This window comes from Bos javanicus, chromosome 21 (assembly GCF_032452875.1).
Source record: "Bos javanicus breed banteng chromosome 21, ARS-OSU_banteng_1.0, whole genome shotgun sequence".
Taxonomy (NCBI): domain Eukaryota; kingdom Metazoa; phylum Chordata; class Mammalia; order Artiodactyla; family Bovidae; genus Bos; species Bos javanicus.
In genome coordinates, this window is record NC_083888.1 from 45,190,963 (window position 1) to 45,451,015 (window position 260,053).

Consider the following 260,053-nt stretch of genomic DNA (forward strand, 5'->3'; position numbering starts at 1 on the left):
AGAGGGGCCTCGTGGGCTGCAGTCCATGGAGTCGCTAGAAGTCGGACACAACTGAGCGACTTCACTTTATTTTTTCACTGTCATGCATTGGAGAAGGAAATGGCAACCCACTCCAGTGTTCTTGCCTGGAGAATCCCAGGGACGGGGAAGCCTGGTGGGCTGCCGTCTATGGGGTCGCACAGAGTCGGACACGACTGAAAGGACTTAGCAGCAGCAGTAGTGTTCTCTTCAATCCAGCCCTGACTTATCTTTCCAAGCTCAGCTCCTCTCCTTGGCAGCATCTGCTCACCACAAAGGACATCAGACTTCTTGCCCACGTGTAGAGAATACAGTGCTGTAGTGCCCACGTGGCAGCAATCTGGGGCCAGAGAGTTTAAAGAACCTGTCCCAGTCGTAAAGCAGGTAAATGGCAGACTAAGAATTCAAACTCAGGCCTGACTCCAAATCATGGGCGAATCCACTCAACTACACTGTCTTCTGTCTTGGTATGTTTTGTGAATCTTATTTCAGTAAAACAAAATTAATTTTGAGCACACCAAAAGCTATGCCCCATCAGTGCTCTCTGGCATCATAACTGAGTATAAAATATCAGCCAGTCACATAAATGAGTCTGCTATTTCTGTAGAATTTATAGTTGCCACCAGTGTCAATAGTTCTCCTTTACCTCAGTAATAATAATGATAGTACCTTCCATTCATTTAGGGCTCACTGTATGCCATCCGTTGTGTTAAGCCTTTAAAATACATTAAAATATTTAATGCTCAAAGCATTCTTTGAGATAATTGTTACTATTTCTATTTTGTGATAAGGAAACTGAAGCTGCAAAAATGCTCAGTAAGGTGCTTGAGATGAAACAGCTAGTCGTGGAGCTGGAACTGAACTCAAGACCATCTCACTTTATAGCCTGTGCCCCTGACGACTACACTATTCTGTCTCTCCATAAAGCTCCTGAGAGACAGAATAGTGTAGTTTAATCTGGATTAAACTTGTCAATAACCTCCATGCCTTGTGCCTGAAATTCCTTGTTTTCCACATAGGCAATCTTATCTTGCAAGTCTTGTCTTTCCATCTAAGTAGACGGCAAGCTTCTTTCTGCTCTCATTCTCCTGGTTTCTGGGGACTGAAGAGCTTGAGACAAAAACTCTGGTTTAGAAGCTGTTGTTTATTTTCCCTGGAGGAAAGGACTTCAGAGGAAGGGAGTGGGAGTGATTCAAGCCATGGGTCAAGCGAATGAGGTGGGGAGAAAAGATCTTTCAAGGATGTAAAAATTCAAGGAAGCCCTTTCTATTCCTCTCATTTTTTTCTGTACCAAGATTCCCAAATGTCTAGAATCTGGGATTCTTTATGACTTTGTCTCCCCTTTCTGTGCTCAAGGTGGGCTCTAGATTTATGGTTTGCAGTAATAAAAAAGAGATGCGTTTATTTCCTGAGTCAGAGAGTATGTTTATTATATTTTGTGGACAGTGCCAAACTTTTTTAAAGTAGTTGTACCGAGTTAGCATCCATTAGCAGTGTATTAGAGTTCTAGTTGCTCATGCCAACACTGAGATATTAACAGATTTAAATTTTAGTCATTTTGGTGGTGGTGTCAAAGCATTTTACTGTGGACTTAGTATTATATTTTCCTGATGATGAATGAATTTGAGCACATTTTCATTTATTTGGATACAGTCTTCTGTGTAGTACCTCTTCTTGTTTCTTTTCTACTTGATTGTGTTTTATTGTTATTGAATTTGTAGAAGGTCCTTATAAATTTAGGATAAAAATCTTTTGTCACATATATGATGCAATACTTCTACTCTGTGCCTTTTTCACTTTTTTAAAATTTATTTTTTATTGAAGTATAGTTGAATTAAAATGTGTGTTAATTACTGCTGGTATAGAAAAATGACTCAGTTATACACACACATACACCCACAGCCCCCATATATGTATATAATATGTATATATATCTCCTTTTTCATATTATTTTCCATTATGGTTTGTCTCAGGATACTGAATATAGTAGGACCTTGTTTATCCATTCTATATATCCCACTTGGCACAGAGATGCCTTTTTAAAATCCACAGGCTCACTATTTTAGTCATTAATTCATTTACAACTGTGCCAGACATTGTTCTAGATACTGGATATACAGCTGTGAACAAAACAAAGAATAGCTTTGGGGGACAACAGGCAATTAACAAATAAACAAGTACATATATAATGTGGTGACAGATTGTGGTAAGTTCTGTCAAGAGAAAGCAAGGTGAGTGGTAGAGGGATAGCAAACGATGAAGGGTACTAGTGAGTGTGGGCTGCCATTTCAGGTCGGGTGGTCAGGGAAGGTTTTTCTGAGGTGGAATTCTTTAAGTAAAGACCCCAGTGAAGTGAAAGAAGAAGTTGTGAGCATATCTGCGGAAAGAATGTTCTGGTGGGATGAATGGCCTTGAGGTGGAAGTGTACTTGTCATGTCTTGGGAAAATAAGGAGATCAATATGTATGGAACAAAATGAGGAAGAGCATGGTGGAAGTTGTGGTTTAAGAATCACAGGGACCAAGTCAGAGTTTTGGATTTTATTCCAAATATGGCAGGGAGTCATTTCAAGATTTTGAGCAAAAGAGTGAAGTGGTCAGATTTATGTTCTAATGGGATCCATCTTGCTGCACAATGAGAAATACATTATTGAGGAGGAGGGGTGGAAGCAGAGAGACTGAAGAGAGTACTGCTGCTGCTAAGTCGCTTCAGTCGTGTCCGACTCTGTGCGACCCCATAGACGGCAGCCCACCAGGCTTCCCCGTCCCTGGGATTCTCCAGGCAAGAACACTGGAGTGGGGTGCCATTGCTTTCTCCGAAAGAGAGTACAGTGGAAGGGAAATCTGAGAAGTCTTCAGACTCAGGAAATGCTTGAGCTGACAAGAACTGTTCACAGATTGAATATGGAGTGTTTGGCTTCAGTCAGAAGTTTTTGAAATTTGGTTTAGGCAGCTAATTGAATAGAGGTGACATTTACCAAAGTGAGGATTAGGTTTAGGAAAATAAATCTGGTGCTTTGCCTTAGATGAATGAGAGGCCATTTAACTTACAAGTTCTTGCGGGAGAAAAGGCCCATAGCAGATGACTTGTATAGGGGCATGTCTGTGTTGAGGCGAGGCAGCAGAGAAATAGAAGAGATAAAGTTCCTTCTGAGTAATCATCTGATATTCAAGTGACTAGAAAGTAGGTCAGTTATCTGAGCTTGTCTTACATACACTATGATTTCAGGGCAAGAAGTCTCTCTCTGTACAGAAAATTTTTCCCATTGCTATTATCACAAAATTCCTGAATTTATGTCAAAGTAATTCATTCCATAATTAGAAATAGGAAAATTAAAATGCAGATAGCTTGAGAGAGAATTCAGTGTGTATGACTTTTTATCAAACTATACCAGAGCAGATGAAGGTCCTATTGTGTATTCAAAATGTCTTGAGTGGTTAAAAAAAAAAAAGTGTGATTATCAAGAGAAAGGATGTATTATAAAGAAAGCAAAGATTTCACAATCTTTCTAAGGGCTACCCTATTTATCATAATTTCTAAGTGGGAAAATGGAAAAAGAAGTGTTCATATGTTGAAGGATTATCTGGATTTACAGCTAAGTGGAGAGTATCCATCTAAATTATTTTTCTCCCCCCTTTAACCCCCTTTCTACCTTTTATTTAACCCCTAATCTCTCCCTCAAAGTTTTCTTCAACTGGAAGGCCATGGCATGATAGAGGCTTTTCATCTCTTTTCTGGGCCCTGAGTTCTGGAGAATGTTACTTAACTGTGCAATTCCCATTTGATGTCCCACGGTCATTTCTGCAACAGTGTCCTGGAGGAGGAGTACCACGTCTAATACCAGAAAGGATTTAAGACATTAATTTCCCCCCTCATTATCAGAGTGCTATATGCTTATTGCAAAGTTTTTTAACAGAATTTTTAAAAGAAATCTCTACTAATTAGAAGCAAATCCAACAACCTTCTGGCATATTTCTTTCTAGTCTTTTATTCATTTTGTACTTTCATAATTGAGCTTTTTATTGTACATGTAGCTTTGTAGCCTGCTGTTTTGCTTAACATAAAGACATACACATTTGTTAGTGTTATTGCATTTTTAAAATTTTTATTCATTTATTTTTGGCTGTGCTGGGTCTTCCTTGCTGCACAGGCTTTCCTCTAGTTGTGGTCTGTGGGCTTCTCATTGTGGTGGCTTCTCTTGTTGCAGAGCATGGGCTCTAGAGCACAGGCTCAGTAGTTGTGGCACATGGGCTCAGTTGCTCTGTGGCATGTGGGATCTTCCCGGACTAGGGATTGAACCCATGTCTCCTGCATTGGCAGGCAGATTCTTTACCACTGAGCCACCAGGGAAGCTCCAGTGTCATTGCATTTTTATGGCTACATAATCATCTTTAGGAGAAGGCAATGGCAGCCCACTCCAGTACTCTTGCCTGGAAAATCCCATGGACAGAGGAGCCTGGTAGGCTGCAGTCCATGGCGTCACTAAGAGTCAGACACGACTGAGCGACTTCACTTTCCCTTTTCACTTCCATGCATTGGAGAAGGAAATGGCAACCCACCCCAGTGTTCTTGCCTGGAGAATCCCAGGGACGGGGGAGCCTGGTGGGCTGCTGTCTATGGGGTCGCACAGAGTCGGACATGACTGAAGCGACTTAGCAGTAGCAGCAGCAATCATCTTTAGTAGAGCTGCATCACAATTTCAAGGTAGTTTCAGATTATATACAATTACAAAAACACAGTGAAAAATGGCTTGTGCATGTATCTTTTCCCTTCTTTTGGATGATTTAATAAAGGAGGAGTTGGTGAATTAAAGGGTATATCTATTTGTTTTAAAGCTTCTGATATTCACTGCTATACTGATTTCCAGAAAGGTTGTTATCAAGTTACACCTGAGGGGAAGTGAGGGAGGACTATTAGAACTTGGATCTGTAGAAAATATTTGGTAGCAATTTTTCTTCTTTTTAAAAATAATAATGCTTTTTATTTTGAACACACAGAAGAGAAATGACTATGCGTTTTTTATGTGTGTCTGTGTGTGTGCTCCGTCTTGTCTGACTCTTTGCAACCCCATGGACTGTAGCCCGCCAGACTCTTCCAGAATCTTCCAGGCAAGAATACTTGTGTGGGTTGCCATTTCCTTCTCCAGGAGATCTTTCTGACCCAGGGATCGAATCTGTGTCTCTTGCATTTCTTGCATTGGCAGGTGGATTCTTTACCACTGAGCCACCTGAGAATTGTTACGTACTAATCATTAGTTGCTCTGTTTCATAGTGGTTGCTGCTGCTACTGCTAAGTTGCTTCAATTGTGTCTGACTCTGTGCGACCCCATAGACTGCAGCCCACCAGGCTTCCCCGTCCCTGGGATTCTTCAGGCAAGAACACTGGAGTGGGTTGCCATTTCCTTCTCCAATGCATGAAAGTGAAAAGTGAAAGTGAAGTCGCTCAGTCGTGTCCGACTCCCAGCTGACCCCATGGTCTGCAGCCTACCAGGCTCCTCAGTCCATGGGATTTCCCAGGCAAGAGTACTGGAGTGGGGTGCCATTGCCTTCTCCATTCATAGTGGTAACATAGGGCTAACTCAATACTAGATAAGTATTAGCCTTAGCCTATGGGGTAGCCAATACAAGTGTTACAGAGTAGGGAGAATAGCAGATGCACTTGTGCTTTTAATGGAGGTCTGATGTTCACTGGATATTGAGAGAATGGGATGATGAGGAAAGGAAAGAACAGAAGAGGCATTCTGGGGAGGGGATGTTTCCCCCAGAGGAGGGGTAATTGCAGCAACAGCAGAGCAGCTCCCAGGCAGGCAGTCAGCTCGTCCCTGGGAAGCAATGAAGCAGAGCTGGTAGGAGGACGGGTCAGGACCAAACCCTTTGGTAGCCCAGGTGATGCTGATGTCCAATGGGTCAACCAGAAATTTCAGGGTAGATTTCTGTAAAATGGTAGTCAGGAACAGAAATAGTACAGGCCAGACCCTCTTCTCCATGAATTTGTTTATCTGAAAATAAAGATAATCCTTGAACACCATGTTTCTGAACCATCACAGAAAGATTACAGAGGAGTTACTTGATCTGATTGAATGGTTGTACAGATGGAAGAAGACAGGATGTCTGGAAGCCAGGAGGGCTAGAAGGATGCTTGGATAGATGGATAGACACACTCACTAGCCATTTAACAATCAGAAACATTCATTCAAAAAATATTTATTGAATATCAGCTCTGTGCCAATCACTTCACTAAGTATTCTCACCTTATAACTGCCCTTCTGACTTTTCAAGTTTCCATAATTTTTTTTTCCCTCTAGAAAATAGATCCACATTTTCAGAAAGGTGAAAGACTGAGGAGACTGCTTTATCTGTGTTTCCTTTTCTCTCTCTGGCAGAAATTTTAGGCAAAGATATTATCCCTCATGCAGTTTCAAAAGCAAATGTCACTCCCTCACTGTAAAACTTTAAGTGACTCTCTCTGCCTGTCCTGTGTAATTAAGTCCAAATTACATGACTTAGTCCTTTACATTCTTTTCACAGGCTGATATGCCATGGTTTTGCCTTCCACTCTTTTTTGGTGTGTGTGTGAAAATTTTTATTGTGGTAAAATATAACATATATAACAAAAGTGTCCATTTAAACAATTTTAAATTGTTTAAATTTAAACATGTGCAGTTTAGGCATTAATTGAATTCACAGTGTTGTCCATCTCTCACCACTACTAATTAATAAACCTTTTTCCATCACTCCAGAAGGAAATTATATAACCCTCTTAAGCTGTAAGTTCCCATTCCTGCAGCCCCTGACAACCAATAATAATCTTTCTATTTCTATGAATTTGCCTAGATATTTCATTTAAGTAAAATAAGGATAAGCATTCTTTTCAATAAGCATTATAGACATTTCATGTAAGTGGAATCTTGGAATATTTGTCTTTTTGTCTTTGGCTTATTTCAGTTAGTATACTGTTTTTGAGAGTCCCCATGTTGTAGTATGTGTCAGAACTTCAGTTCTTTTTATGGCTGAATAATACCCTGTCAGTTGTATACACTACATTTTGTTGTGTGTTTGGTGGTGAACACTGGGTTGTTTTCACCTTTGGGCTATTGTGGATAATGCTACATTTGATGGACATCAGTGTGCCAACGTGTGATTCAGTCTCTGTTTTCAATTCTTCTGTGTGTATACCTGGAAGCACAAATGCTGGGTCATATGGTTGACAGCAATTCTGACACGGTACTATGCACCCAAGGAAGAGCCACCCCCCCAAAAAAGGGGCTATCGTAAAGTATTACAATTCTTATATTAGATTTTCCAAACCATACAGTATCTGGGTCATTAGAAGTAAGAGGAGAAAAATTGAGAAGTTGAGTTAGAAATCATACATAAAGTGGCACGTCAGAAACGATCAATTCGAAAAATAAAGCTTACCTATACAACTAAAGGACTCAAATATTGTAAGTAGTGATTCCAAATATTAATTTTGATCATAAAGTATCAGGTTTATTTAATTTTGTATGGTTTCATGCTATTTAATGGGAGACATCATAATGATGGTGTTTTTCAAACTGTGGGACGTAATCCATTAGTGAGTTATCAAATAAATTCGTTTGTTATGACTAGCTTTTAAAAAAAATAAAATAGAAGTGAATAGAAAATACAAAAATGCATTGCACCTAGTTAAGGGTAAATGTTATTTTGTAAAACTTTTGTTTCATTTACCTGTGTGTTCTGTAAAATATTTCTTAATGTGGGATGTGATCAGAAAAAAAAATAGTTTGAAGACACTGGTCTAGTGGAAAGTCTGAGCTTTGGAATTAGTGAGAACTTGGTTTGATTCTGGGCTCTGGGTGGCTTCAGCCAGTGATACAACTTCTCTTGTGGCTCAGTCCCCTCATCATAAAAGGAGAATAATATCTACTTCTGTTTTGTGTTTGTGGAAAGATTAAAGATTACTTAAGTAGAATGCACAAAATATAGCCATTGATTAACAAATATACAATTACTTCCAAATTTTCCCTCAAATACTGCTCTCTATGTAAAAATGCTTCATGCACTAGAAGGAAGACGATATGTGTTATTGATGACTGGATTTGTTATGTCACAGTCTACTCTGAAAACATATTGGCTCAGTCTGTTTCTCCAATTTTACTTAGGCTTGAAGACACAGTTCTTTCCCCTTCCTATTCTCAGATTGTACTTGTCTATACCATGGATTTGGGGCACTTTACTATGCATCTGCCATATATATTCTAATTATTTTTCATAGTTCAACTAGTATCACAAACTTTCAGATCTCTTCTAGTGCTGAAAACAGTGCTGGATGAAAATGTATTGAGTTTTTAAAGGTCCCTATAGCACATCTTTGGCAAAGTATCTCTTACACAAGGGGAGCAGAGGAAATTCTGATTCCACCAGTATTTCTCACTCAACCTACTCCATGCTAAACAGTTCAGTTAGGCACTGTCATGTCTCAGGGTAGTACAAGTGGAAGGTGCGAACAGAGAAAGCACTTTATCTGAGGACAGTCGAAAATTAGATCCTGTTTTCCCCTCCCCGCTCCTATTCCCATGGGGAGGAGGCATTCATAAGCCCCGAGGACCGGGGCCCAGAAACCTGCTGGCGTCCTGAGCTCCAGAGGCTTGCCAGCACGCACGCTCTCCCGCACTGAGAGCCCTTCTTCCCAGATGAATTCTCATAGTATCACAGACGCGCGCAGCCTCGATCGATACTGGATGGCAGACGTGCTCCCACCGTCAAGTGTAGGCACAGGGCGGTGGAGTCAGCCGCCCTGCCGCTCTGTCGCAGCTTCTCATCAGCTCGATACCAGCAGAGGACGTTAACCCGTTCGCCGGCTGACACCCAACTCGTCGCCTCCCCGGCACCTGCTGCCCGGCGCCCTTCTTCTCAGCTCTGCTCCTGCAAAGTGGAGGAGGGGTGCGGGGGGGGGGGCGGCTTTTCCATCAGCCTCCCACATGCGGCGGCAGCAGGGTCCCGCCCGCAAGGAGGGCGCTGTGAGGTGGCTTCTCTGCCCGGCACCCCAGACAGCCCCTGCAGGCCGCTGAGGCAGGGAGCGCCGAGCTTCCTCACTCTCCACACCTACCTTCTCGCGTCTTCGCCGGGTGGGCGGCAGGGAGGAGGCGCAGCTAAGCCGGGCCAGCACCGCCTCCCGCCTAGTGGACCCGCGCGAGCCCGGTCCCGTGAAAGCCCCGCCCCGGCGCCCGTTCCCACTCCTGATTGGCTGGTCCAGCCCGAAGGCGACCCGGCAGCCCCCAGGCCCTCGTCGCAGCTATAAAGGCGGCGGACGCATGACGGCCGCGGCGAAGCTCGGGCAGCTGCGGTGCTCGCCCTCTCGCAGACCCCGCGGCACCTCTGTCACTCTTTTGCCCCTGAGCCGTCCGACTCCACCATGCCTAGGGGCTTCCTGGTAAAGAGAACTAAACGGACGGGCGGCTCTTACCGAGTGCGCCTAGCCGAGCGGGTCTTCCCCCTCTTCCCCCGACCCCCGGGGACGCCGCCCTTCCCCGAGGAGGCTTCCAGTGCCCCTCAGCCCGGTGTGGAGCGGGAGGCACACCCAACTCCGGAGGAGGAGGAGGCCCGTGAACTGTCAGGGTCGTCCTGTCCGGCGGCTAGGGTGAGCCCAGCGGCGGGCGGGCGGGAAGGCGCGGAGTGGAGGGCGGATGGTAGGGAGGGTCCGGGGCCCAGCCCCAGCCCCACGAAGCCGGCGGGCGTGGAACTGCGCAGGGCATTCCTGGAGCGCTGCCTCAGCTCACCCGTCTCTGCTGAGTCCTTCCCCGGGGGCGCTGCCGCCGTGGCCTCTTTCTCCTGCTCGGTGGCACCAGCAGCTGCACCGACCTCGGGGGAGCAGTTCCTGCTGCCGCTCCGGGCACCGTTCCCGGAGCCCGCGCTCCATCCGGACCCCGCGCCCCTCTCGGCCACCTTGCACGGCCTGAAGCGGGCCACCGGCGGCGAGCGCCGCGCCAAGGCTCCTTCAGGCTGCGCATCTGGGCCCGCGGCCGCCGGAGTCAAGAAACCAAAGGCCATGAGGAAGTTGAGCTTCGCCGATGAAGTCACCACGTCCCCTGTTCTGGGCCTGAAGATCAAGGAGGAGGAGCCCGGGGCGCCGTCCCGGGGCCCCGGGGGCAGCCGCACGCCGCTGGGGGAGTTCATCTGCCAGCTGTGCAAGGAGCAGTACGCAGACCCCTTCGCTCTAGCTCAGCACCGCTGCTCCCGCATCGTGCGCGTCGAGTACCGCTGCCCCGAGTGCGACAAGGTCTTCAGCTGCCCTGCGAACCTCGCCTCCCATCGCCGCTGGCACAAACCGCGTCCCGCAGCGGCCAATGCAGCCACGATCTCCTCGGCCGACGGGAAGCTGCCCCCGTCGTCGTCCTCCTCGGATTCCGGGACTGTCGCATCTTTCCTGGCCGAGGGGAAGGAGAACAGCCGGGCGGAGCGAACTGAGGATCAGCACCCACGGGCCAGGGACAGCTCCGGGACGGAGCAGCACCAGGACAGCGCCCCACAGCCCGGCCTCCAGGTGCTGTCCCACCCCGAGCCTCCGCTTCCTCAGCTCCCTTATGCGGCGGGGGTGTTGGGGCGCCGGGTGCCTGAGCCCGGCAGTGCCAGTGGTGTCGGGGGACCCGAGATCTTCGTGTGCCCATATTGCCACAAAAAGTTCCGTCGCCAAGCCTATCTGCGCAAGCACCTGGGCACTCACGAGGCTGGTTCGGCCCGCGCGCTCGGCCCCTGCTTTGGCTCGGAACGCGGCGGCCCCCTGGCCTTCGCTTGCCCGCTGTGCGGGGCGCACTTCCCGTCGGCAGACATCAGGGACAAACACCGGCTGTGGCATGCGGTCCGCGACGAGCTGCTCCTGCCCGCTCTGGCCGGGGCGCCTCCCGATGCACCGAACCCAGGCGGGGCACCCGACGGGGATGCTCAGCAAATTTTCTCGTGCAAGCACTGCCCGTCCACTTTTTTTAGCTCCCCGGGGCTGACCCGGCACATCAATAAGTGCCACCCCTCAGAAAGTCGGCAGGTACTGCTGCTGCAGATGCCGCTGCGGCCGGGCTGCTGAGGGCTGAGAGACGAGGAAGATTGTAAGGTGGGCCGTGGAGGAAACGATCCTGGGGATTTCTATGGGGTTTTCTTCAACTTGCGAGTTTACCCTCTTTCCTTATTTTCTCACCTGAAACTCTCAATAGTGTCAATGTTCCGCCTGAGGAGCGGACAGAGAAATGTAAAATCTCTCTCTAGAGCAGGTATGTATATGGTATAAGCGTTCCCGGTCAAGAAGTGTCAGCTTTAAATCTTCCTCACAAGATAGGATTCCCCCCGCCCCCACCAAACTCTGGAGACCCCAACGAATCCTATATGACTTGTAATTCCTATGGAAAGTCGCAGTGAGTGCGTGCATGTCTCTACAAAGGATTCTAGCTACCAAAAGTGGAGGTCCTTTTTTTTTTTCCTCTAGCCATCGCAAGCGCCTCTGTAGTTTCTGTCTCAATAGGGTCAGACGTCTTGCACTGTATATTCTGTGAATTAAAAGTTATGTGATTGGTGCCAAACTTACATTGGGTGGGTGGGAAATACAAGACCAGTGTCTGTGGGCAGGAAATGTAAGATGTTTACGCACTTTTGGGTGATGTGGAGCTCTCCTTGTAAACTTTCCTTTTCTCAATGCTTAGTCCACTCTGAAGCTAGTGTCTGGAGGTGGGGCATAACACCTCTTACTGAAAGGAGTTGAGACCCCTCCCAGATTCTCACCTCTAACCCTTTTGTGTGCAGTATTCAGGAAGATACTTTAAACCTTCAATATAAGCTTTTGGGAAATACAGAATTCATTTCCTAAAGTTTCAGTTTTAGTAGGGTTTCATCCAACTTGTTTTAATGCTTCTGTTGTAAATCTTATGTGTATTATATATGACACTGTGTTCAGCGTTAAGGAAGATGTTAATACTTATAACCCACTATGAAAATGAATGGCAATTCATTCAATATTTCAGCAGCAACCTGGTTTTGAATTTTTGTAAACCACATTTAGCATGCATTCTGTACCTATGCCCTAATAGCCAGAGTTTGGAACACTGGCTGAGTACTGCTGGACAGGTAGCCCATATTTGTAAGATGCTTACCACCAAATAAATGTACATAGCTGGTGCTTTGTTGTGTTCTGTGTTTGTCTAAAGAATCCCATTGAACACAGCCTGTTTCCAAATGCCACACTTCTCATCTCCCCAAAGCCAGTAATCTTGGTGACCCATTTAGTTGGAATACAGACAAGAGAAATTATATTTTGTAAATGATTATAATGGTGCATAAATGGGAGATTTTCCTTGGAAGTATGGCTGCATAGACTGAACTCCAAAAAGCAAGGGATATGTACTATTCTTCAAATATTAAAGATACTTTACCACCCAAAAATGTCAACAGAAAATATTTTACATATTCTGTTTCAAAATTAGTGAATGGTTTATTTGAAGATGAGTAAAATGTTAACTGTGCTAATTAACTTCAGTCTTTTTTAGTTAGTTATTTTCCCTCCAATTTGTTACATATTATCAAACCATTAACTTGTTCATTTTTTTAAAAAAAGGAAAAGCATTATAGAAATTTCTAAGTAGGTATTTTATCTTTTTTGCAGTTCTTCACTTTGGTTGTGGGAAACTGTTTGTATTGTTTAATCTTGTTCCCAGAGCTCTATCCATGTTTTTCCTTTATATAAGCTTTAATGGGAATTTTAGTTTATTTTCTACAGTTTCATAGGAATTTTTTATTTACAAGGAAATCCAAAATTTTATGTGCACAGGAACTCTGAAAGCTTCCTTTACAAACTGTAAAAAGTTTTGTTCCTGAATATATATTACCAAAAAAAGTAAAATTTAAGTAATCAAAGAAGCATTTAAGTGAGCTAAATAGAGGCTTTTTTAACCAAGTGCACTGGAGGAAGTTTCTGGTGAGACGCTATGAAAGTGAAAAATCTCCTATTTTTAGTAATTGTGGTAGGATCTCCGAGAAATAAACTGGGGTGTATCCAAAGAAGAGAATTAGAATTCATTTTTCATGATTAGTTAAGATAAACCTAGGTTCATGCTTTATGGCCCTGCTTATTAAGTCTGAAAAAATATAAAAGACCACTCATGAACACAAAATGATAAGAATATTTTTATTGTATTATTAAATACCATCTTTTTTCCACTGTTACAAATTTGTAGATACTACATGAATGATGATACATAATTTATATTTTATAGTTTGCCGATATGATGTATTTACACATGCAGTTAGTACCAATGTCATGCTACATTTCCTTAGGAGATGCTCGTTCAAAGAAAAAAAAACGTGAGCAAAATGTGAGCAGCTTATCTACTGTAGGAAAATATTTCTGGAGGGTGGAATGTATACCAACCTGCACCTGCATGTTCAGTATTAACAATATTAGATTAATTTAGACTCCTGGGTCATGTTCCCTTTTCTTTTAAAATAATACACATAATTTAAGCCACACACTTAGAAAAGTTTTCTTCTTTTTTTTCTACCCACCCCACCTCATTCTTCCCTTTTCGGTATTTAAGAAAGAACATAGATATACCAGGGTCCAGCAGCCAATAATAAGGGGCCATAATCTCAAAACAGAAGTGGCATTTAACCGTGATACCATTTAAAAAGCAAAACATTAGAAAAATATTTGGAAGCTAAACATGAATCAGAGTTCAGCAGTGATTTTTCTGGTTATTAGATATGTCATGGCATCACCTGCTGCACAGCCAAGAAATGAGACACTGCTTTGGGAAGAAAAAGGTAATGCTAAAATTATTTCAGCTGGAACTTGAGATGCTAAAAGACCATTTAAGTCGTTTATTTTGATAACATAAATAATCCATACACATCAAGTGTATTAACAGATCTGTAACTTTTGCCACAACGTTACTAATGTTTAAAGATGTACATTTATTAAAAAATTATATATTTACTGAGCCATGAAGTTGTAATGGGGCACGATAAAATCATGAGGCTATCTGTCCAATTATATTTTGGCTCAAAGTTAATTATGAAATTGAAAGTAAAACTACTTGGACATAATTATCGAGGGAAGGTAAAGGGTATAGAATAAAGCTTCACCCCTTACCCCGCATATGGCAGCTTGGAGTGTGGGGGAAAAAACCAACCGAATAAACAACCCAAATCTAAAATACTAAGTTACAAATTATTTAAATCCAGTGTTTTCTAAAATAAATGTTCAGGAAGGAACATGCATATTACGGCAAACACAAAGCCTGGAAGGGTTAACGCCATGTTCATGCTAAGGTGGCTACTGGTGACCACTGCCAGGCTGCTGTCTCCTTAGGATTTATTGGCGGAGCCAGAGGAGCGACGCAGCTTCATGGACATGCGGCTTTTGCTCGTTCGAGGAGACATTGGAGAGGCCAGGTCGGCCCCGTCTACCTGCGCCGCTGTGGGAGTTTCGCTGGGTAGGATCTCTGGGTAGGAGCCTGTGGGAAACAGCAAGCACATTAGTGCAAATCCTCTGGCTCTCCTCCTACAAGAGTAATTTCTCTGCTACAGATCCAAAGACCTTAGTGAGGTCTTTTGAGAAGAAAGAGCAAGCCCCAAATTTGCTTGTTACAAAAGTCTACTAGTATTTTATTTAAAACCCAGTGATCTGGTGGCTCATGTCATCATAGTAGCCAGAAAGCACCAATCATTATTTCCAGAACCAGAACCAACCAGAGAGCTCCCCAGAAGAAGCAATGGGAAGCAAGATCTTTAGGACAGAAAGGACAGGGATCCAAAGCACCATCAGCATGCACGTGAGGGCTTAAGAAGCAGGTGAGAAGGACCAATTCCTATCTCTCGGGTACAGAATATAATCAACAAAAGGGCCTTCACTGCTCAAACTGGAAAATAAAACAGCACCAAGCATTCCCCAAATGGACTTAGTAGTATAAGACCATTAAACATGCTAGGAAGTTAAATTTAAATATGTTTTTAAGAAGGAACAAGATAAATTCCAGGGGGAGAGGAGGGTGAGGACAAGATCTCTCATCTGAAAGTCAGTTCAAAAAGAAAAAACTGCTCTTTCTCAAAGTGTCTCAATTTAGAAGAGATAAGTGATGCTCTTGTTTTCTTAAACTTCTGTAGTTACCAGTCGAGTCAGTAGATGTAATATTTGAAAGAAGCAAAAAAAATGAGTTCAAATTGGAAAATTCTTCATACCATGTACAAAGTAGTTCTTCACTTTTGTATGTTATTTCTATGAATTATGATTCTCTACACACTTCGCACACTATAGGCACTCAAATATTTTGTTAAAAATAAAAACCCCTGAAAAAACAAAAAATCTGCAAATAACAAAATTTTTAACATTCTGTATATTTTGAGGCACTTTAATCCAGGTTTCCTTTATGTACATAAAAATTATCTTTATGTGTGTCACAAACAAAGGTACATGACACAGGCTGCAGGCTTCAACCGACATAGCTCCTTACTCTGTAGGAAACTTTTGGCACATCTGTTAGCCACTGGAACTCCTCACTGACGCTCTGAGCTTGGGATACTTATACTACTACTTCCATATAATGAAACACTTGTGCCCAAGTTGAAGGTATGAATATTTAAAAAGAAACAATACCGTTCAATAGAGGTACAGATCCTACTGACATGTCTTAGGAAATTAAGAATGTATCTCTGTAGAACACTTCAAAATGTTTTCAAGGTCAAATAGTATACTCAAGAACAAGCGTATATTGTCAAGGAAAAAATATTTTATCACTAATCCTAATTCAGGTAAATTGTCCTCTTTTTCAAAGTAACTTCTCCAACATTCTTTTCTAACTGAAATGAGGTTGGCCTTCAAAATACAAGAAGGACATGTACTTCTCTGTTCACCTTTACTCTTCCCAAAGATCTGAACTGGTTCATACTGGACCCATACTGGAAATCTTAGAGAATATGAATCCACGGCCCTTTTGAGGGGAGCACTGCAGATGGATGGCAGAAGGAAGGTGAAGAGCAGTAGCTCATGCTTTTTGGGTAATGCATACTTATTTCCGGCCAGTCATGAGAGGCCTTCCCATGTCTGTTTACCTTGAGATGGCCAATGTTTTCTAGTGGAGGTTTTGGGAGGAAGAGAACTATCACTGCATTTCTTTCTTTGTTGTGAATGAAGAAATGGAGTAGCAAGCAGAAGTGAGAAAACAAAAGAGAAGAGAGATAACAGATATGAGCGACATAGTGCAGAATTTTACAGGTGTTAACAGAGAAGCAGAGAAGACAGTAATCAGGTTTTATGAAATACAATTGGGCATGCGATGTGTTAGGGTGATGAAGTTTTACAATGGACAAATGCTTTGTACATTCAAATGTTATACTTACCCACTAACAAAACAAGTTCAAATAGGAAAAAAGAAAAGAAAAAAAAAGTCTATGAGCAATTCTATAAACATCTACCTTTTAAAGTGTTCATTGCACTGGTGGCAGGTTATCCTAATCACTCAATCATAAATTCTCTTGGGCTGTACTGTCCAACATGGTAGCCACAGCCACATTACAGTTAATTAAATGAAAATTTAAAATTTGGCTCCTTGATGCACTAGCCACTTTTAAAGTGTTTAGCAGTCACAAGTGGTTAGTGGCAACCCTAATGGACAGTGCAGACACAGAATATTTCCATCATCACAGAAAGGAATGCTGCTTAGAGTATGCCAAATTCAAAGAATATTTTTCTTCAAAAACAGCAATTCCTCTATGTCCCCTTTACTGCCTTCAAGGTGAAACCCCTTTCAGTCAACTGAGTCAAATCAGACTTTTTAGTATGTGTGTGCTATACAGCTATTAGGACCTCCTCACGTTTTAGCAAAAGATATTTGTGATGGATACTCAGCATACCCAAATTCCATAAATAATCGATGGTGGATAGATCTCAATTTTAGATTTAAAGAATAATGTGATACTTGCACTTCATTTCACATCCTACTCTAAGTGGTGACTTACATCACCTGAGACATAAAGAATATTGATTTATTTCTATCAATAAAATATTCTCAAGTATCAAGTTTAAAAAGTATACGCTCCTATGTTTTACAAAATGTATCTATTACTAATGTTTTTACAGTACTCACACAGACTGGTGTCTATATCTGGATGGTACAATATATTGATTCGTACTTTGTACACTGATTACAATGAACTTTATTACAAGAAACATGAAGAATATGACTTTGGGGATCTATAAAGATTATAAAAGGGCACTTAATGGATCATTATTTGTTGTGGCTTTGATTATACTACTTGCTGACAGGTATGACCCATTTAAAACTGCTAAAGTTACTGGAGGTACTAAACGATGCCTTTAAAAATGTGACTTTGAAAGCAGTTCTAAATAATAATGAACTAAGAGGTAGTGTCATGTTAGAAACAGCATGGGCCTGGGTTAGACAGACCTAAGTTAAATGACAAGTTTAGTTTGCTGGATACTGGGCAAACTAACCTGAGATAGTTTTCTTATTTGTAAAATGGAAACAATACTAGTTGTATTCCAAAGTTGTGGGAATGAATGCCTACAAATGCAAAGACCCTGGCATATAGCAGGTATATATTAAGTGTATACAATAAAACTACAATAAGAGCAAAAATTAACAGACTTTAAATCAAAACAGATGAAGATTAGAAAAGATGGGATAGAAACTAGAAATAGTTTTTGAAGAAAATGACCAATAACAAAATGTTAATTGGTAAAATGTGGAGAACATAACCGTTTAGTTTGGGGGAAAATAGAGCATTTATCCACTTTTATGTTAATATTCCTACAACATAACCTTTGTTAAAGAACAGATCACCCAAATAATCTTACTGCTTTAATATCGGTAAAGGAGTAGATACGTGGTTAAGATTAGTGTGGATGCACCACTGAATGTCATAAAGTTAACACATAATTTAAAATAAAATAACACAGAAATATAGGCAAACATGAGGTTTCTTATTAAGATATTCAAAACTACCATTACTGCAGACTGAGAACATATCAGTCTAAACTTGTCATATTTTATCTCCTTACAAATAGGAAAACTGGATTTAGGATAAATGGATTCATTTGAGTTCATGGAGATAAACAGGAGAACTAGGATTTAAATCCAGATAAGTCTGACTTCCAAAGCCCATAGTTCTCCCATGGCAACCTTAAAACTATATAAAAAATAATGAAGATTTTTCAATGGATGGAAAAGTAGAGCCTTCAAAATAAAAATTTTTAACAAACTCTAATTTGCAAACAAGACCGGTTACTGGGCAATTTCTTTCCTCCCTCAATATCAAGAAGGGACTGAAAATATTTAGACTAAATGAATCATTATATTAGTTAAGATCATGCACTCTGAAGTCAGACTTGACTTTAGCAGGTGACTGGGTAAACTTTTTTGGTTTTCATCTCACAGAAGATTCAATGAGAGGATGCACAGTGATTGTTCAATTACTGTTATTTTCATCATACAAATTTTATATCTGAATGGTCTATGTGAAAACCGAACCTAATAATTATTGTTATTAAAGGTTAATGGACTTTAATATTATTTGCTTCTTGGTCAACATACAAGCCAAATTTCTAAGTTCAAAATACTGAAAAGAGAATATACTTGGTTGCTTTAAATTTCAGGCTAACCTACTGATAAATAAATATCATTAGGAATTTGTTTTTAAAAACACAGCAAACAAACTTATAGCTTATATGTCAAAGGTAGTTGATTTTCTATTGGCACTCACAAATAATATTTAGGATATATATAAAATAACTATCTTCTGAAAAGCTAAAATCTTTTCTTCTAGATCATTTCAAAGCCTGGGAAAAGGAGAAAACTTTAATGGCTAAATTTTGATGATTCATTCCATTGAAAGATTCAAAGAGATGGGCCTGACAATTGTAATACTGTCTCATCTACATGTGGCAATATAGATTTTATGAATTAATAGCAAAACTGGGGTTGGAATAAAGAAAGATTAGATTCTACTCTAGGTCTTCATAATCATTATTTGGATTATTTGAATCTTATTACTAATTTTTAGAATATTTACTTAGGAACCTATATGTTTTCTAAAGGTAATTATACAAAGTGGTATGTATATGTAGATATACGTATTACGAGTATATACAGTTGACCCTTGAATGTGGGGATTAGGGGTGCCAACTCTCTATGTAATGTGCCTGTGACTTATAGTCAGCCCTCTATAATGCAGTTCTCCCTATAGGTAGGTAGGTCTTGTTCCTCTGTATCTGTGGTTCTGCATTCACGGATTCAACCAAACTAATATTGTGCAGTACTGTAAAATGTGCTACTGAAAAAAAAATGCATGTGTAAGTGGACCTGTGCAGTTCAAACCCATGTTGTTCAAGGGTCAACTGTACATGTATATGCATATATGTATATATGTATGTATATATGTGCATATTCAGAGGGAGTCAAATACCAATCAACCCTTTACTATTTAAAATACTAAAATTTCTAACACTTTGGAGAGAAACAAATCCAAAGGGAGGTATCTAACACTAGCTCAACTAAAATAATAGAGTATTAGAGGTAATTCTAGATATGCTACTAACAGAATGTATTCAAAAATACTTATGGCTGATGATAGTAAAAAAACGTAACACTGGAAAAGACTTGGGATGGGGGAGAAAAGACAAGACTTACTTTGAGAAGATAATGTGACATTAGGGGAAAATATCAGGATTTTGAACTGCCAATATAATCTGACCAAAAAGAGGAGTAATTTCAAAGTTTAGAGTCAGAGGAGAGGTGTTCATGAATATTAAGACATTGAAAAAGAAGGTCACTGTAAAACTTTTGATATTTTCCACACACATGCCTGACAAAGATAAAGGGATTTTTTTCCTGTAATTTTTTTTAAAATAAAGGACATGAAAAATCTAATAATGTTTTAATGTGGTTATGGAAGATCAACAACGTGTGACATCACGATATCTCCCTCAATGACCTTAGGGATAAAAATAATTTCCCTTAAGTATCAGTCTACTGCTACAGACAGAGTCCATTTTGAGAAAATACAGTTATGAAATTTATGGATCAACTATGATACACCAAAAATGTTTTTCATGTCTATTTAAATAATACTAACAATTACCTAGAAAAATCCTCCTTGGATTTCAATGTCATCACAACTGATAAATTACTGTTATACAGGAAGTAGGTATTAAATAAGCTTGAGCCAAGTAAAGTAAACTTAAGGTAGTATTTTTCCACTATTCTACTGAATAGAATTATATTATTATAATATTATAATTCTATTGGTTTGAAGGAACAGATTATATCCTTTATATGATTATTATATTGATATTCCTTTAAAACATAATTTCAATTTATTGTATTAGTATTGATTAGTATTAGTTTATATAGATGTGGTATGCATAGGCTTATCTAAATTGATTCTCATCTGCAGTTCTGAATGCCATTTCCTCAGTGTGGCAAATCAATTTTTTCATTATATTAAAAAGTAATAATGAACCTAAAAATCTTCACACTACTATGCAATTTTTGCAAACCATAAGTCAGGTCCATATGGCTATTATGTGGCCTATTTTATGTCTTCTCTCTACACTTTAAAATAACTTTAAAGGGAGTTCTGCATGTATCAGTTGGTTTGTGATAGGAAAATAAAAATTTGAGCTGACTGGGGAAAACAATCATTCTTCAGATGTCATTATGTTTTTGCTACTGTAAACGGGTAAAGGTTTCCTTTTTTACATTATTGTGTTGAGTTGAAAACCACTCTGGGGTCTCTCTGGGGGTCTAGGGGTGAAGACTTCACTTTCCAATGTTGGGGTGTGGGCTCCACCCCTGGTCAGGGAGCTAAAACCCCACATGCCTTGGGTCCAAAAAACCTAACACAAAACAGAAACAATATTATAACAAATTCAATACAGACTTTAAAAATGGTCCACATTAAAGGAAAAAAAAAAAACCACCTTAAAACTACTCTGATAAAAATTTTAACTTTCATAACTATTCAAGTCTATAAAAAAGCATAAAAATGTATTCAGTAATATTGTTAAAGTTATTTACAGGTAAAAAGACCTTTTAAAAAAAATTCAAGGTCATGTTTCTAGTGTTTCCTAAAAGCAAAGACAACTGAAAAAAAAATTAACCAGGGACTTTGCTGGTGGTCCAGTGGCTGGGACCTCTGGGCTTCTTCTAATGTGGGGGCCAGGGTTCATTCGATCCCTGGTTGGGGAACTAGATCCTGCAAGCTGCGACTAAGACCAGGCACAACCCCCTCACCTCCAAATTAACCAAAGAGCCTTGACTTGGCTGCTGTATCATCCTTTACCTAATGTCTCAGAATGTGAGACTACTACTTACTTCCCATATTATGTATCTGGTCAAATGTGCAGGATAATACATAAAATATAAGAAAAACATTAAGAACAGGAATATGAAGGACTCCAGCTAGTAAACAACTACAATATAAAAACTGACAGCCTGTATACATTTAAGGGGAGAAGTTAGTCTGAACATGGTCTAATCAATATTTTCACTTGTGAAACTTATGGTTCAACTATATGATACACAAAAGTGTTCATGTCTATTTCAATAATGTCTGATATTTTATCAGATATTCTCTATTATTAAAAATGAAATGTCCAGGTATACTTAACTAGTTTTTACTTTGTTGTTCATTAATTTATTTTTAGTATCTTTCTTTTACCATCATTCTTAATGCCAAGCTGAGTAATTTCAGATAGTGTCAATCCACCAAAGCAAACATTAAGACTTTTTAATCTTTCAAAAGATTGAACCCAGTCTAATATAATTTTCTCTTTGTTAGGTATTTTATATTATTAATTGAAAGGGCTCCAAGTTTCTTTGTAAAATTATTTTTATAATGGCCAATTAAGTGGGTGACAGGAACGGAAACTTTAATTTCACAGACTAAACCTCAATTGAGAATTATTGTTATTTTTTTCAAACCAATTAGGCCAGAAGAGGAGTACTGTGCCTATTAAACTTATTTAATACAAAGAAAACTTATATAATATAAAGAGAATTTGAAGGCTTGTTATAATGAATTTCAAGTATACTGTATTCTTTTTTCCTGCTTCCCCTGAACATCATTAAAAAAGTCTTTGTATTTCAGGTGCCTAGTACAGTGTAAGGCACACAACAATAACTATTTGATGAGTAAGGATATCCAGTAACAATGCAACACATTACAAAATACAGACACACCATTTCAGTTCAGGAGGACTACTTTTTCATGCTGAGAAACAAAAAGGTCAATACAACAAGGTGTAACTAACTTCAACCAAGGGTTCTATTATTAGTTATTTTTATCCCAGAACCAATGTTAGTGTTTCATGCAGACCTAGGTTAGTAAGTAGAATTCTGGAAGAAATTTAGTGACAATTTCTGAAATGTTTAGTATGAACCAGGGCAGTGTTAAGTTTGCTTATTAACTGAGTTACAAGCTTAGTGCTTGCTAATTTTTAAAAAAGGAAATGGGGGAAGAACAAAAGGTGTTTTGTGTGACACTTTGTCTTACCTTCAGATAAACAGAACTGATATTTAATGATCTAAAGAGGGAAAATAAAATAAATGAAACAATCATAAGGAGTGCAAAGTATTACAGAATAGGAAGGCCATGAGTCATTTATTTTCTTACTGATTTCTTCAAAATTAGTTAATTGTAAAAATGCAGTACCCTCTTATAATCTTCAGTATTACAAATAATTTAATCTGTTAAGTACTTCTAAATCTAGACCAGTTATTTTAACTTTATTTGTAAAATCAGAACAAATAAGGCAATATTCTTGGCCATAAAATTTGATCCTCCGAATTTGAGAGTGCCTACTCAACTGTGTTTCTTTTGCAGATACTTCAGCAATGATTCTGTGAAACAAAATTGTTACTGCCCTTTAGCTAAGATAAAATGTAGTGTATGTGTTTTTAATGAAGACCGTTGACGTTTAAAAGAACTGTATTTAGGTAAAAGAAAGTATAAATCAAATTTATAGGCCAAATATGAAAATAATGATGAAAAATATCTATACTTCAATGACTGGAATTGTATGCAACTAAGTTTTTCATTAAGAGTTTTTTTTCTCAGAACAAAAGGGTATTGCATTTCAAGTTCGAATAATGACCAGTAACTAATACTTGCTTTTAACCTTACCGGCATCAGATGGTAAATGATGGTAGGGAGCTGGAGAAAAAACCTGTGCTGCAAAATCTTCAAATGTCGTTGGTTCTAAATGGTGCTGGACAATCGTTTGCAGATACCGTGCTCTCTCCTCATAGCTGATTTCCTTCAGTTAAGGTTGAACTTAAATGCAGCTTACATTGGAAAAGAACAGATCTGCTCAAAAAGGCCTATCACTGCTAAGCCATTACTTCTTAATAAATATATTCGCCAACTATCCTTGCATATCACTAAGAGTATGACTTTGTAAAGAGTAAAAAATTATAGCTATTAACGTAAGTTTACTCTTCCAGACACCATTATACCTGGTAGCTTAACAGGGATACATTTATTAGAATATAACTAACAGAAACTGTTGGAAGAAAGAAAGGTTAACAGTTTACTTGGAAGAGGATTCAACTGCTACCAGGGTAGCCTAGGCTCATCTTATCTGGTTAATCAGCTTCGATCTGCAATGTACTCTGAAAAGCCACATGATAAATATTATAATGCTGCTTAAAATACTATGTCTGAAATTCTATTTTTCATTTGCAATGATTTATTGTGAAAAATTCCTGCATATCTTCTTCTTTTTCTAAATCCCTGCATTTTCCCAACAATTGTTCTCATTTTGAATGGAAGACTACTGTTGCTGTAATCCTTGAATAACTCCATGCAGTTAAGATAAATACACAGTTGAATCTGTATGTCAGAAAAAAATACCTAGTCAATTATAACACTGAAACAGGCAGGAATATTTGCAAAGAGTCCACAGGACTCCTAAATACTGTCTAACAAAAGCATCTACAGGGCACTGACACTGACAGAAAAATACTGTACTTCCCTTTCACCACATTTTCTTCTCTGATATTATTGACAAGCAACCAGTACCTTGAAGTGTTGTTGCTTTTGAACAACCCACTCCAGGCTTCCTGTTTCAGCAGGCCTGATTGTGCTGTTAGCACAGAGAGGGCGAGAAAGAGAGAGAATATTTCTGTTGTTCACGAAAGCAACTATGGAAATGGCTGTCAAAATGTAGAGCAGCAGGCAGCAACATACAATTATCAGGAAAAACTCACATGCTGACTTCATGTCGTATAGTTCCTGAACTGAGAAATCAGTTAACCTTTCTGCCACAACTTTTGAAAGTTTTCCTGCTGTACTCAGTGTGCTATGTTGATAGGCTTTACATAAAACATATAAATAAGTATGAAGGATAATAAAAATTTGCCTATTGCTTCTTCTCTATTCACTGAATTTTTGCTAAAACCCATTTTAATATTTTACCCTCAAAATTCATTATTCTCTCTTTTTAAAATTGCAATTCAATTGTTGTTCTTCAGTTCTTTAAACTGTAGACCAGGTCTATAATCAAGACCAAGAAAAAAATTTGAGAGGAAGATAATTTAAAATGTTAATTCAGTGGGAGATCCCATAGCAAGTTGCATTTACAAGGCATTATCGAGAGAAACAAAGTTAAGTCTATATTCATTATGCACTTAAGACTGTGATGTCTTTTGCCATCTAAATGATTTGAGTAATCTCTTATACTACATTTTATGTATCAAATATTCAAATAATCTTAATTCCAATTCCTTATAATCCATTATTTTCACTTCTGGGGCTGAACTTCAAAATAATTTCACTCCTGCAATGGGGAGCAACAGGAAAAGATGCTATATTAAAATGATCAGCAGTAAGGATTTTATAGAAGGATCATGCAGACATTTTTGAGTGTTAACCTAGAAAAGTAATATAGCACTTTTAAAAGAGAGTATATGGTTATAAATGAAAGGGGATGAAACTGATGGTTCAATCTAAATAATACCACATATCTCACAACTTGTTGGAAAGTACTTTTTTCATTGGGGGAGATTCACAGCTGCCGAATTTTCTGCAGTTAATAGAGTCCTTTGATTCACAGCAGTGCCCCTTGTACAAAAAATACTGGCCTTTGTGTATTACCAGAAACTAATTTTCTATTTGGCTGAAAAGGGAAAAATGGGGTTATTGCTTCTCCCTCCTACAGAGCTTTTCATTATGCCTGATGCACTCAACTTCTAAGCTCTTCTGAGAAAAAAAATAACTGAAGAGGCAAGAGGTAGAAAAATGAGCTTGTTAGCACATTAGAAGTGAAGTATCTTGGTGGGCCCTAGAAATTCCCAGTGGTGTGTTAACTTATCACTCTATGCATGCTGGCACTGATAGTCTCCCAATTGATCACTCTCTTTTCGCACCAAAGGTGCTGCCAGGAAGCAAAGGCTGAAGGCCCACAGGAGAACAGTCTGCTATCAAAACAAGCTGTTTTTAAAAGTCTGCTTGAATGGGTAAAATGCTTCATGAAAAGTAGGGTGGAGACACCTACCTGCTTTTAAAATGCTCTACTTTCAGAGGGCCTATAAATGAAATATTTTACTTTATCTTATTATATTTAGAGTTTACACAAAAATTAGGCAGAGAGAAAGCAAATTTAGTATTTCTAAAGCAAGGAGAATACTTCCAAAGTAGTAAAATTTATTAGAACAAGAAATGAATATCTAGAAAAGATACATTTTGGGGTATAATTCTATTTTACTATATAAAAGGTGATTCATAAAACTCTGAAGAAACTTCAATATATAAAACTATACAAACTGAAATTATCTAGACATAATGTATTCATTTTGTAGAAAAACCACATGATGTATTTAATAAAATTGCAAAAAAACATTAGAGGTAACAATGCTCACTAAACAATTTTTAAAGTCCAAGTATAGGTGGCAGAGTAAAGGAAAACAATCACTGATGGTTGAATTTAAATGAAAAACTGTAACGGTGATGTCTGCAGTTTCCTTTTGGGGGATTATTTTCAGAAAATAGCTTAGTAACAGTAGACTACAGTAAACCACATTCTAAAAGCTAAATTCTTTTTAATTTTCCAAGTTTGCTGTAGTCAAATAAAGCACAAACAATAATATCAAAGCAACCCAATCTACATACTTACGTCTTTTCTTCTTTTACTTTGGAAAACATATATTAAGGTGATATACTGAACTTTAAGTACTTAAACCATAATCCTGAGTCCACAAACAAGGAGCCTTTTGTGACTAAGATGATTATAAAGTTCCAAACAGTGATGTTAGCATCTGCAATGGTAACCATAATTCCAAACAGTTAATTCCTACATGTCCTTAAAATAGGTTACCCACTTACTCCTTAAAAGGCAGCTCTCTAGGGAAGAGTTATTAGTACCTACAAATTGAGTGGCCTACACAAACCTGATGGATAATAACAATTCAAGCTATATTCCTACTGCAATTGTATGTTGCCATTGGCATTGAAATTACAAATGAAATGGGTGAGATGCTAAAAAGGTGATGGCATACTTACAAATTCAGAGTAAAACTTAAAGTACAAGTCTAAGTTGAATTAAGACAGTTTTTGTTGCAAATCTAAAACAACCCAAGCCAAAACTAGCTAGTAAAAAACCATTTGATGAAGGAGACTTTTGGCTGGTAGGAATCTTTAATACAGAACTAGCCAATCAAAAGAAATAACACACAGGTGCTGCAATCACAGCAATATAATTATCCACTAATCCTCCTTTCCTTCTACTTTCTGCAAAAGCAGAAATGGGGGGAAGGAGTATTACCCATTCTAAAAATAAGAAAAAGGAACTAAATATTTTTTATAGTATAAATAGTTTAAACCCAATCTGTACTTCATTAACACAATGTTAACATCAGTATGCATTTTAAGTAACTACTTTTGATTTTAAACTTACATGTGAAATAATAAATAATGGCCCTGTGTCACTGGATCAAGATCAGCTGTCATGAAACTAGGGTTCAATTTCAGCCCACTCCTGGAAAGAGATGCATGAATTCTCTGTGCCACATCTTAATGTGAATGTTAAAAACAGTTATTTTGACCTCTGACTCAAGTCCTTCTATCAGGTTGGTGCAGAAGTGCGGTTTTTGCACTGTTGAAATTTGCCGTTTGATACTGGAACACATTCTAAATTAATGTCGTTATGTTATACATCATCTTAATTTGCAACTCTTGCTTTTTTTTTTTTTTGCTGACTTATTACTTGCTGTTTACATTTATTTTAGACTATGGAAATAATGTTAGATAAGAAGCAATTTCGAGCAATTTTCTTATTTGAGTTCAAAATCAGTCGTAAAGCAGCAGAGACAACTCACAACATCAACAACTCATTTGACCCAGGAACTGCTAACGAATGTACAGTGCAGTGCTGGTTCAAGAAGTTTTGCAAAGGAGACGCGAGGCTTGAAGATGAGGAGTGTAGTGGCTGGCCATCTGAAGTTGACAACAACCATTTGAGAGAGACCATCAAAGCTGGTCATATCACAACTACATGGGAAGTTGCGGAAGAACTCAACATCAACCATTTTATGGTCTTTCGGCATTTGAAACAAATTGGAAAAATGAAGAAGTTCGATAAGTGGGTGCTCATGAGTTGACCAGAAATAAAAACATTGTTTTGAAGTGCTGTCTTCTCTAATCCTATGCAACAACAATGAAGCATTTCTTGATCAGACTGTGACAGGCAACAAAAAGTGGATTTTATACAACAACTGGCAATGCCCAACTTAGTGTGGTGAGACCAAGAAGCAGCTCCAAAGCACTTCCCAAAGCAAAACTTGCACCAAAGAAAGTCATGGTCACTGTTTGGTGGTCTGCTGCCCATCTGATCCACTACAGCTTTCTGAATCTCAGTGAAGCCATTATAACTGGGAAGTATGCTCAGCAAATCGATGAGATGCACTAAAAACTGCCACAACTGCAGCCAGCACTGGTCAACAGAAAGGGCCCAATTCTCCATGACAACGCCCAAGTGCGTGTCACACAACCGACACTTCTAAAGTTGACTGAATCGGGCTACTAAGTTTTGCCTCATCCGCCATATTCACCTGATCTCTCACCAGCGACCACTTCTTCAAGAATCTCTACAATTTCTTGCAGGGAAAATGCTTCCACAACCAGCAGAATGCAGAAAATTCTTTCCAAGAGTTCATTGAATCCCAAAACAACATATTTTTATGCTTTAGGAATAAACCAACTTATTTCTCGTTACTAAATAATGTGTTGATTGTAATGGTTTTTATTTTGACTAATAAAGATCCATTGGAGCCTAGTTATGATTTAAAATTCACGGTCAGAAACCACAATTATGTTTGCACCAACGTAATAAATAGCAAGTGTTGTCTCCATGTGGACACTTTTCAGTACCAGTTTAAGAAATATATACATGCATTCATTTGCAAGAATGCTTTGATAAAACTTGTCTATGGTACGTACAAGAGGAACTTCTGAGTTATTCTGAGAAAACTGATTTCTCATGAGAAAAAAGAGAATATGAAGAAAAGAGATGGTAAATAGTTAATTAGTGCCACTTATTTCAACTTTACTAATGTATAGGAAAAACAGACAAAAGGTAATTTTTTTTAAAGGTAGATTTGGTTTTTAATTTTTCATTCTCCATAATAATTTTCTTAACAATACAGTGTAATCAGGGGATTTATATGTCCAATGTAATTTGTGACTAGTTTCAAAGAAATTGAAACTTGTGTGTGTATGTATGTGTGTTTATATATGTGTATATGTGTGTACACATGTAATATGTAAGAACGAATATAAAGTATAATTTTTCATAAAAAGGTGTTATGAAAATTATAAGCAGACATCAAAGGCCTATCACTGCCTAACTAATTCCTCTTAAATTCAAGTTTAATGTTTTCTTTCCAAAACAAACAAAACCCCTACTGACTCCTTTTTGAGTAAAGGCAAAGTATGAAGTATCTGTATCTGTGCTTGACAGCACAGCCTCAGGGATTCAAGGCCCATTCTGAAATTCCTAATGCAGTAAGCACTTGCCCACACTCATAGGAATGTGGTTTCTTTGCTGTTTTACCAGTTAGGAATTTCGTCTGCCTTCTCTCTATAGAAAATTCCAAGAATGGTAATTGCAGGAAGAGAGAGAGTTTTGCATAGTGACTTAAATTTTTTTGTGAATACTACCTACCTTATTTACAAAGTTTGCAAGATGGTTGGTAGCTTGGTATTGACTCTGGTGGGAGTTTTCACATCATGGAACTCAATAAATGCCACCAATCGAGCCTCTTCCTGCTCTCCAGAGCCAGCTGTTAAGCACCAAGTGTGCCTCTTTCCTCATGCTTGTTCTTCTAATAAACTAGTGGGAGACTAATGTCTGAAGGCAGAGGCCATGCCATTCTATCTTAATATCTCCAGCACCTAGTACAAGATCCAGTAGTACTCCTTGACTGTTTATAAACTATAGAAGGAATGAATCAAGTTGGTTGATAATTGATTAGGAGCCTGTTGACTTCCCTGGTGGCTCAGATGGTAAAGTGTCTGCCTACAATGCAGGAGACCTGGGTTCAATCCCTGGGTTGGGAAGATCCCCTGGAGAAGGAAATGGCAACCCACTCCAGTATTTCTGCCTGGAAAATTCCATGGATGGAGGAGCCTGGTAGGCTACAATCCATGGGGTAGTGAAGAGTAGGACACAACTGAGCGACTTCACTTATGCAGAGAGCCTGCTTCCTCTAATCCCAATTAGGCTCTCCAGAGACAAACCCCTTGGGGCAAATATAGTTGGGACCTTCCTAAGATTGAATTTAGAGATAGAGTTTGAATCTTACTTATGAGGAAGAGTTTGGTTCTACCCCTATCCTTAATCTAGCTGACTTTTTTTGGAAAGAAGTGAGTAAAGCACTGTGTATACCTATGTAAGGTATAACATTAAAAGAAAGCTGATATTAACATAAAATAACTGCCCACAGAAGAAATGCTATAATGTTCAACGTAATCACAACTCATTACAATTTAGCACTGAAATAAACATTTTGTCCCACTGGTTGGGATAATTTTTTTTTTAACAAATTAAAAAATTTTTCATCAATTCTACTTATCATCCAAGTGGCCATCTGCAGTGAAGGGAGAAAAGGAAAGAAACTGGGAATATCTCTGTAGATAAAATAAAATGAAAGGTATTTTCAAAATCATTTTAGGCAGATATCCAAAACTGCTCTGTACACTCTAAGAAGAGAGGTAAAAATATCCTTGAAAAAAATACTTGGGAATTTAAATATTTAAGGTTTTAAAAAGGCAATCTTGAGAGGACTGATCCCAAGGCATCATTTATAGAGAATATTTTAGGACAAGTCAGAACTTGAGGAAGGATACAACAAAGATCTACCAACATTAATTTCAGGAAACTCAGCAAAATGCTTATTCAACAATAAGCTTTGCCTTGAAGGAGAATATAAAGATTTGCTTAGAAAAACAAAGCTGCTGACTGACTGGTAGTTGGGACTAGAACCTTGGTCATTTGAGAGTCCAGTGCTTTTCTACAGACTATCTCAATGATACGAATTTTAGATGGAAAAAAAAGTATAAAAGGCATTTTAGTCAGCTCAGGGATGGCCAACACAATGACTATTAGCTTAACTTCTAAGATTGGCAATTTTCAAAAAATGTTTGTTTATATAGTTGAATTCCATATGTATAGTATAGTAAAAATCTATAACATGACCTAAAAAATGAGAAAATAAACCACATTTGGCTTTTCAGTTCTAAAAGGCCATGAAATATTTTCAAACATTCTGAAGTAGTATCATTATAGGATCTTGAAAACATAATGGAAAATTAGAATTTTAATGAGATATAGTATATAGGTAGATACATTTTATAAGTACAACTCAAGGATCTCATGACTATTATTATCAGGAGTAAAGTGGGATACCTTCCTGAAATACACAGGGCAATGAAGTATCCCACAGACTAAAAGGCACCGCTCCTTTATAAGATAAAAGTAAGGTATATTGCTTACTTTATAAAGATCTAGTAAATTAACACTCCATTTCTTTCCTACAGCAACTAATTTCTTTAAGGAACATGGAGTCTAGTTCATATGCAGTAAAAATAAAATTCTCCTACATAAACAGCATGAATCTTAGAATTGTTAAACAGAAATTCTGAAAATCCACAACAGGTTATGACAAATAATTGTGTATGATTTTTATGATGTCTAATATTAATGAAATTCTTTAGTAGTTGATACTATCTACACCATGAAGGAAAAGCTGTGATTTGTCAGAGTAGACAAAGCTGGGCTTTAATCCATCCTTTTAACCATACTGCCAAGTCTATATTGTTTTCACTGCGTCTCAATTAGGAGACAGGCAGGACACCTGGTACTTCTTTATCTAAGTCCCATGGGCTGCCAGATGACTCAAAATCCATAACAGGTGCTAAGGCACTGTGAGGATAGTCCTATTATTGAAAGCTGGAGTTGTATAAAATTTGGATCATATATAATTGCTCATAAATCAGTCAATTATTAAGTGAAAACAGTAAGTAAAAAGTTGATAAACCCAATTCTATATAACAAAATTTATGTAAACACACTTAAAAAGATTAACCTTAAATAAATAGAATTAAAAATTTAAACCTACCTAAAGGTTCTGAAAATCCTTCCTGATTTAATAATCCAATAATCATTGGCAGCTTCTAAAAAGCACTAACATTATCAAATATGTATATGTTTCACTTTCATGAAAGCTGTATAAACCAAATCATCTACAAGAAAAACTAAGTTACTTGGATTTCAAATTTAATACAATTAAAATTTTGTACTCTCATTCTCAGTAAGATCTGCTTGAAAATATTATCACTAAGTAATAATGAGACTTTCACAGTCAACAGAGAACTGCTTCAGAACTACTAAGTATTAGAGTAAGAATTTTTAAAATATTGAGGGAAAATTAGAAACAATCACTTGTGTTTTTTCCTTTTAGGAACAAAAATTTCAATACATTAAGTTAAGGAAATCAATGTGTTTGGAATAAATACTAAACTTGGGTTATGTCAGAAGACTGCAAAAAGGGAAAAAATAACTAAGTGAAATTTTACAGTGTACAATTACTTAAGTGTTATCTCTACCTAAATGTGCACTAACTTAATTAAGATTCTGTTTAAATGCTATAATTATTGGGAGTACACAAAGTGATTTATTATCATGGTAAATAGTTACAGGGTACAGCAAACCATCATTTAAGACAGTGTCATAGAATCTATGATAAACAATATATTGGCTTAAACTAATGCACTATATGCCCCCAGGGAATAATAGGCTCAGAGACAGGACTTTAACATTAAAATCTACCCATTAATCTTGACTTAACTATAATCTATTCTGTAGTAAAAGGAAGAATGGGTATTCAATGAATTACTGTTTTTGAAATATTGCACTGGATGCTCATTTACTAAAACAATTTAAGCGGATATGAGAGATGGAATAGTAGTTAAATTTTACAGAATGCTACTAATTTTATAAAACATGCATTTGATTTTCCTTCAGTTTAGCAAGGACATCAAAATTTTAAAAATCTATAGATTGAAAAACTTTTCTTAAAATAACTCTCCCTGATCCTTTGAAAGGACATGTTGTATAAATTACAATACTGCAGTATAATTTAGTCAACTTAATTTCTGCTGGAAAAAAAGAATCATCTATGGAAATATATTATGGGGTCAGGATCTTGGGGGCTGAAATAAGCTTTTAATATTTTTTTAAGTTGTACATCATTGTTTTTGCATGAGAACTTCCAACTGCTTGATTAGACTGACCAGAAGAAAATGTAAAGACCTAGAGTGGTGTTTATATAAATATTACAGCATACACTGACTCACTTTTAAAAAAGATATCCAAAATAGAATTCAAGGAGAGAAAGATAATCATGAGTGACTGAAACAGGCATCACCTCATTTAAATGATAAATCTAGTATTTAATCTTAAGATTTGTGACTGTTATGCATAAAATTGATTTATATTTCTGTATCAGTATAGCTTATATATATTCAGATGATATTCAGGAATTGTTAAAAGCACACAGTAAAGGAAATTAAGTCAAATTTGTCTCTAACCTTATGTGATGTAAAAACTTTGGTGGTTTTAACCCACTGTCCTTTATTTTAAATTTCTATCAAGATTACAAAACATTATTTTCATTTCATTTAAACATAAAAATATCCTAAAGGAAAACTGATTTTTGCTCTGCTATAATTTTGTGGGCTGTTAACGGAATTACTACAGGTGGTTGCTTAAATATATTTATTTGCTTTCTTTTTGATAGCAGGTATGTGCTAAATAAAAATCAACACCTTTATCAAGAGAGAATAAGTAAATGTAGAAACATCAGTTCTACAACAGCTATTTTGCTGCTTCTCTTTTTCTCAACAGCAATTAGTAAAGCAACCCCTTCCCCTCCTCCCTAGTGCCGTCAAGCTGTTCAGAGCAGTTTGCAACTCGACAATGGTACCATTGTGAATGCTCTCTGGGCTTCCTTCCCACAGAGAGTTAAATGGGCAGTTCCTGCTGCCCATGATTGGTGTCCAGTGAAATAATACTCAAGAGCCAGGTTTTATCAGCTTCACGCCAAAGAAGTGAAGCCAGGGAACCCAAGCCTTCATATCATACTGGACCATATGCCAACCCTGATGGCCCCAAAGGTTTATCACTAAGAATCAGGATCCATCATGTCCCTTGTGAAATTTCACTTCACATACCTTATGTGAAATGCAAAGCTTCACTAAAAACCGAACCTTCTTTACAATTGGCATGAACAGATGGACGGTAACAGTGGTTTGGCAAGCAAAAGTTAAGATTTAAATAGGCTGTATTCTAGTGTTTGAGAGGAAAAGCAGTTAGAAGAAAATGCGGAGATCTGTGATCCATAGTTTAATTTTAATTCCATTATTGAGTTACTAAAAATTCAATAGCAAAATCCCTTATATTTAGTAAAGGAAATTAATGGATTAAAAGCACTGCAATTCCTTCATTAAACAAGGTTAGAGTAATTTCAGCTTTACATCCTTCATTCTTTGCTCTCTGAAATCCCCAAATAGCATATGAATCTACTACTGTTTTTTATTTTTTAAAGAAGACTAGAATAAAACTTACATATTATGTAGTAGGTATACTTAATAATAACGTAGGCACACTAGTGCATCTTTGTCACTAATATCAACAACATAAGGGTTTAATAGAGAAAAAGTTCCTTTCTAGCACAGGTCAGAAGTTCGTAAAGATACAGAAGTAGAGAAACTTCAAGTTTTGTTTTTACGGAAAAGTTGGACAATCACCTGATAGTTTTCTAGTTTCTTTCTGGTGTACTATGATATAACCCAACTATCTAGATTGGACCATATGCGGACCATACTGTCATGCTGGATGTGACAAAACAGGTAAGATGCTGGTAGTGCTTTCTTTTCCTATCAGAATAGGATAAAAATACTTCATCTGTCAATACATGTTAAAGTATAATAATATGTAAAAGCACATTTTCTGAGCTCTTGCTACATGGCAGACAGGCTGCTTAGTGCTTCATATGGATAATCTCATTTAATCCTTACAACATTCCTGAGTTTGGTACTCTTTTTACAGATTAAATAAAAATCAGACAGAAAGACAGTGACACACTTAATAAACGGTTCTGGATTCTGAAGCCCATGCTGATTTCCCAACAGTCAGCTGCCACACTTTAAAAAATAATTAATTTATAATTAAGGACTTAGGATAGTCTGTATTTATCAATATTATCTTTGGAGGAAATGATCTACAAAAGACAGTAGATATATAAATTTATGTAGTTTCTCAATAAACTCACTTTCTTCTAACATGAAATGGCAGCAATATTGATGGGCCTCCCTAAGAGGTTTTATAATGTTCTATCGTAATGAATGGCAAACTGCATTAGCGGAGCCAATCAATTACATTTCATTTCGTTTTGGCTCTTATACTTTTGCAACAGGTTCTTTACATTTGAGTAGCAGAACTGCAGGGATAACAAACTGTGACTAATTGAAGAATGATCATTGACTTCTGGTAATTTGTCTGATAAAGTTAAACAGAAACCCATTTCTGGCATTTACGAAAAAAGTCAAATCTAAACAGATTAGAAGAAATCAAATGATATTGGTTTGGTAGGGAAGAATATTAAATCTAGGAGGAAAGTGTTTTTTTAAAAGATAACCATTTAGTTTCATAATATCCCTTATAATGTATATTTCAGAATATTACATATGTATTATACACATATATACATAAAAATCTAAAAATATAAACGGCAAGGATTATAACAGACATGCTCCATTCCACCTACTCAAATCTCACCTTTGAGGCCCAGATTTTCTACACATTCTTCCCTAGTTTTCTGACTCCAAAGTAATGGTTTTTTCTTCAGGACTCCCAAAGCATTTTATCTACAACCTGACCGTGACACATTTTACCTTGTGTAATTTTTAGTGTAAATATATATTCTCTCTCCTATTAAATTATAAACTTTATAAGAGATTACCATCTGATTTGTCTTTGCATTTCTCTCAAAATATTTACCATTACTATGTAAGTGATCAATAAATATTTTTGATAGAAGAAAAACAGTATAGTTCTATCTTCTTACCTGGTGGTGGTTAAACTAATTATTCATCATATTTAAGACTGATAAAACTTTTTTCAAATTATATCTTGGAGTAAGAAAGGCTAAGAAGAAAACTTAAGAAAACTAAGACATGGGAGATGGTTAATTTTATGTCAACTTGGCTAGGCCATGGTACCCAGTTTTTGGTTAAATACCAGCTTAGATGTTGCTCTGAAGGTAATTTTTAGGTGTGATTACTATCTCTACCCTAACTCCCACAGATTTCAGACTTGCCAGTACCCACAACCATGTGAGTCAATTCCTTAAAATCAACCTCTCTCTCTATATATACTTAAGAACACACATCCTACTGATTGCTTCTCTGAGAACCCAAATACAATATGATTATATACTATAACTTCTGAAAATTTTCTATGTATAATAGGTCTCACATTAAAGAAAAATAGGATGTATATAATATCAACATATTTAACATTTATACACAGTCTTAATGTCTCTGGAATCAAAACAAATAATTTAAAATTTTTATTTAAGAAAAAGCCATGATATGACTTTTAATCATGAAATTGATGTTTTAGAATTATATTCTTACAAAAAAGTCAAAAACATCTAAAAAAACCCCAAACCCCACACCAAAACACACATACACTCTCTTTCAACAGGTAACTACTAAATGATGGCTAAACATCAACCTGAAATAGTCCTCAGGTCCAGTGGTTACCCAGAATGTGCCTACTCTTCCTCCCCAGTGATGCATTTCAATTCTAACTGCATGATCAAACCAACAAATTGAGCTCGAGACAAAAAAAAAAAAAAAACAAAAAACCCAACAAAACCTAGCTGAGAAAGTCAGAAGTTGTAAGGAAATGCTTTTCAAGTACAAGTAATGCAAGAAATGACAAGTGAAGTGAAGGAGAGGTTTCAAAGCTTGAAAGACAGTCATCAATACTGACAGATTACTGTAATTCTGGCTGCCAGCATGATCGATTTGGGCAGCGTATGACAATCAATATTGTCCTCGTTTAGTGAACAGCATTAGATTCATAGATACAGAAGATGTTCCTAGGATAAAATTTAAGCTGTATTTAATGATCATAAATAGCACAATTTATGCTGTGGAATCTTAGTGGGTACTTTTATTGGGCATAAAATAACTGACACAGCAGTTCAATTATCCAAATATAATTGAGTTTATTACATATTCTTTTACTCCATTTCTGAGGATTAAAATAGAACCTGATGGTTTTCAAAGCCTATTGAGATCTCAATTTTTATTGTAATTTCTCATAAGCTTTATTGATCTGTTTTAGAATACATGATTTTTTTCCTTAATGTGAGCTTATCTGAATTTGTCAAAACTACATATTTAAAATTTTATTATTTCTGAAATATTCACTATTTAAAATGAAAGGAGATCTATACTTTAGTATCTTAAAATGAAACCATCTAGTTGTAATTTATTATGTAAACTTCCGCTTAAAAATCAAGTAATCTATCTATATTGTCAATTCCCTCAATATTTAAAATTAATATACACCTTTGTGAACCTTTGTGAAAAGAGAATATAGTTCTTCAGATCAGCAAAGGCTAAGAGTATCTCTACAATATACTTAAATATTATGGGGAAACAACTTCTATACAGCTTCTAAATTCAAGCTTCTAAGTCAAGAAAAACTTGTTTGATTTGATTTAATATTTTTACTGATTGTTGCTGAAGTGGTTTTCCTGATAGAAGTTCCTCACATCTGCTGGGTAAAGTGTTCATGTTTACTGTTTTCATGTTAAATTCTCTCTCTTCATCTTAGAATTTTCTCCAGTGTAGTATCTATTAATGTCTCAGCAAGATTAACTATAAGAACTTCATGAAACAAGCCTGAAAATCCAATTCAATCAATTAACCGACCAACCAACCAAATATAAAAACCCAATTAGGCAATTCCTTGCTGTTGGGTAGAGTTGTTTTATATTGACTGTAATCTTTACACATAACAGAATTAATCACGGCACAAAATAATGTACCTTATTTCATTTACTAGGCGCATCTAAAATTCATTATCTCATTTATTCTTTGCCACAATTCTGAGATGGTTATTAGCATGTTTGTTTTTAAAGATGAAGAAAGTTAGGGTTAGAGATTCTGGGACTTGACTATGATCACAAGGCAGACCTCAGGTTAAAATCAATGTTTCTAACTGCAAATCCAGCTATTATACCTCTAGTGTAATATGCAAATGGGAAATAGTCCTCAAGAGGTGCAGGTAAAGGAAATTAAGCCATATCCTCACTTTTCATTGCTATACTTGAACTACTTAGTAAGATGTGCATCTTACATGCTGTTTGTCTCTCAGGCCAGAAACAGTTTGTGTTAGTTCAATAAATTGAGTTCCTATTGACACTAGAAGCAAGTAGAGGTTTGTATTACACTCTAATCGCACTCTCATCACTTTCCCAAAAGATTTAAGGCATTCTTAGAAGCTTTTGCACAACGAAGGAAACTATAAGGTGAAAAGCCAGCCTTCAGAATAGGAGAAAATAATAGCAAATGAAACAACTGACAAAGAATTAATCTCCAAAATACAACACACATTTCTCCAAAGAAGACATATGGATGGCCAATAAACACACGAAAAGATGCTCAACACTGCTCATTATTAGAGAAATGCAAATCAAAACCACACTGAGGTATCACCATATACCAGTCAGAATGGCCAGCATCAAAAAGTCTACAAACAATAAATGCTAGAGAGGGTATGGAGAAAAGGGAACCCTCTTACACTCTTGGTGGGAACGCAAACTGGTACAGCCACTATGGAGAAGAGTGTGGAGATTCCTTAAAAACGGAACGAACTGCCATAGGATCCAGCAATCCCAAATACTGTATATTACTGTATATAATGCATATATATGGAATTTAGAAAGATGGCACCAACGACCCTACATGTAGCACAGCAAAGGACACGCAGACTTTGGGACTCAGTGGGAGAAGGTGAGGGTGGGATGACTTGAGAGAATAGCACTGAAACATGTATATTACCATATGTAAAAGAGACAACCAGTCCAAATTCGAAGCATGAAGAAGGGTACCCGAAGCTGGTGCTCTGGGACAACCCAGAGGGATAGGGAGGGGAGAAAAGGGAGAGAGGGGTTCAAGATGGGGGGACACATGTATACCTGTGTTTGATTCATGTCAATGTATGGCAAAAACCATCACAATACTGTAAAATAATTATCCTCCAATTAAAATTAAAAAAAAAATAAAGGCATTCTTTCTACTGTGTCTTAAATCAAATGATGGAAAACACTAACCTCAGGATGAACATCAGGATCAGGGGAACTATCAAGAGGCAAAGGTCACAAAGACGACAATTGTAGTAGAGCTGACAATGTGGACAAAATTAGTTTATGCATAATAAGCTTTCTAGAGATATTCAGGAAATAATAAACTGAATCTTTACATTTCATAACAATGACCACTTCAAATCTGAGTTTTCAACTAGAAGTAAATGAAGATGTAACCACTACAAATAAGAAATGCTATATAAATGTCACTAAGCTTAATTAATCAATGTAACACATCAGAATCTACCTATAATTCTATTCCACACTGTCAGAATACATGAGAAATTACACAGAAATCAGGTTACTTAAGTCAATGTTTCTTAAAAGAAGAAAACATATGCTGCAGACTTATGATACATCTATTTCACATGCAATAGGGTATTTTAAAAAGCCTTCCTTGTAAAGCTTAACATCTACAGTTTATTATGTAGAAGAGAAATAAGTGAAATGTTTTTAATCATATAGAAAAAGTGTATGAAGACACAAATCCACTTTACGAATGAGTAACGAAAACAATTTAACTTTTAAAACTGTGTGCCTACAAAGACAGAAATATAGATCAATGGAACAAAATAGAAAGCCCAGAGATAAATCCACACACATATGGACACCTTATCTTTGACAAAGGAGGCAAAAATATACAATGGATTAAAGACAATCTCTTTAACAAGTGGTGCTGGGAAAACTGGTCAACCACTTGTAAAAGAATGAAACTAGAACACTTTCTAACACCATACACAAAAATAAACTCAAAATGGATTAAAGATCTAAACGTAAGACCAGAAACTATAAAACTCCTAGAGGAGAACATAGGCAAAACACTCTCCGACATATATCACAGCAGGATCCTCTATGACCCACCTCCCAGAATATTGGAAATAAAAGCAAAAATAAACAAATGGGACCTAATTAAACTTAAAAGCTTCTGCACAACAAAGGAAACTATTAGCAAGGTGAAAAGGCAGCCTTCAGAATGGGAGAAAATAATAGCAAATGAAGCAACTGACAAACACCTAATCTCAAAAATATACAAGCAACTCCTCCAGCTCAACTCCAGAAAAATAAATGACCCAATCAAAAAATGGGCCAAAGAACTAAATAGACATTTCTCCAAAGAAGACATACAGATGGCTAACAAACACATGAAAAGATGCTCAACATCACTCATTATCAGAGAAATGCAAATCAAAACCACTATGAGGTACCATTTCACGCCAGTCAGAATGGCTGCGATCCAAAAGTCTACAAGCAATAAATGCTGCAGAGGGTGTGGAGAAAAGGGAACCCTCTTACACTGTTGGTGGGAATGCAAACTAGTACAGCCACTATGGAGAACAGTGTGGAGATTCCTTAAAAAACTGGAAATAAAACTACCTTATGATCCAGCAATCCCACTGCTGGGCATACACACTGAGGAAACCAGGAGGGAAAGAGACACATGTACCCCAATGTTCATCATAGCACTGTTTATAATAGCCAGGACATGGAAGCAACCTAGATGTCCATCAGCAGATGAATGGATAAGAAAGCTGTGGTACATATACACAATGGAGTATTACTCAGCCATTAAAAAGAATACATTTGAATCAGTTCTAATGAGGTGGATGAAACTGGAGCCTATTATACAGAGTGAAGTAAGCCAGAAAGAAAAACACCAATACAGTATACTAATGCATATATATGGAATTTAGAAAGATGGTAACAATAACCCTGTGTATGAGACAGCAAAAGAGACACTGATGTATAGAACAGTCTGTTGGACTCTGTGGGAGAGGGAGAGGGTGGGAAGATTTGGGAGAATGGCATTGAAGCATGTATAATATCACGTATGAAACGAGTCGCCAGTCCAGGTTCGATGCACGATACTGGATGCTTGGGGCTGGTGCACTGGGACGACCCAGAGGGAGGGTATGGGGAGGGAGGAGGGAGGAGGGTTCAGGATGGGGAACACGTGTATACCTGTGGCGGATTCATTTCGGTATTTAGCAAAACTAATACAATATTGTAAAGTTTAAAAATAAAGTAAAATTAAAAACAAAAACAAAACTGTGTGCCTATTTCGTCCCAGGCAGTGCTCTAAGAGTTTTACACATATTGACTCATTCAGTTCTCAATACACTATAGGCTAGGTATGATTATCATTCTTCATTTTATGGATAAGGAAATGAGGCGGAGAAGTTAAATAACTTGCCCAAGCTGCAGAACTAAGGAAGAGGTGACCAATATTTGAGTCCAGGCAATCTGGCTCCAGAAGTCATGTTCTAAAACACTCCATGTCCTCTCATACTTCCATGTTTCTGTTTATGTTGTTCCCTCTGCCTGGAATACTCTTCTTAATCTCATCTACCTGATTAACTCATTTATCCTTCAAGATTGGGTCAAGCCTTATATTCTCAGAAGTGTTTGCTGATACCACCATCCCTTCCAGCTGAGAGGCCCCTTGCTATAATAACTTGCAGAACATTCTGTGCATAACTCTTATTACAGTATAGATACTGAAAACAATATATTTCCTCAACTAGACTGAGTACTTTGTAATGACTGTTTTGGTTATCTCCGCACATCCAGATTAGCAGACTACCATTAGCAGTATATGATGGGGCTCTAATTAATTAACCAAAAGACAAGTACTGACTACAACTGTATAAAAGAAAATACCGTAACTGTTTAAACACTGGGGAGGAACACTCCATCATCTATATGTCAATAAACAAGAACTCCATAGGTCTTAGCACATTAAAAGAAGTTACCTTGGAAAGTAGAAAACAACTGTTGAACCAACTGTTAAAAAGGATACAAGTTTTGATACAATGGAATCAGCGATTTCAGAGCACGGCTTGCATTTATAGCTGTTGCTCGAACCATAATAGGTAGGACCTTTCCATTCACAATAGCACCATCAAAGAGTGGACCAAAGAAGGGAACCTGATTGAGAAATTAGAATAATTTAACAATTCAAACTGGAAAAAGGCTGTAAATAACAACAATCAAAACAGTTTGCATATAAAACAATCTTTCTGCTTCCTCTTTAGTTCTTCCTTTAGTAGAAATGCTATTCAAATTTTCTGCCAAGATGGGTCATTCATACTAGGACAACAAACAAAACAAAAAATGCCAAAGGTCTACAGGGGTTCCATTCAAAAGAATTATGTGCTTCATGTAACTGATTAAACAACTTATACTACCTACCAATTTTCTAATTTTTGTAGCCTCAATTGTATACAAAAATCCAACACTTCAAGTTACTTTATTATTTTCATGCAATGCCAGCTTTACCAATGAACCTAAAACATTATTTTTTTTTATTATATGGTTTATTAGAAAAAGAGCTGGCACTATTATCAAATGACTGATATTTTCAAAAGTATTCCATTTCAATATGGCTAGTACAAATGGCAGCTAAAGGCAAAGAATGAGCTATGGATAATACAATAAATATTGTATGTTTTGTGGCCACATATTGTCTCTGCTGTATATTCTTCAATTTTTCAACTGAGAAAAACCCATTAAAAATGTAACATTCATAGCTTGTGGGTTATATGAAAACAACAGGAAACGGGCCATCATTTGCTGACCTCTGATTAGATGAATCCTAAAAAAATTTGGCCATAAGCCATAAGCATCGTTTCACACACGGGAAACAATCCATTTCAAGAAGATTCATGATCAACAGTCAAAAACTAGTTTTTCCATAACAAAATGTCCTCAAAAAAAAACAAAAAAAACCCCAAAAACAAACACCAAAATACTGCCAAACTTTTATTCTTTGAAAGAAAATACTTCTTCAGGTGTTTCAGCCGTGTAAGACATTCAACTAGAACTACTTGCTTTTTTAAAACTTTGTAGAATTCTCATTTATTAAGTGACATAACTAATCATGTAACCTTAACAAAATGTATTAACTAAAAATATAGGAATCATACTGTTCTAAAAGGGAATGATTACCTTGTGTTTTAGGAAACTCTAAATTGTCCTGTTAATAAAGCTAAGTCTTTTTGTGAGGTTAGTGTAAAGGAACTTCCACTCTGGCGCTACCTAGCCTTGTCCCATTCAAATACATTTCTATCTGTTTTTCCTGTTTTAGCTTGTTCTGAACTAACCTTGGACAATTCACATAGCTACTTGAGTCTGTGTCTCATCTCCTCTCAATTTTTACATAGCCTAATTCATCTGAGAGAAAGAAACTCATAAATCCACATAGAACTCAAAATATTTTATTAAAATGTAAGATAAAGAATTCTTACCTCTGGTTTTTTCATTATCTGGATACTGAACATGTGGTTTTTCATCGGGTATATTACAATAAGGACATCACCAAATTCTGTAGGAATAATTCCTCTCCTGTAGTCTCTAGTATGCTCTGACCAAACAATGTGCACTTCATCATTTCCTAAATGTCTCAACTGGAAAACCAAGAAAATAGTTCACAGTGCTTGAGAAAGGCCCTGTGAATATTGTCATACAGCTATTGACAACATACTAGAAAAAGATTAAAAGGGAAAGAAATTTTAAAAATATTTTTAAAACTTCATTTGACCATTTTTCACAACATGCAAAACACAAACACTCAAAAAGATGTTAGGAGATGCTGCAGAAGACCAGATAATTTTCAACTGTCTACAGTCAATGGGAAACAGAGAAATTAGATTAAAAAAGATTCACATACAGTCCACTCTTCTTAACCAGCAATTGCACCAATTTTCCACTACCAAACCTTTTCAAAAATTGTTTAAAAGAGTGTTTTAAAGAGTGACTGATTTAAGACTGTTCTTTTTTTCTGACCACTCTTTGGAAGTGCTTATGACTGAAAGTGAAAGGGACTAAAGGAGGCAACAGGAAGAGAAGTAAAAGAAGTAAATAATTCATAAATTACCTTTGAAGTAAGAGAAAGATGATTATACTTGGCTTAACACATTTATTTCCAGGTTTTCTTTGCCTATGAAATTTTGCCTATGAAGGTGTTCTTGGCAATCAGACATTGTGTTCATTAAAATTATAAAAAGTATCTACAAGTTAGAGTTCTATTAAGTTATTAGAAAAATTAACTTAATATCCATCAGTACTGAGTTTTCTTCAAGGAAATATGTTTAAACATGTATTTTAATATACAGTTTGGTTATCTTGGTAAATTTATTGATTCTGCCACTGCAAACATTTGAGTCCATTATTGGTGCCTAACTCACGGGTTTTTCTATTACCTTCAGATAACTTGAGATACTGTAGACAGAAATGTGTGCATGAGAAAATTAGGATAAGTGTTGTCAATATTCTTAGTATGAGCTAAAATACAGGCAATTTCTGTTTTTGAAATAGTGATTTATTTTGGCTTGCTTACTACACGGCAGGATTACAAACGTGTGATTTAAACAAAGAAAGGAATTAAGTACAGTTAATAAAAGGTTCTCTTCTGTCATCCTTTAACCCTGGAGTTCCTAATCTGGGTTCAAGGGAATCTATGTATTTTGCAAATTCTATGTATTTTTCTGACGAGAGTCTATCATACAGGACTAGGTAACACAAAAAAACCCAAGAACCAATGTTATAGTGGTTCTTAAAAGTCCCCAACACCAATCTATCTAGAAAATCCTAATCACTATGAATAAAATTAAGTATGTGAAAACACAAGGTAAATCCCTGAACTTTAAAATTTATATTCCTAAGTAAGAAACGTCCTCTCTTCTTTGACGGATTATAAGATAGTGCCAGCTATTACTCTAAAGACAGTGCCTAGCTAAATCTATAGAGCAGGATCTATTATTTTAGAAATATAAAGAATTTTATTTTCTTTTAAAGACATTTTTTTTAGGTTTAAGTGGATTAAAGTTTCTTTTTGGAAAACATAAATGTGCTTATTGCTCTAAATTCACGATGATAGACCTCAAACATCAAAACAATGTTCAAGTTTTAATTATCATTATTTACAACACACACACACACACACACACCTTGAATGATATAAATGCACAGCTTGGGCTTTGTGACATTTTTAAAAACCAAAAAAGATTACACAACTCAGAAAAGCTATGGCTCTGTAATTTCATTTTTTAATCAAAATACTTTAAAAATATCCTTCCTATACAGCCATCCCCATGTGTCAGCTTCCCTAATAGGTTTATGTTAACTGAATACAAAAGAAATGTGAAATAAATTTAACCAGGAGGGATGATCCAATCTAATTTTGATACATTAATGTCATATGCTGTACATGTTACAATAGCAGCCAGATCTAATACTAAGCTCCAGGCTATACTGAGATTTCCAAATGGCAGATTGTTCTAAGTGATATCAAGTATAATTGAAGTAATAAACGATAGTAAAAGCTGAGCACACTGTCAGGAAGAATTTAAGTATTTACTTTTTAAAATTAAATGAGTTAGGTTAGGAAAGACAAGACAACTGAAATAATGCAGGTCTCAATTTACAGAAAATTCCTTTTATTTATCTGCTACATTAACCCTTGAACTCTTGCCAAAGCTATCTATAATTTCTAGTGCCCACTTATCTAAAGAAATGAGAGAAAAGGGCAACTGTAGTTTTATTTTATAATGAAAGTTTGTCTTCAAATATCTACCACAGAGTATTAAAAGTCTGTTATGGAAGTTTAACAGAAAAGAATAATATATTTTTACAAAAATCCTGTAATGCAGATATTTGTGGCATCAGATCAGATCAGATCAGATCAGTCGCTCAGTCGTGTCTGACTCTTTGCAACCCCATGAATCGCAGCACGCCAGGCCTCCCTGTCCATCACCAACTCCCGGAGTTCACCGAGACTCACGTCCATCGAGTCAGTGATGCCATCCAGCCATCTCATCCTCTGTCGTCCCCTTCTCCTCCTGCCCTCAATCCCTCCCAGAATCAGAGTCTTTTCCAATGAGTCAACTCTTCGCATGAGGTGCCCAAAGTACTGGAGTTTCAGCTTTAGCATCATTCCTTCCAAAGAAATCCCAGGGCTGATCTCCTTCAGAATGGACTGGTTGGATCTCCTTGCAGTCCAAGGGACTCTCAAGAGTCTTCTCCAACACCACAGTTCAAAAGCATCAATTCTTCGGCACTCAGCCTTCTTCACAGTCCAACTCTCACATCCATACATGACCACAGGAAAAACCATAGCCTTGACTAGACGAACCTTTGTTGGCAAAGTAATGTCTCTGCTTTTGAATATGCTATCTAGGTTGGTCATAACCTTCCTTCCAAGGAGTAAGCGTCTTTTAATTTCATGGCTGCAGTCACCATCTGTAGTGATTTTGGAGCCCAGAAAAATAAAAGTCTGACACTGTTTCCCCATCTATTTCCCATGAAGTGGTGGGACCGGATGCCATGATCTTCATCTTCTGAATGTTGAGCTTTAAGCCAACTTTTTCACTCTCTACTTTCATTTTCATCAAGAGGCTTTTGAGTTCCTCTTCACTTGTGGCATAGAACCATGCATATAACAAAGTCATTCAGAACATATTGAATCATTTTAACGAAAATCTTCAAGTACATCCCTTATCATTTATATCCAAATGCTAAAAAAGTAATTATTTTATGCTGTTATGTTGAGGCATGTTTTTATATCTTTGTCTTTAAAAACCTGTTATATAAAATTAACTAAATTACTAATTATTATATAATAATTAAACAAATGGAGAAATTGCTAATCACTACCATGTATCTTGGGAGTTTTTAGACTACTGAATATAAGGATTTTGAGTGGTTAACAGTTAATGGAAATTTCCAAAGTGTGTTTGACATTTGACATAAATATTTTATATAGTATTTTATATTTTAAATTATTTTATCCATACCTTATCTTATAAGGATTTAAAGGATTGTGTGTTATGTACTGGTTTCTCTCTGGGCTTCCCAGGTGGCATAGTGGTAAAAAATCTGCCCGCCAAAGCAGGAGACACAGGAGACTTGGGTTCGATCCCTGGAGGAGGAAATGGCAACCCATTCCAGTATTCTTGCCAGGAAAATCCCATGGACAGAGGAGCTTGTCCGTGGGGTCACAAAGAATCAGACATGATTTTAGTGACTGAACATGCATGTAATTATGTATACTTAGAAAGTTTTTCTATATACAGAAAACTCACAAAGGAATTCCTACCTCCGTATTTTTGTACCCAGATGCCAATCACTTCTGAAATAGAGTATAAGAATTCTATATATGGGATAGGTCTGTTAAAATGACTGACAAGCAAAATACTCTTCCAAATTCACTTTGACTGCTATTGAAGTCATTTTGGAATTCAAGGTATATAACATAAGCTGCAGATTATCATTATCAATTTATGAAGACAAAATGGTTAACTTTACCAACATTCATTTTCTTGGATTATTATCTCAGTTTATTGATATTTCTACTACATTTTGGTGTGTGGAATAGAACAATATCACATGTGGAATGTGCTCAGTCACTCAGTTGTGTCCCACTCTTTGCGACCCATGGACTCCTCTATCCGTGGAATTTTCCAGGCAAGGATACTGGAGTAGGTTGCCATTTCCTGCTCCAGGGGATCTTCCAGACGGAGGGATCGAACCCGAGTTTCTTATGTTTACTGTACTGGCAGGCAGACTCTTTACCACTAGTGCCACCTGTGGAAGAGAATACAGTATCTACATATGCTCTACTACAACCAGAGGCTACTTCCTTTGTTCTGTACACTCAATTATTCTCTGCATTTTTACAACACTGGCTTAAATGGAAGCTGTAGTCAATTCAAACCCTTAAGACTTTTTCTTAGAAACTTTAAGTAGGTACAACTGACTATTAGAACTACAGCTCTTAATAAATTTTATCTTACCAGGTTCTGATTATCTTTAAACCTATCAGGGTCTTTTGTTAGCATGATTCTTCAACATGTTGGCTCTGACTTTTCTAGATTTGGGTTATCTTTAAAATCAAAATTTTGTGTCTTTATTTAGATTTTGGATAAAAATGTCAAAAGGGACAGATCTGGGTAGGAGCCTTATAGCAAGTCATTACAGATGTCCTTCTTAGTTAAATGAATATCCAACAGTTACTAAATGTTTTCTATTCTAAGTGCTCTGTGATAATTTAATGTTCACAACAACGATATAAGGTAAGTATAACTATTATTAACCTTATTTTTATAGGTGAGGAATTGAAGCTTAAAAAGACAAAGTTATATAACTAGTGTGGCAGAGCCAGGATTGAAACCCAAGCAGGTTAGTTTCAGAAACCACACTTTAACCACCTCTATACATTGCCTCTGATTAAATAATTAATTTATGTCTCTAGATATAATTACACAATCGGTCATGAATATACTTATTGAACTATTATTAAGACCACATTTCTTCAACCTGTCCACAACAAACGACTTAGTTAAATGCTTTATACTGTCTATTGCCTTCCCTGATGTAGTAATCCTATTAAAACAAATTAAGTTACTTTGATGTGATTTGTTATGGTGAACTCATGCTAGCTCCTAGTGATCACTACTTCATTACCTAAGTGCTCACAAACCATCTGTTTAATAATCCTATTTTGCCAGGCATTGACATGAAGCTCATGAATGTTAGTAATTTTTGTACTTGGTGGCCTGTTCCATGTCCTTTATGAAAATCAGATGTTTGCCTATCAACAACAGTGTTTCTCATTTTCCAGGATTATCAGGAGAGATTCCAGAGTTAATTCTAGATTTCCTCGGTGAAAATCATTCATTTGATGCTGGAGACTAAAATTCAGGTAATGTAACTGTATCATCTCTTTTACAAAATCAATGTATCCCCCGATGTCCCTATTTCTATTAAAAGCACCTAACAACTAATTTGGAGAAGGCAACGGCACCCCACTCCGGTACTCTTGCCTGGAAAATCCCATGGACGGAGGAGCCTGGTAGGCTGCAGTCCATGGGGTCGCTAAGAGTCAGACACGAATGAGAGACTTCACTTTCACTTTTCACTTTCATGCATTGGAGAAGGAAATGGCAACCCACTCCAGTGTTCTTGCCTGGAGAATCCCAGGGACGGGGGAGCTTGGTGGGCTGCCGTCTATGGGGTCATCAGAGTCGGACACGACTGAAGTGACTTAGCAGCAGCAACAACTAATTATGATTACTTAGAGTCAAAACCCGAAAGTCTTCAATTTCCGTCTTCCTTATAGTATCTCTGGGCTTCTCTGGCGGCTCAGATGGTAAAGAACTGGCCTGCAATGCGGGAAACCTGGGTTCAATCCCTGTGTCGGGAAGATCCCTTGGAGAAGGGAATGGCAACCAACTCCAGTATTCTCACCGGGAGAATCCCCATGAATAGAGGAGCTTGGCAGGCTACAGTCCATGGGGTCACAAAGGGTCCGACACAACTGAGCAACTGCACTTATAGTATCTCTAACAAGCTCATAAAAAAATTTAAAAAGTATTATCCATTTTTGTACTTTCCTTCCTAATGCCTCTACTGTTGCTCTACATAAGATATAGTCATCCTAACAGCTGGACTAGTTCTTGAGTTCTTAAAAGGCCTTCCCTCTCTCCTTCCTATCTACCTTCTTTCAAACATTGGCAAATATTGAGAGCCAAATGCACTGTGAAAATGTTAAGTCGCTCAGTAGTGTCCCACTCTTTGTGACCCCGTGGACTGTAGCCCACCAAATTCTCCGGTCCATGGAATTCTCCAGGCAAGAATACTGGAGAGGGAAGCCACTCCCTTCTCCAGGGACTGAACTTGGGTCTCCTACATTGGCAGGCAGATTCTTCACTGTCTGAGCCACCAGGGAAGTACTGTACCAGCTACTGGAGATACAATGGTGAGATACAGATGTGTTTTCTTTTCTCACAAAGCTTTAAGTCCAGTGGAGTGAAAGTAAAAAACTATTCAATTAATGAGTAATTAACAGTATAGGCAATGATATAAATATACTTCTCTGAATGCAAATAACAAAGACAACTGAACTATAATGGCATTTGAAGAATGCATAGAAGATAATTAAGTTAAGGCAGTTACTTCAGGGGATTAGTGGTAAATGTGTAGAAATTGAAACTGAGTTAGTACTCACTGTCCCAAGCCCTTCATTCTTTGCCCCTCATCCTCATATGTACCAAAACACAGACTATCATATACTCTTCAACCATGTGAAAAAATATACTCTCATACATTTTCATAACTCACTTGCTGTCTGGATCATTCATTCCTAGTAATTAGGAAAAGCTTCTTGAAGGAATAGGAAGAGCATCTAGTATTACAATATTTCAGCAGAGTGGACACTTGATAAATATGCTATTAAAAAGATACACCATAGTACTTAGCAATTTTTTTTTCTATTATTACATAGTGTACAGCATAAAAATAAAATCACCTGCACTGATGGCTTTACAACTTCCCTGGTGGCTCAGATGGTAAAGGGTCTGCCTACAATGTGGGAGACCAGGGTTCAATCCCTGGGTTGGGAAGATCCCCTGGAGAAGGAAATGGCAACCCACTCCAGTATTCTTGCCTGGAAAATCCCATGGACAGAGGAGCCTTGTTGGCTACTGTCCATGGGGTGGCAAAGAGTTGGACATGACTGAGTGACTTCACTTCATGGCTTTACTTAAATACACCATTTAGATGGTGATAAGTGCTTAAAAATATAAAATAGGGTAATGTGGTAGTGTTACTGGGTAGAGAGGGCTTCCTTAGCTCAGATGGTCTGGAAAGATCTCTCTGAGGAACTGTCATGTGAGTCTGAGAATAGAACAATGCAGATGAGAAAGCGTGTGTGTGTGTGTGTGTGTGTGTGTGTGTGTGACTGTGTATGTGCGTGTGTTAGTTGCTGTGTGTGTGTAAGTTGCTCAGTCGTGCCCAACTCTTTTCCACTCCATGGACTGCAGGTCACCGGGCTCCTTTGTCCACGAAATTCTCCAGGCATGTATACTGGAGTGGGTTGCCATTCCCTCCTCTGGGGAGAAAGCCTGATGAGGTGGCAAAAGAGCATTTCAAATGGAAAGAAACAGTAAGTGAAAAGCCCAAGTTGGGAATGAGCTCAATGTGACGGCAGGTTAGAATGATAGCCAGTGAGGCCAGGTTCAGATAAATGAAAAGGAAAGTGACAAGAGATGAGATTGAAGAAGTAGACAGGCAAATAGCCACATCTTGTAGGGCATGGAAGGCCGTGGTAAGGAATCAGTTTAATCTATGTGCAATGAGAAGCCACTGCTATACCATCCAAATTAAACCAGCCACAGTGTTAAGATAAATTTACTCTGAACCATTTATATTTCCTGGTTTCTCTATCTTTGATTCTTATCATCAGGAGTGTATTTATAGAAACTGGGTTAAAGGTGTTAGTCATTCAGTTGTGTCCAACTCTTTGCGACCCTGTGGACTGTAGCCTGCCAGGCTCCTCTGTCCATGGAATTTTCCAGACAAGAATACTGGAGTGGGCTGCATTTCCTTCTCCAGGGGGGATATTCCCAACCCAGGGATGGAACCTGCATTTCCTGCACTGCAGGCAGATTCTTTACCACTGAGCCACCTGGGGTTAAAGGTAGAGTTTATTATATTAAAATTATTTTATATAATGTGACTAAATTTGGGACTAAAATGATGTATATAATTTCACAGAATTATTAACTATTACATTAACTACACTTTTACTAACACAAAGAAAAAATTTTTATTATTCCTTCAATTTGTTTGTCATTTTCCAGACTATACTAGAATATAGTTCCTTGGAAAATGAAGTATCTTAATTCTATTTCTAGATAAAATTCAGAAAAATGGATTTAAAGTTAAAATCAGACCAAGCAGTTCTATAAAGCTCATTTACTTGCGAAACTACTGTGACCGAATGTCAAAACAGAAAACGAACGGCTGTCCAAGACACTAACAGTGTTTCATAGGGAACTGACTTAAATAAAGTGCTTCTTTCCTCTCTTTTGGGGGGTCCAGGAAATGAAAGATAGGCTAGAGAGTCCAACTAAGTAGGTTACAATTATCTCAACTTGATCTTCATCAAATTCCTAAAAGGGTGATTCAGCTACCTATGAAGCAGAGTATCAGCAAGTGGCTAGAACAAGGAGACAGAGGAAATGAGACAAGCTCCTGTGAACACTTTATACCAATGCTTGCAGCACTTTTGATTTTTAGGGGTGAATAAACTCAGTTAAGTGGAAATTATTTTTAACCATTTTCCGTCAATCTTCCTCAGGTAGAGATAATTTACAGAACAGAAGGTTGGACTGGAGTTACATCAAGATTCTTAATATGGTGGTGTAATATTTCTGAGAGAGACTACTTTGTAGACTGAATGCTTGGTTAATTTGTTAAAAAAAAAAAAAAGTATAGTCCATGTTGTAAAAATTCTGTTGCTATCATTTTGATCCTTGAAAAAGCCTTTCTTGACAAGAAATAAACAGCTACACTTATTTACCTCTATTTAACAAAGATATTTACCTCTAATTCTAAGAACATAAAATGCTTAAAAATAATTTACAGAACTACCACATGATAGTTTAAATAAAAAGTAAAAACTAAAATTAGTTTCTATAAAATATATATAAATGATTTTCTCCTATCAAGTTTAAAACAAAGAACCAGAGTCATAAATAATTCTACCTCGCCAGAGGCACAGCTATTTCTTTATACTGACTGTCGAGTATCTAATTTAATTAGAGGTATTAAACTCCATGCTGAGGTCAACAAGCCTTACTTCCTTCAATATTACACTTCAACCAGTGCTCATTAATGTGTCTACTGAATGGATTAACACACCTAAAGATATATGTACAAAGGAAAGGGGGACAACCTAATGATATCCAATTGTTCATTTGTAATAGGACACATGTTCTAGGCCTCAACTTATTACCACTAATGTGGAATTTATTAAATTCAGGAGAAAAAATACCAATACAGAAAGCGATTTTTTTATTAAGGAGAACTGGTATAAGACAACTAGTTTCTATGATGAAGTTTAAGCATTTAACCTTTTATTAAAAAGAAATTGATACTATAATAGAGCTAAAATATAAGCTTGTTACTTAGAAAAATCTTATATACTAGGACTCTGAAGAGCACTGAGCAGAGAAAATAAGTAAAAAGAAACTCATATAGAGAGCAATAAATATAAAGCTTTCTTGATATCTATGAAAAGAACATCTAGAATAATTTATACTGAATTATGAAATGGGGTAAATTTTTCCTCTCTACTGAATTAAGTGAAATATTGCATCAATTTAGTCCCACCTTGATAGAGAAGATTTTAAGATTACTTAAATTACTACTGGAGAAAACAAGAGAACTATACCTTCCAAAATGATATCACTTTATTACATACTGTTTATAATTTTGACAGGTTTTGTTTTTATATGGTGTTTTGTTTTTATATGTGAAAGAAGTGATATTTTGAAGATTTTTCACTACAACAAACAAACTCCTAAAATGCTTTAGGTTAAAAAAGTCTATCTAGCCAGGATAATTTTCTTCAATAAAACAGGTACAGTTACTTTAGCAACTAACATAACAGCATGCTTGCATTATAAATTTTAAAATGATAATTATGTGCTTACATTTTTTTTTTCTACCTACCTACCTATTTATATATTTATCCTGGCTGCACCACAAAACATGTGAGATCTTAGTTCCCTGACCAGGAATTGAACCTGTGCCCCTGCTTTGGAAGTGCAGAGTCTTAACCACCGGACCACTATGGAAGTCCCCTGTATTTTTAAAAGTTACAATACTTCTTACATTTCAGTACTAAACAACTGGGAAACTATGCCATCTATCTGCCTGCATTCTTTTTTTAATAATTTGGAAAAAAAAAAACAAAACACCCACTAAGTAATTAGAAAAAAATACCTGTCCTATTCCACTTGGTAAATTGTTAAAATATACAATTTTACATTTATAATTAATTAACTTAAAAGAAGAGAAAAACTAAAATTTTTGTCTAGGGTGTTGTGTCAGCAAAATCGTGGACCAAGGAATTGTTTCTTTAGAGACACTGAAAAAACACAATCTTATATACAGAAAACCCTGATTCTACAATAAAATCTGTTAGAACTAATATGAATTCAACAAATACAAAATTAACACACAAAAGTCAGCTGCATTTTTAACAACAGAAGAGGAAATTGTAAAAACAATTCAATTTCTAACACATTAAAAGAATAAAACATTAGCATAAATTTAAGGAGGAGAAAGATGTTGACAACTACAAAATATTGCTGAAAAAACATCAAAGACTACATAAAAAAATGGAAACATTTCCCATATTCATGGATTGAAAGGCTTAATATTATTAAAATGACTACTGCTGCTGCTGCTAAGTCGCTTCAGTCGTGTCCGACTCTGTGCGACCCCATAGACGGCAGCCCACCAGGCTCCCCCGTCCCTGGGATTCTCCAGGCAAGAACACTGGAGTGGGTTGCCATTTCCTTCTCCAATGCATGAAAGGACTACTAAAGTGATCCAAAGAGTCAGTGCAATCTACTGAAATCCCAACAAGGTTTTTCACAGATATAGAAAAACCAATCTTAAAATTCATATAGAATCTCAGGTGACTATGAATAATAAAAACAATTGAAAAAGAGGAATGAAGTTGTAGAATTCATATTACTTGAATTCAAAACTTACTACAAAGCTACAGTAATTAAAGCATTTAATTAAAGCAAAAGGACATTCAGACCAATGGAATAGAATAGGGAGTTCAGAAGTAAAAGTTTTACACAGATGACCAATTGATTTTTGACAAGGGTGCCAAGACCACTCACTAAAGGAATGCGTATCTTTTAAACAAACATTAGTGCAACAAATGAATAGCCACATGTAGAGGAATGAAGTCAGACTTTTACCTCATACTCTACACAAAAAAATAACTAAAAATGGATCCAAAACATAAACATAAAAGCAAAAATTAAAATACTCTTAGAAGAAAACACATGGGAAAATATTCATGAATTGGATTTGGCAATGAATTCCTAGATTCAGAAGCAACAAAAGAGAACATCGATAAACTGAACTCCATCAAAATAAAACTTCTGTGCATCAAAGGACACTATTAAGAGAGTGAAAAGACAACCCACAAAATGGGAGAAAGTATTTGCTAGTTATATATCTGATAAGACAGTAACATCTAGAATAGATAAAGAACTCCAATAACATAACCAGAAAATATAAGCAACCTAATTTAAAAAATGGGTGGAAGAGCTGAATGGACATTTCTTCAAAGAAGATATACATGTGGCCAATAAGCACACAAAAAGATGCACATCATTATTCAAAAGGGAAATGAAAGTCAAAGCCACAGAAAGTATAACACTCTGCACCTATTAGGATAGCTGATAACAAGTAACGGCAAGGATGTGGAAAAACTGGAACTTTTGTGCATTGGCCAGTGGAAATGTTAAATGCCACAGTCAGTTTGGAAAACAGCTGGAAAGCCTCAGAAAGCCAAACATATAATTTCCATGTTACCCAGCAATTCCACTCGTTAGTCTATACACCTAAAAGAACGGAAAATAGGAATTCAAACAAATACCTGCATGACAATGTTCACTGCAGCATTATTCACAATAGCTAAAAAGTGGGAACAACCCAGTATCTATCAATAGATATATGGACAAACAAAATGCATTTACATATCGTGGGATACTATTCAGTCATAAAAAGGATGAAATTCTGACATGCTTCAACATCAATGAAGCTTGAAAACATTATGCTAAATGAAATCAGACACAAAAGGACAAATACTATGATTCCAACTTATGTAAGATATCTAGAAGTGGAAAATTAAAAGGGAAAGAAAGTAAATTAGAGCTTACTAGGGGCTGGGTGTAGGTGGTAATGAAGAATTATTGTTAATGGATATAGAGTTCTGTTTGGGAGGATAAAGTTCTGAGATTTCCAGTTTCCAGCCTGGCAAGTAAGGAGAACAGAAGTTATCACTCTGTCCTAGCAACAAGTAAAAAGCTGAACAACTGAAAAATCAACTACAGTACTCTTCTTAGATCAGAGAAGTGAGATCATAGGGAAAACTGCTGTCCCAAAATTGGATAGGAAAATATGATGAATAATAATTTAACAGAGCAGAAAGCTCTGCAGGAACCAGTGCCAGAGCAGGAAAACCTGAGTTGTTGTTGACAAACTGCTGGAGACTCAGTGTAAATAAGAGTGACAGAATGAACATCAGAACCAGAGTAAGATATGGCAGGGATATGGGAATTACAACTATGATTAATATGCTAAGGGCACTAATGGAAAAAATAAACAACATGCAAGAACAGACAGATAATGTAAGCAGAGAGATGGACATTCTCAGAAAGAAAAAAAAGATGCTAGAGATAAAAAAGAACAATGTAAGTAAAATGAGGAAAGCCTGTGATGGGCTCATTAGTAAACTGGACAAGGCTGAAGAAAGAATCTCTGAGCTTCAGGATATAACAACAGAAATTTCTGAAACTGAAAAGCAAAGAGAAAAAAAAAAACCCTGAAAAAAACCTCCCAATATCCAAGAACTGTGAGACAACCACAAAAAGTGTAACATTTATGTATAGGAGGAGAGAAACAGAAGCAGTAAGATTGAGAATTGCCCCAAATTAATGTTAGACACCAAATAACAGATCCAGGAAGCTCAGAGAACACTAAGCAGGATAAAAGGCCCCCAAACTACATCTAAGCATATCATATTCAAACCTCAGAAAATTACAGATGAAAAAGCCTTGGGAGAAGCCAGAAGGGGGGAAAACATTTTATCTATGGAGAAGCAAAGATTAAAAATTACATCTGACTTCTCCTAAGAAATGAAAGGAGGAAGAAAGTAGGGTAAAATATTTAAAGGGCTGAGACAAAAAACTACTAATCTAGAATTCTGTACCCTGTGAAATTATCCTTTACTAGTAAAGGAGAATAAAGACATTCTCAGACAACAGAAACTGAGGGAATTTGTTGCCAGCAGACCTGCCTTATAAGAAATACATTTTCAGAGAGAAGGGAAATGATATACGATAGAAATTTGGATTTGCATACAGAAAGGAAAAGCATCAAAGAATCAATAACTGAAGACAAAATAAAAACTTATTTTTCTCATTCTTAATTGATCTAACACATAATAGGTTAAGGTAATAAATGGCAACAATGTATTTGATAATGTATGCTTATGTATATAAGAGCTTCCCTGGTGGCTCAGACAGTAAAGGATCTGCCTGCAATGCAGGGGTCCTGGGTTTGATCCCTGGGTCAGGAAGATCCCCTGGCAAAGGGAATGGCAACCCACTTCAGTATTCTTGCCTGGAGAATTGCATGGACAGAGGAGCAGTGGGCTACAGTCCATGGGGTTGCAAAGAGTAGGACACAACTGAGTGCCTAACATGCTAATCTATATACATGGTTAAGTAAAAGTAAAATAAATGATATTGCAATGACACAAGGGATAGGAGGGAAAAACTGGGCATACAGGTACTTTTAGTGAAGCACCATGTGTTATTTGAAAGAGGACTTAGTTATAAATGAATAGTACAAACTCTAGGGCAAGAACTGGAAAACAATTTTTAAAAAAAGCACAAACGATATGCGAATAAAAGAGAAAATGGAATCGTAAAATGCTGTTATAACCACAAATGGCAGGAAAAATGTAAAATACAAAACCAAAGAACAAGAGTAACAAACAGAAAATAATAACAAATATGGTAAATATTAGCCCAATTATATTAATAATCACTTTAAATGTCAATGATTCAAATACATAGAGACTGTCAGAGTGGATAAAAAAGAAAAAAAAAAAAAAAGCCCTAACTATATGTTGTCTATAAGAAATCAACTTTAAATATAGAGACACATACAGATTCAAAGTAAACAGATGTAGAAAGATATACCATGATACCACCAATAAGAAAGCAGGATATACTAATTTCAGAGACAGCACACTTCAGAGTAAGGAAGATAACCCAGGATAAAGGGGGGCATAACCTAATGACAAAGAGGTCACTATTCCAAGAAGACATAATCAATCCTAAGGTGTATGTACCTGAAAACAGGGTGTCAAAATATGTGAGGCAAAAACTGACAGCACTGCAAGGAAAACAGAAGAACCCACTATTATAGCTGGAGACTGTAATACCCCTCTCAGAAAACGAGAGACCTAGCAGGCAGAAAATTGGTAAGGATACAGTTGAACTTAACAGCTTCATCAATCAAGTGAATATAATTGACATTTATAGACTATTTCATTCAACAATAGCAGATTACACATTCTTCCCAGACTCGCACACAACATTCACCAGATAGACTATACGTGGGCCATAAAACACACCTTAACAAATTAAAAAAAAAATAGAAATCATATGATGTCTGCTCTTAGACCACAATGGAATTAAACTAGAAATCAATAACAAAAAGATAGCTGGTAAAGCCCCAAATGCTTGGAAATTAAACAGCACAGTTCTAAGTAACACATAGGTCAAAAAATATTTTGAAATAAATGGAGAAATTCTGGAAATGAATGTTTATAATGGCTGTACCACACTGTAAATGTATTTTATGACAAAGAACTGTACGTATTAAAATGATTAAAATGGTAAATTTTGTTTTATATACATACTTTACCACAATAAAAAATTTCAATGCATATAAATAAAACAAACTATTAGTATTTAAGGTTTAATCCCTCAATATACTCTAATACATCCAATACTTAAAAATTTCACCATTTAGGGTATAATTTTAGTTAGAACTCAACCATTTAACTATTCTAAAATGGTATTAACACATTTCCAAAATTACTTTTGCTATAATGGATTGTTAAACATCCATTTCAGATTCTTCTTAAATAATTAAGGAAGACCTTTGTGACTGTTGTGAAGGAAATAAGAAATCTTAATTTAAAACATTTCTACAAAGGTTGCAAAAATACAACTTAAAGTACCTTATAACCATCAGGTTTAACATACTGAAGTAAAAATATCCTACATAAGTTTCTTTAAAAAATTTTCAACAAAGAATGATATACTTTGTTCTGCTCTTATGTTTGCAATTGAAGGTACTATTAATTTTAGACTCTGCTCTGGGGTTTAAAAGTTGTATCCACGGTTCTGTGAAAATGAGGATCACTGACAAGTTCTTAATGATTACAATAATTTATCTTTTTGCACTATACCCATCAGATCAGATTAGATCAGTTGCTCAGTCGTGTCTGACTCTTTGCGACCCCATGAATTGCAGCACGCCAGGCCTCCTTGTCCATCACCAACTCCCGGAGTTCACTCAGACTCACGTCCATTGAGTCAGTGATGCCATCCAGCCATCTCATCCTCTGTCGTCCCCTTCTCCTCCTGCCCCCAATCCCTCCCAGCATCAGAGTCTTTTCCAATGAGTCAACTCTTCACATGAGGTGCCCAAAGTACTGGAGTTTCAGCTTTAGCATCATTCCTTCCAAAGAAATCCCAGGGCTGATCTCCTTCAGAATGGAGTGGTTGCATCTCCTTGCAGTCCAAGGGACTCTCAAGAGTCTTCTCCAACACCACAGTTCAAAAGCATCAATTTTTCAGCGCTCAGCTTTCTTCACAGTCCAACTCTCACATCCATACATGACCACAGGAAAAACCATAGCCTTGACTAGACGAACCTTTGTTGGCAAAGTAATGTCTCTGCTTTTGAATATGCTATCTAGGTTGGTCATAACTTTCCTTCCAAGGAGTAAGCGTCTTTTAATTTCATGGCTGCAGTCACCATCTGTAGTGATTTTGGAGCCCAGAAAAGTCAAGTCTGACACTGTTTCCACTGTTTCCCCATCTATTTCCCATGAAGTGGTGGGACCGGATGCTATGGCTTATTTTCATACAGATTTAAAATGAGAAGATGGAAGAAAGTGCTTAACTGAAGTTTTACGCCAACCCAAATCTTTACCATTTTCTTGTCAGTATTTATGTCTCATTCTGTATAACTAAAAACTATATGCTAAGATATTCTATAGAAAATCTGTGACTAAATATACTTACCTTCCTACACATCAATTACCTATACCTTTACTATTCATTCCAATCTAATTAGCATTCATATATTAGTTATTCTAAACATTACCCATTTAGTAGGTAATTTCCAACAGTACTCTAAAATGTAAACAAAAAACATCAAGGGTATTAATTCAATTTTATAAAGTATTTAAGAGGAATTCTGAAGTTCCTTTTCAAAACAGTATAAGTATGAAACTGTTTTCATAGGTTTTAATGAACTGTTACGAGCTCTGATATTAAGTAACATTAAGAGTATTGAGTAAAATGATCTGCTATATTAAGCAGGTTACATTCAGCAGTGGTTTTGAATAAACTGAGGTATAGGAAAAAAAGAAGATAAAAGAAATGGTGGACAAGGTTTCACTTGAAAATTATGTTTCTCACTAAAAACACCAAACATGGACTGAGCACACACAACTTTATTCCAGGATATGTCTGTGGTCACTAAAATGATTTTTGAATGCTGGCATCAGCTACAGCAAAATGGTGGTGTAGGTTTTAAAAGACATGGGCCATTAAAACCATTTCACTATACCTCCCATAAATTCTAAGGCAGTAAAATCTATTTTAATGAATTAAGACTTATTTTATCTGCTATATTAATTTTAGTTAAAATTTATTATAAAGCATTTTATTTTTATTTTTTAAAATTTTATTTTATTTTTAAACTTTACAATATTGCACATTTTAAATGCTTTATAATAATTTACATTTTCATTTTTTCCCTTTCCCTTAATCAATATAAATGTTATACCCATCTCTGTGTGGGGACGTGAATTATAATTTCACCAATCTGAACATATACAGTAGTTTTTCAATTTGTCAAATGCCCATTTTCTTGAAGGCAAATGCTTTTTTAAGACTATAACCTTCAATCATATCATTAAGGAAAACAGTTTACTCTGCAACAATACTGTTCCTCAAGACAGTACTAGGTGAAGAACAGACTACTCAGAAATAGCTCTTAATTAATTAGATTACTTGCTTACATATTTTTCTAAGATTCTAACTCTGAGCACTTTTTTCCTTAGCACTTACTTTTTTGGTCAAAGAGTCATCAGAATCCGAAGGCATTCTTGTTGACACGTGAAATATTACTTCAACTGTAGAGGTAGCAAAATATGGTGTGGTCAATCCAGTGCTTTTATTTTTTTGTAGTCCTCCCATGAAACCACAATGGTTTGTAAGATTTACCTAGAAGCAATGAAAAGACACAAAATGTTTATTAACAAAACCAAACTAAACTCACTACGGAAAAAGACTCAAATCTCTCACTTTGCAAAAATATGGGGAATGAAGTCTTTTGCATACTACCAACCATGGCTTGTCCCAGAATTATTAGTTAGAGCTATTCTATACACTGGTAGATCTTCTTAAGTATCTGAGGATCTCTAATTAGCAGGAACTAATTAGCAAAGGAATCAACTGCTGAGCACTATGCATCTTAGGCTGCTAGGTGTTAAACTGTAAAGTCTGTGGGGGAGGCACCGAGGGCAGAGAGGAAAAACCAAGTGGCAAAAATCAAGACTGGAAATGATCTGGGGAAAAGTTCAAAAAAAGACCCAGTAATGTCATCTGATTAAATAATTAATTTGGTGTGACATATTTATTCATCAAAACTAGTTTCTTAATTATTAGTACCTATCATAGCCCAGGACAAAAATACAAAAACGCACACTTCAAATGCATTTAAAAAAAACTTCAAATTAATCTTTGCAAAGACTTTTAAATCTCTTTTTCCCAATTATAAGTATGATATATTTAATATCAGGGTCATTTCACTGGATGATATCCCCTGGACTTGTTCAACACACAGACCAGTAACTTGTGCTCATTGTAAAAAACCAAAGAAATATTGTAAAGAAAAAAACGAAAACTTAAACACTGCTTGTATCTCTCCATTCAGAGAAACAAGCTATGTATACACTTGTAAAAAACAAAATATAAGTTAAGTGCAAAGCAAAGACTTACAAAAGCAAATTTCTGCATATTTGAACTGAACATGTCTCTACTAGCAGTATATCCTATTAATGGCTGAATGTATAAATAACAAGTTAGCTGTCATGCTATTACCATAAGATTTCCTCATTTATAATGTCTTAAATTTATTTTTAACTAAGTAATACATTCATACAATTAAAAGTTCAAAAGACTTATCACCCAGCAATCCCACTGCTGGGCATACACACTGAGGAAACCAGAAGGGAAAGAGACACGTGTACCCCAATGTTCACCACAGCACTGTTTTTAATAGCCAGGACATGGAAGCAACCTAGATGTCCATCAGCAGATGAATGGATAAGAAAGCTGTGGTACATGTACACAATGGAGTATTACTCAGCCATTAAAAAGAATACATTTGAATCAGTTCTAATGAGGTGGATGAAACTGGAGCCTATTATACAGAGTGAAGTAAGCCAGGAAGAAAAACACCGATACAGTATACTAACGATATATATGGAATTTAGAAAGATGGTAACGATAACCCTGTATGCGAGACAGCAAAAGAGACACAGATGTATAGAACAGTCTGTTGGACTCTGTGGGAGAGGGAGAGGGTGGGATGATTTGGGAGAATGGCATTGAAACATGTATAATATCATATAAGAAACGAATCGCCAGTCAAGGTTCGATGCAGGATACAGGATGCTTGGGGCTGGTGCACTGGGATGACCCAGAGGGATGGTACGGGGAGGGAGGTGGGAGAGGGGGTCAGGATGGGGAACACATGTACACCCGTGGCGGATTCATGTGGATGTATGGCAAAACCAATACAATACTGTAAAGTAATTAGCCTCCAATTAAAATAAATAAATTTTTAAAAAAAGTTTAAAAGATACATCAGTATTTTTTCTTCTTCCATATTTCTCATCTCTAGCTACTCAGTTTCACTCTAACAAATCAATTTCTTAAGTATGCTTCCAAAAATGTTCTCTATATACAATTAAATTTTAAAAGTATGTATGTGCGTGTGCACACACACACAACATAGATATACAATGTTCTGCAACTTACTTTAATGCACTTAAAACTTCTTGAAAAATACTCCTTATTAGTAAGTAAAGAGACTCCTCATCTTTTTGTTTTTATGACTTCACAGAAGTCCTTTTTCTTGATATACAATAATTTAGTGCCCTACTTGAAGGATATTTAGACTTTCCCAATCTTTTGCTATTACAGTCAATGCTGCAATGGATAACACTGAACACATATCATGCTGCATTTGTGAAAGCAGATCTGTAGGACAGTCAAAAGTGGAAATGTAAGTCAAAGGACATGTGCATTTCTGATTTTGAAACTCACTAGCAAATTGGTCTCTGTAGACTGTACCAACAGTTGCATAAGTGTTTCTCTCATATGCTCTCAAATATATTATCAAACTGTATGACCTCTGCTGATAGGTTAAAAAATGATATTTTGAGTGTACCTTTTGTTGCTTTCTTTTAGAAAGTTATTTACTTTCAAGTCAATTTTCTTGAGTACATAAAGGAGAAAGTCTTAAGTTTAGCGCTCCTTGCTATACAACAGTTCTGTAACATGTGCAGATCTCTAATTTTTAATTAAATGTTTTATCTGGAGATTAATTATAGATTCTACAAAGTTCTAAGAAATAATAGAAAGATAATACCCTTTGCTGAGATTCCCCCAATGCAGAACCATATTATAACCAGGATACTGATACTCATATGATTGATACAACATTTTCATCACCACAAGGATTCCCCGTGTTGCCTTGTTACACGACCCACACCCACTTCCCCCCTACCCCACCTCCTTCTTAATGCCTGGCAATCACTAACTTGTTCTTTACTACTAGAACTGTCATTTCAAGAATCGTATGTAAGTGGATTATGTGGCATGTAACTTTTCCAAGTGTTTGGAGAGTTTCCCATTATTTCTGTTAATGATTTCAAGTTTGAGCCTACTGTAGTTGGAGAACACACTGTGTGATTTCAACACCTTAAAATGTGCTGAAGTTTCTTTTAATGGTTCATACATGGTCTATCTTGGTATATGTTCCTTAGACACTGAAAATATGTTATGATATAGCTGGGTGGAGTGTTTTATATAAATGTTAATTAGGTCCTATTGGTTGTTGGTGGTGTTGAGACCCTCTATATACTTGCTGATTTTCTGTCTACTTCTCTCAGTTGTTGAGAGAGGGGTAAAGTCTCCATTTATAATTGTGAATCTGCCTATTTCTTCTTTCGGTTCTATCAGCTCTGCTTCACACATTTTGCAGTTCTGTTGTCTGCTGCACACATGTTTAGGATTTTTAAGTCTTCTTAGTGGACTGACCCTTTTATCACTGTTATAGAATGTCCCTTATCTCTGATAATTTTCTCTGAAGCCTACCTTATCTAATATAAATTCAGTCACTCTGGCTTTAAGATTTGCACAATGTAATTTTTTCTGTCCATTTACTTTCTACCAGCCTATATTATTACACTCAAAGTGAGTTTCTTTTACAATGCATATAAGTGAGTCATGTTCTTTAATCCACTCAGCCAATTTTTTGGGGAAAAAAAACAAACATCTATTTATTTGGCTGCCTTGGGTCTCAGCTGAAGCACATGGGATCTTTCGGCATGCTGGGTCTTTCACTGCAGCATGCTAGCTCTTTGCTGTGGTTTGCAGGCTTCTCTCTCAAGCGGTGGTGTACAGGCTTTAGAGCATGTGGGCTCAGCAGCTGCAGCACATGCATGGGCTTAGCTGCCCTGCAATATATGGGATCCTAGTTCCCTGACCAGGGATCAAACCTGCTTCTCCTGCACTGGAAGGTGGATTCTAAACCACTGGAGCACCAGAAGTCCCAACTCTGCCAATTTTAATTGTTATATTTAGATCATTAATATTTCTTGTAATGACAGATAAGCTCACCATTTTATTTTTTTGTTCTCTGCACATTGCTGTTTTATTTTTCTATCTCCTACAGGTTACCTGAAACATATTTTAGAACTCTGATTTTAGTTATCATTTTGAGTGTATCTTCTGTTATATGTTTCTTACTGGTTTTTCTTGGTATTTATTATATTAAACATACCTTATTACAGTCTACCGATGTTGTCATTTTACCAGTTTGAGTGAAACACAGAAACCCTATGTCACTTTATGTCCTTTAACCCTCCCCTGTTTGTAATATAATTGCCATGAATATTTGCTTGGTGGTGGTGGTGTTTAGTTGCTAAGTTGTGTCTGACTCTTTTGCGACCCCCAAGGACTGTAGCCTGCAAAGCTCCTCTTCCATAGGATTTCCCTAGCAAGAATACTGGAGTGGGTTGCCATTTCCTTCTCCAGGGGATATTTCCAACCCAGAGACTGAACCCACGTCTCCTGATTTACAGGCGGATTCTTTTAACACTGAGCCACATGGGAAGTCCAATTTCCAGTATACTATAGTTATATATGTGTTCTTTACATATATTTCCCCTCACACCACAATTACTGAAGCCCACGTGCCTAGAGCCCACAACAAGAGAAGCCACTGCAATGAGAAACCCATGCAACGCAATGTAGAGTAGTCCCTGCTAGACACAACTAGAGAAAGCCCACATATAGTAATGAAGACAGCACAACCAACAATGAATAAATTAAAAATAAAAATTCTAAAAGTGGGTTCCTCCATTTATATATATTTTAAATATGAATTAAAATTTTAAAATATGATGCATATATATGTATATTCATCAAATCTCAGAGCACAAATTTTGCTGATCCAATATATATAAAATGTCTGCTATTAATGACAAATCAATCAGCCACATCAAGTTCATTTTCTCTTAGAACATGTCTACCTCACCATTTTACAATTTAAATAAACATACTAATTCAGATCTATTACAAACACCTCACTTCCCAGCTATAATTATTAACACAGACAAATTGGTTCAGGAACCTTGACATGAATTGGTTGCTAGCATGACATAGAGTGCAGCACCTTCCAATATTTCCTACTTTGTGATTGGAGATACTCTCTCTCAGGAACATGCCCTCTTGAATGAACTGTCTCTTTTTTGGGTACCAAACCTTAGAGGGCAATGTAGGCCTCAGGTGAGTGAGAGGTATACTTTAACAAAGATGAAGAACAGAAAATGAGAGGCAAGAGACTGGTAGAAGGGTTCTCACACATTAATTTTAGTTAAGTTGAGGATTAGAAACTTATCTCCTCATAACTAACCATGCCAACATGGTTAGTTAGAATCCTTGGGACAGTCCTAGAATATTTATATGTTCATTTTAAGATCACTAGTCTAATGGTCATAATTATGAGGAAAATCTGGATCTTTTAAGTCTATGAGTTTAGCACGCTCTGACAATATATTATATGATAAAACAGTCAAAAGATTTCCTAAGTCCCAATTGCTGCTGTCTTTGTAGATGAGACATAAGGCAGAAACAATAACAAATCCATTGTTAAGTTGCTGAGTCTCCTAAAATAATGCTTCTAAAGTAAACTAAAAGGAAAAAGAAAACCGCTGCTTCCAAATAGAAATAAAATGATATTTATATAATTTAAAAACAATACCTCCCAACCAAGACCAGCTACAAAATCTTCATATGCTTGACTTCCTCCTGTATTGGTGAGAATGGAATGTTTGTCTTCTTGTCCTTCAGCAACATAAAATACTGCAATTTTGTGTGTCTCTCGGCTATAAAACAAAAAATTTCACCATTCATTTAATCATTCATTTATCCAATAATAAACTTCTAAATATGGAGCAATAAAAAAGATGAAAATGAATTAAACCTTATAATCTACAGAGAGTAGATTATAAGTAACTATAAATTACTTAGATTACTATAGTTACTTAAATTGTAAGTAACTATAAGTAAAAAATCCTGAAAGTTACAAAATTGTGATTTGAACAGAAGAAAAGCATGATTACTTTTGACTGAGAAATTAGACAGAAATTTAAAAGAGAAGGTAATATTAAGTTCGGTAAAGGTAACTAAGATTTGACAGATGAAGAAGAGAAGGTATCAGGAAAGACACATAGGTGTGAATACACAAAGCCATCTGAGGAGCTGCCTGTTGTACAATGTAGCTGAATCCCAGAGTCAGAGGGACTGTGTTTTAGAACTAAAGCTAAGTAGGAGTAAAGAGATGAATAAGAAATGATCCATTTCTCCAAATTACTTGTAAGAAATTCATACATAAATACTATAAAACTTTATGAAATAACTGACAACTTCTGAGACATTTTAGTTTTAGTTCTCCCTAAAATTAAAAATGCTCCTAGCAAACTTGTTGTATGAAATTTGGGTTTCCAAGGTAACAATAAACGACTCAAGCAAACAACAACTACCAATGTACTTCTGATTCAAAGACACAAAGTAGAAAGTAAAAGAAATGGAAAAAGATGCTATGCAAATAGTAAGCAAAAGGGCTGATGTTGCTATATTAGACTTTTAAATAAAAATGTTACAGGTAGTTCAGAGAGAAGTCTTAGGGTGAGATGGGGGTTGGTTTGGGTACAAGGGATTATTTTTTCCATTCTGTGTATGTATGTCATTAATCTGACAAGTCTCCTTACTCCCCACTTGTCTGTCCCCATTCCCATATCTGAATGGTACAAGCAATAAAGACTAAAAAGCTATTAGAGCTAGTAAATGACTTCAGAAAGGATTTAGGATATAGTATCAACATACAAAAAACCAACTGTACTTTTATAAACTAACAATGAACAATCCAAAAAGAAAGAAAGCCATTTCTTTTATAATAGCATCAAAAATACACAATAATAAAAATGCTTAACAAAAATATTTTATACTAACAAAAGTACAAACCTTAAATACTCTGAAAGCCACAAAATGTTGTTGAAGAAAAGTAAAGATCTTTAAAAAAATCCCATATTCATGGACTTAGAAACTTATTATAATATTTACCAAATTGATTATAAATTTAATACAACTTTTACCAAAATCCTAGCTTCCCTTTTTTTTGTAGAAGTTGATAAGCCAATTCTAAAATTCACAAGAAAATGCAAAAATTCCAAATAGTCAAAATAATCTTGAAAAAGAAGAATGAAGTCAGAGGACTCATAATTCCCAGCCTTTAAGCCTGCTACAAAACTATAGCAATCAATGGACCGTGGTACTATCATGGAAGTGAAAGTAGATCATTCCTGGCCAACTCTTTGTGACTCCCTGGACTGTAGCCTGCTAGGTGCCTCTGCCCTGGAATTCTCCAGGCAAGAATACTGGAGTAGGCAGCCATTCCTTTCTCCAGGGGATCTTCCCAACCCAAGGATCGAACCTGGGTCTCCTGCAATGCAGGCAGATTCTTTACTATCTGAGCCACCAGGGAAGCCCGTGGTATTACTATAGCAGAGACATATATATGTGGTCTTTTGTGACAGGATTTTTAGCACAGTGTTCCCAAAATTCATCTATGTTGCTCAGCATTTCTTCTTATCCCTGAATAATAATGCATTTGTAAATGTACATTTTGTTTATTCATTCATAAGTTGTTGGATATTTGCATTAATTTCACTTCTCAACTGTTATGAATAGTGCTGCTATAAAATATAAACATTTGTATCATTTTTTAATGGACAAAAAAGGCTTTCTGCAACAATACCAAGCCAATTCAATGGGAGAAAAAAATTAGTATTTTCAACAAATAGTCCTGAGGGAACTGGATATCTGAAATGCAAAAGAATAAAGTTGGAATCTTACCTCACAACATATACAAAAATTAAAAAGCATTACAGACCCTAAATACATGGTATAAAATGATAAAAATCTTATTAAAAAGTTCACAGAACTATAAAATGTCCATGTAAATAACGACATGAATGTTTATAGCAGGATTATTCATAACAGCCAAGAAGTGAAACTAACGCAAATGTCCATTAATTTATGAATGAATAAACAAAATGCAGTCTATTCACAAATGAGTATTATTCAGGGATAAGAAGAAATGAAGTGTTGACATATGCTGCAACATAGATGAATTCTGAGAACACAGTGCTAAAAAGCCCTCACAAAAGACCACATATGTTTGATTCCTATTATATTAAATATCCAGAATAGGCAAATCTATAGAGAAAGAAAGTAGATAAATGTTGTCTACAGCTGGTGAGTAGGGGGTAGTGTTCAGGGGTAATGGAGAATGACTAGTAATGGGAACAATGTTTCTTTTTGAAGCAAATACTCTAAAATTGCTCTGAGAGCTGTCTATGAATATACTAAAAACATGTACACTTTCAGTGAACCTTATGGTATGTGAATTACATCTCAAGAAAGATGTTAAAGTTGGAAGTATGAAGTAAATTTAAGTTGGAAGTATGTGTAAATTCTGATCCTGGCAGAAAGGGCACCTCTCAGTGTTCTCAATATTCCAGGTAAAGGGCTATCAGCTAGAACTCATAAATCACAATTAATAAAGTTGAGCAGAGTTATATAGAAATGTTCACCTATTACTAAGTCAAAAAGAGAAATACATGTGCCAAATAGGAAAATTTAGAAAATAAATCTTTAAAATGCAAAAGTAAAGAAGGAATCACTTTATATTATCTATGCTCTTTCTAAAATTTGTAAAAGTAGAGCTTGTTGTTTGGTCACCCAGTCGTGTCTGACTCTTTGCAACTCCATGGACTGCAGGCCTCTAATGTGAAGGAGACTTTACCTGCCCTTTAAAGTCAGATGTTAATTTTTCACCATTTCTTGTTTTTCTACTTACTACTTCTACTAAAATGCTTGGTACATATCAGATTGCCATTAAATTATTAGGTACCACAACAGTGAATGAAGTAAAAAATTTTAGAAAAAAATGAGTTTAGTGAACTTGTAGGCACAAATATTCTATAAGTCCAGTACTGGCAAAATATTATGAGCTTACTATCGGAAAATTAAAAGTGAAATATGCTAAGTTACAAGCACTCTTGATTCCTTATATATACATTGCAATAGAAAGAATGATAAAAATAATTGAGATTTGAAATTTAAAAATATGGTAGTTCAACCATGCAGAATAGGAATGAGTTAATCTAGTCAAAGAAAAGAGAGGATATATAAATGGTTGAAGAGATAAGACTATAAAGAAAGTATCTTTTCATTTTCTTTCTTCCTAATCCTGGAGACAAATAATCAGGTTTGTTTCCAGATTCTTGGCTTAAGAAGAAGCTCAAAGTTGTCTTACTATCTATCGCATAATTACAATGAAGTTTTACTTGAACCCATTATATAAGTCAGAAGAACAAAGGGAACTGGTTTCATTATTTAATTCTTATAAAAAGGCAAAATAAATGTCATGTGTTCATTTGGCATATAATATCAAAAAGAGAATCTATGCTGTCTCAGTGAAGATGTCCTCCAAACACTCCAGCTATATATGAGAATGGAAGTAGTTTAGCAGCAGCCAAGAAACAGAAAGGCATAAGGTAATGTAAAGTAACCATGAATAGCCGAGATTGGCTGGTATGGTCTGAGTTCTAAAGAATGTGATCAGGCACTGGGAAGTCACTAAGGAAAAAAATAAAAATTTTATTTTAAAACAAAGTAATTTTAACATGACTTTTGAAGCCAGGGGAAAAGAACATTTAAAGAGAGAACAGACACATAGTAGAAAAAAAAAGAGAGAGAGAGAACAGACGACAGTATTGAATTTTTAGGGGATATAATACTCATGAGGTTGTTAGGGCAGAAACTATTCTGTATTATATTGTAATGGGGTATGTGCCCTCAGTCGCTTCATTTGTGTCTGATTCTTTTGCGACCACATGGACTATAGCCCATCAGGCTCCTCTGTCCATGGGATTCTCCAGGCAAGAATACTGGAGTGGGCTGACATGCCCTCCTCCAGGTGATCATCCCACCCACAACTCTTGTGTCTCCTGCATTGAAGGTGGATTCTTAACTGCTGAGCCCGAATGGTGTACATGTGTCACTATACATTTGTTAAATTTCATTATCTCATACAATATACAATGCCAAGAGTGAACTCTAACATAAAATTCAGTTAATATAGCAGTAACTATGTGTTACCCACAATCAAAGAAAACTAACCAATCTAATCACATGGACCACAGCCTTGTCTAACTCAATGAAACTAAGCCATGCCATGTAGGGCGACCCATGGGTCATGGTGGAGAGTTCTGACAAAATGTGGAGAAGGGAATGGCATACCACTTCAGTATTCTCGCCTTGAGAAACCCCATGAACAGTATGAAAAGGCAAAAAGAGAGAGGACATTGAAAGATGAACTCCCCAAGTCAGCAGGTGCCCAATATGCTACTGGAGATCAGTGGAGAAATAACTCCAGAAAGAATGAAGGGATGGAGCCAAAGCAAAAACAACACTCAGTTGTGGATGTGACTGGTGATAGAAGCAAGGTCCAATGCTATAAAGAGAAATATTGCATAAGAACCTGGAATGTTGGTCCATGAATCAAGGCAAATTGGAAGCAGTCAAACAGGAGATGGCAAGAGTGAACATCGACATTTTAGGAATCAGCGAACGAAAATGGACTGGAATGGGTGCATTTAACTCATATGACCATAATATCTACTACCGTGGGCAAGAAACCCTTTAGAAGAAATGGAGCAGCCATCACAGTCAACAAAAGAGTCCGAAATGCAGTACTTGGATGCAATCTCAAAAACAACAGAATGATATCTGTTCGTTTCCAAGGCAAACCATTCAATATCAAGGTAATCCAAGACTGTGCCCTGACCAGTAACACTGAAGAAACTGAAGTTGAACGGGTCTATGAAGACCTACAAGACCTTTTAGAACTAACACCCAAAGATGATGTTCTTTTCATTACAGGGGACTGATATGCAAAAGTAGGAAGTCAAGAAACACCTGGAGTAACAGGCCAATTTGGCCTTGGGAGTACAGAATGAAGCAGGGCAAAGGTTAATAGAGTTTTGCCAAGAGAACACACTGGTCATAGCAAACACCCTCTTCCAACAACACAAGGGAAGACTCTACACATGGACATCACCAGATGGTCAACATGGAAATCAGATTGATTATATTCTTTGCAGCCAAAGATGGAGAAGCTCTATACAGTCAGCAAAAACAAGACCAGGAACTGACTGTGGCTCAGATCATGAACTCCTTATTGCCAAATTCAGACTTAAACTGAAGAAAGGAGGGAAAACCCAGTAGACCATTCAGGTATGACCTAAATTAAATCCCTTACAATTTATACTGTGGAAGTGAGAAATAGATTTAAGGGACTAGATCTGATAGACAGAGTGCTTGATGAACTATAGATGGAGGTTTGTGACACTGTACAGGAGACGGGGATCAAGACCATCCCCAAGAAAAAAAAATGCAAAAAAGCAAAATGGCTGGTTGAAGAGGCCTTACAAATAGCTGTGAAAAGAAGAGAAGTGAAAAGCAAAGGAGAAAAGGAAAGATATACCTATCTGAATGCACAAAGAATAGCTAGGAAAGATAAAGCCTTCCTCAGTGATCAGGTCAAAGACATAGAGGAAAACAATAGAATGGGAAAGACTAGAGATCTCTTCAGGAAAATTAGAGATACTAAGGGAACATTTCATGCAAAGATGGGCTGAGTAAAGGACAGGAATGGTATGGACCTGACAGAAGCAGAAGATATTAACAAGAGGTGGCAAGAATACACAGAAGAACTGTACAAAAAAGATCTTCACAACCAAGATAATCATGATGGTGTGATCACTCACCTACAGCCAGACATCCTGGAATGGGAAGTCAAGTGGGCCTTAGGAAGCATCACTACAAACAAAGCTAGTGGAGGTGATGGAATTCCAGTTGAGCTATTTCACATCCTGAAAGATGATGTTGTGAAAGTGCTGCACTCAATATGTCAGCAAATTTGGAAAACTCAGCAGTAGCCACAGGACAGGAAAAGGTCAGTTTTCATTCCAATACCAAAGAAAGGCAATCCCAATGAATGCTCAGAGTACCGCACAATTGCACTCATCTCACACACTAGTAACGTAATGCTCAAAATTCTCCAAGACAGGCTTCAGCAATACATGAACCGTGAACTTCCAGATGTTCAAGCTAGTTTTAGAAAAGACAGAGGAACCAGAGATCAAATTGCCAACACCTGCTGGATCATCAAAAAAAGAAAAGAGTTCCAGAAAAACATCTACTTCTGCTTTATTGACTATGCCAAAGCCTTTAACTGTGTGGACCACAATAAACTGTGGAAAATTCTGAGAGAGATGGGGATACCAGACCACCTGATCTGCCTCCTGAAAAATATGTATGCAGGTCAGGAAGCAACAGTTAGAACTGGACACGGAACAACAGACGGGGTTCCAAATAGGAAAAGGAGTACGTCAAGGCTGTATATTGTCATCCTGCTTATTTAACTTATATGCAGAGTACATCAGGAGAAACAGTGGGCTGGAATAAGCACAAGCTGGAATCAAGATTGCTGGGAGAAATATCAATAACCTCAGATATGCAGATGATACCACCCTTATGGCAGAAAGCGAAGAACTAAAGAGCCTCTTGATGAAAGTGAAAGAGGAGAGTGAAAAAGTTGGCTTAAAGCTCAACATTCAGAAAACTAAGTTCATGGCATCTGGTCCCATCACTTCATGGCAAATAGATGGGGAAACAGTGTCAGACTTTATTTTGGGGGGCTCCAAAACCACTGCAGATGGTGACTGCAGCCATGAAATTAAAAGACGCTTATTCCTTGGAAGGAAAGTTATGACCAACCTAGACAGCATATTAAAAAGCAGAGACATTACTTTGCCAACAAAGGTCCATCTAGTCAGGGTTATGGTTTTTCCAGTAGTCATGTATGGATGTGAGAGTTAGACTATAAAGAAAGCTGAGTGCTGAAGAGTTGATGATTTTGACCTGTGGTGTTGGAGAAGACTCTTGAGAGTCCCTTGGACTGCAAGGAGATCCAGTCCATCCTAAAGGAGATCAGTCCTGAGCGTTCTTGGAAGGACTGATGTTGAAGCTGAAACTCCAATAGTTTGGTCACCTGATGCGAAGAACTGACTCATCTGAAAAGACCTTGATGCTGGGAAAGATTAAAGGTGGGAGAAGGGGACGACAGAGGATGTGATGGTTGGGTGGCATAACTGACTCAATGGACCTGAGTTTGCATGAATTCTGGGAGTTGGTGATGGAAAGGGAGGCCTGGCGTGCTGTGGTTCATGGGGTTGCAAAGAGTCAGACATGACTGAGCGACTGAACTGAATATTCATTTTATGAATCTGGCTGTAACATTAATTTTAAAAATATGAGAACACACAAAAATTAAACTAAAATATTCTAACAGATGAACCATGCCCTAATTAAATATGAAATTGTAGTAAATTTAACCCAGCAAGAAGTCATAGGACCTAGGAAGGTTTATCCCAAGAATTCAATAATTATTTAATATAAACAATCTAATTAATATGTATCGAATAGGTAAGAAAGCAAAGGCTGAATGCAAAATAAATAAAAACATATGAAAACTTAAATTGATGCTGAAAAGGATTCCCACAACATTTAACACCTGTTCATTATGAAATTTCATAGGAAACAAGCTACTTTTTCAGCATGATAAAAATAATCTATTTCAAACTAATAACCAATATTTTACTTAAGGATTAAATAGAAGAGTCATTTCTATTAAAAGTAGAAAAGACAGGGATGACCAGTCTTCCTATAGCTATTTAAAACTGTAGTGAAAGTTTCAGTCAGTGCAATAAGACATGATGATATAAGCAAAAGAAAGCATAACCTTTTTTTTGTCATTACTTTTTGAAAGGAGGTGATTTGCAGAAAATGATTACACACCTAAACAAATCCTAAGAGTGAGACAACTATAAAATGTTTAAAATCAATAAGAGTCATCCCAGGGTGCACTGGGATGACCAAGAGGGATGGAATGGGGAGGGTGGTGGGAGGGGGGTTCAGGATGGGGAACACATGTACACCCCTGGCAGATTCATGTCAATGTATGGCAAAACCACTACAATACTGAAAAGTAATTAGCCTCCAATTACAATAAATAAATTTATATTAAAATAAATAAATTCCTGATTTGGTAATGGCAAAAAATAAAATCAAATCAATAAGAGAATTCATTAAGGTATTTGGATAGAAAAAGAGTGAGGGGAAAGATTCTACTCAGAATATGCAACACAAAAGTACAATATATCCCTAAGAGTAACGTCCAGGTCTCAGAACAAATAAAAAACACTCTATGATTATGAATGAGAAAGTGAAAGTGAAGTCGCTCAGTCGTGTCCGACTCTTTGTGACCCCATGGACTGTAGCCTACCAGGCTTCTCAGTCCATGGCATTTTCCAGGAAAGAGTAATGGAGTGGGTTGTCATTTCCTTCTCCAGGGGATCTTCCCGACCCAGGGATTGAACCCAGGTCTCCCGCATTGTAGGCAGACGCTTTACTCTCTGAGCCAGAATGGGAAGAATGGTGATAATAAGGGTATTTCCTCTTTCCACAGGAAAGTTTTATTGCAAATCCAATCAAAATATCAATGGGATTTTTTCCCCCTGGAAAATAACATCATAATTCTAACAAAACTCTGGAAGAAAAAACAGGTAAGAACATCTACAAAAAGAAGAATGTGTTTGGATGAAATGAGGAAGAAGACTGATCCTATTAAATACTAAATTATAGAGCTGTAATAAACAGTAACATCTCCAGAAAATTGACAAATTAATAGCAATAAACAGATAGCTTTAAAACAGCTTAATATTTGATAAAGATGATATCAAGTCAATGGGAAACATATGGTCTTTAACAAATTCTATAACAAATTATAGAAATAGACTATTTCCAACATTCAATGTGGTTCCATTTCTCATTCCATAAATCAAAATACATTCCAGATGGGATAAAAAATTAATATAAATATTTAGAAACCTAGAAGGAAACATAACTATTAAGACAGATTTTAAGACAGAACTCTCTAAGCACAAATACAGAAATTAAAAAGAAGATTGAGAGATAATAATTACTACATAAAAATGAAAAACCTGTATGTTAAGCAACCTAAAGATGTTGAAAACTGAATTAGAAGAACTCCCACAATAAACACAAAAATTAATCCTTAAGACATATACACATGTAAAAGAGCTCTTATAATTAATAAAATTCCTAAAGAGGAATTTGGAAACATCAAAAATTTTTTACAAATATATGAAAAATATTAAGTTTACTAGTATTTAAAAACTATACGTTAATAAGATACCATGATCTGCCCCTCAAATTATAAAAATTAAGAAAATGTGATTAATATCTTGTGCTGAATAGGCTGCAGTTACACAATGTTGGTGGGATTAGAAATCAGTACTTACTGGAAAGCAATTTTATAATATATATGGCCTGAAATAAGTTCTTTTGCTTGACCTAAGAATTCTATTTCTAGGAATCTACCATAGGGGAAGAAATAAAAACTCATGTCAAAAATTCCTATAACTTGGTGCCATAAAAATATATATTTTTTAAGAATATCAAAATGGTTGAAAAAAATACTTACAATATAGTTTTTTTAAAGACATAACTTACTACATATTACTATGATTCCAATTTTGTAAAACAAAAATGATAAATATGTCTATCAAAAAGAAAGACTAAAATACATAAAGAAATGTTAACAATAGTTTTATGAATAACAATAGTGTTATTTTTCTATTTTCTGTAATAGCCAAAGAAATCATACATTATTTTAAATAATTATTATGAGGAATGCTAAAAACAAGGAAAAACAAGAATGACTGGAAATGAATAAAAACTATATTTTTTTATAAATCTGGTAGTAAAAACATGAAAGGGATGTACTATAGCTTGAAAGGATAAAAACTGAGGAAAGTTTTGTTTTAAACATATAACAAACAAACTTAGAGCAAGAGAAGTAGAAATACAAGATAAAGAAGGAATAACTTTCTGAAGATCCTAGAGCAGACTAAGAAGGTAGGAAGCAGAAGCATAGAAAGAAAAAAAGTGCTTTTCTGACAAAGAAAACAAGCAAGAGAAGATGGCTCAATACAGAGAAATTTAAAAAAAGAAGATGTAAGGTATGTGTGTTTGATGTTGGAATGGTCTGAATCATCTTTGCATTCCTACAGAATAGTGATGGCAGGGTGAATGGCTTGTTACACACTAGCTTCTCAATGGTCAGAATACAGAGATGACTTTTGATTATACTGACAGCTTGAGGAACAAAGAAATGGTTTATAATAATTAGTTTAAGAAGTAAAGTATTATAAAAGTGAACAAGGGATAAAAAATATGCCAAATAACAGAGATAGCATTGTCGAAGTAAAGATGCATGAATCTACAGTAACTTCCTGTATCATGTTGGTCTGATAATTTTCTCTAGTAATGTACTGCTGCCTAGGAGTAGAGAAAGGAGATGTTAAGAATGATTCTGATTAAAGAACTGGTTATAGAAATATATATCTATATCTATAAACTTAACAGTTTTGAAGTTGAAAGAGAAGGCGTTTTAAAAATGGTTAACAATATGTGAATTTGCTTGACAGGCAGGCAAGTGGAATCAGTGGTGGGTGGGTAAACTGGGAGAACATGAAAAGCAAAAACTGTAGACACAGAAGTATAAAACACCACTCAAGTAAGATGCTGAGACAGTGAAGAAATGTGAATGTTAAGGATGTGGATTTCAAATTTCAGAAATATAAGCATTCTTAATAATGGTAACATCCAAAGTGTTGCTTTACTAATGTTTTTCTAGTTATACTGCCAAAAAGCACCTATTCATAAATTTTATTTTTATGAACCTAAAAAGGAAAGTAGTACATATATGTAAGCTGACCATATGGGAATTTCAGTTAAGTAATATTTTGTAGTTTCTAGTATGAATTTCCCAGGAAATCTCATCCAGATACACCAGGAATCTAGAGATTATTAAAATAGTGATATAACAAGGTTTTCACACCAAAAGCCATATAAAAATGGGTATGTATCCTAGGTCTTAAAAAGAAATCAGGTTTATAGCAATATAACAAACTATCTCCATCTTCTTCATTAATATTTTTGTAGCTACTAGCTTATACACATACACCAGTCATTTCACTTTGGCCTCTTATCATCAAAAGGGAATATCTAAGTATGGGGAAACTAAAGGACATTTTATAGGTTCAATCAGATTTATTCAACTCAAAAGATGATTCTGAAGTATATAAAAAGATACAAATAATCCAAAGATACCAAACATTTAAATGTAGCTGTACATTTTTTTAAATGCTTATTATTTCTAAGATATGTATAAGTGAAAAAAGTTTGTGTTCAGAAATTTATAATTCAATACATTATTATTCACATTATGAATAGAAACAGCTGAGGTGCTATATATAGACTTGAAAATTTCTCAACGACTTACCACTGTCTTGAGTCCAAGTTCCTAAGTTCTCTAAGTAGTTTTTCATTTTTCTTCAGGAGATGAAAACTCCTCCTAAATAGAGAGATTTATAAACATTTTCATCATCTTTGCAGTGAATGACATGACAGTTCTGGAAATACTTTCCACTCTACTCATACAATTCTTACACTTTTCTTGCCTTTTCATACTTCTAACACACAGGAGAAAAGACCCTAAAAAAATGTAAAGAATATGTCATTATTTCTACTGAGTCCCTCATACATTTCTGCTTGTGGATCATTATCTCTTGACCATGTAATTGTCTCCCTGCAGATGCTGTGAGTTTCCCAAACTCATATTCAGAAAAACGGATAAAAGCACTTTGTAGGTTCCTTCTCAAGAGTTTCATAAAAATGTGTGAGAAGGTTGTCCTTCATGAGAAATATTTCACAAAATCTAACTCTTAACCAGATAGGGATATGTAATCCAGATGGAATTTCTTTCTTGTTTTACATTATATGTATTTTTTACACTACAAAGCAGTGTGTAAATTTTACCAAATACATAAAATAGGTGCTGAATATGTATAAATTACATTCATGAAAGTAAAATAGAGCTTCCCTTCTTTTTCTCAAGAAACAATACATGGGCCATTGCACAGCAAAAGAGAGTAGCTGCTGCTGCTGCTGCTAAGTCGCTTCAGTCGTGTCAGACTCTGTGCGACCCCACAGACAGCAGCTCACCAGGCTCCCCGTCCCTGGGATTCTCCAGGCAAGAACACTGGAGTGGGTTGCCATTTCCTTCTCCAATGCATGAAAGTGAAAAGTGAAAGTGAAGTCACCCAGTCATATCTGACTCTTAGCGACCCCATGGACTTCAGCCTACCAGGCTCCTCTGTCCATGGGATTTTTCAGGCAAGAGCACTGGAGTGGGGTGCCACTGCCTTCTCCAAAAAGAGACTAGAAGAAATTTAAATTAGTAGCAATTACCTGTACTGGACATACCAAATTGTGTTCCTGATATAATCTTGCTTTCCCATAAGGCAAAGGATATACTCTTTTAATAAATGGAAGTATTTAAACCAAATTAGATTATAAACACTAGGTAAGAAAGTAGAATTCCAATTCGGTGCTTCACATACGTTTGAATTAGTTTAAGATTTATTCATCCAGTTATATCTGAGCTGCCCTACTATAAATTGAACAAAAACAATGTATTATACATATAAAAACATTTCTTCACTTCCCTACAGCTTTTAGTATCAGAGAAATTTAAAAAATAAATGTATGCTAATAATGCTTATACTTGTACAGTTTACAGTTACAGCTTATACTTGTATAGTGTACAGTTTTACTATTTTATATACATTGTCTAATTTAATCCTCACCATCATGTGAGGTAGGAGTTATTTCCTCAATCTGCAGAGTGTGGATGGAGGCTCAAAGTTTACGTTTCTCTAACCTGGATCTTCTGATTTAAGTCTCATGCCTTTTCATTTAACTCCTACTTAACTTCCTACAAAACTCTGTGTGTACTGCAAGTTTTTAATGAGGTTTTGCAATATGTATGAAAGAAAACAAAATTAAATAACATTAAAAAAGATGAAATCTAAATTCATTTTGTGATTTGATGCTCAATACTGAGTTAATTTCTCTGATACAAACAAGAAAGTATCATATCACTGTTTGCCTAAAAAATAAAAAAATATAGGCTTATATGACACAGTAAGAAATATACACTGGGGCTGTGTCCCCAATTCCTCAAACAGAGCTCCTAAAACTCTTGTAATTTCCTGAGTATAGGAGGTGACAGTAGAGTCTTACACAGACTTCCTAAAACCTCTGGAGTTTCCTTTTAATTTTGTTCGAGTAAGGTAACTCTTGGTGGTGTTCTCGTTAACTTCAGGATGGTGCCTCATCACCAGAAAGGATAAACCACCAGAAAGAGCAAGCTTGAAACTTTCAGCCCTGCCTCTGGGGAGAGAGAAGAACTAGAGAATTGAGTTAATAATCAATCATGCCTACACGGTAAGACCTCCATAAAAATCCCTTGACAATGGGATTCAGAGAGCTTCCTGGCTGAAGACATTCAATGTGCTGGGAGGGTGGCATACTCCAACTCCACAGGGCCAGAATTTCCACACTTGGAATCCTTCCAGACTTTACTCCATGTATCTCTTCATCTGGCTGCTCATCTTTATCCTTTAATTGTCCTTTATAATAAACTGATAAACCTAAGTAAATGTTTTAAGAGTCATTATAATTAATTATCAAACCCAAGAAGGGGGTTGTGGGAACCCCTGATTTCCCTAGATTTGCAACTGGTGTCTGAAGTAGAGGGCAATCTCATCAGTCTAAGCTCTTGTCTGTGGTAACTCCAGGTATTGTTGAAACTGCCTGGTGTGAGAAACACACACATTTTGTGTCAGAAGTGTTGTGAGAAAAAAGTTGTTCCTATTAGCTTACATGAAGGTTGGAAAAAAGATTTTTCTCAATTATTTGAGCTATGTGTTCTAAGTCAGATAGGTATACTAGTCATTTTGAAAATGTTAAGAGTTAATTCATTACATTCAATTATCTTCTTATTCCTCTGAAATCTGATTATGACTCTGTGGACTTAAAAAAGAAAGAAGATCTGCCTACTGGTCAAAGAACTAACTGGTAGGTAAAATTTAGTGAGGGAAAGAATGGAGACTAAAATGCTGATCATAAAATGAATAAGACTAATATTTCTTTTAAAAAAGGAAAAACCTGTCCTTTAGCCTTACCTTTTGTCCCAAGAATTCATTCCCAATATACTAAGAAGCAATCTGCAATAATAAAATGCTGACTGAGGTTTCTGAGGGGTTGGTTCATCTTGTTCTGCAGCTTTCATGTTTAAGTCATTGAAGTGTTTCTCAACAAATTCTTTTTCCTCTGTATGCTGCTTAAGGATAGCATTAATAACATCATTCTCCTGTTTTTCAGAAATGCACACAGGCTGTGGAGCAGGAATATTAAGTGAGACTCCAGTCCTCTGTAAGCATTCAGGACTGGTTACACCTAAATACTGCAAAAGCTCATCAAGAACATCTTCTTCATCTCTTATTGTGTCCCAAGTTGGTACAGTTTCTCTAAAACTTCTTTTAAACTGGAGGGAAATCCCATCTTTAACTGTTATATCTTCTAAGCATTCATTAGATGCAGAAGGTTCTTCTGGCTTCTCTTGGTGAGACAATGAAAGTACGAGAGATGTAGGTTCTGATAGACCACTTACAAGAGGTGGTCCATACAGGATGGCAGAATCCCATGAATATTTTCCAGAAAGATCACGTACTATAATTCTGACATTTGAATTGGCTGATGCAAGACCAGCAGATAAACCTCCTCCAGGTATACTCTCTTCAGCTCTGATCTGGATACAGGATACTAAGGTTGTATTGTTTAACACAAAAAACTGAATATTTGGACTCTCGAAGAGTTCCGGGGAAAGTTCAGTGCTTTCACTGTAATGATTGTCGTGATTCTCACACACCTGACTTGTTAACATAGCAGGACCGCCACTCATTGGATAGTGGCCCAAGTGATTCACCAGATGTGTAATAACAGTGCGGGCAGCTATGGAGATTAATCCTTGCTGCATTTGAGTTTTCACTAGGAATAAAGAAAAATATAAGTGAGTGAGAATACTGCTGCTTCCTAGAGAGTCATATAACAATGAAACAGATAGCAAATAGGGATTCCATCACATTATCAAAATCACATTCAAATATTAGAGCAAATATTTTCAATGTAGCATATGAACTACAAGAATGATGGCAAAGAAGAAGAAAACTACTCAGATAAAGTTTTGTTAATTTTTGTAAGAAAGCCCTTTTTGAAAATTTTGCTTATGGATTCGTATTAATAATTTAAATTGAGGCCCTTAAATGTACATCATACCTTCAAAGAAGGTTCAAAAGTGTTTTAAATCATGTGAAATAGTTTTGCTCCCAGATTAAAAAGTCAACGAAATCCAACTGATAAGTTTCTTATCTTATCAGGAGATATAGAGACATAGTTTGTAACATGCCTTAAATGTCATTTAACTATGGCTTATATGGATGATGTAAAAGTGTCAGAGAAAAGATATCTTTCAACTAAACTTCAGGAGTCAGGATCAATTTAAACAGTGAGTCAGTGTAGCCTGCATATGCCAAGGAAACTTTAAAGGAAAAATATTTATGGCTTGCCTATTTTTCTAAGGCAGTAAACAGGTAAGGAGTACATCTATATGAGTAACTTAAAAAAAAAACAAAACATAGGAAATGGTAAAAACAGAAAACTCAAAGAATATAGCAGTAAGAGGCCTGAAGAGGCAAGGTGCCTAATGTCAGGACCTGAAGGAAGAAGAAAAAGGAGGAGAGGGTGGAAGGAAGACAAAGAACACAGAAAGAGAGTAAAGGGAGAAAGAAAAAGAGTAAACTCAACTTTTGAAAGTTCATAAGGGAACTAAGTTGTACATTGTTGGTATGATTACTTAAAAAGAGGCAAGAGAGAGAAATAGTGTCATATATTCCAGGCTACAGCCTGGAAGATCCAGAACTGACACCCCTCGGTACAGCCAAAGCGTAAGCAACAAGTCCCCAGCTATGCCATTAATACAAATAACACCTTCTTCATTATTCCAAATATAAAAAAGAACAATTTTCTTTGGACTTTGTTGATTTGGAAATATTACTGTCAAAATTTTAATCTTCTTCCATAATCAATCAAGTTTTATTACATATATGTATATATAAACATTCTTCAATTTACTTAAAAAGTTCCAATTTCATTGAGCTGTTCTTTGATTATAGTTAGGGCTAGCTCTGAAAATGAGCTATTTTAACACTAGATAACAAACTAAATGACTAATCTTAATTCAGTCCTACATTTTCAAGACTTATTATGGTAAAGCAAAAAGATATATCACTAAATGGTGAGAAACAGGTAATCTGAATCTAGTGTCTGCTTTTGCTTCTCTAATTATGACTTAGAATATAAAGAGTGTTCACACTGTAAGGGGCTTTACAGATAAACTAGCCAATAATTCTCATTTTGAACAAGAAGACAAATGGGTTCACAAGTTCAGGGATTTGCCACAGAAGGTATCTGGGACAGTGTTATTTTCATCTTTATCACAACTCAAATCTCAGTATCTTTCTCTTTCGTTAAACTGTCCTTTTCTTCTGGCAAATTACTTTGACGTACAGAAACAACGCATTCAAAAAAGTTTTTTTCTGTGTACAGAGTCAAAAAAGAGTACTTAGCATAAATTAATAAATGGCCAAGATCAACTGGAAAAGCTCATTTAAACCGAGCCATGAAAAAGCAAATAAATAAACTAAGCCATGTTTTAAATAGTAACAGAAAATTATGATTAAGTTTATGCAGGAAAGTTTCTTTCCCCTTTCTTCCTTTTGAGTGACAAACAGGTGACTCATTTAGGAAGTGAATCTTCTTTGCAGAACATTTCTAAAGAAGCAGAAGAGTGTAATTTAATAGAAATGGACTACAGAAAAGAGAAGAATTTCTGACTTTGGCTTCTTCTGTGATCATGGACAAGTCACATAAAACTTCTTAAACTCCATTTTTCTCTAAGGATAACATGGGGGTTTTTGGTAAAGATGAATTGAAAACTCATATATAAAGCCTGATATAACTGAAACAATACAAATCAATTTTTAGAGCACTGTAAGTCACAAAGGTTTTATGAGTTCCTTTTGCAAACTTGCCTATAACTAAACTGTAAGAATGAGCCAGCTCCTTCGCTAAAACTGAAATAGCCTAAGTCTAGGTCCTGTCTGTTCTATACATGCTCCCCTCAAGGAAAGAGACAGTGAGAACGCAGTTTAGTGAGCTTGCTCACAAATGTCATAATTACTAACACCGAGAACATTTAACAAATGAACTTAGATTTCAGAAGTTGGTAAAAGCATTTTCTTTCCTAAACTGCCTCTCTAATTTCAGGATATCTATAAATATACAAGGATTAAAAAAAAAAAAAACTCTCAACTTATTAATTTGGCAGTTAGGATTACTTAGATTTATTTTGAATCATTAGCTATTGAACGTACATATCTTCTACATATCTACCTAGATATAAAAAACATGAAATTCTCTAATTTAGAAATTAAAAATGAAATTCTAAAATAACCAGCCTTGTGAGAAAACGCAAAATGAACATATCAGCGCTTCTAATGCTTTGGGTAACTATCATTCATTTAAATAAGTCTATTCAAGGTTGTCTTTTCAGATGGTCAGATTAAACAAACCCTACAAGCATTTGCAGCAAACCCATAATTACAGATTATTATGGCACACAAAAGCAGCAAGACATAAAAAGCTGCTGCAATTCACTGCACTATAACAGAACATGCAGAGGAAGTTAATTTTGGCAAATGCTTTAAATATTAGCTTTGCATAATATGTACAGGTGAAACTATAATTAAGACAAAATGAATCCTTTGGAGCCTTCTTTCACTCTGACCCTGCAAATGATGACTTTCTGCTAATAAGACTACTGCCATCTGACAAAAAGCCAACTTCACTATCTTGCTTTATTCTTTAGTAAATTTAATAATTACTGCTACTCCTGCCAATAGTTTTCAAATCAGACTTGTTCAGTCCAATACTGAGCTTATTAGGGACACTGTGTGTTTAGAAATCTTTGGCCAAAAAAGTACTTGAAGATGATGATGCATGCCTTAGACAAGGGCACAATGATTAGCCATTTTTGCCACATTAAAAAAAAAAAAAAACCCTCAGCATGTAGTCACTACAGACCACAGAATCACCTGCTGTTAGCTCACAGCTGTTCCTAAAAGGTTCTGCATTTATCCGGCCCTTAATACCTTTAAGAAAGTCCAAAGGGAACAACTTTAATACATTTAGAGAATAGTACCCCATGGAGTATTTGGTATCAATATAAAGCTCATCTGTTTAAAATCTTTACACCTTTCTTTTACAGTGACTGTTAACGGCACAGTAAATTTTACATGAAATACATTAAAACTTCCCTTTTAGTAAGTAAAAATTAAGTAAACTATTTATTTCACAGTTTAAGAAATATACTATATTGCCCTGAACCAAGTTTTATCATTTTACACCTTTAAAAATGCAAAAAGGAAAGAATATTTTCATTTAACTTTGTTTTTAAGTAAAATAAACACTGTATTATATATGCCAAATCTAAAGAAATAAGTCACCTATATCCATTATCGTCTGAATTATTTCTATTACATTCCTAGTTCACTTGTACATATGTGTTCTAGACAAACTATTAGGTATTTGTGGTTGACTCAAAACCCAAGCCCTGTATTTCCTTGATACGTAACTTTATACCTTCACTTGCATTTTACATCATCAATCCATTACCATAGCCACATTCTAGATGTTTTAATCGTTTATAACTATTCTATCTTTAAAAATCAAACTTTTCCTTAATAGTTTATACTCCAACCACAACCTCCTAGTCTAGTGACTTTCCAATTCTGTTCTGTAGAGCCCTTGGAGAGGGCTCTTAGACATGAATGGGAGAGAAGTCAGCCAAATCTTTATTGTAGCACTACTTTAAGAAGTTTTACAAAGTAGACTTCCTTGTGAAATGTATCTGAAGAATGTCTGCTGCTTAAAAACTCATTTAATAAACCACTGTCCTAACATACTGATAAGCTCAGCAGTTCTCAACCTTGGCTGGATATTAATCACCTGAAACATTTTAAAAGTCTGAGGAATCCCAGATCAATATATCAAAACCTCTATGGATGGGACCAGAATATCACTATTGCAATATGTAGCCAAGGCTGAGAATCATTGCTCAAACTTCTTATCACCAACCACATCTACTTTCTGATTCATAGGATCACCTCTACTTTCTTCTAGCTTACTAGCTATTTCCTAACATCAGTTCAATCCTCACCAACCCTAGCCTCTATAATTAAACCATAAACCAATATTCTGAAAGCCATCGTTCCCTTGTCTATCTGCCAGAGCCAATTTACTGAATTTTGAGAGATGTAACCGAAACGTGTGGTTTTCCCTTTCTATTGGGTCCTCAATACTTCTGTCAGTCCTCTTACTTTATTTCCATTTTCTTCATCTTTCTGATTTCAGAAGAAGAGCTAATATTAATACCTAAACTTTCTAGCTCTCAGGAACTTCACTCTGTTAATGAACCCCTTACAACTTTCTTTCTCAGCTTATAATTGAGTTTAGCTCTTTTGGTCTTTAAAACTTCTTTAATCCTGAATAATCTTATCTGTTTTATCATTTTTCTTGACTTTTTTAAAGAGCACTTTTGACAAATGGCTCTACTTCCTTAAGTCCTGCTTGCTCCTTAACCCACAGCCATTCACTTCTGTCTCCTACTTCTCTGCTGAAACCGAAGTAGATGTATTTGTCAGTCTTTTTGTACTTAATATCTCTATCATTTAATATCTTTGACAGTCTCTCAAAAATCTTTTTCTTCTGTTTCTGAGGAACTACTCTTTCCTGGTTTTCCTTCCTTTCCAACCTTTTCTTCTCAGAACACACACATCCGTGTAAATACATATTCCTAACAAAGACCTCTCTGCTAAGGTGTAGATCTGCATGTACACTAAGTCACATGAACATCCAACAGGTGCTCCAAGCTAAACCATTTCCAATACTGCTCTCCTTTCCCTTCCTAATTCTCTAAACTTTCTCATATTCTTGGTCTAGTTTGGGGAAGATATAATCAATTTAACCCTTTAGCAACTCTTGTTTCTCCTACTGCAACAGCATCATGATTGGTCTCTGATCCTGCATTAACCTCCCTAAAAATCAATCTAACATATCAGAGATCAAGCAAATCCCCTTTTCTGCAAAGGACAGACAGTAAATTATCTTTGGTTTTATGGGCCATGCTCTCTCTGTCCAAACTACTCAACACTGCTATTACTACACAAAAGCAGCCATAATGATACATAAATGAACAGCACGGATGTGTCTCAATAAAACTGTATTTAGGTGGCAGGTGTGGGCCAGTCTGCTCACTCCTAAAATACTACTCTCAAAAAGCTCTTAATATTAATTTTACCATGTATATCACCTCCTTAAAACCCTTCAATAATTGCGGGATTCCTCTAGGCTACCCCTGCTTCTTTTTTTTGTTTTTAATTGAAGGATAATTGCTTTACAATATCATGTTGGTTTCTGCCGTACATCGACATGAATCAGCCGTAGGTATACATATGTCCCCTCCCTGATGAACTACCCTCCCACCTCCCACCCCTCTAGGTTGTCACAGAACACTGTGTTTGAGTTCCCTGCATCATACTATACCCCTGCATCTTGGATGTACTTTTATTTTTATATGTAGTCATATCATAAGGTTACTTGTCTACATATTTCCTTATCTCAGATAGTAAACTCACTGAATATAAAAACTGTATGGTTAAAGAACTTAATCAGAATAAAGAACTTAATCAGAACTTAATATGGTTAAAGAACTTAATCAGTATCAGAATACTTGTAAGTATAAAAGGAATGTCATCACGTTTCATCTTAGTACTTGTGTATCTGAAGTTATTTCTTAAACTAAAAATGAACTTTAGTTATAATATAATGGCAAGGTAAACAATTATAAAGTAAGGCATACTACCTTCCAGTATTTCTACGTAGGCCTCAAATCATACTCTGGCAGAACCCAAGCAACAATACTGTCCTGAAGAGAATTAATTTTACCTTCTGTTACTGGCTGGAGTTTAGAGGATCGTTCCGAATCAGGAGAGTGCAAAGGTTCAGGCTCTTTTAGGCTTTCCAAATGCATAAAAGGATCATAATCTACAGATGCCAAATCAGAAAGGCTTATTGGAAAATACCTCGGATTGCTAAAACACTGAGCTCCATAAACACACCCATGTAATACCTGCAAATACAGGGAGAAAAAACATACCAAATTTTCCTTTTCAGTGAAAATAAAGGTAAAAGAAGAAAACAACTGCTAATACAAGAACTTGACAAAATTTTTAAATATTTAAACACAGCTCTTCAATCAAGGTAAAATTTTTCTTAAAAAGAATGAGCAATATTTAACTAATGATTCTCACATTCAACAAAGATTTCACTTTTCAAAATTCTGCAATGAAACAGTCTTATAAGAAGTACTTTTTAATTATCCATAGGTACTGTAAGATAAATCTATGTTCTTAGAAAATTGCTAGATCTAAAACAATGAAAAATGCAATACTAAGAAATATTAATTCTTTAGGTTTCAAAAATCCTTGGTTACCAAATAAATAATAAAGCAAAGTTTACCTTATAAATACAGTTAAGGACAGATTTTTCTATTTTATCATTTTCTGCTCCTGTAGCATGGACTGGTTGGAGCAGTGTCTTAAGAGGTAAGGCCATGATCCAGTCCAGAAGACACAGAAGTAAGGATACCACCAACTGAAACAACAAAACCCCACATCCTCAGTATAACCAGAAAACAGAACATTCAAACTTCAAATTATCTGTAAGTATAAAATATACACAGCAAATGAACTTTCACCCCTTCTCCCACTGTAAGCTTTTGTGAAGAGCGAGCGTAAAAGAGAAAGAGGAACTAGGTACAAGCCAGGTGATTTGGCATCTGTCCCTTGGGTGGCAGGCTTAAACGGTGGAGTGCTAGATGTATGGTCTAAATCCTTCTCTCCTCTGACAGGGTGTGAGTTGGGAGTTTTCTGACTGTATGGAGTTATGCTAGGAGTGGGGTTTATGACAAGAGTGCTACAGCCTTTCCTACCTATTTTTGATGTAGATATTTTCTCAGTCACTTGATGTGTAGAGGTCACCTGATTAGTTTCTGGATTTCTCTCAGAGGGAACTGCTCCATGTGTAGCTATATCTTCCACAGGTCCAAGAGAGGAGGAAAACTCAGGAGCCCTCTAGGTCACTATCTGAGGACTCCCTCTCTGCCTATTCTTTAACTGTTACTCTTCAAGGTGTTATACTTTGCTAACCTATCTTACTCTTTAGCTTCTCCTTAAGTGATCACATATATTCCCAGTTTAATACAACTCATGTATTGACAATGCCAATAATTTTGTTTCCAGCCTCAAATATACTACATTAGTTATATAGATGGTGGTCTCTACTTGGGCATCACTCCTTACGTGAACACACTAAAAACTGAAATTCATCTTTCTTCAAATATCCTGCCTTTTTCTTTATTCCTGATGCTAGTGATGGATGCCACTTTGTCAATATTAACCTTTATTCCTTTAGCTTTATTTCAGAACATTATAAATTCTCATGGAGATTACTGTAATTAACAATTACTGTATTATTCCTTTTGACTTTCACTCGTTTTTAAGTGATCTCTCACAAATCTGGCATTTTGTTGCATATTAAAATTGGATGCTTGGGGTTGGTGCACTGGGACGACCCAGAGGGATGGTGTGGGGAGGGAGGAGGGAGGAGGGTTCAGGATGGGGAACACATGTATACCTGTGGCGGATTCATTTTGATATATGGCAAAACCAATACAATATTGTAAAGTTAAAAAATAAAATAAAATAAAAAGAAAACAATTAAAAAAAAAAAAAACCTTTCCAAAAAGTCACTTTCAAAACAACAACTTTCTCAAAAGTCCAAGGTTCTTAATGTAGAATTGTGACCCCATTCTATGTCTAATGCCTAATTTCCCAACCTTGAATCATGCATTTCATGTCCTATAATATGGAAATAATTGCCTTCCCATAACATTATATCTTCCCATAACATTAAAAGATGCTTGCTCCTTGGAAGAAAAGTTATAACAAACCTAGACATTTGGAGAAGGCAATAGCAACTCACTCCAATACTTTTGCCTGGAAAATCCCATGGACGGAGGAGCCTGGTAGGCTGCACTCCATGGGGTCGCTAGGAGTTGGACACGACTGAGCGACTTCTCTTTCACTTTTCACTTTCATGCATCGGAGAAGGAAATGGCAACCCACTCCAGTGTTCTTCCCTGGAGAGTCCCAGGGATGGGGGTGCCTGGTGGGCTGCTGTCTCTGGGGCCGCAAAGAGTCGGACACGACTGAAGCGACTTAGCAGCAGCAGCAGACAGTGTATTAAAAAGAAGAGACATTACTTTGCCAACAAAGGTCCATATAGTTAAAGCTATGGTTTTTCCAGTAGTCACATATGGATGTGAGAGTTGGACTATAAAGAAAGCTGAATGCCAAAGAATTGATGTTTTTGAACTGTGGTGTTGAAGAAGATTCTTAAGAGTCCCTTGGACTGCAAGGAGATCAAATCAGTCAATCCTAAAGGAAACTGACCCTGAATATTCATTGGAAAGACTGATGCTGAAGTTGAAGCTCCAATACCTTGGCCACCTGATGCGAAGAGCTGACTCATTAGAAAAGAGCCTGATGCTGGGGAAGATTGAAGGCAGGAGGAGAAGGGGATGACAGAGGACAAGACAGTTGGATGGCATCACCAAATCAATGAACATGGGGTTGAGTGAACTCTGGGAGATAGTAAAGGACAGGGAAGCCTGGTGTGCTGCAGTCCATGGGGTCACAAAGAGTTGGACACAACTGACTGACCAACTAACAACAGTCTTCCCATAACACATCATGACATTGTACACATGATTTTACTCATGCTATTCCCTCCACTTGGAATAACTCTCTGACTCTACTTGTTTCCATTTATGTAGAACACCCCATTCATCTTTAAGCAATTGTGCCCTTAAAACAAGTTTCCTGCCTTGATAGTTAATTACTTCCTCCTCTACCTTGTATTATACACATTTTTCTACTTTTTACAGTAAGCACTTACTATACTGGATTGCTTCACTTGCCTCTCTAATCTTCAAAATCCATGAGAGCAGGGACCATCTTATTTATGTCTGTTTAACTAGCTCCAAGCAGAATACCACAGACATATTTTGTGATCAATAAATGTTTAGTGAATAAAGTAGGCAGGGAACAAAAACCTGGTAGTGGAGCTTTTTCTTATGAACAGCTAGGCCTTTGGAAGACAAAATGATAAAGGAGGAGGTGGCTCATTAGTGACCCAGATATAGTTCACAAATTGGATTTGGAATTCTTGACCATAGTTTAAGACACTAAAATGAAGGACTCCTGCCTAAAAATGGAGTAACAGGGTCTTTTAAAGATGAGGAAGAATGTATTTATCAATCATTAGATAATATGATCAAATGAGTTTTAAACTACGTACAAAGAGGAAGAATAAAAAATTCTCAGGTAAACTCATGAAGTTAGCGATAAGGAAGACAACAGGAGAGACCAAAAAATGTTAAAAAGCATCACTGACTCAATGGACATGAATTTGACCAAACTCTGGGAGACAGTGCAAGAGTAGCCTGGCGTGCTGCAGTCGAAAAGAGTCAGACATGATTTAGCAACTAAACAACCACAACCCCACACAAGAAAATAACTGAGAATAGGTCCAGAAACATAATTATAACTGCAGAGTTCTATAAACAATGGGCAGAATACATGAGATTTCAACACAATATGATTAAGAAATCGTAACATTGAGATTTGGAGAAGAGAATTCAAGATTGGGATGTGAAAATTGGAATGAATAATTTTCAGAGAAAATTAACAGGATCTAGAGCAGCACTGTCTGATAGAACTTTGTGCAATGATGGAAATGGTATATATTTGCCCATGTGGCTACTGAGCACTTGAAATGTGGCTGGTACAAACAAGGAATTAAAATTTTCATGTGAATGTTCAATTTAATTTTATGTAAAGTCACACATGGTAAGTAGCTACCATTTGGTCAGTACATATCTAGAGTCTCTATAAGAAGCTATGTGCAAAAAATTAACAGACATATGAAGCAACAGCAAAGTGGAACCTATAGTCTTCAGGAAAAAAGTTCAATGGAAACAGACCCATCAATAATCCAGATACTGAATTTAGCAACTAGAACTTTAATTATAATACATATGTTAAAAATCTATGAAAGAAAATAGAGATAACTGATGAAATCATGCAGAATTCAGGAAAGACATGAAAACTATAAACAGATATCAAATAGAAACTTTAGACTGATAAGTACAGTATCTGAAATAATTAAAGGAACCTCATAATAAATTTTTGGCTTCCCTGGTGGCTCAGACGGTAAAGCATCTGTCTACAATGCGGGAGATCAGGGTTCAATCCCTGGGTTGGGAAGATCCCCTGGAGAAGGAAATGGCAATCCACTCCAGGACTATTACCTGGAAAATCCCATGGACAGAGGAGCCTGGTAGGCTACAGTTCATGGGGTCGCAAAGAGTCGGACACGACTGAGCAACTTCACTTCACTTCATAATAAATTTACTGAGGTAAATACAATCTTGTAGAACTTTTTGATGGCCAAAGGGTATGTCTTCTCCAAAGCGTCATACCTTTATACATTATATGAACTCTCCCTAATGGAAATTTCTTTACTTCCTATTAGTAATAGTTATATAAAAATGCACGGCTTCCTTAAGAATGAATTCCTCACAATTAATAACTTTCAAGCATAAATAAGATCATAACAACTAAAAAAAATAAAATGGACAGAACCCTCCCAAGTTCCTTACAACCTTAAAATTTAAAGACTTTATCAAATGACCATGATTAATTTGAAATATGAACTAAAAATATAATTTAGTTATACTTAAATAATGGAAAGCTATATCTCTATTATAATTAATGTAAGATTGTGTCCCACATAAATATATATACCTTCACAGTTTAAAAATATAAATATTTTACTAGATAATCACATTGTTAAATATAAAAACAAATTTAAGTTACCCTCTTGTCCATTTCATAAGATGATGCTTCTGTACTTGGCAAAAGATGGGTAATAGTGGCTATTAGAATCTGTAAGAAATTAAAAAGAAGCTCAAAATATGCCAAACTAATGATGTATCTTAAAACAAACACTAATGCTAATAAAGTAATGGAAAATACATTGTTCAAAGTTTAAGCCAAAATATATTGTTATTTCAAAGTAATTTTTAATAGGTCAGTTTTTCAAGTATACTAACTCTCAAACATTTACAATCTTAATGTACAGAACCAAAGTTATATATGCTCTCTTAACTATAAATGGTTTTTGTAGATTCAATTCTTGAATCAATATGTATAAATATACAAGTAATATCAGAAGATACAGATAAGCAAAATGACATATAAAAACCATTGGTATTTATTATTGAAGACATCTGCTTTGCTCAACAAGTTAAGAAGCAATGTATTTTAACATAATAAACTCCATATAGGACAAGCCTGAAGCTAACAACATATTTGAAGGTAAAAAGTTAATGTCCTTTCCTCTAAAGTTGGGAACAAGACAAGGATGCTCTTAGCTGTCATTTCTATTCCACACAGTATGGGAAGTCCTACCACACCAATTAGGCAAGAGAAAGAAATAAAAAGCATCCAAATCTGAAAGGAAGAAATAAAATTATTTCTATTTGTAGATGACATGATCCTATACCCAGGAAATCCTAAACATTCCACAAAAACAACCCTAGTAGATTAGAACTCATAAGTGAATTCAGTAGAGTTGCAGGATGTAAAAATCAACACATAAAATCCAGTTGCATTTCTATACACCAACAATAAACTATCACAAAGAGAAATTAATTTAGAATAGCATCAAAGTCAATAAAATACTTAGGAATAAATTTAACCAAAGAAGTGAAAGACCTACATACTGAAAATTAGAAGACACTAGTGAATGAAATTGAAGAAGACAAATAAATGGAAAGATATTCCATGCTACAGATTGGAAGAATTAACAGTTTAATTGTTCACACTACTCAGATTCAGTGTAATACCTATCAAAATTCCAGTGGCATTTTTCTCAGAATTAGAGAGAACTATCCTAAAATATCATAAAATTTGAATGGAATTCTACCCACCCCCTCCAAAACCAAAGAGCCAAAGCAATCTTGAGAAAAAAGAACAAAGCTGGAGGCATCACACTCCCTGATTTCAAGTTTTATTATAAAGCTAGAGCAATCAAAATATGGAACACGGACATGGAACAACTGATGGGTTCAAAATTGGGAAAGGAGTACAGCAAGGCTGTATACTGTCATCCTGCTTATTTAAATTATATGCAGAGTACATCATATGAGATGTAGGGCTGATGAGTCACAAGTTGGAATCAAGATTGACAGGAGAAATATCAACAACCTCAGATATGCATATGATACTACTCTAACGGCAAAAAGTGAAGAGGAACTAACAAGCGTCTTGCTGAAGGTGAAAGAGGAGAGTGAAAAAGCTTGCTTGAAGCTCAACACTCAAAAACCTAAGATCACAGCATCTGGTCCCATCACTTCATAGCAAACAGAAGGGGAGAAAGTAGAAGCAGTGAAAGAGTTTTTTCTTGGGCTCCAAAATCACTGTGGACAGTGACTGCAGCCATGGAATTAAAAGATGCTTGCTTCTTGGAAGGAAAGCTATGACAAACCCAGGCAGCATATTATAAAGCACAGACATCATTTTACCAACAAAAGTCCATACAAAGTTATGGTTTTCCCAGTAGTCATGTACAGATATAAGAGTTGGACCATAAAGAAGACTGAGCCCCGAAGAATTGATGCTTTTGAATTGTGGTGCTGGCAAAGATCCTTGAGAGTCCCTTGGACTGCAAGGAGATTAAACCAGTCAGTCCCAAAGGAAATCAACCCTGAATACTCACTGGAAGGACTGATGCTGAAGCTCTAATACTTTGGCCACCTGATGGGAAGAGTCAACTCACTGGAAAAGACCCTGATGCTGGGAAAGATTGCAGGCAGGAGGAAAAGGGACAACAAAAGATGAGATGGTTGGATGGTATCACCTGACTCAAAGGACATGAGTCTGAGTAAACTCTAGGAGATAGTAAAGGACAGGGAAGCCTGGCATGCTGCAGTCCATGGGGTCGCAAAGAGTCCGACACGACTTAACAACAACAATCAAAATATGGGACTGACATAAAAACAGGCACATAGACAAGTGCATTAGAATGAAGTCTAGACATAAACCCACACATACAGTCTATTTTTGACAAGGGTGCCGAGAACACACACACATGTGGTGTTGAAAAAAACTGGGTATCCATGTGCCAAAGCATGAAACTGGACCCCTAATTTATACCAGTCACAAAAACTAACTTGAAATGGATCAAAGTCTCAATACAAAGGCTTGAAACCTTAAAACTTCTAGAAGAAAACATAGGAAAAAGGCTCCGTGACATGGGTTTTGGTAATAATTTTTTGGAAATCATTCCTAAAGCACAAGCAACAACAACAAAATAAACAAGTGGGACTATATAAACCAAAAGCTTCTGCACAGAGAAAGAAACCATCAATAAAGTGAAAAGACAACTTACAGAATGGAAAAAAATATTTGCAAACCATATATCTTAAGAGGTTAATATCTAAAATATACAAGGAACTTCTATACCCAACAGCCAAACAAATTATCTGAATTCATAAAAGGGCAAAGATTCTGAGTAGACGTTCTGCCAAAGACACATAAATGGCCAACAAGAACATGGTAAAGTACTCAACATCAGTAATCATCAGGAAAACGCAAATCAAAATTACAATGAAGTATTCACCTCATATTTGTTAGGATGGCTATTTTTTAAAAAGACAAGAGAGAACCAATGTTGGCAAGAATGTGAAGAAAAGGGAATCCTTATGTACTCTTAGTGGGAATGGAAACTGGTACAGTCATGGAAAACAGTATGGAGGTTCCTCATAAAATTAAAAATGTAACTACCATATATACTACTTCTGGGTATACATATGAAGGAAATAAAATCAGTATCTCAAAGGGATATATGCACACTCATGTTCACTGCAGTATTATTCAAAATAGCCAAGATATGGAACAGCCCACATGTCCTTTGACAGATAAATGGATATAGAAATTGTGGTGTACATACATACACTATTGAATATTATTAAATAATAGGAAAAAAGAAAATCCTGCCAGTTGTGAGAACATGAAAAAACCTGGAAGGTATTATGCTAAATGAAATAAGCCAGAGAAAGATAATATTGTATGGTATCACTTACATGTGGAATCTAAAAAAAGCTGATTTTATAGAAACAGAATAGTATGGTGGTTGCCAGGGGCTGAGGTCTAGTGAACTGGGGAGATGGAGGTCAAAGGGTGTAAATTTTCAGTTATAAGAATAATAAATTCTAAGGATTTAATGCATAGTACAGTAAATACAGTTAAGCATACAATAGTATCTTAAAGTTGCTAAGAGTAGACCTGAAGCATTCTCACCATAAAAAAAATTAACAATGTGTAATAATATGGTAATTACCTTGATCTTGATAACCCTTCTACAATATCATTGCTTTATACATTTTAAATATAATATATTTATCAATTATTCCCCAATGAAGTGAAGGAAAAATAATTTACTCTTGTCTTCCTGGATATTGTGGTAGATATACTTGCAAATATATGACTTAAAAAAAATTTTTATAATGTGGCTTTTTAAATTAACATATATTGTACACTGAATATAGTATGAACAAAATTGATAAAGTATGAAACAGAAGACCTTATTAAAGAAAGCAAAATATTAATATAGTTTTATCATTTACCCTGAAAATTTCTTGATCTTATTCAATTTTTTAATGTGTATGTTAAAAATGTATTGAGGTAAACTTATTGTATTTTTATTGCATGCTATTCGCTATTATATTTTTATAAATGAGTGCTTCAAGTAAAAAAATTCCTGTAAAGGTAATTTACACCGTAAAAGGTTTTACTCGCTAATAGAATGAATCTAATATATCAGATTAATACTTAATACTGGTAATAGAACTGGGATTCTATTCCTAACTATGCAAGTAGGTAGCCATTAGGGAATTCCTCTATTTTAGCATTTCATTTCTTCATTCAATTAGAGGTGAAGTATAACTATTTATCTATAGCCATTGGCCACCATAATTTATAGTGAGGCAATCTGCAAAAACTCTACACACCTAAGAATTACTTAGATAAGTATTAAAATACATAAACCGAGAAAGAAAATACAGGAAAGCATTGGGAGACTTTCAAATGAGAAAAAAAAAAAAATCTGCTTAAAGAATACCTTAACTTTCAACAGAATAACCAATCTTAAAGAGTAAAATTTTTAAGTTTTAAAATTTCAAATGCTTTAATACCTATATATATATGAACATTCACATCCAGCTATCAAGTCTTGCATGATTACAACAGTAGCTGCAGCCAACACACTTTTTAAAATTTATGTCCCATCACTTTTATGCCAAAATGTATCAGTGTTTTATATATATTTTCTCATTTAGTTTCCAGAGCAACTCTTTGAGGTAGGTATTTTTATCCCAAATGCAAACATAAAGAAAGTCAGAGTTTAGAGGACTGAGTAATTTGTTCATAGTTACAAACTTAGTAAATGGCAGAGTCGTGGGTTAATTAAACCAGGTCTAAACTTCAAACCCAATCTCTGAACCATAATACTGTATTAAACTCAACAGATATTTATTTAAGAGATTCTATATGAAAGTCATCCTATGCATAAAAAATAATCAAGAAAAACTGTCACTGTCTTAAAGAAGCTTAGATTTTTTTACACAAATATATTTAGTGCTACAATAGGGCCTTGGTGGCATGGTTGACTGGCAAAAGCTTGGACTTGAAATTTAACAGACTTGGGTTTGAACTCTGTTTCTACCCTGGTTTAGCTTATGACTTTATATAGTTACTATATCCTCAGCTCTCTCATCTTATATAAAGGGAGAAGAGGAGGAAGAGATAACAATCTTCTTCAAATGACCTTTTATGAATTAAATGAGGTAACATATGAAAAGGTGACTAGTATAATGACTGATACATGGGAAGTGCTTAATAAGTATTACTGTCTTTCCTAAAAATGTTATAAGAACATAAAGATAAGAAAGATAAATTCTGGTTGGAAAGAATAAGTAATGATTCTTGTTTTTTGAGGAGATGGTATTTAAACCAATCACTGAAAGATGAGGTGGGCAGAGAAAGTAGAGCATTTTAGGTAAGAAGATGAGTAAAGGGTATGTTTAGGGAATAATAGCTGACTCAGGTGCCTAGACTACAGGGTATTTTATCAAAGGAATCTCTTCATGATTCTGAAAACATGGTATGGGTTCTCATCTGGAGGCTTCCAAGTAAATCGCAACTAAAGATTTACTTGGGTCTTATTTTACAGGTAAAAGAAAACCACTTGAAGACTTTAGTTTCATTGTTTTTTTCTCCTTCAGGATAGTGACATAAGTTATGTCAATATGAATGATGATTTGGAGAGATGACCTCAGAAGCCAGGAGACCAGTTTAAAAGGCTATTATAGTATCTAGTGTTACAGGAAGCACATAACACACAGAATTTAAAAAAAAAAAAAAGAAAGAAATAAAACACTTTATATATGACTGGCAGAAAAGGAAAGGGAAAGAATGAACCAAAATAATGTTCTGATTTTGGTAACTGAAGGGATGGTATTTTTTCTAACCTAAGACGGGGAATGATACTGAATATACATTATAAAGAGAATAGCAATAGTAAATTTTCACATAGCATTTAAAACCAACCACATAATCTCTTAATATATTAATATAACATAATATAGAAGAGGACTACCATGAATTATGGTATTTCAAATATGTACCCTGAGTGGCCACTATTTAGCTATGCAAAATTTAAAGAAAACTATTAAATAATTTTATATTTCAAGGTATCCAAATACAAGAATCCTTAACAAGTCATAATAAACAAATGAGAAATTACTTACTTGAATAATTTTCAAGGGAGAATCAGGCTGGTAAATCTGAAGTCTAGGTACATAATGAACCAGCATATGAAGCATGTTACAAGCTACATGGGCTACTGTTTTATTAGTAAACTGTAGTAATAAGAAAAAAAAGAAATATGATAAAAAAAAATCTCTTAATATTATCTATGCACTAGTTGTTGAAAAATTTTTAATTGTATATGCATGTTTATTTTTGTCATTCTATATTTATGTTTATTAAAATATTAGATAAATATAACCTACAAAATTAAAAATCATAACACATTCTAATACATAATTAACTTTATTTTTTCTTTGTAATGTTTGTCCTCATTAAAGTTTTTATTTCATTTCTAGAATGGCCTCTAAACTGCTCATCTTGTTATCCCATTTTTCCCCATGCCAATCTACTGTATACAATACTTCCAAATTGTCTTCTGAACTGTTCTGATGCTGACACTCTCTGTGCTTAAAAATCTTAGATGACTCCCCACTTATAAAGTCAAACTTCTATGCTTATCTCTCTATGACCAAATCTCACCCACTCTTTAAGGCGTGACTAGATGTGTCCTCTTTCTAAAGTCTTCTCTGATACCTAAGTCAAAGTAAACAGTAAACAGCCCTACATATGTTGTTAAATGACTGGTTTCCTTTATAGCAGTCATCCATAAGTATCTTAGGGACAAAGCCAAATACATAAAAAGTTGAGATAAAATAGGGCATCACTAAGATACCCTAAATTCAAGAGGAGAACTACTAAGGAAAACGTCAGAATCAAGGAAATACTGTAATGCACAAGATATAATTAACATCTGGGGAAAAATAATCATGCATTCTATACTATCTTAATATAGTCTTCTAAATATTTACTTACTTACCTTTAAGGAAACACAAATTACATTCAGAGCTTCCTTAATTTGAGGATGATGAGACTCATGGACTAATTCTTCACAAATCCAAATACCTAAACTGCAAAGTGCTACACATCTGCAAAAAGGCAACCAGAAATGATACAAATAAAAGTGGATGTGCCTGTAAATGAAATGAAACCACCACCACAACCAAAATATTCCCAACCAACCAACCTAGAGTGAAGATGCACAATTTAGGTGAATTAATCAATTTGTTACTGTTAATCAATTCATTACTGTTCATTAATCAATTTGTTACCTAGGAAGATAAAGTGGGAGAAAAGCATATTCCCCAAACTTTAAGCCTTATTTTTTAAGTTTAATTTAATTTTTATTTTATATTGGAGTATAGTTGATTTACAATGCTGTGTTAGCTTCAGGTGTACAGCCAAGTGATTCAGATATACATATATCCATCCTTTTTCAGGCTCTTTTCCCATATAGATTATTACAGACTATTGAGTAGTTTCCTGTTCTAAGCCTTATTTTCAACTACAATTTACTACGAAGATCACAGGTGGGGATAAAGACACAGGATCTTTCTAACAAACCCATATTGACAAATTGATACCATCAATTTCCCAAACAAACATGCAACCTGCTTTCAAAAAGGAAACTGTAATTTTATTGACTGATAGCAGTAATAAGATATTTTTCCTTTCATATCTTTTAAATTTAACATAACTAGCTATGAATTCTCTTTAAAACAAATTGAGAACACAAAACTTATACACTTTATAAAGGAATTCCAAAAGAAACAGAACTTGGAGAATTTTCGTTTTGTTTTCTAATGTGAAACTCCAGTTCCCTACTTCAACTGAGTTTCAGCTTGAAGAAAGTTATCTGATGATCAGAATCAGTAAAAATTCTATTAGTGTGTTCAAATATAAGCTTCTAATGAAACATGTAATATTTCAAGATACAAAAATAAGTCAACTCCTTCTAGTTTTTTTGATATATCTTCCATGTCCCAATACTGATATTCTTAAATTCAGTATAGTGCTAAATTTTAGAACAATTCAATGCAGAAATATTTTTCTTCCTGAACGTAATGGATCAAAGTCCTCCTTTCAGTGCTAATGCTACTAATTTACTATCAAAACTGCAGAAAGTCTTTATGTGCAGTCTACTGCTTTCATTCTTTCTCAGTTTGTCTATCCATAAACTTTACACATTCACAGATCTAAATAACCAAGTGTCAGGCTTAGCAGTGGAAGGAGCTGTAATCCTAAAATAAAAATAAACTCTGAAATGAAACAAAGTTCTCCATGGATGCAGTTAACTAAAGGCACAAACTGGAATACAAATATTTAAGTTTTGTTTTTTGGTTGTATATGTATGTAAGGCCATACATTCCTGAAAAGTATAGGAAAAGGGTGTGTGTGTATCTGTGGGCGTAAGGCCCTACATTTCTGAAAAGTATACGCAAAACAAGTTTAGCAAATGTTTAATGTTCAACTTCTGGGATTCTCCTATACTGTCAACACAAGCTGTTATGTTAATGATTCCTAAATCTGTTTTGGATAATTATGTTTTAGGCTTAAATATTCTTTCACTGGAAAGGCAATGACATTAAAGAAAGGGGGGGGGGGCGGGCAGAAAATCTAGAATTTGAAGCTTAAGGTTCAAATCCAGTTCTGCCACTTATTACTTATATATCTAATAAGGCTCTGAAGACAAACTGCCAGGGTTTCAATTATGGCTCTACATTTTCTGTATGTTAGGGCAGATTACTAAAATTCTCTGGGCTCCCAACTATAAAAAGGAGGATAAAAATTTCTGCAAAGATTAAGTGAGGTAATGAAGTATTTATAACAGTGGTTGGCACTTGGAAAAAAGTTTAATGAATGTTAGCTTTCTATGCTGCCAGTTTCTTGCTAGTAAAATTGGAAGAATAATGATACTAATAATTTCTTAGAATTGTGATGAGGATTGAATAGAACAGTATTATAGGAATATCCCTGTAAACTTAGAAGGTTGTCATCATTAGCACAGAAAATGCTCGGGAAAGAATACTGAAAATCGTAAAATTTAGAGTTAAAGCTAAATGAAATGAAAATGTGGAATAATGGAAAAGACAATATTTTCTAGAGTAGATGAATTTTAATAAGATTAAAAGAAATCATTTTAGATACAAAAGATGAAAATACTGAAGAAGGTAACTAGGATTTTATTTTTACTGAAGGAAGTTAGTAATGAAAAATTTAATCATCCAAATAATTTAAATTTGTGATTCAGAATAGGTTTTGTGCATTTGAAACAATCTGGACTGCTAAATAATTCAATTAACTTTTCAAATAAAACTGCACACACAGAAGAGTTATGCCAAGTCTTAAGAAAGTCTGACTTACCGTGCAGGACCAGAGGGCTCATCTCTTGCAGAGCTTAACACAGTTTTGATTATAAGTTCCTAAAATGACGGAGAAACAGTAGCCATGACTAAGATTTCATTTATTTATTCAGCAAATATTTATTAAATAGCCACTATGGGCCTAGGTACTAGGGATACAACAGAGAAATAAAACAGACATTTTTGTTCTCATGTACATAATTTTAATATATTCCAATGTTAGTCATAATATTAGCTAAATAAATAAAACAGTATGGTCTGAATGTTTGTGCTCTCCTTGCAAATTCATACATTGAAATCCCAACCCCTGTATTAGGAGGTACTTAGACCATGAGGGTGGAACCTTTATAGATGGGATTAATAGAGAGACTCCCACAGAGTTCCCTAAGAACTTCTTACTCTGTGAGGAAATAGCAAGAAGGCATGAGCTAAGAACCAGGAAGAGGGCCTTCACCACAATGTGACTATGCTAGAGCCTTGATTTGGGGCTCAGCCCTCAGAACTGTAAGAGATAAATTTTGGTCACTTATAAGCTACCCATTCTGTAGTATTTTGTTATAGCAGACAAATATTTTTGGAAATTTATCACCAAATGTATATGTTCAAAAACTTTTTCCTGATTTTGCTATTGTTCAGTCACTAAGTCGTGTCCAACTCTTTGTGACCCCATAAACTGTAGCATGCCGGGCTTCCCTGTCCTTCACTATCTCCCAGAGTTTGCTCAAATTCATGTCCATTAAGTTGGTGATGCTATCTAATCATCTCATCCTCAACCATCTCATCTTCTTCTCCTTTTGCCTTCAATCTTTCCTAGCCTCAGGGTCTTTTCCAAAGAGTCAACTTTTTGCATCATAGGGCCAAAGTACTAGAGCTTCAATGTCAGCATTAGTCCTTCCAATGAATATTGAGGGTTGATTTCCTCTAGGATTGACTAGTTTAATTTCCTTGCAGTCCAAAGGACTCTCAAGAGTCTTAATAGCACCACAATTCCAAAGCATCAATTCTTCAGCGCTCAGCTTTCTTTATAGTTCAACTCTCACAACTGTACACAACTACTGGAAAAACCATAACTTTGACTATATGGCCTTTGTTGGCAAAGTGACATCTTTGCTTTTTAATACACTGTCTAGGTTTGTCACAGCTTTCCTTCCAAGGAGCGTTTTTTAATTTTATGGCTGCAGTCACTATCCAAAGTGATTCTGGAGCCTAGGAAAACAAAATCTGTTACTGCTTCCACTTTTCCCCTTCTATTTGCTATAAAGTGATGGGACCAGAGGACATGACCTTGGTTTTTTGAATGTTGTGTTTTAGGCCAGCTTTTTTTTCCCCTGATTAGAAAAGCAATATGTTCACTATAAAGGTAATTAAAGCAGACGTAATAGCTAAAAGGTATGAACATCTTTTTAAACTTTTCAAAACTTTGAGAATTATCATTTAAAAGCAAGCTTCTTTAAAAATTATAAACCATGATAATGTGTGAATTTGGGGAGAAGGGCCAGTTAATGGTTAATGTGTTTTTTAAAAATCATTCAATTAGAGGTTTTCAATGGCTAAGTCAAATATCTTTCTTGGTAAATGTCACATTGCACTTCAAAATATTTTCAATTATCTTTCGATATTGATTTCTAACATAATTCTGCAGTGATAAGAGAATAGATTCTGTATGATTTGAACACCATTAGGCCATGAAGTTTTTTTATCTTGTTTTATGTCCCTGAATATGTGCCAGTGTCTCCTGGCTTATAGTCTATAGAAACTGGAATAGCATTTGTATTTCATTCACTAAAGATTTATCGCATATACAGAATTGTAAGGTCCTTAAGAGGAGTGAACTTCTACTTACCTTTGTGAATTTAGCATCTAGCCCAATGGCTAGGAATTAATAAGTAGGTGGAAGTTACCTATTGTTTAAACCCTAGAGCTTTCTATGTAAGCTCTTTCCTCTCTGTCCACGGAATTCTCCAGGCAAGAATACTGGAGTGGGTAGCCATTCCCTTCTCCAGGGGATCTTCCTGACCCAGGAATCAAACCAGGTCTCCTGCATTGCAGGTGGATTCTTTACCATCTGAGCCACCAGGGAAGCCCCTCTATGTAATTGTGTTGTTGTTATTATTTTTTAAATCACTTCAAGCATTACTTCCTATACAATGGCCAACAAAGTAAAAGGCCACTCAGTTCATGCAAATCACATATAGTAGGCTAAGCTAAGCTCAAACTCAAAACTGCCTAAGAACACTGAAGCTCTTAACTTATTTTTGATTTTCAGAATCTTCTGAAAGTAGAAACCAAAGCCATTACATCCCTAAAGAGTAAAGGTCAATTTGTATAATTTCAATCAAGTATCATTGCAAATTCACATCAGCCCCTACGATTTTATGTTTCTGTGAAGTTCACTTGTCTAAAAAATGTCTGAGTATATTCTCCATGCCAAGCATCATGGTAAGCTTGAGGATGTAGCAGTAACTAAGACCTTGGTGTTTATTTGTCTATAAATCAGACACTGAAAAATAACAAGTGTGATAAAGAAAAATAAAGGTGGTATGGAAAGTATATGCAATACTCCAGACGAAAATTTGTCTTAAAATTTTTTTCAGAGAAAGCACATGTGTTTTGAAAAAGTCATCAGCATGACTCTCAAGGAGACAGAATGCTACTGTCTTGTCCCTTCTTTATTCTCTTTTTCCTTCTAATTCTAGGGCCAACTCAGCTCACAGAGACCATTTGGCAATTACTATAACAAGCACAACTTCTTAGGACTGTTAAACCCACAGGAATTTAGAGAGGTTTATTATCTGGGGAAACAATTGCATGGTCACTTCAATTTTGTATCATGTCTGGTTTAAGCCTATTAATACTTCAGGCACGTGGGATCCCCACCCCAATTCCACAGTTTCCTAGAGCAGAAAAGAATATTCCTTTACACTGTTTGATTCATCACCTTGGCAAACTAGAAGGAGAGAGGCAAATGTGCAGGCCGAGTACCATCAATCTTAGAAGCCTTATATTAGCAGCATTATATCTGACTCAGGATTTCAATAAATGTTCAGTGAGTGAATGAATGAATCCTAAGATAATGACACGTAAGTGGGTTCAATAGTGAGAAAATGTTTCCAGAGTAGTTACAAATAAAAAAGGCTATGCTCCTAATGAACATTCCAGCCTTTGTGTCTGAGGGGTACAGCTGGCTAATGCTCTTTAACAATTGTGTGGCTTTCTAGAGGAAAATAAAGAATACAAATTTTCCTGAATATACTGCTATGATTATAAATTAGTCTCTGACTTCTTACCTTAACATCTGTAAATTGAGACACAGCAATATCAGGGATGTTGGGATGGAGAGCAGGCAGTTCACAATACAAGTTGGGAAAGCAAACCAAAGATCCCAGAAGAACTTGTGCTTCCACTCTTGGTGCCTATGTATCAGATTTTAAAAATCTTTAACTTATCAGAAAAATTACTTTATTACCTAATCAGATTATACAGGGAAGTCAGAAAGAATTCAAAAAGGAAAGGGGAACACAAAAAGTGTAGGTTTCACCTATACTTTCCACATAAACTACTGTTATTCTCAATAAATGCAATGAACAAACAGAGCTTTCCTTAAGAGCAGCTAAAAAGCAGAAATGTGGCTGCAGCTAATGAGTATGTAGACAGGAATACAGTTTTAGCTAACAGCATAAAATTACCCTAATTTCAAGGAAAAATATCCTTTCATTTTAAAGGCAACTTACGCATTGTAATAGATTGTTCTAATGAGTAGAAGACTCAATGTCTCTGTATTACATCTGTAACAACCTAAGGATGAATAAAGTAACTAGGAATGAAAATGTTCACTGTATCTTCAAGAAACAGGCACTAGTCTAGATGAGTTTTATGATTTGTACATGATAAAAACACTACCTACACTACTTAATAAAAACAAAATTAAAAATTATGCTTGGACTGAAGATAAAGGTAACTTTTCATCTTTTCTCTTTAGCTATATTAAGCTATTTCTTAAGTATCAGCACTGAATGTTTATTTTTCTTCTTCTGCCTACTTGCATGCCCACGAACCATCAACATCCACCTACTGATACAATGCTTTACTTAACTTACTAAAATACCTACACATTGATGGCATGTTTAAGCACACCTAATAAAAATGCTAAAACAAATCTATTAGAAATATAAAACATCTTTTATATACATAAAACAAGAATCTATCTCCAAAAGGGTTTCCTTATGTTAATAAATGCTGTAACAGAAGTGATGGAGTATTCTAATTTTCAACAAAATAACTCATTTCATATTTAAAACATAATCTAGAATTACAGATACAAGGCCAGAGGCATAATGGAACATGGTAGGCTCACAACCACTATCTCAATTAAAAATCAATTTTACTACAAAAGTGGAAAAAAAAACTAGATTAGCTATGGGTTTTCTTTAAAGCTGGACAATAAAATTGGGAATACTTGTTCAGGTATGTGGGGCATAATGGAAGGTACAACTAGAATGCAACTGTAAATAAGAAAGGCAACACCTAATCAAATTACTCTGTAATCTGTCTAGGGATGGGGGAATTAACAAAAGGAAGATGATATGTGTGGGATCTAAAATGAGGCTCAATTCTAATTAAATTATATATTTTCCTGAATATTAACTTGTCATATTTTATCAACAATGGCTCTTCCTTTGTTGCTTTGTTAGCTGCATCTTGGTTAACTGCTGTTTGTTATATTATGAAGGATAGGAAATAAAAACTTACATTGAGAAAAGCTGAAGAAGCCACTCTACCAGCTGCTACAATAAAATCCATAATAAGCATTGTGGCACCAGGCAAACCAAGTGAGAAAAACTGAGGTGAGCAGTGCTTGATGATTGTATTGACAATATCCTTAGGAATAAAGAGAGAAGGAGAAAAAAAAAAAATTACAAATGTAATTCTGAGTATCAGCTAATCAATATCCTTAAATACAGATAAGATATGAAATAATAAAACAAGTAATAACTATAAGTGCTTGCCTAATAGGAAAGACTAATTTTAATTCTTCCAAATAATCCATGCTTAGTACATATTTCATCAAAGGAAAGTAAACTTAAAACACTTTTTTTTTTTAACTGACATCAACCCTGGAGAGTCAGTTAGAAGGCTCTTCACTTCACAGGGTTAAAAATCTAAGGCCCATGTGTTGTAAAACTTAACTGCAGAGTAGTTCCTCCTACCTCCTACTTGCTTCCATGAGACCACTTTGATGTCTGAAGCTGCATGACCTGCTATGTGGCAACTTGGAAAATTCTTTTTTAGAAAAACTGAAGCCCTTTGATGATAGACATCTAGCCTCAAAAATCTAGACTTAGGTATTCTTGAGGGAATATTCTTAACATGGTTATTCATTCATTTTGCCTTTGGAATTTACCATGAAGATGAAGTGCACCAGGTTGTATTACTCAATCCAATTTACCTTAAATGAAGCTCTTTATCCATAATTAAGAGTGTAGGGTAAAACACTAATTATTTCAAAGTAACAGAAGAAGTTTTTTCACTTTTCAGAAAGATATATCATCTTTTATATTAATTTAATGCTCCTTAAATGAACTGCAAGTGATGTACTGAGTCTTAGAATAGGAAAAAAAACTTCTGATCACTGCATGACTAGCTGAGCAAATCCTAAGTCTTAAGTGCTAGCTATGTGTGTGCTTCATCACTCAATCATGTCCAGCTCTTTGTGATCCCATGGACTGTAGCCCACCAGGCTCCTTTGTCCATGAGATTTCTCAGGCAAGAATGATGGACTGGGTTGCCACTTCCTTGTCTATGGGATCTTCTGACCCAGGGATCAAATTCGCCATCTCCTGTGTCTCCTGCATTGCAGGTGGATTCCTTACTCGTTGAGCTACAGGGGAAGCCCTAAGCATGCACGTGTGTGCACTTAGTCATATATTAGGACATTAAAGGAAGATGCTCTCAATGTAAGCAAAGGATGGTTCTTCAAAAACAAACTAGTTGGTATAACACTAGAAGAAACATGCACTTAATAATCAAGTTAATCTCTCAATTACAATAGCTTGTTTTGAAACCATTTTTCAGGATAAATGATGTTATAAATAGGAGAAATCCATAAATAAATCACTCACATAAAGGAATGCCTTTTTTTAACTCTTGCAAGTCAAGAGTTAAACAAATTCAAGAATCAAAAATAAAGTCATAAAGCAATTTACCTGATCAATATGAAGTAATCCACAATGCATTATATTGTAGAAATGTGTTAGAAAATCTCTATTTGGAGAAACATCTTGTCTTCTTTTCATTGTATTACAAATAAGTTTATAGGCATGTAATTTACCTTGTTTATATTTATCAGTTAACATGGTTGCCTACAATTAAAAGATGTTGTTTTCAATACTCAAAACCAAATACTATTTGTTAAATACTGAAGCAACTGAATACAATAAGCAATATATTCGTTTTCATTTATTCCTGTGTTGGCCCATTTTCTTTATTGAACCAAATATCAGAATTACTAGAATTATCTTTATTACTAAAATTATACAATGTAGGTGTGAATAACTATACACTGTTTCACTTAAGGAAATGCACCAAACATATCAAATAATACCTAAAAGAATCAGTTCCTTAAAAGTACATAGCATACTCTAACAGAAAATTGAGGTTTACATTTCATTTAAATATAGTAACATAATTTTCTATATTTTTATTTCAGTAATAAAAGTGATGCATGCTAAATAATAATTTTTCTAGGTCCACTCCTCTCTGCTGCTGCTGAGTCACTTCAGTCGTGTCCGACTCTGTGTGACCCCATAGATGGCAGCCCACCAGGATGCCCTGTCCCTGGGACTTTCCAGGCAAGAACACTGGAGTGGGTTGCCATTTCCTTTTCCAATGCATGAAAGTGAAAAGTGAAAGTGAAATCGCTCAGTAGTGTCCGACCCTCAGCGACCCCATGGACTGCAGCCTTCCAGACTCCTCCATCCATGGGATTTTCCAGGCAAGAGTACTAGAGTGGGGGGCCATTGCCTTCTCCGCCACTCCTCTCTATATAACCCCTAATGGCTAGATAAAAACTAAGTGCTTTACAGAGAACTATATTCAATATCTTATGATAAACTGTAATGGAAAACTACATGAAAAACAATGTGTCACACACATAACTGAATCACTTTACTATACAGTAGAAATTAACACAACATTGTAAATCAACTATACTTCAATGAAACAAATTTTTAAAATGCAAAACACAAAACAAAATTAAGTGTTCTAGAAGACTACACAACAGTCTTCTCTCTCTCAAATGTTTAAGACTACATACTTATTTACTAAATGCAATTTTTAAGTTAATATTTTATATATTAAACTTACCTTAAAAAGCCAAGGTGTAAGAATTCTCAGTGGAGGAATTAAAACCGGTGGAGAAGGGGAGGTCAGGTTATCAGTTGAAATGCCAAGATTATCTCTAATCTGTAATTTTCAAATAAAACACAACAAATCTATGATATGAAAAGTGTTCTCTTTTCTGGTTTACCTTATCTTAAACCTGAGATCTAGTTCCTACCACCAACTACATATTCAATCATGGTTAAGGCATCAGTCTGTAGTAGGGGACTGGGGAGGCAGTGTTATCTTAGGCTTTTTCTATACTTCTTAATACTTTATATTTCTTTCCTTCTCCCTTTTTAGCTTTTGCTTATTTTTTTTTACCTTAGCTAGATTCTGCCAAAGTTCACATAGGTAATCAAAAACTTGAGCATGTATTTCAGGATCCATAATAGCGTTGACATCTCCCAAAATACCCAGCATCCTTCGCCACATTACAGTAGCAACATCAGCATGCCATCCTGTAAGAGTGCCCCCTGCCATCACACTACAGCATTCAGATGGAAATTCACTGATTTCTATAGAAAAAAATAATATACAAGTGTCAGTAATTTTTCCAGAGAATTGATCAAAAAAATACATAGGAGTCAAATCAATAATCTTAAATATCTACAAAAGTGAATAAGAGAAATGTCAATATGTATTAGTGTTATTTTTTTCCTGGTAAGGTCAAAACCTCACTAATTTATAATTCCTTATTATGACAATATGGGCTTCCCTCAAAGCTCAGCTGGTAAAGAGTCCGCCTGCAATGCGGGAGACCTGGGTTCGATCCCTGGGTTGGGAAGATCTCCTGGAGAAGGGAAAGGATACCCACTCCAGTATTCTAGCCTGGAGAAATCCATGGACTGTATAGTCCATGGAACTGCAAAGAGTCAGACACAACTGAGCGACTTTCACTTTCACTTATTACGACAATAATTACTTCTTCAATAGAGCTTCTATCTAGATTTACCTAAGGAGAAAATGACACAGACACAAGATAGAGAAATTTATGTTTTGAAATAAGGATCTTATTTATAAGTACGTACTCTCTCTTTCATCTAATAGCTATTTCAAGTTACCTCATCAAATGTAACAGCAAATCTCAGGCTGAAGGCAAATCCTGTAGGAAACAAGTCTTCCTAAGCTTGTTTCTTTGTAATTAAAACTTCTAAAGAATAACATTTCTGTATTTCACAATTAAGTCAGGTCTAGCATCAAAAGTCAGAGAAGGCAATGGCACCCCACTCCAGTACTCTTGCCTGGAGAATCCCAGGGACAGAGGAGCCTGGTTGGCTGCTGTCGATGGGGTCGCACAGAGTTGGACATGACTGAAGTGGCTTAGCAGCAGCAGCAGCAAAAGGGGTTATCACAATGGCATGAAAAAACCCATAATCTAAAATCTTCATAATTAAATTTCTTTTATTAATATTGGCATGATTATATATAAGACCTACAGGTAACCTAGGGTCCTAGTCTAATTTCGGTCACTAATTATGTGATATACTGTGTAAGTTATTCAATAATCTCACTAAGACTACAGCTTATCTGTAAAATAGATGGTTTAGGTAGGTATCATTATAGATCTCCTCCAGCTTAAAAAAAGTCATTATCCTATGCAATGTATATAATGGAAAATGTAAAATCATTAGAAAGTCAGTGAAGGTTTTTCCTGCTTGATAATATCTCAATGTACTGATAATCTACAAAACCATATGTAGTAGACATATATCCTTTATGCTTAATGTTTAACTTTTTCCTCTTTGCATGTAGTGTGCAGTAACTGAGTATATTATTAAAAAGTTACTAAACAATCTTCCATAATAATAAAAACAGGCTTCTAGTGTAAATTCACTAAAATGAAATTTTTAAAAAACACTAGTTAATCATCACTGTTAACATCTTCTCTGTTCTACAGAACCTTCATAATATAGTGATAAATCAACCGATTTATAACTATGAAGGATATAATTGGAACAACTGAGGATAACTGACTATAGACTAAAATTGTAGTAATACATCAATGTTAAATATCCTGAATGTGGCCCTTATGATTTTTCAGGAAGTGTATACTTATTCTTAGGACATAGTTGAAGTGTTTAGATGTAAAGAGTCTAATACTTGCTCTTACATGGCTCAGAAAAAAAAGCGCAGGTACAGTGGAGGTGTTGGTGGGTGGGTGTGTTATGGTGGGGAGTGTGTGTGTGTGTGTGTGTGTGTGTGTGTGTGTACAGAAAAAGATACAGAAAATATTAACTGGTAAATTTATCTGAAAGATTTATGGGCATTCATTTTATTACTCTTGCAACTTTTCTATCAGTTTGATATTTTTTCCAAATGTTGTGGGAAAAATAAAAACCAAAAAGCCAAAAAACTGCAGGCCAAGAGGAGGAAAGAAAAGGTCAGAAATAATCTGTTGATACAAACCAGAAAATGAGGGCTATGTAATTACAGGGTAATTGGGAATTAAGAGTATGAGTACCTTAAAAAAAGCAGGAGGGTGGGGGAGTGGGGAAAGGAGGAAGCAGGGAGGTGGGGAGTGAGGAGAAGAGGAAGCAGGGAGGTGAGGATGGGGAGAGGAGGAAGCAGGGAGGTGGTGATGGGGAGAGGAGGAAGCAGGGAGGTGGAGATAAGAAGAAGAGGAAGCAGGGAGGAGGGGAATGGGGAGAGGAGGAAGCAGGGAGGTGGGGATGGGGAGAGGCGGAAGCAGGGAGGTGGGGATGGGGAGAGGCGGAAGCAGGGAGGTGGGGATGGGGGGAAGGAGGAAGCAGGGAGGTGGGGATGGGGAGAGGAGGAAGCAGGGAGGTGGAGATGGGGACAAGAGGAAGCAGGGAGGTGGGGAATGAGAAGAAGAGGAAGCAGGGAGGGGGGAATGGGGAGAGGAGGAAGCAGGGAGGGGATGGGGAGAGGAGGAAGCAGGGAGGTGGGGATGGGGAGAGGAGGAAGCAGGGAGGTGGGGATGGGGAGAGGCGGAAGCAGGGAGGTGGGGATAGGGAGAGGAGGAAGCAGGGAGGAGGGGAATGGGGAGAGGAGGAAGCAGGGAGGAGAGGATGGGGAGAGGAGGAAGCAGGGAGGTGGGGATGGGGAGAGGAGGAAGCAGGGAGGTGGGGATGGGGAGAGGAGGAAGCAGGGAGTAGGGGACTGGGGAGAGGGAGAAGTCATGTGGTTTTAAACTTCTTCCTTTGGCCAAAGAGTAAATTTGCTGCACCACCAATTAAAACTAGTATTTTATATTATTCATTATAAATATTTTATCAACTGTGTCCTTGGAAAAAGTTTTTAGCATATTCCCAAAATGATTTTTTATCCTGATGCTTGTTACTTCATATAGGGCACAGCAAAAATAACTTTTTATTAACTTCCAGTTTCTAAGGCGTCCCAGTCACTTTTAAACATTTGCTTAAGCATAAAAATACTTCATTTGGACTGCCTACTTTATAATAAAATATCAAATAACAAAAATCAGCACGTAAATATCTTTAAGGGCAGGGAAAAAAATGTTACAGCAATAAATTTCCCAAAGACAGAACAGTTCAAGACTTATAATAATACTTATATAACATATATAAAATACATAATCAAATTTAAGATGCATTATTCAAGATCTCCTGACACTAATGCTCCCAAAAGAATAAATGGCAAAGATCTAATTTTTAAATATTGCCTAGGTCATCTGGTGTCTGAAGAACAGAGTGGTGGAGCTTTTCATCGAGCTGTAGATCCTTCTGTTCCATGTGATCTATATTTAGTGTGGAAGGAGAAGGTGTCTGTGACCTGGATCCCAGAGCTGAATGGACTGGAGAGGCACCTTCTGAACCTGTAAATATAATTTCATAAAATTACCATAAAGAGTATATTTAATACCCTCAACCTAAGAGGTAATGCTTAAAAGCCCAATAAAACACAAACTGAAAATATCAAAAGATAAAATAGATTACAAACTGGGTGAAGAATTCAATAAAATCATGATACTGTACAAGATTCATATCTAGCAGTCTCATTCCATGTCTACCTTGGGACTAGTGTGGAATGAGAACTGGATTAGCAGTTACTACTAACAGGGACCATCAGTGAAAGCAAGAATGTCTACTCCCATTCCCGGTCCAGCTACAGAAACTCTGGTACCCACCACTACTTTATTTCATTTACTTCAGGCTTGACACGATTCAGGAGAAGAGAAACTTCCTTATTGCTATATGCCACTACCACTGCTAGCTTCAACATTTTTCATTTAAAAGCATATTTTTGAGAGCCAGCTATGGTTTTGCAAATGTAAGCATTTAATTTTTTTTTTAATTGCTGAGTACATTTTCAATGAATACTGAATGAATGCATTACAATTTGATAATTTATTCACTGCTGCTGCTGCTGCTGCTAAGTCACTTCAGTCGTGTCCGACTCTGTGCAACCCCATAGACGGCAGCCCACCAGGCTCCCCTATCCCTAGGATTCTCCAGACAAGAACACTGGAGTGGGTTGCCATTTCCTTCTCCAATACATGAAAGTGAAAAAATAAAGTGAAGTCACTCAGTCGTGTCCGACTCCTAGCGACCCCATGGACTGCAGCCCACCAGGCCCCTCCGTCCATGGGATTTTCCAGGCAAGAGTACTGGAGTGGGTAATTTATTCACTAGTTAATGGATATCTGGACTATTTTCAATTTAGCTTCTATGAATAATGCTGTTATGAATGTTCACATACAAACAACTGAAATAAATACCTAGGGATGCTCATATAGTAAATGTATTGTTTAATTTTAAAAGATATTACCATGCTTTTGCAGTGGCCATATCACTTTGTGCTCCAATTAGTAATGTATTTGCAGGTGCTTCACACTCTGTTTAACATTGGTACTGTCAGGGTTTTTTTTTTCACTTGAGCTGATTTATTATGTGTATAGTGGTATCTCATGGATTTTATTTATATTCCCTGATTACTAGTAATGTTGAGTATCTTCTCATCTAAATTTATGTTTCAGGACAACTAAAGTAAAAGGTATTATTGTAAAATAAGAACTTTTTCTAGTATTTCTCTTTCAGTAGTAATTTAAATTCTCCAACAATCAAATTGTGGATCCAACCTAACTGGCTCCTGTCTTCCACTCAGCCCTCATTCTGCAGTGGGCAGATATTTCACCTATCATCCATCAAAAGGGCATCAAACTACAGTGGGAACCAGAGTGAATTTGGATAAGACAGTGGAACTCTTGAATATGGGTCACAGGCTGCTCAGGCTTCCTCTGGTCATGGTACTACTCTTGGAATAAAGTGACACCTTTCATGACTCAATTTCTTGGACCCCACGTGTCATATGATTGTCAGGTTTAACCACACATAAAAAGTTGTTGAAATTCATAATTGACTGTATAAATACAGAGTATTAGTACAAACAGTTTCGTTTTGGCGGTGTGGTTTATCTTTTCAATAATATTTTACCAAAGAAATCTACAAAAATCTAGGCTTATTCTGAAAATCAATGAAAAAGATAAAGTGCAGTACCCCTTAACATTTCCTGGTTATTTATTTAAAAATTGCTGCAAGAAATGCTCTGGTGCAAACATCTATAAAATTTGCATATGATATTAAGAGTTCATAGAGTTCCCCAAAGCTTATCCATGTGGACTCCAGGTCAAGTGACTCTTAACATAATGTTTTTCTTTTTTATCCTCTCCATTGTTACATAAAGATGAGTGGAAAAAAAAATAACACTTAAATAGTAATAAGTAATAAATAAAATCTATCAAATAAAAGCCTGCAAAAGTTCTTTGGTGGCTTAAAAAAATGCATTTAAGGAATACATTCCCTTGAGTAACTTTACCAGTAACCGTTGCAACATCAGTACAGAAAGCTTGTTGATTAAGACTGCTTGTTTCCGAGTCGATGTGTAGTGTGGTTAGACTAGCCACCTCTTGCTCTTCAGCACTCTGATAATGGCCAGAACCTGAATCCATGTCAGCAGAGGATGCATTCCCAGTATCCGCTCCAAAACCAAAATCTACAGGAAGACGACATGCTAGTGAACAGACATTCTGATTACATAACAAAAATATTTACAAGAGAGACAGAGCTACTTTATCAAAATAATTAAATATGAACATCCCCCCTAAATCTACTTCATATTTACATACCGTTCAGGCAAGTATAAACAATCTTAACACTTTGAAGTTTATAATTAGAAACAAATTTTTAAAGATCTTCAGAGCCTATTATTAACAAAAATAATGATAAAAGGACAGAAACACAATCATCACTATTCTTATCCATGTTTTCTTGTAGATGGAAATACAGCTAACTGCTTTTCAAGTTTTAGAATCTCTAGAACAGTGATATGTATCATAAAAATGGCACATATGTGGTAAAAGTAATTTTTCTCTTAAAACTCATTTCCAGTCCAAGATTAAAATAGTATATAATCCATGAGGGCAAGAAATATAATTCTCCAATGAATCTCCCAGCTCTTCATAAACTTAGTTCCCAAGATTTTGACTCTCTTCTTTTAAATGTTGGTATCCTTCACTGACTGCCAAGTAGAATACAGAATTATAGCAGAAAAGCTATGTGGTAGTAATACAGCACCAAGTAACATCATTGATGTCACTTTAACATGAAATGATTATTCAAGTAAGGTTCTGGGTAATGTAACATTGAATGTAACTGTACTGAACATACTGAAGCCTTGCCCGTAACTAGATGTTAAGTGTTAGTCACTCAGTCGTGTCTGACTTTTTGCGATCCCAGGGACTAGAGCCCACCTGGCTCTTCTGTCCATGGGATTCTCCAGGCAAAAATACTAGAGTGGGTGGCCATTCCCTTCTCCAGATCTCGACCCAGCGATCGAACCCGGGTCTCCTGCATTGCAGACAGATTTTTTTACTGTCTGAGACACCAGAGAAGCCCCCATGACTAGACAGTGGTCCCCTCAAATGACCGCATGAAACAGTCCCTCTCATAAGCATGACTGTCCCTTATTCTAACACCAAGTCCATCCTAATTTTTCTGTCTTCTATGTTTCTGGTCTTAAGATACCATTTGTTTTATGAAAGAAAAGTTTTGTTTTTTTTTTTTAATGTCTTTAGTTGGCAAAACAAAGTAGTCTCAACTTGAAGTGATTCCCCAAAAATCCTTACAGTTTCACTGAAAATGAAATCAAAATACATGTATAGGAACCAACATTAGAGAGGAAGGTGATGGTATATAATCTATAAGTCAGTCTCGAACAGAAAACAAGTTAACAAAAAACCATATTGCTCAAGCAGTAAAAAGATACTTGCTGTCAAATTTTCGGCCATCATATTGGAAAGCGCTGAAAGAATCCGAATGACTATCTGAGCTGATAAGATCACTGCTCCCTGCACTGGCAGGTGAAGTCCATTCTGAGGGTACACCTGGGTCATCAATAGGACGCATTTGGTTTTGCTTATTTAGAATATCAGGAAGGTCTTTGGGAATTTCGAGGCTACCTGGACTACTTCCTCTTCGTGTCATAGTCTAAAAGAAAAATTTTACCATTAAAAAAATTGTTTTTAATTCTCATGAAACATCTGAAATCTTTAGTTTCCAAGATAATCATGATAATAAATAATGAAATTTAGGGCATGAAGCCGGGGGGGGAAGGGACACTAACTGAAGAGTCTACGTTAACTGTATGGAACCAGAGCCTGAAGCACTGCTGGTCTGCCTAAATCAAAGAGTCAAATATCATACGGTGCTGGGCCTGAGATTCTGAAGACCTAAAAGGATCCACGGAGTGAATATTAAGAAATTCAAATGGAAAAAACAGAGGCCAATGGAAGAGGAAGTTCCCTGGTGGTCCAGTGGTTAGGACTTGTGGTTTCCACTGCAGGGGGCCCAGATTCCATCCCTGGTTGGTGAACTAAGATCCTGCAAGCTGTGCAGTGTAGCCAAAATAAAGAAAAATTTAAGAAGAAAGGAAAATGTAATGGAGCTACAGACTTTCTGAAGACAGCAGAAATCCAAGTGAAATAGTTTTCTTTTTTAAAAAAGCAACTCCACATATGTTTATTTATATAATTTCACATATATTTATATTTAAAATTGTGGGAATTGGGCCAGAAGACCTCTACTGTTATCTTTCCTGCTGAGGGCTGGCAGCAGGCCTCAGAACACCCTAAGAGCAAAGACGAAAAACAAAGAGCTAGCAAGGTAGTGGCTTATAATGCAGTAGCTGAGCAAACAGGTATACCAGTCTTTCACTCTGGTCAAAACTAAAAGGCTGCTTGTTTTATGTCTTTGGATAAAGAATATTATAAAAATATAATTTAAAAATCTTAATTTAAAAAAAGGCCTAAATTTGGGGTGAAGGCTGATTGGAATAAAATTATTCACATGGGTATCACACACATATATATGTAAAAGGTATGTATCTTTTAGTTTCTCTACCCTCCTCTCTAAAAACAAATAAATCAAATAACACTTACTGAGGCATTACCACTTCGAAGTCGCTCTGCTATAAACTCATCCATCAGATCAGGAACATTAGCATTGCTGCTGCCAATATCACTATTAAGAGGGGGCAGTTTTGTGCTCATGTCCTCTTTATTGACTAAAAACAAATAAACAACTATATATAGTGAGTAAAGACTTAACTACATTTCCTAAATTTAAAACAAACAAAAACAGCCACAACAAATTACCTATGCCATATCAATTATTTGCCAAACATGCATCTAAGAGTAATTTTTCTTTTAGATTTAAGAATTAGTAAATTGATATGTACTTTATTTAACTAAGCAGATGTTAGTCAATCTTCAGTACAACCTTAAACAGCAAGAAAGCTTACAGATAAGCACTAGCTGGGAGTTAGGTTAATATTGTCTATAAAGAAACTGGTATATTTTTCTTTCTTCCTGTCTCTATGCTTCTATTTGGAGCCTCAATAATTTAGAAATTCATCTTCCCCAAAGAATATTTACAAGGAATATATCCCCTGAATTTTAAGTTTACATATTAATAAGTTAAAATTCTTTGATCTTGACATAATGTTGTTTCTGTTCACTACACTACAAAATCTAATTTTATTGTTTGAAGAAAAAAGATTTTCACAAAGGTTTTTCTATTAAAAAAATAGTTATTTTGAATTTTTTAAGACTATACTGTGGTTTACATTAACATAGACGTTTTAAACCTTGGGAAACTGACAGAAAGTAAGATATTTACTTATTTCACTATTATGCCATTGAAAAGGAGATTTCTCCACATCCAAAGGAAATCAACACTGTTAATATTCCTAATGAACTTCAAAGCATTTCAGGTTAAGAAAATATACTGGTCAGGAACTTACTGTGAAATACCATTATCTTTATACTACTTGGCCAGGCTTTGCTAAGCTGTCAAATACTGCCCTCAAGTGGCATTAATGGCTCAGTGCAAGATGCAGCGTTCTGTTAATCATGCTAACAAAACCATGTTAAACAAATAAAATCAAAACCTACCTTACTGCTGAAAGTTAATTTTCTATAACTGTACAGTTATTTTAAATTTGAATCAAGATAAAACAGTTACCATAATCTTGCTTTCTGTAATCTGTCCATAGAGGTTCCATATCTAAATCATGATTGGCTATCATGAAACCTTTATGCACATCTAAAATCTCAGAAAAAAGAAAGTAATGATAAGTGTTTTAAGGATATGACTTGCATTCTATACAAATGAATGCAAAACTAAAAAGCCTACAGCTTATTTGGAAATGGAGTACATGAAAGTAACGAAGCACACCTTCAGGTTTAAGACATAATTTCCTCTTCAATAACAATTAACTAAAAATGGTGGTGTTCACTGTAGGACCCTGATTTCCATTATGTTATATAATGTCAAAATAATTCTCTACAAGAAAAAATAAAACTACATAAATCAGCAGTAAAAATAAATGAAACCAATTATTAAGAGCTGGGATCCTTTTAAATGTAAACTATTGGGGGAGCAAGGGAGAAAGTATTCCAACTCCTCAGTAAACTTAATTTCAAGTTCATGTAGTAAACACTAAAAACATTTGATTTAGATAGCCTTTGGAAGGTCATTAAATTTTCCTGTATCCCCTCTTCTCTATCTTGTTCAGCAGCAAAGAGGTTTAACTAAATGCTTTATAAGGGAAATTAGTAATTTAAATAAACATTTTATGCTGGGAAAAATACAGCTGGGGAAAGGCGCATGCATAACCAAACAGAGAGAAAGCAGTGACCATCCCAAAGCTTTTTGATTGCTTATAGCTTGCTTCAGTTGCATTAAGCCAAACTGGTGCTGTCTTCTCCTTTTGCGCTCTGCACAGTTAGTGCTCACCTGCAGCTTTCCTTCCAAAATAGCCCATTACATGACTGTACAGATCCCTCAGTGGAGCCTCTGGTGGCATTCTGTTCTGCCTCTGTGGGGAAACATTTGCCTTCGGCTTCGAAAGAGCATGGACAACAGTTTTATAAACGCCACCCAGGGAGCCCTGCGGTAGTCCTGCCTCGTGACTTGATGACTTAATAGTACTACGACTACCTAACTGATTAGTTGCAATTCCTTCTTTTTGTAATATGGCGGTGGGAATCTCTGTTGTTTCCTTAATTGTTTCACTGCTTGCTGATGCTGCACTAATTGTATCTAGAGGCCTGTACACACCAGGTTTTACTAGCTCTGCAGCACTGTTGGAGCTGGTGTGGGGGTTGCTGATGTTGCTATTACTACCACTAAAGCCACTGAGCTTCCGCAGTCTCATCTTCCATGGAGCCTCTTTGTTTTCCAGAGGATTATAAAACTGAACTGACTCAGTAGAAGGTCTAAAAGTAACATGAACACTATTTCGCTTTTTAGTAGCAATTTTCATGATTTTGGCTCTGTGAGTTACTGTTTCAGACAAGCTCCTTTTAGTTGGAGAAAGCTTGCTAGTGCTTGTAACATGAGGCATTCTACGGTTAACAGGTGCTTTTAGTGTAGTTTTCTTGGCATGCAAAACATGTGGGACAGTGATTTTTTCATTAATTTGCACACCCTTAACCTTTTCAGCTAGTGTTATATCTATACAGGCATCTAATTCTGTGGCTGTTTGTCTATACAGATGTTTTCTCTTTTCTTTATCACAAGGGCTACCTGAACTAGGTTCCGACGACTGTTTATCATTGTTTAGTTGTTTACATTTTTCAGAAGTTTTTGTTTTCATAAAGCTGTCTAACTGGTTGGGTGCACTAATATTTGTGAAGACAGCGGAGTTTGGTTCTTTTTGAAACTGTATGTTTTCAGGAGTTCCAACAAAAGAGGTGGTATTTTCTGATTTACTTTCCTGGTCTATGTACTCTAATTTATCTGAGGATGATCTTTCATCCTTATTTACTGCAACAGAGATCACTTCCTGTGAAGCTGCATCTTTATCTAACTCGTTTTTACTGTGACTTTCTTGGGTTTCCTTAAAATATTCTTTCAGGGAGGAAAGAAGATCATCATCTCCTTCAAGGTCAATGTACTGGATTTGTTCAAAAGCTGAATCTGCAAGTTCTACTGGATCTATTAAGTGACAGAGATGGTCATATATGCTATCACCAACTTCCAGAGAAGACTCTCTACTATGAGTATCAGTGATGTGGCTCTCAGTGGATCTAGTTATTGAAGAAGCCTCTGTGGAACTCTGCAAGCTTGGTGCATGACGGGATGAACTGTCAATGACAGGCACTGCACCTTTGGCTCGTTCAACAGTGAATGGTTCCAAGATGTCAGAAGTGCTGCTACTTCGAGGCAATGGCTGCTCCTCACTCAAAGCACCAAAAACTTCATTTCCAGTGTCTTCACTTTGCGAAAAATGTCTGACTCTAGTTGGACGAGGAAGTATTTGAGCATCATCAATATCTGTAAAAACAAAGAAAGAAAGAAAGAAAAATTATACAGTAGAAACTATACAAATACAAAAAAATAAGTATTAATTTCAACCATTTTATAAGCATATGCTTAAAAATAAAAAATTTTGAGTTTTTTGTAAGCTCAATGAAAGAAAATCTACAAATTTGTTTTTAAATAATGATGGGCACAAGCCAATATAGCATGTAGTATAAATGAATTAGAAAACTACCAGAATACATTTTAAAATGTTAACATGCATAGAACAGTGAGGTGATGAAACATTTGGAAGTGCAATTAAAGATAGAGCTGTGCCAATAAATCAAGCAATTCAAACTTGCTATTCAATTTTTCTTAATAAAGTTTCAGGCAGAAAAAAGTAGATCTTAACACAAAAAAGCTCATCTTAGTATCCCACTACAGAAACTCCATAGGGTCTCATAATTCCTCTGTTTCCTTCTTACCAGGCAAGAAACATCACCTTTTCTTCAAATTTTGCTTATCTGACCACTTACTACACTTGGAAATCTCTATTCTCTTCCTAAAGTTCTCTTTGTCAGGAAACTAGTTATCTGTTCTACTGAGGTATTTTACTTTATTTTATTACACTATTAAAATCTGTTTACCCCTACCCTGCAAAATCTATTCACCCTATCAAATAAAATTAATACACTGCTAAAAAAATTCTACTTTTTCATGTTTGACACAAACAGCATTAATTTACTAGGAACCAATCTCCTCTGCCAAACACTGGCCCACTCCATTAGGTAACCATGGAACCCTAAAAACTGCACCTACAGCTTCTTACATTTCTTTTAAAAATTACAGATTTGAGAGTCAAAATGGACATTATAGATTATTTAACTCTCCTACTGAACAAACTGAGTCCTAAAGAGAGGAAACCACTTCTCAAGTTTGAGAAGCAGGCTTAGTGTTCTATGTCATTACATTGTTTTTAGTGCCTGAAGTGATAAGTATATGATAAATTTTCAAAACTATGTATAAAATTGAAAATTACAATATGAAATACTATTTAATTGTAGAGATATATACAAATTAAAACATTTACTACTGATAAAATGTCATGTCTACAAAAACATCTTGGCATTTTACTAAAAGACATGTTCAGAAAAATACCATGAAAAAGGGACAAAGTCAAAAAGTCTGATATTGGTACTCATTAGGCTTGTAATGCATAGATTAAAAGTAACAGAACTATAACTGATGAAAATGAGAAGATTTAGATCCAGAGAAAACAGTTACTTGTCCAAGATCATAGATATATTTATTGAAATGGTGCAAGATCTAAAACTTAGGTTTTCTTACTCTAGACTCTGAGAAGTATGTTTTCTCATTTATAAAATGGGGACAGTAATTCAAAATATTCTTGTGGATCTATGTGAGGGATGAAGAGAGGCTGGTACCTCTGCTATTTCACTGATATCACTTTCTTTGTATGAGATCCAAAAGGAGCCACCTTATACTAAATTCAAATCAAGAGCAGTTTGTGATATACTAAAATTGCACTATATTCCTGAAGATATACACTGAAACTCCCAATACATGTCAAATATAAACTATCTCCTAAAGTTGAAACAACTCTTTATCATTAAGTTGAAGAGAATACTTTAAAAAAATGTTAGCTTTCTTCTTCATACACTTTACTTACAAATTCTTCTAAATGAAAAACAAAGCATTTCCGCAGAAACTTTATGCATATATTGTAATACTGTAGCAGATAAGTAATGCATATTTGTGCATCTTGACAAACGCGAAGTATTTTTGGTTTGTGTCCCATAATAGATCATAAGAACCTCTGCCAAGAGATTATATTCACCATGCACTCCAGTTTCTTCCCACAAAATGTTCTAGAAGGACTCAACAAAGAATACAGATTACATAATTTTTCTATAAAAATTAAGAATTTTATAGTAGGAATTACTTTTTTAGCTGCAAATTTAAAATCAAAATATTAAAACCTTATTAAAATCTAACGCTGAGACTAGAAAATATATGAACTTCAGGAAAAAAGCTGAATATTAGTATTAATGTCTAGTTTCCTTTATTGATAACCTCATACTTTTTCCATTCTAAAGAAACCAATAAAGATTACTGTGAAGTTCTGTTTTTAGGCATTTCCTCCCAATCCAGTCTTCATGTTGCATGTTAGGAAATTTAGCCATTATTTCAGCTTGTTTTTCCCCTAAACTTTTGTTAGTACATATGAATATCTAAAAAACGTTCAAGTCTAAGAGGGCAAGGGCTTTGAAGAAAATGAAAATATTTTTGTAACAATAATGTACTGTTAGTAAATCTAAGTTTCAAAAAAAAGCTTTCTGAAAGTTATAAGTTTTAAAATACAGTTCTTACCCAGGCATATAACACTAATACTAATCGCATAAAATCAAAGAAGAAAGTAACTGCAGAGAGGAAATCAAAATCAGCATTTGAAATTAAGCAAAATTGCCTCTAACAAGGCTTAAAGTTTAAAGGAATAAAAAAGAATAAAAATAAAAATAAAAAAAAGAAGATAGGAGAAAAAAAAAATGGGAAGTAATTTCTTTCTTTTTTGCCAAATGATAATTTTTATGAGTAAAATTCTATTTAAAAAAAAAAAGAAATAAACCTGAACCTTATTGAAGATAATGTCTAAATGACAGCTCAATCATACACAGCTGTCCTGTATTCATTGGGGACTGGTGTCCAGGAGCCCCCGTGGAAACTAAAATCCACAGACATTCAAGTTTCTTATATAAAATGGACAAGTACAATAAATACAGTTGGCTCTCCAAACCAACAGGTTTACTTGTATTCAACCAACCTTGGATATGAAGGACCGACTGTATAGTCCTTCCTACATGCACTGTTCTAAGTATCTTATGTATATTAACTCATTTAATCCTCACAATAGCCTCATGAATTAGGTGTATTATCCCCATTTTACACATGAAGAAACTGTAAGACTTGCCTGAGGATACACAGCTAGAAGGTGGAGAGCTGGGATTTGAAGGAAGGCAAAAATTAGTCCAGGTTCTTATCTCCTGAATAATATATATTATGTATTCATGAAATAATTAAAAATTACTATTAATACATTATAAATCATTTATTTCCATAAAGCTAAGAATCTTAGGAATCAAAACTTAGGTCAACTACAAGTATTAGTAAATTATACAGAAAAACACAATGGATAAACTTTGTATTGGATTGCTGAAAATAACGGTAATAACAGGTTAAAACAGACATGGCCTTTAAAACTCCTTAATTACGCTGCTTACATTTTACCTTGAACAAGTGTCTAATTAAACTAGTTCAGTCTAAAGAATAACTAACCAATGACCGAACAAAACAAGAAAAAAGTTTTTTAATAAACTTAAAAAAATAAGTGAACATTTGAGAAAATGCTTCCTATAGAGCCTAAAAAGTATTTGAAATGTCAAGTTTCACCTCTGGATTTGCTTAATGATGTTTTACTATTAAAGTGTTGGAAAATCATCTCTGGATTAAAACAGTTTTTTCTGAATGTTGTGTTTCCAAAAAGTTTTCTTTGATATTTTGAAAAGATAAGCTGTAAATGAAAGTGTAATATTAGTTTGTAACATATAAAAAAAAAAAAAACAAAACTATTTTCACTGAAATTTACCATTTTTCAGGATTTTTTTTTTATATTAACATGACCATATCCCATTGTCTGAAATAGCTCTTGTCACATAGTAGGGGCTCAATAAATACTGGTAGAAGGGAAGCATATTTTTTATATTAAAAACTGCTGCTGCTGCTGCAATCGCTTCAGTCGTGTCCGACTCTGTGCGACCCCATAGACAGCAGCCCATCAGGCTACCCTGTCCCTGGGATTCTCCAGGCAAGAACACTGGAGTGGGTTGCCATTTCCTTCTCCAGTGCGTGAAAGTGAAAAGTGAAAGTGAAGTTGCTCAGTCGTGTCCAACTCTTAGCGACCCCATGGACTGGCAGCCCACCAGGCTCCTCCGTCCATGGGATTTTCCAGGCAAGAGTGCTGGAGTGGGGTGCCATTGTCTTCTCCGATATTAAAAAACTAGTAGCTGCTAACTAGTAAAATATCAAGCTAGTTTCTCAAGTATAATACTAAGATACTATTGGAAAATTTTAATAATCTCTAAAATGAGGTACAGAAAAAAGTACCCAAATCCCTTTTACCAAAGCTAAATTCTATTCCCAGTTAATCACAAACAGCAGCTATGAGTGGCAATATTTTTACAGCTCTTGAATTCATAAAATCATTTATATTAATATATGTAGACACTGATGTTATTTAGAGGCTCAAGGTTTTTTTTTTTTTTTTTTTTTTAATTACTGAAGGAAAAGACAATGTTCCCTTATGTAATAAAAAAAAATTTCTTTTTTTTTTTTTGCCTATTTGGGCTATAATGAAAATGTACCTTCAAGGTAAGTTAAGAATTATTATTAGTAGAGGCTAGCAAAAACTCTACATCTTTTTAAAACTAGATATTCACTTTGTAGGTAATTCAAAGCAGTATCCACATCATTAAAATCATATGAAAAGACTGAAAAGCAACAAACCAAAATAATTAATTTTAGACTACTAAAATTTAAAATACTAAACTATCATCTACTCTTACCCTTTTAATGTTGTTTCCTTGACTCCAATTCTGGAAATAGATAAATGACCAATACATTTTTTTATAAGAAAATTAAACAGATTTAGTGTTTGTTTGCAAACATGTTAAATAATACCATGTTTAAGTTAGCTTCAAATTTTTCTTGAGATGTACTTTTAAAAGAATTAACACAAATTATTTCAGTGAAAAAAATTCTAGTGTAATTTAGAATTACACTAGAATCTGCTGGTGTTCTAGGCGCAAAAATTGTAGAAAATTACTATCACATATTGGTGAGAAGGAATAAATTTCTTTGTGCAAAGAAGGGCCTACTTGTTTGATTAGATAGGAAATTATTCTCCTGATTAGGCAGATCTTAGGAACAAGATGGGCCATGAGACATACCATCTTCTTTCTTCTGATACTCAGAAAGTAAAAGTTGAAAGATCAAAAACATTTTGCTCTACAGTGCTCAATTCAAATAATGAAGTACTGCTAATAACCTTAGCAGTCTATGTAACATGGTTTAGACAGCCTAGAATTTAACAGCATCAAATGTAGCAAACAAATTAGCAGTTTTGAGAACTAACTGGGAAGAAAGTGGGCCTGTAAACAATTTCAGACTAGGACAGTACTTGATTAGAAAATAGCAACAACAGTTGCAAAAGTCAATTGCCTACCATGCTTTATGTTCTTTTACATGCCTTCTATCATGAAAGTATTATTTTTGGCAGTGAAAGCTAATTTACTTAAGAAAAATTATTGAGATTTCTGACTTCTCTTGCTTTTTTCAGGAAAATAAAGACTGCTAGACTGGGCTACCATATATGTAAAAGTACAATCTGGTGGTATAGGAGACACGACAGGGAAAATGTGCCTGCCCAGACACCAGCACTACCTGCAGAGCTTTAAGAAATAAAGTAAGATCTCCTGAAACCCCCAGGATAGTATATCAAAACCAAAGACAGACACAAGTCTGGGAAGAAACATTTGTTCAACATCAGATGAGTTCAATGTTAAGAACTCATGTCAGTGACTGTGTCAATGCCGTTGAAATAGTTCATGGAGCTTAAGAAAAACTCTCAAAGGATATTCAGCGACTCAATTAGTTTAGTCTATCTATATAAAGTTATACCATACAGAATCACATTTACAACAATATAGACTGAATAGTCATCTAACCCAGAATACTGGAGGAGAAAAAAGGGCTAGATAACAATAGAGTACACTGAAAACTGACAGTTCATTCTTAGAAATCATAGTATGTTAAACAAATATAAAAGAATTAAAAGGAGTGTCTTTTTGCCATGTAAGTAGTCAAGAGTATCAGGTAAATATTTTTCTGGAAAATTATACTTCTAACCAAAAGCTAGAGTGATTGTCTATGGGGTAGTTTCATTGTCTTACTGGTAAAGCAGTTATAGAAACCTCAACTCTTGTTCTTAAGATGATGCACCCAGGAAATATGAGTTCAACTAAGCCCGCTTACATCAGGGGGACAGATTAAACTATGAAAAACATAGTTCACTTGCCTTTTTAGCTTTCACTTATGTACCTCCTCTTGGTTTGGGAAAAATCTCTGATCTTACCAGGATTAGGGATGGTGGAAGGGACCTTCATGAACTTGAAACAACATTATTAATAAAAATGCACCTTCTCTCGCATAAGCCTACAGTTCATTAGGAACTAAAAGGGTACAAAGATAGGTTGTTAAAAAATAAAAATCAGTAACCTCACCAAAAGTCACAATATGAAGGAAACACTCCTAAGAAAATGATAGGAAAGCACCCAAGAATGCACAAGTAACTTTCTTTAAGCCAGCACATTTTGCATAAGTACAGCTGACTCTTGAGCAGGGCTCTGAACTGTGCTGAGCTGTATCCAACTCTGTGGCAACCCCATGGATTACAGCCTGTCAGGCTCCTCTGTCCATGGGATTTCCCAGGCAAGATTACTGGAGTGGGTTGCCATTTCCTTCTCCAGGGGATCTTCCCAACCCAGAGACTGAACCTGCCTCTCCTGCATTGGCAGGCAGATTCTTTACCGCTAAGCCACCAGGGAAGCCCTTAAGCTGTGTGGGTCCACTTATTTGTGGGTTTTTACAAATAAATTTGTACTATATCACTACACTATGTGTGGTTGATCAAATCTGCCCGTGTGAAATCACAGAAGTGGAGGGCTCATTGTAAAGTTATATATACTTGGATTTTGGATAATATGGAAGGACAGCAACCTTCACTCTTGCATTGCTCAAGTACCAAGTGTATATTAAAAACAAACTTGCTTCTGTCTAAAAGACAAGGCACTATAATTCTAGTCATACAGAAAAAAAATTTTTTTAAGAAAAAACTAAGCTAAGGTGGTAGAAATGACAGTGTGTGTGTGAGAGAGACAGAGGGAGAGACTGACTTGAAAGTGTCACTAGGGAATTTTGGGAGTAATGGAAATATTCTATATTTTGTTTGGGGTGAAAGATGATGAGGGGTGTACAATTCTCAAATCTAAGTGAAATGAACCTAGGAACTATGCATTTTATTATGTTAATTATGCCTTATTAAAGAGGAGATCATCTTAGTACTGCAGATAAAGGACCTGAGGCAGAAGTGGAAAGTTGATCACTTTCTGAGCAAAGGTTCTGAGGCTCCTTAGAAATTGGGGCTTCACAGAATGGTTTTGTTATTTGGTTTAAAAATTAGTTATTAGAATTCTATACACTATTATAAAGATTTATTCCAAAGCAACTTTTCGATTATATACTTGATTCCCCCTAGCTTAAATTTCATTACTACAGATGATGGAGAAAGCACTATTTAATATTTACCATATATTCAGTCAAATGATGACATTATAAATGAAATTCTAAATATACATTACTAGTTCACCTGACCACCTGAGAAGAAAAAAAATCAGACATGAACAGAAAAAAAAAGAACCCCGGCCATTTACAGCCCCAAATATTGGTCATTGGCACAGCACTAAACTTAGCACTTCCAGAATGAACTGCAAGGATAGCATTAGAGTTCAAATAACTCAAAATGTTGATTTCTCAACCACTTTCCCAATTTCCCACACCTCCCCCAAAGAAATTAACTTTGAAGAGTTTATTTGATTAAGCAAAATTTGAAAGCAGAAGAATTAAAAAGTGAAAAAGGTGGTGCAGAAATTAGCAGAGGTGGCACTACCTGAAAGCTCATCAGAAAGGGGAGTGAGAACAATATCAGGCAAGAAGGGTTTGGAAGTATGGATCAGAACAGGAGCACTTTTAGCACTGCGTATATAGGCCGATGGCAGAGCACATTCACCAATGGATCGGCTTCTCATGGCTTTAAAAAAGGAAAAGAAAGAAGTGGGGAAGGAAAAAAGAAGAGTGACTATAATGAAAGGCTTGTGTCATAGAAAAAGCAGCAACAGAGAAAACTAAAAGATACAAAGGAAGGAAATCTTAAATTAAAACATTTCAGCACGGCAAATACTGGCAAGCTGTAAGAAAAGAAATCAGAGAACACACATGACATTTCAAATGTAAATCTTTTTGTGTAAAGCAGGAAAATGATTTTTTTTGTTTTTCATTATTAGCAGTTACAATGGTATAGCATTAAAAACAGCATACACTTTAATTAGCACTATGTTCTCAAAACTCAAGACTGAAAAGTTCGTTGAACAGAAACACTGCAAAGACTCCATATCAATTGTTTCAAGAGATTTTGGGTACCATATTTGGGCATTTTTCTGAGCCACACTGAGCCACTCTTCTTAATGAAGCTGAATTCCAAGAGCAAATTCCTACTTTCATACTTTTCCCTAATAAAGTTTCAAAGTTACTCATAGGTCTTTTTTAGACAATTATATGTAATTCATAATCTAAAGGATTGAATCTCATGGTTAGTATCTGTTACTGATAGAAGAAGAATGCTTAATTACATCAGTATCTCTTATTTAAAGATAACAGTATCTAAATTTTAAAATTTTAAGTAAAAATATTTATAGAAAATAGCATTTGGAATCAGCATGAAGAATCAAGTTATTGACAAAAATAAGTTTGTGTTTATGCAAATCTTAACTATATTACATAAAAACTTAAAAGATTAAATTAAAAATTTTTTTCATTTGTATTTAGTTGTATTTGGTAATTTCTTAAAAGTAACCAGTTTGCAAAATTAAAGACAAATTTTGACACCCTTAGAAATAAATTAATAGTCAAGTTTATATCTCAAGTACTTTTTAACACTTAAGAGATTCTTGAATAAATGAAGGTATAAAGATTTTAAAAGATACAATATTGCATAAAATCTAGTGTAATGGTGACATATTACATATATATTTGAATGTTACCATCATTTCGAAAATCTTAGGTTTTCCTGATTATTAGAAACAGCTGGTTCCCCAATGCTTCAATCCCTTAAGTATAACAGGGCCTTTGCAATCCAACCACAATATCCACTGAAACTTCATCTCCTCCTACTGTTATTCCATTCTACTGCCACATAGAATTTTATACCATTTCTTGAAAATTCCATGCTCTTTCACAACATGGCTTTATGAGTCCATAATATATTTGGTCTTCTTTTCTTCTTGACACTCCTTCATATATAAAATGTCATCTCATCTGTGAAGCTTTAAGACTTTCCCACATAGTTAATTTACTAGCAATACAGCAGTTAGCAAAACAAACAAGAATTCCTCTTTTTTACAAAGCTTACGATCTATTTTTAGTGGACTGTACATTTTATATGCCTCCCAGTTTTTCAAAGGCAAAAACTGTTATCTTCTTATCTTTATATCTCCGGTGCCTGGCACATATGAGCTCAATAAATCTTTACTGACTGAGTACCTATATTTGGATAAGCACAGCAAAATCATTTGAAAAAAAACTAAAGTTTTAATTGTGAACATATAGAAGAGAAAACCAAAAAAATTACTAACCAAAAACAAGATGCATGTCATAGAGTTTATCACTGGAAAAGAATAATCTAAGAGTCCCTATTCCCCAAATTTATTAATGCTAGCAAAATAACAGATTCTTTAAGAGTAGCTTTTTTATGTTTATGTGTAGCAAAATGTGGAAGGTTGGAATATATTCAGAAAAGGCAACAACGTGCCTTCAGTGTATGACTTCCCATGTATTATATTAAAGGTTAAGTGTATTTTAAATGGAAACCATATACAGAATGTCAGAGTCTGACCCTACTCATGTTTTTCTGCTGGCTTCCTCTCCCTCTTGTGAAAGTGGTCAACAATTTTATGATCCAATTTGAAATAAGTTATGTTGACTTCAAGATAATCATTCCTTAAAACTTGTTAGAACAAAGATATAAACACAAAGGTAAAACCTAAAGTGCTGCTGATCAACACAAAACGTAAAATACCATCTACAGTGATAATCAGATGTGATGAAAAAGAGATATTTCTTTTAGAACCAAACTGAATCAAATTCTCGATTCCACAGATGAATTACAAGCTTTCTTGATGTTTTCCCCCTTGGGTTAGGTAATTCCTTGGAAATAACAATTCTTTCTATTCTTTCTTTTCTACCACCAACTTGAAGCAAGAGCTTGGGCATTTCCCTTGGAACTTTCCCCATAATCACTATGATATAAGTTTGTGTGCTATGATCCTGAATGAATTCTTCAAAAAGACACCCCTCCGTCTGTTACTATCTTTATGTTTACCTGGAAATCTGTTAAGTGCCACACAGCTGTGCAATCTACACTATAGCAAATAACAATGAATTAGCTACAGAGATTTTGGGGGATTTACTAATTTAAAGCTTGTATCACAGAATCTCTGTAAAGCTACTGAAACTGGCCCAACTTCAATGAATTACCCTACGATGGTCTCTTAAGTGTTCAAGTGAAAGGAACTGTCACACATCTCTCACTGTAAATCAAATGCTATAAATAGAAATAATTAAGTTTAGTGAGGAAGACAAGTAAACAGTCAATATAGGCCAAGAGCTAGACTGCTTGCTCCCAACAGTCAAATTGTAAATGCAAAGGAAAAATTATTGGAGAAAATTAAGACTGAAGAGACAAATAAGAAAGCAACACAGTCTAATTGCTGGTAAGGAGAAAGTTATTTGGAAATATCAAACCAGCCACAACATTCCTTTAAGCGAAATCCTAATCCAGAGTGAGGCCCTAACTTGCTTCAATTCTAAGAAGGCTGAGAGAGTTGAAGAAGCTACAGAAAAGTTTGAAGCTAGCAGAGTTGATTCATGAGATTTAAGGAAAGAAGCTACCTTCATAACATAAAAGTACACAAGAAGCAGCAAGTGGTGAAGTAGAAGCTGCAGTAAGCTATCCAGAAGATCTGACTAAGATCATTAACGAAGGTAGCTACATTATACAACAGATTTTTTCAATGTGGACACAACAGCTTCTACCAGAAGAAGCCATCAAGGACTTTCATAACTAGAGAAGTTACTGCCTGGCTTCTAAGCTTCAAAACATAGTGCTATTAACAAAAGTCTATAGTTTACATTAGGGATCACTCTTTGTGCTGTACATTCTACAGGCTTCTAACAAATGTATAACATGTATACACAATTATAGTACCATACAGGATAGTTTCACGGCTCTATTTAAACCCTCTGTGCTCCACTTATTTCTCCCTCCTCATTGGCCTGCTTTCCACTCCTTGGCAATCAGCAATCTTTTTACTGTCTCTTCAGTATTCCCTTCTTCATAATATCATATAGTTGTAATCACCATGTATATAACATTATCAGATTGGTTTCTTTCACTTAGCAATAGCATTCGGAACTCTTGCATATTTTTTTTCCATGTCCTGATAGCTCACTGTACCTTTTCAAAGAATAATATTCTACTGTATAGATGTAGCACAGTTTGTCAAATCATTTACTTATTTAAGAATATCTTGGTTGATTCTGAGTTTTGGCATAAATTCCAAGTTTATGAATAAAGCTGCTACAGATATTTGCATGCCAATGTTTGTGTGGACATATGTTTCCAACTCACCTGGATAAAAGCTAAGGATGGTTTGATTCTACAGTAAGAATATATTTACTTTTCTAAACTATGAAACCATCTTCCAAAGTGGCAGTACCATTTTGCAGTCTCACAACCAAGAGTTGTGAGAGTTACTGTTGCTCCATATCCTTGTCAGCATTTGGTGTTATAAATGTTCCGGATTTCAACCATTCTGATAGATATGTAGTGGTATTTCATTGTTTTAGGGCAATTTAATTTCAAATACTATAGACTAAACCTATAGACATATCCACATACAAGCACAAGTTATAGAAGTATACATAACTATATTCTGTGTCATTTTTAACACCGCAAAACTGGAAATAAACTGAAAGCCCATCTTCAGGATACAAGTTAAATTATGGTACTGTCATGTAATATACATCTGATGCAAGGCGTTCGACATTTTCTGATATGCAATAATCATTAAGATATAGCATTACAGCTTGACTTCATCTCCTTGCACTCTTGTCTTTCTTACCCTACACTTCACTCACTCTGGCCTCTTTCAGTTCAGTCAGTTCAGTCGCGTCCGATTCTTTGCGACCCCATGAATCGCAGCACGCCAGGCCTCCCTGTCCATCACCAACTCCCAGACTTCACTCAGACTCACGTCCATCGAGTCAGTGATACCATCCAGCCATCTCATCCTCTGTCGTCCCCTTCTCCTCCTGCCCCCAATCCTTCCCAGCATCAGTAGTCCCCTTCTCCTCCTGCCCCCAATCCCTCCCAGCATCACAGTCTTTTCCAATGAGTCAACTCTTTGCATGAGGTGGTCAAAGTACTGGAGTTTCAGCTTTAGCATCATTCGTTCCAAAGAAATCCCAGGGCTGATCTCCTTGCAGTCCAAGGGACTCTCAAGAGTCTTCTCCAACACCACAGTTCAAAAGCATCAATTCTTCGGCGCTCAGCCTTCTTCACAGTCCAACTCTCACATCCATACGTGACCACAGGAAAAACCATAGCCTTGACTAGATGGACCTTTGTTGGCAAAGTAGCTTTTGAATATGCTATCTAGGTTGGTCATAACTTTCCTTCCAAGGAGTAAGCGTCTTTTAATTTCATGGCTGCAGTCACCATCTGCAGTGATTTTGGAGCCCCCAAAAATAAAGTCTGACACTGTTTCCACTGTTTCCCCATCTACTTCCCATGAAGTGGTGGGACCTGATGCCATGATCTTCGTTTTCTGAATGTTGAGCTTTAAGCCAAGTTTTTCACTCTCCTCTTTCACTTTCATCAAAAGGCTTTTTAGTTCCTCTTCACTTTCTGTCATTAGGGTGGTGTCATCTGCATATCTGAGGTTATTGATATTTCTCCCGGCAATCTTGATTCCAGCTTGTGTTTCTTCCAGTCCAACGTTTCTCATGATGTACTCTGCATATAAGTTAAATAAGCAGGGTGACAATATACAGCCTTGACGTACTCCTTTTCCTATTTGGAACCAGTCTGGCCTCTTTACTCTTCCTTAAATAACAAAGCACACTCTTAGACTAGGGCTTTTATTCTTTTCCTTCTGCCTGGAACACTTTTCCCTAGATGCTTCCTCTCAGTTTATTCAGGTCTCTGTTCTTATATGATTAGACAGGCCTTCACTGACCTCCCTATCTAACAGTCCCATTTCTCTATCCTTATACTCTTGCCCCTTACCCTATTTTACTTTTCTTCATAGCACATAATACTGCCTGATGTTTGGTTTATCTGCTTATTATGGGTCTCCCCTGACACAAGAATTGTCAGCTTCAATGGAGTTTATTAAGTTTGTTCTCACATGTATCCTCAATGCTTGTAACAAAGCTTCCACTGTAAGTAGAAGTATTTTTCATTTGAATGACTAAAAGCCATGCATACATTATAGTATATGCACAATTTTAGAAAAATCCTCAAAAACTAGTAATAGCAGTTATCTCTAATGGGGTGACCTGGGTGGGTGAGGAGCAGTGATGCAGGAATGACTTATTAGAATACATATATGCTTTATCACAGTTTGAATTTTTAACTATGTACATTCCCTAAAAACATAAAAAATTAAAAATTTAAGAAAATATATGTCTAAAGAATATCCTAATTTAATGTGTTTCCCTTTTAGTATTTTCTAAATACTTTATGTAGGCACCTTTCTGAACAAAATTTATTATGCATTAAACTTTTGATTGGTCAGTCCAATGAACAAGCCAGATAAGATTTTGACAGAGTATCAGAAAGTAATTAGTCAGGCATGCACTTAAGATGAGTATTTTAATCATTATATGCTTTTATAAAGATTAGAAATATGCCATCATGTTAGCTATGATTTCTTCTCATTAGATACCTAAGATGTTTTTATGCTTCCTTAAACTTTTATCTTTCACATTAAGCATAAATCAGAAAAATATATATAACCTTTAAAAAATATTCTATTTTTAAGTAAAATAAAGTAAAATTTTAAACTTAGAATTCCTTCTTAACCAATACAGAAATATTTTCTATACATGTGACCTTAACATAAAATGAAGAAAGGCATTTCAGATGTAATCAACATGTTCCATAAGAATTTCAAAATATAATTCTATACCAAAATATCTAAGTATTATATTCATTTTTATCCAGTATCCTTTTTCCTTGTATAATTTCTTATTCTTCTTGCTTGACATACAATCAATATAATTCTATGGTTATTTTACAGGCAGGAGACAACTGTGAAAATATTCTTTTGAACAATTTTAAACTAAACATTTTAAATTCTTTTAAAACCTTTAATTTACTTCTTTTCTTTTTACTTGTTTCTTCCTTTAGAACTCTAATTCTTAACACTTTAGAACACCTCCTTTATAGAAGACATATCTTACAATTTTAAATTTATTTAAAATAAGTGTTTTTCATAGACTCTATAAAATATAGATACATTCCCACAGAAAACTCCACTTTCACAGAATCAGATTGCAAAGCCTAAAGTAACTTCTAGCAATTTTTGTTTCAGGCATATGAGATACTATCATTCCAACTACACAGATGAAGTAAATAAAGTCTAGAAAGTTCAGTGAATTATTCAAGGTTATCGAGCTATTTAGTGATGAGAGTGAAAAGAGATCAGGACAAAGTGCTCTTGCTTTTCACTGCAGCACTCTTTCTACTATGATGAAGACCAGGTTTTAAATCTGAGAAGAAAGGAGCAAGACGGTAACTAGGTTCACAGATGCCAAGTGATCTCACATCCAGAAATTCTTTCCGTCACTGCCCTCTGTGGATATTTCCAAGACTAGAAAGGTCTTCCCTACTTGTTAAAGGCAGCAAGGAACCCAGCAATATACTCTACCTTGGCCTCAGCTGTCTATAAGCAGAAAATGTAAATTCCTCACTGGAAGTCTGTGAAGCCAATACAATTATATAAATGTAGCACTGAAAATAAGCTACCCTATTTTTTCATGTTTATTAGAAACTACATCAGTTAATGCATGAGTTCTGTAGAGTGAATCAGAGTTCTACTTCTCAATTCTGTAAAATAACAATTTAAAATTATTGACATCAATGGTAAAATAAATTACATTAAAACAGTAATGTAAGATACACCTTACTAGCATAAAGGAATAACACAGTATGTCATCAGACTCCAAGTAGTCCTGAAATAAGTTTTGCTATAGAAGTTTTTCATTTAACAACAGAAAAACAACTGATATGAAAACTGTGTGTCTGCATACGTTGTTACTAAGAACTATAAACATATCACTGCACACAATTCTCATGATTTTAAGAAGTACATACCAACAGTTTTTTGCCGTACTATACTCCTTGCCTTTTCTGTGCCTGGGGAACCAGTGGTTGTTGCACTTCTCTGCCTCATTGGGGCTTGGCCAGGCTGATCGCGACTCCATCCTCTAGAAAACGACTTGTCAACTGAAACTTTCTGAAATTCATGTCCCACTCCTAGAAATGCAGATGTTCAATCTCAGTGCACTGTCATTTCATCAATAACTGCATCAAATTATGTATGCCATTCTGCCTCAGATTCTTAGGTTTACTCATAAAGTAACTAGATAACATGCTTGTGTACTGAAAGGGTTTTTTGAAATTTATTGTGTAAAAATCACATTCCAAAACTGAGGCACCATCAACAATAAGTGATAATAAATCCTCTGCCACCCACTTATTTCATATAGAAGTGAAACATTTAGACAAGCAAAAAATGATAGAAAATGAACTAACCAAAATCCATCCTGTGAAGGAAGTTACTCTATCTTTACCTGCCAATAATAGCCACTTGGGAAATAAACAGTCCAGGAAAAAGTAGTTTGGTCACATACTTACCACTTTGGACTGTTAAGTATGAAATGTGACTCGTGTCATCTCTAGATAGCAACTAATTATTAATAACAAAAAATCCTAGCAAACTCAATATTATAAAAGTCTTCCCCGGTGGCTGAGTAGGTAAGGAATCTGTCTGCAATGCAGGAGGCCCAGGTTCAATTCCTGGGTGAGGAAGATCCCCTGGAAAAGGAAATGGCAACCTGCTCCAGTACTCTTGCCTAAAAAATCCTACGGACAGGGGGAGCCTGGCAGGCTACATCCATGGGGTCACAAGAGTCAGACATGACTTTAGTGATAGAGCACTATTACTAGTATTATAAAGACATGTTTCTTTGATATAATCACTATGTTACTGGCCCTCTCCAGCTTTTTAACATTAGATAGAAATATAATCCATAGTCAGGGAATGTTTGCTTTTAGTTAAAACTAAGGAAATGCTTTCAAAAGAATTTCCCAAGTACTTCTTATCGAATATAGTAACATGAAATCACCTTCTAAGTTTTAATAAAAAATATATGTATGATAAAAAGGAAGAGTGTTTTATAATTTTTCAGTTTGGTTAATTGTTAAAAATAAAATATTTAAGATTCTGGACTACTTAACTTTATTAGATATGCACAGAACCATTGAATTTAAGGTTCTTCAAGAACAGTTACCAGGTAAGTACATGCTTCACTGTTGAAAATTTTTAACCTTCAGAGTAAATTAAGGAGGGAATAATTAAGAGAAATTATGACTTTCACCTTCACTCCTCTCCCTGGCTTGATACTCCCAAAGCAAATTATTTAAACAAATTTATATGAAGCCATCTCTGTGAATAACTCTTACCTTTCCCTTTGTGCTTTTTTTGTTTCTGTTCACTCAGCTTATCCAATGGTAAATCACTGAGATCCAAACTATATAAATTTCTAGCTAAAACTTTAGTTAGTGTCTCCATAGTCAGCGACCATTCAGTAGCTAACTCTTCCCAATAGGTCAACGATGACAATACTGAGAGTAAGTCATCCCAAAGTTCCCGAGAGATGTACACATTTAGATTTGCTTTAATCCAGGCAACTATAAGAGTCTATAAAGACAAATAATCAGAAATAATAATGAAATATGTTCAAAATAAATTATTAAAAAATTATCCCCAAACTAGTAGAACTTTAAATCACATAATATCCAAGATATCCTTTCTTGGTACATAATACTTATAAAAGTAACACACGCACTCATTAGCATCTACTCCAAATTTCAAAAGCTGACAATTTCCAACATTCTAACATTAGGACAAGTTACCAAAACTGAAAAGAAATCTCCCTAAAGTTTAACTACCTTTCATGGTACATTACATTAATGTTAAGTACATGTTGTTCAAAAAGAGACAAGTCTCCACATTATTACAGGTTGAAATAACTGAGTAATTAGTAGTTACTGAACTAACTACTAACATTCTCAAAAAAAGATTGAAATCACTAACTACACAATTTGAATATTCTAAAAGAAAAAGTTACTAGAGATGTATTTAACTTATTGATACATGTTTCTGAAAATTTTTATGTAAACTTGATAAAATTAAATTTGACTTTAAAGACACCAGTGGAATTAAAGGTGTTCCGTACAAATTCAATCATAGAATAAAAAACTTATTTATAAAAGGGCAGAAATTAATGGTCAGACTATACTCTTGAGACTTTATAGAATTCTACTGAAGATAAAATCCTATTGAAGAAATAGTCACAAAGTGTTTTAAAAGCATAACTCAACAAATTTTACATAAGTTTAACATTAAACATAAAGATAAAAATAAGCAGAGTTTATGACATAAAACAGTAATAACTAGTGCTTTCCACTCCATTCAGAGAACAAAAATATTATTCCATATAGCAAGCTAAAATTGTATCATCCAATAGCACTCACCATGGGGTTAGTTCTAATGATGGGGGCGGGGGAATAAAAGACTAATGGTCAAGAGGAATTTAAATAATAAATGTAGCTGATTTGAAAGACTTATTCACTATCAACACAGAATTTTAGATAAACTAGCACCATCTGGGAAAAAAATATTAAATTGAAAAGCTACACTAAATGGCCAAGACTTAGATCTGAGATAGTTTTTATCCTTGACATTAAGAGCCATTTTATCCATGTGTTTATATTTAATGTCTTGTCTTTAAAAAAACATTATTTTGCTTTTTGTTCTCCAAATAATCTATTACACATGTAAAGTCAGTACTCTATCCTTGGGTTGGAAAACACAACATGTAATTCCTATATCATCAACTACTACTGATACTTCAAATGAAGACGTGAAGAGGATAAAGTCTAACAGTATATCGTGGTGGGAAAGAATCTTGATTTACTTTTTTTTAAACTACAGAACAACTTAAAAGAAGTTTTGTTTTTCTAACAATGCCAGAGACTTGGAAACTCATAACGCAAACAATCAAATCATTACCACAAAGCCTTCTGGCATCTTTTTGCAATCATATGAAAGTGTACCCCACAAGAGATAAAGTAAATGTCATCAGTTTAACACTTTTTTTCATAGGCCTGACTGGTATCTCATCTATTCTGCTAGGCTGTTAGTTTGTATGTATGGCAAACATACTACTAGATATACAACTTTTATTTGGCTCTACAAAAGCTCCTTTAATATGATTTCTGATTTAAAGCTTTTTTCCCCAAGAAACAAGTTCAGGGCTCAATGAATCTTAAGAAAAAATACGTATCTATCCACCTATTTATCTATTTATTTATTTATTTTTATTGCCTGGAAAAGTGGTCCTGCAAGTCGACCTGCCAAAGTCATGTTTTTTTTCCCCTGGAACTGCAGAAAAGCTTGTGATGGCATCTTCAGTACAGATTCCGTGACTCTGAGCAACACAAGCAGCATCTGTTCCCTTAAAGTAAAAAAATTAATTAATGTTTCCTTCTTGCATATGTTTGCTTTTGGTTAATGAATAACTTTGAAATTAATATTTGCTATAAAAATGGTATTATCTTTCAATAATTCAAATATCAAATATCTTTCAAATTTTCCGAATTCTTTATATATTAAAATATAAATTTTCATTTTACAAATCTACACAAGCCATTTTTCAGCCATAATACCTCTCCATCAAATAAAAATTTGTACAAAAGCTGATGAATTAGGGGTGAGAATATGGAGACTGCTCCCATCCCCCCTTACGGAGCTGTCTGAAGAACACTCATTTGTCTTTACAATACAGTTCTACCTTGATGCCTGTCTACCTCACTCATCTTTACAACATTAGAAACTTCGTATCTAGAATTGTACCAGGTTCAATTTCAAAAACGGCATGATACTTTAAGACTAAAAGATCACAATGAGCCTGATGAGAAAGCAAGGATTATTACTCCATTGCTTCTTTCTGTCCTTTCTAGTTTGGTCATCTTTCAACTCTTTATCCTCGATGTGTACTGCAAGTCACCCAATCCTATTATATTATCCTTACCATGCCTCTCTTTCCTTAACGCTTAATATTAAGACCATAGAACTACCTTATTTGCACCTGGTAACTCAAAAACTGACCCAACCATATGCCAAAAAAAAAGTTTGAGAAGGGGATTTGGGCAGGTATATAGACAGACTAATAGCCCAAGTCTCTATCACAGCTTCCTCTTCTTTGGCTTGTCTGCAGGCCCATTCTGGGCACAGCAATATGTGGGACAGTCCATGTGAGAAATGTGCCAGAGGCAGCAAGAGGTCCCAGATGTAGGTATCATGGTTTTCTGGGAAGTGAGGGTAGAATTAAATATAAAAGTATCACTCAATAAACAGTGTCTGAACTTACGAACTAAATAAATATATGTATTCAGCTCATAAAGTAAAAATCAGAGGTAATGTATTTGTAACCTTTAGGCTTCCAGTTTCACTATATGAAACAAAAAGCCATTTAAAGTCAACTACACATTCAATAAATAATGGATTTTCCAAGTAAAACTTTCTGATTTGTGGTCAAGCTCCAATTCACTCATATATCTAACTTTTCACTTTATAATACAATAATGAATTATAAAGTCCTGTAAATTCAATGTAAATATGTGAGTAATCTTTCACAATGCTATGACTTCAAGGGAACTTACAAAAATTTTTAAACTGTGTTCCATACAGAAGTCTCTCACTTTAACCTGGCTCAAGACCACTGATTCAAAGCATATGAAAAGAAAAAAAAGGGAGGGACTAACAAAGAATGGTTCAAAGTAAAAGTTATTGGCTGACAATAACTTGGGCTCTGAAGTCAAAAGGACCACAGTTCAAAACAAAGCTGTGTGAACAATGATAAATTACTTAATTTCTTTGTGCCTAAGAATCACCATGTAAAATTATCTACCTTATGGGGGTGCTACAAGGATTAAGAAAAAATTAGATGTAAAAAGATTAAAAAGAGGTGACACAGAAAAGTGCTCCAAATAAGTTAATAACAGTAACTACTTCTAACTATATCAATATGGATAATAAAGTTTTTTTTTAAAATAAAACTATTTTCTATATGTAACAAAACAAACTAGGCATATTGTTTTACTAAGTACTCCTACTTTTAAAGAATGAGTCAAAAGAGGAAAATTATATACATAGGAAGGATGTTTACTGTCCTTCTCTCCTCCAACAACAAAACAAGTAACTACATGTCCACCAAGCGGTGGTTAGTTAAGGTTTGGTGCATACACACGGTATAACACTACGTGACTCGATGTGGTTTGGTCAGCCAAACGTTCACCAAAGGACAAACGATGATTACCTGTAGAGAACGAGCGTCCGGGAAACTTTTATTTTCTTTCTAAAACTTTTCTTTGTTTGAATTTTACAACGAACAAGTATCTTTACAAAAACTGAAGAACTGCTCTTCTCATCTCTCTAAAAGTCCTTTTTTTATTTCAATTAAATTTTTATAGAGTATCTATAATATATGATACTATGCTAAGAAATGTAGGAAATATAAAAACAAGACAGCCAGTATATACCTTGTAGACCATCTTAATTCAGTGAGGTAAAAGACATGTATACAAGTAATTTAGGAACTAAGGCAATTTTGAAAAGATCTACAACACAGGTGATGCTATTTTAACCATCTCATCCTCATCTCTGTTGTAGATCTTGTCAAAATTGTCTTAGTTCCTAAATTACGTGTATATGTGTCCATCACCAACTGAACGGACATAATTTGAGCTAACTCCAGGAGATGGTAAAGGACAGGGAAGCCTGGCATGCTGCAATCCAGGGGTTTGCAAAGAGTCAGACACAATTTAGTGACTGCAAAACCACAAAACGACAGAGGTAAAAACACAGAATGAAAGGAAGAGAACTGAAAGAGGAAGAGTATGTGAGGAAAGGAAGGTAGAATCTAAGGATAGTTATGGTAACAACAAGAAAAGATGACAGGAATTAGATTCTCTAAAGAAAAGTTCAGACTGCTTAAGAGAGAGCAAACCTGATAAAGCTGGCAGGTAGGATTGCATCCTGCAGGACAGAATTTAGGCTTGAGAAAGGGCTAGAAAAGTAGTCAGGAGCCTGACTGTACAAGGCCTTGAATATCAGGTTCAGGAATCAAGCAGTCATACATTCAAACATTTATTTAATCATTCATTCAAACATACATAAATTCATTTATTCATACATGCATGCCAGTATTCATTCTTGGGGAAGGCCATCAATGCCCACTTTAGAAAGATAAACAAAGGGATCTTGTAAAATTTGATCAAAGATGTTTGAGATAAAGTGAAGGAGAACATTGTTGCCATCATGATTATTACCTAAAATATTACAGTCATTCATTAATAATGGAAGCCTGTACAATATTGTTACAAGCTCTATTCAGACACTATTCCTCTAGAAATTACTATGTGCATATACACTTTAAAAAAAAAAAAAAAGCATTTTTTTACCAAGTCTTTTTGTCCATTGATACTTGCACAACCATGAACCGATAAATGTTAAGAATTCGTTTACACATATCTGTGTGCTCATCCAGAAGACTTTTTATCTCATTTGCAGGTTCAAGAAGAAATATGTTTGAAGAGTTTATAATAAACACCTAAAGTAAAACAAATCATAAGCTGTTTGTTACAAAATTTAAAGGGAAAAAATTCAAGATGCTAGGTGATCTACAACAAACTTAAAAGCATTAGACTATAGGTTAATTCTAATCCTGCTTCTACCACCAGCTTGATATGGGAAATTAAAATTCATTCAATCTATTTTTATGTTTATCTAGACAAATATACAATTACTAGCAGGAATTGAAAGAAAATAAACCAAGTGAAAAACAGCAATTTTTAAAAGTGAGTCTTTAACAAAATAACCTTATTACTGTCATAATATGGAAAGAATAAAAACAGTTTAGGATAAAAGAGGATAGATACCTCAATCAAGATGACAGATACCTCAAACAAGGTGAACTTTCTGAATGAGGTGTTCAAAATCATCTATTTTCTTTTTTCATGTTTATTGATTATGTATGCATATCTGTTTTGTTAATAACAGACTGCATATTACAGTACTACTAATCAGGATCTATCAATATGTATCTTTAATTAAATTTATTATAATATCATTAATTATACTTTGTTATAGAGGACAAAGTTGTTATATTAGTGACAGGTATGTGCAAAGGTTCTCAAAACACTTTGGAGGAATAGAACATTACATTTATTGTGAACCAAGAACATTACATCTTCCATACCCACAATTCTGATTTAAATTCCCTGGATGAACTCTGTAACAAAAGATAGTTGTAAAATCATGTGAGCAAAGAACACTTAAGCTAACTTTAAAACTGTGGAAAGAGCTGACTCTGTAGGTCTACCAACACTGACTTGCAGAAGAGAGGCACAAATAACATTAGAAATAAAATAAGAATGTACTTACATACCCAGTGGAGAATTTTAAAATGATAGTTTAGTGAATAACTTTATGCCAGTAAAACTGAAAATTTAATAAAATGGGTATTTTGTAGATAAAACATAAACTGCCAAAACTGACTCAAGAAACAGTAGAAAAGAGGTACAATACAAAGACAGTGAACTGCTAATCAAGGTATCCCTGATCCATCCCTAAACACCAGGCCTACGCTGCTTTACAGGCAGAGTTTTGTCCAATTTTTCCAAAAAATGATCCCTATTGTACATAAAATGTTTCAGAAACAAAAAAAGAAAAAAAAACACTACCAAATTTATTTTTATAAAACTATAACCCAGTTATCAAAACCAGATAAGGACTATATAACAAAAGTAAGAGGTACTTCAGAACACACAGATGAGAATCTTCAAAAAATAGCAATTCAACTCAAGCAAAATATAATACTTTATGACCAAGTAATATTTACCTCAGAAATATAAGAATGCCTTGACATCAGCAAAATTTAATAATATAATATACCCTATAAAAAGTTGGCTTAAAGCTCAACATTCAGAAAACTAAGATCATGGCATCCGCTCCCATCACTTCATGGGAAATAGATGGGGAAACAGTGGAAACAGTGTCAGACTTTATTTTTGGGGGCTCCAAAATCACTGCAGATGGTGACTGCAGCCATGAAATTAAAAGATGCTTACTCCTTGGAAGGAAAGTTATGACCAACCTAGACAGCATGTTCAAAAGCAGAGACATTACTTTGCCAACAAAGGTTCGTCTAGTCAAGGTTATGGTTTATCCTGTGGTCATGTATGGATGTGAGAGTTGGACTGTGAAGAAGACTGAGCGCCGAAGAATTGATGCTTTTGAACTGTGGTGTTGGAGAAGACTCTTGAGAGTCCCTTGGACTTCAAGGAGACCCAACCAGTCCATTCTGAAGGAGATCAGCCCTGGGATTTCTTTGGAAGGAATGATGCTAAAGCTGAAACTCCAGTACTTTGGCCACCTCATGCGAAGAGTTGACTCATTGGAAAAGACTCTGATGCTGGGAGGGACTGGGGGCAAGAGGAGAGGGGGACGACAGAGGATGAGATGGCTGGATGGCATCACTGACTCGATGGACGTGAGTCTGAGTGAACTCTGGGAGTTGGTGATGGACAGGGAGGCCTGGCGTGCTGCGATTGACGGGGTCGCAAAGAGTCGGACACGACTGAGCAACTGATCTGATCTGATCAACAGATTAAAATGTGAAAAGGTAGAATCATCACATTGCATCAAGAAAAGCACTTAGCACTTATTCATTTTTTTAAAATTTAGCACACTAAGAAAAAAGGTAAAATTTCTTAAATCTGAAAAAGAGTATTTATCAGGAACTACAGCAAATGTTTTAACAGCAATTGAACTTGAAAAGTTCTGCCTGAACCTGAATATATGGAAGTAATGCCAAAAGTCAAGAACAAGACAAGGATTCCTCACTATCATCTCACTGTCCCGTGGAACCCAGTAAGCAAAGGAAGTGATAGGGAGCAGAAAATGAATATAAATAAGGATGACTTAAAACAGAAAAGACAAAGGTCAACTATGTAGCAACCTGGAAGAAAAATGTTCCTAAGAAAAGGAAAAGCAAGTTTAAATGACCTGAGGTGAGAGCCGGCCTAGCATACGTGAGGACTACCAAGTATAGAGTGAAGTGAGGAAGGGGAAAAGCAGTGGGAGGTGCGTTGAGAAACAGCCAGAGCACATGAAGCAGAGTTTCTTATACTGCCAATGGTGAGGTACAGGTTTTCCCCCGAGTCTTTTGCAGACCAATCTTATTGTAAAATACAGTTTAAAAAAATGAATAGGATAAAGGAAATGAGAAAAAGACATGCAAAATACAAACCCAAACTTCTCATCAGAATCAAGGGATATTAAATGACTTAAGTTTCTAAACTTTCACTCTCAATTTTTTAAGTACCTGTGGGCTGGCACTAGTCTGTGGACCACATACTTTGAGGAGCAATGATGTAAAGGCTTGATAGATCACTGGGAAAACTGATAATGAAAAGTCACCAGAGGCTTTGGAACAGAAAAATGACATGATCTGATTTATGGGATCCCTCTGGCTATTGGGTTGAGAATATACTAGGGTGATGGCAGGTGCAAGACCAGAAGCAAGAATAGTAATTAGAAATTTATTGCAATATTCCCGATGAAAGATTATTGAGGCCTGAACAAAAGAAGTAGTGTAGTGCCGAACAGTAGTCAGATTCTAAATAGATTCTGAAAGTTGACAGGATTTGTTGTCAAATTAGATATAGGGTATAAAAGCAACACAGGAAATAAGATGGCCTGAGCAACTGGAAAACAAGAGCTGCCATCAAATGAAATGAGAAAAACTGCAGGAAGACCATGTTTGTTGAACAAGATAAGTCAAGTTTTAGATATGTCAAATTTAAGATGTCTATTAGTCAAGTGAAGATGCCAACTTGGCATTTGAATATTTGAGTTCAGGACTCTTAAGAATTCAGATAATAAGTCTCAGACTAGAAATAAAAAGTCTAAGTTGCAGTGTAGAGATGAAACTTAAAGCCCTAAGAATGGATAAGATCAATAAGACATCAATAAGTTTACATAGAAAAGAGAGCCAAGAACTTGTTCCTGGGTACTTCAACATGAAAGTTCGGAAACATTTTGAAAAATCAGTAAAAAAAAAAAAAAAGAAAAGAAAACAAAAACCTAAGAAGTAGCCAGTGAGTTAGGAGAAAATAGAAAAACAGGAGGGTATGATATTGGGCACCTCATGCGAAGAGTTGACTCATTGGAAAAGACCCTGATGCTAGGAGGGATTGGGGGCAGGAGGAGAAGGGGATGACAGAGGATGAGATGGCTGGATGGCATCACTGACTCGATGGACGTGAGTCTGAGTGAACTCCGGGAGTTGGTGATGGACAGGGAGGCCTGGTGGCTGCGATTCATGGGGTCGCAAAGAGTCGGACACAACTGAGCGGCTGATCTGATCTGATCTGATGATATCTGAAGGCCATCTGAAGAATGGTTTTAACAGAGAGGAATGATCTACTCTGTAAAATGCTGACAAATCTGGTAAAATTAGGACTGAAAAACTCCATGTGATTTAACAATGGAGAAGACACATGTGGCCTTGACAAGAACAGTAAGATTTAAAATATGAATAAATACAACGAACTAAAAATCAGTAACAAAAAAAAAAATCCAAAAGGATAATGGAAAAACATTAATAGGCCATACATAAGAAAAGATACTCGGTAGTGATAAAGGAAAAGTAAATTAAAACAGGGAAACACAAACTAAAAAGAATAACATTTCATATACACAGGAGCAGCAAAAATTAAAATCTGACAATATAAGCTATGAGGAAGAGACAAGGAAGTAAGAACTTATAAGCATTACTAAGGGAATGTAAAATATAATCATGCTGAAGAACAATTTGGCAATTAATAGTTAAGTAAAACTGATAACATACAAATGCTCCAACCCAGCAATTCCACTTATACATATATATCCTAGGGAAATTGCCCAACACGTACCCAAAAATACATGTATAAGAATGTTCAATGCAGCATTATCTGAATATTGATAAACTGGAAACCATCTTAAAATACCAACTTAAAAAACCATCAACACATACATACAAAAACCATCAACAAAAAATTATTAAGAAAATGCAAAATAATCATAAATTATAATACCACAAAGAAGTTTTAAATGAATTAACTATGGCTATATATCAATAAGAAATCTCAAAAACATAATGGATAATGTAAAAAGTTGCTGATGACAGTATACCATGACACAATTTATAAAAATTTTAAAACTGTATGGAAAAAAAATGCAATGTTTATCAATACACATTATGATATGAAGGTTAAGGAAAAAACAACATTAACAGGATATAACAGTAATTGATAAATGTGTGTGGTGGGTTCATTGTATTTAAAAAATTACACTGAAATATTGAAATATGTATTTGAAATAGTTAATGATTTTTATTTCATTTTATAAAAATAAACAAAAAGTGATCTACCTGCAAAACTGCCTGGGCACCAGCTCGTATGTTTTGTTCTATGGCTTCTTCAGAAGCATTATGAAGAAGATCTTGGTAGGTGCCATTTTTAGGCCAAGTGGAATTTCGAACATGATCAGCAACATTGGTGTCATTTTCCTGAAGCAAAATATCAAGTTAATACTTTATCAATTAAGAATGCTGTGACAAGTCAGTAAGTTCAAGAAGTAAACTGGAAAGTACTAGGTCCCTCTGTTAAACATCTCAAAATAGAAGATATCCTATTTGACTACAAAAGTAACATATATGTACACTGTAAAAAAAAAAGTTCTCAAAAAAAAAAAAAAATTCTCATTGACAAAAATATAAGGAAAAAAAAAAAATCACCCATCAGGACCAGTCAGAAATTGTATTATTTCAGATACGGAGACATTTTTCTACCTATCTAATGTATAAACCTCCCATCTTACACTTAACACATTCAAAATGAGACTGTTTTGGCTTCCCTGGTGGTGCAGTGGTTAAGAATCTGCCTGCCAGTGCAGGGGACACAGGTTCCATCCCTGGTCTGGGATGATCCCACATGATGCAGAGCAACTAAGCCTGTGCACCACAATTTCTGAGCCCACAAGCCATAACTGCTGAGCCAGTATGCCTAGAGTCTGTACTCTGCAACAAGAAGCTGCTGAAATGAGAAGCCTGCACACCACAACAAAGAGTAGCCCCTGCCCTGACTTGCCACTAGAGAAAGTCCCAGCGCAGCCAAATAAGTAAATAAATAAATCTTGAAAAGAATGGGATCGTATTATTTATAGCTTTGTAAAAGATAAATCCTCTTCTAAAGGAAATGCCAGAATCCAAATGACTTAAATAAAAGGAAATAGCTTCTATTTATCCTACTTAAGAAAAATAAAATTCCTATTATCCAAAGATAGATGAATACAGACACTTCAAACCATTTATACTGCAGCTTTCTGCCAGTGTTAGCTGTCAAAAGTCCTGCTGATTAAGGAGTTCCCTCAGTTAAACAGAAATTTCACTCAATGTTGTTTTTTTTTTTTTTTTAAGTTTCTAATTTCTTTCTGCTTCTGGTCATTCAATAGTATCCAGTATCTTCATTTTTTTTTTTTATTTTTTTTTTTTAGTATTCTGCCTAGAACTTACAATTTTAATATATGGGAGATTTAGTCTAATCAAACTATTGTTTCATTACCAGAAGCAGTATTGTAACTCAGCTTTGTCCGAGTAGCCAATACAATATATCATGGTCTAGTCTACACTGTTCTCTTAAGCTCCATACTTCTCCATCAGGTATCTTCTGAACAGTTCTTCCTGAATGACCCACAATTCAACACACTTAAAAGTAAATTTATACAAGCATGCTCTCCTCATTTCTACCAATCCGAATATAGCCTCCTTGGACATAATCACCATACTTGCACTTATTTTCACTCCTGTTCATGTGTGAATGGCAACTAACTTGGTTGCAAAAGAAAAAGCTTGGGACACCTTTTCATTCCTCACATATAATTAGTCATCAAAACTTGATTTCACCATCAAAGGAGCTCATAAATCTGTCTTCTCCCTTATATTTCCATTGCAACTGCCACTGTCCTCTATCAGGTGCCTATTATCTCCTTCTGGTACTTCCTAGCTAGTGTCCTTGCCTCCAGACAAGGACGCTAGCTATCTTCCACTCTAAGCTTGGTATGAGCCTTCTGAGATTTGTAACTATCCGTGCCATTTTTCTATTTATGAATATTTATGAATCTTTCCAGTGTCCAGAATGTAATCAAAGTCCATCATGACAGCATACAAGTTATTAAACAGGGTCTAGTTCTTGTCTATCTCACATTTCTTATCACTCTCAACCACCAACTCTTAGCTACAGCCAAATAAAAGTATTTTCAGTGTATGTACTACAGCATCCATTTTGATTTAGTCTCACTGTTTTGTTTTGACTGGGATGTGCAGCTTGCAGGATCTTTCTTACCCAACAAAAGATGAATCTGGGCCCCAGCAGTGAAAGCACCACGTCCTAACCACTGGACCACCAGGGAATTCCCACCACAATTTAAAATATTATACCTTTTGTAATATTATCCAATTTTGATCTAGACAATGACTGAAAGAATCAGAATACAAGCTCTTTTAAAGTTGTGACATCAAAGAGCTTTGGGATAGAGTACTGAGATAACATATTATCTAAACTGTGAAATATAATTGACTATTGAACAACATTGGGTGTAGGGCACCAACCCTTTGAGCAGCAAACATCTGCATATAACTTATAGTTGGCTCTCAATATCCATAGTTTCTCCATTATCGACAGATTTAACCAACTATGGATTATGTGGTACTGTAATATTTACTATCGAAATAGATCCTCATATAAATGGACCCACATAGTTTAAACTCACATTATTCAAGGATCAACTGTATACTGAAAAGTATCTTTATCTTCCCATCTATCCCATATCATCACACTTCTGTGAAAACCTTATCTATTACACTTAGGTACTAAAATACATAAGTCTTATTTTACCTCTTCTCTTTTTTCTCCTTCTTCCATTGAAATATCATGCTCTGTGACATTGTCAATGCATGGAAGGTCTGAAGAAGAGATCACAATTTCTTCAGGCTCTTGCATGAACAAAGGTTTTTCCTCTTGCTGGATCCATTCTTGATATACTTTTACCACTTTTCTCATAGCTGCTGCTTCGCAAATTGGTAATAAAAATGCCTAGTGAAAAAAAGAGAATATAATGACACCTTTTACTTTACTGCAAACTACTAAAATATACATTTCTATCAATAAAATGTGAGATATAAATGATTCTTAAAGAGCTAAAGTAAAACAACTCATTGTCAGAAAAACCCTTTTGTTTCCAAATAATCTGTAAATACATTAAGACAAATACTTTTGGTAGGTAGATATGGATTTCCAACCGTAGGAGCAAAGATTTATTTCAATAGTGCTATTTCTGAATGAACATATTCCCTGTAACTGTGCTCCTATAAGTTTAATGTAAATACAACTTTTCATAATAAATCACATTTTTGTAGATTAAAATAAATTTTGATAAAAAGATTTTAATTTTAAAAAATGACTCTAAAAAGCAATAAAAACAGTATGTAACAAGGCAACTTAGCTTTTCACAACATATTGTTTAAAAAGGTAAGAGTTTTCTTCTGTCATTTTACACACTTAAAATTTTACAAGCTAAACAATATGGCAAAAATATTTAGACAGTTTAAAGGAATACCTTACAATTATCCTTTCCTTTCAGTATTATCTTAAGTTTAAAGATAACATTTTCCTTAACATAAAAAATCATCAGAGAAAAAAAAAACCCTTTTATACAATTCATACTTATAAAGGAAGAAAAGCACTCAGTCTCACTACTCAAAGTCCTTCCCTTATAATATTTGTGCTTATGTGTTATCATTTTATTGTATTTTTTTAACAAATAAAATTGGTATTCAACTTACTTGATTTTCTTTTGTATTTGTTTCATAATGATTATCTATGAATTTCAGCTGTAAAAATCACAAAACCTTTACCTAAAACATGATACTTTCTACTCTAGAATTATCTATGAATATTTAATAACAATTATGGGGTCAAAAGACTACTTTATCTGACTGAAACTAGCCAAGAAAATAATGATGAAAAGTTCATGTGTAATATCAATAGGGTATTTCATGTTGTTTGGTAATCCTTTTATTTATTGCTATTATTGATTCCCTAGAAAACTGCATTACTTGCTACTTTCCTCCATCTAACAAACCCATTCCCAAATTCTCATTCTCATGTTCTGACAGTTTAATGGTCAATGGCATAATTTTGAACATCACTGCCTGCTCTAAGACTATTTTACAACTGAAGCAACAGTTCAGATTTCCTTAAAAATATTAGAAGAAAAAAGAAAGCTCAATCTCTAAAAGTTCTATTCTCAAATACTGAAAAATTTACTTAAAAATTAGCATGAGAAGTCTCTGTATTTTCTGCTCATTTTTGTTTTGAACCTAAAGAGAGAAGTCACTCAGTCGTGTCCGACCCTTGTAGCTGACCAGGCTCCTCGGTCCATGGGATTTTCCATACAAAAATACTGGAGTGGGTTGCCATTTCCTTCTCCAGGGGATCTTTCCGATCCAGGGATCGAACCCAGGTCTCCTGCACTGCAGGCAGACTCTTTACCATCTGAGCCACCAGGGAAGCCCTTGAACCTAACACTGCTCTATAAAAATAAAGCTTATTAATTTTAAAAATGTTAGACCCAGAGCTACGATTTTCATTATTGCAAAAATTATCACACTATATTCCAAGTGGCTGGATGTATCTATTAAAGACAAGAGTGAATACATATCACATTTGTCCTTATAGGCCACCATACTGATTTTGCCTACACACTAAAGGATCTTGAGGAAAGACTGATCTTAGTCATGGCTAAAAATCTGATGCATAAAAACTAGAGGGTCATTTTATACATTTACAATGAAAAATAGCTGTCTCAGACCAGAACGTTCAAATCCATATGAGTGAGTGAAGTTGCTCAGTCGTGTCTGACTCTTTGCGACCCCATGGACTGTATATAGCCTACCAGGCTCCTCTGTCCATGGGGTTTTCCAGGCAAGAATACTGGAGTAGGTTACCATTTCCTTCTCCAGGAGATCTTCCTGACCCACGGACTGAACCCAGGTCTCCCACACTGTAGGGAGACGCTGTACCGTCTGAGCCACCAGGGAAGTCAAATCCATATATTGGCACCTTAATCTTTCTACAAAGAAGTACCACTCACAATCAGATACAAGTATTAATTGATAATAAGGGAATCTGTCATTATAGGCAAGAATATGTGAATCAATACTCAGCCAATTTTCTCTCTACAGGTAGACCTACGAGGTCATCTCCACTTTTATGATTTTATGACCATAAAACCAGAAAACTACAGGGAGAAAAAAAATGAAAACAAGAGATAAAAAATAAGTAAAATATTTAATGGTATCAGCTTAAGGCAACCTGGTACACAGTTTTCTAATAAGTGGCTTCGCCAATGGGATCTGATTTACTGGTAGCTAAGGCTCTCTTCTTTGGTGAAAAAACGCTAACAAACATGTTAGTCTCTGATTACTTTTTTAATGGGCTTCCATTATTAACCAACCCAGATTGTGACAAACACATTCTTTAAAATTTAATTAATACAGTGAGCATTTAGCAGACCTGGGAATTTTTTGTCTCCTTAGAGACAAAAAGGTTAGAGAAAAATCTCCTTAGAGACAAAGAGGTTCACATTTTGTCTCAGAATACTTAATCTAATGTATGTTAACACGAATAATTCATTTTCCAAATAAAAAGTAGAATTATTTACTTTTTTGTAAATCTCGTTAATGTTTAGCTTAATAGAAGACAGTTGGATTCTCTTATCTGCTTGCTTCCATATTAAATCTGATACAATATCGTATGTCAGGTACCCCGGGGAAAATTTCACTGTACACTTGTGAGACAGCAAGAGTGAAAAAGGTTTTGACCTTATGAACCTCAAAAGGTTCTGGGGATTTCTCAGGAGCCCCAGGTTATACTTTGCCACCCACTGCCCCCCATTTATGGAGAAGGCAATGGCAACCCACTCCAGTACTCTTGCCTGGAAAATTCCATGGATGGAGGAGCCTGGTAGGCTGCAGTCCATGGGGTCGCTAAGAGTCGGACGCGACTGAGCGACTTCACTTTGACTTTTCACTTTCAAGCATTGGAGAAGGAAATGGCAACCCACTCCAGTGTTCTTGCCTGGAGAATCCCAGGGACAGGGGAGCCTGGTGGGCTGCCGTCTCTGGGGTTGCACAGAGTTGGACACGATTGAAGCGACTTAGCAGCAGCAGCAGCCCCCCATTTATGTATTTTTAAATTACATATAAATAAATCTATGGTGCTTTTAAAGGCTAAACTCTTTATGTGTTTTATTTACCTCACATCAAAGTACCTGTGGCTCCTCACAAGTACTAACAACATACAGCACAAAGAATGGGTTTATTTATAAAATAGTGTTATTATGCCTATTCTATACTGAACTGAAGGGATATGGAAAATAATTTTATCATTTCAAATAATCTGGGCATTTACGCTTTACAGTTGTACCTTTCTTTTAAAGACATAACATTATAGATACCCTCATCTGAGCTAGAACTCACAATCATTAAACTGGCCCTAAAAAAAATTATCACCTATGTAACAAACTGTCTCAAGACTTGGCTTCTAGAAATACATGTTAGCCCACAGCTAGCACTAACAAAGTGCCCAGCACTCAACAGTTACTGAGTTTCTTGATTAATTCACCAAATTTGATAATTCACTAAACAAATTCACCAAAATTTATTTGGTACCTAACTCACTTGCCAGGCACTATGGCTACAATGACGAATAAGTATTTATGGAGGGTAATAAGAAAGATCAAAATTAAACAAACATTAAAAAATTTCTAAAACTCAGGAGAGATACTATGAAGGTGAGTATAGTTTTCAAAAACATCATTAAAGAGAGGTCCTTACTGAGAGTGTGTGTGTGTGTGTGTATGTACACGTGTGTGTACACCTGCTTCTGGGTGGGCAGGTGAATGGGTGAGGGTGGTCATGGAAGACTTTTCTGGTGTACTCACGTTTAAGCTATGATCTTAAAGGTTGAGTAGCCAGGTAAGAAGAGGAGGTGGGAAGGAAAGACAGGAAGGCTGAAGACAGGGAAACAGTTAAGTGTAATGGCTATGAGGATGAAATTATTTGAAAGACGAAAAGATAAGACATTTCTACTAAACTTACTTACAGAGGGACTTGTGCTCTAGCTGGGATTGCTAAGGGCAAAAATCATCATATGCCTATATACCTAATAATTAATGAAATATTTCTGTCTATACCACAGTATGAAACATATGAGCCTTCAAATTAAAACAGAAATTATTACACAGATTCTCCGTTACGCAAACTTATCATCAGTATTAAGCAAGTAAAAATAGCTTTTCTACTACAATCTAATCTTAGAAACTGATTCCTTTCAAAACATTAATGATTCATTGGAGTCACCATCCTAAAATCTATTTTTATTTAAGTTTTGCCTTAAAAACCACTTTTAAAAAGCAGCTGTTACAATAAAAATAACATCTCAGAGAACTTCAGTTCCCAGCAGTATTGTAAGAAAGATACCCTAGAATCTACTTGCACAGAACACCTAAAAGTTGTCACATGAAAAGTATAATATACCTTTTAAATGAATGGCTCAGCTTGTAAGGGTATTCTGAGTCTAGAATAAAATGAAAGTATTGATCTAGAGGGGCGAGTAAGCAATGCAACAGGTGGGTGCTGCCTTGGACAGCCTTCAGAGCTTTGCTTTAATGCCCTCTGTGTGGACCGGAGAGACCATATAAACGTGAAACCAATCATGGGTACATCCTCAAAATAATGGTGAGCTAGGAGAGGAAGAAAAAACTTGACTCCAGAGAAGAGTCAGTGAGGAAACTTGTCTGCTGACTTCGAGTAAGGAATACCAGTCTTCCCTGGAAACTCATATTCGCAGGCTGGCTATCACCTAACTTTGAGTGCTGCAAAGTGAGAAGAATCATAAGCAAAGAATTGTAATGTAAAGTAAACCAAGGTTGACAGGACTCCTGCATACCTGAGAGAAGCAAGTGCAAATCTTTTCTGGAGGAACACATGCTTCAACTCAGGTTTTAAAGTAATTTTCATAAGATTCCAAAGAAATGTAAGCTCTGAACATAAAAATCCAAACAAACAAATGAGGGTGAATAAACAAACAACAAACAAGGCCAGAACAGCAAAAACCTAAGTTACTAGAATTACTGGAATAAGGAATGTGAATATTTTAATATGTTTTAATATTAAGAAAGTGAAAATATGAACAAATAAGCCACTGGAAAAAAATCACTATACAGATATTTAAAAACAACCAACTATTAACTTCTAGAAATTAAAATATAAGTAGTATCATTAAAAACCCAATAAGGGGAATTCTATTTCCAAGACTGTGATACTAGGTAAGCAATCGTACAACTGAAAAAAATATGTAATACATTAAAAAAAAATTTTTATCTTCTTAAATGCACTGATGAGCCAAAAAGTAGGGAGAAATATTTGAAAATAAAAACTTACATGAAGTCCAAACTCAAGAGAGGTTTTAGGTGTAGCAATAAAGTGGTTTCATTTTGAGTGGAACCAATTACTCTGGATTTTATGGATCTATAGGGGCAAGGAAGAAAGAATGATAGGGAAACTTCCAAAATTGGAATTCCAAAGGAATATATATCATCAGTGAAATGCCCCGCTGGATGAAGCATAAGCTGGAATCAAGATTGCTGGGAGAAACATCAATAACCTCATATATGCAGATGACACTACCCTTATGGTAGAAAGTAAAGGGGACCTATAAGAGTCTCTTGATGAAAGTGAAAGAGGAGAGTGAAAAAGCTGACTTAAAACTCAACATTCAAAAAATAAAGATCATGGCATCCAGTCCCATCACTTAAAACTGCTGCTGCTAAGTCGCTTCAGTCGTGTCCGACTCTGTGCGACCCCAGAGATGGCAGCCCACCAGGCTCCCCCGTCCCTGGGATTCTCCAGGCAAGAACACTGGAGTGGGTTGCCATTTCCTTCTCCAGTGCATGAAAGTGAAAAGAGAAAGTGAAATCGCTCAGTCATGTCCGACCCTCAGCGACCCCATGGACTGCAGCCCACCAGGCTCCTAGAGTAGCCTATATTTGTTATACAGTATTGTGCAACTTACAGTTTTTTTCTGAATATTTATTTTTCCCAAGCCCTGTTTCCCAGGACTTTGATCATTAAATATGTCTACCTTAAGGTTCCAAATACCTATGTCTTTATGAAACATGTCGGGATAAATTCATTCTCTTTAATGTGACAAGCTACATTCTAAAAATGACCCCAAACCTGCTATATTGGTACAGGTTATGAAGTGTTATCTAAAGATCTGAGGGACGTTCAGGGGACAGACTCAAACCTTAGAAAGGGATTTTAAAGAATTCTAAATTCTCAAGAGAAACATTCTGGGAAGGGAAGAAGTGTTCTATAATCTAGGGCATATTCCAGAGCCTTTGTTCTCATTAAACGTCTACCCCATTAAAAGTCTGCAAGGAAAACTGCCCATACATAGAGGCAAAGTAGATAACAGACATCTCCTCAAAAGCTGTAACCAAAAGCTAGCCTTAATACAGGTTTACACTTGTACGTTCATATTATCTGCCTGGCTTAAACTTCAGGAGTTCAGTTTAATGTGAGATTGAAGAGTTTCCTTGCATCTATCTATATGCAGTAAATGCACCTCCTCTCTGGAACAATCAATCTTTAACAAACCAAGAAACAGTCGTAAGTAGCAAAAGTTCAGAATCAAAATTCTGATCACAAAATATTTCAAGAGACTATATAGCACCACGAGGAAGAACATTCAGAAACAAAATATGGCAGACTCAGACCTTTAAAGACTTCGGGAATATCAGGAGGATCAATCAGTCAATAGAAAATAAAATATAAATATAATAAAAAAAAAAAAAAGTCAGATCAATACATAAAAAGTAAGGTATGAACTAGAGACCTAAAATTGACCAGACTGGCCAACTTCCAGAAACAGTTGTAATTAGAAAGAAAGTATCCAGAATGTAGCATGGAGAGACAAAGAGATTGAAAATATATATATGTGAGATTAGTAGATGTATTAAGTGGGAAGGTTTAACACATATCTTGAAAGGAAAAAAAAAAAAAAGTTCAGAGACAATATTTTAAGACAGAATGATGGCTGGAAATTTTCCAGAACTGTAAAATTATACTAATCCATAAATACAGTATGCCCAAAGTATCCCCTGAAGAATAAAAGGAAATCTAGACCTGAACAGTGAAAAGTGAAAGTGGAAGTCACTCAGTGGTGTCCAACTCTTTGCAACCCCATGGACTATACAGTGCATGGAATTCTCCAGGCCAGAATACTGGAGGGGGTAGCCTTTCCCTTCTCCAGGGGCTCTTCTCAACCGAGGGATCAAACTCAGGTCTCCCACATTGCAGGTGGATTCTTTACCAACTGAGCCACATAGGAAGCCCAAGAATACTGGAGTGGGTAGCCTATGCATTCTCCAGTGGATCTTCCTGATTCAGGAATTGAACTGGAGTCTCCTACATTGCAAGAGCTATCAGGGAAGTCCCAAATATGGCACAGTAAAATACAAAATGTCAAATAGTTAAAAAAAAAAAAAAAAAGGTATTAAAAGCCAGAGAAAGACAACTGACCTATAAAGTATCAACAGTTCAACTGCTGACTGACATGTCAACAGTAACATGGTAAACCAGCAAAGTGGGAAAGTACCTGAAATGTACTGGGTGAAAATAACTGTCAATCTAGAATTTTATATGCAGTGGAAAAAATATGTGGGCAAAATAAAGGCATTGTCAGAGCAAAACTTTGTAAGTGTTTGACATCCACTAAGCTTACTCCTTGAAAGGAAAGTTATGACCAACCTAGATAGCATATTCAAAAGCAGAGACATTACTTTGCCAACAAAGGTCCGTCTAGTCAAGGCTATGGTTTTTCCAGGGGTCATGTATGGATGTGAGAGTTGGACTATGAGAAAAGCTGAGTGCCGAAGAATTGATGCTTTTGAACTGTGGTGTTGGAGAAGACTCTTGAAGAGCCCCTTGGACTGCAAGAAGATCCAACCAGTCCATCCTAAAGGAGATCAGTCCTGGGTGTTCACTGGAAGGACTGATGCTGAAGCTGAAACTCCAATACTTTGGCCACCTCATGCAAAGAGTTGACTCATTGGAAAAGACCCTGAAGTTTGGAGGGATTGGGGGCAGGAAGAGAAGGGGATGACAGAGGATGAGATGGCTGGATGGCATCACTGACTCGATGGACATGAGTTTGGGTAAACTCTGGGAGTTGGTGTTGGAGAGGAAGGCCTGGCGTGCTGCGACTCATGGGGTTGCAAAGAGTCAGACACGACTGAGCGACTGAACTGAACTGAAAGTAAATTCTCAATGATGAGTTTCAAGCAGAGAAAAGTAATTCTAAATGAAAGACCTGAAAAGGAAGAAATCATAATCAAAAGAAGTGATGAATAAAAATAACTGTAAATCAACTGAACACACAGATAATAATGATACTGGAGTTAAATATATAAACATGCAAAATAGAACTGAATTATTTGTTAATAACAATATATTATTTGGGGAGAAATCCGAATAATAGGGTTCTATTAACCTTGTATTGATTAGGAAGAGGGTAAAAAAACAATAACTTTACATTTGGAAAGTGAAGTATGTATGTTAAAATTTAGATAGTTATCACTAAAGGAAAAGGAAAAGAAAAAACTTTCAAACCAAGTGATAGGAAGGAGGATATAGAATGAAAAAACATCAATTAAAAAGAAAGTAAAAAATAAGAGGAATATAAAAAATACAGACATAAGAAAAATAAAAAGAACAAAATAAGATCATACCAATAAATCCAAACATATCAGTAATTATAATAAATATTCCATTAAAACACAAAGATTTTTTAAAATCTAATCATATTTACAAAAGACATATAAAATGTAATAAAAAGAACTTAAAATTAAATAATTAAAAAAATATACATGAGGATAATTCTAATAAAAAGTGGTATTAATGTACTAAAAGTAGATAGACTACTATAGGTAGATTTTAAGCAAATTAAGTTTTCTTTTTCACTACACATAATTTCTACAGATTAAGAGGTCCATAAACAAAAAGTTTAACTCACCAAGAAGATATAAAATTATAAATATGTATGTACTTAATTATAAAGCTTCAAAATATACAAAGGAAAATTTATGGAACTACAAAGAAAAAAATAAGCAAATCACCATCAGAACAAAAGATTTTAATACACCCTTCTCCATAACTGTGAGGTAAAGCTGACCAAAAATTTTAGGTAAGAATACAGAAAAGTTCACCAACACAATAATATGCTTGATTTAATAAACTTTAAAAATCATGAACTTCATAGAAAAGAATACATTCTCTTCAAACACATAGGACATTTATGAGGACTGACTACATGCTAATTACACAAATTATATCCTCTGACCAAAAAGAATCACATTAGAAATCTGTGAGAAAAAAGAAAACTAGAAAAGTCTTATTTGTTTGGAAGATGGACACCTAAATAACTCACAGGTCAAAGAAGGTATTAACATGAAAATTATAAAACATTTAGAAGTGAATAATACACATACAAAGTTTGTAGACTGTAGCCAAAACAGCATTAAGAGGTAAAATAACAGTCTCAAAAATGCTTATATGAAAAAAATGTGAGACTAATTAAATTAGCTAGCAAAAGAACCATCAAATAAAATCAAGAAAAGTAGAAAGAAATAACAAGGAGCAAAATTAACAAATGAGAAAATGAACATAAAACACAGAGGATCAACAAGGCCAAAAGTTCACTCTTTGCAAAGACTAATAAAACTGACAAATCTCTGGTAAGAATCATCAAGAAAAAACAAACAAGGAACAAATACTAACAGGAATGACAAGGAAAAACATGAATATAAATGCTCCAGAGATTTAAAAAGATAAGAGAACGCATTTAAAAACAAATGTAATGAACAAATTCCTACAAAAACAAACATACTCAAACTGACTTAAGAACTAGAAAACCTTTATAGTTCTATAAGCTTTATATTTTCCCATAAGCAAAGTAGTCCACTCATACTTGTCAAATACTTTTCCCTTCGCACTTGTCATATATTCTGTCAACCCAAACCCTAAAGCTGGCAACTCACTGCCAAAGCTGGACAAAATGTTACAACTTGTTTGTTTACCTTAAACTGACAAAGCTAATGCTGCCTCATGCTTTCTTTTACATATCAACAAACATGTAGGAGATGAAAATCTGCTTTGCCTGGAGAGCTCCCTGGCATGTGAAGACAGTGTAGCATAGAATAAAGAGCACTAACAGATTTTTAGTCCAGGATCTACCACTTACTTGCTGTGAGACTTGAATGATCCCCTTCAGCTACAAAACTCAATGATGTTTACCTGTAAAAGTTAAGTACCTTTGCTATTAAGAGCAAATGATTAGTTTTCAAAAGGTTTATTTTCCCATAAAATTTCTATGTAACTGAAAATGTGCACTTAGGAATTTTTAACTATCTTTATGTGAAATAGCTTTTATTATTTTCCCTTCCCTCTTCTTTATTTTATTCCCCAAACAATATATGCCTTAAGCAAATTAAATTTCAGAATGCCTTAGAAGACAAAACCGAGCCTCCACATGGAGGATAAAGACACTCTGTATTCATAAATCATTTTTTATTAATTTTAGAGTGAAAGATAAATAACTTTACTATAACTTATTAATAAATTATAGGAAGAAAACTTTCAAACCATAAAGTGAGTCACTAAGAAAATTATTCTGGTAACAGAAGAAATATTGGGGGGATAATTATTAAACCAAAGTTATCATAAACTAAAAAAATAACTGAAAACATTCAAGGATTAAATGTAGTAAGTTTTATAAATAAACTAAATACGAACTTAAAAAATTTTTTTCATGAAGAATAAATTCTAAATAGCTAAAAGTCAGTATATTCAATATTAAAGGCAAAAGTTTATATTACAAATTAAAAATATTGAGAGATATTTTACCTGACGAAATATCTCTGTGACAAAGTTTACGTTACTTCTTTTAGAAGAAAAAACTCGGCGAACTATTTCAATGTCTGTGAGATGCTCTTCATCAATACTACAGAGACTAGAAGAGCTAGGTTCTCGCTCCGTGAGAGTGCTTGTGTTGGAATGAGACTGTTCAGGTTCTGTACTTCTATCTGTTTTATCAGCATTATCATTTTTGTTTTCTTCTCTGGATACCAAACTAGCAGCTGCTCTCTAAAATAAAAACAAAAGGGGGAGAATATCACGATCCTTTAACTCAATATTTTGTCTTCCAATAGCAAATACTGACAAAATTCAAAGCATTCCATAAGTAACTTATAGCATTGTTTAAAATCTAGGAATAGATTTTAATTTCATTTAGAATCCATGCTAAATAATTAAATGGCAATGAAATAACTCAATATCTAAGTGACATAGTGATACTCACCAAACATCTACTCAATTAAGTTTTTCAGTGTGTTTGCAGCACAAACAAGTTACGATTAGACTGGGTAAAAGAATAATGTCAATGGAGTGAGCTTGATCTTCAATAACAAATACCTTAAAACTGGATTATTTATTGTCTTAAATGTGTAAAGTCATCTCTATTTTATCATAAACAAAGATTATGCAAGCAAAAACTTCTTAAAAAAACCAAAGGAACAGAAAAAAAATGACAGAAAAAGTAGAAATGAAGCTAACATAAAATATATATTAGAAAACTCTGCATTCTAATAACTTAACAATTTTTACCATGACTGAAGCTGATGGCTAAATTTAGGGAAAAAGCAAAAGTCTTAAGGCAGTAATAAAGAAATTACTACCATGGTATGATAGGTAGCACTATACACGTCACTATACAGTGACATGATAATATACTTTCTGGTACATTATTCAATTTTTGGTCTCAGTTCTATCATCTATAAAATAAAAGGGTTTTAAGTATGTAAATGATCTCAAATATGCCTTCCCAACTAAAAAAAAATCTTATTTTTAGTTTATTGAATTCTGGGATCCGAAAGAACAGTTCTGCTTGAGAGTATCTACATTCAAAAACTTTTTATAGAGAACCTAGAACATAATGTTTTGGGGAAAACGCATCACGTAATCTGCTATAGACAAATAAAAGGCTAGAGGGAATATAAGTAAAATTTTCTGAATGTTAATGAACATACTTTATACCTCCACTTAACTTTTAAAGTACTTAAAAGAGGTTGTATAAAAAGCACACACATATAAAATATTTTTAAAATGAGGAAATATGAGAAAAGGAAAAATAAAAACACTGCAATAAAGACAATTTCAGGAAAAAAAATGCACATTGAGAGGAGGGGCAAGTGAAAAAAGAGGGTAATGGTTTAATTAAAAATACAGAATTTTAAATATTAGTCCTTCCACTGCATAGCTGTGTAACTTTACATCACATTTCTAGAGTCGGTGTTGGGGGCCAGAGTGAGGTACTCCGCCCATGGCAAAGGTCATGAGGAAGGAGGCTCGACATACGCAAAGGCGGGATCGAGCCTCAGGAGTCCCCCTGGAAATCCTCGAGCATCTACCCCCATAACCAGAGCCTGCCTACTTTACTACTTTGTGCTCACCTACACCTCTGACTTTACGGGGGCTGTCCCCCACCACCTCTTTTGGAGAAGGAGTTAACTTAGAGCTCCAGTTTATAATAATTCCTGGGCGTGATAAGAGTGTTTTAACCTACAAACTCCTCTGAAGGTTCTCTGGCCTGCCTGACAGGCTTGTCCGGCCACATGTGATCGCTCACAGCCTCCCAACCGTGAGAGGCACAAGATGCTTTAAACCTTCTAAAAACAGGTTCCTTAGAAAAGTTAGAAAACTATTAGTATAAGTATAATGGGCTAATTAGAAATTGTGTTGGTGAAGGGTTTTTCATTTGTTGAGCCAATGTTTGTTGCTAAGTCTCCACATCCCCTGCCCTTACACACATTAATGAATATATAGAAGAAATAAGTATTAACCTTTGATATTAATCACGTTAGACCTTAGGCTAAGTAAATTCTTTCCTTAACTAAAACCCACTACACCCTCACCCTGTAGGAATGTAACTTTACTTGGGTGGCGTCTGTTTTGAGAATAATCAGCCCTGGAGAAATAAGTGTCCTGATTGACTGACCACTGTCACAAGGAGAGGGTCGTAAATTGTCAGCAGGCCCCCCTGGCCAGAAGATGATGTAACACCCCTAAGACCTCTGTATACATTTGTATGAAGCACCTGACTTTGATAAAAGTCAGGACTGCTGACCCCGTGTGACTTTTGCATAACATCTCAGTGTATAAAAGTAGACCATGGAAAATAAAGAATTGGGATCAGTTTCTCGAAATACTGGTCTCCCCATGTCGCTCTCTCTCTCACTCTGGTTGAGTCTCCATCTGGAGCGCGGAACCCACCATGCTTACTAATTATGCCTGGGCTTCTAAGATCCGACCGGGGAGGCCTCAGTGTCTCCTCTCCTTCGGGAGAACGGAAGGACGCCTGCGGCCTACGTAAGTGGTGCAAACTTCTTGTCTTGAAGTTTTATTGGTCTCCCGCGTAAACCAAGCTACTCAGCCTCTTTTCTCCACTGAATTTTCCTACTGAGCTATCCTTATTCTATTACTCTTTATATCTTTAATTAATATCTAATTGAAGCTATTATATCCTGATCCTCGCCTACGCCGTCTCTCCTTCGAATACCCTGGATCAGCCGGGGCTGGTCCCCGGCAGGTGGCGCCCGAACAGGGACTTTCGAAGGTAAGCTCCCCAAAGCAATCAGAGCCATCAGCCCTATTGCTCCCCGTTCTCGGAACAACTGGGTCAGCAGCCCTCTTGTTCCCCCACGGAGCAGTTTGGGTCACCAGCCCTACTGCTCCTCCCTCGGAACAGTTTGAGCCATCAGCCTACTGTTCCTCCCCCCGGAACAATCTGGGCCATCAGCCCTATTGTTCTTCCAATGTTCGGGACGGCTAGGACCCCACTCGAGGGTGCCGCGGACCCCCCTGTAGGATAGACAGGGCGAGAGGAGTGGGAAGTGTTGAAAGTGTTAAAGAGTTCGAGTTAGAGAGAAAAAATGGTTTCTGAAGTTAAAAGGCCAAAGAAAAGCCTGATCTTTTGAAAGCTAAAAGCTTTATCTTCTATTATATTTAACTTTCTGACATGGATAACACTGAAACTAAGAATGGCAACTCTTTATACAAGTAATCTTGAAACTGTTAAAGAAGCTACTGTTAATTTAGATACTTGGGTGAAGGTGAAAAAAAAAAAACTAAACACTTATCCTATAAATATGATTAAAAATGTTCTGGATCCTCATCATGAGGCTGTGGGATGACCTATGGGAGAGGCTATAGCGGTGGATGGTAGTGGGTCTCCACCTTCTGCGCAGATCATATTTTCTGCCATTGACAAGGAAGAGGAGGGACACTGTGCTCTACCTCCCGAGGAGTGAGAGGGCTTACAGGACGCTGCGGCCGGGCGCCCTGGCGAGCCCCCTCTCCCTCTACACAAACCTTTAAAAATTTATCCAACAATTTCTGATTTAAGGCGACTACTCCACCTCCGCTTGCACCTCCCAGGGCCTAAAAATTCCCCAGTTTACATCCAAAGCCTCCCAGAGCATTGCCTAAGGCTGAAAAAGATTAAAAAGTTTTATTTTTAAAGAAAGGAGCTTTTAAAAAATACACAATATACAGAGCCTACTCCTTGCAGAAAAACCCCCTCAGGGGGGCTTCACCCAAGCAAAAAAAAAAAAAAAAGAGAGAGAGAAAAATAAAAAGAAAAAAGAAAAAAGTGAAAAAGAAAAAAGGAAAGAATATAGAGAAAGATCTAAAGATAGAAAAAGAACTAAAGAGTGAAAAGGAGAGAGGATCGGAGGAGGAAGGAATCAGGGAATGCAGCAAGATAGAAAAAGGAAAAAAGGAAGTTAGAAAAAGAGAGAGAGAGAAAGAGAGGGAGGAGGAAAGAAAAAGTTAGAGAGAAAGAGGATAAAGGAAAAGAAACGAAAGAAAGAGAAGGTAGTAAGAAGGAAGAAGGGAGAATGAAAGAGGGAAACAAGAAGGAAATGATAGAAAGTAAAAGAGAAGAGAAGAGGAAGGAAAAAAGATAGAGTGAGGGAAAGAAAACTTGAGAAAGATTTAAAGAGAAGAAGGAAGAAAAAATCAGCAGAGGAGAGAGGAGAGGACTTACAGGACACTGTGGCCAGATGCCCTGGCGAGCTACCTCCCCCTCTGCGCAAACTTTTAAAAAAACTTATCCACCACTTTCTGATTTGGGGCGATAGCCGCCGCCTCCGTTTGCGCCTTCCAGGGCCCAAGAGTTCCCCACTTTGCCCCCAAAGCCTCTCAAAGTGTTGCCTAAGCCTGAAAAAGATAAAAAGTTTTTTAAACAGTGGAGCTTTTAAAACAGACGCATGCACAATATGCAGAGCGTGCTCCTTGGAGAAAACCCCCTCAGGGGGTCTCACCCAGGCTAAGAGAAAAGCGGACCGGTAAGGGGATTTAGCAAAAATTTTAACCCCGGACTTGCGGTTGCTCCGATTCCAATGGGAGTGGCTGGCCCCCTACCTGAGGGCATTGTAGGACTTGTGCTAGGGCGTAGCTCGCTTTCTTAAAAAAAAAAAGAAAGAAAGAAAGAAAAAGAATAAATAAATAAATAAAAAGAAAAAGAAAATTTCGGTGGTGCATGGTGTAGTAGATTCTGATTATATTGAGAAATTAAAGTTTTGTTCTCACCGCCTACTAAAACTGTGCAAATTAATAAAGGTCAAAGAGTAACACAGCTTTTGCTTTTTACCTTATTATCAGACAAGAAAAACCTTGACTTCTCAGGCTAGGAGCCACAGAACATTTGGATTTAGTGATCTAGCCTTTTGGGTGCAGGAAATTACAGCTCCAAGGCCTTTAAAAGATCTTTTAATTCAAGAAAATAAACTGTCAGGGCTATTAGACACAGGAACAGACGTCTCTTAACATTGCTGGAAAAGACTGGCCCAGTCCCTGGCCCACACATACTACTAAAAATGAGTTGGTGAGATTAGAGAAAGTGATATTCGGGGTGAGAATGCTATAAAAAAAAAAAAAAAAAGGTGAGGGAGAGTTTAAAACCTTGAAGAGTAGTGAGTTTCCTGTTGTTGGACGTATTCAAGTAAAGATTAGATGGTTACTTGTCATCTAAAAAGCTATAGACCAGATTTGGTTTACAAAACTAACTGGAGAAGCTTATAAACATGTTGTGCAACACCTCTTTACTTGCTTCTCATATTTAGGTGTGCCAAAAGTTTTAAAAACTGATAATGCCCCTTTGAAGCTGTGGAGAGATTGTTTACTAACTTTAAATGATTTCCAAAAAGTATTAGGGGACATTAATTGGATATGCCTACATTTAAAACTGACTACTACAGATTTAAAGCCTTTGTTTGATTGCTTAAAAATTGATCCTAATTCCAGTTCTAAGAGAAAGTTGACTAATGAGACAGAGTTAGCTCTTGTTGAAGTGTATGAGACTTTAAATGATCAGTTAATTAGGATTAATATTACCAAAAGATGAGATTAAATTATTTTTGCCACGAAACATACACCTACAGGGTGCTTGTGACAAAAAGGCCCATTGGTTCCATCTACCAGTGACCCCAAGAAAAATAGTTTTATCTTATCCCAGTTTGGTGGCACAATTAATTATAAAAGGAGGAAAAAAGAAGTGTGGAACTTTTTAGAAAAGAAGTAGCAAATATAGTAATTCCATTCAATAAGGATCAACTACAAGTCTTTTACAAAGTAGTGATGATTGGCAAGTTGCCCTGATAGATTTCAGGGGTCAAATTTTGCTTCATTTGCCCTCAAGCCCCCACAGTAGTTAAAAGTTCAAAAATGTTAGATTGGCAGTTTGAAGATACCTGTGGAACTTTCCAACCCTACGTAGTTCCTACGCTCCCCTTTACCCTATGGGGGAGGGACATGCTGTCTCAAATAGGAGATACTCAGAGAAGGATTTTCTCAATTTCTTAGTTATCAACAGGCAGTACAATTAATAATACTATATATATTATTATAAATACATAATATAAATATATTTGCCTAATTGCAGTTCGCCTAATTAGGTATGGGTATAAATAAAATATAATAGAGGTATACCTAATTCTATTTATAGATCTATACTTAATTAATTTGTATATAATTAATATGTATAGTATATATGCATATTATACATATACTGTATAATCAAATATATATTGCAGTAGTATAATGTGTGTGGCTGATATTAATTGGTATGGATTGATGTGCTGTGATGATATATGTTCTATATACTGTATAATTATATATGTGTGACATGTATTGCAGTACATTGGTTTGTGTTGGCTGGTATTAGCTGTGTACGTGTTGTATTGCTGTAATATATATTAATTAACATTAATTATAAAGATTAATTCAAGTATATTATGTCAATAAGTTTATACTTGTTGCCATGTATAAATACATATATAAATACATTTTGCATTTAGATATATTTGTTTACCAAAATGAGATAAGGAGGTTATACATTTATTATTTAAATTTATACACAGACCTAAACTAAACATTAGACCTAAATTAACATATCCCAAAATTTAAAATGTAAATTTTAAAAATTAAATTGACAACTGCTTGACAATTCCTTTGCCATAAAACCCCCATAGGTGTAATTGGGGTGGCCAGACAAAAATTGGTTTTATAGCAAAACGGCCCCCTAGAGTGGGTCCATCTTCCCGCTCAAGCTAAAAAGGTAGCGGCTTCTTATCCGGGATTGATAGCTACTTTGATATTAAAGGAAAAAAGCAGAGCATTAAATTATTTGGTAAAGAGCCATCAGAAATTGTAATTCCATATAATAAGGAACAACTTGATGCTCTTCTAATGTTTGATGAGGACTGGCAGATTGCCATAGGAAATTATTGTGGTCAAATTCTGCATCATTTACCTTCACATGTTTTGCTGAATTTTATATCCAGACATCCAGTTATTTTTCCTGTCAGATGTAAACAATCTCCTATTCCAAATGCTCAGATAGTTTTTACTGACGGGTCAGCAAATGATAAAGCCTCCATAGTCACTAAAAATCACCAAAAGGTTTTAGAAACACGGGAAACTTCAGCTCAAAGAGCTGAAATAACAGCAGTCATAGAGGCTTTTGCTGTGTTTGGAGATGAGGAATTTAACCTTTATTCTGATTCTCAGTATATTGTCAGGTTGTTTCCACACATTGAAACTGCGTTTTTTGTCTAAAAATAAAACTACCATATTTCATTTGTTAACTAAATTACAGCAACAAATTTGGAAAAGAAATAAAATATTTTTCACTGGACACATTCGGGCTCATTCCGGATTGCCTGGCCCTTTAAATGCCTTTAATGACTTGGCTGACTTGTTAACCAGAAATGCAGTGGCTACTGTGATTGAGGAGGCCAGAGCCTCTCACTCACTTCATCATCAATATGCTACTGCCTTAAGATATCAATTCCAAATTCCCAGAGAAACTGCTAGGGAGATTGTGCGTTCTTGCTTATATTGCCCCACTGTTTATAATATAGTCTACCTACGGGAGTTAATCCTCATGGTCTCAAACCTAACATACTCTGGTAAATGGATGTAACTCATATCTCTTCATTTGGAAAACTTTTCTTTGTTCATGTAACTATAGATACTTTTTCTCATGTCCTTATTGCAACGTCTCGTACTGGAGAGGCAGTTAAAGATGTTATACAACATCTCTTTACTTGTTTTTCATATTTGGGCCTACCAAAAGCTCTGAAAACTGACAATGCTCCTGCTTACACTTCTAAGTCTTTTCAGGAATTTTGTTTACAGTTTCAAATTAAACACAATACAGGCATCCCTTATAATCCCCGGGGACAAGCCATTGTGGAAAGAGCACATCAAATATTAAAGCTTCAAATTCAAAAATTAAAAGAAGGGGAGTTTAGGTATAGCTCTCCCCATCAAATCTTGCAACTTGCTCTTTTTGTAATAAATATTTTAAATGCCGTTTAGGCCGGAACTACTGCAATGCTTCGTCATTGATGCCTGGAGCAATTAAATGTAAAACCATTAGTTAAATGGAAGGACCTCCTCTCAGGACAATGAAAGGGTCCTGACCCATTATTAATTAGCGGTCGAGGATGTGCTTGTATTTTTCCACAGGACGCAGATTCACCAATTTGGGTTCCAGACAGGCCAGGTTCGCGGCGCGCACTCGCTCGCCCCGCCCACCAGGCAGCCCTCGCCTCTGCGCCTCCAGCCTCGCCCCGCACCCTCCTCACTGCACCCCGCAACCTAGAGCAAAGAAGTTTGTGCAGCAAGTGAGGGCCAGAGAGGAGAGCGCACACGCAAAGTGCCGTCCAGACCAGCGCGGCGCCGGCCAGCAGGGGAGACAAGATAAACATCGAGATCCTGGCGAGACTGACAGGGCAGCTGCAGCGTGAACTCCAACCAGAAAATAATTCTACTTATTCTGTTTTAGCTTGTCCACCCTCGCCTTATGTTTTCCTTTTTACTAATGACTCCAACAAACTTAATGTAGGCATGAATTATTCAGGTGGACCTAACGTAGTGACTTGTGAACAATGTATGCTTTCATCTTGTTTAAACCCTCAATGTAATGTTTGCTCCTTTGTGGTGTTACAATGCCCATCCTATCTTATGGTGCCTATATGATAGCTATGGTCTTACTGTGTTACAACAACTGCAGGATTTAATGCGATCGCGACGGTTTGTGGTCTTGCTTATCCTAGGAATATCAGCTTTGATAGCAACAATCACTTCTGTTACTGCGGCAGCAATATCATTGACTCAACAAGTGCATACTGCCCAATATGTTGATACCATGTCTAAAATTGTTTCTTTAACTCTAGCAACACAGGAAGCTATAGATAGGAAATTAGAGATGAGAGTAGACGCCTTAGAAGAGGCAATTATGCATATTGGGACTGAGTTACAGGCTTTAAAGGTGAAGATGGCTTTGACGTGCCACGCTGATTACAGATGGATATGCATGACATCTTTGAAGGTAAACGAGACAGATTATGAATGGGAAAAGATTAAAAATCATATCTCAGGTGTTTGTAACAGTTCTGATATTGGCCTGGACTTAGGGAAACTTCATAATCAAATACAGACCTTGGAACACTCTCGACTGGATTTTACCGCCAATGGAGCAGCTAATGACTTTTTTCACACCTTCTCTAATTTTATTTCTGGAAAAAATATTCTGTCTAATATCCCTAGTCTCTAATCCTACTTCTCATAATCATTCTTCCTTGTATTGTCAGGATTCTTCGGCAGAGCATTCGGAGGCTCGCGACTGAGCTGCATCTGGCTGTTTTAAGAAATAAAAAGGGGGAGATGTTGGGGGCCAGAGTGAGGTACTCCGCCCATGGCAAAGGTCATGAGGAAGGAGGCTCGACATACGCAAAGGCGGGATCGAGCCTCAGGAGTCCCCCTGGAAATCCTCGAGCATCTACCCCCATAACCAGAGCCTGCCTACTTTACTACTTTGTGCTCACCTACACCTCTGACTTTACGGGGGCTGTCCCCCACCACCTCTTTTGGAGAAGGAGTTAACTTAGAGCTCCAGTTTATAATAATTCCTGGGCGTGATAAGAGTGTTTTAACCTACAAACTCCTCTGAAGGTTCTCTGGCCTGCCTGACAGGCTTGTCCGGCCACATGTGATCGCTCACAGCCTCCCAACCGTGAGAGGCACAAGATGCTTTAAACCTTCTAAAAACAGGTTCCTTAGAAAAGTTAGAAAACTATTAGTATAAGTATAATGGGCTAATTAGAAATTGTGTTGGTGAAGGGTTTTTCATTTGTTGAGCCAATGTTTGTTGCTAAGTCTCCACATCCCCTGCCCTTACACACATTAATGAATATATAGAAGAAATAAGTATTAACCTTTGATATTAATCACGTTAGACCTTAGGCTAAGTAAATTCTTTCCTTAACTAAAACCCACTACACCCTCACCCTGTAGGAATGTAACTTTACTTGGGTGGCGTCTGTTTTGAGAATAATCAGCCCTGGAGAAATAAGTGTCCTGATTGACTGACCACTGTCACAAGGAGAGGGTCGTAAATTGTCAGCAGGCCCCCCTGGCCAGAAGATGATGTAACACCCCTAAGACCTCTGTATACATTTGTATGAAGCACCTGACTTTGATAAAAGTCAGGACTGCTGACCCCGTGTGACTTTTGCATAACATCTCAGTGTATAAAAGTAGACCATGGAAAATAAAGAATTGGGATCAGTTTCTCGAAATACTGGTCTCCCCATGTCGCTCTCTCTCTCACTCTGGTTGAGTCTCCATCTGGAGCGCGGAACCCACCATGCTTACTAATTATGCCTGGGCTTCTAAGATCCGACCGGGGAGGCCTCAGTGTCTCCTCTCCTTCGGGAGAACGGAAGGACGCCTGCGGCCTACGTAAGTGGTGCAAACTTCTTGTCTTGAAGTTTTATTGGTCTCCCGCGTAAACCAAGCTACTCAGCCTCTTTTCTCCACTGAATTTTCCTACTGAGCTATCCTTATTCTATTACTCTTTATATCTTTAATTAATATCTAATTGAAGCTATTATATCCTGATCCTCGCCTACGCCGTCTCTCCTTCGAATACCCTGGATCAGCCGGGGCTGGTCCCCGGCAAGTCGGTGTTCCTGAAAAAAGGGGACATGACACGGTGACAGGACTTTAAAACAGTACTCTATGAATGGGATTTCCTCCCTGGTGGTTCAGTGGTTAAGAATCTGTCTCCTAACTCAGGGAACGTGAGTTTGGTCCTTGGTTGGGTAACTAAGATCCCATGTGCTACAGAGCAACTACTGAGCCCGTGTGCTACAACTAAGACTTAGGGCAATCAAAATAAGTAACTAAATATTTAAAAAGTACATAAAAAGTAAATAGAACTATGAAGGTCATTTAACTGCAAGTTGTTTCCAACTGCAAGAATTTGCACAATTCAGAATATTTTTATTTGTACAATTGTTAATTTTACAACTGTAAAATTAACATGAAATAAAGAAATAAGCTGAGACTTATATATGACTGAAATTATCTTCTATACAACTTTACAAATTCCATTTTTCATTAAGAAAACTATTGTTTCTATAATGCTTATTAAAATCTGGATTTACAAAATACATTTATAAAGAGAATGTAGTGTTGTTATTTGTTTTAAATGGGTTCTGCATCTAAGGAACTGAAATCAGTGGACAAATCCCTAAACCCATTTTTAACTTTAACAAGTTTGCTCTGGGTGTGTATTACCTGAATATTTTTGGGCAAGACTTCACCTTCCATCCCAGGAATATGAGGTCCTGTATGCGGCTTTGGCTCCAGCCAGAATGAAACCAGCCAACGAATGACAATAACACGAGCCTTAATGAAAGGCTCCTTGGTACAATAGATTGCCTCATTGGTTTCAGCATCCTTCTTGATCATGACATAATGTGGCTTTGGTCTCATCTGTGGGATATCTGCACACATTGAAACAAAAACCAAAATAGGAAAGGAATTATGCTTAGATAAATCTATGTTTTTAAATATTTCAGAAAATGTGATAATATCCTGATTTAAGAAATAGAATTAATACATTTTAAAATAATTTGCTAGATATTAGCACGGGAATCTAGAAGACTGAAACATATACAGCTGATACATGAAATGTGCAAAAATATCACTAAAAAAATAATTAAAAATATTAAGAAATTTCCAGAGCCATTTAAAATTAATGAGAGCTCACTTCAATTAACTAGGTCTGAGACACATATTTTGATATCATACAAAGTATGAGAATTTTCATAGAAAAATTATTTTTAAAGCAAATATTGTTTTCAATGGTAAAGGTCTGCTACTCTAATTTAAGTCATTTCTACCAGCCTTAATGACTGTGCCTAAGCTTGTGAGCTGTCTAAACTTGGCAGAACTTAAAACAGAAATATCTTTGTGCAAAAAAGACAGTTCTACATACAGGCTGTCAATGGCTTCTATACATGGCAGTGGTCTACTTCTAACCCAGGCTTTGTCCTTGAGGCTATAGCTTCAAGGTTCCGAAAGACATTTTGGCATAGTCACTAAATACTGGAACAAGATATGATCAAAATATATGACAATATAATTATTCATATAGAATTTGAAAAAGACATACAAAACCAAACCTTTGAAGGACCTTTAAAAAGTTTTACAAAATAGTTTAAAGATGATACCAAACATTAGAATTAAGTTTAATTTGTAATCACAAATATTCCTGGTAGGCTAACTTCTCCAAGAGGTGATACCCAGAAATAAGTTTTTGATAAATCTCTTCACTCGGAATGAAAATTCTACACTAATAAAATTGTACTTTCAGTATGACATTCAGTATGAATCATGGTATACTATCTCCAATTAATCAATACAAATTAAATGTGGCAAGTTTTCTGCAGATAATAAATGCTAAATATCTATTGATGAATGTTTTACTATTATATATTTCAGAAAATTACAAAGATTACTTACCAAGTACAGGATGATATAAACTATTCTCCTTACAGATGTTTGGGAAAATATAAGGCAAATAATATTTCTTAAAATGTGAAAACAAAAATGAAAATCCTCTTTCTTGGTTTTCTTTGTTCTTCCACTCTAAACTTTTTACCTAAAAATAAACAAAAAATTAGAATCATTCTAGGAGGGAAAAAAAGAGGAAAAAAAAATACTAGCTGTTAAAAACAAGCTTATAAGAGGCTACCTAAGCAATAAACTAAACTTAGACCACAAAGATAAAAAGCTAAATCTGTGTATGTACATATGTTTATATAAATAGAATATTTATTCTGCCATGCAAATACAATACACAGCTGACCCCTGAACAACCTGGGGGTTGAAGTGCCGATCCTCCGTGCACTTAAAAATTCATCTGTCATGTTGCGGTCAGCCCTCCATATTCATAGATTCAAGCAACAGTGGCTTGTGTAATAGTGTAGATCGTATTCATTGAAAAATATCTGTGTATAAGAGGCCAATGATACATGTTATCTTTCAAAAATCTTATAATGTGCTCTGGAAAACTGTCAAAGTTGACTTAAAACTCGGCTCTACTACTGACAAAGATGATAGTGTTCTTTCCTCTTTCTCCCTTCCTGAATAATTCAACCTAAAAGTCAAACAAAACAGGCATATGTGAGAGGGAAGAGTGGAAGGTATGAAAGAGTGTCAGTCAAGTGCAGGCAATCAGAGCCTGACCACAGGAGGCATCCATGGAGGGAGTATAACAGAGGCAGTAGTTCAGGGGGGACTCAGAGTCTTACAAAGTATCCACGAAGTGTAGAGGGGAGTAAGCCAGAAGGAGCAGAGTTGTGAAATAGAGGGTGTGAAAACTCCAGTAGGCTGAGGAAGATATCTAAATATGGGGACAATAAAGTGGACCTGAGTGGACCACAGCGAGAGACTACTGTACATTAACTTTAGAATGACTAAAACTATAGACTGACCATATCAACTGATGGTGAGTATATGAAGCAATCTTTTATAGTTTCAAACATAGCTAGTGGAATATAAAAAGGTACAAGCACTTGGAAAAGAGTCAATATACACCCTACCATACAATCTAGCTATTCCACTACTAGGTATTTGCCCAAGGGAAAAGAAGTCTGTATTCACACAAAGACTTATTTACCAATAATCATAGTAGTTTTATCTGTAATAACCCAAAACTAGAAACAATTCACCATACCATCAGTAGATGACTAGATAACAAATCATAGCATATCCATACACTGAAAAGTTACTCAGCAATAAAAAGAACCAAACTGTAGATACATACAATAATAAATATTTTTTAAATTATTATGTTGGTTAAAAAAAAAAAAAAGCCAGACCAAAAATAGAAGAAAAATAGAGGTACAATATGATGCCATTTATATGAAAATACAGAAGATGCAAACTACGGTGAAAGTAAATCAGATCAACAGTAGCCTGGGGAACAAGATGATGAAGGGTGGCAGGCAGGTACAGAAGGGTGGATTACTATGGCATCTGAGAATTTTTAGGGGTGATAGATACATTCATTATCTTGATTGTTGTGATGGTCTCGGGGGGGGGGGGTTACATGTAATAAAATTCATCAAAATGTACTTTTCTTTTTTTTTTTTAATTTTATTTTATTTTGTGATTAAAATGTACTTTTCAAACATTACAGTTTACTGTATCTCAATAAACCAGTAAAACAATTTTAAAAATTTACATGAAGTACAAAAGACATTTTAAAAATAAAAACTGGTAATACAGTAACAGTAACGACTCACTACAAAACACATACTATATATCATAGTTGGTTATTCTAAATACTATACACTAATTACTTAAGCCCCAAACACCAAAATGGAATATGTATTATTTTTTTCTTTTTACTTGATGCATAGAGAGGTTAAGTACTTTACCAAAAGTCATACTATCAGTAAGATGCACAGTCAGGATTCAAACCCTGGCCATCTCATTCAGGGTGCAAATTAACTTCATAAGGTTTGTTTCTGAGACACAGGGAATTTTTGTGTTCAGAACAATTAAAAGAAATGTATATATGCTAAGTGTTTTATCAATCAGGATATGCACATTTCATATATGAAAACAAACAGGTTATCCTACATAATACATGTACCTAAAATTTTTGAAAGTACAAGTAGGTTTAAGTAAAAATAACCTCTCTCCACTCTCTAAGGGCATCCTCAGTCCACCTCCTCAATTGCTGCCTCTAGTCAGATTAATCCCCAAATCAAACCATCTTTCATTTAAGTGCCACAGCTGCTAACTATAAAGACTAGAAAGTAAACACAATTGGCTCGCATAAGGTATATACACATAAAATTCAGATTCTGTTCAGTTCAGTCGCTTAGTCGTGTTTGATTCTTTGTGACCTCATGGACTGCAGCACACCAGGCCTCCCTCTCCATCGCCAACTCCTGGTACTCAAACTCATGTCCGTCGAGTCGGTGATGCCATCCAACTACCTCATCCTCTGTCATCCCCTTCTCCTCCTGCCTTCAATCTTTCCTGTATCAGGGTCTTTTCAAATGAGTCAGTTCTTTGCATCAGGCGGCCAAAGTACTGGGAGTTTCGGCTTCAGCATCAGTCCTTCCAATGAATATTCAAGACTGATTTCCTTTAGGATGCACTGGCTGGATCTCCTTGCTGTCCAAGGGACTCTCAAGACTCTTCTCCAACACCACAGTTCAAAAGCATCGATTCCTTGGTGCTCAGCCTTCTTTATAGTGCTACTCTCACATCCATACATGACTACTGGAAAAACCATAGCTTTGACTAGACGGACCTTTGTTAACAAAGTAATGTCTCTGCTTTTTAATAAGCTGTCTAGGTTGGTCATAACTTTCCTTCCAAGAAGTAAGTGTCTTTTAATTTCATGGTTGCAGTCACCATCTGCAGTGATTTTGGAGTCTCCCAAAATAAAGTCTCTCACTGTTTCCCCACCTATTTGCCATGAAATGATGGGACCGGATGCCATGATCTTAGTTTTCTGAATGCTGAGTTTTAAGCCAGCTTTTTCACTCTCCTCTTTCACTTTCATCAAGAGGCTCTTTGGTATTCTTCATTTTCTGCCATAAGGGTGGTCATCTGCGTATCTGAGGTTATTGCTATTTGTCCTAGCAATCTTGATTCCAGCTTGTGCTTCATCCAATCCAGCATTTCTCATGATGTATTTACTCTGCATTTAAGTTAAACAAGCAGGGTGACAATACACAGCCCTGATGTACTCCTTTCCCGTTTTGGAACCAGTCTCGTTCCATGTCCAGTTCTAACTGTTGCTTTTTGACCTGCATACAGATATCTCAGGAGGCAGGTCAGGTGGTCTGGTATTCCCATCTCTTGGATTTTCCACAGTTTGTTGTGATCCACACAGTCAAAGACTTTGGCATAGTCAATAAAGCAGAAACAGATGTTTTTCTGGAACTCTCTTGCTTCTTCCATGATCCAGCGGATGTTGGCAATTTGATTTCTGGTTCCTTTGCCTTTTCTAAATCCAGCTTGAACATGTGGAAGTTCACAGTTCACATACTGTTGAAGCCTGGCTTGGATGATTTTGAGCATTACTTTGCTAGTGTGTGAGGTGAGTGCAATTGTGTGGTAGTTTGAGCATTCTTTGGCATTGTCTTTCTATGGGATTGGAATGAAAACCGACCTATTCCAGTCCTGTGGCCACTGCTGAGTCTTCCAAATTTGCTGGCATATTGAGTGTAGCACTTTTAGAGCATCATCTTTCAGGATTTGAAATAGCTCAACTGGAATTCCATCACCTCCACTAGCTTTGTTTGTAGTGATGCTTCCTAAGGCCCACTTGACTTCACATTCCTATGGCTCATATCACTTCACAGGATATCTGGCTCTAGATGAGTGATCACACCATTGTGATTATCTGGGTCATGAAGATCTTTTCTGTACAGTTCTTCTGTGTATTCTTGCCACCTCTTCTTAATATCTTCTGCTTCTGTTAGGTCCGTACCATTTCTGTCCTTTATTGAGCCTATCTTTGTATGAAATATTCCCTTGGTATCTCTAATTTTCTTGAAGAGATCTCTAGTCTTTCCCATTCTACTGCTTTCCTCTATTTCTTTGCACTGATCACTGAGGAAGGCTTTCTTATCTCTCCTTGATATTCTCTGGAACCCTGCATTTAAATAGGTATATCTTTCCTTTCCTCCTTTGCCTTCACTTCTCTTCTTTTCATAGCTGTTTGTAAGGCTTCCTCAGACAACCATTTTGCCTTCTTGCATTTCTTTTTCTTGGGGATGGTCTTGATCCCTGCCTCCTATAAAATGTCACAAACCTCTGTCCATAGTTCTTTGGGCACTCTATCAAATCTAATCCCTTGAATCTATTTGTCACTTCCATTGTATAGTCATAAGGGATTAGACTTAGGTCATTCCTGAATGGTCTACTGGTTTTCCCTACTTTCTTCAATTTAAGTCTGAATTGGGCAATAAGGAGTTCATGATCTGAGTCACAGTCAGCTCCTGGTCTTATTTTTGCTGACACTATAAAGAGTCTACTATAAAAATCTCTCTCTCCAGCTCCCTTTCTAAGAGGTTCATAATCCCTCTAATGATTTTATTTCAGGAAGAGCATACTAACATATATTTTCAGAATTAAAAATCTGTTACTCCTCCTTTAGGAAAATAAGCAAGTATCTAGTATGACAGCATAACTGGAAGGAGTTGAAAATGAACTACCCACAGGATAGTAAGAAGGGTGATATAAAAGAAGATTACACATACCTGAATTACTATATATTTTAAAAGTGCTTCAAGAAAATAGCTTGTAAGATCTTCTTGTCCTTTATCTCCTGATTGTGGGGGGACAAGTGGAGTGATTTCCTCTATAGTGACTTGAGCTATCCAAAGACAAAAGTTTGGTATAACCACAAATTTAAGAATATTTAACTATTTATAGTTAGTATAAAATTTAACTACAAAACGGATAAGCAAAGAATAAGCAAAGCTTGAGAATATTCTAATGACTGAAACTTGATATAAACCTAAGGTCATATTGACAGCCCATCACAACCACCATCAACTTTAATAATCCACTGTTTCATGAAGCCCTGATCAAGGAAATGTGACACAGGGATGGACAGATATTCAGGGATTAAGAGTGAATAACGTTGGCCTGAAAAAGAACTGCTCATATTTTCAAATTCAGATTAAAAGTGTACATGACAAAATTCCATAAATATTATAAAAACATATAATACTATGCTTATTCATCAATTAAAGGACAATCTGATTACCCTAGGTAATGTCCACACTTCTTAAGGTAGCATCTTTATTCAAAGGATGATATACTATTAATATTTCCCTTCCAGAAAGAAAGAGAACTTACCTAAGGATACAAGCTGATACATGACAATTCAAAATTAAATGTAAAAATGGCCTATATTAAACAATAACAGGGGTCTTACAGGCCCTAGTGAGAAAGCCTCTCGCACAGCTAATTCCTAGAGAGAGAAAACTACAGGCCTGAAAGTTTGCCTTTCAAATACAAACTAAATATCCAGAGCCCATATCTCTACCACTTCCTCTGTTGGGCTCTTATACTCAGGGCTGCTGCTGCTGCTGCTACTAAGTCGCTTCAGTCGTGTCCGACTCTGTGCGACCCCATAGACGGCAGCCTACCAGGCTCCCCGTCCCTGGGATTCTCCAGGCAAGAACACTGGAGTGGGTTGCCATTTCCTTCTCCATACATTCAGGGCTACTAGTCCCCTAACCTAATGACCCTTAGGACTAGGTAGCCAGACTTAGACATGCTCACCCTACTTCACACATTTCTGACTGAGCTCTTGCCCATGATATCCACCCCTACCCTCCAAGCCCCATCCTCGACTGACCCTGGTGTTTCCCTGTGTGACCACCCTCCTTGGTGTGGCACAACCACTTCTCCTGGGAACTATGAGTAACAAGCTATCTTTTAACAGCAATCATCTCCTGATTTGTTGGCCTCATTATACCTGGATGTTTTTAAATTATTTATTTACATTTTTTACTGACATACAACATTATATTAGTTTCAGGTGTACATGATTCAACATTTGTATGCACTATAAAATAATCACCCGAATAAGTAGTTACCACCTGTCACCAAAATTACAAAAAAATTTTTTTTCTTGTGGTAAGAACTTCTAATATTTAGTTTCTTAGCAACTTTCAAATTCACAACAATTGTCATCAACTACAGTTCCCATGCTGTCCACTACATCCTGATGACTTATTTTATTTACTTTCTGACAAGAAGTTTGTAACTCTAAATCCCCTTCACCAATTTTGCCCACCCTCAAATCCCACGCGCTCCCCTGTTCAAACCACCCCCCGCCTCCCCCAGCAACCATGAATCCTTTCTCCATGAGTTTTGTTTTATAAATCCCACATTTAAAAACATGGCCTTGGATTAACTAGTTAAAAATGTACAGACATTTTAAAATATATATTAACAAACTACACAAAATTTTTAAAATAATGATGGAAAAGATGAATCTTACTTTCTTGAAGGTTGAGTGGAGGATTAATGAGGTTATCTAAAGTTCGAGGTCCATATTCAGACTGTGGTGCTGAAAATCCGGGGATTAAGCATGAAAACATCCAAAGCTGTTCTTTGCTACAGTTATTCTGAAGAGCTTGCAACCATAATAAGAAAAGCCGAACACCTTCCCGCCTAATCTAAAATGAAATGAAATGAAAAACAGTAGTTTTATTTAAAATGGAAATATTTTCTTCCTTCCACGCCAAAATTCTCTGGAAGATGGTTACAGACTGATACTCTCCAAAGGAGAGGAAGAAAAGGAAGGCAGGCAGGATAGGGAGACAGAATGATAGCCATGACAATTTACTGACCCCCTTAGCACTTATAAATCTAAATTTAAGGATTCTGAACAAATAAACTTGGTGTCTAACTACCTAAGGAGTTCATGATTTGAGCCACAGTCAGGTCCTGGTCTTGTTTTTGCTGACTGTATAGAGCTTCTCCATCTTTGGCTGCAAAGAATATAATCAATCTGATTTCAGTGTCGACCATCTGGTGATGTCCATGTGTAGTCTTCTCTTGTGTTGTTGGAAGAGGGTGTTTGCTACAACCAATGTGTTCTCTTGGCAGAACTCTATTAGCCTTTGCCCTGCTTCATTCTGTACTCCAAGGCCAAATTTGCCTGTTACTCCAGGTGTTTCTTGACTTCCTACTTTTGCATTCCAGTCCCCTATGATGAAAAGGACATCTTCTTTGGGTGTTAGTTCTAGAAGGTCTTGTAGGTCTTCACAGAACTGTTCAACTTCACCTTCTTCAGCGTTACTGGTTGGGGCTTTAAGAGATTTAAGATTTAAGGGACTAGATCCGATAGAGTGCCTGATGAACTATGGATGGAGGTATGTGACACTGTACAGGAGACAGGAATCAAGACCATCCCAAGAAAAAGAAATGCAAAAAAGCAAAATGGCTGTCTGGGAAGGCTTTACAAATGGCTGTGAAAAGAAAGGAGCGAAAAGTAAAGGAGAAAAGGAAAGGTATTCCCATTTGAATGCAGGGTTCCAAAGAATAGCAAGGAGAGAGAAGAAAGCCTCCCTCAGCCATCAATGCAAAGAAGTAGAGGAAAACAATAGAATGGGAAAGACTAGAGATCTCTTCAGGAAAATTAGAGATACCAAGGGAACATTTCATGCAAAGATGGGCTCAATAAAGGACAGAAATGGTAGGGACCTAATGGAAGCAGAAGATATTAAGAAGAGGTGGCAAGAATATACAGAAGAACTTTACAAAAAAGATCTTCATGACCCAGATAATCACCATGGTGTGGTCACTGACCTAGAGCCAAACATCCTGGAATGTGAAGTTAAGTGGGCTTTAGGAAACATCACTATGAACAAAGCTAGTGGAGGTGATGGAATTCCATTTGAGCTATTTCACATCCTAAAAGATGATGCTGTGAAAGTGCTGCACTCAATATGCCAGCAAATTTGGAAAACTCGGCAGTGGCCACAGGACTGGAAAAGGTCGGTTTTCATTCCAATCCCAAAGAATGGTAATGCCAAAGAATGCTCAAACTACGGCACAATTGTACTCATCTCACACGCTAGCAAAGTAATGCTTAAAATTCTCCAAGCCAGGCTTCAGCAATACATGAAACGTGAACTTTCAGATGTTCAAGCTGGTTTTAGAAAAGGCAGAGGAACCAGAGATCAAATTGCCAACATCCGCTGCATCATCAAAAAAGCAAGAGAGTTCCAGAAAAATATCTATTTCTGCTTTATTGACTATGACAAAGCCTTTGACTGTGTGAATCACAATAAACTATGGAAAATTCTGAAAGAGATGGGAATACCAGACCACCTGACCTGCCTCTTGAGAAACCTATATGCAGGTCAGGAACCAACAGTTAGAACTGGACATGGAAAAACAGACTGGTTCCAAATAGGAAAAGGAGTACGTCAAGGCTGTATATTGTCACCCTGCTTAATTTAACTTCTATGCAGAGTACATCATGAGAAACGCTGGGCTGGAAGAAACACAAGCTGGAATCAAGACTGCCAGGAGAAATATCAATAACCTCAGATATGGAGATGACACTACCCTTATGGCAGAAAGTGAAGAACTAAAGAGCCTCTTGATGAAAGTAAAAGAGGAGAGTGAAAAAGTTGGCTTAAAGCTCAACATTCAGAAAACTAAGATCATGGCATCCGGTCCCATCGCTTCATGGCAAATAGATGGAGAAACAGTGGAAACAGTGGCTGACTTTATTTTTCTGGGCTCCAAAAGCACTGTAGAAGGTGACTGCAGTCATGAAATCAAAAGACGCTTACTCCTTGGAAGGAAAGTTATGACCAACCTAGTCAGCATATTAAAAAGCAGAGACATTCCTTTGCCAACAAAGGTCCGTCTAGTCAAGGCTATGGTTTTTCCAGTGGTCATGTGTGGATGTGAGAGTTGGACTATAAAGAAAGCTGAGTACTGAAGAATTGATGCTTTTCAACTGTGGTGTTGGAGAAGACTCTTGAGAGTCCCTTGGACTGCAAGGAAATCCAACTAGTCCATCCTAAAGGAAATCAGTCCTGGGTGTTCATTGGAAGGACTGATGCTGAAGCTGAAACTCCAATACTTTGGCCACCCCATGCGAAGAGTTGACTCATTGGAAAAGACCCTGATGCTGGGAAAGATTGAGGGCAGGAGGAGAAGGGGACGACAGAGGATGAGATGGTTGGATGGCATCACTGACTCGATGGACATGGGTTTGGGTAGATTCTGGGTGTTGATGATGGACAGGGAGGCCTGGCGTGCTGCAGTTCGTGGGGTCACAAAGAATTGGACATAACTCAATGACTGAACTGAACTGAACTACTTAAAGCTATCAGGTAATTTTTACACTATAACTTTCACTTATAGAAAATCAAAATCATTTCCTTCTTGTTAACTTCTGTTCTTCCCCACATTGCCACTCTAATCCAAGAAGAAAGGAGAGACAGCAATGACCACTCCTTGGTATATTAACTGCTAAAAGGAGGAATGGTCATGGAGATCCGGATGCACTGCTAACTCACTGCTCTTGTCCTTTAAAGGCTTAGCAGCCTGAAATTATCTCATGTATTTAATTTGCTTCTAAAGGGCAAATTTGGCCTATTACTGTATCTTTAAACAACTAGAACAATGCCCAATACACAGAAAATACATATTTAAACTGAACAATGCTCTTTCAGGAAGACAAAAGGAGAAAACAAAGCAAACTCCAAATCTCCAAGCAAACCACAAAGTTCTTCACTAACCTAACCTCACTGATAGCTTCGGATATTCCTCTATCACAGCTTTGTACACAACTGAGCTTCCAAGGTGGTGCTAGTGGTAAAGAACCCACCTGCCAATGCAGGAGATGTAACAGAATCAAGGCTCAATCCCTGGGTCGGAAAAATCCCCTTGAGAAGGGTATGGCAACCCACTCTTGTATTCTTGCCTGGAGAATCCTGGACAGAGGAGCCTGGTGGGCTACAGTCCACAGGGTAGCACAGAGTTGGACACAACTGAAGCAACTTAGCACACATGCATGGTTTGTAAACAGCCACTGCCAAAGCTAGACATCTGTTGCCACCCTCTCAGTTCAGTTAGAAACAGGACAAAGCTGTAGGAAGGCTTATCCCGTTGTACTGCAAACCCAAACCTTGACACCAAAAGTACCTACAATGAGACTTTTACCCAACTTACAGCAAGATGCTTTTGGACTGAGAAGCTTTTCTAACCACAGCACAATGGAATAATAAAAAAGAAGAAAAAATAATAATAATGAACAAACCATTTTTAACAGATGTACTACTTCCCTCTACATCTCAGGATAGCTATGGTAAAATGAAGAATTATTTGTTGAATAGCTTAATAATTTGTATCTTCTGGGGACCACAGGGCAAAGCACAGTTGTCCCTCAGTATCTATGGGGTAATGCTTCCAGGACCTCCCCTACCATGGATACCAAATCAGCATATGCTCAAGTCCGATATATAAAATGATATGGATGTAGAGCCCATGGACATCAAGAGCTGACTATGTTTCTGCCAAATGAGTCAAATGCAGTGGTAAAACCACAAAAAGTTTTCAATAGCATGGTCAACCTCATGTATACTGAGCATGCTGCTATTTTTTAAGTGATTTCACTTCAATCCAGGGAACTGAAGATTATTCATATTTATTTAGGAAAACAGTGATGCAGGCAAGTGGAGCAGTTGACTATATGCTTTACTCAGTTAAAAAAAAAAAAAAAAAAAAGCCTACAGAAATGGGGCTTTCCCGGTGGCTCAGTGGTAAAGAAACCACCTGCCAATGTAGGACACAAGGGTTCAATTCCTGTCCAGAAAGATCCCACATGCCACAGAGCAACCAGGCCTGAGTGCCACAACTACCAAGCCTGTACTTGACAGCCTGGGAGCCACAAGAAAAGCCACTGCAATGAGAAGCCAGGACACAACTGGAGTAGCCCTCGCTTGCCACAACTAGAAAAAGCCTGTGCAGCAACGAAGACCCAGCACAGCTGAAAATAATCAATTCAAATAATTTTTTAAATATAAAAAAGAAATATAATTACATTATACCTTCAAGGAGTTTCCTGTGTGTAGTAGTTTCTTTAAAATCAATCCTGAAAAGAAAACATGATTTTAAACATTCATATCTTATTCATTTCTAAATGTCAAGAGTTATCAGTAAGACTTGAAAACACTTTAAAAACAAGTCCCTGGTCACCTCCAAATTATTCTTGGTGACCTTAACATCCCTCTGGCCATAGTCTTGGGATAGAGGGCATATAAAAAGTCACCATTTTAACACATGGTTTACTGGAATTAAATATGATTTATCCTATTAAAACAAATAAAACCAAAATTGCATTTAAGGCAACAATCTATATATTTTACTGAATTGAACTGAAGAATATAAATAAATACTTTTACCATCACTAATACAAATAAACCACTGTAGAAAATTTTATAGTTAATCAAATAAACACCTGAAACTGTAGTATTTCTTAACAAACGTTTCCCCTGTACTACTTTTTCTTTTCAAAATACTCAGAGTATTCAAAATACTTTTTCTTATAATTATACAATATTTCAAAGCTATAATAAAATAATGAAATAATAAAATAATGAAATTCACAACCAGAAGTCCACCATTCAGTTTGAACAAATCTAAATAGTCTCATGTTTCCTATAATTTCAAGATTTCATTTATTTGTTATTTATAATGTTTTATATAAGTATCACTTAAGCCTCCCATGAACTCATCCTGAATCATTTTCCTGCTTCCCTTCCCAAAAGAAATCTTATCCAGATTTTATTAATTATCTCCAAAAATATTTTATTACTATTTATAAATCTATAAAATATTTAGAAATAGTTTCTATGTGTAAAATTTATACCCGTAACAAAATTTCCTCTACAGCTATTTGTTCTAATCTTGCATCTTTATTCTTTCTAGTAACACCAAGATTACAAATTTTTATATGAAATATATATATAAAATGATTAAGACTGTGACTCTATTGCTTAAGTTTTATTTATCGTACTAAAATAAGTTTTAATATTTCAACAAATCGTGTTGATTTATCTGCAATTCCCTTCCTCGTGTCTGAGCAAATTCAGTTTCTTAAAACAATTCTATATAAAGCCTCGGTCTTAATTAGCTCTCCTAAAAAATCTATACATGCTAAATGCATTGTAGTATCACCGATTGAACCCTGGAAGAGAAAAAGAAGTGGAAAACTAATCACATCTGATAAGCGTTTTTAATCATGCATGGGCAGTAAATTCTGTCGGATGCTTTTTCTGCTACTGGCATTACAGTCGAGTAAACATCACAGTCAGCATTACAGGTGGTTTTGTCATTTATTCTATTAATACTGTATTTTTCACAAAATGCTTATCAAATATTAAACCAACCTTGCATCCCTGAGATAAATCCCAATTGGTTACCATTTACATAGTCTTTTTGTCATACTACTAAATTTAGTTTGTTAATAAATTATTAAAGATTTTTGCCTCTGTGTTTATGATGGATATTGAACACTACTGTGTTCTTTTGTGAGGTCTTTAATCTGGCTTTATTATCAAGATAATAATAGACATGTACATAGACTGGGAAGAGTTCCTTTATTTTCTGAAAGAGTTTGTGACCAATTGATATTACATCTTTTTAAGATATTTGGAATTAAGCTTTCCTTTGTGAGAAGATTTATAATTGTTACTTTAAGAGCCCCAGAGATTAAAAAATTATAGAAATTAGATGGTATATTTGAAATGAAACCTTCTCAATTAGTAGATGTTTTTGAAGTATTCAACAACAGGGAACAACGACAGACCCAAGGAGATACAAAATGGAATACAGCTTTTCTGGCAGCAGCACTGAGAGTGAGTAATCTAAATGAGGGCTTCCAGGTGGCTCAGTGGTAAAGAATCTGCCACCAGTGCAGGAAATGTGGGTTCAGTCCCTAGGCTGGGAAGATCCACTGGAGAAGGAAAGGGCAACCCACTCCACTATTTCTGCCTGGAAAATGCCATGGAAAGAAAAGCTTGGCAGGCTACAGTCCACGGGGTCACAAAGAGTGGGACACAACTGAGGGACTGAGCACATTCTTTTTTGAGTCAGTTTGAATAATTTCTATCTTTCTATAAATTTGCTGATTTTATTAAAACTGCCTTGGGTCTTCCCTGGTAATCCAGTGCCTAAGATTCCATACTCCCAAATATAGGGGGCCTGGGTTACATCCCTGGTCAGGGAACTAGATCTCACATGCTGCAACAAAGACTCAGCACAGTCAAATAAATAAATATGTTAAAGAAAAAACTGCCTAACTTGTTAGCGTAAAGTTGTTCAAGTTACTTTTTTTAAGGATTCTTACTCTTGCCTGGAAAATCCCATGGATGGAGGAGCCTGGTAGGCTGCAGTCCACGGGGTCGCTAAGAATCGGACACGACTGAGCGACTTCACTTTCACTTTTCACTTTCATGCATTGGAGAAGGAAATGGCAACCCACTCCAGTATTCTTGCCTGGAGAATCCCAGTGACGGGGGAGCCTGGTGGGCTGCCGTCTATGGGGTCACACAGAGTTGGACACGACTGAAGCGACTTGGAGGAGGAGGAGTGACAAAGAAAAATGACCACTGATGTATCTTCTCAAATTGGACATTTACTGGAATACTACTAAACATGACAACTAGATAGCCCAAAGCTCTTTTATATATTGAAGACTACATTCCTCAGTAGAAAAACTTTACAAGTTCAGATGTCTAGAGAAGTTTCTTCATAGATAACCAAGAACATTTTAATGATTATGAAATAAAAAATAGGATTTCCCTATTCTATTAAGCACCTTATCATGCTTATTAGCAATTTATGTCTTCTTTGGTATGCTGCTGCTAAGTCGCTTCAGTCGTGTCCCACTCTGTGCGACCCCATGGACGGAAGCCCAGCAGGCTCCCCCCGGTCCCTGGGATTCTCCAGGCAAGAACACTGGAGTGGGTTGCCATTTCCTTCTCCAATGCATGAAAGTGAAAAAATAAAGTGAAGTCGCTCAGTTGTGTCCGACTCCTAGCGACCCCATGGACTGCAGCCCACCAGGCCCCTCCGTCCATGGGATTTTCCAGGCAAGAGTACTGGAGTGTGTTGCCATTGCCTTCTCCGCTTTGGTATGATATATATGCAAATATTTTGCATATTTAAAAAACTTATCTGTCTTACTGAGTTGCCCGAGTTCTTTATATATTAAGGACACATCATTTTTAGTCTTGAGCTTTATCAAAAAAGTTTATTCTCAACAGGCTTTATTATTACTGATGTATAGAACAGTCTTTTGGATTCTGTGGGAGAGGGAGAGGGTAGGATGATTTGGGAGAATGGCATTGAAATATGTATAATATCATATATGAAACGAGTCGCCAGTCCAGGTTCGATGCACGATACTGGATGCTTGGGGCTGGTGCAATGGGACGACTCAGAGGGATGGTACGGGGAGGGAGGAGGGTTCAGGATGAGGAACACATGTATACCTGTGGTGGATTCATTTTGATATATGGCAAAATCAATACAATATTGTAAAGTTAAAAAATAAAATAAATTTTAAAAATAAATTAAAAAAATAAAATTTTGTCTTTTTTAGCCCCTGCATCAATATCCATCCTATATGTAGTTTCTTTTGCTTCCAGAACTGCTAATTGGGATGACTTATAGTTTCAAAGCCTCACAGATTTTATTTGCTACAACTGATTAAGAATTGTAGGGCCTAAATAAATCTATGACTCTTTTTTAAAAGGAAAATACAATTTTTACAAATGAATATAAGGCCTATAACATTCTACTTCAACAATGTAGGTATGGTGGCTGGCTGTGTATTCACAAGAGAAAGGCCACGAGAATCACTAGCAATCACCTTTGTTCTAATTGAGACACTGAACCAAAGCCAGAAATTGCCTACCTGCAGATTCCTTTTTCATCCAAGAGGGAAAAAAGGCTTACAATGAGAGTCAGAGAGTCCTGTGGCAATGCTATGATTATGAAAGAACCAGACTCCAAGCCAGCCAGCATCTTGGCTTAACTCCTTGTAAGAGAAGCCTATGACCTGCCTATCTGGTTCTTCACAGTAATCTACAGCAGGGCTGCATGTTTTTCCTTTCCCCTTTTCCTTTTCAGCTTCATTTCTTGATCTGGGAAGTTCTACTTTGGCTCTTCAAGCAGTAAGCTAAACCCCAGGTTCCCTCTTTTTTTTTTTTTTAATGGAGCAAACTGCCAACTTTACACTGCTTGCTTTCAAACCTGGAACCCATGGCTCTCTTATACTTGGCACTTTGCATTTTGTCTTCCATTTCTGATTACAGAATATTTACTTTGATATAGAATCTACTTTTATTTTTAGGCTTTATAGTTTATCATTATTGCTAACATATTCACAGTAACAACAGGTGGATCAAAGAAATTTAACATGCCACTATGAAACTTAACAGGCCTTCATGTATGTTTTTATCTTATATTCCCAGTAAGTTTAATTCTGTATTCTTTATTTATTTTTACTAAAATATAAACTATGAACTCATTTCAAGTAATAACCAACTCATTAACAGAATATGTTCAAATATTATCATTTATTTCAAATGTGAAATAGTATTTACATTACTTACCAATACTATGAAACTGCCATCGCTGATGAATTCTTTCTGGAAGAAGTTGTAAAATTTTCTAAAAATCAATATGAATAAAACAAAGAAAAGTATGAAAAGCAAATAACAAGTCCACATCTTGAACAACATGAAAAATTAAAGAACTTACACAAAGCCTTTAAGAGTTTGTTAAGCAGAAGATAGTATTACAAATACAAAATCATCTTTGAGCTAGTCTGATGGTAGTGGCACTACTTCAGCACTGGCATACTGATCATTATCTGAAAACTTCAGAAATCAACAAGCTATACTAACTAAGTCTTGGAACAGGAAATTGATGAAATTTATCTTTTATAATGATGTAAAAATTATATTTCTCTTTAGTGAATAAATGCTGTATTTTTTAATGCTTGTTTTCTATTAGACTTTCTGTGGAAACTACTGATCTGTTCTAAATTCTTTTAGATACTAGTATCTTATATTTTCTCTTCAAGTAGTTCTTTCTTTCTCCTATTTTGATAAACCTAAGAGGGGAAATATTTTGCTTTCACAAAAATCCTATCAAATACTTGTACTAAATTAATCACATGAACCCAAAGATACTTCTATATTATAACAGCTATAGGTATGAGAAAAAATTTTTTAAATTAAGGAGCCCTATGGTTAAGCTAACCCATACATACTTCTACAAGTTTGGAATATTTCTTACATATAATATCTTCAAAATTTTGTCTTTATTTTCCTCTACATATTGCACCTGTATGAATTATTCTACTTCAATAGCTGCCTTACTATGCTGTTGAACTATGTTCTCAATACTCATCTGCTTGCTGAATGGTATTTGTTATTATTGCTGCTCTATTTTATTACTATTTAGAGTCAACATTAATTGAATGTTCATAAGGGCCAAATAATAGACACTTTATATAAAGGATATTTCATTAATCCTCAAAACCATCCTAAAAGGAGTGATTTCGTTTGCCATAACAGGTTAAAAAATGTGCTTAGGTTAGAAAGTGGAAAAACAGATTCCAGCTTCCATATTCCTATTTCCAGAATTAGTGCTTTCATACTATTCTGTTCAAAGAATGGTATGCCTGTTTTTACACTTCTCTATCTTCCTTTTGATAATCGTCTCTAGTCCTTCTTATATAAGAGAATGATAAAGAAATTATAAAGTTCTTCACAGACAGGTGCTATTCCCACATAAAATACAGAAAATTCTTCAGCCTTGCCCTCCTGCATTTCTCCCATACTTAGCCAGCAACTGTATAGTTATATTTATTGCAGTATGGAAAGAGCTAAAATTATAGAAAACTAAAAGGACAAGTTTGTGAACTACTTAAAGTACTTCTACATTATCACTACTAAATTACACTTCATCATCTTTTTATTCAGTAATATAAAGATGAAAGAAATCATGTACACTCTTAACTACACAGAAGAAAACAGAGTATCAATCCTATGTCATAACGTTCCACAATGATGCACCTTATTCCAGAAAAAGGAAATCAGTTTATTTAGATAATTTCTTGATCTTTTAAATCATTAGTCTCTAAAGGTGGAAGTCAGATATTGTTACCATCATAAGTACAAAAACAGCACCCAGGTTAAGTATTTTTTCCAAAAGATAAAAACCCTACATTTAACAGTTCTTTTCCTAATGAAATTTAGTGATGGATTATAGACAAACATTTCAGTTCAGATTAACAAATGACCAGTATATATTACATACAGAAAACTAAGGATTATGCTTTAATAGAAGGAATACCCTGAAAGAGCTTCTATTAACTAGTCAATGATCTCAATTTCCTAAATATAGTTTCACAAATGTCTGAAGGAATACTTTCCAGGAATTATCTTTTCTCTGTACATACTGTTTTATTCTTTCTCAAAATATCCATGCTTTAATATTCCCCTTGTAAACAATTAATGCAAACACTTTGGGAGGTAAATATGAGCAAATTCCTCAGGGTTAATGACTAACGAAAATTAACTGCAGAACTAGGTATCAAACCAGTTACTTCTTTTGGAATGCTTAAAAAAAAACTCTTTTTTTAAGCTGTGACTGACTCAGCAACTGAGAAAGATCAAATTCTTTAAATTCTTCTAAACCATACTAAAATAGTCAATATACAAAACAGTGAATTTTAATTAGCAGTAAATAGAATAGTTCAATCTTTAGAAACTGATTTCTAAATTCTTTATGCCTTTCAAAACACAAGGTCTAATTAATCCTGGCTGTTTCCTGATTGCTAAAATCCTCAATAAAGATTGGAATACTCCTATCACTATTTGATTTGAAAACCAGAATGAAGAGTAAGGAGTTATTTGAAAAGCATGTGTGTCCCTCATTTTTATCACTGTGCCAAAAATAAGACAGAAGTTTTAACAGAGTATCATATGTTGTTATTTCTTTCTGCTTATTTAGCAATACAAACTTGCCCCGCCCCAATAAAAAGTAATGTGGTAAAACAACAATGTATAAAATGTTTAAAATTATTCTATACAAGTTTTCAATGAAAAGCAGTTAAAGCAGAAACTATGAACTCCTTAGGTATATAACAGTTCCATGAATTTATCCTCTCAAGTAAGTATGTTTTAGAATTTCTTAAAAAAAATTCTCCATTTGTGTAAACATCCCACAAATTAAAATTTTTATTGCTTGTAAACACCATAAATATTGTACCATTTGTGACTTCAAATGCATAAAACCATTAATTCTATCTGTACCTAAAATATACCTCAGAAATTTTTTTAGGTTAAACAATAGAATTTAGTTTTTAAAAAGCATGGCAGATTCACAGTGCTTGTTAATATTCCATATATTCCTTTGTATGTTCCAAAAATTAATTTTGGGAAAAAAGTTACATGGGTAGGTACGTACCTCAAAAATAAAAAGTATAGCATCCAATTCCTCCCTTTGAGACTTGTGACCTAAAACATTTTTACAGAAAAATATTTAAACATTATCATTTTGTCCTCAATGTCAACAACCACTTAAAAAGCTTAAAATATTTCAGGCATAGTTTTTTCTCAGTGATTCTTTAATAAAATATTTAAAGTGTATTCTGTTCAATGTGTAGACAATATCATAGCATCTCTACTTTTTTTAGACAATTACATTTAGGTTTTACATATTTATGTCTAAAAAATAAATAATAATATATTGTGGTAAACACTTAAGTGAGCTCTTAAAAATGAAATTATGAAAATGACTGCTCAAACCTGACACATGGCCCTAGGGCAGAGTAAAGGTGAGAAAACAAATCTGACCAGAGAAAAGGCCAATCTTCTAAGCCTTTTCAAAATAATAAGGGTATTATTAATACTACTAACCCACAGTGTGAGCAGGGTGTCTACAAGCCATCTGAGAGAAGTGAAATAATACTAAAATTCCAATGTGAAAAAGTCTATTTTAAGTGAATGTTTATGACAATTATTTGAAACATCAGCGTAAGCCAGGATTGATTTTAACATCTTACCTTTCTGTTTAAGACTAGCTTCAATAGTAACAAAATTCTCAAAAAACACATAATATATATGTGAAAAATGTTGGTCAAAAAACTGTTTAAGATCAATGGATTCTGCATTCTCTGAAAAATAAATGAAAACAAGTTTTAGTGATTACTATTTATATCATGTTCAGCAAATATTTACTGTGGCAAGTTTCCTTCAAAAATGTCAAAGAACTGCTCTTAAACTTCTATTAAAATATTTGAGAGATTTATTTATACCTTATTCTCACAACTTAAGTTTTTAAAGATTTTATTTAGTTTTAATTTTAAAAACTGGCCAAATCAGGTTATCATAATCTTTGAAGAAAACAATGTCTCAGAAAGATTCACCCAAAATCATTAACCAAACCAAGTTTTATTTTCAACTCACAGCTTACATTTTGTAACTTCTCCCCAAGACAGTTAAAAATCAGTATTTCTAAGAGTAATAAAACATGACTAAAATACATTTTATTTTAAATATCTAACAGCCGGCTTTACAAATAGGGATTTAAGTATTACAAAACTCATAAAATACTGTTATAAGAACTGTCAGTGTAGTCCAAAGCACAGAAAACTAAACATTTAATTGTATCCACAGCAGCAAGAGAAGGCAATGGTAACCCACTCCAGTACTCTTGCCTGGGAAATCCCACGGACGGAGGAGCCTGGTAGGCTACAGTCCATGGGGTCGCAAAGAGTTGGACAAGACTGAGCAACTTCACTTTCACTTTTCACTTTCATGCACTGGAGAAGGAAATGGCAACCCACTCCAGTATGCTTGCCTGGAGAATCCCAGGGACGGGAGCCTGGTGGGCCGCCGTCTATGGGGTCGCACAGAGTCGGACACAACTGACGTGACTTAGCAAGCAGCACAGCAGCAAGTGTTAGGTACTAACACAAAATTACTTTCGAAACACAGGAAGGAGTGAAGGTGGGAAAAGAAGAAAAGCTTTGACAGAGAATGTATTATGTGAAAAGATCTTTACGGACAGGAAGGTATTTGGATATGATGTGGTGGTTTTGAATAAGTAGGACATTTTTGGCATAAACAAAAACATGAAGAAAACAGGATAGAATGCAGAAAATTCATTTATTTTGGCTAGCTTTGAGCATTTTGATAAAACTAAAATGGAAAAAATAGCCTTGATATGTCATGAAATGTCTTAAGTGCAAACTAAGGAAATGGCATTTATCATTTAAAGCAAGATACCTATACAGGTATATAGGTGCTTGTGCTTAGTCACTCTGTCTTGTCCAACGCTTTGCAACCTCATGGACTGCAGCCTGCCAGGCTCCTCTGTCCATGGGGATTCTCCAGGCAAGAATACCGGAGTGGGTTGCCATGCCCTTCTCCAGGGGATCTTTCCAACCCAGGGATCAAACCCAGGTCTCCCACACTGTAGGCGAATTCTTTACTGTCTGAGCCACCAGGGAAGCCTTAGAATAATGGAGTGGGTAGCCTCTCTCTTCTCCAGGGGATATTCCTGACCCAGGATTCAAACCAGGCTCTCCTGCATTGCAGGCAGATTCTTTACTTAGACATTTTATTGTTTTCAGAGGGAATGAGAAAGTTGGGCAAAGGGGGAGGAATTAATAACTTTTATATACTTCCAACTATTCAAATTCATTTACAAAAAGCACGTGTCTCTTCTATAATAAACAAATTTGAAAAAAGCAACTGGAAAAAAAAATTTTTTTTTTCACACCCTGGGAGTAAAATATAGGATAAACTACTACTTGTTGGTAAACTCAAGTTAAAGGTAAGAATCAACTAATTTCTTGGAATGCTTTAAGGCTGAATAGAAGATTTCAGTATAAAGTTAAATATTAACAACATATACATAGCACTTTAAACTCTTTGTGGTATATTATCTTATCCTATGGATATTCTTAATAACTCCTGAGTTGATAGCTCATCTATGGAGTTTTCCAAGACCGTTTCCCTTTTCCTTCACCCTCCCAAAGGAAGGGATGGATGCCCTCTCCTCTCTATTTCTTTCTGTTCTCTACAATTCTCTCTCATGAAAGTAATTATGTCTCAAGTGTTTCCTTGTCTCTTTTCCAGGATTAGTCTATAGCTTCTTTAGGACAGAAAGTGTGTCTACCTTAGCATTTATAAAACCTAAGCACAGTGCTGAACATGCAAATGTGTTTTATTATAAATAAATAAATAATTTTAATTTTATTGTATTCACTTTGTAGCTCGGAAATTTGTATCTTGGAAAACACTGCATAACCTACTGACAAGCAAAATAGCATTGCTTCATCTTGACTGGAATAAGAACACCCAGGTTCTATTCCTACCTGTAACAGTATCTGTGTGACTCTTCAGAGAACTGTGGGGGGTAACACCTAACATAAACAATATTTCCCATATGCCAGACACTCTTCTAAGTTCTTTATAGAAATTAATTCCTGTATTCCTCAAAACAGCACTATGAAAGAAGTACTATTATTATCCTGACTCTAAAGATGAGGAAACAAGCATAGAGAGTTTAAGTAATTCAGTTAGTGAGAAACAGAGTCATGGATTTAAACTCAACACAGCCTGGACTGGGCTTCCCCGGTGGCTCAGACTAAAGAATTCACCTGCGATGTGGGCAACCTGGGTTCGATCCCTGGTTTGGGAAGATCCCCTGGAGGAGGGCATGGCAACCCACTCTAGTATTCTTGCCTGGAGAATCCCCATGGGCAGAGGAGCCTGGCACGGTACAGTCCATGGGGTCTCAAAGAGTGAGACACGACTGAGTGACTAAGCACAGCACACAAAGCCTGGACTTACTGCTTATGCTCTTAACCTCTATGTTATTCGGCCTCCAGTGTTAGCACATTTATAAGAAAAATAAGAAAAGAACAAGGATAAGAATAATAGTCACTGAATATTAGTTAAACATATTTTAAAGAATACCAAAATAAAACACATACAACTAAAATAAACAGGAAAAGTATTCTATTTTCCCCATAGACTAGTTTGAAATAACAAAAAACTATGAAATCAGAATGAAATAAACTGCTATAATTATCACTAAATTTCCTGAAACTAATGTTTCTAACAAAACTAATGTCCCCAGGGAAAAAAAGAAAATGAGAACAAAAACAAAGCAAAACAAAAAAAAAATCAAAACATAACAGAAGCAAACGTGAATCAACTTAAGATTTTGCAACATAATTTAGGAGCCAAGACAGCCTCTATTTCCTTCCCATATACTAGGTTAAACAAAGCCTGGAAACTACATACTAATAAAAAGTACTGGATCAAAATTAAGAAGTTTGTTTTTTAAATCTGTGTCTATTTATAACGATCTAATTAGCAAATAAAAACTCTTATAAAATACTTTTGCTCATCAATTCACAAAATTTACATGGTCGGGGGAAAATAGGAAAAGAAACACACAAAAAAAGTGGATATAAAAGGATAGGTATATATAAAATAATAATATAAAAGAAGGCTTCACTAATTTAAAAACAACTCTTTAAAATTATACCACAAGAGAAAGGAAAATATAAAAAGAAAAGAAAAGTAGGAAGAAAGATTATGGGAAAAACTTCTACCCAATACCTTTCTCCCCCTGTCAAATGACCATAACCCATTATGGGTATTGTTTTTTTCTCTTTCTGTGAATGCTTCCATTAATTTCAGTCAATATGGATCCTAATTATGTCACATTAGCTGGTACAACTGTCCCTGTGTATCAGCAGGTGATGGTTCCAGGAACCCATGAGATGCCAAAATCCAAACATACTCAAATAAGTCCCTTACATAAAATGATATAATATCTGCATATAACTTACGCACATCCTCCCACACATTTTACACAATCTGTAGATTACTTATAAAACCTAACACGATATAAATGCTATATAAATAGCTGACTGGGTGCAGCGAATTCAAGTTTTGATTTCTGGAACTTTCTAGAACTATTTTTTTCTAACTATTTTGGATCCATGGTAGGTTGAATCTGAGGATGCAGACCCACCACTCCAAGATGGAGTGCCAATTATATTATTCTCTTATAGATACTGGCTGCTTTGGGGGACAGGAAGCATGCCTTAGCTTCTTTAACCTTCAATATTTTTTTCAAAATTTTAATCTGAGGGAGTGCTCTGCATAGTGCTAAACTGATGGCTGGAACTTAAAAGCTTAAACATTCAAAAATTTCCCCAATTTTAGAAATACTTTTGTTTGATTTGTTTGTGAACTAGAGGTTCCTTAAAGTAATCAAATAAACATTTCAACTATAAATTAAGATTGAAGTTTCTGAGATTGTAAAAAACTGACTCAGGCTTAGGAATGCTTTGAAGACCTTTGGGAATACTAACTTCAAGTGGCAAAACAGTTCCAGACCTGAGTTTTCACAAATAAAATTTCAGATGTCTCTTTAAGATCTTTTTACGAATAAGGTTAACATATCTATTTTCTACTACATACTTTGAAGATATTTAAGCTCTTGGTAACATACATAATTAAAAATTACAGTTTAGAAGCCAGTGTTCCTGAGCTTAAATTTCAAACACCTGTACTAATACCTCCCTTATAAAAGTTATCACATAACCCAAGTTGGAAGACCAAAAATTCAACAAATTTTGCAATATCATCATTCTTCCTTCTCACCTGTTAAAAAAAAAAATTACCATTTAGAACTTTTTCTCAAATAATGGCATTATATTACACTAAACTATGAAGCGTACTACAAGGAATCAGCTTCTAATAATGAAGTAACAATGCAAATTATTTCCTTAAAATAACCAATAATAATGAGGACTGATGCAACAATATGGTGAATAACACACCAAAAACCTCTCCAATTGCAGAGACGCAGAAATGCTGGATAAAAATAAATACAAGCTCAAAACGAGAGGGTAAGAGTGGAAATGAAGAAAAGAGAGTAAGGAGGAAAGGAGGAAGTGGGATGTTGGAAAAGGGCTAAGAGGGGAGAGGAAGATGCTAAGAATGTGGAATGGTAAAAGGTAGGAAGGGGTTGAAGGGGAAATATGGAGGGAAGGAGACTGGAAGGAAGGATGAAGAGAAGGGAGAAAGGTAAGGGGAAAGAAACACAAAAATACAGTATTAAGATACAAACAATATGGAGTTAAGCACAAATAAGGAGGAAAGCAGAAGAGAAAAGTAGGAAAAGAGGAGGGGGGGTAAAACTACACAAACAGGCTGGAAAATTATAAATAATACATTATCAAGTTCTAAAAAGAGGCAGACATATGAGAAGTGAGAAGAAACTGAGAAAATGGAGGAAGAAAAGAAAGGACAAAAGAAAGAAACAAATACTTGGGAGAGAGCCTGGTGCTCTTATTCAGAATGTTCTAACACAGAAGAAAAGCATGATGAAAATATATATAAAGATGACGAGAGAAGATGGTAGAGTAGGAGAATGTGTGCTCATTTCCTCCTGCAAGAGCACCAAAATTGCAACTAGCTGTTGAACAACCATGGACAGGAGGACGCCAGAACCCACCAAAAAATGATACTCCATGTCCAAGACAGAGAGACCTGTAGTGAGACAGAGCAGCACAATCACGATAAAATGAAATCCAATAACCGCAGGGTGGGTGACCCACAAACTGTAGAACAGTAATACCAAAGAAGTTCTCCCACTGTTGCAAAGGTTCTGGACCTCACCCCAGGTTTCCTAGCCTGGGGATCTGATAAAGGGACTGGGAATCCCCATGCAATCAGACCTTGTGGGATAGCGGGATTTGATTACAGGACTTCCAGGGGCCTGGGGAAGAGGGAGACGCCAGTCTTGGAGAGCACAAACAAAATTTTGCACATATCAAGACCGAGAGGAAAGGAGCAGTGACCCCATAGGAGACTGAACCAAAATTACCTGCTAATGTTGTAGGGCTGCCTGTGGAGGCATGGGATGGCATGGGGACAGGGGCACTGGCAGGATCAGGCCAGTAAGGGCTCCCTTAGTGTAAATGCTCTTGGAGTTCACCATTAACGCTACCATAGAGCCCATAGACCCTAAGTCTGGGTCAGTTCAGTTGCTCAGCCATGTCCAACTCTTTGCCACTCCATGGACTGCAGCAGAGTGCCTGAAGAACTATGGACAGAGGTTCATGACATTGTACAGGAGGCAGTGATCAAGACCATCCTCAAGAAAAAGAAATGCAAAAAGGCCAAATGGTTGTCTGAGGAGGCCTTACAAATACCTGAGAAAAGAAGAGACACTAAAGGCAAAGGAGAAAAGGAAAGATATACCCATTTGAAGGCAGAATTCCAAAGAATAGCAAGGGGAAATAAGAAAGGCTTCCTCAGTGATCAATGAAAAGAAATAGAGGAAAACAACAGAATGGAAAAAACTAGAGATCTCATCAAGAAAATTAGAGATACCAAGGGAACATTTCATGCAAAGATGGGCTCAATAAAGGACAGAAATGGTATGGACCTAACAGAAGCAGAAGATATTAAGAGGTGGCAAGAATATACAGAAGAACTATACAAAAAAGATCTTCACGACCCAGATAACCATGATGGTGAGATCACTCACCTAGAGCCAGACATTCTGGAATGTGAAGTCAAGTGGGCCTTAGGAAACATCACTATGAACAAAGCTAGTGGAGGTGATGGAATTGCAGTTGAGCTATTTCAAATCCTAAAAGATGATGCTGTGAAAGTGCTACACTCAATATGCCAGCAAATCTGGAAAACTCAGCAGTGGCCACAGGACTGGAAAAGGTCGGTTTTCATTCTAATCCCAAAGAAAGGCAATGCCAAAGAATGTTCAAACTACCGCACAAGTGCACTCACCTCACACATAGCAAAGTAATGTTCAAAATCTGCCAAGCTAGGCTTCAACAGTACATGAACTGTGAACTTCCAGATGTTCAAGCTGGTTTTAGAAAAGGCAGAGGAACCAGATATCAAATTGCCAACATCCACTGGATCATCGAAAAAGCCAGAGAGTTCCAGAAAAACATCTACTTCTGCTTTATTGACTATGCCAAAGCCTTTAACAGTGTGGATGACAACAAACTGTGGAAAATTCATAAAGAGATAGAAATATCAGACCACCAGTTAGAATATCAGCAACAGTTAGAACTGGACATGGAACAACAGACTGGTTCCAAATTGAGAAAGGAGTACGTCAGGGCTGTGTATTGTCCCCCTGCTGATTTAACTTATATGCAGAGTACATCATGAGAAATGCTGGACTGGACAAAGCACAAGCTGGAATCAAGATTGCTGGGAGAAATATCAATAACCTCAGATATGCAGATGACACCACCCTTATGGCAGAAAGCAAAGAGGAACCAAAAAGCCTCTTGATGAACGTGAAAAGAGGAGAGTGAAAAAGCTGGCTTAAAACTCCACATTCAGAAAACTAAGATCATGGCATCTGGTCCCATCACTTTAGAGCAAATTGATGAGGAAACACCAGAAACAGTGACAGACTATTTTGGGGGGCTCCAAAATCACTGCAGATGGTGATTGCAACCATGAAACTAAAAGATGCTTACTCCTTGGAAGGAAAGTTATGACCAACCTACACAGCTTATTAAAAAGCAGAGACATTACTTTACCAACAAAGGTCCATCTAGTCAAGGGTATGATTTTTCCAGTAGTCATGTATGGATGTGAGTTGGACTATAAAGAAAGCTGAGTGCTGAAGAACTGATGCATTGGAACTGTGGTGTTGGAGAAGATTCTTGAGAGTCCCTTGGACAGCAAGGAGATCCAACTGGTCCACCCTAAAGGAAATCAGTCCTGACTATTCATTGGAAGGACTGATGCTGAAGCTGAAACTCCAATACTTAGGCTACCTGATGCAAAGAAATGAGTCACTTGAAAAGACCCTGATACTGGGAAAAGGTAGAAGGCAGGAGGAGAAGGGGATGACAGAGGATGAGATGGTTGGATGGCATCACTGACTGAATGGACATGAGTTTGAGTAAACTCCAGGAGATGGCGATGGAGAGGGAGGCCTGGTGTGCTGCAGTCCATGGGGTTGCAAAGAGTCAGACATGATTGAGCAACTGAACTGAATCTATTTTGACAAAAAGCTCTATTTACCAGGAAGTCTTAATTTCAATTCTGCATGAATAGTTATAAAATATAAAAAGCAAAAACCAACAGCTATCTAAGGAAAAGCAACGTCACTTAAAGTGTGGTAGATTTTGCAGAGGGTGGGATGTATGGAGAAAGTGACATGGTAACACACATTACCATACCTAAAACAGAGTGCCAATGGGAATTTGCTGAATGACTCAGGGAACTCAAACCTGGACTTGTAACAACCTAGAGGGGTGGGATGTGGAGGGAGTTTCAACAGGGAGAGGACATATGTATACCTATGGCTGATTCATGTTGATGTTTGGTAGAAACCAACACAATACTGTAGAGCAATTATCCTTTCATTAAAAATAGATAAAAATTTTAAAGTATGGTAGATTTTAACACATCTGTCTCATATTTAGCAAAGGTAAGGCTAGTAACTATGCATAAGATTTGAACACACAATTAGCACTTTACCCTTAAAACTCTGAATTCAATACAGTATACATCTTTTCATGTAAAAGTGAACTAATAAGGACACAAACTAAAGAGAAAAAGAACCAAAAAAAACAGCACATACCATGCTCTCTGGACTTTTCTGGTGGCTCAGAGGTAAAAACTCTGCCTGCAATGTAAGAGACCTGGATTCAATTCCTGGGACAGGAAGATGCCCTGGAGAAGGGAATGGCAACCCACTCGTCTTCTTGCCTGGAGAATCCCATGGACAGAGGAGCCTGGTGGGCTACCGTTCATGGGGTTGCAGAGAGTCAGACACAACTGAGTGATTAACACGTGCTCTCTGACGAAAATTAAATAAAATTTAGAATTAATAACTAAAGTTAACCCCCCATATAAAAGGAGGAAAGTGCTGGAGAGTACCTAATTCCCACAAGCCAGACTAGGAAAACTCACAATTGATGCAGCAATTAGCCCTAGAATGAACATTACTCCAGAGCCACCTAACATATCATAAAAAGAGATGCAAACAGATCAAACTGTTTTCAAGGTCATCTGAACAGAGCTCAATTTTATAGGTATACAAATATCCAGGATGAAATAAATTTATCTTGTCCGGTATTTAATTGAAGACTACCAGGCATGCAGAGAAGCAGGAAAACCTAAATCATAATGAAGAAAATAATCATCAAATCAAATTTAAACCAGATTTTAACACAGATGTTAGGCAGGCAGAAAAGGACATGAAGACAGTTATTCTAACTACATTCCACGTATCCAAAAAGTTGAGGATGGAAGCTGTATAAAAAGAACCATTCACATCGAGCTTCTAGGTATCAATCAAAATTACAATGTCTAAGGTGAAATGTTAAGAGATGTGTATATATAGGTACAAGGGATGCAAAAAAGCAAAATGGCTGTCTGGGGAGGCCTTACAAATAGCTGTGAAAAGAAGAAAAGCGAAAAGCAAAGGAGAAAAGGAAAGATATAAACATCTGAATGCAGAGTTCCAAAGAATAGCAAGAAGAGATAAGAAAGCCTTCCTCAGTGATCAATGCAAAGAAATAGAGGAAAACAACAGAATGGGAAAGACTAGGGATCTCTTCAAGAGAATCAGAGATACCAAAGGAACATTTCATGCAAAGATGAGCTCGATAAAGGGCAGAAATGGTATGGACCTAACAGAAGCAGAAGATATTAAGACGAGATGGCAAGAATACACAGAAGAACTGTACAAAAAGATCTTCACGACCCAGATAATCACGATGGTGTGATCACTGACCTAGAGCCAGACATCCTGGAATGTGAAGTCAAGTGGGTCTTAGAAAGCATCACTACGACCAAAGCTAGTGGAGGTGATGGAATTCCAGTTGAGCTATTCCAAATCCTGAAAGATGATGCTATGAAAGTGCTGCACTCAATATGCCAGCAAATTTGGAAAACTCAGCAGTGGCCACAGGACTGGAAAAGGTCAATTTTCATTCCAATCCCAAAGAAAGGCAATGCCAAAGAATGCTCAAACTACAGCACAATTGCACTCATCTCACACGCTAGTAAAGTAATGCTCAAATTCTCCAAGCCAGGCTTCAGCAATATGTGAACCGTGAACTTCCTGATGTTCAAGCTGGTTTTAGAAAAGGCAGAGGAACCAGAGATCAAATTGCCAACATCCGCTGGATCATCGAAAAAGCAAGAGTTCCAGAAAAACATCTATTTCTGCTTTATTGACTATGCCAAAGCCTTTGACTGTGTGGCTCACAATAAACTGTGGAAAATTCTGAAAGAGATGGGAATACCAGAACACCTTATCTGCCTCTTGAGAAATCTGTATGCAGGTCAGGAAGCAACAGTTAGAACTGGACATGGAACAACAGACTGGTTCCAAATAGGAAAAGGAGTTCGTCAAGGCTGTATATTGTCACCCTGTTTATTTAACTTCTATGCAGGGTACATCATGAGAAACGCTGGGCTGGAAGAAACACAAGCTGGAATCAAGATTGCCGGGAGAAATATCAATAACCTCAGATAGGCAGATGACACCACCCTTACGGCAGAAAAGTGAAGAGGAACTCAAAAGCCTCTTGATGAAAGTGAAAGTGGAGAATGAAAAAGTTGGCTTAAAGCTCAACATTCAGAAAACAAAGATCATGGCATCCGGTCCCACCACTTCATGGGAAATAGATGGGGAAACAGTGGAAACAGTGTCAGACTTTATTTGCATTTGCAGCTCCAAAATCACTGCAGATGGTGACTGCAGCCATGAAATTAAAAGACGCTTACTCCTTGGAAGGAAAGTTATGACCAACCTAGATAGCATATTCAAAAGCAGAGACATTACTTTGCCAACAAAGGTTCGTCTAGTCAAGGCTATGGTTTTTCCTGTGGTCATGTATGGATGTGAGAGTTGGACTGTGAAGAAGGCTGAGCGCCGAAGAATTGATACTTTTGAACTGTGGTGTTGGAGAAGACTCTTGAGAGTCCCTTGGACTGCAAGGAGATCCAACCAGTCCATTCTGAAGGAGATCAGCCCTGGGATTTTTTTGGAAGGAATGATGCTAAAGCTGAAACTCCAGTACTTTGGCCACCTCATGTGAAGAGTTGACTCACTGGAAAAGACTCTGATGCTGGGAGGGATTGGGGGCAGGAGGAGAAGGTGACAACAGAGGATGAGATGGCTGGATGGCATCACTGACTCGATGGACGTGAGTCTGAGTGAACTCCGGGAGTTGGTGATGGACAGGGAGGCCTGGCGTGCTGCGATTCACGGGGTTGCAAAGAGTCCGACACGACTGAGCGACTGATCTGATATTATAAACACTGGGCGGCCCCAGGTGGTTCAGTGGTAAAGAACTGTCACCTGCCAATGCAGCAGATGTGGGCTCGATTTCTGGGTTGGAAAGATTCCCTGGAGAAGGAAATAGCAACTCACTCCAGTATTCTTACCTAAGAAATCCCATGGATTGAGAAGTCTGGTGGGCTACAGTCCATGGGGTTGTAAAAGAGTCAGACATGACTTAGTGACTGAACAACTACTATAAACATTAAAGCAACTACAAAAATTAAACAAAAACATATGGGTAATAAGCCAAAAAAAAAGAATATAAAAATCACAAAAATACTTTATTAATCCAAACAAAGGCAGAAAAAGAGAAACAATAATCAAAGGGGGTAAGTAGAAGATAAAGAGTAGATGACAGACTCTACATAAATAATCACATTAAATAAAAATGATACTCTTAAAATGTTAAAGACTATCAGATGGATAAAAAAGCAAAACTCATCTACACTGCTCACAAGAAATATAAAGTGTGCACTTAAAATATATGCAGTTTACTGTATGTTGTTATAACATACATTTTCAACAGCTCAATAAAGCTGTTTTAAAAATCTAATTTAATATATATTCAACACTATGTTCATTAGTTTCATTCCAGTATGCTTTTTGAAGTGAGAGTTGGTGAAATGGAACTTCAAAAATAAAGTTTCTGGAATCACTCTAGGAAATGCATTGATCTACAGAGTATTTCCTCAACACTTAAACCTATGCTCCTCTGTGTCCACAGAAGTTTTTACACATGTGAGTACATTCTTGTACTGGCAAGCAGATTCTTTACCACCGGCACCTAGAAGCTCCCCATGCATGCATTCTTAAGAAAAAACCCCCAAAACTTGGAAAACACTCGTAACACATTTACAAAGGAATTTAAAGCAATATAAACAAAACCAAAAAACGACTTTTTTCTTAATGCTTTCAAAAATAGTCTACTGTCCCAACATTTTAACTAGAAAAAAATAACTCAGAATTACTAAAATCTATTTTTATTTTTATATAATAAATCATATTAACATAAATGAAAATGGCAAACTCACTCTTGTATTTAACAATGTAGCAAACAGGCAAGACAATCTCTCTCTTGATAACTGTCCTGAATGTTTTAATTCATCAAAACAAAAGCTAGGAACCTATCTCCTGTATAAATACTTAAGATATTTGTTTTTTTAATCTTTCAAATACTTATTATTCATTAGTCCTTTACCATGAAAAGCAAGCAGATACAAATCATACTAAAAACATGCTAAAATTTCAAAGCAAGCAAAATTGCTTAAGATAAGTAGCTCCTCTCTTAACCATACTGATGTTTCAAAATAACTGCAGAAAAGCTCCTGCTATGATAGGAAGATAAAAATGTATAGAACTGAAAGAACAAAAAGCACTGAAGGAAGCATTAATATGTGATCGTGATCTGAAAGCATATTAAAAAGCAGAGACATGTATTTGCCAACAAAGGTTCACCTAGTCAAAGCTATGGTTTTTCCAGTAGTCATGTATAGATGTAAGAGTTGGACTATAAAGAAAGCTGAGCGCCGAAGAATTGATGCTTTTGAACTGTGGTATTGGAGAAGACTCTTGAGAATTCCTCGGACTGAGATCCAACCAGTCCATCCTAAAGTAAATTGGTCCTGAATATTCATTGGAAGGACTGATGCTAAAGCTGAAACTCCAATACTTTGGCCACCTGATGCGAAGAACTGGAAAAGACCCTGATGTTAGGAAAGATTGAAGGCTGGAGGAGAAGGGGATGACAGAGGATGAGATGGTTGGATGGCATCACCGACTCAATGGACATGAGTTTGAGTAAGCTCCAAGAGTTGGTAATGGACAGGGAAGCCTGGCGTGCTGCAGTCCAAGGGGTTGCAAAGAGTCGGACACAACTGAGTGACTGAACTGATGATGTGAAAATATTTATAAGCACTTTAATTTTAAGATTAAAATCTATAAAGTAAAATAAAATTTTTTCTCTTGCCTTCAACGATTCCACATAGGCACAGAGGAAATGAGATACAGTGAAAAAGACAACCTAATAAACAAAGATACAATGTCCTATTTAAGAACAAAGTCAATTCTGTCTTATCAAACATACAACAAGCTAAGTATGGCAACATAAAGATAAGGAAAGGCAAACAAGTTGTAATCACTTATGCTTACTTAATAGTTTATATCTGCATAGATAGCACTTTTACAGTTACACAAACGTTATCTTACTCATTCTCCACAAATACATTTTTGAAATTCTCCAAACAAAGCTATTTAACAATTCCAAACCAGCTCTTCTGAGCCCTCAATCAACACCACCATATTAGCCACACTTGAGGTGGTAGGCCAAAACATAAACTTGTGGCCAATTTTAACTGAATTCATTCTGAAAGAACAGTATTTTTAAAGAATTATTTGAAAGCCACACAGTCTAGCAAGGGATGAGACAGGAACTCTGAAGTTTAGGACAGGCACGCGCTGCAAATTACCAAGAATTCAGAGGATTTAGTGCAGTTGCATGCATACTACCTTAAAGTATCTCCTGACACTGGCTGATTACAGCCTATTCAGTTTATCAAAATACCTAAATTTTAACTAATTAAATCCATTTGTGATACCAAACCACTCTAACACACAGTGTAAAGAGTTAAGTACCATTCAAACATTAGTATCAATTGGTACTAACTGCTTTCTGCACAACACAGCAAAGGAGCAAAGGAATTCTCACACAATATGAAGATGGGGAAGAAAGAAGGTAATATCATTTACTGACACCCACCATTCTCTAAAGACTGAGCCAGATACTTTAGTTTCATTAATTCTCATGGAGATAGGAACCTATCAATTTTATTTTACCTCTTTATTTTATTAAAAAGTTAAAAATAAACTCAAAACCAAGTTTCAAAGAGACCAAGACACTAGATCAAACAACAATTAACAGAACCAAACTGAACTAAGAATAAAGTATGCCTTACTCTATGCTACCTCCCAAGACACATCAACAGTTGTGACATTAAAGTTTAGGCTGATACAAGTCCATGCTGAAGGAAGAGGATGCAGAAAAACTATTACAATAATGTTAGCAACGAACTGTCTTTTTCCATGTTCACTATGAACTTTTCTTTCTGTATACTCTCTCTAAATTGTAGTGTCTAACAGGAACATGTCCTCCTCCTCCATCTGATACAACTTGAACTCTATCTACATAAAAATACTTCCCTAATCCCTGGGCTTTGGTGGCAGTAAAGAAATCAGCCCGCAATGCAGGAGATGTGGGTTTGATCCCTGGGTCGGGAGGATCCCCTGAGGAGGGCATGCCAACCCACTCCAGTATTCTTGCTGGGAAAATCCCATTGACAGAGGAGTCTGGTGGGTTACGGCCCATGCGGTCACAGAGTGGGACACCACTGAAGCAACTGACCACCATCAATCCACAGCTACTATTTATTTCATGCTCTTTTCTGAGATTCGGGCTTACATTACCTATCCACTTACATCTTCCACAGGTGTTTCAAACTCAACTTGGCCCAAAATGAATCCACCATCTTTCCCCTCATCTTCTTCAAGTTCTTTATTATTAACATTCCCTTACTACATTGGTAATATTATCTATATCTTAAACCTGACATTCGATTCAGATTCATCCCCCTCTTTTCAGCTCCCTCCACTCCACACCACCCCACCCCCACTACTCAACGAAGCACTCATTTTTCACCCTAAACAGCTCTGCAATGCGTTTCTTTCTCTCCATGCCTGCCATCATTTGATACTTCATGATCTCTTGTCTGAATTTTATTAGTAGCCTCCTTACCTATTCTCACAATATTCTAAGCCCACTTTTTATCCATCCTCCACACACTGCTACCAGAATAATTTACCCAAACCTAAGTCCAACTATTTGTATCACTCATCTACTTAAATACGTATAGGGCTTCCCACTGCAAACAGGATAACGCCCAGGTTCCCTCATATGATATACAAGTCCTGTTCTTCTTCCCTAACTTCTACTATCTTGTCCACTACCCACTACACAGTAAGACACGAAATGAATCATGGTACATACATGCAAGTCAACAGGCAGTCACTAAAAATATTCATAAAAGAATATTTTAATAAAACTAAGAACATTAAGTATTTATAACTTAAAAAGCATGTTATAAGATAATATCAGCAAGTTAGCGGAAAAAAGAACTCTGAAAATCTCCATTAAAAACAATTAAGAAAAAGTAAACACTAAAACCTAACTTTTTTGGAAACTTAGAAATTAATTAAAGGTTTGCAACAAAGACATTTATTCATGAAAAATGGATGAATCTTAATAAAAACAGTAAGCTTTGTGGCATTTCAAACTTATTGTGTTCCCATCCTCCATCCTCATCTCCATCGCAGCCTTAAAACCAACAGCCCACGAGCACAGTGACAAGCAGCAGCCTATCAGTCACTGGAAGAGTCAGAACAGAATCAGAGTTCTTTCAATGCTTTACTCTGAGAAACATCATTATTTGACTTACCTATCTGCTCCTTCGAAAACTGAGCTCACAAAGCTTGTCTTTATTTAACTTAATTTAGAACTCACCCAGTGCAACAGTTTTTCTCTTGGAGTCATTTGTGAAAAACAATCACTGGCAATTGTTTAACACCACAGCTGCCTGAGGCAGCAATCACTGATGAGGCAAACAACTAACCAAAAAATTTAAAAAAGGGAAAAGCCGGGGGATGTACTTTCCATAGGGAACTTTAAAGAACACCAACACTATAAAGGGAGTACAGATGGCCATGTGCACGAGCTACAAGTTTATTAAGGAAAGACTGGAAAAATATTTAAACTTTCACCTCTGGCTGATCTTGAGACTGCACAAGAAGGATGTGAAGGCTAAAAAAGTACTGTAAACTGTTTCCTGAATACTGATAGTATGTCCCAAACACATACACAGAGCCCCTTGGTGAAGACTAGGAGACTTACAGACTCCAAGCTTGTAAATAAGTATCCATCCAATCCTTAGCTGAATGAGTGAAGAATCCAGTGGACATAAATAGAAGAAAACAGACTGCACACAGTTCAGGAAAGTCATTAAAGAATCACACAGCAACCATAACAAACAGAAGAAACAACAAGTCATGGGAGAGAGGGAGAAACTGGTTTCCAGGGTTGCTGTGCTATTTAAAATGTTAACTTATCAACAAAAATTACAGGATACAAAGATACAAGAAAGGACACTCCGTGTAAAAGAGAAGTCAATAGAAACTGTCCCTGAAAAAGCACAAACATTAGATACACTAGACAAGTGTGATAGTATCAAACACTATCACAAGTTTTAAATATGTTCCAAAAGATAAAGAAAACCATGTCTAAAGAACTAAAGGCAAGTGTGAGAATGGTATCTCACCAAGTGCTGCTGCTGCTGCTGCTGCTAAGTCGCTTCAGTCATGTCCGACTCTGTGCGACCCCATAGACGGCAGCTCACCAGGCTCCCCGTCCCTGGGATTCTCCAGGCAAGAACACTGGAGTGGGTTGCCATTTCCTTCTCCAATGCATGAAAGTGAAAAGTGAAAGTGAAGTTGCTCAGTCGTGTCCAACCCTCAGCGACCCCATGGACTGCAGTCTACCAGGCTCCTCCATCCATGGGATTTTCCAGGCAGGAGTACTGGAGTGGGGTGCCATTGCCTTCTCCGCTCACCAAGTGAGAGAATGTTAATAGTAAGGTGGCTTCCCTAATGACTCAGTTGGTAAAGAACCTGCCTGCAATGCAGGAGACATGGGTTCGATCCCCAGTGTGGGAAGATGCCTTGGAGAAGGGAACAGCAACCCACTCCAGTATTCTGGCCTGGAGAATTACATGGACAGAGAAGCCTAGCAGGCTACAGTCCATGAGGTCCCAAAGAGTCCGACACAACTAGGCAACTTTCACTTCTTTATGTTTTAAAAAAAAGTTTAAAAATACAATAAACAAAATGAAAAGCTCACTAAAAGCTTAACAGCACTTTTGAAATGGCAAAATTAAAAATAAGCAGGGCTTCTCTGGTGGTTCAGTGATAAAGAATCTCCCTGCCAATGACTTGGGTTCGATCCCTGATCTGGGAAGATCCCACATGCTGTTGAGCAACTAAGCCTGTTGAGCAACTAATCCCATAACTATTGAGCCTGTGCTCTAGAGCCCACATCCCACAACTACTGAAGCCTGTGCACCCCAGAATCTGTGCTCCAAACAAGAGAAGCCACCACAACATGAAGTCCACAACCACAACTAGAGTAGCTCCCACTTGCTGCAACTAGAGAAAAGCCCACGCAGCAATGAAGAACCAGCACAGTCAAAAATAAAACAATTTTTTTCAATAAAATACAAATAAGCAAACTCAAAAGGTAGGTTAGTTGAAATTATCCAGTCTGACAAATAGGACTTAAAAATAATGAATAAAAATGAACAGAACCTCAAACATTTCTGGGTCACCATCAAATGTAATAATACATATATATCAGGAGAATCAAAAGGAGAGAAAAGAAACACAAGAATTTCAACAAATAATGGCTGAAAACTTCCCAAATTTGATGAAACACACTTCTCCATATTTTTAAGAAACTCACTGGGGCTTCCCTGGTAGCTCAGTAGTAAAGAATCCACCTGCCAGCGCAGGAGATGTGTGTTCAAGCCCTGGCTTGGGAGGATACCCTAGAGAAGGAAATGGCAACCCACTCAGACCCATATCTAAGCACCTCATAACAAAACTGTCAAAAGTCAACAACAAAAAGAATCTTGAGAATACAAAGAGAGAAACAACACATCAGTTAACAAGAAAGCCTCAAAAAGAAAAATATAATTTGTCATCAGAAAACAGGGAGGCCAGAAGTCACTGAGATGATACAGTCAAAAAGCGTAAAGAATACACTTGGCAACCAAGAATTCTGTATCCAGCAAAACTGTCCTTCAAAAATTAAGGCAAAATTAAGGCATCCTTAATTGAATTTGTTGTTAGCAAGTGAATCCATCAAGATGAAATGAAAAGATTATAGACAGTACATTGAATCTGCTGGAAAAAATACTTTGACCTGTAAGTGAAAAAATAATAAACCAAACACATGGCATCCAGCTAAAACAATGCACAGAGTTAAATTCAGAGCTCTTGTAATGGAATATGGAACTTCAAAATGATTAGCCCATTCTAGAAAGAAAACAGCTGGGAATTAAGGTTCATCCACTGGAAATTGTTTTACAATAATCAAAACATTTAAAACCTCAAGGCTCAGGATCCCATAGGTCAGAGCCAACCTTTTTGATAAACTCTTGGTAAAGTCTTAGAGACTAGAAGCAAGATAGTTTGTGACACATAGCGTTCTAAAAACTAGAATAGATTTTTACTGAATAGTGGTATAACTGATGGTATATGTTTCTTAAATGTCCAAATGTAATAAAAAAATGGAAAAAAAAAAAACACTTCAATACAGATCTGAACATCAATAACCTAATGTTCTACTCTACAAAACTAGAAAACAAAGAGCAAAAGCATGGGGAAGAAAGGAAATAATAAATATTAGAATGGAGATAAGTAAATCAGCGACAAGAAAAACAATACTAAGATATCAAGGAACCAAAATGAGTTCTTTGAAAAGATAACAAAATTGACAAATCTTTGGCTAGGCTATCCAAGATAAAAAGAGATATGATTCAAATTACCAATCTGGAGTGGAAAAGAAAACATAACTGCCAATCTTAAAGTAATAGAAAACATATTAAGAAATACTAGGAGCAACTGCATGTTAGCAAATTAGGTGATCTACATGTAAAGAAAGCTAAGCACAGAAGAATTGATGCTTTTGAACTGTGGTGTTGAAGAAGACTCTTGAGAGTCTTTTGGACTCCACAGAGATCCAAACCAGTCCATCCTAAAGGAAATCAGTCCTGAATACTCATTGGAAGGACTGATGCTAAAGGTGAAATTCCAATACTTTGGCCACCTGATGCAAAGAACTGACTCATTGGAAAAGACCCTGATGCTAGTAAAGATTGAAGACAGGCGGAGAAGGGGATGACAGAAGATGAGCTAGTTGGATGGAATCACCGACTCGATGGACATGAGTCTGAGCAAGTTCCAGGGGTTGGCAATGGACAGGGAAGCCTGGCGTGCTTCAGTCCATGGGGTTGCAAAGAGTCAGACATGACTGAGTGACTGAACTGACATATAATGGACAAATTCAAAGGAAAGACATAAAAGAAACTACCAAAACTGCCTCAAAAAGAAACAGAAGATCTGAACAGATCCATAAAAAGACAGACTTAATAAAAAAGAAAACTGACCTCAAAGAAAAGACCAGGCCCAAATGGCTTCATAGATGAATTCTAAGAATAGAAAGAACACTTTCAAACTAAATCAATGAGGCCAGTATTATCTTCACTCCAAAATCAAAGACATCACAAAAAACCTGCAGATTGATAATCCTTATGAATAAAGACACAAAAATCCTTAACAGACTACTAAAAAACTGAATATGACAACATATAAAAAGAATTACACATCATTACCTAGTGGGATTTATCTCAGAATGCAAGGTCAGTTCAACAAACAAAAATCAATCAATGCAATACACCATATTAGTAAAAGGATCAAAACCCACATGACAGTCTCGATAGACACAGAAAAAGCACTTGACAATAGCCAACATTCTTTAATGATAAAGACACTCAGTAGGTTAGGAATAAAAAATATATATATATCCTCGGGGCTTCCCTGGTGGTTCAGTGGTAAATAATCTGCCTGCCAATGCAGGTGACACAGGTTCAATCCTTGGTCTGGGAAGATCCCACATGCCATGGAGCAGCTAAGCCTGTGTGCCACAATTATTGAGCCTGGGTACCGCGACTACTGAGACCACGTACTACAACTACCAAAGCCTGAGAGTCCTACAGTCCATGCTTGGCAATGAAAAGCCACTGCAATGAGAAGCTCATGCACCGCAATGAAGAGCAGCCCCTGAGCACACTGCCATGATAGAAAAGCCTGCACCACAACGAAGACCCAACACAGGCAAAAATAAAAAAAATTAAATTATATATAATCACAGTAACATCCCCAATCTGATAAAGGATATCTATGAAAATCCCATACCTAACTTCATAATGACTGGTAAAAGACCTAAAGTTCTACCCCTAAAAACATAAACAAGACACAAGGATGTCTGCTTTTACCACTTTTATTCAACACTGTACTGCAAGTTTTTGCCAAAGAAATTAGACACTAAATAAAAATCACATATATACTGTAAAGTGAGAAGCATTACATCTCTATTCACAAAAGACATAATTTTGTATATGTATATTAAAAAAATCAGACTGAAAAACTATTTTCGCTAAATCTTGAAACCTGTTCTCGATCTAGTTCTGTACCTCCAAAATAGAAAAGTTTCTCAATTCATATCCCTAAATTCAAAGGCATTCTTTTGAATACTGAAAATAATTAAACATACACACATTTTAAAGTACTAGTAAGGGAAAGTAAATGCTATTACACTAGGAATAGAAGGCATACTTTAAAACAGAGGGTGAAAACAAGATAAAACAGGATAAAAACAGAATGAGTCAGAATGTGAAAAGTTAATTTTAAACACTGTGTAGATCATGCTTCTCAAATTATATATAGGGACAGCTGCTTTTTGTTTTTTGGGGATTTTGTTCGTTTGTTTTTAAATTCCAATTCAAAACAGACTAATGCTTTATAATAAATTGCTAGAAAATACAGCAAAAAGCACCTATACTCTATTCAATGGTCTATACTCTATATTCAATAAGGCAAGTCCTCAATCACACAATTGGATGTCACAGCATTATCACACTGAGATGAGCTTCTCAACACCTCAACTTCTGCACTTAACATGTTACAGACCTGTAAATAAATAGCTAAAAAACTAGCACCAGTTTGTAGGCTACATTTTGAGTAGCAGTAGCATTGACTGGGAAGAATGATGCAGAGGTTTTGATATATAGGCTGAGTATCCTTAATACTGGTACTTGAAATGAGCAATCTGTTCCTGCAATGAATTCAGGAACCTTGCCATTAAATTTTAATTTCTAGGGTGAGGCCTGATATCTTTATTTTTTAAAAGCTTGAAAGATCACTGCCCTCAACATTCCTGCATTTATAGCTGAGCTCTTCTTTTACATCTACTAAAATTTCAATCATCTTTCAATGTACACTTCAAATGACCCAGCTTCATTTCTTCAAGGCATCTTGTTTATATATGATCCCTCTGAGACTACAAGATCCATCCTCCCTATCCAGGGGGCCGAGGTTCAATCCCTGGTCAGGCAACTAGATAAGACCCAGTGCGACCAAATAAATACTATATAATACATATGATCCTTTTGCCTTTTATACTCATGTTTCATATTTGACATGATTCTCTTATTATACCATCAAGTCCCTTATTCTTTTGCAGTTGCCCCAAACCTAGCAAAGCATTATATCAGCTATTCAAATGGTTGCTCAGAACTATTATTTTCAGATTTTTAAAGAAATGGAGGCAGAAATTAGTAATTATTTTTCTTAAAGACAATTTATAAGAAATGGCATGATTATAAGCAGCAGCTTATGGTAACAACCAACTTGCCTCCAAAAAGTCCTAAGGACAACTGACAGAAAAGAAAAGATGACTGGGTACTCTGAAGCTACTGATTTTTAAAAATTCAAACACTGACAAATTTTTGGTAACACAAACACACCTTTTACTACCTATGACACTTCAGTTTGGGATGGTGAAGCAAAGAATAATGTTGCTAAGTGATGCAACTTAAAGATTTGGGTTATTCAAAATAAAACACGAACCATGAATTTCACTTCCTTTCATTTATTCTTTGTTTTACCAAAATATAATTTTTAAATAAGTTCCTCTCTACCCATTTTTAATAGGCTAGAAACTGAAAATACAGAATCAAGACCATCATCAAGTATATTCAGAGGTTTGTACTCATTTTTTAAAAACAAAACTCTGCTGACTTTAAATAGATCATTAATATCTGATTCAACTTTAGCACCTTTAAGGTTCCACTTAAAATTCAAATGTTTTAAATTTTTCCATAAACTCTGTGCTTCAAATGCATTTTTTTTCATATAATACCTGAAATTATGTTAATTTTATATACAGCCAAAGCATATAGCTGAGATCAGAACCCAGATATTCTGATTGTACACACTATATACCCATTACTAGTTATTTAATACTCAAATTTCCTTGGAGATCAAATACTATCTGCCACACTGGTCTGTTGAAGGAATTAAGTCAGGTAACACACATGAAATGTTTGGTCCAGCACCTGTCACATGTAAGTGTTCAAAAATAGTAACTCTTATTTTTATATATGATAGCTGCTTCTATAAACAATTCCATTCCTTAAAAATTTCCAAAAGATAGAGAAGAGACAGACCCACATCTAAAATGTACTTTGAGTTCAAAGGTCAAACTATTTAAGTAATTTTAGAATGCTAACAATTTCTGAGAATGCAATGTTCATCTAAAGGAACATACCTAAATTCTAAAATCAATCCCGAAATAATATTTAGACTAGTTCAATTTTTTCATTATTCTAAAGAACACTGTGTTTAGACACACTCATCCACTTAGTTCCTCAGGCGAAAAAATACTAAGAAACGGAAGTATTGGTTTCAAAGCATATACATGTATACATTTAAAATTCTCACACTTAATGAAGCCCTCTAATTTACACTTGGCCAGCAATGTATGAGAAAATCTCTTTCCATTATGTCTTGACAATGCCCTTTACGATTTTCTCCCAATTTCATACATTTTTAACAGTTCATAAATTAAGGAAATTAACTCCTTTAAACATGTTGCAAATGTTTCTTAGCTGTTTATCTTTTAATTCTGTTAATGACAGATTTTACCATTAAAAATTTTAAGTGTTTTATAAAGGCAAATTTATCCAACATTTCTATGGCAATTTCTAACTTTAAGTTTTAAAAGCTGTCTTCTCTATCCCAATATTGCAAATGTATGTATTTGCCTTCCTTTTTATACTGAAGAATCTAAGTAATGTAGAACATACTCTGCTAAAAGATATAAAGTAGTGATCTATATATGCTTTTTATCCAAATGAACATCCTTTCTTCCTAATCTTTATCTAAACCACCATTTAATGAAGTGGTCACCTGAGTTCCTTCTGCAGCAAAGAGAAGCCATCCCTTTTAACATTCTTTTTAAATGCACCTATTCCTGACCATAAAAGATGTGCCAATCTTTCTCAGAGAAAAATATAAAATTTCCTTTTATTAACTTTAAGCAAAGCCTAATTAAATAAATGGAGACTCCTTGAGATAGGAAAAATATAGCTGACCCTTGAAAAAGACAGGTTTGAACAGTGCAAGTCCATTTACACATGAATTTTTTTCAAAAGTAAATACTACAGCACTACACAATCCACAGTTGAATCTGCAGACGTAGAACCAGCAATGTGGAAGACCAACTATAAGTCACATGTTGATCTTCAACTGTGCAGAGGGTTAGTGCCCTAAACCTCTATGCTGTCTTAGGTTCAACTGTAGATATACCACAGACGTCAATCTCCTTTAAATTAAATGTATGGATTCAAGGCCATCCAATTTTTAAAATCCTAACAATATTTACAAAATATAATTGATTTTCAAATTCATATGGAGAAGCAAAACAACAAAACACTAAAAGATTTATATCAGTATACTGTGGCTGCTGTGACAAATTAAGAGCCACAAACTCAGTATTCTGTTTCATCCTCTCCTCCATGTCTATCTACAAGTCAGTTTATTCTGTTAGATATGTTGGGGGGTGGTGGTATATAGTTCAAACATGACATGTTGTTGTGCTCACTGATTCATAAGTTTTTTGAAAATCAGATGTTATATAAGAGTCACGAGTTCTTTCATTAATGGTGAAGATTATACAATAACCTCTGCCATAATGCCATAAGAATTCTTCATTTAACATCCTATTTTTTTGCCTTTATTTTTCTGTTTCACACGGGACAAATTTTAGATTTTGAGCCAATTTTTTGCACAGGAAATTAGGATAACCCAAGGGGGGTTCTTTCTGATACTGACTTTTAACAGTTTTTTCTATCATTCTTTATTGAAAGGAAGTTGTTCAAAGAAGAGCAGCTTTGCTCTCCTCATACCTACTATATTCCTTCATGAATTACGTAATATTTACTGAGCACCTAATTCATGCTGGGCACTATGCTGAGGTTAGGGATACAAAGCTTAAGAGACACACTTCTACTCTCAGGAAGGTTGTAAGATATAGGCATGCAAATAAGTAATTACATGGTAGTAAAATAACCAAATTGCTAGAAGTAAATCGGAAAAGTTCCTATACCTACCAGATGACAGAGAAGGCTTCAGCAAAGCTCTACAGGTTTCCTGCTATTCTTAAGGAAGAGGTTTTAAGGCTTAAGGCTTTCAGGTGTAAGCATAATTTTTATCCCCTGCTTTCCTTTGAATACAGTTGCCATCTTACACTGTGTAGGTGCCTTCTTGATAGCATCTAGTCTACTTTTTCATTGCACCAGTGGGCATCCAGAAGTCTTATTATCACTCATATTCACGGAGTACTACTTTCACATACAGCATACGTAATTCAAAATTGGTTTGTAAGTAATAGTGATATTTTCTAAAAATGGATTAATGCACGCATCCAAACCATACTAGGTTTTCAACTTAAGAGTTCACACAAAGTCTACTTCCTTTCTATAGTAACTGTCCCTCCAGACTGTAGTTTTGAAATCCAATAGGTGGGATTATCATTTTGTTGCTGATGCTTCTTTCTTTCTTCCTTTCTCCTTCCCTCCTCCCTCTTATTCTTTCTTAGTAAGAAGGTTAAAAGAAATGGCTTACTGATTATGGTACAGTAAATACCATTAGCAAAAGCATAGGCATCGCAGAAAGTGATTTCTCATTCAATATTAATGAAATGTAAAATACCAGAGAGGGGTAACAAGAAGTTGAAGAAGAAACTAAGATAAAATTTTCTTTTTCTACCACATTGTCAAAGTTTTATGTCTTAGTGAAAGATGGTGATGTCACTTATACGAATAGAAAAAAAAATTATAGACATTTATTTGTAGACATTTGATCTTGTCTGTTAGAACAGATCTAACAAACATACTAATTGGCTATTTTTCTATTTTCTCCAAAATCTATTTCTACTACATGACCTTTCTAAAAGAGACATTAGATAATACATGAACGTACGTATATACACAAATTGTGATTGAACTCAGAATAAAAAGTTTTAACTAAAAAAAAAAGTATGCTTTCTTTTCTAAGACACTGTAAACTTGTAACTCAACATGCTTCTCTTTTTACTTTGGCTGCCAGGAAATCTAAGAATCAAGTTCAATGCCTTATAGCTATAACCAGCTCATCTCTGGAACCTGATGATGTTACCTTTAAGTAATGGCTATTCAGCTGTTTATCACTAATTGTTCTAGTCTACATTTTATTCAGTCCTATAAGCCATGCAAAATTCTTTGGATGGAATAAAATCCTTAATAAAAGAAGTGTTAATGCAAAAATACAAAAAAAAAAATTGGTATATTATGCAACAGTTTGGTTTACTAAGCAAATTAATCAGTAACATTGTTTATGTAAATAATCTACTCAGTATATCACTTCTTTGTAAATATATAAAGATAAAACAGTTCAAGAGTCAAACTAAAGAATATAAAGAGTTTGGTATGGGGAGGGAGGAGGGAAGAGGGTGCAGGATGGGGAACACAGGTATACCTGTGGCGGTTTCATTTCGATATTTGGCAAAACTAATACAATATTGTAAAGTTTAAAAATAAAATAAAATTTAAAAAAAAAGAACAATAAAAAGTCTAATGACATGTATATAGGATTACTTACTAACTTTGCATATCGAATCCTAAAAACATATTCAAATATCAACTTAGTTTATTTTTATATGCAGTTTACAGTTGACAGTTCACAGTGACTCCTATACATTTTCAGATTTCCAGGCATAGCTGTTCCAAGTTAATCTAAACTGCTTTCAAGTTATTTACTTAATGAACATAAACAATACTTGTTTCTGTCTTTATACATTACTTTTTATATCTAATGAACACTAGTTTCTCATTTTCATGATTGAAGATATTTTAATCCAACTTTCTTTTTGAAAACATTGATATATTCAGATTAGAGAACAATTAAATATTTTTCACAGATATAATCAATAGTCAACTGACCATAAATTTCTTCTCTAAATATAAAAATGTTAAAAAGTAGGGGCCAAGTTGAATGACTATGAATCCAATTTTCAGTCTCATTCATTTAGGAGAACTTATTATCAGCATCTGATGTCCAATGTTCTGAAAATTGTTTATGTTTCAGGGGTTTTTCTGTTCTTTGGTTTTTATGTTTCAAGCAGGTACAGGCATCAGATAGGGAAAGTCATTCCTGACAGATGGCAAACAAATGAAGTATACCTTTGACAGCTCCAGTTTACTGACTTAAGAGTTTACAGGCCACGCTGAGAGAAAAGGGAATCTAGGCAGAACCAGTGGAAACCAAGCTGAGAAAATGAGCTGACAGTCCAAGGAAACCAAGGTAACTAGAGTCCACATGACAAAAGTACCAAAGATGAAAGAGCCATACCCAGTAAGATCCTAGAAGACTGGAGGAGGTTTCCTTTCAGTCTGAGCATAAATACGTGCAAGGAAACGTGCCAAGACAGGAAAAAGAACTATGTGAGGGAATATGAGAGAACAGTGCCAGAGGCTCCCATAAGCTGGCGAACAGTGCCTGTTCCCAAGAGCTGGGCTATGAAAAAATCCCTCATACCTGTGGGGCACTGAATGGAATATTCATGAAGGTATTGCCTCATAATACATAATTACCCTTAGATGGATCCACTCAACAAACTATAAAGGCAAGACTTGAAATAATCAAAGTGTTTTCAAGTAATTTAACAGCATCTCAGTAAAAAGCTCAAGAATTTACAGAAATATAAAAATACTTTGAGGCTAAGAAGGCAAAATTCACAATGAGACATCCAAAGATAACTCAGCATTAAAAGAAGCAGGAAAAATAACCCAGGATGAGAAGAATAACCAACTGACAGAAACTGACCCAGAATAGATAGAGATGTTAGGATGAGCAGAGAATATTACAAAGGGTATTTTACTTGTATTCTATATTCAAGAAGCTAAGAAAATATACAGATGATATAATTTTATATGCACAGACAACACATACACAAAGAAGTAGATAAAAACTACAATATCTGAGATGAAAAATAAACCAGTGGGATGGCAGACTAATATAGCAAAAGAAAAGACTCGTGAATTTGAGGAGTAGCTATAGGAACTACCCAAGATAAAACACAGAAAAAAGAATCTAAAAAAAATGGAAAGAATATCAGTTCTTTTTCAAAAGCTATAAGATCTTCCAATATAATACTTCCTAATAGATGAGCCTGATATTAATACCTTTTTATATGCCAATAAGTCAAACAAAAAAATAAAAGAAGGGAGGGGAGAAATAACTGGGAAAAAAATGGCCCAAAAGTTTACCAACTTTATGAAAATGCTAAACCTACAAATCTAAGCATCTCGATGATTCTATGGCAAGAAATATTGAGAAAACTACACCACTGCACATCGTAATTAAATTGTTCAAAACAAGTGATGAAGAGAAAATCTTAACACAGTATTGAGCATTGGTCAGAGATGTATTAATGCCACAGGCATTAGTTTCAGCAAAAATTCCATGCTCAATAATGTGTTAAAAGTAGCCAGAAAAAAAAAGAAAGAAGATATACAAGATAAGGGGAAAGCAGACTTCTTATCAGAAACAATGCAAGCAAAAAGACAGTGGAGCAAAATCTTTATTTAAAAGACTAAGGAGAAAAGCCATCAACCTAGAATTCCAATTGCAGCAAAACATCTTTCAAATAAGAAAGCAAAATATAGATTTTGACATTAAAAAGGTAAAGAATCCATCACCAGAAGAGCATCATTACACAAGAAATGTTAAAGGAAATCCAACAAAAACAAAATGATGCTGGATGGATAGAAATCTCTCTGCAAAGGAATGAAGAGTACTGAAAATGGCACTAAATGGGTAAATACATATCTTTCTCTTCATTATTTAGAAGTCCTTAAAAGATAACTGCTTGTTTAGACAAAATGTGTAAGTAAATGTACGATCAAAAAAGTATAAAGTCTGGGAAGACAAATGAAAGTAAACTCCTGTAAAGTTCTTATACAAGAAGTGGTACAGTGCTCGCTTCGGCAGCACATATACTAAAATTGGAACGATACAGAGAAGATTAGCATGGCCCCGGCACAAGGATGACACGCAAATTCGTGAAGCGTTCCATATTTAAAAAAAAAAAAAAAAGAAGTGGTACAGTGTATTACTTAAATAGTAAATAGACTCTGGTAAGTTGAAAATATTAATTATAAACCTTAAATCAACCAGTAAAATATTAAAAGATTATAGCTAATTAAGACAATAAAAGAAAAATGTAAAAAAAATCATACATTTATTCAACTAATACAAAAAAAGGGCAAAAAAAGAGAACTATGAAAAGATAGATGGTGGCTTCCTGGTGGCTCAGAGGGTAAAGCATCTGTCTACAATGTGGGAGACCTGGGTTTGATCCCTGGGTTGGGAAGATTCCCTGGAGAAGGAAACGGCAACCCACTCCAATACTCTTGCCTAGAAAATCCTATGGACAGAGGAGCTTGGTGCAGGCTACTGTCCATGGGGTCACAAAGAGTTGGGCACAACATAGCGACTTCACTTTCACTTTTCATGAAAAGATAAGCCAAATAGAAAAAAGCAAGATAACAAATATAACAAAGACAACAAATTTAAATCAACTCAAACAAATCAATAATGACTTTAATTATACATCATCCAGTTCTAAATGATAAGTTACCGGTCTGAATCTGAACAGAACAATTAAGAGTAAGAAGACTAAATCACTAATCAAAAGTATCCCAACAAAGAAACATCCAGAACCAGCTGGCTTCAATGGTGAATTCTACCGAATCCTGTCGTTTGCTACAGCATAGGCAGACTTTGAGGGCATTACGCTAAGTGAAATGACAGAGAAAGAAATCCTGTATGATCTCATTTACACGTGAAATCTTAAAAAAGCAAACTCAAACAAACAGATCAGAATGGTGGTTGAGGCAGTGAGTATGAGGGGAAAATGGGTGAAGAGGGTGAAAAGGTATACATTTTTAGTTATAAATAAGTTCTGGGAATGTAAGGTACAGCACAGTGACAAAGAAAACAAAAGTCATCCAACTATCTTAATTAAAAGGCCAAGATTACATTATATTAAAAATTAAGATTTAAACATATATGCTGGCTCCAAAAAAAACTTCTTTATATAAATGCAACAAAACAGATTAAAACCAGAAAAATACATATCCTAGTAATGCTAGTCAATGAAAGCAAAAGTCTATATCACTATTAAAGTAGATTCCAGAGCAATGGTTATTACCACAGATAAAGATCATTTCATTAGGCAAAAGAAGTCAATTTATAAAGATGAGATAATAATCCCAAATGTTTAGAAACCTAGTAACAGAGCTTCAAAATACATTAAGCAAAATCTGATAGAACTTAAAAAGAAAGAGACAAACTCCAATTACAGTCAGAAATTTCACATCCCCATGTTTAATAATTCATAAAACAAGGAGAAAGAAATTCAGCAAGGATATAGGAGACTTGAACAATACTATCAAACAACTTGTCCTGACACTTTTCAAACACTCAACCCAACAACAGCAGAATATATACTGTTTTCAAGTAAATATGAAACATCCATCAAGTTAAAACATATTCCGGGCTATCATATTTCAATAAATTTTGAGGAATTCAAGTCACAAAACATATGTTTTCTGAAAATAATGAAATTATCACAGAAATCAATAACAGAAAGATATCAGGATATTCCACCAATATTTGAAGCTAAAGAACACACAGGTTAATAACCCATAGATCAAAGAAGAAATCAAAAGAGAAATTAGAATGCATTTTGGACCTAGATGAAAATGAAAATACAAAATACCATAATTTGTAGGACACTGTTTAGAGAAAATTTCTATCAACATATACATACATTATAAAGAAAAAAGGTCTCAAATTAATAACCTGTTTACACTTAAAGAAACTAGGAAAAGAGCAAATTAAACTAAAACTAAGCAGGAAAAAGAAATAATAAAGACCAAAGCAGAAATCTATTAAATAGAGAAAAATCAATGAAGTCACAAGCTGGTTCTTTTAGAAGATCAGTAAAAGTGATAAGCATCCAGCCAGACTGATTAGGAAAAAAAGATAAATTATCAATATCAGGAATGAGGGATGACATCATCACAGATTCTATAGGTATCAAAGAACAACAGGAAGCATTATGAACAACTTTATACCTATAAATCTGACAACTTAATATGAAATAAGAAAATTTCTTGAAAAGACACAAACTTCTGTTTCAAGAAGAAACACATAACCCAAACAGCCCTCTACCTATTAAAGTAGTTAAAAACCTTCCTTCCAAGAAAACTCCGTATCTAGATGGCTTCATTGGTGAAGTCTACCAAATGTTCATGAGAAAAAAAAAAAGATACAAATTTTCTATGAACAATTTCCAGAAAATGAAAAAGAAAGGAATGTTTCTCAATTAATACTATAAGGCTAACATTATGTTAAAAAAAAAAGCAAAATACAAGAAAAGTAATATCCCCCATAAACATAACTACAAAATTACAAACATTCTAGCATATAAAATCCAACATTATATGAAAATGACACGATGTCACAATTAACTTAGGCTTACAGAGGACTGCAGAGCTGATCCAACATTTGAAAATCCAGACTGGGATTTATCATATTGACAGGATGAGGGGCTTCCTTGGTGGTCCACGGGTTAGTTCAGACTTTGCGCCCCAGTGCAGGGGGTGTGGGCTCAATCCCTAGTCTTGAGTTAAGACCCCACATGCCTCAAGGCCAGAAAAAAAACCCATAAACAACAGAAGCAATACTGTAACAAATTCAATAGAGACTTTAAAAAAAGTTAACAACAACAAAATCTTTAAAAAACAAAATGAAAAAAAATTAAAAAACCTGTTAACCTCAACAGAAACAGAAAAAAGCATTTGACATACCTAGTATCCATTCTTGATGAAAACTCTCAGCCAACTAAAAGAGTAAGACTTTCTCAACATGACAAAGAACATTTATTCAAAAGCCTACAATGAACATGATATTACATGGTTAGTTTAAAAATAGATCACCTTACCCTTAAGATCAATAAAAAGACAAGGATATCCACTCTCACCACTTCTATTCTACACTGTACTAGAAATTCCAGTAAGTGCAATAAAACAAGAAAAAGATACAAAGGCATCCAGATTAAAAAGAAGACTTAAAGGCTCTATTAATGAGTTCATGTATGTAAAAGATTCAATGAAATCTATATAATACTAATAGAACAAGTGAATTTAGCACAGTTTCAGGATATAAGCTCAATATATAAAAATCAACTGTATTTTACTATCAGAAATAGTCATGAAGATACAATTTACAAGGATATAAAAAGTACAAAATATTTAGGGATAACTGACAAAAGATGCATTTAAGACCTGTATATTAAAAAATACAAAACACTGCTAGAGAAATTAAAGGAGGTCTATATAAAACAACAGAGAAGGCAATGGCACCCCACTCCAGTACTCTTGCCCGGAAAATCCCATGGACAGAGGAGCCTGGTAGGCTGCAGTCCATGGGTTTGCTGGGAGTCGGACACGACTGAGCGACTTCACTTCCACTTTTCACTTTCCTGCACTGGAGAAGGAAATGGCAACCCACTCCAGTGTTCTTGCCTGGAGAATCCCAGGGACGGGGGAGCCTTGGTGGGCTGCCATCTATGGGGTCGCACAGAGTTGGACACGACTGAAGCGACTTAGCAGCAGCAGCAGCATATAAAACAAAGAAACATACCTTCTTCATCTACAGATTCATAACAATCTCATTCCCAGCAAAATTTATTTATTCATTTATTTATTTTAGAAATTGACAAGCTAATCTTATGGAAAGTTAAAAGACAAGGCATAGCTCCCTTCTCCCACAGCAAAAAAAAAAAAAACCTTTGGTAAGGAAGAAAAAAGTTGGAGTGTCTATACCATCTAATTTCAAGATTTACTATCAAGTTATAATAACAACAACAACAATAAAAAGCACTGTGGTATAGGCAGCAACACAGACAAACAGATCACCAGAACAAAACAGTCCCAAAATAATTCTATACATATAGAGACAACTGAATTTTGGAAAAAGTACAAAGGCAATTCAGCAGAGAAAGGGAAGTCTTTTTCAACAAATGGTGCTAGAACACTTGGAGATCCATGTGCAAAAAAAAAAAATCCTTCCATATCTCAAACTATATTCACAGCTAACTCAAGATGGATCGCAGACATAGATCCTAAAATGATATAGCTCTAGAAGGAAGCATAGGAGAAAATTTTTATGATCTTGGACTTAGGCAAAGGTTTCAGATACAAACCATATAAGAAAAAGTTGATATATGAACTTAATCAAAATTAAGAATTCCTATTCATTCAAATAAAATGTTAAGCGAATTAAAAGATAATATTTAAAAAAAACGACTCTGCAAATCATGTATTTGATAAAGTACTTATATACAGAATACAGGGTTTCCCAGGTGGCGTTAGGGGTGGTAAAGAACCTGCCTGCCAATTCAGGAGACATAAGAAATGCAGGTTCGATTCCTGGGTGGGGAAGATCCCCTGGAGGAGGGCACAGGAACCCATTCCAGTATTCTTGCCTGGAGAATCCCATGGACAAAGGAGCCTGGAGGGCTACAGTCCATATGATTGCAAAGAGTCAGATGTGACTGAAGTGACTCAGCACACATACAGAATATATTCAGAATCTTCAAAACTGGGTAAGAAAGCAAACAGTTCAGTTTAAAAATAGGTGAAAGATTTGAACTTGATTTCATCAAAGAAGTCATATACAATGGCAAATAAGCATGTGAAAAGAAGTTCAATGTTATCAGATATCAGGGAAACAGTAATTTGCCAAAGCCTTTGACTGTGTGGATCACAATAAACTGTGGAAAATTCTGAAAGAGATGGGAATACCAGACCACCTGACCTGCCTCGAGAAACCTGTATGCAGGTCAGGAAGCAACAGTTAGAACTGGACATGGAACAACAGACTGGTTCCAAATAGCAAAAGGAGTACGTCAAGGCTGTACGTTGTTACCCTGTTTATACGTAGAGTACATCATGAGAAACGCGGGGCTGGAGGAAGCACAAGCTGGAATCAAGATTGCCAGGAGAAATATCAATAACCTCAGATATGCAGATGACACCACCCTTATGGCAGAAAGTGAAGAACTAAAGAGCCTCTTGATGAAAGTGAAAGTGGAGAGTGAAAAAGTTGGTTTCAAGCTCAACAATTCAGAAAACTAAGATCATGGCATCTGGTCCCATCACTTCATGGCAAATAGATGGGGAAATAGTGGAAACAGTGGCTGACTTTATTTTGGGGGGCTCCAAAATCACTGCAGATGGTGACTGCAGCCATGAAATCAAAAGACGCTTACTCCTTGGAAGGAAAGTTATGACCAACCTAGATAGCATATTCAAAAACAGAGACATTACTTTGCCAACAAAGGTCCATCTAGTCAAGGTTATGGTTTTTCCAATAGTCATGTATGGATGTGAGAGTTGGACTATAAAGAAAGCTGAATGCCAAAGAATTGATGCTTTTGAACTGTGTTTTGGAGAAGACTCTTGAGAGTCCCTTGGACTGCAAGGAGATCCAACCAGTCCATCCTAAAGAAGATCAGTCCTGGGTGTTCTTTGGAAGGACTGATGTTGAAGCCAAAACTCCAATGCTTTGGCCACTTGATGGGAAGAGCTGACTCACTGGAAAAGACCCTGATGCTGGGAAAGATCGAGGGCAGAAGAAGGGGATGACAGAGGATGAGATGGTTGGATGGAATCACCGACACAATGGACATGGCTTTGGGTAAACTCAGGGAGTTGGTGATGGACAAGGAGGCCTGGCATGCTGCAGTTCATGGGGTCGCAGAGTCGGACACAACTGAGCGACTGAACTGAACTGACAAGAAAAAGAAATACCCTATCTGGTGGTATTGGTGCATTTCTACAGGAACTATAACTCTCATATACTATTTGTGAGACTGTAAACTGGTTAAAAAAAAAAAACAAAAAACCAAGAAACAATACATTTGTTTTAAAAAAATACAACTGCCATAGGATTCATCCATTCCATTCCTAAGTATTGACTCCAAGAGAAAAGAAAGCATATGTCTACACAATAGGTGTACCTCACAGCAATTTTACATGTAATAGTTGAAAACTGAAAACCCACATGTTCATCAACATGTGACTGGGACAATCAAATTATAGCATATCCATACAATAAAAGCAGTAAGAGCAATGTATTACAGACACATCATCACACAACAAATATAGAGGAATTTCAAAGTGTGCTGAGTAAAAGAAACCAATCCGTAAGAGTAAGCACTGTTAATTCCATGTATATGTTATGCATGGGCCTCCCAGGTGGCACAGTGCCAACGCAGGACATGTCAGAGACCTGGATTTGATCCCTGGGTTGGGACGATCCCCTGGAGTAGGAAATGGCAACCCATTCCGTGTTCTTGCCTGGGAAGTCCCATGGACACAGAAGCCTGGCGGGCTACAGTCCAAGGGGTCACAACGAGTCAGACAGAACTGAGTGTGTGCGTGCAGGCACGCACACACATACATAGACACGTATGTATATAAAAGACACAAACTAATGTAGAGGAGAACAGATCAATGGTTGCCCTGGGGTAGGATAGCAGGCAAGTAAGGGTTAGAGGAAGGGATTACAAAGGGGTAAAAGGAAACTGGGAGATTACAGATGTCATTTGTTTCTTGATTATCTGACTATATTCCTAATCATGATGTCATGATGGCTTCACAAAGTGTATGTATGTCAAGAAGTATTCAATTATGCCCAGTGTTCACAGCAGCATTATTTACAATTGCCAAGATACGGAAGCAATCTAAGTGTCCATCAATGGATGAAGGAATAAAGAAGATGTGGTGTATATATACAACAGAATACTGCTGCTGCTACTGCTGCTAAGTCGCTTCAGTCGTGTCCGACTCTGTGCGACCCCACAGATGGCAGCCCACCAGGCTCCCCCATCTCTGGGATTCTCCAGGCAGGAACACTGGAGTAGGTTGCCATTTCCTTCTCCAATGCATGAAAGTGAAAAGTGAAAGTGAAGCCACTCAGTCATGTCCGACTCTTAGCGACCCCATGGACTGCAGCCTACGATGCTCCTCCCATGGGATTTTCCGAAAACTGGAGTGGGTTGCCATTGCCTTCTCCCACAACAGAATACTACTTAGCCATAAAAAAGAATGAAATTTTGCCATTTGGAGCAACATGGATGCACTTGGAGGGTATTACACTAAGTGAAATAAGTCAGAGAAGGACAAATATGAGATATTATTTGTATGTGGAATCGAAAAAATAAAACAAACCAGCAAATGTAACAAAAAAAGAAGCAGACTCACAGAGAACATAGTAGTAGTTACCAGTGGGCAGAGGGAAGGGGAGAGGGGCAAGATAGGGGTAGAAGATTAGGTACAAACTACTATGCATAAAATAAGCTAAAAGGACACACTGCGTAACATGGGGAATATGGCCAATTTTATAACTATAAATGGAATATAACCTTTAAAAACTGTGAATCACTATATTGTACACCTGTAACTTATACAATATTGTGTATCGCCATACTTCAACTTTTTAAAAAGCATTCAATTATATGCTTTAAATTTGTGTGACATATCATTTATCAATTACACCTCAATAAAGTTACTAGAAAGAATGAGCCAAAATAATCAATATATTAGCTAGGTAAGCACTTACCTTTTTTTAAGCCAAGACGACTGAACTGTTACCACGACATACAAGAAAATTAACATTTAGTCAATATCCATTATATGCTAAGCATTATGCTAGCCACTTGTTAGATACTAAATTATGTGCTTAGCGTCATCTTAAAGCCATTCCTTGCGGGGGGAAAAGGCGGGGGGATGGGGCAGAGCAAGATGATAATATGAAACTTTAGCAACTAGACAAGGTTTTATTTCTAGTCTGTAATAATTCTAACTTCCAGTTCCTAAAAATCAAATATACAACATTATCAATAAACACAGTAGATTTAAATCTAAATCCTCCAAGTTCTATAAATTCAGCTGGAATTGTCCTTCAGTGGGAATACATGCCAGGACAAAGGTTTACATAAGATGCTTAAATTATGTTCTCATATACTGGTACGCCTGAGAAGGCAATGGCACCCCACTCTAGTACTCCTGCCTGGAAAATCCCATGGATGGAGGAGCCTGGTGGGCTGCAGTCCATGGGGTCTCGAAGAGTCTGACACGACTGAGTGATTTCACTTTCACTTTTCACTTTCATGCATTGGAGAAGGAAATGGCAACCCACTCCAGTGTTCTTGCCTGGAGAGTCCCAGGGACGGGGGAGCCTGGTGGGCTGCCTTCTATGGGGTTGCAGAGTTGGACACGACTGAAGCGACTTAGCAGCAGCAGCAGCAGCATACTGGTAAGCACTGAATTCTAAAAATACCCTTAGTGAATGGCAGTTTAACTTAAACGTTAAAAATACAGTTTAGATGGAACCAAAAAAAATCAAAATCCTGTGTAACTGGGAATACCCTATTCTGCAAACTAGTTTCCTTATAGTGGTTATGTATTAATAAAACCTGCACTTAACTTGCAAAAAGGATTGGAAGTGGCTCTCCCATCTGCAAAACGGGAGACCCTTAAGACATCTTTCAGTCTTTGCAGTTCTACCCTCCCCTACTTATTTGCCTAGGAATTATACTAATTATATTTCAAAGTCACAGTGACCACTCAGAAATACAGAATATTTAATTCAATTAACTGTTAGAACCAAGTATAGTACTTAGAGGTCCATGTTTTTTGTTCTACATTTGACAAGGTTTACTTCAGCACTCTTGCCATTTGGAGCTAGAATACTGTTGAGGGATTATCCTGAGCATTTCAAGATGTTCAGCTGACCTGCTACCCACTAGATGCCAGAAGCACCTCTCCATAGTTGTGACAATCAATAGTGTCTCCAGACATTCTCATTGTCCTCAGAGGAGCAAAACAGTCCCTGTTGAGAGTTACTGTCCTAAAATGAGTGCAGTAATCTCTCTATATGGACCTGCTTCACTCACAGGGCAGGGAGTCTGAAAACAGAGTCCTCCATTTGAAAGTTCTTAAGAATATTTTAAATGATTATAGATAGTATATGCTCCTTTAAAAAAATAATAATAAATTACTAAAAAGCAAAGTTTTTTTTTTAAACAAACAAACACTGTTTTGTTTTCAAACTGAGAAAGCTAGGCCCTACAAAATACCTGATACCTCTTCATTCAGATCATGTCTCCAGGGTGGGAAAAAAACTTCTAAGGCCAAAGAATCATAAACAAACCATTCCTTAACTAACGAACCATGGCAATTAATTCAGAAAATGTCAATACTCTATTGGAATTCAATTTTAGAGCTCTGCCATTACCCAACCTACATCTTGTCCTAAGTAGGTTATCAAATATCATTGTCCTCAATTTCAAACTGCCATTATCTGTGGTAAATCTCCTACACATTAACTTTCCCTGTCACAGTCTCCTAGCCAAATTTTTTCTTCAATGGCTTAACTCTCAAGTAAAATGTAAAGACCACAATGTCAACTGTGTCTAGAAAATATTTTCTTTCTTGAAAAAATATCTTTTTACATTGCTAAACTGGACTTAATCGCTTTCTTACTATTACACAAGAATAAATATAATTTACTTGGGATACAGATTTGCTGCCATAAATGCAGAAAGAGTAAAAAACAAACGGGAGACATGAAATCTGGGTTCCGGCTCTGACTCTGCCTCCTAATACTTGGATGACCAGGTAACAGTCCCGAACTTCAGCTCTCTTAGTTGTAAAAAAAAAAAAAAAAAGAAGAAGAAGAAGAAGAATTTAACTAACTCTAAAGTTATTGTGTGGATCAGTTACCACTTATGTGAAATAACTCTGTACACAGTAAAGTGTCATACAAAGGTTGGGTACTGGTAGTATCCTGTTGGTGTGAGTAAACCACATGGTAGTGAAACATGCACCTCAAATAAAAGACTTAATTCACTGTATAAACGTCACTTTTCAAAAGGAACATTCCTTACGAAGAGAGCCTTAGATGATAAACCTTGGACTAGGATTCAGGCATCTGGGTTCTAAACTCGTTCTGCCATTAACTGTCTGTATCAACAAAGGCAAACTTTCCTTTTCACCTCAAATTTCGTATAAAAAGATCCAAGTTCTGGACCAGTTGTTCCATAAATACTGTTACAGCCTATTGGCCCACGAAATTACCAAGTGAGCCAAAATGAGTGGGTTAAACTCATTTAACCCTATATCCACAATTCAAGAGTAGTTCGGTCGGACGCAAAAGAGAAGGTAACAGACGGTAAGAAAATTTTATTTAGAAATAGAATGCTGTATGATTTTCCAAAAGAAAAGGAAGCTATAAACTACCTTGTTTTCTACAATTAATCATAGCTCTCCCTCTAAATGATAGTAATTATGAACAAGGTGCATTAACAAGGGCGGGGCTCTTTCCCACAAGCTTTTAGGGAACCACCCACTTCCCAAAGAGGTGTAACTGCTTCCTCCTTGCCCTCCTTAGCCAAGAAACTTGAAAGATTAGGGTTTATATTGTCTGAGTTTTTTTTCTTTTCACTTGGGTGGGGATGGCGGTAGTCATCTGACAAACATATCCTATAAACACCATTATCTGCAACAACAAGTCTCCAGAAAGTCTAAAAATAATCTAAGTTGTTGAATAGTAAGTGTTTTTAAAACAGTTAGGGCTATTAACTCAAAACGAGGTAACCCTGTGTGTGATTAGCGTTTGCCAACTACCAAGTGTTCCCTTCCCCAAATTATCCGCCCTCCCGCGTCTCTGTAGAGGCGATGCCTCGCCCTCCACTAGCGCATCGCGCCAGGGCCGAAGGGAGAGTCCCCAGGGGCTCCCAGAAGAGGGAAGGCCGAGCAACCCAGGCCTCCAGACGCCGTCACCCCTCGCCCCTCACCAATGACGATGCGCAGGTGCTTCAGGCGGGTCAGCGCGTCCTTCTTGGTATCCAGCACCTTCTGGGTAGACTTCTTCACGTCCCCGTGCGGCTTCTTGGAGAACATCCTGCCGCCGCCACGGCCGACTCCGGCCCCCTCCCGGCCAGGTCAAAGCGGCGGAAAGTGGAGAGAGTGGGCGGGGAGGAGACTACTGCGAGCGGCTCATTCACTCCCCAACCTTGCGGGCCCCGGCGCGGCCGACTCCTCCCAGACCAAGGCCAGGGCCGCCACCTCCACCCGACTCGCGCGGCGTCTGCAAGGCACCTTCGCCTCTAGCTCCAATATGGCGGCTCCCCTCTTCCAGTTCTGCACGGAGGGACGGAGACCCGGGCGGGTCGCCCGCCGCCGCCGCCGCTCCCTGCGGCCGCCGCTCGCCGTCACAGGCCAGGGCCGGGCACCCAGGACCCGTAGCCGCGGAGGTGCGGCTGTCGGCGGCAGCGGCAGCACTCGTCTCTCCCTGAGGCCCCCTTAAGGTTAAATCTTCTTTAGCAGCCGCCAAGGAGACGGAGTGTGGTGATGGGGTTTCACGACTTTGCCGTCGGTGGCGAATGGTCCCCGTGGCAACCGCCTTCTGACGTCAAGAGTTCTTGACGTCACGCCAGCATGAGATCACCCGTGGCATTACCTTCCTTTAGTTTTCTGTGTAAGTAGCCAGAGGAGTAGCCTGGGGAAGTCAGGGAAGGAAAATCCTGCGTGCGCCTTTGAAAGCAGGGTCTTCTTGCCAAGCCCCCAGAGTAGTCTGTTTTTAAAGGTCCTCCTCCTGTCCCTGCTATTTACTATGTAACTTAAGAACATAGTTCCAGAACATCAGAGTAGATGTGCAGTGTATTTTAGACGCCATTTCTGAAGGCTTTGTTTTTAACACCCCATTTCCGTAATTTGAATTTTGTATACAGAATTTTTGTTTATATTGCAAAGTGATGGTTAATAATTTACTGTAGTTTCTAGATTTGTGGTATTATAGTACATCCTCTTGGTTAAAATTGTCTTACACAAATGAGTTCTCCCAAAAGCTTGTTGTAGTAGAAAGAAAAATTACAGGGAAAAGAAATCTGGAGAACTGTAAGGGTTAATTTTCTTCATCTGTAAAGAGTTCACAAATCCAGGAGAAAATTGCTAAAGCACAAGTAGAAGTTAGTAGAAAACATGAAATAAGTATTACAGAAGTGTGTACTCAACTAAAACATGTGAAAAATGTTCTCACTTGTGGGTACTTTTTTAAACTCAGATTAAAATAACATATTTAAACAATTTAAACAGCTTTTATTGAAGTGTACTTGATATACAGTAAACTGCACATTTTCAAAATGTGCAATTTGGTAAGTTGGATATTTGCATATGACCATGAAAATGTAAACAGTCAAAATAGTGAACATACTCATCAGCCCCCAAATGGTCCTCTTGCCCTTTTGTAATCCCTCCCTCCCACTGCCCCCAGCCTGGTCTTTGGGCAAACACTGATTTGCTTTCTGTCACCTGGAATTTGCATTTTCTAGAGTTTCATGGAAGTGTATGCTTATAGTATACTCTTGTCTGATTTCTTACACTCAATATAGCTTATTTTTAAATAATGTAACATTTTATCGGTCAAACTAGGAGTTTGTTTTAAGTTAGTCATCTTACAGCAGGTGAAGGCAGCAGCAGACAATCCTATTGCTTACTAGAAAGAAGCAGTAATGGCTACAAAAGTTGACATTGTGTATCAAGACACTTAAAAATGTTTATATATACTTTGGTTCATTAGTTTCACTTTCAGGACCCTATTCTAAACTATCAGAAATGGGAAAATACTTATATAAAAATATTTAAGCATGATTATAACACTGAAAGATTGGAAATGATTAATATCCATCAGGAGATAAAACATTCAGTAGGTGGAATGTCACGGAACCATGAAAATTATTAATATGAAGACTTTTTAATGACATAGAAAATACTCAAGATACTATTAAATGAAAAAGCAATACAGTGCTGAAGATATTATCAAAACTATGAAAGAAGCTATGCATGTAAAATGCAGTTAGAAAAAAATTCAAAACACCTCCAAAATTGTGATTATAGCTGCACAGTAAAATCACAGGTGAATTTAATTATTTTCTTTACATTTTTGCATAGCTTTTTTAAAACTAAAAGTCATATGTTGCTTTCACAACTTAAAAAACAAGTCTATTTAAAGAAAATTAAGAAAATCTAATGTACCAATTTTAAACTCACAAAACAAATTAAGATGTATGTGTAGGAATAGAAACTCCTTGAAAATAAAGGCTTTTTTGAAAAATTTATATGTCTCACTGTGGTACAGAACAAATATTTGTTGATATTTAAATTATGTTTACATTAAAATGGGTTCTTTTGCTAGTATTAGAGTCATCCAACCCCATGATTCTGGCTATCATTTATTTGGTGATTTTGGACACCTATGTCCCTATTAGTAACCCAAGTCTCCTTTCTGAGCTTCCACAAGCTACTCAAATTCAGTATATACAAAACAACACTCATCATCTTTGTCCTTTCCACTCCCAAACCTGATCTTCCTCCTTCATTAAATATCTCCACTGGTACTACCACTATTACCTCAGATTTTCAATCCAGCTGTTTGATCTAAAGGCTTCTTCTCTGTCATCCAGTCAGTTACCAACACCTGATGATTCTACTACTTAAGTATTTCTTGATTTAGTCCTCTTCTCTCCATTATCACCACCTTTGTTAAGGCTCAGGGCTTCACAATTTCTAGCCATATATGCTAGAAATGGGGAAGGAAATGGCAATCCTAGGAAATGGCAATGCTAGAAATGGCAGTGGTTTCCTCCCTATCCCCACATCTTAGTAAGATTTGAGTATCCATTCCTTTTTAAGTAAATTTTAAGAGTTAAAAAGAGATGCCCAATGGTCTTGCAGTCAGTACTTGAATATCTGTGTTAATGAGGAAAAGATGTGGCATGAATAAATCAAGACCATGTCTTTTTCTTTTTTTGGTATACATATTTGCTTAAGGATATATTTTATAGTCAGGAAATGCACAGCACTTTTTGGATCAAAGAACAAAACCCATATTGAGCAAAGGCTATAAACGTCCAGATTTTATACGTTGCTCCCCCTTCATAGTGATTATAACCAATCTCTAAGTTTGTCAAGATGATGCAGGAAAAGCTGACCTAGACTCTTGCTCTTTCTAAACTTGTTGAAGTGAAATTTAAAAAAAAAAGGTAATTAGCCACATTGATTGTGGTGGATATATGTTGGCTTGCCTACCATCTGGTAATCATACCCAAATTTTTCTTTGGAAAGCCACCCCTCTCTTGGTCTCATTTGATATCCTGCTGCACTGCCCTCTTTGACTTTGGTATTCTAGCACTCGAATACCAAACACTCGAAATAACACTCGAAAGAGTGTTAGGGATGGGCACATGACCAATTCAGTCTAATAAAACTCTCTCCTACAACTACTGCAAAAGAGAAGTTCATTTTTCCAAGATGAAGGCCTGGAACTGCTAGGAATTAACAGGTGAAAAGAATCTGCTGAGGATAAGGCCAATACTCTTGAGCATAGAGGGGATAGTTAAGTAGAGAGTAAGTCTTGAATTGCTTGAGCATTTGGATCCAACTTGCCTGAAGTACCACGGTCTTTTCTATTTCCCAGGTCAACAACGTCCTTATTTTGCTTTAGCCAATTTCACTTGGGTTTCAGTCACTTGATAGGAAAAGTTCCTAACTTAGACATTTTAAAGATACTCTGCTAGGCTGAATAGGGAGTAGAAATTAAAAAAAAAAAAAAACGACTTGAAAACAAGACTACAATCCTCCTCTGAAGTCCTCCAGCAGCTTTTTCTTTACCATGACACTCACCTTACTCTATGTTGTAGTCTTCTATGCTTCATCTCCATTATATTAAGCTGTAATCTGTCTTTAAGGCAGGTTTTTAAAATTTTTCCTATGTTGCATAATTCCAGGCTCCAAGAGTTGCTTCCTCTCCCTCTTTTACTCTGTCTTCTCTGTCTCTCTCTCTCTCTCTGCTCTCTCCAGTGTTACCAGGCATGAGGTAGGCACCCAATACATATTTATGGAAAGAAAAAGTAAACACTAGGCACTCAGTAAATGCTTACTGAATTTATGCAAAGATAATAGTTGCAGTTTCTGCTGAGGATGGTGGAAAGAGGACTAAGAAAGGAGAAACAATGCTCAGTAGGGGCAGACAAGTCAATCTTTGTCTTTATTAAATGTTTCCATGATTTATCCATGAAAATTAACATAAGTTGTGGTCCCCAGAGACTCAAGCAGAAAGATAAACTTGGAGGCTATATTTTGGGCAATTCATTCTGTCCCAAATATATTAACTAAGAATATTTCACATACTATTTCTGTGTTTGTTTCATATATTTTTTTTCCATTTGCTATATCATATCCCAGTTTTTTTTTCTTGCTGCAAACAGGCTTCTAAGCAGAGCTATATGCTTTCTGTGAAATTAATCTTGATTTCCTTTCCTATTATTGTGGTTTTTTAAAATCCTCTTTCCCTATTTGTACCTCATATAAACATGGCTATGCAAAGAAAAACATTTTCCTCTGCAAAGAAAAATTCAGGATGTCCTATTACATTGATGGAGTCACCAAAAGAATCTACAATAGCTGAAAAAAATCCTGAAAATTCTGAATGGTATAAATTGAAATTGTGCTTGGAAAATTTCTTCTATAAAATAAGAGTGAATCTGCTTGTTTGCAAAACTGTTTTCCAGACCCATATCAATAGCCCTGTCTAAAATACAATGAAATACTTGCTTAGCATAGAAAAAATTTTAAATTCAGCTAAGAGAGCTGTAAGACCCACCCCAACATGTTAAAAAAAAAACCCCACCCCAATGTGTTGCTTAATAGTAGTTTATTTCAATGACAATATATCCTTTTTTTAAGTTTACAAAAATTATTCATTTCCCACATGCATAGCTTGTATCATGAAAGTTACAGAGCTTGTTTTGAGGAAACATTATGATTCAGTGGAAAGATAAATGAATTATTCAAGGGATTTGGGTTCTAGTTCCTCTCAGCATCAGTTTTCTCATTAGGAAAGTCAAGATAAGGTGTGCTGTCAGTGATTTATGAAATTCAGGAAATAATAGTGTTTTCAGTCACGATCTTTAGAGTTAGGTAGATTTGAGCTGGACCTTTCCTTTCAGGATTTACTTTATCAGGGATCTCTGGCATATAGTTTAATCTCTCTGAGCCTCATTTTCTTCATACATAAACCATATCAGTAATTGTGATAATTAGGTAAGAAGTGGTATTGAAAGCTACTTCTACAATGGCTGACATATAATGTTACGTCCCTTTCCTTTCCTTGATAGACTTATAGTGGAGCAACTTGTATAATTGTTTAAAAATTTGCTCCCCTGCTATCCTATATCCCATCTTCTTGCAAAATGCCCGATACAAAATGCTCTCAATAAATACCTGTTGACTGGAAGAATGAGTGTCAGTCCCCTTCCCTTTCTCTTGCAGGGCACTCAGTAAATGATTGATGAATGAATGGAATAATTTTAGAAAACAAAAAATGTAACATATTCATAATAATTATATGGCTGGCACACCTGAGGAAAAAGGAAACACCATAACACTGTAGCAAAACAAGCTGGCACAAAGGTAATTTAGAGAGCATGCCCAATCCACTGCCTGATTTTCTCTTTAAAAGCTCTCCCCCCTGGAGACATATTTATTTTGAAAAGACAAACCTAGAAAATTATAATACTGCTTGTGAAAACTAGACTTCAAACTTAAGTTTAAAATCATGAGCATCCCAAGAAAAATATGTCATCATCAAACTCCCACATGTGAACATTACGTTACTATTTTTTATAAAGTCAGGTTTATTCAAATTGAAGAAACCTTTAAAAACTGTTTTTAATGGGCTTTATTTCTGTAAATAAGTTTTAGGTTCACAGATGCTCCTTGCCCCCACATGTGCACAGCCTCCCCCATTTAGCAATATCCCCCATAAAAATGGTACATTTGTTACAACTAGCGGGCCTACACTGACATATCCTTGTCACCTAAAGACCATAGCTTACATTAGGGTTCACTTTTGATATTAGGGTCCATACACATTTTATAGACTTGGACAAATGTATAATGACATTTTTCCACTACTATAATATCAAATGGAGTATTTTCACTGCCATAAAAATCCTTTATGCTTCTTCTATTCATCCCTCTCTCTAACCCCCAGCAACCACTGATCTTTTTATTGAACAGACTCATTTTTTAAAACAATTTAAAAACGTACAGGAAAATTGGGTCAATAGTATAAAGACTTCTCATGTGCTCAACTGCTAGTATGGTATATTTATTACAATAATAAACCAATAAGAGATTTCCCTGGGGTCCAGTGGTTAAGAATGCACTTTCCAGTGTAGGGGATGGGAACTAAGATTCCACATGCCTGGTGGCAACTAAGCCCTTGGGCTGCAATGAAGACCCAGTGCAGCCAAAAAATAAAAATGATATGTTACCATTATTAATGACATTCCACAGTTTTATTTTTTATCTGATGTCCTTTTTCCGTTCTATGATCTTATCCAGTATACCTTATTACATTTAGTTATTATTTCTCCTTAGGCTCCCCTTGGCTGTGATAGTTTCTCATATTTTCCTTGGTTTTGATGACATTAAAAGTTTTGAGGCATACTGGTCAGGTTTATTGAAGGATGCCCCTCTACTGAAATTTGTCAGTTGTTTTTCTCATGATTAGACTAAAGTTGTGGGTTTGGGGGAGGAAGATCACAGAGGTAAAGCCATTTTCATCACATCATATCAATGGTAAATACTATCAACCTGACCTCCACTGTTGATGTTGACCTAGATCACCTGACTGAAGTACTAGCAGGTTTCTCCAATGTAAATTTTTGTTTTGTTTTGATTTGTTCTTGGTTTTTCCCTACCATCCTCGAGGAAAATCACTATGTGAGTCATTATTTGTTGACTGCATTTTATTATAAAAGCTGTACATTTTCTTCTATTACTTTAGACATGGTGTCTCTTTTAGTTTAATTACTGTGAATGAGAAGGTTGAAGTTCCAACTGTGTTGCATTAGTAAAAGGACAAACAATGCTTACCAGCTGAATCCTAATGAGACATGAATGCCAAGGAACTGAAGTTAACAGAAAATTAAAAACCAAAAGAAGTAATCAGCAGAGAGACTAATAGTTTTCAAAGCTCTGGTGTCTCAGGATCAAAATTATTGAGGGCCTCCAAAGGGCTTACTCAAGTGGCTCAGGTGGTAAAGAATCTGCCTGCAACGTGGAAGGCCTGGGTTTGATCCCTGGGTCATGACGATCCCCTGGAGAAGGGAATGGCAGCCCACTCCAGTATTCTTGCCTGGAGGATTCCATTGACAGAGGAGCCTGGTGGGCTATGGTCCATGGGGTCATAAAGAGTCAGACATGATTGAACAACTAACACACAAAGAGCTTTTGCTAATCTATAACATTATCAAAATTAAAGCTGAGGAAACTACAAAATTCAGATGAAAGAAATTATATATATATAGAGAAATTACATATATATATGTATGTATGTATGTGTGTGTATATATATATATATGGAGAAATGGACTTCAATGGTGGTGCAGTGGATAGGAATGCACCTGCCAATGCAGGGGACACAGGTTCGATCTCTGGTTCAGAAAGGTCCCACGAGCTGCAGAGCAACTAAGCCCATGTGCCACAACTTCTGAGCCCGCTATAACTCTAGAGCCACAACTATTGTAGCCTACACACCCTAGAGCCTGGACTCTGCAATAGGAGAAGCTACCACAATGAGAGAGCTTCCCTGGTGCTTCTGGGGTAAAGAATCCGCCTGCAATGCAGGAGTCACAGGAGATGCAGGTTTGTTCCTGGGCAGGGAAGATCCCTTGGAGGAGAGCATGGCAACCTCCCCCAGTATTCTTGCCTGGAAAATGCCACGGACAGAGGAGCCTGGTGGGGTACAGTCCATAGGATCTCAAAGAGTCAGACACGACTGAAGCGACTTAGCACGCACGCACGCACACACACACACACACACACACACCACAATGAGAAGCCTGAACACCATAATGAAGAGCTGTGACCGCTCACTGCAACTTGAGAAAAGCCCACGTGCTGCAATAAAGACCCAGTGCAACCAAAAATAACTGGAGAAATATTTCATGTTCATGGAATGGAGCATTCAGTTTTTTAAAGATGTCAGTTCTTCCCAACCTTATCTGAACACAATACCAATCAAAACCCCAGGAAGCTGTTTTATAGATAACAACACACTGATTCTAAAGTTTATGTGGAAAGGCAGAAGATCCAGAATTAGCCAACCAACACTGAAGACGAACAAAGTCGCTACCTCCTTATTTGAAAACTTACTTAACAACTGTAATAATCAAGACAACAGTGTGGTATTTGTGAAAGAATAGACACAACCATCAGTGGAACAGAAATAGAGTCATGCAAATATAGTCAGCTGATACTTGACAAAAGAGCAAAGGCAATTCAATGGAGAAAAGATAATCTTTTCAATAAATGTGCTGAAACAAGTGACATTCACATACAAAAAAAAAAAGGGCCTAGATATAGACCTTTCAACTTTCACAAAAGTTAACTCAAAATGGAGCATTCCTGAAGGTAATGTACAAAACTATAAAACTACTAAAAGAAAAGGGGAGAACACCTAGATGAGCTTTCATTTGGCAGTGAGTTTTTAGATATAGCACCAACAGCATCATCCATGACAGAAAAAAAAAATGATGTCAGATTTTATTAAAGTTTCTGCTGTAGGAAAGACATGGTTAAAAGAATCACAGGATAACTCACCACCTGGCAGAAAATCTTTGCAAAATACATATGTGATAAAGGACTTGTTTAAAATACACAACGAACTCTCAGGAAAACAAGTGACCCAATTAAAAAAATGGTGAAAAGACTGAATAGACACCTTGCCAAAGAAGATATACAAATGGCAAAGAAGCAAATGAAAAGATGCTCAATATCATTGACCATTAGAGAATTACAGATTCAAACAACAGTAAGATACTACTGCACACATATTAGAATGACTAAAATTCATAACAATGATGCACTAACTGCTGGTGGGAAAGTATGCATTGCTAATGGGACTGTAAAATGGTACAGCTTGCTTTGAAAGGCAGTTTGGCAGTTTCTTATAAAGTTAAGCATATTCTTACAATATGACCCAGCGGTTACACTCCAAGGTATTTGAAATTGAAAATATGACTGATTTGAAAATATGGCTTCACCAAAATCTACACACAAATATTTGTATTATCTTTATTCATAACTCCACAATTTGGAAGAACCAAGATGTTCTCAATAGGTGAGTGAATAAAACACTGTGTTACATCCATACAATGGGATACTATTCATCAGTGGGAACAAAAAGCAAGCCAAGAAAACATAGGAGTGAATCTTAATTGCGTATTACTAAGTAAAAGAATAAGTCTGAAAAGGCCACATACTTTATGATTTTAATTATATAACATTCTGGAAAAGAATATGATAGCAACAGTAAAAATTAATGGTTGTTAGGAGCTTGGAGAGGAGGGAGAGAGGGTAGAATAGGTAAAGGACAGGCAATTTTTTAGGGGGTAAAATTATCCTATATGACATTTTAATTGTGGATACTTGACTCTATGCATTTATCAATATTCATAGAAACTTACAGAATATCTGCTGCTGCTGCTGCTGCTAAGTCGCTTTAGTCGTGTCCAACTCTGTGTGACCCCATAGACGGCAGCCCACCAGGCTCCGCCATCCCTGGGATTCTCCAGGCAAAAACACTGGAGTAGGTTGCCATTTCCTTCTCCAGTGCATGAAAGTGAAAAGTGAAAGTGAAGTCGCTCAGTCGTGTCCAACTCTTCGAGACTCCCATGGACTACAGCCCACCAGGCTCCTCCATCCATGGGATTCTCCAGGCAACAGAATATCTAGTGAACCTTAATACATGCAAATTAAAAGAAATCATTTAGAAAGCTATAGGATCCCAAGTTGGAACACAGAATGTGACAAAATAATTTAACACTATTATATGTATGAGCCAGCTTCACTGAAGAAGGTAGGGAAAACATACTCATTTGAAAATGAAAGAAATCTCTAAGACTAAAGACTAAAGAAAATGTACGTGAACACTGTATTCTAGTTGATTAAGTCTTTTTCATGAGGGTATGGCTTAATTCTGATACTGGTATACATGTATACTGAAATTAAATAACTACGTAAGTGGATAGCAGATGGCAGGACTCAAGTTTCTTCCTGTTAGAGTGAGAGTTTTTCAGATAAGCACAGGGAGGTGGGTAGAATAATCCGTTTGGTAGTGGATTTGAGTTGAAGAGATCACCAGGAACTTGTTTATCTTAATATAGATGCAGGCAGTTACATGTAGAAATATTTACAGATAGGTATATGTGGATGGATTAGTAAACACATGTGTATTTCCTTGCTCTGTCAGCTGAGAGGACTTAGAAGCAATGACACCCTAGTAGCAGCAAGCACACCTATAGCCAGAGTTGGCTTTAATACCATTTTCCAATTAAAAAACAACAACAACAAAGCTCTTTGGAATAATGTCTGGTTCTAGGACTGAAGCTGATTCTAGGTTTCATATACAAGATGAGCCTGGAGCATTTTGTAGTGCCAGAAATAAGGAAATCCATCACACACACACAAAAATGACAGGAATATATCAACTGAAAGAGCACTCAATAGCAAAAGTTAAGATAATGTGAACAACAAAATAAATAAGGTAATCTTAGATTACAACCACAAATATAAACATCCATGAGTCCATATAGATATAAATAATAATTGAATAAAAGGTAAATGGGGGAGAAGAGACAAATCTCCCATTCAAGAAGATTTTCAAAGAATTTATATAGATACTCAAGGAGATGGAGAGTAACTCCCTAGTTCTTAAGTGTGGTCTGCACATTAAGAGTTTCTTCCAAAGAGTGCAGTACAGAAGAGGCAGGGGGAGTAACCTTACAGTCGAGAAATGACACACACTCAGCCAGGTGATCAAGGTTAAAATCAGCAGTGAGGTATCACATTAACAGTATGTACCCTTGGTATAATATAATGAAAATGGCGCTTCCGTGGTTCCTATTTAAAACCTATAACCTCAGTCTAATCATGAGAAAAGCATTAGGCAAATCCCAGTTGACCAGTGCTCCTCAAAACTGTTAAGGTCAAAACCAAGGAAAGTCTGAGAAACTATCATAGTCAAGAGGAACCTAAGGAGAAATGAAAACTAAAGGTAATAAGGAATTCTGATGAGATTCTGGGATACAAAAAGGACATTAGGTAAAAACCAAGGAAACCTGATAAACTATGTACTTTAGTTAATGATGTATCATTGTTGGTTCATTAATTGTAACAAATGTACCATATCATTTGTAAGAAAAGAAAACTGGATGCAGGGCAAATGGAAACTCTCCGTTTATTAGTTCAATTTTTTGTATAAATTTGAAACTTCTAAAAATAAAGTCTCTATATCATGTATGAAATGAGATGCCAGTCCAGGTTCGATGCATGATACTGGATGCTTGGGGCTAGTGCACTGGGACACCCAGAGGGATGGTATGGGGAGGGAGGAGGGAGGAGGGTTCAGGATGGGGAACACATGTATACCTGTGGTGGATTCATTTTGATATTTGGCAAAACTAATACAATTATGTAAAGTTTAAAAATAAAATTAAATTAAAAAAAATAAATAAATAAAATAAAATCATTAAACCTGAGAAATTGTGAAGCTATTTTAATATGCATAAATAACAATGACATGCCATTACAAGATAACATTCATAATTTTTTGAAAAATGTATTTTGAACTGACATATTTATGAAAAAATAAAATATCTTTTTTTAAAAGACATGTTTTGTGAGAACAAATATATAATTGGAAAGGGGGAATATTTTAATAAATTTTTTCAGATAATTGTGGCCACTCTACTAAAACTAAACTCAATGAGGGTAGTTTCTTAAATATTAGTTGTAGCATGGATTTATGAAAGCATATCAATAAACTTTTTGTATTCCTTACATTAAAATCTTGCACTTTAAATGGAACTTTTACTCATGCATAATTTTGTAGCATTATACACTTTCCATTTGGAAAATAATTGTTCACTGAGATATACAGATATTCCAAATGTTAATACATTTCATTAAACAATATAAATATTTAAAAAATCAAATGCATCAGAAAATCCTTTAAGTATTAGAAAGTTGTCATGCTCACCATGGTGAATAAAATTTTTCCGAATTCCTAATTATCATTTGGAAGCTTGAATTTAACCTTTAGTAACAAATACTGTCAACTGTTTTACTAAAAGTGACAGGCCCACTTTGTTTATTTGATATATTGTGAAAATATTTGCCAAATATCCAAGCCTGAAAAACTATAGTTTGTCAGTTCTTTCAAATAAAAATGTCATTCCTTGAATCAAGTTGCTAGGTTAGCTTACAACTCAACTGTGCAAGTATTTTTCCTGAAGACCACCATTGTACTTTAGTACGTAGGATTTGCCACAGAAAATATTAAAAATGATGTACTCAGTGCTTTGGTTGATTAGGTGCTAAGTTGTGTCCAACTCTTTTGCAACCCTATGGACTGTAGCCCACCAGGCTCCTCTGTCCATGGGATTTTCCAGGCAAGAATACTGGAGTGAGTTGCCACTTCCTTCTCCAGGAGGTCTTCCTGACTCAGAGATCTTGACCCATGCCTCCTGCATTGATAGGAGGATTCTATATCACTGAGCTACCAGGGAAGCCCACTCAATGCTTGGGATCACATAAAGAATAATCTCTCCTGATTCATCTAGGATGTTCATAAGTGAACTTGGTGGTGAAGAATACAATGAATGTTGGTATCGTTTGGTACCAATGCCTTCATGCTAATGTGCCAACCATTTTACTTATCACTGCTTTTGTACCTTCACTTCCAATGTCAATAAATTTTGTAATTTCTTTCTGTTGGAATTTTATAAATTATGATTTAATTTTTTGGGAAAACAGGTAGCATTTATGTACAAGTCAAGAAGGAGTAGGAGAATTAGGAATGTAATACACAACATGGTAAATATAATTAACTGATGTATTTTATGTATGAAAGTTAATAAGAGTGTAAATCCTGAGTTCTCATCACAAGAAATTTGTTTCTCTATTTTTAAAATTTTTGTAACTATATGAGATGATGGGTCTACCCTCAACTTGTGATAATCACTTCTTAATGTATGTAAATAAAATCTTTATATTGCATGCCTTAAACTTTTGCAGTGCTGTCAAGGATATCCCTTGGACTGCCAGGAGATCAAACCAGTCAATCCTAAAGGAAATCAGTCCTGAATATTCATTTGGACTGCTGCTGAAGCTGAAACTCTAATACTTTGGCCACCTGATGCGAAGAACTGACTCCTTGGAAAAGACCCTGATGCTGGGAAAGATTGAAGGCAGGAGGAGAAGCAGACAACAGAGGATGAGATGGTTGGATGGCATCACTAACTCGATGGACAGGAGTTTGAGTAGGCTCCAGGAGTTGGTGATGCACAGAGAGGCCTGGTGTGCTGCAGTCCATGGGGTTGCAAAGAGTCGGACACGACTGAGCGATTGAACTGAACTGAACAAGGATATCTCAGTAAAAATGGAAGAAAAAAAAAGCATTGGAAGAAACTTTATGATTGGTTAAGGTCAGAAAGTGCTGAAAATAGTATCACAATGAATATAGAAGTTCTTAAGCGAAATATATTTTTAATGAGATGTGTTGATGCAAAGGCTGCTAACATTATTTAATAGCATCAGGAAATTAATTCAAAGAGAAGATAGATAAGTAAACTGTATTGTATATCCTTTCTCTCATGCCCCATATTTAATCCATTAGTAAGTTTTGTTGATTTTTATCTCCCATTATCTCAAATTTGTCCATTTCTTTTTGTCATACAGCCTCTACTCCTGTCCAAGCCACCATTATCTTACCTCAATATCTGATTGATTTCTTCCTTTATTACTCAATTTATTTTCTACTAAGCAACCAGTGATCTTTTTTTTTTTTTTAAAGATCTGATTTTAAGATAGTATAATCTTACCACTAATTTAATGGCATCCCTGCATACAAACTTCCTAATGGCAACCCACTGCATTTAGGATTTAGAAAAAAATCAAATATCCTTATAATCTACTAGGCCCTGAGAGATGTGGCCTTTTTCTAACTTACCTCACCTTGTGCCCCTTTTACCCTTAAATAGTGACTGTCCATAGTGATCTCTTAATTCCTCAAACATGAAGGTGAGAAAGCTCTTTTCTACATCAGGACCTTTACATATCCTGTTCTTTCCGTTTACGATATTCCTCCTTTCCATCCAAGCTGGCCTAATGCCAAACTGTCAGATATTAGCTGAAAGATTACTACTTTAGAGAGGTGTTACCTGATGCCCACTTCCACAGGTCTCTGTGTTATACTCTTGTAACACCAGTAGAGAACATCCCTTAATTTGCAGAGTTAGCTGTTTAATATTTACTGCTTTACTTTTCTCTGAGCTCTGTGCAAGCAGACGCTGTGTCTGTTGTGTTCATCAATGAATCTCCTGAAGCCACTGCACTAGCGGACACACAATACACAATAAATAGCTAATATATAAGTGAACATGAGAGGGAACTTTTGGTAAAAACAGAGAAGAAAGTATGATAGGAGATTTTAAAATATTTTACTTGCTTTTCAAAACACATTTTAAAGAAAAAATAATTAGCTGTCTGTTGTACTCAGAACTCTTTCAGCTGAAAGAATAACCAGAAAAACCACTACAATAAGAAGAGTAGCTCATTAGTTCATGTAACTGAAAGTCTAAGGCTTAAGACTGAGCACATGTGGATCCAGGTGTTTAAAGTTATCAGGAATCTTTGCTTTTTCTCTCTGCTCTTCTGTTGCTTCCCATGCCTGCCTCCCTGCTTCTCCAAGTTGCATGTAGAGGAGAAATGGCCCTAGCAAAGCTAGGTTCATAGGCTTCATGGAACTTTTAACTTCTAAAGACGAAAACTCCTCAATAGCTCCAATAAAAATTCTGTCAATGTCCATCATGGCCTAGGTTAGTCCACGTGTCCATCCCTGGACCAAGAGAATATAATATTCTGATTGGCCACTTGAACCACATGGGAAGAATAAAGCAGAGGGAGTTACTGAAGGGAAAATCAAGGAGCTATTGCTTCAAAGAGGGGATAGATATTGAGCAGGCTAGAAGATTCCCACTGTAACTATACAGAAAAATTATCTGAAGAGGAAAAATACAGATTAAAAATAAAACTATGTAAAATATTTGTCATTGAGAAAAATCTTCAAAGAGAAAAGAAAATTTTATCTACTTTAAAAAAATCAGTTATTGACAACAGAAAAGAACATAATATGAGCTATGAGATAGTGGAATAATAAAAACATAAATATGCTAATAGAATATTATCAGGTTTATAGTTGAACTAATCCAAGAACTAATTTCTGCAAATAGACAGTTAATACAGGGATGGGCCCTATACTGTCAACAGGCTATTTGAAGCACTTTTAAATAGTTTCATTCTTCCCAGGAGAAGGGCATGGCAACCCACTCCTATATTCTTACCTGGAGAACCCTATGATAGAGGAGTCCTCCAGCTATAAGACCATTGGTTCACAGGGAGTTGGACACAACTGAAGCGACTTAGCATGCATGCATGTTCATTATCTTGGCTTGGTAAATAGGATTTAATTTAAGTGCAAACATAATATGTAAGATGCCAAGGCCATCATATTGATGACAGAATCTATTCTTTTTTTTCCAGAATCTATTCTTATATTAATAATAATTATAATAATTTTATATTAGGCTTCCCTGGTTTCTCAACTGGTAAAGAAGCTGCCTGCAATGCAGGAGACCCTGGTTTGATTCCTGGGTTGCGAAGATCCCCTGGAGAAGGGATTCTTGGACTTCCCTGGTGGCTCAGATGGTAAAGAATCTGTCTGCAATGCTGGAGACCTGGGTTCAGCCCCTGGGTTGGGAAGATCCCCTGGAGAAGGGAATGGCTTTTTATTAAAAATAATTGTTAATCATCTTATACTTAACTTATATTGTTAAATGTCAGAAGTGAAATAGTTTCATTCTTTCTAAGTGAAAAGTTGTGTGTAAATTGAATAAAATTAGGTATTTTGCTTACGTAAAATAACAATTTGGAATGTTTTATAATTTTTTATTTCATTAAGCATGCCCAGATAGTCCAAACTTAGTAAATAACATGTTTTAAAAAGATCAAGTAGCATTATTAGCAGAGGAAGCATTGTTATCCCTAGCATGAGTGCAATGGTGATATGAAAAACTGTCATCTGTCTTATTATAACAATAAAATGATTAACATTTAAAAAGTTTCTTTCTTAAGCAACTGAAATCCTAGTGCATGCTAATGTGCTTTATTTGTGTCTGATCTTTGTAACCCTATGCACTGTAGCTCGCCAGGCTCCTCTGTCCGTGGGATTCTCCAGGTAAGAATACTGGAATGGGTTGCCATACCATCCTCCAGGATCTTCCTGACCCAAGGATTGAACCTGCATCTCTTATGTCTCCTGCATTGGCAGGCAGGTTCTTTATCACGGTCTCATATAATTGATAATAAATTGGTCTTATTTACTTGTCAATGTAGATCTCTGAAGACCTAGATTTAGTTTGAATGATTAAAATGTTTCCCCTGATTTGAGTATTAGCCATTAGTTACTGCCTCCTGCCTTTGTTTTTCTAGCTACTGGCATCTGGCCTGGGTCCCTCAGTTGTGACAAGGTTTGTGGATGTACAGTTGATGTCTCAGCTCCACCATGTGGTAGTGTTTGGAATTAACTTTGTGTGTGCTGCTCAGTTGCGTCTGACTCTTTGCAACCTTGTGTACTTTAGCCCATCAGACTCCTCTGTCTATGGAATTTTTCAGGCAAGAATACTGGAGCAGATTGCCATTTCCTTCTCCAGCGGATCTTTCTGACACAGGGATCAAATCTGCATCTCTTGCATTGGCAGGTGGATTCTTCACCCCTGACCCACCAGGGAAACCCTAATGAGGATAAATCAGAGTTAAAAAAAATGGGCTTGTAGCTTCCTCCCTCAGTTCAGTTCAGTCGCTCAGTCGTGTCCGATTCTTTGCGACCGCATGAACTACAGCACGCCAGGCCTCCCTGTCCATCATCAATTCCCAGGAGTTCACTCAAACTCATGTTCATCGAGTCGGTGATGCCATCCAGCCATCTCATCCTCTGTCGTCCCCTTCTCCTGCCCCCAATCCCTCCCAGAATCAGAATCTTTTCCAATGAGTCAACTCTTCGCATGAGGTGGCCAAAGTTTTGGAGTTTCAGCTTTAGCGTCAGTCCTTCCAAAGAACACCCAGGACTGATCTCCTTTAGAATGCACTGCTTGGATCTCCTTGCAGCCAAAGGGACTCTCAAGAGTCTTCTCCAACACCACAGTTCAAAAGCATCAATTCTTTGGCGCTTAGCTTTCTTCACAGTCCAACTTTCACATCCATACATGACCACTGGAAAAACCATAGCCTTGACTAGATGGACCTTTGTTGGCAAAGTAATGTCTCTGCTTTTCAACATGCTATCTAGGTTGGTCATAATTTTCCTTCCAAGGAATAAGCGTCTTTTAATTTCATGGCTGCAATCACCATCTGCAGTGATTTTGGAGCCCCCCAAAATAAAGTCTGGCACTGTTTCTACCCTATATCTACTTTATTCCAAATAAAAATGAAATTGAAAATTTTATACACAGAAGTTTTAATCTTTCTTCCTATCCCCTAGGCTATACTCGCTGAATACACACACTGTACTTTGGAGACATTGACCTAGAGAAAACCTCACACACAGGCCCCAAAAGATAAATACAGGAATATTCACAGAGGCAACCATTTTCAGTAATGAAAAAATTGGAAGCAACCTACCTGTCCATTAACAGGTGAGTGAAACTTTTTTGTGTGTGAGTGAAACTTTTAATATTTATTCAATGGAATATGTGTACTCAAGAGACTACCGTAACACATCAAAGTTACCTGGATTAGAGCTACCTGTATCATAATAGATACATCTCAAAAACATTGTTGAGGATAAAGGAAGTTGTAGTATTACATGTCAGATCAGATCAGATCAGATCAGTCGCTCAGTCGTGTCCGATTCTTTGCGACCCCATGAATCGCAGCACGCCAGGCCTCCCTGTCCATCACCAACTCCCGGAGTTCATTCAGACTCACGTCCATCGAGTCAGTGATGCCATCCAGCCATCTCATCCTCTGTCGTCCCCTTCTCCTCCTGCCCCCAATCCCTCCCAGCATCAGAGTCTTTTCCAGTGAGTCAACTCTTCGCATGAGGTGGCCAAAGTACTGGAGTTTCAGCTTTAGCATCATTCCTTCCAAAGAAATCCCAGGGCTGATCTCCTTCAGAATGGACTGGGTGGATCTCCTTGCAGTCCAAGGGACTCACAAAAAAGTCTTCTCCAACACCACAGTTCAAAAGCATCAATTCTTTGGCGCTCAGCCTTCTTCACAGTCCAACTCTCACATCCATACATGACCACAGGAAAAACCATAGCCTTGACTAGACGGACCTTTATTGCCAAAGTAATGTCTCTGCTTTTCAATATGCTATCTAGGTTGGTCATAACTTTCCTTCCAAGGAGTAAGCGTCTTTTAATTTCATGGCTGCAATCACCATCTGCAGTGATTTTGGAGCCCCCCAAATAAAGTCTGACACTGTTTCCACTGTTTCCCCATCTATTTGCCATGAAGTGGTGGGACCGGATGCCATGATCTTCATTTTCTGAATGTTGAGCTTTAAGCCAACTTTTTCACTCTCCACTTTCACCTTCATCAAGAGGCTTTTGAGTTCCTCTTCACTTTCTGCCATAAGTGTGGTGTCATCTGCATATCTGAGGTTATTGATATTTCTCCTGGCAATCTTGATTCCAGCTTGTGTTTCTTCTAGTCCAGCGTTTCTCATGATGTACTCTGCATAGAAGTTAAATAAACAGGGTGACAATATACAGTCTTGACGAACTCCTTTTCCTATTTGGAACCAGTCTGTTGTTCCATGTCCAGTTCTAACTGTTGCTTCCTGACCTGCATATAAATTTCTCAAGAGGCAGGTCAGGTGTTCTGGTATTCCCATCTCTTTCAGAATTTTCCACAGTTTCTTGTGATCCACACAGTCAAAGGCTTTGGCATAGTCAATAAAGCAGAAATAGATGTTTTTCTGGAACTCTCTTGCTTTTTCGATGAGCCAGCGGATGTTGGCAATTTGATCTCTGGTTCCTCTGCCTTTTCTAAAACCAGCTTGAACATCAGGAAGTTCACGGTTCACATATTGCTAAAGCCTGGCTTGGAGAATTTTGAGCATTACTTTACTAGCGTGTGAGATGAGTGCAATGGTGCGGTAGTTGGAGCATTCTTTGGCATTGCCTTTCTTTGGGATTGGAATGAAAACTGACCTTTTCCAGTCCTGTGGCCACTGCTGAGTTTTCCAAATTTGCTGGCATATTGAGTGCAGCACTTTCACAGCATCATCTTTCAGGATTTGGAATAGCTCAACTGGAATTCCATCACCTCCACTAGCTTTGTTCGTAGTGATGCTTTCTAAGGCCCACTTGACTTCACATTCCAGGATGTCTGGCTCTAGGTCAGTGATCACACCATTGTGATTATCTGGGTCTTGAAGATCTTTTTTGTACAGTTCTTCTGTGTATTCTTGCCATGTCTTCTTAAAATCTTCTGCTTCTGTTAGGTCCATACCATTTCTGTCCTTTATCGAGGTCATCTTTGCATGAAATGTTCCCTTGGTATCTCTAATTTTCTTGAAGAGAACCCTAGTTTTTCCCATTCTGTTGTTTTCCTCTATTTCTTTGCATTGATCACTGAAGAAGGCTTTCTTATCTCTTCTTGCTATTCTTTGGAACTCTGCATTCAGATGTTTATATCTTTCCTTTTCTCCTTTGCTTTTCGTTTCTCTTCTTTTCACAGCTATTTGTAAGGCCTCCCCAGACAGCCATTTTGCTTTTTTGCATATCTTTTCTCTGGGAATGGTCTTGATCCCTGTCTCCTGTACAATGTCATGAACTTCATCCCATAGTTCATCAGGCACTCTATCTATCAGATCTAGGCCCTTGAATCTATTTGTCATTTCCACTGTATAATCATAAGGGATTTGATTTAGGTCATACTTGAATGGTCTAGTGGTTTTCCCTACTTTCTTCAATTTAAGTCTGAATTTGGCAATAAGGAGTTCATGGTCTGAGCCACAGTCAGCTCCTGGTCTTGTTTTTGCTGACTGTATAGAGCTTCTCCATCTTTGGCTGCAAAGAATATAATCAATCTGATTTTGGTGTTGACCATCTGGTGATGTCCATGTATAGAGTCTTCTCTTGTGTTGTTGGAAGAGGGTGTTTGTTATGACCAGTGCATTTTCTTGGCAAAACTCTATCAGTCTTTGCCCTGCTTCATTCTGTATTCCAAGGCCAAATTTGCTTGTTACTCCAGGTGTTTCTTGACTTCCTACTTTTGCATTCCAGATGCAAAGGACATCTTTTTTTGGGTGTTAGTTCTAAAAGGTCTTGTAGGTTTTTGGGTGTTAGTTCTAAAAGGTCTTATAGGTCTTCATAGAACCGTTCAACTTCAGCTTCTTCAGCATTACTGGTTGGGGCATAGACTTGGATTATTGTGATACTGAATGGTTTGCCTTGGAAACGAACAGAGATCATTCTGTCGTTTTTGAGACTGCCTCCAAGTACTGCATTTCGGACTCTTTTGTTGACCATGATGGCCACTCCATTTCTTCTGAGGGATTCCTGCCCGCAGTAGTAGATATAATGGTCATCTGAGTTAAATTCACCCATTCCAGTCCATTTCAGTTCGCTGATTCCTAGAATGTCGACATTCACTCTTGCCATCTCTTGTTTGACCACTTCCAATTTGCCTTGATTCATGGACCTGACATTCCAGGTTCCTATGCAATATTGCTCTTTACGGCATCGGACCTTGCTTCTATCACCAGTCACATCCACAGGTGGGTATTGTTTTTGCTTCGGCTCCATCCCTCATTCTTTCTGGAGTTATTTCTCTACTGATCTCCAGTAGAATATTGGGCACCTACTGACCTGAGGAGTTTCTCTTTCAGTATCCTATCATTTTGCCTTTTCATACTGTTCATGGGATTCTCAAGGCAAGAATACTGAAGTAGTTTGCCATTCCCTTCTCCAGTGGACCACATTCTGTCAAATCTCTCCACCATGACCCGCCCGTCTTGGGTTGCCCCATGGGCATGGCTTAGTTTCATTGAGTTAGACAAGGCTGTGGTCCTAGTGTGATTAGATTGACTAGTTTTCTGTGAATATGGTTTCAGTGTGCCTGCCCTCTGGTGCCCTCTTGCAACATCTACCATCTTACTTGGGTTTCTCTTACCTTGGCCGTGGGGTATCTCTTCACGGCTGCTCCAGCAAAGCGCAGCCATTGCTCCTTACCTTGGAAGAGGGGTATCTCCTCACCGCTGCCCTTCCTGACCTTCAACGTGGGATAGCTCCTCTAGGCCCTCCTGCGCCCGCGCAATGTTGCATGATATAATTGTTTAGGTCTTCCCTGTGCCTCAGATGATAAAGAATCCGCTGGCAATGCAAGAGACATAGGTTCGAACCCTGGGTCAGGAATATTCCCTGGAGAAGGAAATGGCAACCCACTCCAGTATTCTTGCCTGGAGAATCCCATGGACCGAGGAGCCTGGGGGTTATGGTTCATGGGGTCACAAAACATCAGACATGACTGAGTGACTAACATTACACTACTACATGATTGTTTAAAACATGTTAAATAATCATTTCTATAATATAAAAAAACTGAAATGTACACATAATCATTTCTAAATACAGAAAAAATGAAATGTACACATGCATGGCAATCAAAACACTGAAGTCAGAATAATGGTTATTCTGGAAAGGGAAGGAGAAAATTGGGAATGAAGAGGGATGTGGAACAAATGCAATAACATGATAAGATCTGACAAAGCTTAGAGGGTATTCTATTGTTGTATATATAATATTCTGAATTACCTTTCTATGTGTTTAAATTATCATGTCAATATTAAAATTTTAATAAGGCAGATTTAAAAGTTATACCAAAGAAGGTATAGGAGAAAAACTAGAAAGAAAAAGCCAGAATTATTTTATGTCTACTCTACGCCAGAGTGGGCTTCCCTTGCGGCTCAGCTGGTAAAGAATCTGCCTGCAATGCGGGAGACCTGGGTTTGATCCCTGGGTTGGGTAGATCCCCTGGAGTAGGGAAAGGCTACCCACTCCAGTATTCTGGCCTAGAGAATTCCATGGACTATATAGTTCATGGAGTCACAAAGAGTCAGATATGACTGAGCGACTTTCACAAGCCAGAGCAAAGCCAGTAGGAAATGGAGTGGTATAGGCCTATTTGCTGCTGCTGCTGCTGCTAAGTCACTTCAGTCGTGTCTGACTCTGTGCGACCCCATAGACGGCAGCCCGCCAGGCTCCCCCATCCCTGGGATTCTCCAGGCAAGAACACTGGAGTGGGTTGCCATTTCCTTCTCCAATGCATGAAAGTGATAGGCCTATTTACTGAATACTAAAATGACTAAGGATTATGGTGGGCATACCATGGGAGAGAATGAGCCAAGAGCTAGAATCTCCAAAAAATGAGGGGGGGTGAGCCTGGGAGGTATGTACAGAACAGCCACAAGTGAAGAGACTGTGTGGTATATCCTGATGACAAGCTGGGGGCTTTTAGGGAGGGGAGGTGGAAATGATCATCTAGAAGGAACGAGGACACCAAGCATACCTACTCCATGACAAGGCTCCTAGGGGAGCGCCATGTTCCCTTTAGAACAGGAAAGTTAAGGGACCTTTCCAGAGAAGAGGGTAACGATATAGCAGATTTTGCTGATGACCAACCATGAGTTTTAGAAGGCTCTCAATAAATGAGTGCTTATTAAGGATTAATGAAAAATGAGACTTAAAATGTATCTAATGACTGCATGCTCAAACTACTGCACAACTGCACTCATCTCACACGCTAGTAAAGTAATGCTCAAAATTTTCCAAGCCAGGCTTCAGCAATATGTGAACCGTGAACTTCCTGATGTTCAAGCTGGTTTTAGAAAAGGCAGAGGAACCAGAGATCAAACTGCCAACATCCGCTGGATCATCGAAAAAGCAAGAGAGTTCCAGAAAAGCATCTATTTCTGCTTTATTGACTATGCCAAAGCCTTTGACTGTGTGGATCACAAGAAACTGTGGAAAATTCTGAAAGAGATGGGAATACCAGACCACCTGACCTGCCTCTTGAGAAATCTGTATGCAGGTCAGGAAGGAACAGTTAGAACTGGACATGGAACAACAGACTGGTTCCAAATAGGAAAAGGAGTTCGTCAAGGCTGTATATTGTCACCCTGCTTATTTAACTTATATGCAGAGTACATTACGAGAAACGCTGGACTAGAAGAAACACAAGCTGGAATCAAGATTGCCACGAGAAATATCAATAACCTCAGATATGCAGATGACACCACCCTTATGGCAGAAAGTGAAGAGGAACTCAAAAGCCTCTTGATGAAAGTGAAAGTGGAGAGTGAAAAAGCTGGCTTAAAGCTCAACATTCAGAAAACGAAGATCATGGCATCCAGTCCCACCACTTCATGGGAAATAGATGGGGAAACAGTGGAAACAGTGTCAGACTTTATTTTTAGGGGCTCCAAAATCACTGCAGATGGTGATTGCAGCCATGAAATTAAAAGACGCTTACTCCTTGGAAGGAAAGTTATGACCAACCTAGATAGCATATTGAAAAGCAGAGACATTACTTTGCCAACAAAGGTTCGTCTAGTTAAGGCTATGGTTTTTCCTGTGGTCATGTATGGATGTGAGAGTTGGACTGTGAAGAAGGCTGAGCGCTGAAGAATTGATGCTTTTGAACCGTGGTGTTGGAGAAGACTCTTGAGAGTCACTTGGACTGCAAGGAGATCCACCCAGTCCATTCTGAAGGAGATCAGCCCTGGGATTTCTTTGGAAGGAATGATGCTAAAGTTGAAACTCCAGTACTTTGGCCACCTCATGCAAAGAGTTGACTCATTGGAAAAGACTCTGATGCTGGGAGGGATTGGGGGCAGGAGGAGAAGGGGACGACAGAGGATGAGATGGCTGGATGGCATCACTGACTCGATGGACGTGAGTCTGAGTGAACTCCGGGAGTTGGTGATGGACAGGGAGACCTGGCGTGCTGCGATTCATGAGGTCGCAAACAGTCGGACACGACTGAGCGACTGATCTGATCTGAATGACCGCATTCTGCTAAGTCGCTTCAGTCGTGTCCGACTCTGTGTGACCCCATAGACGCAGTCCACCAGGCTCCCCGTCCCTGGGACTCTCCAGGCAAGAACACTGGAGTGGATTGCCATTTCCTTCTCCAATGCATGACAGTGAAAAGTGAAAGTCAAGTCGCTCAGTCATGTGTGACTCTTAGGGACCCCATGGACTGCAGCCTACCAGGCTCCTCCGCCCATGGGATTTTCCAGGCAAGAGTACCGGAGTGGGGTGCCATTGCCTTCTCCAATGGTTGCATTATGTCTACCTTTTAAAATGCCTCAACTGAGAAAACTTCATTCTGCTTTCATTTTTTTTAACATTAATTTGTATTTTCTATAAGTGACAATATTCTTTTCCAGCCTTATTCATTTTTCCCCTTATGATTCCTCTTACATTTCCTATGTATCTTTTCTAAAATCTGTTTGGGGAGAGGAGAAAGAAACTCCTTTTAAGCCCTACATCTTCGTGCAACTCTAATTGCTTAATCTCCCATTATTTTGTCTGCCTTAAACATAAATACATCAATGACCGGAATTTTAGAGCTTGACAAGAACTTAAAGATAACATAATGCAAACTTCTCATTTTACAACTGACCAGAGAGTATATGATTTGCCAAATTGTCTTGCCTGGTTACTAGCAGAAGCAGGGCTAGAATCCATGCCTCCTCTCCAACTTCCTTCTGTTTTTCTCTAAATAGCAGAAACACAGAAATCATCTGCTACAGGGACACTGTGTACTGATAGTTGACTGCAGGCTCTGAGGTCAGACTACTGAAGTTCAGATCTTAAATCTGCTACTTATTGGCTGTGTGACCTTGGCCAAGCAACCTAACTGCTTTGTGCTTCAGTTTCTCCATCTACAAAATGGAAGGCAAAATTATATCTACTTCATAGAGTTGTTATAATGATTAAATGAATTAATGTCCTTAAAGCACATACAGTGCTTGGAACATGAAGAGCGACCAGAAATTCAAGTTAGTGTTACTATTTAGCACACACTCGGCTAGCTGCTGATATAACAGAGATTAACAGAGGCCAGGGATATTACTCACAGCTGCTTTTGTTTGGTCTGGAGTTTAATAAACCAAACCAAACCAAAGTAACAGCAAAAAATGCACTTGAAATAATGTTTACAAATCTGGTTATTTCACATAAAGTTCTAAATTTCCAGTTTCTCTTGAAAATCAGAAGGTCTGACATCTAGTCCCAAATTCAGATGTAGCAACAGCTGGCTGGAGCTAAAAGCAGCTACCCAGCTTTAGTCCACACCACTCACATAATGTATTCACATGCTTGCCTCTGAAACTGCATCCCAGGCTAAGACAATCCCTGTTCTCAAGGAATTCACAATCCAATAGGCGAGATGCATCAGCTAAACAACCCACAATACAGTGCGACAGAAACAAGTACAATGTTGCCAAGCACTAATCTGAAGGAACAGGGGCATGTACTGAATGGTGGAGGGGTTGCTGGTGACGAATGTTGTCAAGAAAGTGGCTTTGAAAAAAAGGAGTGCAAGAGGGTTGCAGAGAAATAGGATACTCAAAGAACATTGAAATGGCCAGCAGTTCATCTGTTTCTCAACTGATGAGTCCAGTTTTGGAGACTACAGTGAGAAAAGGACAAATAGGCTGACACTAGATAATAAAAGCCCCTTAATTTGGATTTCGGCCAAGAGATGGATAGCCCTTGAGATGTTTTCTGTCATTAAATTCTAAATCTAACTTTAATGCATTTATTCTTGGATACTCTTACCATTCTCTGTCAAATGTCTTTGGACCTTGTATTTGAGAAAGAAATAATTTAAAACCCACAATATTCTATGAAATCTCTTTCAATAGCAAATTGCCACTTCAGGAAGAAGCTTTGCCTTTATAATTGATAAAATACAGCTTTTAGGTTTGTCTGCAAGTAGTTTCCTTATCTGTAAAATGGGTATAATAGCACCTAACTCAGGGCTAATAAATTGGGAATTCAACTCAATGTAAGTGATGTAAAGAACTTACTAGGGTATTTGATACAGAGTAAAAGATGCTTACTTCTTGGAAGGAAAGTTATGACCAACCTAGATAGCATATTGAAAAGCAGAGGCATTACTTTGCCAACAAAGGTCCGTCTAGTCAAGGCTATGGTTTTTCCTGTGGTCATGTATGGATGTGAGAGTTGGACTGTGAAGAAAGTTGAGCACCGGAGAATTGATGCTTTTGAACTGTGGTGTTGGAGAAGACTCTTGAGAGTCCCCTGGACTGCAAAGAGATCCACCCAGTCCATTCTGAAGGAGATCAGCCCTGGGATTTCTTTGGAAGGAATGATGCTAAAGCTGAAACTCCAGTACTTTGGCCACCTCATGCAAAGAGTTGACTCATTGGAAAAGACTCTGATGCTGGGAGGGATTGGGGGCAGGAGGAGAAGGGGACGACAGAGGATGAGATGGCTGGATGGCATCACTGACTCGATGGACGTGAGTCTGAGTGAACTCCGGGAGTTGGTGATGGACAGGGAGGCCTGGCGTGCTGCGATTCATGGGGTCGCAGAGTCGGACACGACTGAGTGACTGATCTGAACTGAAAAGTGGTCAATTAGT

At 36.5% G+C, this 260,053-nt stretch overlaps 2 protein-coding genes, 1 long non-coding RNA gene and 1 other non-coding gene across 9 annotated transcripts; 3 read left to right on the plus strand and 1 right to left on the minus strand.

The window, feature by feature from the left end:
• The first annotated feature begins 9,238 nt into the window (after window positions 1-9,238).
• On the plus strand, window positions 9,239-13,353 carry INSM2 (INSM transcriptional repressor 2). Its single transcript, XM_061394126.1, has one exon. The coding sequence runs from the start codon at window positions 9,414-9,416 to the stop codon at window positions 11,076-11,078; it is 1,665 nt and encodes a 554-aa protein (XP_061250110.1). The 5' UTR covers window positions 9,239-9,413; the 3' UTR covers window positions 11,079-13,353.
• On the minus strand, window positions 13,142-236,825 carry RALGAPA1 (Ral GTPase activating protein catalytic subunit alpha 1). Of its 6 annotated transcripts, XM_061394113.1 has the most exons (42): window positions 233,038-236,825; window positions 193,525-193,635; window positions 192,927-192,976; window positions 190,061-190,118; window positions 185,489-185,532; window positions 180,913-181,090; window positions 179,156-179,271; window positions 174,387-174,525; window positions 173,157-173,365; window positions 161,856-162,095; window positions 150,724-150,921; window positions 148,200-148,337; window positions 143,188-143,336; window positions 140,051-140,180; window positions 138,124-138,361; window positions 136,753-136,914; window positions 129,208-129,348; window positions 119,898-121,439; window positions 118,040-118,164; window positions 116,873-117,089; window positions 115,420-115,596; window positions 113,267-113,419; window positions 109,945-110,138; window positions 109,606-109,704; window positions 108,447-108,602; window positions 106,993-107,121; window positions 105,531-105,656; window positions 102,245-102,303; window positions 99,861-99,969; window positions 98,983-99,093; window positions 92,990-93,058; window positions 88,509-88,643; window positions 87,936-88,119; window positions 80,996-81,860; window positions 78,250-78,321; window positions 66,454-66,577; window positions 60,966-61,121; window positions 43,239-43,397; window positions 41,792-41,919; window positions 23,180-23,304; window positions 22,550-22,580; window positions 14,405-14,493 (listed from the first exon to the last, which is right to left on the minus strand). In XM_061394113.1, the coding sequence occupies exons 1-41, from the start codon at window positions 233,141-233,143 to the stop codon at window positions 22,573-22,575; spliced, it is 7,629 nt and encodes a 2,542-aa protein (XP_061250097.1). In that variant the 5' UTR covers window positions 233,144-236,825; the 3' UTR covers window positions 14,405-14,493; window positions 22,550-22,572. The 6 variants fall into 6 exon arrangements, with proteins under 6 accessions (XP_061250099.1, XP_061250095.1, XP_061250100.1 ...); XM_061394115.1 differs by lacking the exon at window positions 22,550-22,580 and having other exon boundaries at window positions 13,142-14,493; window positions 121,272-121,439; XM_061394111.1 differs by lacking the exon at window positions 22,550-22,580 and having other exon boundaries at window positions 13,142-14,493.
• Window positions 46,930-80,698, plus strand: LOC133233961 (uncharacterized). The gene is made up of 3 exons (XR_009731935.1): window positions 46,930-48,691; window positions 75,349-75,445; window positions 80,134-80,698. It is a non-coding gene; the product is annotated as an uncharacterized LOC133233961 (long non-coding RNA).
• LOC133234852 (U6 spliceosomal RNA) lies at window positions 222,080-222,186 on the plus strand. The gene has a single exon (XR_009732343.1). It is a non-coding gene; the product is annotated as a U6 spliceosomal RNA (small nuclear RNA).
• Window positions 236,826-260,053: the final 23,228 nt, after the last annotated feature.

What these genes read in the sequence shown, in the direction of transcription:
- INSM2 (XM_061394126.1), top strand. Translation starts at nt 9,414, where the DNA reads ATGCCTAGGGGCTTCCTGGTAAAGAGAACTAAACGGACGGGCGGCTCT.
- RALGAPA1 (XM_061394111.1), bottom strand. Translation starts at nt 233,143, where the DNA reads ATGTTCTCCAAGAAGCCGCACGGGGACGTGAAGAAGTCTACCCAGAAG. An exon ending in CCTTTCTGATGAGCTTTCAG is followed by an intron (nt 121,440 to 129,207) that starts GTAGTGCCACCT and finishes TTGTTTTTACAG; the next exon opens with ATATTGATGATGCTCAAATA. An exon ending in TCATTTACCATCTGATGCCG is followed by an intron (nt 14,494 to 23,179) that starts GTAAGGTTAAAA and finishes TGTTTCCCACAG; the next exon opens with GCTCCTACCCAGAGATCCTA.